Consider the following 279,926-nt stretch of genomic DNA (forward strand, 5'->3'; position numbering starts at 1 on the left):
AGCAAAACTGTTGCCGATGAACGTCAAGGCCAGTACTCGAACCAGAGCCATACGGACGGAGGGCGATTGGCGGGGCGCGTGGGGGACGGAACCGAACGTTTGGGTCAACGGGCTACTACGGTCGGGAGCCCGAACACACTTTCTGGCCAACCCCGCGAGACGGTAGGGTGGCTGAACGGACTTCCTGGCCACCCTCCTACGCCGGAGGAGTGGGTCAGAGTATTGGGCCGGTCCGGGATGACAGCGGGGGTGACCCAATGCGCTTGCTGCCCCACCGCGCATGACGGTCCGCAGACAGAACGGCCCTTCTGGCCAACACCCTACGAGGGCCGCGGCGGCCGAACGGACTTTTGGCCTGCCGCTAGCCCACTCGCGCGGCAGAACGGACTTTTTGGCCAGCCGTGGTGGCATGGGGCGGGTGGCCAAACAGGCTTTAAGACAACCCAGCACTGCGGCGGGAGGGCCCTAACGGGCTTCGTGTCCAAACCGGGAGGGCGCAAGCTTCGCCCGGCGTCGCCGCGATCAAGCCCGTTGCGCATGCGCTCGGGTCTCGTGACCGCCCCCATGCTGCGATTCACTGACGAGCCGTGCCTGGCGCGCTCTCCGCTCTGGCACCGGTGACACAGGCCTCTAGGCGGCCTCCAACACCAACCACCCTTCCAGCCGCACAATACACTGGCCCCAGCCGTCCTAAGGGTCCTACGTCCCGAAACGGGAGCATGAAATCCTCACCGCCCGCCCCCCACGCCGGCCCCGGGCGCGTCAGTTCGCGACGACGTTCGAAACAGATGAGAGGCTCGCATCCCTCCCAGGAACCGAAAGGCGTGAGGGAACTCCGGACAAAGCCGCAGACACCGTCTGCACACCCGTCCGGAAGGGCGCGTCCACAAACGAGGGCAGCGCGTCAACGTCCTTTCGTTTCCCTTTCCCCCTCCGCGTAGGGGATTGGGACGGCGATCAGCCTTCCCCCGCCGTCCAGGGAGGCCGCTGCACACGCACCAACTCACGCACGATTCCCAGGCGCGCTCGGCGCGCCTGAACGCCTGCCTCCGGGACGCCGCCACCCAGCGCCCACAAAGACCGCCTCGCACGCGCTCGGTTCCCCCTTGGCCCGGGGCCCGCCACCCAGTCGCAAGGTCACCGGGCCGTCCCGACACCGGGCCGCCTCAAACGCGCTCCTCAATCACCCCGCCAGCCACAGTCGCTGATTTCCCACCACTGTCGGCTGCTCTGCCCGCCGACCGGCGCCTGGGTGTCATGCCACGAAACGGCCACGAGACGGCAGCAGAGACCGCGAGGCGGACGGCGCTCGGGCAGTTCGGCTCCCCCAGAAGCCTCCTCGGCTCTCGCCCCTCACAGGCAACGAACAGCTGACCTCCCTGCAGCACAACTGTTGCCGATGAACGTCAAGGCAAGTACTCGCACCAGAGCCGTACGGACGGAGGGCGATTGGCGGGGCGCGTGGGGGACGGAACCGAACGTTCGGGTCAGCGGGCTACTGACGGTCGGGAGCCCGAACACACTTTCTGGCCAACCCCGCGAGACGGTAGGGTGGCTGAACGGACTTCCTGGCCACCCTCCTACGCCGGAGGAGTGGGTCAGAGTGTTGGGCCGGTCCGGGATGACAGCGGGGGTGACCCAATGCGCTTGCTGCCCCACCGCGCATGACGGTCCGCACACAGAACGGCCCTTCTGGCCAACACCCTACGAGGGCCGCGGCGGCCGAACGGACTTTGGCCTGCCGCTAGCACACTCGCGCGGCAGAACGGACTTTTTGGCCAGCCACGCTGGCCTGGGGAGGGCGGCCAAACAGGCTTTAAGACAACCCAGCACTGCGGCGCGAGGGCCCTAAGGGGCTTCGTGTCCAAACCGGGAGGGCGCAAGCTTCACCCGGCGTCGCCGCGATCAAGCCCGTTGCGCATGCGCTCGGGTCTCGTGACCGCCCCCATGCTGCGATTCACTGACGAGCCGTGCCTGGCGCGCTCTCCGCTCTGGCACCGGTGACACAGGCCTCTAAGCGGCCTCCAACACCAACCACCCTTCCAGCCGCACAATAGACTGGCCCCAGCCGTCCTAAGGGTCCTGCGTCCCGAAACGGGAGCATAAAATCCTCACCGCACGCCCCCACGCCGGCCCCGGGCGCGTCAGTTCGCGACGACGTTCGAAACAGATGAGAGGCTCGCATGCCTCCCAGGAACCGAAAGGCGTGAGGGAACTCCGGACAAAGCCGCAGACACCGTCTGCACACCCGTCCGGAAGGGCGCGTCCACAAACGAGGGCAGCGCGTCAACGTCCTTTCGTTTCCCTTCCCCCCTCCACGTAGGGCATTGGGACGGCGATCAGCCTTCCCCCGCCGTCCAGGGAGGCCGCTGCACACGCACCAACTCACGCACGATTCCCAGGCGCGCTCGGCGCGCCTGAACGCCTGCCTCCGGGACGCCGCCACCCAGCGCCCACAAAGACCGCCTCGCACGCGCCCGGTTCCCCCTTGGCCCGGGGCCCGCCACCCAGTCGCAAGGTCACCGGGCCGTCCCGACACCGGGCCGCCTCAAACGCGCTCCTCAATCACCCCGCCAGCCACAGTCGCTGATTTCCCACCACTGTCGGCTGCTCTGCCCGCGGGCCGGCGCCTGGGTGTCATGCCACGAAACGGCCACGAGGCGGCAGCAGAGACCGCGAGGCGGACGGCGCTCGGGCAACTCGGCTCCACCAGAAGCCTCCTCGGCTCTCGCCCCTCACAGGCAACGAAGAGCTGACCTCCCTGCAGCACAACTGTTGCCGATGAACGTCAAGGCAAGTACTCGAACCAGAGCCGTACGGACGGAGGGCGATTGGCGGGGCGCGTGGGGGACGGAACCGAACGTTCGGGTCAGCGGGCTACTGACGGTCGGGAGCCCGAACACACTTTCTGGCCAACCCCGCGAGACGGTAGGGTGGCTGAACGGACTTCCTGGCCACCCTCCTACGCCGGAGGAGTGGGTCAGAGTATTGGGCCGGTCCAGGATGACAGCGGGGGTGACCCAATGTGCTTGCTGGCCCACCGCGCATGACGGTCCGCAGACAGAACGGCCCTTCTGGCCAACACCCTACGAGGGCCGCGGCGGCCGAACGGACTTTTGGCCTGCCGCTAGCCCACTCGCGCGGCCGAACGGACTTTTTGGCCAGCCACGCTGGCCTGGGGAGGGTGGCCAAACAGGGTTTAAGACAACCCAGCACTGCGGCGGGAGGGCCCTAAGGGGCTTCGTGTCCAAACCGGGAGGGCGCAAGCTTCGCCCGGCGTCGCCGCGATCAAGCCCGTTGCGCGTGCGCTCGGGTCTCCTGACCGCCCCCATGCTGCAACTCACTGACCAGCCGTGCCTGGCGCGCTCTCCGCTCTGGCACCGGTGACACAGGCCTCTAAGCGGCCTCCAACACCAACCACCCTTCCAGCCGCACAATAGACTGGCCCCAGCCGTCCTAAGGGTCCTGCGTCCCGAAACGGGAGCATAAAATCCTCACCGCACGCCCCCACGCCGGCCCCGGGCGCGTCAGTTCGCGACGACGTTCGAAACAGATGAGAGGCTCGCATGCCTCCCAGGAACCGAAAGGCGTGAGGGAACTCCGGACAAAGCCGCAGACACCGTCTGCACACCCGTCCGGAAGGGCGCGTCCACAAACGAGGGCAGCGCGTCAACGTCCTTTCGTTTCCGTTCCCCCCTCCGCGTAGGGCATTGGGACTGCGATCAGCCTTCCCCCGCCGTCCAGGGAGGCCGCTGCACACGCACCAACTCACGCCCGATTCCCAGGCGCGCTCGGCGCGCCTGAACGCCTGCCTCCGGGACGCCGCCACCCAGCGCCCACAAAGACCGCCTCGCACGCGCTCGGTTCCCCCTTGGCCCGGGGCCCGCCACCCAGTCGCAAGGTCACCGGGCCGTCCGGACACCGGGCCGCCTCAAACGCGCTCCTCAATCACCCCGCCAGCCACAGTCGCTGATTTCCCACCACCGTCGGCTGGTCTGCCCGCGGACCGGCGCCTGGGTGTCATTCCACGAAACGGCCACGAGGCGGCAGCAGAGACCGCGAGGCGGACGACGCTCGGGCAGTTCGGCTCCACCAGAAGCCGCCTCGGCTCTCGCCCCTCCCAGGCAACGAAGAGCTCACCTCCCTCCAGCAACACTGTTGCCGATGAACGTCAAGGCAAGAACTCGAACCAGAGCCACACGGACGGAGGGCGATTGGCGGGGCGCGTGGGGGACGGAACCGAACGTTCGGGTCAGCGGGCTACTGACGGTCGGGAGCCCGAACACACTTTCTGGCCAACCCCGCGAGACGGTAGGGTGGCTGAACGGACTTCCTGGCCACCCTCCTACGCCGGAGGAGTGGGTCAGAGTATTGGGCCGGTCCAGGATGACAGCCGGGGTGACCCAATGTGCTTGCTGCCCCACCGCGCATGACGGTCCGCACACAGAACGGCCCTTCTGGCCAACACCCTACGAGGGCCGCGGCGGCCGAACGGACTTTTTGGCCTGCCGCTAGCCCACTCGCGCGGCAGAACGGACTTTTTGGCCAGCCACGCTGGCCTGGGGAGGGTGGCCAAACAGTCTTTAAGACAACCCAGCACTGCGGCGGGAGGGCCCTAACGGGCTTCGTGTCCAGACCGGGAGGGCGCGAGCTTCACCCGGCGTCGCCGCGATCAAGCCCGTTGCGCATGCGCTCGGTTCTCGTGACCGCCCCTATGCTGCGATTCACTGGCGAGCCGTGCCTGGCGCGCTCTCCGCTCTGGCACCGGTGACACAGGCCTCTAGGCGGCCTCCAACACCAACCACCCTTCCAGCCGCACAATACACTGGCCCCAGCCGTCCTAAGGGTCCTGCGTCCCGAAACGGGAGCATAAAATCCTCACCGCACGGCCCCCCACGCCGGCCCCGGGCGCGTCAGTTCGCGACGACGTTCGAAACAGATGAGAGACTCGCATCCCTCCCAGGAACCGAAAGGCGTGAGGGAACTCCGGACAAAGCCGCAGACACCGTCTGCACACCCGTCCGGAAGGGCGCGTCCACAAACGAGGGCAGCGCGTCAACGTCCTTTCGTTTCCGTTCCCCCCTCCGCGTAGGGCATTGGGACGGCGATCAGCCTTCCCCCGCCGTCCAGGGAGGCCGCTGCACACGCACCAACTCACGCCCGATTCCCAGGCGCGCTCGGCGCGCCTGAACGCCTGCCTCCGGGACGCCGCCACCCAGCGCCCACAAAGACCGCCTCGCACGCGCTCGGTTCCCCCTTGGCCCGGGGCCCGCCACCCAGTCGCAAGGTCACCGGGCCGTCCCGACACCGGGCCGCCTCAAACGCGCTCCTCAATCACCCCGCCCGCCACAGTCGCTGATTTCCCACCACTGTCGGCTGCCCTGCCCGCGGGCCGGCGCCTGGGTGTCATGCCACGAAACGGCCACGAGGCGGCAGCAGAGACCGCGAGGCGGACGGCGCTCGGGCAGCTCGGCTCCACCAGAAGCCTCCTCGGCTCTCGCCCCTCACAGGCAACGAAGAGCTGACCTCCCTGCAGCAAAACTGTTGCCGATGAACGTCAAGGCAAGTACTCGAACCAGAGCCGTACGGACGGAGGGCGATTGGCGGGGCGCGTGGGGGACGGAACCGAACGTTCGGGTCAGCGGGCTACTGACGGTCGGGAGCCCGAACACACTTTCTGGCCAACCCCGCGAGACGGTAGGGTGGCTGAACGGACTTCCTGGCCACCCTCCTACGCCGGAGGAGTGGGTCAGAGTATTGGGCCGGTCCGGGATGACAGCGGGGGTGACCCAATGTGCTTGCTGCCCCACCGCGCATGACGGTCCGCACACAGAACGGCCCTTCTGGCCAACACCCTACGAGGGCCGCGGCGGCCGAACGGACTTTTGGCCTGCCGCTAGCCCACTCGCGCGGCAGAACGGACTTTTTGGCCAGCCACGCTGGCCTGGGGAGGGTGGCCAAACAGGCTTTAAGACAACCCAGCACTGCGGCGGGAGGGCCCTAAGGGGCTTCGTGTCCAAACCGGGAGGGCGCAAGCTTCGCCCGGCGTCGCCGCGATCAAGCCCGTTGCGCATGCGCTCGGGTCTCGTGACCGCCCCTATGCTGCGATTCACTGAAGAGCCGTGCCTGGCGCGCTCTCCGCTCTGGCACCGGTGACACAGGCCTCTAGGCGGCCTCCAACACCAACCACCCTTCCAGCCGCACAATAGACTGGCCCCCGCCGTCCTAAGGGTCCTGCGTCCCGAAGCGGGAGCGTAAAATCCTCACCGCACGGCCCCCACGCCGGCCCCGGGCGCGTCAGTTCGCGACGACGTTCGAAACAGATGAGAGACTCGCATGCCTCCCAGGAACCGAAAGGCGTGAGGCAACTCCGGACAAAGCCGCAGACACCGTCTGCACACCCGTCCGGAAGGGCGCGTCCACAAACGAGGGCAGCGCGTCAACGTCCTTTCGTTTCCGTTCCCCCCTCCGCGTAGGGCATTGGGACGGCGATCAGCCTTCCCCCGCCGTCCAGGGAGGCCGCTGCACACGCACCAACTCACGCCCGATTCGCAGGCGCGCTCGGCGCGCCTGAACGCCTGCCTCCGGGACGCCGCCACCCAGCGCCCACAAAGACCGCCTCGCACGCGCTCGGTTCCCCCTTGGCCCGGGGCCCGCCACCCAGTCGCAAGGTCACCGGGCCGTCCCGACACCGGGCCGCCTCAAACGCGCTCCTCAATGGCCCCGCCAGCCACAGTCGCTGATTCCCCACCACCGTCGGCTGGTCTGCCCGCGGACCGGCGCCTGGGTGTCATTCCACGAAACGGCCACGAGGCGGCAGCAGAGACCGCGAGGCGGACGGCGCTCGGGCAACTCGGCTCCACCAGAAGCCTCCTCGGCTCTCGCCCCTCACAGGCAACGAAGAGCTGACCTCCCTCCAGCACAACTGTTGCCGATGAACGTCAAGGCAAGTACTCGAACCAGAGCCGTACGGACGGAGGGCGATTGGCGGGGCGCGTGGGGGACGGAACCGAACGTTCGGGTCAGCGGGCTACTGACGGTCGGGAGCCCGAACACACTTTCTGGCCAACCCCGCGAGACGGTAGGGTGGCTGCACGGACTTCCTGGCCACCCTCCTACGCCGGAGGAGTGGGTCAGAGTGCTGGGCCCGTCCAGGATGACAGCCGGGGTGACCCAATGTGCTTGCTGCCCCACCGCGCATGACGGTCCGCAGACAGAACGGCCCTTCTGGCCAACACCCTACGAGGGCCGCGGCGGCCGAACGGACTTTTGGCCTGCCGCAGCCCACCCGCGGCAGAACGGACTTTTTGGCCAACCACGGTGGCCTGGGGAGGGTGGCCAAACAGGCTTTAAGACAACCCAGCACTGCGGCGGGAGGGCCCTAAGGGGCTTCGTGTCCAAACCGGGAGGGCGCAAGCTTCACCCGGCGTCGCCGCGATCAAGCCCGTTGCGCATGCGCTCGGGTCTCGTGACCGCCCCTATGCTGCGATTCACTGAAGAGCCGTGCCTGGCGCGCTCTCCGCTCTGGCACCGGTGACACAGGCCTCTAGGCGGCCTCCAACACCAACCACCCTTCCAGCCGCACAATAGACTGGCCCCCGCCGTCCTAAGGGTCCTACGTCCCCGAAGCGGGAGCGTAAAATCCTCACCGCACGCCCCCCACGCCGGCCCCGGGCGCGTCAGTTCGGGACGACGTTCGAGACAGAGGAGAGACTCGCATCCCTCCCAGGAACCGAAAGGCGTGAGGGAACTCCGGACAAAGCCGCAGACACCGTCTGCACACCCGTCCGGAAGGGCGCGTCCACAAACGAGGGCAGCGCGTCAACGTCCTTTCGTTTCCGTTCCCCCCTCCGCGTAGGGCATTGGGACGGCGATCAGCCTTCCCCCGCCGTCCAGGGAGGCCGCTGCACACGCACCAACTCACGCCCGATTCCCAGGCGCGCTCGGCGCGCCTGAACGCCTGCCTCCGGGACGCCGCCACCCAGCGCCCACAAAGACCGCCTCGCACGCGCTCGGTTCCCCCTTGGCCCGGGGCCCGCCACCCAGTCGCAAGGTCACCGGGCCGCCCCGACACCGGGCCGCCTCAAACGCGCTCCTCAATCACCCCGCCAGCCACAGTCGCTGATTTCCCACCACTGTCGGCTGCTCTGCCCGCGGGCCGGCGCCTGGGTGTCATGCCACGAAACGGCCACGAGGCGGCAGCAGAGACCGCGAGGCGGACGGCGCTCGGGCAACTCGGCTCCACCAGAAGCCTCCTCGGCTCTCGCCCCTCACAGGCAACGAAGAGCTGACCTCCCTCCAGCACAACTGTTGCCGATGAACGTCAAGGCCAGTACTCGAACCAGAGCCGTACGGACGGAGGGCGATTGGCGGGGCGCGTGGGGGACGGAACCGAACGTTCGGGTCAGCGGGCTACTGACGGTCGGGAGCCCGAACACACTTTCTGGCCAACCGCGCGAGACGGTAGGGTGGCTGAACGGACTTCCTGGCCACCCTCCTACGCCGGAGGAGTGGGTCAGAGTGTTGGGCCGGTCCGGGATGACAGCCGGGGTGACCCAATGTGCTTGCTGCCCCACCGCGCATGACGGTCCGCACACAGAACGGCCCTTCTGGCCAACACCCTACGAGGGCCGCGGCGGCCGAACGGACTTTTGGCCGCCGCAGCCCACCCGCGGCAGAACGGACTTTTTGGCCAACCACGCTGGCCTGGGGAGGGTGGCCAAACAGGCTTTAAGACAACCCAGCACTGCGGCGGGAGGGCCCTAAGGGGCTTCGTGTCCAAACCGGGAGGGCGCAAGCTTCACCCGGCGTCGCCGCGATCAAGCCCGTTGCGCGTGCGCTCGGTTCTCGTGACCGCCCCTATGCTGCGATTCACTGAAGAGCCGTGCCTGGCGCGCTCTCCGCTCTGGCACCGGTGACACAGGCCTCTAGGCGGCCTCCAACACCAACCACCCTTCCAGCCGCACAATAGACTGGCCCCCGCCGTCCTAAGGGTCCTGCGTCCCGAAGCGGGAGCGTAAAATCCTCACCGCACGCCCCCCACGCCGGCCCCGGGCGCGTCAGTTCGCGACGACGTTCGAAACAGATGAGAGACTCGCATCCCTCCCAGGAACCGAAAGGCGTGAGGGAACTCCGGACAAAGCCGCAGACACCGTCTGCACACCCGTCCGGAAGGGCGCGTCCACAAACGAGGGCAGCGCGTCAACGTCCTTTCGTTTCCGTTCCCCCCTCCGCGTAGGGCATTGGGACGGCGATCAGCCTTCCCCCGCCGTCCAGGGAGGCCGCTGCACACGCACCAACTCACGCCCGATTCCCAGGCGCGCTCGGCGCGCCTGAACGCCTGCCTCCGGGACGCCGCCACCCAGCGCCCACAAAGACCGCCTCGCACGCGCTCGGTTCCCCCTTGGCCCGGGGCCCGCCACCCAGTCGCAAGGTCACCGGGCCGTCCCGACACCGGGCCGCCTCAAACGCGCTCCTCAATGACCCCGCCAGCCACAGTCGCTGATTTCCCACCACTGTCGGCTGCTCTGCCCGCGGGCCGGCGCCTGGGTGTCATGCCACGAAACGGCCACGAGGCGGCAGCAGAGACCGCGAGGCGGACGGCGCTCGGGCAACTCGGCTCCACCAGAAGCCTCCTCGGCTCTCGCCCCTCACAGGCAACGAAGAGCTGACCTCCCTCCAGCAAAACTGTTGCCGATGAACGTCAAGGCAAGTACTCGAACCAGAGCCGTACGGACGGAGGGCGATTGGCGGGGCGCGTGGGGGACGGAACCGAACGTTCGGGTCAGCGGGCTCTGACGGTCGGGAGCCCGAACACACTTTCTGGCCAACCCCGCGAGACGGTAGGGTGGCTGAACGGACTTCCTGGCCACCCTCCTACGCCGGAGGAGTGGGTCAGAGTGTTGGGCCGGTCCAGGATGACAGCCGGGGTGACCCAATGTGCTTGCTGCCCCACCGCGCATGACGGTCCGCAGACAGAACGGCCCTTCTGGCCAACACCCTACGAGGGCCGCGGCGGCCGAACGGACTTTTGGCCTGCCGCTAGCCCACTCGCGCGGCAGAACGGACTTTTTGGCCAACCACGGTGGCATGGGGAGGGTGGCCAAACAGGCTTTAAGACAACCCAGCACTGCGGCGGGAGGGCCCTAAGGGGCTTCGTGTCCAAACCGGGAGGGCGCAAGCTTCACCCGGCGTCGCCGCGATCAAGCCCGTTGCGCATGCGCTCGGTTCTCGTGACCGCCCCTATGCTGCGATCCACTGAAGAGCCGTGCCTGGCGCGCTCTCCGCTCTGGCACCGGTGACACAGGCCTCTAGGCGGCCTCCAACACCAACCACCCTTCCAGCCGCACAATAGACTGGCCCCCGCCGTCCTAAGGGTCCTGCGTCCCGAAGCGGGAGCGTAAAATCCTCACCGCACGCCCCCCACGCCGGCCCCGGGCGCGTCAGTTCGCGACGACGTTCGAAACAGATGAGAGACTCGCATGCCTCCCAGGAACCGAAAGGCGTGAGGGAACTCCGGACAAAGCCGCAGACACCGTCTGCACACCCGTCCGGAAGGGCGCGTCCACAAACGAGGGCAGCGCGTCAACGTCCTTTCGTTTCCGTTCCCCCCTCCGCGTAGGGCATTGGGACGGCGATCAGCCTTCCCCCGCCGTCCAGGGAGGCTGCTGCACACGCACCAACTCACGCCCGATTCCCAGGCGCGCTCGGCGCGCCTGAACGCCTGCCTCCGGGACGCCGCCACCCAGCGCCCACAAAGACCGCCTCGCACGCGCTCGGTTCCCCCTTGGCCCGGGGCCCGCCACCCAGTCGCAAGGTCACCGGGCCGTCCCGACACCGGGCCGCCTCAAACGCGCTCCTCAATCACCCCGCCAGCCACAGTCGCTGATTTCCCACCACTGTCGGCTGCTCTGCCCGCGGGCCGGCGCCTGGGTGTCCTGCCACGAAACGGCCACGAGGCGGCAGCAGAGACCGCGAGGCGGACGGCGCTCGGGCAACTCGGCTCCACCAGAAGCCTCCTCGGCTCTCGCCCCTCACAGGCAACGAAGAGCTGACCTCCCTCCAGCACAACTGTTGCCGATGAACGTCAAGGCAAGTACTCGAACCAGAGCCGTACGGACGGAGGGCGATTGGCGGGGCGCGAGGGGGACGGAACCGAACGTTCGGGTCAGCGGGCTCTGACGGTCGGGAGCCCGAACACACTTTCTGGCCAAGCCCGCGAGACGGTAGGGTGACTGAACGGACTTCCTGGCCACCCTCCTACGCCGGAGGAGTGGGTCAGAGTGTTGGGCCGGTCCAGGATGACAGCCGGGGTGACCCAGTGTGCTTGCTGCCCCACCGCGCATGACGGTCCGCACACAGAACGGCCCTTCTGGCCAACACCCTACGAGGGCCGCGGCGGCCGAACGGACTTTTTGGCCTGCCGCTAGCCCACTCGCGCGGCAGAACGGACTTTTTGGCCAACCACGGTGGCCTGGGGAGGGTGGCCAAACAGCCTTTAAGACAACCCAGCACTGCGGCGGGAGGGCCCTAAGGGGCTTCGTGTCCAAACCGGGAGGGCGCAAGCTTCACCCGGCGTCGCCGCGATCAAGCCCGTTGCGCATGCGCTCGGTTCTCGTGACCGCCCCTATGCTGCGATTCACTGAAGAGCCGTGCCTGGCGCGCTCTCCGCTCTGGCACCGGTGACACAGGCCTCTAGGCGGCCTCCAACACCAACCACCCTTCCAGCCGCACAATAGACTGGCCCCCGCCGTCCTAAGGGTCCTACGTCCCGAAGCGGGAGCGTAAAATCCTCACCGCACGCCCCCCACGCCGGCCCCGGGCGCGTCAGTTCGCGACGACGTTCGAAACAGATGAGAGACTCGCATGCCTCCCAGGAACCGAAAGGCGTGAGGGAACTCCGGACAAAGCCGCAGACACCGTCTGCACACCCGTCCGGAAGGGCGCGTCCACAAACGAGGGCAGCGCGTCAACGTCCTTTCGTTTCCGTTCCCCTCCGCGTAGGGCATTGGGACGGCGATCAGCCTTCCCCCGCCGTCCAGGGAGGCCGCTGCACACGCACCAACTCACGCCCGATTCGCAGGCGCGCTCGGCGCGCCTGAACGCCTGCCTCCGGGACGCCGCCACCCAGCGCCCACAAAGACCGCCTCGCACGCGCTCGGTTCCCCCTTGGCCCGGGGCCCGCCACCCAGTCGCAAGGTCACCGGGCCGCCCCGACACCGGGCCGCCTCAAACGCGCTCCTCAATCACCCCGCCAGCCACAGTCGCTGATTTCCCACCGCTGTCGGCTGCTCTGCCCGCGGGCCGGCGCCTGGGTGTCCTGCCACGAAACGGCCACGAGGCGGCAGCAGAGACCGCGAGGCGGACGGCGCTCGGGCAACTCGGCTCCACCAGAAGCCTCCTCGGCTCTCGCCCCTCACAGGCAACGAAGAGCTGACCTCCCTCCAGCACAACTGTTGCCGATGAACGTCAAGGCAAGTACTCGAACCAGAGCCGTACGGACGGAGGGCGATTGGCGGGGCGCGAGGGGGACGGAACCGAACGTTCGGGTCAGCGGGCTCTGACGGTCGGGAGCCCGAACACACTTTCTGGCCAACCGCGCGAGACGGTAGGGTGGCTGAACGGACTTCCTGGCCACCCTCCTACGCCGGAGGAGTGGGTCAGAGTGTTGGGCCGGTCCAGGATGACAGCCGGGGTGACCCAGTGTGCTTGCTGCCCCACCGCGCATGACGGTCCGCACACAGAACGGCCCTTCTGGCCAACACCCTACGAGGGCCGCGGCGGCCGAACGGACTTCTGGCCTGCCGCTAGCCCACTCGCGCGGCAGAACGGACTTTTTGGCCAACCACGGTGGCCTGGGGAGGGCGGCCAAACAGCCTTTAAGACAACCCAGCACTGCGGCGGGAGGGCCCTCAGGGGCTTCGTGTCCAAACCGGGAGGGCGCAAGCTTCACCCGGCGTCGCCGCGATCAAGCCCGTTGCGCGTGCGCTCGGTTCTCGTGACCGCCCCTATGCTGCGATCCACTGAAGAGCCGTGCCTGGCGCGCTCTCCGCTCTGGCACCGGTGACACAGGCCTCTAGGCGGCCTCCAACACCAACCACCCTTCCAGCCGCACAATAGACTGGCCCCCGCCGTCCTAAGGGTCCTGCGTCCCGAAGCGGGAGCGTAAAATCCTCACCGCACGCCCCCCACGCCGGCCCCGGGCGCGTCAGTTCGCGACGACGTTCGAAACAGATGAGAGACTCGCATGCCTCCCAGGAACCGAAAGGCGTGAGGGAACTCCGGACAAAGCCGCAGACACCGTCTGCACACCCGTCCGGAAGGGCGCGTCCACAAACGAGGGCAGCGCGTCAACGTCCTTTCGTTTCCGTTCCCCCCTCCGCGTAGGGCATTGGGACGGCGATCAGCCTTCCCCCGCCGTCCAGGGAGGCCGCTGCACACGCACCAACTCACGCCCGATTCGCAGGCGCGCTCGGCGCGCCTGAACGCCTGCCTCCGGGACGCCGCCACCCAGCGCCCACAAAGACCGCCTCGCACGCGCTCGGTTCCCCCTTGGCCCGGGGCCCGCCACCCAGTCGCAAGGTCACCGGGCCGTCCCGACACCGGGCCGCCTCAAACGCGCTCCTCAATCACCCCGCCAGCCACAGTCGCTGATTTCCCACCACTGTCGGCTGCTCTGCCCGCGGGCCGGCGCCTGGGTGTCCTGCCACGAAACGGCCACGAGGCGGCAGCAGAGACCGCGAGGCGGACGGCGCTCGGGCAACTCGGCTCCACCAGAAGCCTCCTCGGCTCTCGCCCCTCACAGGCAACGAAGAGCTGACCTCCCTCCAGCACAACTGTTGCCGATGAACGTCAAGGCAAGTACTCGAACCAGAGCCGTACGGACGGAGGGCGATTGGCGGGGCGCGAGGGGGACGGAACCGAACGTTCGGGTCAGCGGGCTCTGACGGTCGGGAGCCCGAACACACTTTCTGGCCAACCGCGCGAGACGGTAGGGTGGCTGCACGGACTTCCTGGCCACCCTCCTACGCCGGAGGAGTGGGTCAGAGTGTTGGGCCGGTCCAGGATGACAGCCGGGGTGACCCAGTGTGCTTGCTGCCCCACCGCGCATGACGGTCCGCAGACAGAACGGCCCTTCTGGCCAACACCCTACGAGGGCCGCGGCGGCCGAACGGACTTTTTGGCCAACCACGGTGGCCTGGGGAGGGCGGCCAAACAGCCTTTAAGACAACCCAGCACTGCGGCGGGAGGGCCCTAAGGGGCTTCGTGTCCAAACCGGGAGGGCGCAAGCTTCACCCGGCGTCGCCGCGATCAAGCCCGTTGCGCGTGCGCTCGGTTCTCGTGACCGCCCCTATGCTGCGATCCACTGAAGAGCCGTGCCTGGCGCGCTCTCCGCTCTGGCACCGGTGACACAGGCCTCTAGGCGGCCTCCAACACCAACCACCCTTCCAGCCGCACAATAGACTGGCCCCCGCCGTCCTAAGGGTCCTGCGTCCCGAAGCGGGAGCGTAAAATCCTCACCGCACGCCCCCCACGCCGGCCCCGGGCGCGTCAGTTCGCGACGACGTTCGAAACAGATGAGAGACTCGCATGCCTCCCAGGAACCGAAAGGCGTGAGGCAACTCCGGACAAAGCCGCAGACACCGTCTGCACACCCGTCCGGAAGGGCGCGTCCACAAACGAGGGCAGCGCGTCAACGTCCTTTCGTTTCCGTTCCCCCTCCGCGTAGGGCATTGGGACGGCGATCAGCCTTCCCCCGCCGTCCAGGGAGGCCGCTGCACACGCACCAACTCACGCCCGATTCGCAGGCGCGCTCGGCGCGCCTGAACGCCTGCCTCCGGGACGCCGCCACCCAGCGCCCACAAAGACCGCCTCGCACGCGCTCGGTTCCCCCTTGGCCCGGGGCCCGCCACCCAGTCGCAAGGTCACCGGGCCGCCCCGACACCGGGCCGCCTCAAACGCGCTCCTCAATCACCCCGCCAGCCACAGTCGCTGATTTCCCACCACTGTCGGCTGCTCTGCCCGCGGGCCGGCGCCTGGGTGTCCTGCCACGAAACGGCCACGAGGCGGCAGCAGAGACCGCGAGGCGGACGGCGCTCGGGCAACTCGGCTCCACCAGAAGCCTCCTCGGCTCTCGCCCCTCACAGGCAACGAAGAGCTGACCTCCCTCCAGCACAACTGTTGCCGATGAACGTCAAGGCAAGTACTCGAACCAGAGCCGTACGGACGGAGGGCGATTGGCGGGGCGCGAGGGGGACGGAACCGAACGTTCGGGTCAGCGGGCTCTGACGGTCGGGAGCCCGAACACACTTTCTGGCCAACCGCGCGAGACGGTAGGGTGGCTGCACGGACTTCCTGGCCACCCTCCTACGCCGGAGGAGTGGGTCAGAGTGTTGGGCCGGTCCAGGATGACAGCCGGGGTGACCCAGTGTGCTTGCTGCCCCACCGCGCATGACGGTCCGCACACAGAACGGCCCTTCTGGCCAACACCCTACGAGGGCCGCGGCGGCCGAACGGACTTTTGGCCTGCCGCTAGCCCACTCGCGCGGCAGAACGGACTTTTGGCCAACCACGGTGGCCTGGGGAGGGTGGCCAAACAGCCTTTAAGACAACCCAGCACTGCGGCGGGAGGGCCCTAAGGGGCTTCGTGTCCAAACCGGGAGGGCGCAAGCTTCACCCGGCGTCGCCGCGATCAAGCCCGTTGCGCGTGCGCTCGGTTCTCGTGACCGCCCCTATGCTGCGATCCACTGAAGAGCCGTGCCTGGCGCGCTCTCCGCTCTGGCACCGGTGACACAGGCCTCTAGGCGGCCTCCAACACCAACCACCCTTCCAGCCGCACAATAGACTGGCCCCCGCCGTCCTAAGGGTCCTGCGTCCCGAAGCGGGAGCGTAAAATCCTCACCGCACGCCCCCCACGCCGGCCCCGGGCGCGTCAGTTCGCGACGACGTTCGAAACAGATGAGAGACTCGCATGCCTCCCAGGAACCGAAAGGCGTGAGGCAACTCCGGACAAAGCCGCAGACACCGTCTGCACACCCGTCCGGAAGGGCGCGTCCACAAACGAGGGCAGCGCGTCAACGTCCTTTCGTTTCCGTTCCCCCCTCCGCGTAGGGCATTGGGACGGCGATCAGCCTTCCCCCGCCGTCCAGGGAGGCCGCTGCACACGCACCAACTCACGCCCGATTCGCAGGCGCGCTCGGCGCGCCTGAACGCCTGCCTCCGGGACGCCGCCACCCAGCGCCCACAAAGACCGCCTCGCACGCGCTCGGTTCCCCCTTGGCCCGGGGCCCGCCACCCAGTCGCAAGGTCACCGGGCCGCCCCGACACCGGGCCGCCTCAAACGCGCTCCTCAATCACCCCGCCAGCCACAGTCGCTGATTTCCCACCACTGTCGGCTGCTCTGCCCGCGGGCCGGCGCCTGGGTGTCCTGCCACGAAACGGCCACGAGGCGGCAGCAGAGACCGCGAGGCGGACGGCGCTCGGGCAACTCGGCTCCACCAGAAGCCTCCTCGGCTCTCGCCCCTCACAGGCAACGAAGAGCTGACCTCCCTCCAGCACAACTGTTGCCGATGAACGTCAAGGCAAGTACTCGAACCAGAGCCGTACGGACGGAGGGCGATTGGCGGGGCGCGAGGGGGACGGAACCGAACGTTCGGGTCAGCGGGCTCTGACGGTCGGGAGCCCGAACACACTTTCTGGCCAACCGCGCGAGACGGTAGGGTGGCTGCACGGACTTCCTGGCCACCCTCCTACGCCGGAGGAGTGGGTCAGAGTGTTGGGCCGGTCCAGGATGACAGCCGGGGTGACCCAATGTGCTTGCTGCCCCACCGCGCATGACGGTCCGCAGACAGAACGGCCCTTCTGGCCAACACCCTACGAGGGCCGCGGCGGCCGAACGGACTTTCTGGCCTGCCGCTAGCCCACTCGCGCGGCAGAACGGACTTTTTGGCCAACCACGGTGGCCTGGGGAGGGCGGCCAAACAGCCTTTAAGACAACCCAGCACTGCGGCGGGAGGGCCCTAAGGGGCTTCGTGTCCAAACCGGGAGGGCGCAAGCTTCACCCGGCGTCGCCGCGATCAAGCCCGTTGCGCGTGCGCTCGGTTCTCGTGACCGCCCCTATGCTGCGATCCACTGAAGAGCCGTGCCTGGCGCGCTCTCCGCTCTGGCACCGGTGACACAGGCCTCTAGGCGGCCTCCAACACCAACCACCCTTCCAGCCGCACAATAGACTGGCCCCCGCCGTCCTAAGGGTCCTGCGTCCCGAAGCGGGAGCGTAAAATCCTCACCGCACGCCCCCCACGCCGGCCCCGGGCGCGTCAGTTCGCGACGACGTTCGAAACAGATGAGAGACTCGCATGCCTCCCAGGAACCGAAAGGCGTGAGGCAACTCCGGACAAAGCCGCAGACACCGTCTGCACACCCGTCCGGAAGGGCGCGTCCACAAACGAGGGCAGCGCGTCAACGTCCTTTCGTTTCCGTTCCCCCCTCCGCGTAGGGCATTGGGACGGCGATCAGCCTTCCCCCGCCGTCCAGGGAGGCCGCTGCACACGCACCAACTCACGCCCGATTCGCAGGCGCGCTCGGCGCGCCTGAACGCCTGCCTCCGGGACGCCGCCACCCAGCGCCCACAAAGACCGCCTCGCACGCGCTCGGTTCCCCCTTGGCCCGGGGCCCGCCACCCAGTCGCAAGGTCACCGGGCCGTCCCGACACCGGGCCGCCTCAAACGCGCTCCTCAATCACCCCGCCAGCCACAGTCGCTGATTTCCCACCGCTGTCGGCTGCTCTGCCCGCGGGCCGGCGCCTGGGTGTCCTGCCACGAAACGGCCACGAGGCGGCAGCAGAGACCGCGAGGCGGACGGCGCTCGGGCAACTCGGCTCCACCAGAAGCCTCCTCGGCTCTCGCCCCTCACAGGCAACGAAGAGCTGACCTCCCTCCAGCACAACTGTTGCCGATGAACGTCAAGGCAAGTACTCGAACCAGAGCCGTACGGACGGAGGGCGATTGGCGGGGCGCGAGGGGGACGGAACCGAACGTTCGGGTCAGCGGGCTCTGACGGTCGGGAGCCCGAACACACTTTCTGGCCAACCGCGCGAGACGGTAGGGTGGCTGCACGGACTTCCTGGCCACCCTCCTACGCCGGAGGAGTGGGTCAGAGTGTTGGGCCGGTCCAGGATGACAGCCGGGGTGACCCAGTGTGCTTGCTGCCCCACCGCGCATGACGGTCCGCACACAGAACGGCCCTTCTGGCCAACACCCTACGAGGGCCGCGGCGGCCGAACGGACTTTTGGCCTGCCGCTAGCCCACTCGCGCGGCCGAACGGACTTTTTGGCCAACCACGGTGGCCTGGGGAGGGCGGCCAAACAGCCTTTAAGACAACCCAGCACTGCGGCGGGAGGGCCCTAAGGGGCTTCGTGTCCAAACCGGGAGGGCGCAAGCTTCACCCGGCGTCGCCGCGATCAAGCCCGTTGCGCGTGCGCTCGGTTCTCGTGACCGCCCCTATGCTGCGATCCACTGAAGAGCCGTGCCTGGCGCGCTCTCCGCTCTGGCACCGGTGACACAGGCCTCTAGGCGGCCTCCAACACCAACCACCCTTCCAGCCGCACAATAGACTGGCCCCCGCCGTCCTAAGGGTCCTGCGTCCCGAAGCGGGAGCGTAAAATCCTCACCGCACGCCCCCCACGCCGGCCCCGGGCGCGTCAGTTCGCGACGACGTTCGAAACAGATGAGAGACTCGCATGCCTCCCAGGAACCGAAAGGCGTGAGGCAACTCCGGACAAAGCCGCAGACACCGTCTGCACACCCGTCCGGAAGGGCGCGTCCACAAACGAGGGCAGCGCGTCAACGTCCTTTCGTTTCCGTTCCCCCCTCCGCGTAGGGCATTGGGACGGCGATCAGCCTTCCCCCGCCGTCCAGGGAGGCCGCTGCACACGCACCAACTCACGCCCGATTCGCAGGCGCGCTCGGCGCGCCTGAACGCCTGCCTCCGGGACGCCGCCACCCAGCGCCCACAAAGACCGCCTCGCACGCGCTCGGTTCCCCCTTGGCCCGGGGCCCGCCACCCAGTCGCAAGGTCACCGGGCCGCCCCGACACCGGGCCGCCTCAAACGCGCTCCTCAATCACCCCGCCAGCCACAGTCGCTGATTTCCCACCACTGTCGGCTGCTCTGCCCGCGGGCCGGCGCCTGGGTGTCCTGCCACGAAACGGCCACGAGGCGGCAGCAGAGACCGCGAGGCGGACGGCGCTCGGGCAACTCGGCTCCACCAGAAGCCTCCTCGGCTCTCGCCCCTCACAGGCAACGAAGAGCTGACCTCCCTCCAGCACAACTGTTGCCGATGAACGTCAAGGCAAGTACTCGAACCAGAGCCGTACGGACGGAGGGCGATTGGCGGGGCGCGAGGGGGACGGAACCGAACGTTCGGGTCAGCGGGCTCTGACGGTCGGGAGCCCGAACACACTTTCTGGCCAACCGCGCGAGACGGTAGGGTGGCTGCACGGACTTCCTGGCCACCCTCCTACGCCGGAGGAGTGGGTCAGAGTGTTGGGCCGGTCCAGGATGACAGCCGGGGTGACCCAATGTGCTTGCTGCCCCACCGCGCATGACGGTCCGCAGACAGAACGGCCCTTCTGGCCAACACCCTACGAGGGCCGCGGCGGCCGAACGGACTTTCTGGCCTGCCGCTAGCCCACTCGCGCGGCAGAACGGACTTTTTGGCCAACCACGGTGGCCTGGGGAGGGCGGCCAAACAGCCTTTAAGACAACCCAGCACTGCGGCGGGAGGGCCCTCAGGGGCTTCGTGTCCAAACCGGGAGGGCGCAAGCTTCACCCGGCGTCGCCGCGATCAAGCCCGTTGCGCGTGCGCTCGGTTCTCGTGACCGCCCCTATGCTGCGATCCACTGAAGAGCCGTGCCTGGCGCGCTCTCCGCTCTGGCACCGGTGACACAGGCCTCTAGGCGGCCTCCAACACCAACCACCCTTCCAGCCGCACAATAGACTGGCCCCCGCCGTCCTAAGGGTCCTGCGTCCCGAAGCGGGAGCGTAAAATCCTCACCGCACGCCCCCCACGCCGGCCCCGGGCGCGTCAGTTCGCGACGACGTTCGAAACAGATGAGAGACTCGCATGCCTCCCAGGAACCGAAAGGCGTGAGGCAACTCCGGACAAAGCCGCAGACACCGTCTGCACACCCGTCCGGAAGGGCGCGTCCACAAACGAGGGCAGCGCGTCAACGTCCTTTCGTTTCCGTTCCCCCCTCCGCGTAGGGCATTGGGACGGCGATCAGCCTTCCCCCGCCGTCCAGGGAGGCCGCTGCACACGCACCAACTCACGCCCGATTCGCAGGCGCGCTCGGCGCGCCTGAACGCCTGCCTCCGGGACGCCGCCACCCAGCGCCCACAAAGACCGCCTCGCACGCGCTCGGTTCCCCCCTTGGCCCGGGGCCCGCCACCCAGTCGCAAGGTCACCGGGCCGCCCCGACACCGGGCCGCCTCAAACGCGCTCCTCAATCACCCCGCCAGCCACAGTCGCTGATTTCCCACCGCTGTCGGCTGCTCTGCCCGCGGGCCGGCGCCTGGGTGTCCTGCCACGAAACGGCCACGAGGCGGCAGCAGAGACCGCGAGGCGGACGGCGCTCGGGCAACTCGGCTCCACCAGAAGCCTCCTCGGCTCTCGCCCCTCACAGGCAACGAAGAGCTGACCTCCCTCCAGCACAACTGTTGCCGATGAACGTCAAGGCAAGTACTCGAACCAGAGCCGTACGGACGGAGGGCGATTGGCGGGGCGCGAGGGGGACGGAACCGAACGTTCGGGTCAGCGGGCTCTGACGGTCGGGAGCCCGAACACACTTTCTGGCCAACCGCGCGAGACGGTAGGGTGGCTGCACGGACTTCCTGGCCACCCTCCTACGCCGGAGGAGTGGGTCAGAGTGTTGGGCCGGTCCAGGATGACAGCCGGGGTGACCCAGTGTGCTTGCTGCCCCACCGCGCATGACGGTCCGCACACAGAACGGCCCTTCTGGCCAACACCCTACGAGGGCCGCGGCGGCCGAACGGACTTTTTGGCCTGCCGCTAGCCCACTCGCGCGGCAGAACGGACTTTTTGGCCAACCACGGTGGCCTGGGGAGGGTGGCCAAACAGCCTTTAAGACAACCCAGCACTGCGGCGGGAGGGCCCTAAGGGGCTTCGTGTCCAAACCGGGAGGGCGCAAGCTTCACCCGGCGTCGCCGCGATCAAGCCCGTTGCGCGTGCGCTCGGTTCTCGTGACCGCCCCTATGCTGCGATCCACTGAAGAGCCGTGCCTGGCGCGCTCTCCGCTCTGGCACCGGTGACACAGGCCTCTAGGCGGCCTCCAACACCAACCACCCTTCCAGCCGCACAATAGACTGGCCCCCGCCGTCCTAAGGGTCCTGCGTCCCGAAGCGGGAGCGTAAAATCCTCACCGCACGCCCCCCACGCCGGCCCCGGGCGCGTCAGTTCGCGACGACGTTCGAAACAGATGAGAGACTCGCATGCCTCCCAGGAACCGAAAGGCGTGAGGCAACTCCGGACAAAGCCGCAGACACCGTCTGCACACCCGTCCGGAAGGGCGCGTCCACAAACGAGGGCAGCGCGTCAACGTCCTTTCGTTTCCGTTCCCCCCTCCGCGTAGGGCATTGGGACGGCGATCAGCCTTCCCCCGCCGTCCAGGGAGGCCGCTGCACACGCACCAACTCGCGCCTGAACGCCTGCCTCCGGGACGCCGCCACCCAGCGCCCACAAAGACCGCCTCGCACGCGCTCGGTTCCCCCTTGGCCCGGGGCCCGCCACCCAGTCGCAAGGTCACCGGGCCGCCCCGACACCGGGCCGCCTCAAACGCGCTCCTCAATCACCCCGCCAGCCACAGTCGCTGATTTCCCACCACTGTCGGCTGCTCTGCCCGCGGGCCGGCGCCTGGGTGTCCTGCCACGAAACGGCCACGAGGCGGCAGCAGAGACCGCGAGGCGGACGGCGCTCGGGCAACTCGGCTCCACCAGAAGCCTCCTCGGCTCTCGCCCCTCACAGGCAACGAAGAGCTGACCTCCCTCCAGCACAACTGTTGCCGATGAACGTCAAGGCAAGTACTCGAACCAGAGCCGTACGGACGGAGGGCGATTGGCGGGGCGCGAGGGGGACGGAACCGAACGTTCGGGTCAGCGGGCTCTGACGGTCGGGAGCCCGAACACACTTTCTGGCCAACCGCGCGAGACGGTAGGGTGGCTGCACGGACTTCCTGGCCACCCTCCTACGCCGGAGGAGTGGGTCAGAGTGCTGGGCCCGTCCAGGATGACAGCCGGGGTGACCCAATGTGCTTGCTGCCCCACCGCGCATGACGGTCCGCAGACAGAACGGCCCTTCTGGCCAACACCCTACGAGGGCCGCGGCGGCCGAACGGACTTTTTGGCCAACCACGGTGGCCTGGGGAGGGTGGCCAAACAGCCTTTAAGACAACCCAGCACTGCGGCGGGAGGGCCCTAAGGGGCTTCGTGTCCAAACCGGGAGGGCGCAAGCTTCACCCGGCGTCGCCGCGATCAAGCCCGTTGCGCGTGCGCTCGGTTCTCGTGACCGCCCCTATGCTGCGATCCACTGAAGAGCCGTGCCTGGCGCGCTCTCCGCTCTGGCACCGGTGACACAGGCCTCTAGGCGGCCTCCAACACCAACCACCCTTCCAGCCGCACAATAGACTGGCCCCCGCCGTCCTAAGGGTCCTACGTCCCGAAGCGGGAGCGTAAAATCCTCACCGCACGCCCCCCACGCCGGCCCCGGGCGCGTCAGTTCGCGACGACGTTCGAAACAGATGAGAGACTCGCATGCCTCCCAGGAACCGAAAGGCGTGAGGCAACTCCGGACAAAGCCGCAGACACCGTCTGCACACCCGTCCGGAAGGGCGCGTCCACAAACGAGGGCAGCGCGTCAACGTCCTTTCGTTTCCGTTCCCCCCTCCGCGTAGGGCATTGGGACGGCGATCAGCCTTCCCCCGCCGTCCAGGGAGGCCGCTGCACACGCACCAACTCACGCCCGATTCGCAGGCGCGCTCGGCGCGCCTGAACGCCTGCCTCCGGGACGCCGCCACCCAGCGCCCACAAAGACCGCCTCGCACGCGCTCGGTTCCCCCTTGGCCCGGGGCCCGCCACCCAGTCGCAAGGTCACCGGGCCGTCCCGACACCGGGCCGCCTCAAACGCGCTCCTCAATCACCCCGCCAGCCACAGTCGCTGATTTCCCACCGCTGTCGGCTGCTCTGCCCGCGGGCCGGCGCCTGGGTGTCCTGCCACGAAACGGCCACGAGGCGGCAGCAGAGACCGCGAGGCGGACGGCGCTCGGGCAACTCGGCTCCACCAGAAGCCTCCTCGGCTCTCGCCCCTCACAGGCAACGAAGAGCTGACCTCCCTCCAGCACAACTGTTGCCGATGAACGTCAAGGCAAGTACTCGAACCAGAGCCGTACGGACGGAGGGCGATTGGCGGGGCGCGAGGGGGACGGAACCGAACGTTCGGGTCAGCGGGCTCTGACGGTCGGGAGCCCGAACACACTTTCTGGCCAACCGCGCGAGACGGTAGGGTGGCTGCACGGACTTCCTGGCCACCCTCCTACGCCGGAGGAGTGGGTCAGAGTGTTGGGCCGGTCCAGGATGACAGCCGGGGTGACCCAGTGTGCTTGCTGCCCCACCGCGCATGACGGTCCGCACACAGAACGGCCCTTCTGGCCAACACCCTACGAGGGCCGCGGCGGCCGAACGGACTTTTGGCCTGCCGCTAGCCCCTCGCGCGGCAGAACGGACTTTTGGCCAACCACGGTGGCCTGGGGAGGGCGGCCAAACAGCCTTTAAGACAACCCAGCACTGCGGCGGGAGGGCCCTAAGGGGCTTCGTGTCCAAACCGGGAGGGCGCAAGCTTCACCCGGCGTCGCCGCGATCAAGCCCGTTGCGCGTGCGCTCGGTTCTCGTGACCGCCCCTATGCTGCGATCCACTGAAGAGCCGTGCCTGGCGCGCTCTCCGCTCTGGCACCGGTGACACAGGCCTCTAGGCGGCCTCCAACACCAACCACCCTTCCAGCCGCACAATAGACTGGCCCCCGCCGTCCTAAGGGTCCTACGTCCCGAAGCGGGAGCGTAAAATCCTCACCGCACGCCCCCCACGCCGGCCCCGGGCGCGTCAGTTCGCGACGACGTTCGAAACAGATGAGAGACTCGCATGCCTCCCAGGAACCGAAAGGCGTGAGGCAACTCCGGACAAAGCCGCAGACACCGTCTGCACACCCGTCCGGAAGGGCGCGTCCACAAACGAGGGCAGCGCGTCAACGTCCTTTCGTTTCCGTTCCCCCCTCCGCGTAGGGCATTGGGACGGCGATCAGCCTTCCCCCGCCGTCCAGGGAGGCCGCTGCACACGCACCAACTCACGCCCGATTCGCAGGCGCGCTCGGCGCGCCTGAACGCCTGCCTCCGGGACGCCGCCACCCAGCGCCCACAAAGACCGCCTCGCACGCGCTCGGTTCCCCCTTGGCCCGGGGCCCGCCACCCAGTCGCAAGGTCACCGGGCCGCCCCGACACCGGGCCGCCTCAAACGCGCTCCTCAATCACCCCGCCAGCCACAGTCGCTGATTTCCCACCACTGTCGGCTGCTCTGCCCGCGGGCCGGCGCCTGGGTGTCCTGCCACGAAACGGCCACGAGGCGGCAGCAGAGACCGCGAGGCGGACGGCGCTCGGGCAACTCGGCTCCACCAGAAGCCTCCTCGGCTCTCGCCCCTCACAGGCAACGAAGAGCTGACCTCCCTCCAGCACAACTGTTGCCGATGAACGTCAAGGCAAGTACTCGAACCAGAGCCGTACGGACGGAGGGCGATTGGCGGGGCGCGAGGGGGACGGAACCGAACGTTCGGGTCAGCGGGCTCTGACGGTCGGGAGCCCGAACACACTTTCTGGCCAACCGCGCGAGACGGTAGGGTGGCTGCACGGACTTCCTGGCCACCCTCCTACGCCGGAGGAGTGGGTCAGAGTGCTGGGCCCGTCCAGGATGACAGCCGGGGTGACCCAATGTGCTTGCTGCCCCACCGCGCATGACGGTCCGCAGACAGAACGGCCCTTCTGGCCAACACCCTACGAGGGCCGCGGCGGCCGAACGGACTTTTTGGCCAACCACGGTGGCCTGGGGAGGGTGGCCAAACAGCCTTTAAGACAACCCAGCACTGCGGCGGGAGGGCCCTCAGGGGCTTCGTGTCCAAACCGGGAGGGCGCAAGCTTCACCCGGCGTCGCCGCGATCAAGCCCGTTGCGCGTGCGCTCGGTTCTCGTGACCGCCCCTATGCTGCGATCCACTGAAGAGCCGTGCCTGGCGCGCTCTCCGCTCTGGCACCGGTGACACAGGCCTCTAGGCGGCCTCCAACACCAACCACCCTTCCAGCCGCACAATAGACTGGCCCCCGCCGTCCTAAGGGTCCTACGTCCCGAAGCGGGAGCGTAAAATCCTCACCGCACGCCCCCCACGCCGGCCCCGGGCGCGTCAGTTCGCGACGACGTTCGAAACAGATGAGAGACTCGCATGCCTCCCAGGAACCGAAAGGCGTGAGGCAACTCCGGACAAAGCCGCAGACACCGTCTGCACACCCGTCCGGAAGGGCGCGTCCACAAACGAGGGCAGCGCGTCAACGTCCTTTCGTTTCCGTTCCCCCCTCCGCGTAGGGCATTGGGACGGCGATCAGCCTTCCCCCGCCGTCCAGGGAGGCCGCTGCACACGCACCAACTCACGCCCGATTCGCAGGCGCGCTCGGCGCGCCTGAACGCCTGCCTCCGGGACGCCGCCACCCAGCGCCCACAAAGACCGCCTCGCACGCGCTCGGTTCCCCCTTGGCCCGGGGCCCGCCACCCAGTCGCAAGGTCACCGGGCCGCCCCGACACCGGGCCGCCTCAAACGCGCTCCTCAATCACCCCGCCAGCCACAGTCGCTGATTTCCCACCACTGTCGGCTGCTCTGCCCGCGGGCCGGCGCCTGGGTGTCCTGCCACGAAACGGCCACGAGGCGGCAGCAGAGACCGCGAGGCGGACGGCGCTCGGGCAACTCGGCTCCACCAGAAGCCTCCTCGGCTCTCGCCCCTCACAGGCAACGAAGAGCTGACCTCCCTCCAGCACAACTGTTGCCGATGAACGTCAAGGCAAGTACTCGAACCAGAGCCGTACGGACGGAGGGCGATTGGCGGGGCGCGAGGGGGACGGAACCGAACGTTCGGGTCAGCGGGCTCTGACGGTCGGGAGCCCGAACACACTTTCTGGCCAACCGCGCGAGACGGTAGGGTGGCTGCACGGACTTCCTGGCCACCCTCCTACGCCGGAGGAGTGGGTCAGAGTGTTGGGCCGGTCCAGGATGACAGCCGGGGTGACCCAATGTGCTTGCTGCCCCACCGCGCATGACGGTCCGCAGACAGAACGGCCCTTCTGGCCAACACCCTACGAGGGCCGCGGCGGCCGAACGGACTTTTTGGCCAACCACGGTGGCCTGGGGAGGGCGGCCAAACAGCCTTTAAGACAACCCAGCACTGCGGCGGGAGGGCCCTAAGGGGCTTCGTGTCCAAACCGGGAGGGCGCAAGCTTCACCCGGCGTCGCCGCGATCAAGCCCGTTGCGCGTGCGCTCGGTTCTCGTGACCGCCCCTATGCTGCGATTCACTGGAGAGCCGTGCCTGGCGCGCTCTCCGCTCTGGCACCGGTGACACAGGCCTCTAGGCGGCCTCCAACACCAACCACCCTTCCAGCCGCACAATAGACTGGCCCCCGCCGTCCTAAGGGTCCTGCGTCCCGAAGCGGGAGCGTAAAATCCTCACCGCACGCCCCCCACGCCGGCCCCGGGCGCGTCAGTTCGCGACGACGTTCGAAACAGATGAGAGACTCGCATGCCTCCCAGGAACCGAAAGGCGTGAGGCAACTCCGGACAAAGCCGCAGACACCGTCTGCACACCCGTCCGGAAGGGCGCGTCCACAAACGAGGGCAGCGCGTCAACGTCCTTTCGTTTCCGTTCCCCCCTCCGCGTAGGGCATTGGGACGGCGATCAGCCTTCCCCCGCCGTCCAGGGAGGCCGCTGCACACGCACCAACTCACGCCCGATTCGCAGGCGCGCTCGGCGCGCCTGAACGCCTGCCTCCGGGACGCCGCCACCCAGCGCCCACAAAGACCGCCTCGCACGCGCTCGGTTCCCCCTTGGCCCGGGGCCCGCCACCCAGTCGCAAGGTCACCGGGCCGCCCCGACACCGGGCCGCCTCAAACGCGCTCCTCAATCACCCCGCCAGCCACAGTCGCTGATTTCCCACCACTGTCGGCTGCTCTGCCCGCGGGCCGGCGCCTGGGTGTCCTGCCACGAAACGGCCACGAGGCGGCAGCAGAGACCGCGAGGCGGACGGCGCTCGGGCAACTCGGCTCCACCAGAAGCCTCCTCGGCTCTCGCCCCTCACAGGCAACGAAGAGCTGACCTCCCTCCAGCACAACTGTTGCCGATGAACGTCAAGGCAAGTACTCGAACCAGAGCCGTACGGACGGAGGGCGATTGGCGGGGCGCGAGGGGGACGGAACCGAACGTTCGGGTCAGCGGGCTCTGACGGTCGGGAGCCCGAACACACTTTCTGGCCAACCGCGCGAGACGGTAGGGTGGCTGCACGGACTTCCTGGCCACCCTCCTACGCCGGAGGAGTGGGTCAGAGTGTTGGGCCGGTCCAGGATGACAGCCGGGGTGACCCAATGTGCTTGCTGCCCCACCGCGCATGACGGTCCGCAGACAGAACGGCCCTTCTGGCCAACACCCTACGAGGGCCGCGGCGGCCGAACGGACTTTTGGCCTGCCGCGCCCCCGCGCGGCAGAACGGACTTTTTGGCCAACCACGGTGGCCTGGGGAGGGCGGCCAAACAGCCTTTAAGACAACCCAGCACTGCGGCGGGAGGGCCCTAAGGGGCTTCGTGTCCAAACCGGGAGGGCGCAAGCTTCACCCGGCGTCGCCGCGATCAAGCCCGTTGCGCGTGCGCTCGGTTCTCGTGACCGCCCCTATGCTGCGATTCACTGGAGAGCCGTGCCTGGCGCGCTCTCCGCTCTGGCACCGGTGACACAGGCCTCTAGGCGGCCTCCAACACCAACCACCCTTCCAGCCGCACAATAGACTGGCCCCCGCCGTCCTAAGGGTCCTACGTCCCGAAGCGGGAGCGTAAAATCCTCACCGCACGCCCCCCACGCCGGCCCCGGGCGCGTCAGTTCGCGACGACGTTCGAAACAGGTGAGAGACTCGCATGCCTCCCAGGAACCGAAAGGCGTGAGGCAACTCCGGACAAAGCCGCAGACACCGTCTGCACACCCGTCCGGAAGGGCGCGTCCACAAACGAGGGCAGCGCGTCAACGTCCTTTCGTTTCCGTTCCCCCCTCCGCGTAGGGCATTGGGACGGCGATCAGCCTTCCCCCGCCGTCCAGGGAGGCCGCTGCACACGCACCAACTCACGCCCGATTCGCAGGCGCGCTCGGCGCGCCTGAACGCCTGCCTCCGGGACGCCGCCACCCAGCGCCCACAAAGACCGCCTCGCACGCGCTCGGTTCCCCCTTGGCCCGGGGCCCGCCACCCAGTCGCAAGGTCACCGGGCCGTCCCGACACCGGGCCGCCTCAAACGCGCTCCTCAATCACCCCGCCAGCCACAGTCGCTGATTTCCCACCACTGTCGGCTGCTCTGCCCGCGGGCCGGCGCCTGGGTGTCCTGCCACGAAACGGCCACGAGGCGGCAGCAGAGACCGCGAGGCGGACGGCGCTCGGGCAACTCGGCTCCACCAGAAGCCTCCTCGGCTCTCGCCCCTCACAGGCAACGAAGAGCTGACCTCCCTCCAGCACAACTGTTGCCGATGAACGTCAAGGCAAGTACTCGAACCAGAGCCGTACGGAGAGAGGGCGACTGGCGTGGCGCCTGGGGGACAGAACCGAACGTCGGCCAACGGGTTCTGACGGTCGGGATCCCGAACACACTTTCTGGCCAAGCCCGCGAGACGGTAGGGTGACTGAACGGACTTCTTGGCCACCCTCGTACGCCGGGTGAGTGGCTCAGAGTCTTGGGCCAGTCCAGCATGACAGCGGCGGGTGACCGGATGTGGCTTCTGGCCTACCCGGCATGGCGGTACAGACATACAACGGTCTTTTTGGCCAATGCCCTATGAGGGCCGCGGTGACCGAACGGACTTTTTGGCCAGCCAGTATCACACTCGGGCGGCGCAACGGACTTTGTGGCCAACCTGGTGGGCCAAGTGAGGATGCCGAACAGTTTTTAGACAACCCAGCACGGCGGTGGGAGGGCCCTAATGGACTTTGCGTCCAATCCGGGAGGGCGCAAGCTTCACCCTGCAGCGCCGCCATCAAGCCCGCAGAGCATGCGTTTGGTTCTCACGCCCGCCCCTATGCGGCGATTCACCGAAGAGCGGGGACTAGAGTGGTCTCTGTTCTGGCACCGGTGACACAGTCCTCTAAGCGGCCTCCAACACGAACCACCCTTTGAGTCACGCAACAGACTGGACTGAAGGATCCTGAAAGTACTACCTGCCGAAACGGGAGACTAAAACTGTCACCTGGCCCGCCCCCCTCCCCCCGCCAACCTGGGTACGTGAGGTCTCAGCAACGTTCGAAACCGATGAGAGTCGCATCCCTCACAGGAACCGAAAGGCATGAGGGAACTCCGAACGAAGCCGCAGACACCGTCCGCACACCCATCCGGAAGGGGGCTTACACGAAATAGGACAGCGCGTCAACATCCTTTCGTGTCTTTTTCCCCTACTCTTAGGGGATTTGGAGTGCCATCTGGTTTCCCCCGTTGTCGAGAGAGGCTGCTGCAGAAGAAGCACCTCACGGACGATTACCAGGCACGCTCGGCGCGCCTCAACTCCTGCCTCTGGGACGCCGCAACCCAGGGACAACAAAAACCGCATCCGGCACGCTCGGTTCCCTCTCGGCCCTGAGCTCGCAACCCAGTCGCAGGGTACCTGGGCGATCCCGACACCGGGCCGCCTCAAACGCGCTCCTCAATGACCCCGCCATCCAAAGTCGCTCATTTCCCACCACTCTCGACTGCCCTCCCCGCGGACCCGCCCTTGGTGTCATTCCACGGAACAGCCACGAGACGGCAGCAGGCACCGTGAGGCGGACGGCGCTCGGGCCGTTCGGCTCCACCAAAGGCTTCCTCCGCTTTCGCCCTTCACAGGCAATGAAGAGCTCGCCTTTCTCCAGCAAAACTGTTTCCAGTGAACCTCAAGGCAAGTCCTCGGACCGGAGCCGTACGGAGGGAGGGCGACTGGCAGGGCGCGTGGGGGACGGAACCGAACGCTTCGGCCAACGGGCTCTTACGGTCGGGATCCCGAACACAGTTTCTGGCCAGCCCCGCGAGACAGTAGGGTGACTGAACGGACTTCTTGGCCACCCTCGTACGCCGGGGGAGTGGCTCAGAGTCTTGGGCCAGTCCAGCATGACAGTGGCGGGTGACCGGATGTGCTTTCTGGCCTGCCCCGCATGGCGGTCCAGACACACAACGGTCTTTCTGGCCAACGCCCTATGAGGGCCGCGGTGACCGAACGGACTTTTTGGCCAGCCAGCATCACACTCGGGCGGCCGAACGGACTTTGTGGCCAACCTGGTGGGCCAGGTGAGGATGACCGAACAGTTTTCAGACAACCCAGCACGGCGGTGGGAGGGCCCTAATGGACTTTGCGTCCAAACCGGGAGGGCGCAAGCTTCACCCAGCACCGCAGCGATCAAGCCCGCAGGGCATGCACTTGGTTCTCACGCCCGCCCCTATGCTGCGATTCACAGAAGAGCGGGGACTGGAGCGGTCTCAGCTCTCGTACCAATGACACAGGCTCCTAAGCCTCCTTCAAAACGAAACCATCAAGAAAATGACCCGACTAATCCTAAAGGCGTTATGTACCGAAAATGGAGAATAAAATCTCCACCCTCAGACACGTGTGTTTGGAACAGAAGCTCTAAATGTAGAAGTGTGGCACCCACATTCAGAACCTGAAGGTGTTCGGGAGGTCCAGGCAAAGTCAGGAAATGATCTGCTGACATGTCCTGAAGGGCACATACACAACAATAGCACTTTTACTTTATTTAGTTTCTTTTCTACCTCTAAGTGGAGAATTCTGAGTAAGTTTTCCTTTCCCCTTGTTCAGGGAAACTGCAAGGAACTCTGCAACTTACTAACCATTTTAAAGCCCACTAGGCACTTTTAAAAAACCTCCCTGTCTAGAGCCACAATGCCACTGCCAACAAAAGTCACATAAAACACGCTTACTGCTCCCTTGGCCCTTAATATGGAAACCAGGCAGAAGGAAACAGGGCAGTCCTGGCACTGGGGCGCGTTAAAACGCGCTCCTGAGTAACCCGCCATCAAAACTCACGGATGTTCCACTACCATCGACCACTTCCCCTGCTGACCTGCACTAAGGTGTCATTCTGGAAACTGACCACGAGATGGCAGCAGAGACCGCAACTTGAAGCACACGTGCTCAAGCTTCCTGCGGCTTTTCCAGTAACAGGCAAAGGCGGGCAGGCGTTTTCATTTTCCACAACAAAGTCACTGGACAGCGGTTTCGTCGTTTCGTGCCACTGCCCTGGGCCTTCTTCTGGGCAACCTCGCCGCTCCGTCTTCCCCCAGCATTTTTATTTCTCGGAGCAGACAACTCCTCCAGCTGCTTTGGCGGTCCTCCACGGGTGGGAAATTTTTCTCAAGAGGAGACTTTGGAAAAGACCGAAATGAATGGCGATCCGAGGGTGCGAGGTCCGCCGAGGACAGCGCGTGAATCGCAACTGCCCGGACAGGCGGTGACTGCATTTCCCTGGTCACCGAACAAACACGTGCGTTCCCGCCTTATCTTCCAGGATGATGGTGAGTCTTCTGCCCACACCTCCAGGAGCCTTTCCCTGGGGCGGTGCTTTCCGCTGGTCTGATGCGAGGCAGTGCTTGTTGCAGGTAACTGTCTGGTTTTCCACAAGGAGCTCCTCCCTCGGTCCTCCCACCTGAATGCACAGTACACAGACACCACTCTCTTTGGATGGACACCGCCCTATGGAGGGGCTGCTAGTGGTTCCCTTCATCTGCCCACAATCTCTCCCTTTCCACATTATAGCAAAGTACCAACGGTTCGTCCTCCCCCCCACAATTTGTCTTTAAAACAAAACACTTTCCTTACATCTCAGTAGCGAGTCACATGTGGAAAAGTGGTCAAGAAGAGCCCCCACACATCCCGCTTAGCTTATGTGGAACCCAAACATCAAAACGATTAACGTCACCATGTTGGTGCAAAGAAATACCAACGCTTGAGTTTGATACTTTGAGTATGTCACCTGTCTCACACGTGGCATAAAGTGATCTTTCCATGATTTATATCTGGACTCGATGGCTCTCAACTGCAACTGGTCAGCCAGACCCGTGGGACAATGGTGAGCAAGAAATCTCCAGCATGAAACTTCGCCAAACACTCCTGACACATTCAATCACTCACAGCTCCTTCTCCATACACACCGCAAATCTGTTTTTGCATTCCAGTTGCGTTTTCACCTTTCTGGAAATCATAATGCCTATTGTGCCAAAAATGTTGTTTATGTTCATCCATCTTCAATATGAAACTAGCCACACAAACATTCACCAGTTCTGATGAGTTTTTGAATGCCCTTGATATGATATCTATCATGATACAGTCTAACAAAGCAGTTTCAGATGAAGTTAAAGACAAGTCATGCTCCCAGGCACAGCCCCAACCTCAACCCCTAACCCTGACCCCCAACCATGCCGCACACCAGACACTGGACCGGGTGTCTGAAACCTGTCCCTGACTCTGGACGACTGACTCTGGACATCATACTCCAGAGAACAGTCTATCCTCCTACTTTGAACCTGTAAACCCTTGCAACCTAAATATCTAATGTCTGAACACATATTTCACGTTAGTGCTAAAAAGTTAGATTAAATCAAATAAATTGCCCTGGCTGGTGTGGCTCACTGGTTTGACAGCAAGCCTGCGAACCAAAGACTCACCAGTTCAGCTCCCAGTCAGGGCACATGCCTGGGTTGAGAGCCAGATCCCCAGTAGGGGGTATGGAAGAGGCACCCACACATTGATGTTTCTTCCCCTCTTTCTCCCTCCCTTCCCCTCTCTAAAAATAATAAAACTTTTAATAAATAAAACAATATAAATGACACAGTGACAACACACATTAGACATGAGAAGCATGAGGACGCTGCTGCAGTGGATCAAGGCGCGCTCTTCCAAAGCAAAAGTGATGCAAATGAGAAAATGCGATGTCCCCCAGCTTAAAAAATTCTGGGCAGCAGAAGATACTCAGAGTAAGAAGAACACCCATGGAATTGAATAGTTGCACATTATACTTTCAATAACTCTTTTACCCATAACAAAGAACTTTATAAGTCATCAATGAAGGGACAACTGTATTTTTAAAGAATTTGAATAGTCCCTTCTAGAGAGAAGACATACGAACAGTAAACAAACACTAGGAAAGATGTTAATGGCTACATCATGGCACGAGACCCCTTCCCGGACACTACAAAGGCTATAATTCAGGAAACCAAACTGAGAAATGTTTACTACCACAAACATTAGAAAAATTGACCATTTCTTTTCTAAGTGTTAAATAATACAGATTTTGTATATAATGGTTTGGCATGTCCTCAACAAATTTCCCCTACTGTGGTCAATAACTCCACTTCAAAATATATATCTGAGAAGTTGAAAACAGGTGCTATAACAAACTTATATATGATTATTCATAACAGCACTGCAAACAACCACCAAAAGGTAGGAAATATTCAAATGTCCACCCACAAGTAAATGAATAAACAAAAATTGGCCATTCTGTCACCAAAAAGGCATCCGGCCCAAGACGGGTCTTCACTGGCAAGGTCTCAGATCTGTGGATTCTTGACTTGGTGCAGTAAAAATTTCACAACACAAAGCCAGGGGATATTGACAGTTTGTATATTAAATGTAGGGACAACGAAACAAAGAAAAGGCTTAAGATAGAAGAGGCAAACTCACAGCAACAAGAGTGAGAATAGGCAGAGCTGCTTCATGGAAAACAGAAAAATTAAGACACAAAGGTCCCAGGAGACAGGGTCAGGGGGTCAGCCCGGGACGAGCTGCCGCTGCCCACTGCTCCCCTGGTTGCAAGTCTCATAAGGACCTTTGGAGATCAGGAGAAACAAAGCAAAGATATGCAGTTAAGGGAAGAAGAGAAGGAAGGCGCATTGTGCTCAATGAACAGTGCATGCTGGATCCTTTGTCTTAAGGGTTTTACCTGTTTTCTAACATTGAGGACTTTAGACGGCTTCAGTTCGACTTGGGGACTTATGCTGGCATTGAATTTGACAGAATGACCATCAGTTTTTAGACACGAGATGCCAGAGCCAAACTCAAGACCCTGGACACAGACCCTTGACTCAATCCTGGACCCTGGAGTGCACCCCAAACCAAAACCTGGACCCCAGGTCCAAAGCCCCAAACCCAGAGTCATGTGCCCCAACCTCAGCCTGACTACGTGGTCTGAAGGCCAAACACCAGATGCCAGGGACTGACATCAGACCCTTAATGCCAGACTCCATACACCAGAACCTAAAGCCTTAGCTGCACGTGGACCTCACACACAAACCCAGTACACAAAGCCACATCCTAAAAGTGCAAGACTGCAGACACACAACTGAATGCAGTTTTGACTCTAAAGCACAGACTCTGGAAACAGAACCCAGATCTACAACCAGGGTCCCATGGCCAGAATCTGGAGTTGGAGCAGGGACTGGACCCCAGGTGCCAGATGCAGGAGCTGAACCAGATGCTCACACAGTAAACAAACCTAGGGTTTGATAAAATACAACTCATGTTTCTCCCAGTGCAAACTTCAAGTTTTAACAAACCCAGCAGCAATAGGCCAAAAGACAGAGTGGACAAAAATAACGCTTAGCTTTGATGGCAGACGTCCGTGATCTCTCAGTTGCAGGGGGTTCAGGAGTTAGCGCCGTCTCAGCCGTTCATTCCACACCTCCGGCTCTTCAGACCTGGGGGTATGAGAAAGCAGCATTTTCCACAAACCTTGTCAGTTTTAACACCTGTGGGATAATAATCACTATAACATGAGCAGATTAATACAAGGTGTTCAGCATTTAATACGTGCGTGAGTATAAATGAATACCAGACGAGGAGGTAATATTAGGCACTCAGAGGGCACTGAGGAGTGTGGGGAACAGGGCCTCACAGAGGTGAAACGGGTGCTGTGCAGGTGACTTATGGGAAGTGCAGCAGGCGGGGCAGGTTAGTTTCCGTTAGTCGGTCCAAAAACCACGGGACACAGGGTGTAAGGTACAGGGTTCAACAGAGTCCTGGCTGGAATCTCAGTGTCTAAACCTAAGGTGATTATGCTAATTTCCTCTTTTCCAAGTAAATTTCTTAGGAAAAAAATTGGGGACAATCATAGTTGTGGTTTTTTCCCTCAGTTTTGGATTCTAAAAACATCAGCTTAAAATCAACATACCACACGTCAAACTGATGTCCTGCTCATTTCCAGCTTTGAAACGTAAAAGTCTTACATGCACCAGCTAAATTAATAAACTCTTCCAAGTTTCATTAGCATAATCACTCAGTTAAGAATAGGTTTCTAGCTTTAATTTGTTCAATCTTATGGCAGCAGCGACAGACCCAGCCCGAGGGACCGGCCAGCTGCCGGGAAGGCCTGCAGCGCCCACGGGGCCCAGGCCCGACAGCCGTGTCCAGTGCCGCGCGGCCCGGCTGTCTCCACCCTGCTGCCGGCCCAGGGCGGCTGGGCCGTGACCAGGAGGCGCGGGCGGTGGCACACCCGGGGCGGCGACGCGGTGGGGGCTTCAGCGCCGCGGAGACATCAGGCGACCAGGACAGGGGCGCGCTGCACACACCGACGCCGTTGGGGCATTGCCGCGCCCCCTCCGTTCTCGGTCAGGGGACCCTCGCCCCACGCGCACCCGCCCACGCGGGCTCCTCCGTGGCCACGTCCCGATCCTGTGGCCACTGGGAGGGAGGAGAGGGAACAGGTGGGCCGAGGGGGCACAGGCCGGAGCGGAGAAGGGCTCCGGGACCAGGGCCGCGGGGAGGCCCAGCCGAGGGCCCCGCAGGAGCGGCCCCACCCGGGCGCGGGGACGCGGAGCGGAGGGCGCTCACTCGGTAAACACGCGTTAAGTATTTGCTGATGTCGGGCCCAGGGGCGGGCATCGAGTGCGTAAGGGACACGCACGTTGGTCAAAGACCAAACGCGCCTTCGTGGAGCTCACTGTTCACAGGGTAGAAAATATATTAGTTTACATGGGGATAAGTACTGTGAAGAAAAACCAGAATATTCAGACAGGAAAACGAATGAACAGGGGGAAACCCTCTCTTTGCAGAAGCAGCGTGGACGCTGAGACATAACGAGCAGCGCAGGGCCGGGCGTCGGCCGAGCCCAGGCCGAGCGGACAGGCACCGAGGGCAGCGGGCGGGAGACCCGACACCCAGGAGACCGAGTCCCGGTGCCGACGCGCTGCGGACGCCTGAGGATGGGACGGCCGCTTCCTTCGTCGTTGCTCACACGTCAGTCCTTAATACCTGTTCCGTAATGTCACTAAAATACTCTTTTTTGGATTCCAAAATTCACCATCTAAAATCTTCCTTATTGAAAACGTGGGCATTTGCCATATAGTGAGTTCCTCAGACAACCTACAGGGGGCACCATTTCACTTACAAAATATCTCAGATTCTAGAAGACCAGGGGTCCAAGCCCTAAACATTTAAAAATAACCTGTTCCTGTTTATTTAATCAGTAATGAACTTATCACCAAAAAAAATTTCTAACTCCTCACATTACCTCATTTCTTCATGTTTTCTTCCAAGCTTTATCTATTTTTACATTTTTAAAACAATTTTCGTACTGAACGATAGTGTGTTACCTTGATAACAGTGAAAAGCAACTTAATTATTGCAAACAATAGAATTTATTACAGGGAGGGGAAATAACATGCAGAAATAAATACCCTTTAGATGTATGTAAGTCAAAGATATAATCAAAGAAACAAACCAACAGCAACAGATAACATACCTAAGATAAACCTTAACAAGAATGTGCATTATCTGTAGGAATAGAATTTTAAAATAATACCCGAGGGAAGACAGTTGAGGAACTGGAAAGTAACATTGTATTCTTGGATAAACAAAAACATTAAAATGTCAATTCAGTTATTTATAAATTTAATGGGCTATAGATTAAAATATCATAATCTTTAAAACTAAAACTTCTTTTCAGTTCACCCTTTGAAACGTTGAAAAGAAAATTCTGAAAGAGCAAAGTAATGAAGAAAAGCTACCCCAACCAGACAGATAAATGTGTTGTATTACAAACCTGCGGGAACTGAAACAGCGGGCTCTGCCCTGGGAATAGACGAACTGATGGGACAGACCTGAGAATCCAGGAACAAATGCAAAACCAGACAGGGATTGTCTATGACAGAGAAGTTCTTCATCAGGTGGGAAATGTTCATTATGTATCAATGGTGCTGGAACCGCTGAGTGGGGAGAACATTGGACCCCTACATTGTATCCTCCACCAAACTCTATTCTTTACTGATTTTAGTAGCCACTTATAAAATAATATAAAATGCTGAGAGCTATCTAAAACACACAAAGAGACCTAAAGTGAAAGAATGGAGAAAATATATTATACAAACATTAACCCAATGAAAATTATATAACATATAGTAGACCTGAAGACAAAAAAAAAAAAGCAGTACTACAAATAAAGAATACTTCATATCAATAAGTTCAATTTACCAGTTAATTCAAAATTTGTATTCATTTAAGAACATACACTCAAAATTATACAGAACAGATCTACACTGAAAAATACACAAATTCATAATCACAGTAGATTTAACAAACCTCTTTCATTCAGGTTGTTTCAGAACAAATTAAGCCTGCAAAAAATAGTAAAAACATTAAAAAATAACATGAGAAACAAACTGGATTCAACATACATAAACACTGAACTGTAGCCCAAAACTGCAAATTACAGATGATTTCCAAGCACCCTGGGAACTTTTTAAAAACTGACATTATTGTGATATGAAGCAAGTTCCAACAAATTTCAAAGGACTGAAATTTACATACATAAAGCGTTCCTTGCTTCCTTCGCCAGTAATTTAGAAATCAGTAACAAAAGGCAACTATAAAGTACCTACAAATTATAAAATACACTTCTAAATCATCCCCAAAATAAACCACAATCAGTGTTAGAAAATAATTTCCACAGAATGATAATAAAAATACTGCATACCAAGGTCAGATCATTATGGTTCCAAGATTTTTTAAAAAAATGATCAAAGCTTCAAGATCAGCGGTTCTTAACCAAGGGCTGACTGTACCCTCAAGGGGACATTGTATGGAGACCCTTCAGGCTGTCATTAGAGTGGGGGTCACTGGCCTGCAGTGAATAGAGATGATGAGCACCCACAGTGAAGAGAAAAATCCCTCAGGAGCAAGAATTCTCCATGGCAATGAGAAACCCTACTCTGTATGGAGCAGGATGTGGAGTCACTCAGAATGGAAACAGCATGTGACTTGGGACCCTAGATCTGAAATAATGCCTCCCTTTGGACAGGCAGCAAGAAAGCTGAGAGCTGAAGAAAACAACAACAAACGCCAACCGTCTTACTGAGATTGGGAGGAGTGTCCTTCAATGGGAAGACACCTGCAGGAGCTCAGACGCCAAGGAAGACCTGACGCCTCAGGAGAGGGAACCACAGGGTGATGAGCCACCGCGCACACCTGAGGTTCACGCGTCTTTTCACGGCCCGTGAATCACTCTCCGATAACTGTTTCCTAAAGTTACTTAGAACCTATAATCTTACTCTTTTAGATTCCAGAATTCACCATCTAATGTTCTCCTCTTTGAAAATGTGGGCATTTGCAATATTGTGAGTTCCTCCAATGACCTGCAAGAGGCGTGCTTTTCCTTACAAAATACTTCTGATTTCTAGAACACCACTGCTCTCAGCCCGGAACTCATTTAAAATGCTAAGATTCATGTTACTACTTTATTTAATTATTAATGACCTGGAAACTAACACATTTTTAACTCTTCATTTCTTCATGTTTTATTCCAAGTCTTAACCGTTTTTCATTTTTTATATAGCTAAACTAAATACAATTTTATTATTTCATGATATCTTATTTACCATGACTACTCATGAATATCAAGCTAAAGTTATTATAAATAATACAAGTCAGTAAATTATATGGTAAGTAACATGCTGAAATAAGTATCTTCTATAATTACAAAGAGTAATTTAAAGATATAATCGAAGAACAAACAGTGCACTCCCAAATCCAGTGTCCGGTCTGGATACTGTGCTCATAACAAGTGGTCCCAAGGAATTGGTCAATAAACTGGGACCTGAGACTTGTAGCTCACACAGTCTTTTAAAAAAAATCAATAGTCACTGATATTCTACTAGAATTAACTGCTTTTCCTGCTGACCTGCACTGAGATGTTATTCCCAAAAATTCCCACAAGATAACAGCAGGGACGCACACTTGGAACGCATACTGTACTAGTGGCTTAGCCAAACGGTCCGTTCTATTTTTAAGTATAAAATGATAGCGGTCTTTTATTTTAACATCTTGGGTTAGAATTTTAAATAGATTTTACTTTCTTCATTGTTTAGGGAAGCTTTAACAGACAAAGCAAATTAGAAATGATTTTCAAACACACTCAAAACTTTTAAAAACCTGACTCTATTACACTATAACACAAGTTTCAACAATGTCTCATAGAACACGTTTATTACTCGCTTTTCCATTAACCTGGAAACTAGTCACAATATGACTAGATAGTCCTTACATTTATTTAGAGGTTTTGAATTACACTTATAAATAGCATTGCAATCAACAGTCGTTGATATTTCACTACAATCAACCACTTTTTCTGCTAACCGGCACTAAGATGTTATTCCCCAAAATGCCCACGAGATGGCAGCAGAGATGCGCACTTGGAACACGTACTAGTGGCTTAGCCAAACGATTTGTTTGGTTTTTATGTATAAAATGATAGTGGTTTTCTTTTTTCCTTTTTTTTTCTTTTTTTACCTCTTGGGTTAGAATCTTAAATATATTTTAATTTCTTCCTTGTCTAAAGAAGCTGCAACAGGACTTTGCAAATTGCAAAGGACTTTCAATGCACACTTGGAACTTTTAAAAACCTTACATTTACACTATAAAACCAATTCCAAAAAATGTCACATAAACCACATCTATTGATCCCTTGGCCACTAATATGGAAACTAGTCCAAGGTAACTAGGCAGTCCTCACATTTAGACATTTTGAAATGCACTTCTAAACAACATCGCCATCGACAGTCCTTGATATCCCGCTAGAATCAACCACTTTTCCTGATGACCTGCACTACAATGTTATTCCCAAAAATGCCCACGAGATGGCAGCAGAGATGCGCACTTGGAAGCCACACGGACCTACTCCTGGTTTGGAGAAAAGGTTCATTTGGTTTTTATGTAAAAACAAAATAAAAGACACATTTTTCATTTTCACTAATAACATTATTGAACAACGTATTCACCGTTTTTTTCTACTGCTTTCTGCAATCTTTCAGGCATCTTCATAATTCCATCTTCCCAAAATTTTATATCTTTTGGCCAAGCCAATAAATATCAAGCTGGTTTCAACAAGCTTCGTGGCACTGAAATTCTATACAATGCTTCTTAAGTGTTCTCACTGCACTTAAGCTAGAATTCACTAAAAATGGGTAACTGGAAAGTCCTTATATTTGGTAGTTATGTAATATATTTCTAAATAACCTCCAAAATAAAACAACTTGATTTAAAAAATAATTTAAACTAAATGGTGATAAAGCTACTAGATACCAAAGCTTATAAAAAATCTTCAGCCTTAAATGCACATATCAGAAATAAAAGCTGGAAGTATACAAGTTTTGTAACCATATTAGGAATCTAAAATAGTAAATTAAATCCAGAAAAAGTAGACACAAACGTGCATGTTGGCATATCCACAAGTGTAGCTACATAAAATGATAGCAGGTTTTCTGTAACTATTGGAGTAGAATTTTGAATAGATTTTTTTCATTGTTTAAGTAAGCAGCAACAAAGCAAATTACAAATTTTTTCAAGCACACTTGGAACTTTTCTAAAACTGAGTATATTAAGTTTGAAGCAAGATCCAACAAATGTCATTTAAACTGTTTATTGCTCTCTTTGCCATTAATCTGGAAACCAATCAAAAGGTAACTACAAAGTCCCTATATTTAGATGTTTTAAAATACACTTCTAAATATCTTTCCAAAATAAATCACTGTTGGAGTTGGAAAATAACTTCCATGGAAAAATAATAAAAATTCTGCATAACAGAGGCAGATCATTCTGGTTTCAAAAATAATAAGAGCTTCAAATGTAGTGGATCTCAGCCAAAGGTGGGTTTTGCCCCCCAGGGGACTTTAGTTAATGTGTGGATCCATTTCAGGTTGTCCTGAGGGCAGGGGAAGGGAGGGTGTCATCTGCCTGCAGTGAATGGGGGTATTGGATGCTAATAAGCACCCACAATGCAGAGGACGATGCCCCAGGAGAATGAATCCTCGGGCCCAGAAGGTCAATGGTGCTGAGAATGAGAAACCCTGCTCTGCACCAAGGAGAGCCCATTAGAAGAGAAATAGCAAGTCCCTCTGCATCCTGGACCTGAAAAGCTGCCTTTCTTTGAACAGGAAGCAAGGAAGCTAAAACTTAAACAACAACCAATGCCAGCCATTTAGCAAATATTGGGTAGAAGTACCCCAGGCAAACGGTCAGGGGGCAAAGGAAGGTCTGATGACTTAGGAGACTCATCACCCTGCGATCCAACAGGGCAGGCGTCCGAGGACCACGGCTTCTTTCCATCGCCCACGAGCCGCCTTAATAACTGTTACATAATGTGACTCAGAACAAAGAACCTTGCTCTTTGAGATTCCAGAATTCACCATCCGAAGTTTCCCTCTTTGGAAACGTGGGCATTTGGTATATTGTGTGTTCCTCAGATCACCAACTCAGGGCACATTTCCACTAACAAAGTACTTGTGATTTCTGGAACACGGTGCATCCAGGCCCTAAACTCATTTAAAATGCTAAGCATGATGTTACTATTTTATTTAGTCATTAATATATTTATGATCAACAAAGAGAATCTTTGTAGCTCTTCACACTGTCTCACTCGCTTCTGTTTTCTTTCCAGCGTTAACTATTTCTGGGTCACACACAACTACAGTTGTGCCGGGGTCGCTATTGCACATTATTGCAGGAAGACGGCACATTCGCCTTGATAACTCATGAGAATCAACTGGAAAGTATTAGAAACAGAGTTTAGAGCAGTGATGGGGAAACAACATGCAGAAATAAATACATAGAAATAGTAAATTAAAGATAGAAATTTTTTTAAAAACTCAATAGCAACAACACAGGTTTAAAAAAAAACAAAACCTGGAAATAAACTTAGCAACAATGTACAGGATCTGTATGAATGAAACTGGAAAATGCTACCCAATAACAGAAACTGTAACAAATGAAAAATATCATCTTGTTCTTGGATTAAAAAAACACACAATGATACCCATTTACCAAAGTTTTCAATAAATATAATCTAGATTCATAGAGAAAAGTGGTCCCACAGGAGTGGTCACTGACATTGGGACCTGAGGCGTGCACCCCAGAACAGCCTGGCCACCCTTCTCTGCCCCTCACAGGGCGGCTGTATCTGCCCGCCACCTCCCTCATCTCACACCCCACCCAGCTCACCCGCTGTCCCCGGATCCCACTGCTGGTTCGGCCTGAGCGTCACCTCATGGCCCACGGAGACCAGGCGCCGGCAGCCTGCGTAGCTGCTCATCTCTCCCCCAGAACGGCTCTCCCCTCAGGCCTGCGGCCCCAGTTTGCCTCCCACCCAGCCCCGCCCACACCTGCGGCCTGCCCCTCCCCCACCTCCAGCCCAGACCCACCTCTGGCCTCAGATAGGCCCCGCCCCCATCTGTACGTTTGATGTTCAGTGGTCCATTTAAACAGAAACAGCCAGCAATCAGGTACACTTGGGGCCATGCAGTTTAACGAAGAAATACATTAATAATGTACATTTTATAAAATTACAGACTACTCTGAAAAAGAACTTGTTCAGACAATTTTAAAAAAGACAAACTGGGCAAAAATATGAATTATGAAATATGAAAATATGGAAAACATAGGGTACAAAGAGACTGAAAGTGAAAGAATGAGAAAAGATACACAGGGCAGTGCAAAAGCAGTTACAGTTGTTCTTATGGAAAGTAATATCATAGTTATTAAATAATGAGACAGCACTAAACTTTGTTTCTCCTCAGAACTCTGAACCACTTTCGCCCCACCCTGTATTATGCAAACATAAACCAAATAAAACTTACATATAACACGCAGTAGACCTCAAGGCAAAAAGCACAACTAGAGATGAAGAGCTTCACGTCAATAAGTCTAACTGACCCGGAAGATCCAGATTCACAATGTCCTTAACATCATAAACTTAAATTCTATAGAACAGAGACACAAAGACAAATTTATAATCATAATAGATTTAACACGCCTCTCTCATCAGGGATAGAGCCCACCTCTTTCAGAAACAAGAGACCACCTCAGAAAATCCAGTACGGATGTAGGCAACACCGTGAGCAGCAAACTGGATTCCACATTCACAAATAACCGACTACACACAGCCTTTCCTGCTGACCTGCACTAACGTGTTATCCCCAAAATGAACACGCGATGGCAGCAGAGATGAACGCTTGGAACAGTTCACATTGACCATATTACAATAAAGCATTTCCAAAAAAATTCAAAGGATTGAAATACTCTGAAGCATGTTTCTTGCTCTCATTGTAGGTAGTCTATAAATGAGTCATAAAAGGTAACTAGGAAGTTCTTACATTTAAAAGTTATAAAATGCACTTCTAAATAACCCTCAAAAGAAATCACAATGGGAGATAAAAAATAATTTGAACTGAATATTAATAAAAATAATAATAAAAAACCTATTGGCAGATGTAGTGATAAATCTGCACATTTGGGGGAAACAGCTGGAAATTCACAAGTTTTGCATCCACATTACAAACCCAGAATAAGAAATTAAATCCAGAGAAAGTAGAATAGACATATGCGAGATGTCTGGAAAGGTATGTACTTAAAACAATAGCAGTTATTACCTGTTTGGGTAGGATTTTGAATTAATTTTTATTTTTCTTTATAATTTAAGTAAGGTTCAACAAAAAAAGGCATTCTCAATTTGGGTTAAAATAAAGGACTGGAGGGAAACGTGGCACAACTTGAGAACAGCAATAACCTAGACTCTCATGGTGACAACACCGGGGCCCCCTCTCCACTCACTCAGCCCGACCTCAGAGGGGCCCCTCTTCCCATTGGCGTTTCACTGTGCGCAAACGCAGCCGAGCGCAGAGGAAAGGGCAGGGCCCGGCCGGAAGGGGCAGCACAGCCTGGGGGGACTCGCCCCGGGGCTGCCTCATGGCGGGGCCTCCTCACAGCCCTGAGCCTCGCAGCCGAGAAGCAGCCCCTCCGGGCTGACCCACGACTCACCTGTGACGACTCGGAGCCTCTTCGCAGCCGCGCTGCCCTCCCGGCTGCTCCGCATCGGGACGAGCTACTTGCACTGAACAGAGTTCCCTTCTTCCCCGCACCCCGACGCTGGGACTCCTGTTCGCACTGAACTGGAGCCAACGACCATCAGTTCACAGACGCCAGATGCCAAAAACTGACTCGGGACCCAGGCACAGACCCTGGAGCCCAGAACGGGGCCCCTGGAGCAGACCCAGGACCAAAAACTGAACCCAGAGCCCTGCCCCAGTCCCAAAACTGTCCCCACGACTCAAGCCAGACCACGGACCTTGAAAGCCAGACACCGGACCCCAGAGACCCACGGCCAAGGCTGGACACCAGGCTCCACACACCAGACCCTGGAGCCAGAGCTGCACGTGGACCCCACACACCAGCCCAGGGCAGGAAGCCGCACCCAGAGACCCCAGATCCCGGACACCCAGACACAGAGGGATTCAAGCCCAGGCCACGGACCCTGGAGACAGAGCCCACACCTGTGACCAAGGCCCCACGGCCAGACTCCGGAGCTGGAGCCGGACATCGGAGCCCAGCGGCCGATGCAGGAGGGGACCAGGTGTTCACATGCAGACAGAGCCAGGAGCCCACGGAGACGCTCCTGACTCTCCAAGTCCAGGCGGCTGCCTCGCAAATACTTTTTCATGCCTGTGCGGGTGTATGAGAGAGGAAAACAACTCGCAGCACCAGCAAATTATACCAAACCCTGCAGAAATAGGCCAAAAAGGCTGACAGAGGAGGAATAATAATAATAATAATAATAATAATAATAATAATGCCTACTCTTGCCGGGAGACGTCCAGATCTCTCCGCGGCTGCACTTCCCAGAGGTCAGTGACCCGGCCGTGAGTGTCACGTGGCCGGCTGACCAAAACGCTGGGGGATTAAAAACTTACTTTTCTCTCACCTTCTAAATTCCAAACTAGTATCACACTCCCGGGACGCCGGTGTTCCCATTTTTTCTTCTTTTCCTAACCAGGAAAAAAGGGAGCAGACGCTCGGCGCCCCTGGGGAGCGCGTCCACGCGCACTCCCAGCCCGTTCCACTCAGCGCCCCCCCACCCGTCCTGCGCCCCCCACCCCCGTGCGTCAGAGGCCGGAGACGAAGGGTCGCTCGCGGCGAGGCCGCTCCGCTCTCCTCTCTGCTCCTTCCTGCAGGGACAGGACCCCCAACCTGCGCGCGCGGCCCCGAGTCCCGCCCCCCACCCATCGCCCTTCCCCCCAAACTGTCCTTCTATCTATTATGTTCTCAGTCACCTCCGCCCGCCCGCAAGTCTCCGTCCCCGAACCTCAGTTCTCAGTTCCACCCAAACTCTGCCTCGGCCCCTCCCGCTCCCAACGTAACCCTTTCGACGCCTCCCCCACCCCGCCCCGCCCCGTCTCAAGTCCCACCCTCTCCGATGCGCCCCGCTTCCCCGGCACCGTGCCCCAGGGCCGCATCCTTCTTCCAGAAGCGCCCCGCGCTTCGTCACCCGAACCCCGAACCCCGACCCGACCCGACCCGCCTGCGCATCCCCGGCCCCTTGGCCCCGCACCGGGCAGCGTCCCGGTCCCTCCTCCTCCCCAAGTTCTCGAAGTTCCCGGACGGACGTCGCCGAGCCCCTCCGCTCTCTGTCCCGGGACCCTCGCCCCCGACGCGCCCCGCCGACGCCCCTCCGCCCACGCGGGCTCATCGTCCTGCGCGTCCCGGTCCCGTGGCCGCGGGGAGGGAGGAGGCGAGCGCCGCGCGGGTGCAGGAAGGTCAGGCTGTAAAGGAGACGGACAGTGGAAAAGTGGGAAAAGATATTTTATGCAAACATAAACCAAAACAGGGCTGTATAATAAGGTAGAGGCAACTTGAAGTCAAAAGGCGTCCGCGGGAAGAGAAAGCACTTCGCACCAGAGGTTCGCCGTTTGCGCGCGCGCACTAGCAGGAGACAGCGACGCAAGGAGGAGGAGGAGAATTTATCATCGTAATGGATTTAACACACTTCTCTCATCAGGATAGAATGTGCCTCTTTCAGAACAAATGCACCCACACCAGAAATCAGTAAGGACGTAAAAACCTAACGGGAACAGCCGACTGGATCCGACTTTCACAGGCGTCCCCGGCGCCCCGCCGCCGCCCGCGGACCCTCGCTGCGTGTCGTTCCGGGGGCGACCACGAGGTGGCAGCAGAGACGCGCGCCCGGGGCGCTTCACACCCGACCCCGCGCAACCACGCAGCGCGTTTCCATAAACGGGCACCGCTGGCAGCTGCATAAAGCGTGCTTCTTGCTCTCATTGCAGTTCAGCTAGAAACCAGTAACAAAAGGGAACTAGAAAGTTCTTCTATGGAAGAGTCATGAAATTCACTTCTAAATAATCCCCCAAATAAGTCACAACTGGAGTTGGAAAATAACTTGAACTGAATGATGATAAAAAATTGCTCGAACCTAAACCGACGGCCAATTGTACGGTCTTAAGTGGCGCAGATATGAGGAAAAGAGAGCAGCTGAAACTGCAGGTTTTGCACCCGTCTTGGGACCGACCCCAGTAAAATCCAGGGACAGGGCAGCGGAACAAAGGCGATGCTCGCCCGCCGGTGTCGGAAGGGGAAAGCGCGTACCGCGAAGGCAGTTTTTACTTCCCGCGGTAGGATTTTAAACCATTTTACCTTTCTGTATTGTTTATGTAAACTGGAACGGACCAAGCCGTTTTTATTTTGAAAAAGAAAACTACAGGAAAACAAGGGACGGTTGGCGCGGTGACCGTGTCAGTTGTTGCGGTGACGGCGACACAGCCCTTCTTCCTTTTCACCGCAGGAGCGGGAGCGGCTCTGGGGCGCAGGCTGCGGGCGCACGTGTGTGCCCCCCCGCCCCCGCCAGGCCGAGCCTCGTCCATCGCCTTTTGCCCCCCACCCTCCTGCCCCGCCCCCGCCCCCTTTTACTTCCTTCCCCGGCCCGGTCTCTTGTCGGGGGGCGCGGGATACGCTTTCTAAGCGCTGCGCCCAAAGCGCCGCCGGCTACGCTGGGCGCTTCTCCACGTGCAACGGCAGCAGCTCCGGCAGAGGGAGCTCCTGAGCTTCCGTCTCTAACCCTGAACTGAGCCCGGTCCGCCACTTGCTAGGTGCGCCCTTTTGGACACGGAACAAAGCTATCAGTCTTTGTTTTGTCACTTGCGAAGTTTCTCACTTTCTAGCTTAGAACAGTCATTGATGAAAGACCTCGGCCCAGGACTCGGCTCTGACTCCTGAGGGCCTGCGAGGCCCGACCTCGCGGTGCCCAGTCACCGGGACCAGAGGGAGTGCGCCCGGAATCCGGTGTCCGCTCTGGATGACGTGCTCGTGAAAAGCGGTCCCAAGGAATCGGCCACTCAAACTGGGACCTCAGGCTTGTGCCCCAGGATAAGCCCGGCTCCCTCTTCTGCTCCCCACAGGCTGACCAGCTGCTCCCCACCCCCGCTGGCCTAGTGAACCCCTGGCCAGCCCTCCCCTAATGTGCTCTGGGCCCCAAAATATGCTTCTTTGGTGTAAGCGTTATTTTGAGCTGATTAATATTTTTTAGAAACCAGCAGACACCGGAGAGTCTCTGAAACAGGACAAGCAGCCCTTTTCTGAGGCCCGGCCCAGCCTGCAGGCCCCACCTGTTCAGCGGGTCAGAGCCGGTTTCGGGGGGACCTGCTGGGCAACGGCCCCGGGGCCCAGGCCCGAGGGCCTTTGGCTCTGACTGCCCTGCAGCTTTTGGTTTGGAGGCCGTTTGGGGGGGAAAGTTTATAAAAACAGGTGGACCTAGAGGTGACAGGTTCATCAGGGACAATGACACAAGTAGGTAAAGCTTGTCCATCATTTGCTGAAAAACAGACTTACAGAAATAGCTCATGAATCACCTAAGACGAGCACTACGCCTCGCCCACGGGGCGGCGTCCCGGGCGGTCGACGGACTTGGAGAAGGAAAATGGGGCGCTGAGCACAGCCAGGCAGGCCCGGCGGTGACGCACTTTAAGGCCACAGTTAGTACTGTTTCATCCTGTCTTAGGAATTCAGGACACTGTCTGTTGAAGGGGCACCATCGGTTCACGGACCACTAGCAACAGCTGAGTGAGTCCTGACCCGTGAGGCGCATCCTGACGCGAAGGCCTCACAAGACCGAGCGGGCACATGCGCTGGGGCGGCATCTGCACGGACTCACTGGCGCCGACTGAACGGTACGCACGCCGGACACAGGCCTGAAGACACGCATGATTTCAGCACAAGGCTAAGATAAGACGGCAAAGGCCACCTCCGGGCCCAGGGCGGAGCCGGGGCGTCCCAGGCACGGGAGTCCTCGGTGGGAGCCTCGCGGCCCTGCCAGCGCCTCACGCCAGGGGCCCGGGGACCGGACGTGCGGGCGTCTCACATCTCACACCCGCAGCCACTGGTCTGGCGCACGGGCTCTGGGGTCAGGCCCGAATTTCAATCGGGTCTCGTATCTCGGTCCGAGACGGGAGCGTGGCCAGAGCCGCGGAAACAAGGGTTCGGTGGTTCCGAGAGACGGCGATGCAGCCGCCGCCGCCACCCCAGCCCCCACCCCGGGACGGGGACCTCGCAGCCCCGCCGCTCGCACCCAGAGAAGCACCAAGGGCGAAGGTGGGTCCCAACGGACACCTGCAGGTGAGCGGCCGTTAAATCGCCCTTCCTGCCCTTAGACACCGAAGAACGGCTCAGGCGTCACCTCAAAGCCGCGTCCTCGCCCGTTGTCCTCCAAGGAGCCGGGACAGTGACCCCGGGCGTCGCCCCGAGGCGGCCGGCCTCACCTTCCGCCGCAACCCCGGGCCGCCCGCAGCCCCACTCAGAGTGTCCCCGTCCCTCTGCCCACAGCACGCGCCCGCGGGGCACACTGCGCGCTGTCCTCCGCCCTCTCCAGCCTCTGCCTGCGTCACCCGGGCCGACCCAGGGCAGCGTGAGCCTGGGCAGCAGCTCGGGGCCCATGGGGGACTGTCCACACCCTTCCAGGTAACGCAAGGCCACTCAGCCCTGAGAGCCGACCGGCGGGTGGTCTCCGGCCGTGCACTGCGCCCCCGCGGCCGGGGCCCCGGCGGGAGAGCCAGGCCCAGGGCGCCCTGTCTCCTCTGATCCGCCGCTGGGGTCGGAACCGAGAGGGGCTCCGATAGGCCAGGGGCTGGTGGCTGGCATGGGATGGCGAGAAATACTGAACACAAAGGAACATTGACCAATCATCCCCTTCAATAGGCAGAAAGCAAACCAAAAGCCCTGGGGATGGTAGACGGTCAGACGGCCATTGTGAAAGGAACAAGGGAAGTCGACTAAAACTTCCACCAACACAGCTTGTTTTCTGTGACCTTCCAAGCCACCGACTGATACACTTAAAGAGAATTAACTCAGTTGGGACGTTGTCAGTTCAGGTTTTAACGGTCCATGCAAAAGAAAATAGCCAAGGACCAGGTATAGTTGTGGACATAAATGGTAATGAAGATCTATGAGCAGGTGCTCCAACAAAGAAGCCAGCTGAACAGAAGGAACATCTGAAGCCATGACAATGGAAGAGACCAGGCAGCCAAAAGACGTCTTTCTATTTAAAAATTTTATTGGTCGGTTTTTTTTTAGAGAGAGAAGAAGGGAGGGAGACAGAGAAAGAAACACTGATTTTGTTGTTTTGCTTATTTATGCATTTATTGGTGGTTTCTTGTAGGTGCCCTGACCAAAGAGAGAACCCACAACCTTGGCCCATGGGGACAATGCTCTAACCGTCTGAAAAAACCAGCCAGGGCAAGAGTGGTTATTTTGATTTTTAGTTATACTTTAAAATATCTATGTATTTTTAGACAGAAGGAAAGGGATGGAGACAGAGACGGAGAGAAACCTCAGCATGAAAGAGACACATCTATCTGGTTGCCTCTCTTGTGCACCCCGAGGGGAAAGAACCTTCCCCCAGGGACATGCCCTGACTGGGAATCCAACGGGCGGCTTTTCACTTCACGGGATGACGCCCAACCGACCGAGCCACACTGGTCAGGGCGAGAGAGGCTTTTCTTAATGAGACAGAATCAAACCAAGGCTGATGCTGCCCAGCGTGTGTGTGTGCAGGTGTTGGGCAGCTGGTGCTGGGAACCAGGAGAGCCGCCCAGGGCAGGGGGCGAATGAGGGAAGTTTAGTTCACGTGGCGTCCGGGGAGGGAGAACGTCCAGGAGGGGAGGTGACCGGCCTTCACGACCGCGACAGAGCGGCGAGGACAAGCAGCCTCCGGCGGCTCTGCCGCGGTGTGGGTTCAGCTGAGTGACAGGTATAGACAATGGCTTACACTGAATTAGTAAGAGGGCACGTTGTGAAGAAGTAAGAAATAAATAGGGTCATTTCTAAAGTGGGAAATCTGGTGGTGGAATAGAAATAGGACAGTAACCTGAAGAGATGGCCAAAAGGAAGACGCCCCTGGAGCTCGCCCGAGGGACCATGCTGTGAACACGCGGGAAGGAGCCGGCACGGAGCACACACAGGACTGGCGGTGGGCGGGGGGGGAGGGGGGGCGGCGGTTGGCGGAAGTGCCTGTGGAGGGGCAGGCGGCAGGAGCCAAACCAGGCACGGGGCTGTTACCTCCCAAGGGAAAACAGCGGGACAAAGCGCGGGTTCAGTTTATCTTGTAACAAAAGACAACAAACCGTGACCAGCCCTCTTCCCCCAGCACGGGCCTCCCGGTCAGGGTGCTGTTAATAGATTCCGGAGGAAGACATTCCAAGTGGGGTGTTTTAAAAGAGAAAAGATACTGTGCTCCGCTTTCTCTTGAAGATGTCGGGGTTCTGCCGGGTATTCCGGGAGCCACGGCAGGGGTCCTGACGAGAGGGACGCACGTCTCGTCCTCAGAAACACGTCTGCACCCCGGTCTTGGCTGCAGCATGATCCACGGCAGCCAAGACCAAAACACCGAGCGACGCGTCTGCAGTCGGATGCGTGGAGGGAGCAGGCGGCCGTCCGTGCGTGACAGGCATCGTGCCGGCGCAGCGCCCAGGGGCCCTCGAGGGCGCTGTGCCACGTGCGAGGGGCCGGAGGAGGACTCGCACTGCGTCACCTCGATGTCACTTACGTTTGGCAGCTGGGAACACAAACCCACAGGAGCAGAGCGCAGACGGGGGTGGCCCGGGCGGGGGAGGGGGAGGCCGGCCGGGGACAGACTCCCAGGGACAGGCCAGTGAGCTCTGCGTGGTGACCACAGTTAACGGAACCGTGAGCTCCCGGGAAGGTCACTAAGGGAGTGGACTCAAGTGCTGTCCTCGCAGAAAGGCAGGCCCGGCATGGGGGGCGGCGGTGCTCGCGGCCTCCCTGCGGCATCGGTCAGGCTGCAGCACGCGTGTGCGGCAGATCGTCGTGCCCGGTCCCGGGGTGGCCGGCTCACCGGGAAGCGGCTTCAGGTCTCCACCTGTAGCCAGTTATCCATCCAGCTGCAAGGCAGCACCACTGGGACTCTTGAAGAAAACCGCCCTCATGAGGTGTGGAGCCCCTGTATTTGGTCCCCAGCAGGCCTGGGTGGGGGGTCCCCCTAGTAGGGAAGGGGGGTTATTTGCGATTAGCCCACCACCTGGCAAGTGAGGTGGTATCTCGGTGGCCGGCACTCAGGTGTTATTCCCAAGCTCAACACTAGATGGAAGCAGATGAGGGCTTTTCCTCCTGAGCTCTGCTCAGGTCAACTTACAAGTTGCACCCTTGATTGCAGCAGAGAATAGTAACTTTTCATGACACACACTCAGGTGTTGTTCACTGGCTGCCCACTAGGTGGCTGCAGACGCCAGGAGCCCGTCACAGGACACACGATGTGTGGTTCCATTTACATAAAATGCCCAGCAGGGGCAGATCCACACAGACCCAAAGTGCGTTAGGGGTGCCTGGGGCTCGGGGAGGGGAAGGAGCAGTGGCAGCTGAGTGGCAGGGGTCTCCCAGGGGGTGGAGAGAAGGCGTGGGACCCAGGCGGTGGCCCGTTGCAAATGCAGGGGAAGCTGCGGGGGGGCAGCCCAAGGAGTCACGGCGTCGGGCCAGGCGTCCCCGCGGGAACGCGGCACCTGCAGGAGGGCGCGGTAGGAGGCGGGGTCACCCGCACCCTGCAAACCCGTCACCGCGTGAGGAGGGCGCTCGGCCTCAGGGTCGGTTCCGGGACAGCTGGGTCAGACTACAGAACGGTGTTTCGCACCTCCGGGCGGGTGTGGAAGGCGAGGGGGCCTGAGGGCCAGGGTGAGGCTGGGGCCTGCGCCGCCCCCCGGGGAAGTGCCCGTGCGGGGCACACCGCCCTGAGCCCTCCTGAGTGGGGCACCTGCGATTCCTCGGGACGGCGGGGACCGGGTGACAGAGGAAGGGACTTCGGGCTGACGCTGGGGTTTTGTGTACATGAGACTTCACTGGAACTGAGGTTTTTCTGGGAGCGACCACGTCCACAGATGCCATGTGTGGTGGCACCGGCATGAGGCCCTCGCCTGACCAGGGCCCGGTGGCATCGAGGACCTCGTGAAGACCCCCACATCTCCGTGTATCGCGACCAGGCCCAGGTGAGCTGTGCGGACCCCACTGTCCACAGCGAGCCCCGCGCTGGGCACTGAGGCCGCCCCCACCACTGTGCGCCCACGTGAGCTTCCCCACGCCTTCCCGCTTCTGTCTTTTTACTTCCCTTCCCTTACACGGCCCCAACCCTAATCCTGACCCCCTAACCCTGCCTCTGACCTTAACCCTAACCCTTATTTTAATACCAATCTCTAACCCACAATCCCAACCCCTCCCCCCAATCTCTTAACTTTTACCTCCTAACCCTTTTAATCTTGACCATGACCTAACGCCTGACCTTGAACATGACCCAAAATCTGACCCTAAAACCCTGTGACCCTGACTCTATGCCAACCTTCATTCTTGACCCTGACCCTTAACCCCTAATCCTTAACCCTAACCCTAAACCCTGTTTTAAATGCCAAACCTCAACCTAGCCGAACCCTCTCCCTCACTTCTCACGCCCAAAAGCGAACTTACTCGGTCACCCAGACCTCACAGCCCACAAACCCCACCCCAACCCCCTCCCCCGCACTCCTCACTCTCCACACGGCCTTGTCTGCCTGCCTCTGTCTCCCGACGTTCAGCCCGACTCTCGGCCTGGTCGCCTCGCCGCCGACTGCTGGCCTCTTCGGCACCCGCCTCGCCGCGCACGGCCGCCCGTGCGCCCGCGGACACGCCGTGGTCCCGAGCTCCCTGTCCCCTAACGCTAACCTACTTCACACACACCACCCAGCAGCTTGGTGGAGTTTCGTTTTTTATTTTTTGCTAAGTTTTATTTTAATTCAAGGACTTTGCTTCATACAAAATGTCAATGTAGAAACAATAGCAGAATCCAAAGTTGGGTTGATAAATATCACTCAAGCAGCAAACTAGTCAATCACAGAATTTTTTTAAAAGTCCCAGTTGTGTTGTGTGGTTGGGACTTGTTTTTGTTTTTTTTCTTTTAACACTGTTCTTAAATATAAAGTTTTGCAACAAACTTTTGATTTATATCAAATATAATTAAAAATTAACAAATGATTACATTGTATCAAAAAGTACGAAGATATACATTGTCATGCATATACTTGCATATTGTATATGTGTATAAAGTTTACATGCACACGCAACTTGTTCAAACTACAGCCACTGCTCGAATGGTTCCAGGGCGGACGCGTGGTCGAGGCGCCCGAATTTGGCAACTCACTGAGGTCGGGGCGCGGAGACGCGACGGCTGGAAAAGGACAGTGCGGAGACAACACCGGAAGCCCGGGACACGCGACCCCACGTGCCAGTGCACACGCCCTGCTGCCCCCGCCGCCTCGGCGTCCGCAGGACCCAGACCGGCCGGCGAGGCCGCGTGGCTCTCGGAAGCGGGTGCCCCACCCCGTGTGGCCTGGGGGGGCGGCTGTGGCCCCGCACAGAACGAGACTGTTCAGTGACGGGCGGGGGGACCGGAGACGACACGTCAGAGCCCAGGACACGTCCTCCGCGTGGCGACAGGCCCCGCGCACCCGGGCGCAGCCCAGGCTCCGGGTCAGCTGCCCCGGAGGCGAGCGACACACTCGGCCACCTTCCAGCGTCAGGGTCGCGCCTCCCAGTAAGGGAACTACGACACGGTTTGGTCACGACCGTGCTGAGACCCCAGAACAGGTGGCGGTCTTGTGTTCCATCTCCAGTAAACGTGTGTCTTTTGTTGCATAGCCCTATGGGGGAACGGCGCCCGTCACTGTGACAACTCCACACACAGACACACACACACGGCCCAGGCCAGGGTTCTGCGCGGTGAATCGTGGGCTGCCAGGCAGTGGGAACACACACGAGGCCGCAAAGATCGACATTTCAAAACGCGAGGCCACACCAGGATCTGCTGTCCAAACGCCTGTCTCCACAGAACGGCCTCGGGGCCCCAGGCTCCACGTCCCACGGCGGCCTTTCCGCCGGAGCGCGCGGCCGGCGCTGGGTTTCGCTCTCCCCCCTGCCGCGGGCCTGGGCCCCACCCGCCGCCGCCGCAGCCGAGGTCCCCTCCACGACCACGCCCCCCAGGCCCCGCCCTCGGCTCGGGCGGCCCCGCCCTCTGCCCGACGCCCCCGCCTCTCCCGTTCGGTCTGAAGACACGTTCACAGCCACAGGTTCTGCTGGGCAGACGTCCATCCCTGAGGATCAGCATGGACCAGACCGGAAACGCCCCACACAGCGCCCGCCTGCGGTGCTTTCCGGAACATTCCACATGCAGGGGGAGCCGGGGAAGGAGAAGGCCCCTCACCGCCAGTCGCCCCGTCCTCCCGCTGGGCCTGGGCTGAGTGCTCTCAGCTGGCGGCGGCTTCCTGCCGGGGGACCGCGTACGGCAGCCCCCCACACGCCCAGGGCGGCGCACACGGCCTCGCGTCGCCACCCCCAGGAGCCTGGCGCCAGAGGACATGGAGGTCAGGCACTTGGTCGAGAGCAGCGAGAGCCAGGGGTCGGGGGCCACCTGGGCTGGACAGAGGGGGTCTCCTCGCACCAGGCACAGGGCGCCGCGAGGGGCCGAGGCCCTCCCACAGGTCTGCGCCCTCGGGGCCAGGCCGCCAGCTCCTGCCCTGGCCCCTGGCCCCACCGTGTCCAGGCTGAGCACACAGACGGAACTGACAAAGGAGGGACAGAGGTTGCGATTACAAACCAAAGCCACGCTTCCCGGGTTGGGTCCCTTTCCGGGCAGACGGTGTCTCGGGGGTCAGTGTGTCGGGCGGCATCGAGTCCACTCGCTGCTTGAGATTCAAACGGCCACGCGGGACGTGTGTCCTGGGGACGCAGCTGAGACCTGCACGCGGCCCCGGCGGGGCTCCGGCCGCGGCTGCTCCGCGCACCTCACGCTGGGGGACGGGCCGAGACCAGGCCTCCTCCGGGCCCACGCGGCTCCCCAGACGCTGGGGCCACCCCCGGGGACTTGGACTCGCAAGGTCCGGCTCAGCACACGCAGCCACGTCCCGTGTGGGCTCCGCGGCAGGCGACCCAGAGAGGGAGCGCACGGCGGGGCGGACAGAGCCGTGGGCCTCGGCCCGAGGGCTCCGAGTCCATCCAGCGGAGAAACGGGCCAGGAGCTGCGGCCGCCGCCTCAGTCTCCCCGAGCGCCCGGGAGCCCAGCGCAGATGATAAAACTCATCCAGTGGGACGGCGGCCGGGCGACGGGGTGGCGGTGCACCTAGCACCAGGGGTCTTGGTCGGGGTGGTGGTAGCTGTGCCGCGCGCGGCCGCCCGAGCTGAGTCCCAGAGTGCAGTGGTAGCCGTTGGGCACGCGGCGCAGGGGGTGGGACTGGGAGGTCAGGGAGGACACGTAGGAAGTCCGGGAGGAACGGCCTGAGTTGGTGGCCACAGCCTCCTCGAAGGTGAGCACGTCCTCAGGCTGAGGGGCGGCAGCGGCCTCGCTGTCCAGACGCTGCCCCAGGTAAGGGTCGGAGCCGATCCGGGAGCTGGGGGCCAGGGGCTGGCTGAGGGAGTCCCGCTGGAGCAAGGCGTTGTGCTCAGAAAGGCCCCGGCTAAGCCGGCCCGGCGAGAAGGCAGGCAGGCCGGTCTGCGCCCCCGCAAAGTGCACGGGCGAGGAGTGTGCCGTCTTGTAGGTGATGCTGGGGCGCGGTGTCAGTGGGGTCTGGGGCAGCTGCCTCCGCCCGCCGCGGCCTGGGGTGCTAGCACCAGAGGTGGACAGCAGGGGGCTGCCATTCGCGGAGCCGGCGCCCTACGGGGAAAGGGGCAGAGCGGGCGCCGTGAGCCGCGGGCACGGGGACAGCGAGCGAGTGGCGGGCTGGGGGACTTGGAAGGAGCGCGGTGCCGGGAGCCGAGGAAAAGCCCGAGGGGGTGAGGCAGGGGCGGGAGGGGCTCGGACCTGGGCTGGGGGCAGGGGCGGAAGGGGCCCCCAGGCCAAGGGGCGTGGGGAGCGGCAGCTGGGGCTGCCTCGGCGGACCTGTCTCGGAGGTCCCGGCTCCGGCCCGGCCGTGGGCGACGTGGGGTGGCTGCCGAGGGCGGGCCTGGGCTGCGGCGGCTCCCGGCCCCCGAAGCGGTCGCAGGAGTAGAAGCGCTGCTTCTCCGAGGAGGAGGAGGAGGGCTGCCTGCGCTCCTGGGACCGGCCCCGCTCCTGCCTGCGCTCCCGGCGGCCGCCTGCGGGCGCGTCTCCCGGGGGCGGCCCCGGCCCCGCAGCACTGCTGGGTGCTGCTCCGGGAGAGGAGAGGTCACCGCTGGGCCGGGCGCCCTGACCCCAGACCTGCGCCCCGGCCGGCAAGGGGTCCCGCCTGGCGCCCAGCCCGTGGCCGCCCCCTGTGCCGCACCGCGAGCGGGGTCGCGAGGCGCAGGCTCCTGGGGTCCCACCCGCCGGCGCCCGGGCCACCGCCACTCGAGGACCCTCGCACGCACCGCCATCCGCATCGGCCGACAGGCTGGGCCCCTTCTCCAGGGACTTCTGCTTCCGGTCCCGGCGGCGATGGCAGCGGTGGTGGTGGTGGGCGGCGGCCTGACCGGCGGGTGCGCGGCCCAGGGCGGCGTGGCAGAGCGGGGCGGCCCGGGGGCGCTGGGGCGCCAGCGTGGAGATGGAGCGCTTCATGGGGCTGGCGTCCGAGGCCGGCTGCGCGGGACACGGGGCGCCCCGCCTCAGAAGGGCCTGGGGAGGCTCCCGGCCGGGCACACGGCAGAACGGGCCCTCGGGAGGGACCAGCCACCGTCCCGGCGCCTCCCTGACCAGCCCCACCAGAGACCACCCTGCCTACAAGAGCATCTGCACAGCGCGCTGCGCCGGGGGCGCCCTGCCTCCCAGGCCAGTGGTGCTCCAAGTGCCACTGGGGACAGTGGGCAGAGCCACCGTGGAATGGAGAGGGACAAGTCATCAGAATCAAGTGCAGATTAACTGCACAGAGACACAAACCGCAAGAAGGTCGGGGTGGGCCTGGAGGAGCCGGGCAGCCAGGGCTCCGGCGGGTCCCCTGTGGGCCGCACGCAGCCACCGGCCGAGGGTCCCGCACCTCAAGCCAGCCCTTCTGCCCCTCACCGGCCTGGCCAGGGCCAGCAGTGTCCCCTGACACGGCCTCAGGTCTGCAGGTCCCTCCCTGCATCCTTGTGAGAGGGGCTGGTCACCAAAGGGGCCACAAGGAGAGGGGCCAGAGGGGCGTGGCCTCCAGTGCCCAGGAAAAGACTGGCCAGGCCACCCCGGAGCCTCTGAGGACTCAAGAACACCGCGGGGAAAGGGCGGCCGGAGGTGGGCAGCTCCGGGGCGTATTGTGGGGTGGGAGGGAGGAAAGGCTGCATCAGGGATGCAGGCTGTGTGCCCCACTGCTGGTGGGGGGCTCTCGAGACCAGCATTGCATCTGGGGGTACCCAAAGGAGCTGACAGCCACACAGCCGGGGAGGCTCCACCCAGGTCTCCTCACCCCTCGCCCCCCGCCCCGCCCCCCGCCCCGAGCTCCCAGACCACCCACCTGAGTCCCTGCCGCCAGGCGGGGCATGGAGGCGGCTCGGCCCTGGCTCTCCAGCCCGGGCTGGGGCTCCCCGTCAGCGCCCCCCAGGGCCGTGCTCTGCGCCTGGACGTCCACAGCCTGGGGGCACAGCAGCGCTGCCCAGTCACGCCGGCCCGCGCTCCCCCTCCTGCCCCGACCCCCACCCCAGCCGGCCGCGCCCGCCCCCGTCCATCCGTCCCCATCGCAGACCCCTCTCCCCCGCCGCCCCGCCTCACACCCACTCCCAGTCCTGGGAGCCCCCTCACTGGTTTTCCCGGCTGCGCCACGGGGATCTCTGTGGAGTGGCCACGCTCCAGCGGGGTCCTCGCCTCGTAGGGCGCCTCCTGGGTCCTCTGGGTGGTGCCCCAGGAAACAGACTCCTTCATGCCACTCTCCTGGGTTTGCCTGTGCAGAGGAGAGGTCTGCGCTGTCAGCTCCGAGGTCTGAACGCAGCAGAATGTCCACCAGGACCGGGCCCCCTTGCCAGGAACCTCCACCTGCTCATGTGCCGGCCCTTCCGAGCAGGCGCACCGCGAGGGACGTGGACCCGGCGCTGGGGTGCAGAGGGGACCCTGGCCGCCCATCCAAGGGAAGCCTGGGCCCAGCCCCTCCTGGTCGGGAACGTCTGGCAAGTTCCTCCGCCCCTGACTGGGGTCCCGTGTGCAGCGGAGGCAGGGGCCGTCGGTGGCAGAGACGGGACCACGCGTGTGCAGCGTGCCGAACGCACAGTAGCTGAGACGGCCGCCTGCGCCGGCCACAGCCCCTCCAGAGCGCTCCCCGTCCGTACCTCCGCGCGCGCCGGCTGCTCCTGACCTCCTGACCCCCTTCAGGCTGGGCTCGGGGGCCGCCCCGCGGGGAAGGCCACCCGCGGCACACTCGGCGCCGGCCGCCGCCCCCCCACCCCCGCGCCCCGGGCCTGTCTTTCTGTCCACGTCTCCCAAGTGGCACCAGAGCTGCCTGGATCCTGCGGCTCGAGCCCCGGGCAGCGCTGCACACACCCCATCAGTTCAGGGGGGACCCTGCTGGCCATGCTGACAGCCACGCCCGCTGCCACTGGGCTGTCTGCCTCTCCCCAGAGGGCAGCAGTCTGGGCACCCGCCCATCCCGAGTTGCAGGGCTGGTGACGTCAGGGACCCTTCGCAGTTCCAGGTCCTCCGACCTGCCAGGCTCTCCCGGGGTTCTGTGGAGGCTGCCCCTGCTGCATCGCCCCCTGCACCCCGAGACCTCAGGCCTGGCCCATGGGGTCCCAGGAGAGGCCTGAACACCTCCACCCTGGCCCTCCTCTCGCGCCCTCCCAACATGGAGAAGCCCAGAGCCCAGATGTGAGAATGAGCTGTCATGGGCTCACGGCCCCAGAGGAGCTGGCCCAGGCCCAGGCCTGAAGCACCGCCAGGCTGGCCCTGGAACCGGGAAAAGCGAGGTGGCGCCAAGTTGCGGCAGGTCATCACTTGGCCCAAGCCACTGACTCCCAGTCCGTGACCCGAGACACAGCTTCCAAGACCACCCTGTGAGACGCGAGAAAGACCCCCGCGCCCCTGCGCCCCCGCGCCCGGCCTTGTCCCCGAGGACGGAGCGCTGCGGGGCCGGCCCCGCTCACGCCCCAGCCTGGGCCAGTCGCTGTCTGCAGATGGGGGCCTCGGCGGGCCCGGGGGCGGGAGGCTGGCTTGGGGGACCCCGCCCTCACGGGGAGCCCAGGCCGGCCACCGGCAGCCACCCCGCCGCTGCCCGCTGTGCATAGACCGTGACTGCCACTTTACGTGATTTCGTTTGGGGTGGTTCTTTGCCAAGAATCATGGTGGCAAGAAGTGTGTGATATGAGAGGATCTTTGTGTACAAAACTACAGTTGCTTCAGAAATCGATACCAGAACGGAGACGTGAGAGGAACAGGCGCCCTCAAGGCGGCGGGAGGATGGGAGCACTGAGGCCACGGACAGAGGGGCGAGGCCCCGCGGGGGGACAACGATTCCGGAACAGTCTGCAGGCGGTCACGTCCAGCGAGGACGGAGAGGCCCGGACCCCGCGCCGGACAGAGACGCGGCGCGCGTGGCCGGAGGCGACAGCTGGGGCCGGGCGGTGTCTCCGCGCAGCTCTCGGCGTCGGGGGACACCTCCCAGAGCGCGCCACGGACGCCCCCGGGGACTGGCTTGCGGAGGACTCCCGTGGATCCCCGGCGTGGAGGCGGGTGCGGGGCCAGCCCCAGAAGCCGGGACGGGACTCCAGACCCCTGTCCTGAGTGCTGCCGGGGGGGCCCTCCGAGCAGGGAGGTGGAGGAGCTGGGTGCCCGACTGCCCCTCGCTGTCAGCCCAGTGTGCCCCCCCAGCCCCCGCCCAGGTCCTCACCCCCACCCGGAACTCACACGGCCCCGCCGTTGCTGAGGGAAGCTGCGCTCTTCTGCTGGAGGAACACCCGGGCTCCCCGGAGCACGGCCGGCTGCGTCTGCTCCAGTGTGGCCTTCAGAGGGTGGAACAGGGACACGGGACCCATCTGCGGGCGGGCGGGCAGAGGCGGCGCGCTGAGGGCTGGGGCGCCCCCGACTCCTCTGCCCGCGGGGCCGCAGCGGCCTGCTCCCATCCCCCTCGGCAAGGGCAGGCCGGGACCTGCTCCCGGTCTGGTCTGGGAGCGACTCCAGGAAAACCGCTGCACTTCCTGGAGCCTCAGTTTCCCTGCCTACGAAGTGTGGGGATGGGGTGCAACCACGGACAGCGAGGGGAGCTCCTCCCGTCATCGGCTCTAACCGCCCGGCGGGGGCGGCGGGGGCCCCGGTGAGCCAACTCTGAGGAAACGTCGGGGCCGGGGGGACACCCGTGGCAGGCGGGGAGCGGAGGGCCACACGTGGGCGCCAGGCACGTCCCTTCCCCACGTGGGCGAAGGCCCGAAACCTCCAGGCCACTTGCTACGCAGAGAGCCTACGGGTTAGGGTTCGGGTTACACTGGCCGTGTAGGGAAGGTGTCACCTTCGGGGAGTGACATCAGGAAGGCGGGCTCCCGAGGCACGCCAGTCAGTGTCGCGCGTGGAGTGAATGGTGGCCCTGGGCCCATCGGTCAGAACCTCTTTGGTCCCTGCCGGTGTCCAGGGCGCACGCGTTCTCACATCTCCCAGAACGGTCCCCTCGCGGGCCCTCCATGGTGCGTCCCCCACCCCCTAGAATGCAGCGCTGCCCCAGCCTCTCTCCTCGGCCCTCGTGCCTTTTGCCCTGACCATGAGCACCCTGAGTCGGGGGCTCCTCAAAACCGCCAGGCAACCCGCTGAAGGAGCGCACACAGGCTACAGAAGGCTTCTGGCTCTGGGGCCAGAGGGGCGGCTGGAAGGGCCCCTCCTCCTTTTCCCGCCTCGAGAGGGGGGCTTCCCGCTGTGCTCAGACACCCGGAGGGCGCCAGAGCCTCGGTGGCCTCGGGGAGTCCGGCCGGTACCTGAGACAGGCCCCCCGGAGCTTGGTGGATTTGGTCTCTGCTGGTTTTGCTCTGTTTGTAGAAGTCGAATATCATCAGAGCCGCGTAGACCTTCCCGACCGTCATCTCGTCCGCTGGAGGGGAGAGCGGGCAGAGGGGGAGACACAGAGGCCCAGGCTTGGGGGGGACGGACGGCGGGGCCGCAGGCAACGCGAGGCGCGGCGGGGTGAGGGCGCGGCGGGGCGAGGGGGCGGGCCCGGAGGGCTGGCGCTCACACTCAGGCGGGAGCCTGGGCTTGGCCAGAGAGGCGTACCCCCGACCCCAGCGGCGCCTCCAGACCTGGCTGCGCCCCACTCCACCGCGGCCACTGGGCCCTTCCCGAGGAGCTGCCCGGCTCTGGCCGGGCCTCAGTCCCCTCCCGACAAGTGCAGTCAGAGCCCGGCTTGAAGCGCCTCTCTAACTGGTGGTGTCTGCCCGCCTTTTCTCTGGGTTTTTTGAGATGGATGCCCCGCCCAGGCCTCCCTGCTCGGCCTCTGGGTTCCACCCAGAGGGGCTGCGGCCCCCACTCACGTTTATGGGGCGGCACCAGTAAATCCAGGGTCTTCTGGGGCAGGTTGGCCCACACAGAGGAAATCTCCTTCCTCAGCTCTGCATCACACTGGTGCTGCTGGGTGCCGGCTGGGGAAGGGCGGGTGGGAGGGGGAGAGGGTGTAAGTGCCCCCCGCGCCCCTGGGGACCAGGCGGCGCTGGGCAGGTAGGGGGAGCCCACTGAGGGGGAGAAAGGGCGGGGACAACGCGAGGAGGAGGTGCCATGGAGGCCGGTCAGAGCTGTCCCTGCTGGGCGTGCGTGCGTGCGGCGGGAAGGGGCGGCGCTGCGGGCGGGGAGGGCACGGTGATGCCCGCGCCTCGGCCCTCCCCTCAGTAGCTGCGGGGAGCCCCCGCCCACTGCCAGGGGCTGTTCCCAGAGGAACAGAACCAAAGGAGCCGCCCCCGGGGGCACAGGGCCACAAGCACGAGCAGGAGGGACGCCAAGGGGGAGGGAGGCGAGTGTCGGGGGCTGCCGTCTGCAGCGGGGTGGTCAGGAGAGGCCTCGCGCGCAGGCGGCATGTGTGCATGAGGCCCTGGGAGCAGAGAGGAACGCTCTGTGTCACCTGGGGAGCCAGGCGGGCAGGGCAGGGCCCGGGGAGCAGCCATTGGCCTTTTCCTGACGTCAGGGTCCTTATGGCGCACTTCCCACCGAACAAAGCTCACACCGTTCACTCAGCCCGCTCTGCGAATTCTGGGAAATGCCCACGGGGGTGTGTCTACCACCACCACCAAGACGTGGAGCCCGGCACCGCTGCCCGCGTCCCTTGGACCCTCCGCCGGCCCTGGGCCGTCGCTGACGAGCTTCGTGGGCCCACTGCGCTGCCTTCTGCAGAGCGCCACACAAGCTGCACCGCGCAACGCACCGGCTTCGGCTCCGACTCCCGCACTCGGCCGGACACGCGCGGACACCCACATCGAGGCGCGCACGCGCAGTCCGCCCCCGCAGGCTGCTGGGCACTGCCCCGGGGCACCGACAGACCACACAGTGTGTCCGCCCGCTCGGGGGATGTTTGGATTGTTCGCAGTTTGGGGCAGCTGTCCCCTGCATCCCGGCTTCTGTGCAGCTGTTTTCGCTTCTCCCGCTTGCTGTCGCAGGGACGATTGCTGACGTCCGGCGTCTGCGCGCCGCCCCCAGCCTCCACGGGCCTTCTCTGGTGGTGTGACTGCTCCAGTCAGTTGCCTGTGTTTGTTTTCCTGCTGCTGAGTTGTAATCTGGAAACCGTTCCTCTATCAATGTGTGTTTCAAAAATATCTTCTCTGAGTCTTATGCCTGCCATTTTATTTTCTTAAATATCTTTTGAGAAGCAAATTTTTAATTTTCATAAAGTTCAACATATCAATTTTCTCTTTTATGGCTCATGCTTTCTGTATCTTAAAGTAATCTTTACCAAACTCAAAATCGCTAAGATTTTTCTCCTGTTTTCTTCTAGAGGTTTTGTAATTTTACGTTTCTGTGCGGGATCCATTTCCGTGATACAAGGTCACTTTGGTGGAAGGTGAAAGGCACATGACCCAGACTCACGGTGTCCCTCCCCTCACGGCTGAAGCGCTAACCCCCACGCAACTGCGCCTGGGCCGAGGCGGGATTACGGCGAAGCGAGGTCCTAGGGGCAGGGCCCTGCCCCACAGGACGGGCGCCCTGAGGAGCAGGGGCTGTGCTCAGTCTCCCCGCGCTCTGAGAGGAAAGGCTACGTGCGGACGCTATGGGAGGGTGGCATTGCACAGGCCCCACAGCCGGGCCCCCGGGGGACCCTGCCTCCCCGGAACCCTGATCTCGGACTTCCAGCCTCCAGACCAGGAGGAACGAATGTCTGTGTTTAAGCCGCCCAGTGACAGTATTTTGTTACAGCCGCACAAGCTGAATAAGACAACAAATGTCAAGGTTTTAAAAAAAATTGGCACATAATTGTCTAAATTTCTCCAGCACCATTTCTTTAAAAAAGATCACCTTTTGTCCATTAGGTGCCTTTGCAACATCACTGGAAACCAGTCGGCTCTGTACGGCGAGTCCCTTCCTGGAGCCACTGCTGTCCCCACCACGTCCTGGTCTTGCCACCGGCACCCCACATCCTCATCGCTGCGGCTTTGCAAACGTCTCTGACTGTGGGAGGGGGAGCTTTCCAACTTCCCTCTTTTATCAAAATTGTTTCCGTTGATCAGGTTCTCTTCCTTTTCTACATTCATTTTAGAATTGGTTTGTAAATTTCCACCCCAAAAGCCTGTTCTGATTGGGACTGGGCTAACAGTAATTCTGAGCGATATCAGAACAAATGACATCGTAACAATGTTGAGTCTCCTGATGCACGAGCACAACATACAGCTTGATTTATTTAGGTCTTTGATTCCTTTAGTCAAGGTTTTGAAATTTGCACCATACAAATATTACACATAGTTTTTTGAGTTTCCAGCAATAAGGAAGCATTTCATGGTTTTTGTGTGACTTTAATGGAACTTTGTTCCAATTTCAACTGATAACTGATATAAATACTGACCTTGTATCTTGTGACCTTGCTATACTCACACATTAGTTTTGGTAACTTTTTTATGGTTTAAAACAATAGAAATATGTTGCCTTGGTTCTGAAGACCAGAACTTCAGAGTGAAGGTACCAGCAAAGCTGTGCTCCCTCCAGTGAGAGGGAATGAAGGCCCTTCCTGGTCCCTTCTTAGCTTCTTCTGGTTCCCAAAAATCCTTGGGGTTCTTTGGCTTGGAGCTGCCTCAGTTTTATTAACATTTTATTAGACTTTTTTGGATTTTCCTCACAGATAATCAGCCAACTGCAAATAAAAGGAGTTTTACTTTTTCCGTTCCAATTCCTACACGTCATTTCTTTTTTTTTAAAGATTTTAATTATTTTTAGACAGCAAGGGAGGTAGGGAGAACGGGAGACAATCATCCATGTGTGGTTGCCTCTCGTGCGCCCCCTACTGGGAACCTGGCCCGCAACCCAGGCCCATGCCCTGACTGGGAATTGAACCAGTGACCCTTTGGTTCACAGGCCGGCTTCAGTCCACTGAGCCACACGAGCCAGGCTTCATTTCTTTTTCTTGACTTATTACAATGGCTAGGACCTCAAGTATGATTTTGGGGGGGGAAAAATGGTGACAGCAGACATCCTTGTTTCTTGGCCTCAGAAGAAAAGGACTCCGTTTTTTCTTTTCTTGTTGAGTATGTCATTAACTATAGGTTTTCATCGATATCCTTTACCAGACTGAGAAAGTTTCCTTGAATTTCTAGTTTATATAAAATTTTAAAAATCATGTTTGTTTAATTCTGTCAAATGCTTTTTCTGCATCAATTCACATAATTGTGTAGTTTTTGTTTCTGACATATTAAATTGATTGATTTTTAAACTTAAAACAAACTTGCGCCCTAGGATAAACCTTGCTTCTGTCACCCTGTATTTTATAGCGCGCACGCGCGTGTGTGTGGCTAGATTCAGTTTGCCAAAATTGTAGTAAAGATTTTCCTATTCATGAGAAATATTGGTTTTTAATTCTTTTTCTGCAAGGTGTGTCCAGAAAAAGTCCAGCCATTGTTCATATAACAAGAATGGTTTGTGCGACATCGATGTCACCTGGCAGCCAAGGAGAGTGGCCTGGAATGCATATGCGTGAACAATGGTGGCTTCACTGCGCTAGTCCATGGGGGCGGTAGACACCGTTGAGTGTGCACGTGCACTGTGTGGCCGTCACATTCAAAATGACTGAGCAAGTAGAGCAACGAATCCGCATCAGATTTTGCGTGAAGCTTGAACATTCCTCCATGGAAACTATTTGGATGATTCAGAAGCCGCAGCTGTGGGCACCTGGTGATCGGCAGCTTCGTAAAGACAACGTACCCACTCATGCGTCACCTCTTATGCAGTTTTTTGGTTAAACACCAAATCCCCCAGGCGACTCAGCTCCCCTATGGCCTGGATGTGGCGCCCTGGGACTTTTGGCTTTTCCCAAAACTAAAGTCGTCTTTGAAAGGTAAGAGATTTCAGACCATTGATGAGGTTCAGAAAAATACAACAGGGCAGCTGATGGCGACTGGGAGAACTGTGTGACATCCCAAGGTGCCCGCTTTGAAGGGGACCAAGGTGTCCTTGTCCTGTGTACAGTGTTTCTTGTGTCTCATGTCTTCTTCAATAACTGTGTCTGTTTTTCATGGCACGGGGCCGGGTATTTTCTGGACAGACTTTGTGTCTTTGTTCAGTTTTGGTATCAGAATAATGCCAGTCTTGTAAAAATAAGTTGAGAAACACCCTCTGTTTTTCTGCTTTCTGGACGGGTTTGTATGGAATAGCAGTATTTCCTCCTTCACTGTTTGGCCGACTTCACCGATGGTGCTAACTGGGCCTGAGGTTTCCTTTGTCAGGCTTTTGACTTTGACGTTAATTTCCGTAACAAACATAGTACTGCTCAGGTCATTACATGTCAGGTTGTCTATTCTTGAATAAGCTTGAGAGCGTGTGTCACGGAATTTTCCCATCCCGTTAGGTTCAAGGTTCGGACGTAGAGTCGCTCCCGCACGGTCTCCGTCATCCACTCAGTGTTGGCGGGCAGAGGCGCCATGTCTCCTCTTCCATCCTTAGCGCCATTTTTCTCTCCTGCTGGTCCAGCTAGAGGTCTGTCGGCTTCATCGGTCTGCTCCCTGACTTGACTGTTCTGGCCCTGAGTGGGGGGAGGGCCGGCGGGGCAAGCGCACCGCACACCAGGGAGAGGCTGCCGGACAGCGGCTGGGGCCAGGAGGTGGCCGTGGGCGAGGGAGGGACAATGATGATCGTATTCTGGATGTATTTTGAAGGCAGGGTCAGAAGATGAGGTAAGAAGTAGGATATGGATCAGAAATGGGGTAAAAAATAAAAGATATGACCCAAGTTCTGTCTGGAGCCCCTGGAAGAGCGGTTTGCGCCGCGGCTGGAGGACCGGGGGGCGCAGGTCTGCGCACGTGAACTCCGGAAGCTTCCCGGGCCTTGCGTGCAGCGGCCAGCGGCCCACGACGCGGAGGCTGGGCGCTGAGGAGGCCTGGACTCGCCACCCGGAATTGGGAGGGAAAGCTGGGATTTGCAGCATCGAAAGCCATGGGAGTAAACGGAGATGCCGTCAGGGACCGGCAGGTAAGTTGAACCAGGAAAAGAGACATAAAAGGGGCTCGAAGAGCGAAGAGCGGGGGCGGGAACTGAGAAAACGCCCCGGCTGGGGAAGGGCCTGTGCAAGGAGGCTGAGAAGGCGGAGGCCAAGGGGAGGTTAGGGAGGGCGGGAGTACGTTGCCGCGGCGACAGCGGCGGGAGACCGGGACAAAGAAATCAGAGACCGCACACAGCAGCCTCTCCAGGAGCTGTAGGGAAGTCGAAAGGGGGAAGAGCAGAGTGTTTCAAGGACGGGAGACAGAACAGCACGTCGGTGTGGATACAGATAACCCGGTACCGACAGAGCACCCACGAGGCGAGACGTGGGGTGGGCGGTGGGGACAGGACCCGTGTGCAAGGCGGAGACCGGCCCGGACTCACCCGTCACAGGAGTCGGCACAGCTCAAGGGTACAAGTGCAGGGAGCAGGGGTGTGGGGGGCAGGGGTGGCGCAGGCCCCCCTCTGGTGACTCCAATTTTCTGTGTGGAGGGGAAACTGCCATCACCCCAAGGGTGGGGGTGAGGAGGACGCGCCAGAGCTCCATTCTCTCCCTGATGTGGCACAAGCCGCGCGGTCTTCTCGGCGAGCCCGGGAGGGGCCTGGCGTCGGGCTGGGCTCGCTAGGGAGGGCAGGCGGGGGTGGCGGGGCCACGGGCGTGGGGCAGGCTGCGCTCCGCTGCAACCGGCAGCAGCCCGGGCGACCCGGACGGGGCTGGCCGTCCCAGCGCCCCCCGGCGTCCTCGTAGGAGCAGGGAGCACCGAAGAGCTGATGTGCAGGCTGTCATCGCCCCGCCCCGCACGCCCCCCGGCCCCCAGCCGGGGGCTCCCGAGGGCCCTGCCCCAGCACCCCCCGCCCCAAGGCGACCGTGCTCACCTGGAGCCAGCTTGATGTCCAGCGCAGTCCGGATGAGAGCCATCAGAGTGGAGGTGAAGTGGACAGTCATGTCCTCGTTGGAGATGGGCATGTTCATGCGAACCAGGCGCTGGGGACAAGGGGGCGGGTCAGGGCCAGGCCTCCCTGGGGCCCCCCCCCAGGGCCACCCCGTGCTGGAGGCCCCTGGAGGCGGCCCCTGCAGGGGCCTGGGACGGAAAGTCGGGCGGAGCAAAGCTTTGCCAGCATTCCCCTCACCCTGCCCCACCACCTGGCCAGCACAAGTCCAGGCAGAGACTCGCACCCTGGGGCCGCCAGGGGCCTGAACTGCTCTGAAGAACAGGCTTCCCCAGCCAGGGACCTCCCGCCCTCCGCCCAGGAGGTGCCCAGCCTTGCCCTGGGGGACGGGGTCCGGGCTGCATCCCAGGACAGCCCGCAGACGGCAGGGAACACCCCTCCGCTGCCAACCCCATCCCTTCCCGCCACGGCCTGGAGCCTGGACAAGGGGCGGGTGGCCGGGAGGGCAGCCTGTGCGGCACCCCTCGGCCCCAGGGAGGCTGTGCTCTCCCCGCCCGGCCCGCAGGCCTGGCAGTGACCAGCTGCAGGTGGGCCGACCCAGAGGGGCTGGGACTGCAGGGCTCCGGTCTGGCCAGCTGCTGGGGAGGGCGGGGCGGGGCGGCGAGGACCCTTCTGCAGGAGGACACGCCCTCCGGCCAGCCGGGAGCAGCCCCTCTGCAGGTGCGGAGCCCCCTTTCTTCTCCCCAGTTTCCAGGAACAGAGCAGCTGCGTCTGTGCTGCACCCCTGGACACAGCCAGGAGCTGCCCAGGGCCCGTGGCTCGGAGGGCTCACGCGCCCCCCAGGAGGAACAGGGGCGCGGTGCGCCTGCGCTGTCCCGGGCGCGGAGGGGCCCCGGCCCCGCCGGTCCTTTCCCAGCAGCCTCTCGCCCCTTCCACAGCACGGGAGGTGGAGGCGGGGGCCCTGGGCCCTCCCCGGGTCTGCTGGCCCTCTGTCCCCAGCATCCTGGCCCCCAGTGTAACCTTCAGCCTGATGGAAGGCAAGTGCCTGCAGCCATGAACCCGGGCCCTGCCCCTGAATGCTGGCAAAGCCCCACTGGGACATCCGATCACGGTCCCAGGACCTCACAGAGCACCTATGTGGCGCACGCCAGGAAGCACAGCTTCCTGGAGCACCGCGTCCCTGCAGACCAGCACCGACGGCCGTAGGAGAGGTGGGGGGGTCCTCTCCAGGGGACTCAGGCATCAGGGAACCACAGAGGAGGAGCAAAGCAGGTGATTTCCAAGACAGGAGGGCTCCGTCCAGGGCACCTTCCCCCAGAGGGCCGGGCATCTCGGTGAGCAGCAGAGGACCAAGGCCCCAAGAGACAGACACACAGGCCTCGTGCGCTGGGCCTAGATCCTCTTGGCTGCAGCACCTGGTGCGTCTCCTGCCCCCTCCCCAGCTTGCCCAGCCCACCCGCCCCCCACCCGCCCTGGCCTCCTCACGCCCAGAACCGGGGAGTTGGCCAGCACAGCAGGGGCAGGGCTCCAAGGCCACCAGAGGCCCTGCGGCCCCCCGGCCCTGGTGGCGGTGCAGACAGAGCTCTCCTTCTTGGGAACAAGGCCGCGGTGTTGCATGCAGGGCCCCCAGGCAGCCAGACACTCATGCCGGGCAGGGGAGACTGAGGAAGACGCCAGAGGCATCCTCTCGGCCCCCAAAGGCTGTGCTGAGCCAGGTGACAGACAGGCCCAGAAGCAGAGCTCAGAGACAGACAGCGTGGACAGCACCAGACAGACAGGAGCTCTGGTGGGAAGCTCACTCAGAGAGAGGGAGACGGCAGGAAGGCTCCAGACACATGCTGGCCGTTTGCGGGGAGCACGGGGCTGGGGGAGGGCTCTCGGGGGGTGGGCGCTGCAGGAGACAAGGGGTGACAGGGTGCACGGGCAGGTGGGACGGGGTCGGGGCTGGGGCCGTGTGAGGAGGAAGACCTGGCGGGGTCCCTCAGCTCGCCCCCTTCCCGCAGCTCAGCCAGCTGCCTCCTCAGCGATGGGGGGGCGTCACCGGGCCACGGGGCCTGAGGCTGCGCCCCCCGCAGCAGCCCCCGCGGGGCGCCTCTCCCTGCCCTCCTTCCTCGCAGGCCCCTGTGGGCCCGCGGAGCCCTGCAGACAGGCGTCCTCCCCGGGCCGCGGCCGCCGGGCCTGGGGCGTCTGCCGGCGTGTGGCCGGGTGGCGCTCCCGCTCAGACCCCTCTCTCCAGGGACGCCCGCTGCGGGGGACGGGGAGCCCAGGGTGGATGGGACCGAGCCCAGAGCAGAAGCCCTGCCACCCAGGCCTGCGCTCTCACTCCGGGGAGGGGGAGGGGCAGCGAAGGCAGGGGACGCTCTGTCTCTGTCTCCCTGGGCCTCTCAGGGCTCCGGCCGCCTGGGGACAAGGGGCCGGTGCAGAGACACCACCGTGTGTCCGTGTCCCTCTGTCTGGGAAGGAAGCGGAGAGGGCTGGGGCAAGAAGAGAACACACAGTGAGACAGCAGAGTGGCAGACAGACAGACGGACAAGCCCCAACAGGAGGCGGGAGGCCAGCCCCAGCACAGACAGCCTCTGGGGAGCAGGGTCAGGGTCTACCTTGTACGCCACACGAGCCGGGCATTTCTTCCCCAGCCCCAGGGGCGGGGACATGTGTTTCAGCATCTCAAACATGTCATTGTAAGTGATGCGCCCGCTGGCGACCCGGCCCAGGGAGGCGGAGGCGGAGGGTCCGCGGGAGGGTGTGGGGGGCGGGAGGAAGCAGACAAGAAAATAGATCCAGTTAACCGCGGCGGAGGGAATGCCGGCAGTCAGGGCACGAAAGGGGGGGTCTCTGCTCCGCTGGTGCCGCGTGCCCCCGCCTCCCTCCGCACTCCAGCCCCGCGCCGGCAGCGGCGGGCGGGCATCAGGCTCATGAACGTGGAGGGGGAGGAGGGGCTGCATTGGGGCGGCTTGGGGCGGCCGACTTGGGCTTCGCGCCTTCAGACACTGCAGGCCACGCCAGGTCGGAAAGGGGCCGGCCCCCGCGCGGGGAGCAGGCCGGCAGGGCCGCGGGGCCCGGGGCCCAGAGCCGCCGCGGACACGCCAGCTGCCCTTGGCGCTCGGGCTGCTTCCGAGTCGGCTGATGGGCTGAAGGACGGAGAAAAGCCCACAACAAGCGGGCAAACCAGAGCAGAGCCGCACTGCTCTGCAAGGAGCCCTACGGCTCCAGACGCACCACAGGGGGCGAGTCCGCTCCCAGCCCAGAGACGCCCGAGGCCGGCCCAGGGCAGCGCGGCTGCTGGGGGCAGGGCTGGGCAGGGAATGGGGGCTGCGCGCAGGCGCGGGGTGGGGGCGGCCACGCTTGCCCCCTCCTCACGCTGCGCCAGGGCGGGGGCCAGCACGCGGGCTACAGCTCCAGACTCAGGGGAGTGTCTGGGGGCCAGTGACGGCCTCTTCCCCACGGAGACAGGCCTGAAGCCTCATCGCCGTCGTGGGCCTGCCTGCAGGACCCGTGTAGGGTCCCAGAGACACAGCCATGTCCAGCCACCGGGCCTGGCCCGCTGCCCAGGGCTCCTGGCCTTGGCACGCAGGTCGGTCCAGAGGGGAAGCAGCAGGGCCCTCTCCTCTGTCCTCTGCACCCCCAGGGACCAAAGACCCCGGGCCGTTGGGCTCTCCCAACCCAGAGGGGCGGCTGCTCCTGGTCTGCTTGTGCCCACGCCCCCTCTTCCAGGCCCGAGGCCTCCAGCTTCTGTGACCGTAAGCCCACCCTTGAGAGCCCGGGGGGAGGGGAGTGGGTGGAGAAAGCTGGGCGAGACCTGGCCCCCGGCCCCCACCCAGCAGCCGGCAGCGGAGCTCACCGCCCAGCCAGAAAGCGCTGTGTGCACTGCGTCAGGGGCTGTCTGTCCCCGCCCGCTGGAGGGCCAGGGAGGTTAGCCGGGGACCGAAGCGTCCAGGAGTTGGAGGGCGGGGCGGGAGGAGAGACAGGTGAGGTGTTGTCATTCCCAAACCAGGCAGGGAGTGTGTGCTCTGTTTAGTTTCGGGCAGGGAAGAGTATGTCAGATGGAGGCTCTGAAGTTGCAAACCTTGTAGGCCAACCTACGAGGGCAGTTCTTCCCTAAGCCAACAGGTGGCGCAATACAACGCAACAAACTGTACATATCCTTATAATGAATCCGGCAACTGGAAAGGAAACATCACAGGTTACGCAACCGAGGCTCAGGCGCCCATCCCTCCGCCCACCCGACCTGCCGGGGGCTGGACTAGCAGCTCCCTGGTGGGGCCTGGGGCGGGGAGACCCCAGAGCAAGGCAGGGCACAGTCGGTGAGCTCTGCGCACACACAAGCTTGGTCCCACCCCTGCCCGGCACCCACCAGGCCCCCGGCAGCCCTGCCCGCAAGTGCCTGGGCCCCCGGGGCTGACCGGGCTGTCCCCGCCTCCCTGACCCAGCACCCTCCCCTGGAATCTGGGGTCCTGCAAAGGACCCCTTGCCCCGGGGTTGGCTTCTCTTCCCTGCACTATGTCCCCGGACCAAGCAGCTCCAAACATGAGGCCTTACTTCTGGGAATGGGGGTGGAAGGACGAGGTCCCACCCCAGCCGCGCCCCAAGCGCGCGCCGGCCTCCCAGGGCGGGGGGCGGCCTCCGTCCCCGGCCTGCTCCTGCCTCGTCGCCCGCTCGCCGTCACCCTCAGGTGCCGCCAGAGTGACAGCGTCGGCCTGGCCCTGGCACCGGGATGCGAAACCATCCCCAAGTCTATGAACCGAGGTCAAAGCCACGTGTCTGACCCAGCCGACGAGGCCTCCCTCTGCCGGTCCCTGCCGCCCTTCGCCACGGCCTCCCCTCCAGACACGCTCGGCCCCCTCGCCCGCACCTGCCGCTCTGCAGCTCGGTCCATCCGCCCGTCCTGCCCCTCCCCTGGGCTCAGACCCCACCCGCTCGGACTCACCCTCCTCAGAGACACCCCGACCTCACGCTCCGGCTCCCCCTGCAGCGGAGACCCCTGGACCCCGGGACCCGGCACACGAGACGCTCCGCGCGCTCGCTGGACGGGCGGACGTCGCTCGCAGTGGGCGGGGCTGGGATGCTCCTTGGAGTCCACACCCGCCACACAGTGTTGCGGCAACAGGGGAAGCGGCAGCTCCAAGCCTCCTCCTCTGCCCCAGCAGCTGTGGACGTGGGCACGCGTGCACGCCCACACACAGGCACTCGCACGCAGCGCACGGGAAATTCCGCGAAGTCCTGCTGCTGCGCGGACATCTCCCCAAGCAGGAGGGCCCGGCCGAGCGGCCTCCTGGGGACCGAAGAGGACGGCGCCGGCAGCCGCCGGGGGCCCGCGAGCCTCCGCGCGCGTCTGCCCTGCTCGGAGGCCTCGGTGGGGCCTTCCCGCCCGGCGTCTGCAGCGGCCTGCGTTTCCAGCCCCGGCCCTGGGAGCGGCGAGCAGTGGGGCTGTAGCCGCACCTCTGCCCGGGGGCCTCGGGGTCCTGTGGGCTGCCGGCGGCCACCCTGGGCGGGGCTTCCACGGCGCTGGCCGCCGTCCCTGCCCCGGCCACGGCCTGGGCGCCCTGCCTGCGCGGCCCCGTTCTGGCGGGGCCTCCGGGCCGCACCGCCCGGCCGCTGCCCGTCAGTCCAAGTCCCCTCCCAAACAGCCTGTTTCTCTGCAACACAGTCTCCTCCAGATAACGAGGGGCCGGAAACAGCAGCCCCCAGGCAACCGCGTCGGGATGAGTCCCCATCCTGCCGGCGTGTCCGAGAGGCCCCGGCTTGGGCGCGGCCACCCTGCCCTCTGACGCGACGGGTCTTTCGGACCAGAGCGCCCGGGGCCACCTCTCCGTCCGGAGAACAGGCCTCTCCAGGCCCCGGGCGCAGCCACCCAGACCCTGAGACGGGACTCGGGCCCCGCCCGTGCCCCTCGCAGTTTTCCGCCACGGGGGAAGCCCCCTGGGCACGGCCGGGGCCTCCAGGTCGTGCTGGCCGGAAAGGGCCGCGGGCGGCGCCTGCTGTACCCCCACCGCGCTGCAGCGAGGGGCGGCTGGCTGATGCGGGGGTGGGGGGGCGGGGGCTCAGGGAGCCCTGAGCACTGTCTGCCTGTGGGGCTCCACTCAGAGGGGCAGGTGGAGCCCTGGCGCTCGCTCACCTCAAGGACATGAGCCCCTGCTCAGCCTCGGCCCCTCGCGGGCCAGCGAGGGGGACAGGGAAGGGCCGTGGGCAGGCCCGTCTGCACCCGGGGGCCAGGGCGCTCGGCCCCCCCACGCCCGCACCCCTCGCGGGGCCTGCCTGAGAGGCGACGAAGGAAGGAGCAGGGCGTGAGCGGCACGCGGGGCACAGGCGGGCGGGGACCCCGAGCGAGCGGGGCTCCCCCAGAGCACGGCCTCAGGGCCGCTCGACCCGAACCCCCTTCAGGGGGCCCTCACTCTTCCTGGAAACGAACCCCCTGCCCGCACACGACATGACAGAGCCTGTCCACCGCGACCGAGGGGCCTCACACACACTCGACTAGACCCTTCCTGGCAGCCCATCAGGTTTCAGCTGAAGTCGCCACTGTTTGCAGCCCGAGCAGGGGACACAGAGAGGCACGTTGGCCCCCGTCCCCGAGAGACAGAGCAGAGCACCTGCGCCTGCCGGGGGAACGCCCCACGGCCCACGAGGCCCCCGAGCTCCAGGAGGAGGAGGAGGCCTGAGAGACTCCCCTGCGATCTCCACGACCCCTTACTTGATGGGCTATTTGGCAAGACCCCCGAGCCTCACAAAGGCCCCCAAAAGGTTCCACAGCGCCCAGGTAACATCCTGAGGGCTGGACTGAGGTTTCAGAGAGGGTTTCTGAGTGCGAGGAGCTTCTAGAAGCACAGGGAGGGTGAGAGGAGAGTGCTGCCCAAGAGGGAGGCCCAGCGCCCCCCACGCGGAGCAGGGCCCGTGGGTCCCCGCGGACCATGGAGCGCAGCACCGCACTCACCACGCAGCCGGGTCGTACTCAGCCCAGACCCTGATGAACTCGTCCAGGTGGTGAGGCCCTAGGATGGAAGAGTCCCGCGTAAGGTACTCAAAATTGTCCATGATCACAGCGACAAAGAGGTTCAACATCTGCAGGACAGGAAGGAGAAGAGGTGACACACAGAGACCTCAGCCTGCCTCTCCCAGGCCCCTCGCCCTCCAGCCGTGAAACATCAACGCAGACACTGAGGGTGCAGACCGCCGCCCCGCCCACCTGCCCCGCAGCAGCCCCGCCTCTGAGGTCCAAAACGAGCCACAGGCGGGCAAGCCTCCGAAGGCTGCTGCTCCCCGGCTCCACAGCGCCGCCCAGTCGGGCCCCTCCTGTCTCCTGACGGTGGTCCCTGCTGCTGTCCCGCGATCCCCCCTCCCCCCGAGCGAGCCCTCCAGGCAGCAGTGACTTCGAGAGGAACAGTTTGCTCACAGGAGGCCCACAGCTCAGTTCTCCTTTTGAGCCGACTTGAACTTCACACAACAGGCGCTAACCATTTTGCAGGGGCACTCAGCACGCTCACAACCCCAGGAAGACGCCTTGTGCCCCGAAGGCGCCCCACCCCCCCGCCCCGGGAACTGCCAACCTCCTCTCCGCATCTACAGATTTGTCTGTTTGGGATGTTCCCTAGAAAAGGAATCATGCAATGGGACCTTCTGGGTCGGGCTTCTCCACTTAAGCGTGATGTTTCTGAGATTCATTCATGTCGCAGGCAATGTGTGTCGGAGAGTCGTTCCTTTCCGTGGGCAAAATGTCCGGTTACAGGCAGAGACCCCATAGGATGTCTCTCCGTCCATCCTATGGCGACGCTGGGTGGTCTCCACCTCTGGTCCTTTCGGTTAATGCTGCTATGAACTTTCACGCACAGGTTTCTGGGTGGACATTCCACTTCTCTTGGGTGGAACTGCTGGGCCATATGGTACATCTATGCTTCATTTTTGGAGGAAATTCTAAACTGTTTTCAGAGAGGCTGCTGTTTTACATTCCTTTCTGGAAATGTACAAGAGTTCCTCTTTCTCCATGTTCTTGTCCTCATTTGTTATTTTCCATTAAAAAATTATTATTACCACCATCCCAGTGGGTATAAAGTAGTATCTCATTGTAGCTTTGATTTGCATTTCCTGAATGACCAAAGATGTTGAATATCTTCATGTACATGTTGGCTGTTTGTATGCCTTCTTTGGGAAAAGGTCTATTCTGATTCTTTGCCAATTCTTTTTAAAAAAGATTATTTATTTTTAGAGAGGCAAAGAGAAGGAGAGAAACATCCATGTGTGGCTACATGTCACGCGCCCCCCACTGGGGACCCGGCCTGCAACCCAGGTGTGTGCCCTACACTGGGAATCGAACTGGCGACCCTGTGGTTTGCAGGCCGGCGCTCATTCCACTGAGCCACACCAGCCAGGGCTCTTTGCCCATTTTTATATGGTCTTTTTGTTGTTGAGCTAGAAGGGTTCTTTATATATTTTGGATATTAACCCCTACAAGATATGTGACCGGTAAAAACATTCTCTCCTAGTCCTTAGAGACTGTTTTTCACATTACTGATAATGTATTTTGATGCAAAAAACTTTTTGAGTAGTTTCGCTTACCTGTCTTTTCTTTGTTGCTTGTGATTTTGGTAAGTGTGAGGTCTAGAAGACTTTCCTTCCACATTTTCTTGTAAGGGTTTTATAGTTTAAGCTCCTCTGTTTAGGTCTTTCATTGATTTTCAGTTAATCGTATCTAGGAAGTGAGGTAAGCGTCCAACCTCAGTCTCTTGGGCATGGAAAGCCAGCTGTCTCTTTACCGCTTGGTGAAGAAACTATTCTTTCCACATTGAACAATCACGGCATCCCGATCAGAAACGAATATGCAGCCACATCGTTTTGATGACAGGAGCTCCGTATCAGGTCTTAAACCGGGAGGCGTGCGTGCTCTTTGTTTCTCTTTTTCAAGGCTGTGTGGCCGTTTGGAGTTCCTTGAAACTCCATGTGAGTCCGAGGACAGGCGTTTCCAGGTCTGCGAAAGGAGGCTGCTGGCGTTTTCAAAGGGATGGCGCCGGACCTGGGAACTACTTTGGGGGATGCTGTCCTCTCAACAGGTTGTTCCCTAAACACGAACAGGGACGTCTGTGCACTCAGTCAGGTCTCTCAGCGACAGTATGCAGTTCTCAGGGGCAAGCCTCTCACCTCCGTGGGTACCTGTTTATTCCTACACATTTTATTCTTTTTGAGAGTATTGGTAATAGATATATTTAACTTCCTGTTCAGATTCTTTGCTGCCGGTGTACAGACACACATCTGGTTGCTGTGGGCTGATCCTGTGCCCTGAAACTTGGGTGAACTCATTTCTTAGCTAAAGCAGTTTTGGGGGGGAGTGTGTGTGTGTGTGTGTGTGTGTGTGTTTATTCTTTGGGATTTTCTATATAAGGAACAATGTCACCTGCGAATATAGTTTCTCCTTTTCCTTTTCATTTGATGCCTTCCACTTTCTCTTCTTTGGGATTAAGGCTTTAGTCAGTCTTTTACCGTGAAATATGATGTCAGCCGTGGATTTTCATAAAAGCTCTTTATCCAGTTCAGGACCTCCCCTTCTTTTGCGAATTTGTCAAGTGTTGTTATAATGAACGTGCACTTAATTCTGTTCAGTGCTTTTTCTGCACCTATTGGTGTGTTCCTCATGTGTGTTTTCCCTCGTTAATGTGGTTTATTAAATTGATTGATTTTCGTTTGTTGATCCATCCCTTCACTCCTGAGATAAATCCATCGGGGCCTGGTGTATAACCCTTTTAACGTGTAGGTGGAGTAGTTTGTTGGCATTTTGTACAGGACATTTACGTCTCTATTCCTGAGGGACACCGGGGGCTTTCTTCTCCGGTCGTGCCTCTGTCTGGTTTTGGTGTCAAGATAACACTGACTTCATGGAACGAGTCTGGCAGCATTCCATCCTCTTCAGTTGTGCTGGAAGAGTTTGAGGAAGATTTGGATCAGTTCCTCTTTTGCTATTTGGTAGAATTCACCAGTGAAGCCATCTGGTCCTGGACTTTATTTTGTTTTTGATTAGTGATTCAAACTCCTTACATGTTATAGGTCTATTGCGATTTTCTATTTCTTCTTCCGTCAGTAACAGCAATTTTTGTCATTCTAGGAATTTGTCCACTTCAACAGCTTGGGCTCCAAACACAGGCAACCAAACCGTGGACCACCTCCGAGTGCCCGTTTCCTCGCGGCGACGAGGATGACGCCCATCCCGGGGTTGTCGCAAAGACCGAAAGCCTGCGGGCGCCTGTGGGACCCGGCCCCGTAGCTCAGCCTGCAACTGTGAGCAGGCTGCTCTGCCTGCCCCCCATCCGGGTGGCTGCGTCCCAGCCTCCCCTGGTCCTGCCACCCTCCCCAAACCACAAGTCCACTTTCCCGCCATCACTTCTCTGTCAGAACCCACCAGACCTCAGGGCCCCCAGGCACGAGCCGCCGGCAGACTCGGCGCCGACAGCGGGGCCGGCAGGGCTACGTCCAGCCCCCACCCTCTCCGCTTCGGTTGACGGGAAGGCCCACAGGGACGGTGGCCACCAAATGCCCCCTTCTACAGAGAAGAGTGACAACAGAATCCAGGAGGTTCCCCAACTCATCCTGAGCACGTGCAGGGGGCGTGGGCCTTGCAGGAGGCGAGTCGCCGGGAGGCCCGCCTTCTGGCAGCCTCGTCCACAGCCAGGAGCCCGGCGAGGCCAGGCCCGTGGGCTCAGCTCTGCAGTGTCTGGCGTCCTTGAGGGGCACAGAGACTGACGGCCCCGCTGCCGACAAGGCAGGGACTCCCCAGCAAGCCTGCCCCCCGCTGCCACAGACGGCCTTCTGAGACCTGCCGGTGCGGCCCAGTTGATTAGAGATTGTCCTGCAAGTGACAGGTCACAGGTGTGGGTCCAGCTCAGGGCACAGGCCCGGGCTGTCCAAGGGGATGTGTAAGAGACAACCAATCGATGTTTCTCCCCTTCCCTTCCCCCTCTAAGATCAATAAGCATGTCCTCAGATGGGGATTTTTTACAAAGGGACTTCTGAGGGATCAGAGAGAGGGCGGCCCCAACATGCGCGTCCTCTGTTTGGTGTCTGGCAATTAGTCAGACGCAGTTTCATAGACGCTTCTGTGTTCCCTTCCCCGCGTGTGAGCTCATCTGTCCCAGGTGCACACCTCTGCCCGTCGCCCCAGCCTTCGCTGCACCTTCGAACCAGCCCACCCGCAGCCGAAACTCTCATGCCCTCGTCCTGAGTGCCCTCCCTCCCTTCCTGCTTTACCTGCCACGGGGACATGACCCCTCCCCACCGTCCTCCGGAAAAGACACGGCCCTGCTCTTTCAGGCTCCCAACCTGCCAACGTCCCCCTCTCTCGGGGGGAGTGTAGCGCCTGGCTTGCTGCTCCAGATGGAACGTGACTCTTGTCATCCTTGTCGCTGGTAATACCCACAGGTGCGGGTCAACTCCGCCGGCCTCTCTGCTCCTCGACCTACCACGCCCCGCCCAGCATCACCCCAGCTCCTCATTCCGCTGACTAAACGCCACACTTGGTCCTTACCGGTGACACCATCACCGCCTGCAGAGCCCTAACGTCAGCTGTGGCCCACGTCACCTGTCCTGCTGGCTCACTTCTTCTGACAGTTGCCTTCCACGTGAGGTCCCCGATCCAGGCGCCCTGTCCCCCCACCGCCCACTGCCGTCCCCTCTGTCCCCAGCTTGGGTCCTCTACCCCATCCTGAAATCACTCCCACACAGCCCTTCTCTCCTCCTTAGAGCTGCCTGGGAAATCCCAAATCCAGACCATACACTTCTCTGCCCAGGGCGCCCAGCAGCGAATGAGCTAGAAAACAGCTTAGGCTGCGGGGCTGGTCCTGCTCACGGCCACAGTCGCCGACGTGCCGTGTTGGTTCTGGCCCTGCTGCTCACCGCTCACCATGGCGTGAGCCTGCAGCGGGAAGGCCCGGTCCCGCAAACAGGCCACGCAAACAACCCGTCCTTGTGACGGTCCCAGTGGCCTCTACCTCCGCATACCCAGCGACCGACCCTCAGCCGGCACCGTCTTGCTTTCCTGCCCGCAGCGCCCCCGCCCGCGCCGACCACGTCCTCCCTCGCCTTCGGGGCGCTGCCCCCCGGGGCTCCGCCGGCCTCCCTGGCGCCCCCCCACCTCTGGCCCGGTGCTCCCGCCCCCGCGGTGCCCGTAGGGCTGCCTCTGTCTTCACCGCCTCCCCCGACGCGCTCCGCCCGGGGCCCTGCTTCGTGGAGTGGAGCGCGCAGGGGACCGCAGGCAGAGTGGGAAAACCCGGCCCCGTCCCTCCCCCGGAGGCCCCGCCCTGGGGGCCTGGGGAGGCCCGGCGTCCGCATTCTGCCCGTGCTCGGGCGCCGCTACCGCCAGGGAACTCCGGACCACACTCCGCGTCCCAGGGACCACAGCGGCGCCACGGATGCACCGAACGCTGCTGGTGGCGCGCAGACACCCGCGGCCACAGGTCAGCACGGCGTCCCTGGCGCCTCCTCCGCAGCCCCACACCGGCCGCCCCGTCCTCCCGCTCACCCAGGGTCCCGCCGGCACAGCTGTCCCTCTGCCCCCCATCCTGCCAGAGCCACCTGTAGAATGCGGCCCAGCAGCACCGGCCCCCCTGCTCCAGGCCCCCGTCTCCCGCCACCCCTGCTCCCTCCGCGGCCCCCGGGCCACGGGCAGCCGCAGAGCGGCCCTGACGGGGCAGGCAGACACGTCCTGCCCGCGCTCGCGTCCCCGGAGGCTGCTGCTGACTTGGAATGGAATCCGGTCTGGGGCCAGCCCACCGACCGCTCCGACCGCAACCTACGGGCCCCCTGCGGCTCAGCACCAGCGCCTGGCGGCACCTAAAACCCGCCGCACAGCCGCTGCGGCAGGGCCCCGCGGCGCTCACTGCCGGGGGGCCCCCGTCACGGTGGACAGGGCTGCTGTGTCTGAAGAATCAGCTCACGGCGCGACAAGGGTCACGAGACGGGGACCTGACAGGGACCAAGACGGGACGCAGGCCGGGCAGGCACAGTGACAGACTTACCAGGAAGGAGCACAGGAAGATGAAGGAGACAAAGTAAAAGTAGGCGAAGTCGCTGCCGCACTCGGTGGCGTTGGCGTGCTCGTCACAGGCCTGGTTGCTGAGACAAGACAGCATGATCTCGTGCCAGGCCTCGCCGGTGGCGCTCCTGAGGAGGGGGGCAGTGAGGCCTGGGCCCGCAGAGAGCCCTCAGCCGGGGGCCCGGGCGTCGGGCGTCGGCCCTCCGGAGGGCTCGTCCCAACACTGAGAGGGACCCGCCGCCCCGGGGGGGGGAGGGGGGCGGCTCCAGACTTCTCGCAGCCCAGCGGCGGCCGGGGCCCTCGGGCCGTGTGCTGCTCGGCCACCGCCCTGCCTCCTGTCTGCCTCTCGCCAGTCTGGTCCGCTCATCTACCTGCAGGCGACCGCCCCCCGCCCGCGGGCTACGCAGCAGTCGCAGCCCTGAGTCCTGGCAGCCACCGCCTTGCACCTGGCTCTGCCCTGCCCCACACGCAGCCCGGCAGGCCCTGCAGGGTCAGGCCAGACCGAGCCCCTCACTGCAAAAGCCACAACGCACACGACTGCCCACAGCGCCATGTGGCCTGCTGCCTGCCCTTCCCGCCCCTGGAGACCATTCTGCTCAGGCCGCTCCGGCTGCACCGGCCTCTGCTGCTCCCAGAACTCACCATGAACACTCCACCCTGCGCGGCGACTGAGGCCCCTCCGAGGCCGCCGGCCAGAGGCCAGCTGCGCCCTGGACCCGCAGGCAGGCCCGGCCCTGTCTGTGCACCTGTGCGTCCCGCCCTGGACAGAGGCTGGGCCCACGGTCCCCTGAGGACAACCAGGGGGCACAAGGGGCTTCCCGCAGGGTCGTAGTTCACTGTGTGCCACACCCGGTGGGCGAGGGCGCATGCGTGACATGAGGATCAGGGAGGAAGGGAGGCCTCTGAGCCCGAAGGCTTGAAACCCAGGCTGGCGTCTCAGGCCTGTCTCAGACCCTTTGTGGCACCAGGAGGAACACTGGTTAGGTGAGGAAACAGAATTCACAGTGTAGCCGAAGGCCGGAGAAACCATGCTGCGCGGGGAAAGCGTAGCCTGAGGGGGTCTGAGGTCGCCCCCACCCAGAGAAGGGCCAGAGCCCGCCCCCAGGGCAGCTCCGCAGTAGCCCCGCTCAGAAAGCCTCAGGCGGGTGGGCAGGGTCTGCGGCCGTGCCCTGCACAAGGCTCCTCCTAACGGTTCCTCACGGGGCGGGGGACACTCCGGAAGCTTCAAGACACAGCCCCACCCCTTGTGCCTCCCCGTCTGCTCTCAAACCAGGAGGGTCAACAGCCCCCGGCCTCAGGGGAGCCCGGCCTGAGAACGGCGAGGCCTGTGGGGGAGGGGACGGGGCAGTTGCCGGGCACGCCTTCCCCAGGAGGCCTGAGCCTGAAACAAGCCCTGTGCCCCTCGGGGCTCCACTGGGGGCACGGCAGCCCCGTGAACGCGCGGGCAGGAGGCGGCGCCCACATACTGGCCGTTCGGGCCTGCCGGGGCCTTGGGTCGCGGAGAGGCTCCGCCCTCGTCACAGGCCGCCCCCTGCTGCCCAGCTTCTCCCTGACCCCACAGGCCCCTGCAGCCAGGGAGGTGCGCAGGGGAGCAGCCTGAGGCCAGCCCACCACGCAAGGCCCTGCCGGGCATCTCTGTCCTCCCAGACTCCTCCGTGGCCGCGTCACGGGAGGCCTCGCGGCTGCAGCCCGGAGCAGCGGCGCGGTGGGGAGGCCGGCCCGGCCCAGGCCCCCAGCTGACCTCCCCGCGGGGCGTCCCCCCGCCGGAAGCCTTTAGGAGAGGACTGGAGAATGAGGTGACCTCCCACACAACACACCTGAAGAGCAGCATCAAGGCTTGCAGAAACGTCCGGAAGTTGTTGTGCCTGTTGATGCTGGAGTCATCATCCAGAGCGATGTTCCCGAACACCTGCAACGGGAGCGCAGGCTGCAGGCTCGCGGAGCGCGGGGCCCAGGAGGGGGGCTGCGGGGGCGCGTCTCCGGGCGGGGGAGCCTCCTGAAGGCCCCGCGTGCTGCCCGGCTCCGGACGGCCTGCGCAACCAGCGGGGGCCCGGGGCCGGACCAGGCGCGGGGCATCCCCCCGCCGTGCTCGTCAGAGACCCCGGTCGCGCTGGCAACAGCCCCGCTGGGTCGCTTCAGAGTTTCTTTGGGGGTTTCTGTGCCGACGTCACCGAGGGCTTTTTGCACATTCTCATCTGTGTTCCCCGAGGTTAGGGACACGGCTGTGCCGGTAACTATTCTCGGCTTAAAGTCTTGGGTCACGCTGGAAATCTATGAATTCTCACAATCCGCCAAGAGCAAAGATCCGTGACTGTCTCTGCAAAGCCCTCGACCTCAGCAGGAAAAGCGTATTTGTCTTAAAGGGCAGCCGGTTTGGCCTGTCGAGAGCAGGAGGCCCTTCTGTCCCTGACCCGGACGTCGAGCCGCCTGTCTCGGCTCCCCTTTAACACACGGGCCCCCACCAGGTTCACTTCCGGGCCCGCCTGGCACCCCCCACGGGAAGTGGCAGGCGACAAGGGTTTGTCACGGGGACACTGCTCGTATTTTTTCCATTTTCCCACATAACAGACACGGTGTCCTCTGGTAAAATAAAGACAAACTACATGATGCAACCGAAATGTGACAGGTTAGGGTGAGGGTGGGATCGGACCCCCGGGACCTCGGCCGCGGGTCATCTCCCGCCAAGAAGCCGGGCCGTCCCTCAGGATCCGGCTGCCGGATGAGGGCAGTGACCTGCGGCTGCTCCCCAGGCCGAGCTCGGACGCTCGGCGCCCCAGGCCCAGTGGGACCCCGAGGGCAGGCGCCAGGCCAGCCCCTCAGGGTCAGGCTCGCAAAGCGCTCGGGCAGCCCCGGGCCCGCGGGGCGTCGGCTGCGTGCCAGCCGGCCCCTGCCACCCCGAGGGACGCGGTCAGGCCCTCAGCCCAGGCCCGGCGGCGCGCGCACCTGCATGCCGATGATGGCGTAGATGAAGAACAGCATGGCGATCAGCAGGCACACGTAGGGCAGGGCCTGTGGGGCGCGGGGAGCGGGGTCAGCGCCGGGACGGCAGGCGGCAGCCGACCCCGGGCCCGCCCCGCTGCCCAGCGAGCCCCTCCACCAGGCACCGGCCTCGCTTCTCCAGGGAGACAGCAGGGCCCACCTGGAGTGCCGTCAGCGCTGGCAGGGGGCTCTGGAGAGCGCACGCGTCTGCACACACGAGACCCGGACGGCAGGCGCCCAGAGGCGTGCTCCCGGCCCCGCCTCCCGCAGCGGGACGCGTGGGGCAGCGCCGGGCCGGGCAGGCCTCACCTTGAAGGACTGCACGAAGGTCCAGAGCAGGATGCGGATGGTGTAGCCCTGGCGCAGCAGCTTGATGAGCCGGGCGGCACGGAAGAGGCGCAGGAAGCTGAGGTTGATGAAGTTGTTCTGCAGGAACAAGGTTGCCCTCTGACCTTCTGAAGTCAGCTTCCTGCACGGCAGGTGAGCTGCTCCCCACCCACCTGCCCCGCACGCCAAGGGGGTCCCAAAGAAAGGTGGGTGGGCAGAGGGATTAAACCAAAGTTACCACTTCATAGTGTAAGCAGCTGTCGGCCACAGAAAACCTTCTGAGAGTAAAGCGTGTCGTTGCAAACCCGTTCTCATGCAGCAGATCGGAGGCCAGCCCCATCCTCGGCGCCCCCACCCGCCAAGAGGGACAGGGGCCTCCCAGGCCGCTCCCAGCTGGACATCGCCCACATGGGACCGCGGGGCAGCCTCTCCCCTGAGCAGCTCCAAAGGGACCTGTCCCCTGCTGGAGGCCTCGCCCTGCCCTTCCCGCAAAGGCCCTGCCCGTGGGACTCCGCAGAGGGGCAAACGCGTCCTCTGGAGCCACTCCTGTCCCTTGCGGACAGGTCACCTTGGAGGTGAGTGCCGGGGCCCTGCTGCTCACACCGCGGCGCCCGCCTCGTGATCCACAAGCAGGTCCCTGCTCCAGGGGCCCCGGGACACCTACCACTGCTCCCTCCTCCAAGGGGTTCAAAATCCAGCCCGAAAATGAACCGATACCCTCTGGCCTCCACAGATGACCTGGGACTGAGCTTCTGCCTGGCCTGGGACGCCGTGAACAATCGGCCCCTCCCTCCCGGGGCTGGGCCTGGGCAGTGTCCATGAGAAGTCGGGGTGCGTGTGGACCAGGCAGCTTCCCGCCCCGCACTGCTCAGAGCCCAGGGCCGCACAGCCCGAGCGTGAGCAGCGCCCTGCCGCGCCGCTGCCGTGGGACGGGCGCTGCACAGGCTCGGGCAGCCCGTGCTGCCAGATTCAGAGGCAAAATGGAGAACAGGACACGAGGCTGCTGGCGGCGGCATGCAGGCCGGGCCCGGCCCCAGGGCTGCCCATCTGGCCCTGGCGGCCGCTGGGCGGAGCGGCAGGGCGGCAGCGGCCCTCTGGCCCCAGCCCGCACCTTGTCTGCCCCTCCCCCGGGGTGTCTGCACTCTCAGGGGGCTGACCTCTCGGGGGGGGGCCTGCGGCTGCCAGGGCCAGGCCCGCGGGAGGACGGGTTTTGGACAGCGACGTGGGGTAGCAGGGAGGGCATGCCCGTCAACGGGCCGAAGGCAGCCAACGGGGGCCCAGGCCAGCAAGAAGGGGAAGGGGACCTCCGGGGGCCCTGCGGGTGCAGGCAGCCCACAGCTGGGGGGAACCCCAGGGGTGCGCGATGGCCAGGAGACACCGCCCGGTCTGCACCCCGGCCCCGAGGGCTCTCCGAGGGGCCGGTCTCCTCAGGAGGGCAGCTCAGGCATGGGCGGGGCGCCGTGCATGGGCCCGAGCGGCAGCCAGGGCCTGCCTGCGGGCCCTCCACCCGGACACCACCCGCTCAGGCGGGCGCAGAGCGGCCAGGAGGTGCTCACGGGCAGCACCTGCCCAGCTCTCAGTGGTCGGCTCAGCAGCCAGGGGACAGATTTCCGGAAGGTACCAGGGTGACGCCAGCTCGGGGTAAGGAGGCTGTGCGCTGAGGAGGAAAGGGCTTGTCCATCCAGTAAGCTCCCCCACCCCGGGGTTCTTTCCTGGGGACTGGGTGGCACTCAGGAGAGGGATGGAGGTGGCAACAGACAGACGGCCCTAGGGGCCATGAGGACAGGCGGTGGTGTGGCGCGGATGCTCCAAGCGCGGTGTGAGAGGCGGGTGGCAGGGCGGCCGCCAGGCTGCATGCAGGGTGGGGCAGCGCGCGGCGGCCCCCCATGGCTGTGCACGGGCTCCTCCGGCCTCAGCCCCCCCGGAGGTGGACACGCCTGCCCAGCGCCCCGAGTCCATGGCTTCTGTGGCACCTGGGCAGCCCCACCCACTTCAGAGCCCACTGCGCCCGCCTGCGGCGGGAAAGGCCCCGGCAGTGCTAGGCAGCACACCGCGGTCTCCACACCTCCCCTGCAATGGGGAGCGGCCGTGGAAGAGGGGGCCTAGCAGCCCCTGGGCTGTGAAACACCCCACAAAGGTGACGGGCTGACCCCAGGCCAAGGCCAGCACCCCCACACCCACGCGCATCACTGCCTCTGGGTCACAGCCACGCGGGCGCTTCCCCGAGCCCCGGGCGCACCTGACGGGGCCACGGCCAGGTCAGCTGTGTGCGGAGGCCTCTCCGCTGCCGGGCAGCTCTCGGGGGGCCAATGACGAAAGAGACGCGACGCCCGGACCCCGTGCCTGTGCACTGGGCGCGGGGGCTGCCGCCAAGCACGGAGCACAAGGCCGAGCAACGCGCGTCGGAGGCCGGGCAGCGGCCACTGCTGTTTCTCGGCACTGGCCTCCCATCCAGGTGGGACACCCCTTCCTCACAGATGTCCACTTTCTGTAACAGCATCACAAACCCGCTACTTTCCACGACTTTCCAGTCACAGCCTCCGTGCGGCCTGCTCTCCTCTTGGATGCTCCCAGAGGCGGGGATGGAGGCCCCAGGTCGGCCGCCCCCGCTCCCCGCTCCCCCGAGGTGCCCGGGGGGGCGAGCCCTGAGCTCCGCTGTCTCCTGGGACAGACCCTTTTTCACCTCAGCCGGGCCTTACATGGCCTTTCAAGCCACGGAGAGAGAGCCTCCGCCACCTAGCCCTGCACCCCAGGCTGACCCCCTGCGGAAGGGTCCGCAGGGAGGAGGCTGGGGGGACTTGGTCAGAGGCTGCTGGGCAGAGAGAACCTTCCCCGTGGGCCGGCAGAACGGGCAACAGAAACCATGGACTCTGCAGGGCGCGGGTCCAGACTCGCGTCCTGCGAAGCTCCCCCAGCTCGGAGCCCCCGCTGGGCCGCAGCCGGGGACCGTGCACGAGGCCTGGGTGGGGGCGGCCAGGCCCTGACCACACGCCCGGGAGGGCCGTGCCAGGGCTCTCGGAACACAGGCGGGCAGAGCAAGCCAAGCAGGGAGATGGAAGAACCGTTAAAGTCATGAAACCAACCGTTTCCTATGTGTGATGTTTTCATGGATGAGTATTTGCGCATTATTTGCAAATTGGGGGGTTTGAGCAGCAGGTGCGCAACACACAGACGGAGACATGGTGCCGCATTGCATGGTGGTCGGATGGCGTGAGTCAGCAGGTAGGTTAGGGTGAATCAAGAACAAAAACAGAAAACAAGAGGATGAGTCATCAACACAGGCAAACTCCAACCCCGGATACTTCACTGGAAAATTTTACCATTTTGGTAAACTGGGTATTTTCCTTAGAATGCATCGAAGCAGAGTTTGGGAATCTGTGGGTTCTGCAGGCGGAGGGCTCATTTGCATTCCTGTTTGTGATGCAAATTCAGGATGACGCACAGGCACTGATTTATTTCCAGGCAAGAAAACCAATGTCGGCTCTGCTGGGTGCGCTCCCCACGTGGCCCCCGGCACGGCTGCCGCTCTAGCTTGTTTTTCTGCAGTCGGGGGTGGGAACGGACACTGATATTTTTGCCAAAGGGAATAAAAGAGTGCGTTCGCCAAGTGACATGTGAAGTGACTACAAATGGAAAGAAAGGACACCGCGAATCTGCAGGGCGGCCCCTCCTTTCTCCTCTGCCCAGCGAGGGCGGACTGAGGGCAGTGAGCTCCACGCCCGCCGGCCCCCGGCCTGCCCGCCGGCCCTGCGGGGCACCCGGGAAGACGGCGGTCTGAGACAGCCCCGCGCCTGGCCTCGCACGTCCAGCGCTGAGGGGCCGGCGCCGGGCTCCCGGCGCCCCTGCTGGGCTGAGCCGCGGGCCAGGCACGCTGCCTGCAGCATCGCCGCCCCCGGCGAGGACCCACGTGCGCAGAAGCCTCCAGAGCGCGTCCCCGCAGGCGGGAGCCCCCCGACCGCGGCACAGGGACACCTTGGAACCTTGGGACCACAGGGGCTCACGGCCCCGCGAGGAGCCGGGAAGGGGCTGCCCCCCGGCGAGGCTGCGGCGCCCCTGATTTAGTGTTTTGTTTTTGGAGTAAAATGGCAGCTTTCAGCATTTTGCCTGGATTACTCAGATCGTTAGGCTTTTAAAAGCCCAAAACATACTACATAAAAAAGACTACATGGAAACACAGGTGCACACACATTTAGAAGAAAGGTAATAAAATACCCACGTATTCACCACCTGGCCTCGGGAGCGACTCGTCATCCCTTCTGCTGCCCTTCCCGTCTCCCTCGCTCCCCCCCAAGTGAGTACCTGACCCGAAGTCTCGGGAATAGTCGTTTTTCTTTTTTGTTTTACTGCAAACTTAAAATGGGTCTCCTTGCCGATCCTTGCCCTTGGTGCGAGGACCATGCTGTGCGTGCCCCTCGGACGTGAGCAGCCTGTGCGCGGACCGTGAGCAGGAGCCTCGCTCCCGCTGCGCGGTCACGCGCGCACACCGCCGCGTGCACACAGCGGGCTTTGAGCGCCGCGCGCTCGTGCACCGGCCTGGGTGGGCCGCCGGCAGCGCCGCGCCAGCAGGGGGCGCCATGAGACTGCGCTTTGACAAACCTGCGTCTCCGGGTCGTTTCCCTTGTATTTCTTTGGATGCAGACGACGCTGCGCATCTCTTCCTACATGAACTGGCCATTTCTGTTTCTCTGTAAAATCTCATTGGAACCGTTTGCCCCCTTCCCACTTGATTGACTCACGGAAGAGCCTGGCACGCTCTGGACACTAACGTTTGCCGGTGGTTTGGGAAGCCCGCGCCCTCTGGCCATGCCCCTGTCCCCAAACACTGGTGCACCTGGAACTCAGCCGTCACCCTCTGCCCCCGACTGACCTCGCGGCCCTGACACTGCCTACGTGCTCACAGCTCCCAACCTCGTCACCGACCTGAGTCCCCTCCACGCACCAGGCCCTCTGTCCAACTGCCATCAGCTGGTGCCTTCGGGAAGTCAAACCACACCCCCGCCACCCTCCCAAGTGCTCAGACCAGAAAGTCGGTCATTCTTGCCCCCGCGTCGCGCCCATCTGTCCGTGAGCGGCTCTGAACCTGCCCACAGGGCAGCCCAGCTCCTCTGCCGCGCTTACGGGGGGTCAAGCCCACCAGCACCCACATCGACACAGGCCCAGCACCCACGTCTTTCCCCAGAGACGTTTCCCAGGCCAGGGCATGGGCCCCCTGTGCCGGCAGCATCAACCAGCCGCAGGCAGCAGGTGGGGGAAACACCCCAGCCACTTGCTGGGGCGCCTGAGGCTGGGACCCCCTGGCAGCCCCTCCCCTGGCAGCCCCTCCCCTCCCCCACCTGCCCCTCGTGTTCCTGGGTCCGCCTCTCTCCCGACACAGGGCACCGACTGCTCGTCTCAGGTGTGTGTCGGGGGGACGGTGGCCGCTGCCCGTGCCCTGGCCCCTCCCTGCGCCTGAGCAGGCACCTCGCCTGTCTTCCCAAAGCCCTCCAAGCCCTTCCCGTATCTCGCTCAAAATTAAAGCGGAACTGACCGGCTGCAAGGCCCTCCCCGCCCGCGGTCCCGCCGGCAGCCCGACCTCAGGCTCCGCACGCCACCGCGCAGGTCTCCCCGCTCGGCTTCCTTGCAAGCCGGGCACCTCCTGGCAGAAGTCGCCCTCCCAGTCAAAGCCCCCGGGGCCACCCCAGTGCCTCCCAGGAGAACAAGGCTCAGGACGGGGGGGGGGGGGGGGGTGCTGACCGACCCTCTGACACGCCCCGTGCTCTGAAAAGTGGAAGGAAGGCGAGGCGAGTGCCCCCGCTCACAGCCAGCCCTTCCTCCTTCTGATCCATAGACTCTTTCCTGCACACGGTTTTCCTTTTTTTTCAGGTATGGGTGATGCTTTACATATTGCACTTAACACAAATCAGTCCATATCCCAAGGCTTTAAAGGTATCCTCTGTTTTCTTCTAACAGTTTTAAAGTCCTGCCTCCCATAGTTCAGTCTTTTCATCCACTTGAAGCAGATTTCTTGGGAACGGTGTGAGCCGAGGCCCGGCGTGTGCTTCCCCCATCGATCACGAATCCCACCGCGCGCAGAGCAGCCCTCGCGCAAGCTCCGCGCACGCGGGCTCGGCCCCCTGGCCCGGCCCCTCCCGGAGCCAGTGGCTGCGGCCGGCCGCACGGTGGGTCCTGTCGCGGCAAGAGCAGCTCCCGCCATGCCCCCAGCAGCACCTTATCCTTCTTCAGGATCTTGACTTTGGGGGGGCTTTTGCTCCTCATAAATTTCAGAAGCAGCTTGTCAAGTTCCAAAACAAGCAGACACGCAATGACAAAATCACTGGTATTTTGACTGAAATTGCCTTGAACCTGCAAGTCCCCACGGGGAAAACTGTCACCTCCCTGAAACGGTCACTACTTGCTAACCAGCACAAATAACTCCAGCTGTTTGATCTCCGTAACCTCCTTCCTTCCGGAGGTTCAGTCGTCTGCCACGCCCTCTCCTCGGCCTCCCACGCCCCTGGGCTTCAGCCCCAGAGGCTGACGTCACGTGTGAGCAGTGACCGCGCTGTCGCACCTTCTCTGCCTCAGGTGTTTTACTTCTCCTGTCTGTTCGTCCGACAAGGATTTACGGAACACCCGCCGCGCGGCAGGCGCGATTCCAAACCAGGACCAGACAGGGAGCCCCGCGCTCCCTCCTCAGACTAGCCAGGGCCCGGGGCTCCGCGCGAGAGGCGCTGCTCCCAGCCCTGCTGGCTCGGAAGAACGCTCTCTCCAAATTCCGCCATTACAGATGGCGTTTGCATAGAACTTGCTGGTAGCTGCTCTTCATCGAGTTAACAATTCCTCAGTTGCTAGTAGTTTTAATCACGAATAAAACCTGCATTTCCCTGGGCGTCTCCTCTGCAGCCACGCCGGACCACGAGGCTGAGTCCTGCGTCCGGGCCGGGACTGCCCCCTCCCTGGACGCTGGTGGGGGGGCCTGTGTGCCGAGCGCGGCTTGGAGTCCTGATCCTGGGTGACAAGCGGGCCGGGGCCGCGGCCTTCCTTTCTCCTCTGTCTTTTTAAAGCCCAACGTTGAGGCAGCTCCGGCCTTGGGCAGACAGAGAGCACCCCTCGCCCCACGCCCTGTTTTCCGGAGGAGCCTGCGCAGGACTGGACGGGCCTTTCCTCGTGTTCGGGGCAGACGCGCAATGCACGGCTCAGACGCAGCGGCCAGCGCGGGCCCGGAGGCAGCTGGCCCCTCCCACGCTGGAGGTTTCAGAGCGGAGTCCAGGCCGCAGCGTCCCCGTGCGAGGCCGTCTGTGCTGACAGAGACACTGGGGAGCCCCTGCACACCCCACCCACAGTCCCGCCGACGCCTCGATCCCGGGGCAAGGCCATGTCCCCGGTGAGAGGGCCGCCCGGTCGCCTGGCAAAGGCTGTCTGCTCTCGAGCTCGCGGGCCAGGGGCCCCGGAGCCTGTGCTCCCGCGCGCAGGCCAGCGCACAGCGGCCGCGCCACCCCCGGGCCTGGGTCCGCGCGCGACGCCAGGGCTCAGTCCCAACACCGCCGGCCCGCACCCCGTGCCTGTCACCTCTTTCTCACTCGCCCGGCCCCGCACCTCAAGGGACGATCCCGCCCGCCTGGTTCACGGAGGGGCTGGTCGGACACGTGGGCGCAGGCCCCCCGAGAGCCTGCGGCACAGGCGGCAATGCTTGGGGACGGGGCCTGCGCGGCCGCGGAGTGTGGAGAGGGCAGCCGCCGGGGGTCCGGGCGACAGGGCCTCCAGACCGACCAGAGCAGGTCCGCACACGTGCAGACACGCAGCAGAGGGCTCCAGGTGGCAGGGCCGCAACGCCAGGCGCTGGCAGGAGTCCTCGGCCCAGGGCCCACGGGGCCCAGGGAGGACCCGCCACGGAGGCCGAGGCGGAAGCCCTGCCTGGGCCCAGCCGCAGGGCTCCCGCGGCCTGGGGGGGACCCCCAGCCGCTGGGGGCAGAGGCCCACAAGAACTCCACGCATGAGGCTGAAGCTGCCGGTGTCGGGACGGCGGGGGTCCCGCCTCGGGGGCGGGAAGCGCACCGCACGCGCCCAGCAGACAAGGCACCTGTCGGGGCAGAGACCAGCGGGCGGAGCCGAGCGGCCGCATCGGCCGGGCAGGGCCATCCGCAGCAGGGTCAGAGGCTGCCAGGCCTCTCCAGACGCTCCTGTGACCGCCCTTAACCACGAGGAAAGGGGTGCAGCAGCCGGAGCGGCCCCAGGGGCACAGCGAGTGGGGGAGGGGCCCGGGCACTGCCCCAGCCAGCGAGTGGAGCAGCGGGAGGCCGGCCCCGGGTCAAGGGACCCCCGAGGGGGAGCGGGAGGGCAGAGGCACCAGCCCTCTCCGCCCGAGGGGGGGAGCCCACGTGAGGCCTGGGCAGAGCGGGGAGGGCCAGGGTGGCCCAGAGAGACCCCCACCCTCCTGCGGCCTCACGAGGGCGCCACCTGCTGTCCCTCCTCCTGGGGTCTGAGAACTGAGCCCCTAGGTGCAGCCCTTGGCTCAGTGACCTCAGGGAGCAGAGGTCAGAGGTCAGGACTCTTGGCTCTGACCCACCTGGTCTCAGCCCCCAGCTCTGGCTCAAGGCCCCGCATTCCTGCCTCTCCTCTTTGTCCCCCGAAACCTCCCTGTGCCGGCTTTGCCAGATGCTCCCGTGAGCGTTTACAAGAACTCCCTGCCCACCTGTGTCTGCTCCCGCAGAGCCCACCCGCCACGAAGTTAAGACGTTTTGCCATTTAATTTTCACGTCATTTCTCACACTCAGAGAACAGCCTTCATGGTTCCAAACCTTTAAAACATGGTTACTCCCAGCATGTGTCCATTGCAGAACGTGGCTCATGTATGTTTGAAAAGGATCATGTCTCCAGTTTCATATATAAAACGAAGCTCTAGTTTAAAATACTCTTAAGTCCTTATTGGTCTTGGTTTATATATTTTGGGCGCCAAGTCATTAGACACACACAGATTCAAAGGCCCTGGCCGCCCGGTGAGCCGCTGCCGCGAGCCGCCAGCCCGGCGGGCGTGCCGGGAGCACTTCTCACCCAGAACAAGCGTTTGCCGAGAGGCACCGAGTCCCCAGACTGCACCTGGGGGGAGCACCTGCCCGGAGGGGCCGCTCTAAAGGAAAGCCCTCCGGGGCCCGGAGGCGGGTGGAGAAACACTACTCACCGCAACCTCCGTGACTAAAATGTCAGTAATACTTCCCAGCACGGTCACAAAGTCGAAGACGTTCCAGGCGTCTCTGAAGTAGTTCTAGGCAGAAAGGAGGTCAGTGAGTGCGGGGGGCTGGTGAGGTCTCCGCCAGGAAGGGGTGCGTGGAGGGGCCCCGGCCAGGAGGGGGCCAGGGGGCCGGGGGGGGGGCCGCGCCGTGGGGGGCAGCGCCGAGCCAGGCAGGCAGACACCCGGCCGGGCGGGGGCGGGGCCCGGGGCCCGGGGCCCAGGGACCCTGCTCCCAGGAGCCAGGCCAGGGACAGAGGTGGACGCGGGGCCCTGACGTGTCACATATGCTCAGGAGCTTGGGGAACCCCAGCTCCGAACTAGGAGCCCCCGGGCCCCCCTACAGCGGCCAAGTCCGGACACAGACCGTGCCCCGAGGGGCCCAGGCACGTACCAGCACCCCGAAGGCGATGATCTTCAGCACGCACTCCATGGAGAACATGGATGTGAACACCATGTTCAGGCACTTCAGCATCAGCTCGTACTCGTACGGTGCGTCATAGAACTGCCCGGAACGAGAGCTGTGGGCCCCAGGCTCCGGGCTTGGCGGCCCCAAGGCTCCCACGATGGGCGGGGCCGCTGGGGCTCCCGTCCGAGCGCCTCCCCGCCGAGGACACCGGTCCCCACGCCCCGTGTCCTCCCCCCGCCGGGGCGGGACTGACTGGCGCCGAGCCGGCCCCCGCCCCACAGCCCCACCCCCTGCACGGACCCCCGCCACCCGCACGGACGCACCTTCATCATCAGCACCACGGTGTTGAGGGCGATCATGGCCATGATGAAGCACTCGAAGGGCGGCGAGACCACGAACGTCCACGTCTTGTACTGGAAGGACTGCTTGTCCTGGGGCATGTGCCGCGTCAGGGGCTTGGCACTGATGGCAAAGTCGATGCAGGCTCTCTGCTCGGGGAGGGAGGGCGCCCGAAGCTCAGCCTCCGCGGGGCGCCCCCGCTGCACCCCCTCGGCCTGCCTGGCCTACGTGGGGCAGAGCCGGGAGCGACGCCCGCAGAGGGGCCCGGCGGGGCTGCGGGGGTGCACGCGCGGACAGGCTGAGGGGGGCGCCCACCTCGTTCTTCTCCAGGCTGCACTCGGACATCACCTTGTCCCCCTGCTCCTGGAAGGTGATGATGATCAAGGCCACAAAGATGTTGACGAAGAAGAAGGGGAAGACCACGAAGTAAACCACGTAGAAGATGGACAGCTCCATGCGATACCCCGGGCTCGGGCCCTGCTCCTCGTAGGTGGCGTCCACCGAGTGTTTCAGCACCCTGGGCCGAGGACAAGCCTCCGCATCAGGGTGTCCGCAGGACGTGGCCCTGAGGAAGTCGGGACTGGCGCCCGATGAGGCTTCCTGGTCTGAGCCCAGAGACGGCTCGGCCGCTCGGAGCCCGAGCCCCACCCGCGGTGCGGTCTCTGCTGGAGCCGGGCGACCTCCCACAGGGGCCGCTGGGGGACCTTCCAGGGCAGCGCCAAGTGCCCAAGGTCCTGCCCCCAGCGGGGGTGGAGAGGCCCTGCAGTCCCCTCCCGCCCCGCCCCGCCCCGCCCCACCGAGCTGGCCCCTCACTCTCCGCCCATCCACTCGGCCAGCGCACCTGCTTCACGGACCCGGGCTCCGCAGGGGGACCTCCTGCCTGAGCGTCCGCCCCACCTCCCAGCCCGGGGGGAAGCCCTGCCCTCCGGTGTGGCTCTGAACTCGAACACCTCCCAGCCTCCTGAGCAGCAGCCACCCGCCGGACACAGGGAGGCGCCCCGTCCTCCCTCCCTCTCGCCTCCAGCCACTCGGAAAGCCTGTCCGGAGGTCCCCACGCAGGACTCTGCTGTCCGTCAGCCTGAGGGCGGGGCCGCGTCTCGAGGGCAGGAGCCAGAGCCTCAGGCACCGCGAGCCAAGGCCACGCAGAGCCGGCCCGCCCCCCGCGCCCCACCTCCCGCCCGACGGCCGGGCACCAACTCACATGGGCCAGCCTTCCCCCGTGGACACCGTGAACAGCGTGAGCAGCGCCCAGAGCACGTTGTCGTAGTGGAAGTCGTATTTCTTCCACTGCCGCGGCTGCGCCTCCACCTCCTCCCGCTCGTAATCCAAGTACTGACCCCTGGGGCGGGAGCACAGCGAGGTCGGGGGTTACGAGAGGGTCCAGACAAACCCACGCCCTCAGCGGAGAGAGGCAGGTCCGACAGGCGGCGCTGGGACAGCGGGGTGTCCACGTGCAGAAGAGCGACGGGGCACCCCTGGCCCGGACCACACAGCGAAGCTCATAACCCCAACTGGATGAGCGGCCTTCGCGTAAGAGCTAAAACCGCAACAGCCTTAGAAGAAAACACAGGGGCCTCAGAATTGCAAAAGGGTTCTTAGATACGACACCGAAACCGTGAGCAACAACAAGAAAACCAGATGATTGGACTTCATCAAACTTTAAAGCTTCTATGCTTCCAAGGACGTCGTTAACGGTCAGAATGGGGCAAAACAGCGGAAAGTCACCGATCTGATAAGGGAGTTGAATCTAGAACATAGAAGAACTACTACAGTCACCTCATGTAAAACTGGGTGAAGGGCCTGAGGAGGTATTTCCCCGAGGACGACGTACAGACGCCAGCAGCCACGGGGACAGACACGCCACAGGACCCCTCACAAGGGCGCACGTCAGAGCCACAGAGACGCCACCCGACCCGCCGGGACAGCCACCGCGGGCCTCCCCGCGAGGAGCGCAGCACGTGCCGGGGAGCGCGGGGGGCCGCCACGCTGCCGCGCCTGCAGGCGGGGGCGCGCGTTTCCGCGCCTTTGGAAAGCGGCCCTGCACTCCCTGAACGGGGTCAGCAGAGTCGCCCCAGGGCCCGACCCATCAGCCCGCCACGCGGGGTCAGCTCAGGAGGAGCGACGCCCCCTCTGCCCACGCGGACGGCGCGCACGTCCCCAGCAGCACGGCGCCGTCCCCCTGCAGGTGAACGGGCAGACGGGACACACCCCTGCCCAGAGTGGGACGCCGCCTCGGGAACACCCAGGCCACAGGCGCTACGGTGCCCCCTACAGGAAATGTCCAGAACCGACAGCCGCGGGGACAGAACGGAGCCCGGTGGCCGTGGAGGGCTGGCGTGCGGGGCGGGGCCCACCCCTGGGTGGAGCCGCTTCTCTCGGGCTGTAACTGGTGACCGGGGTCTCAAATGGGCTGTGCCGACAGGGGAACACGCCTGCGAATGTTCTAAGACCTGCAGGCTGTGCACCTTCACTGGGTGCCTGCTATGATGCATGAGTTACATCTCAGTAGCTACTTCCCTGAAGAAACAAAGAATCCTGGTCTTTTCAAGTAAACGGTGCTGGGCCGCGTGGGTCTCCGTGGACAGAGAGCTGGAATCCCTCCAGGCCGATCACCAATCAAAAGGTGAGGCAAAAGGACAACTACTAGGGGCAAACGTAAGAGACCACCGCCCGCCCTTGGGACAGACTTCTTAAACAGGACGGAGTCCTAAACATCAGGAACAGGAATCAGACTGACCACCGCCAGCCCCTGTCCTTGAACAGACACCGAAGGAAGAGCAGAAGGCCCCGTGGGGGCCGCAGCCACACGTATGCCCGAGGAGCGCGTCCCGGCTTCAGAGGACAAGACGGACAGCGTCCCCAGGACCAAGGGCAAAGGCTGGCACAGACATGCCGGGGGGTCGTGCCCGCGGTCAGTCTGCCTGCAGGGGCAATGCCCTGGCCCCCCGCAGGGAGGCTGAGAGCAAGACAGGGGCCCCAGGACCAGCGGGTTGTGGCTGGCGGCACCCTGTCCACACTGGTGGGAGTGCGATTTCCTCAGGGACATGCCAGCCCCCGCGAGGGGTGACGAGCACCACCCACAGCCTGCGTGCGCACCTGGAGCCGTGGCCCATGGGGTCCCACCGCGCAGCTCACGCCGCCTCACGCGGGCCTCATGCGGGGCCCACCCAGGAGCCCATCGGGCACAGCGGGCAAGGGAGGGCGGCGTGGTCCCACGGAGAGCGGGACCACAGCCGTGGGCAAGGGGGGGGCTCGCGTCCACACAGGCGCCACCTCTGCTTCACGGACCCCGGACTGGGCCTCCCCGGTGCTCTGAGGCAGGGCCAGGCCCAGGACGGCGACAGCGGCTGCGGCCATCCCGGCAGGCGCCGTGCGGGCCCAGGGCCGGGCCCGCCCGCCAGGCCCCAGCACGCCCTTGAGCCCCCGCGCCTGCGGCAGGAGGAGCCCGGCCCGGCGAGGCTGGCCCCCAACCCCGGGCCCCGGTGCGGCCCCCACGCGCCCGCCGGCCCCACGGCACCTGCAGTCCCGCTCCAGCTCCTTGGACTCGTCCGTGCAGTAGAAGAACTTCCCTTTGAACAGCTGCACGGCGATGACGGCGAAGATGAACATGAAGAGCATGTAGACGACCAGGATGTTGAGCACGTTCTTCAGGGAGTTCACCACACAGTCGAACACGGCCTGCGGAGGGCGCCCGCCGGCTCAGCTCCCGCCCGGGGCCCAGCGCGGAGGAGGCCGCAACCCGAGGCCGCGACCCTGGGGGCCCGCCGTCCACCGCCGTCTCTCCCCCGGGAGGGAGGGCCGCCCCGCACAGGACAGCGTGGGCAGGCCGGCCGCAGAGCAGGGACGGCCCGGGGCCCGGCCGGCCTGTGGCAGGAGGGGCTGACCCAGAGGGACAGCGGCCGGGATGGGAGGCGGTCCCGCCGGTGCTGCGGACGGACGCAGGAGGCGGAGCCCGCAGGACACGGCTGGGCATCGGCCCTGCTGGGCGGGGCCAGAGAGCGCGGTGCCCGCCCCACCCACGGAGCGCGAGGTGTGCGCAAACCTGCTGGAGGGGCCCCTCCCAGCGCTGCACACCCCACCCCACAGACGCTGCAGCAGGATGGGGCCAGCCACATGTGCACGTGTGTGTACATGCCTGTGCACACTCACACGGCACACCCATACATGGAACGTGTGCGCTGCCCGTGCACCGCCCCCACCACGCTCGCTCACATGTGCGCGCCTGTGTGCACAGCACACACATGCACACAACACGTGCAGGTGGCCCCCCACGGCTAATGCCCCGACTCCAGGCCCCCACCTTGAGCTTCGGCAGCCGCTTGATGGTCTTGAGGGGCCGCAGGACGCGCAGGACGCGCAGGGACTTGATGGTGCTGATGTCCTTCCCTTTGGACCCTCTGGAAGGAGAGACACACACGCAGACACAGGCTGCACCCACGCGTGTCCCCACAAAGCCACCGGGGCCCGGGCCACGCTCCCCGGGCAGACGGCCGAGGGGCTCGGCCGCCCCAGCCACGCAGGCACCTCAGAGGCCTCGTCGGAGTGGACGAGGGTCCAGCCGGCCACACCGGGGCCAGGGGGCGCGGAGCCTCCTGGAAGGAAGGGCCTGCTCTCCCGGACACCCCGCCCCCTAAGCAGCTCCCGCCTGCGCCCGCGAGGCAGCCCTTGGAGGGGAGGGAAAAGGGCCCGCAGGCCACCGGCTCTGCAGGGGCCGGGAGGGGCCATCTGAGCCGCTGCCTGCCCTCCCTCGGGGGCCTGACACCCCTCACGTGATGTCAGGCAGACGGGGAAGGGGGAGGGAGGGCAGGGGCCACAGAGAGACAGTGAAGAGGCAGAGACACCAGACAACGAGGGGGGGAGACAGGAGGGCACCAGGGCAGGAAGGTTGAGTGGAGAACATCCCAGGCTCAGGAAGCAGGCGCCAAAACCCGGGACCTCTGGGGCCCCAGCAGGCCCCTCCCAGAGGAAGCCAGAGGGGACCCGGGCAGCTCCCTGAGGCTGGCGGGGCCCCAAGACCTGTCACGCTCAGGGGCCGGCCCTCCTGCCACCCGGAAGCCAAGGCAGGAGCTGAGGGACAGACGCGCCCACGGGGCAGGGCCAGGGCTTGAAGCCCCAGCCCATCCAGCTCAGAGGCCGCTTCTCCCCAAGCCCAGGGGACCTGCGTGGGGGGCGGGGTCCCTGCCTCCTCGTGGCAGCCCAGCTCCGGGGAGAGTGAACTGCGGGCCGGGCAGGCTCCGCGGGGGAGGGGCCCCAGCGCTCCACCCCGGCTCCGTATTAGATGGCACTTCCCCAGGAGCGCGCCCCCTCCCAGGCGGGACCTCCCAGCCTCCGAACACCCCGGTGCTAGGGCACCCCCCCCACCCGCTCCGCAGCCTCCGGCTGAGACCGGCAGGGGACCGGGCCCAGGTGGCGGCCCCGGTCGGACGGACGGCAGGCTCCGCAGGGCCGCGGGGGAAGAGCCCTGCCTGCTCCCTGGGAAGCGGGGCTGGCTCCGCGTGGGAGCAGCCCACCGGGCGGGCCGCGCCTCTGTCCTCTCAGCGCCCGCCCCTGCTCAGAGGCTGCCTCCCTGGCACGGGCGACGACGCCGCCTCCTTCCCAGGGAAGGGGGGCAGGGAAGCCCCCGCGGAGAGGCTGGGGGTCGCCAGGAGGCGGTCACCCAGAGAACAGAGGGAGGGACGCCGCCGGGGCCTGGGCAGCAGCTGCGGAAGGTGCCCCCGGCAGCCACAGTCCCCGCTCCCGCGGCAGCTCCGACGAGACCGGCCCTCGGGCCCCGGCTCCCGGCCCCCAAGACGCGCTTGGACACCCTGCCCCCTGCATCTTGCGGGACGGCCCAGGCCCACCCGCGCCCCGGAGGGCTGCCCCCCACCCCGGGCGAGGGGGCCACGGGCCTGGGGACACGGCTCCGGCAGCATGCAGCCCGGAGGGTGGCGCGGAGGGTGGAGGCGGATGAGCGGAGGTGAGGCAGTGATGCGACGCCCCGAGGGGCAGCTGTGATGTGGGCGGTGGGCGGGACGGGGGGAGGCATTACCCCATGACGCTCCTACCGGGGGTCCAGCAACAGGGAGACAAAGAGAAGAGAGTGCGTGAGGAGCCGGGCCGAGGGCAGGGAGGATGCAGCCCCTGCCCTCGGCACCTGCGTCCTCGGGTTCCCTGACCTCGGCACCGCCTGCCACTCCTAGGTGCGGCCCGGCTCCACCCGGGCCTCCGCGCCCGCCTCGGCCCGTGGCCACGCGGGCCCGGCCACAGCAGGGCTGAGCCTCGCGCGCTCGGAAACGAGAGACAATGGCCCAGAGCCTGGCGGGGGCAGCGCCCACCAGCACCCCTGCCCGGCCCAGCCTCGGCGCTGCGGACGCGGGCGGGGCCCTGGCTCACGGGGGCGCTGACTCCTGAGAGCGGACCAGCCGGAGGCCTGCCGCCCCCCTCAGAGCCGGCGGCCGCGTCGGGGACGAACAGGCTTGGGGTCCCCCCGCCACACACCGCCCAGGTCCGAGCAGACAGGGACGGAGCGACAGGCAGCCCTGGAGGTGCCCCCAAACCCCGTCACGCATCTGGGGGCGCAGCCGGCCAGGTCCAGAGCAGAGGTGGGTACTTACGAGAAGGCAAACGCCACCAGGGCCCCACTGACCACAATGAAGTCCAGGATGTTCCACAGGTCCCGGAAGTAGGCCCCCGGGTGCAGCAGCAGCCCCAGGTCGATCATCTTCGGGGGAGAAACACAGCCGGGTGGGCAGGGTGCTTCAGACAGAGGGCAGAGCCAGACCCCAGAGCCCGGGCCGCGCCCGGTCCCGGGGAGGCCCCGCCCAGGCACACCCTCGGAGAGCCTGATGGGCCTCTGGGACTCCAGGCCATCGCCCCCAAATACCCCCGCGTGGTCGTGACCGGCTGAGACCCGGCCTGGGCCCCGCGGCCCTGACGGTCGGCAAGCACCTCCGCTTCCTTGTCTGTGAGCTGGGGTGACCCCGCCTCCCCCAGGTAGGTGGGGAAGCAGCAGCGACATGTGGACACGCCCAGAGGCGAAGCTGCCCCGAGGCACCCACAGGCCCAGGCCCAGCTGCCCTGCATGGGGGACCGACAGGGGCGCATCCGCACTGAACGTGCGTCCGCGCGCTCGCCGGCCACTCGCCAGACACCAGCTGACAGAGAGCGATGCCCGTCCACCCTCGGCACAGAAAACGGAGCTCGCGGGGGTCGGCGGGTCCCCGCCCCCCCACCGCCGGGCCCTCCCACAGGAGCGCCGTCAGCACCACGAGCCCAGCAGGGACCCTGTTCCGAGCCCGGGCAGCGCCCCGCGGGCCAACTGGCGCGGTGGCCAGCCCGAGGGAACGAGGGCCTTCGGCATCCCACCACCCGCCCTCCGCGGGCCCCACCAGACGCGCAGACGGGGGTCTGCGGGGCACCCCCATCACTCACCTTTATCACCATCTCGAAGGTAAAGACGCCCGTGAAAATGTAGTCCAAGTATTTCAGGACCTACGACCAAAAGGAAGATGATCCTCGAAGCGGGCCCGATGTTGGAGCCAGGGCCGTTTTGGGGGCTCCAGGCCCCCCTGCAGACCTCGGGGCAGACAGCCCGGCAGCCAGGGGCCCTGTGGGCAGAGGTCGTGGGGAGGGGCCTTCGCCTGCGGCCGCGGACCCGGCCCTGGCTCCCACTGTGCGCACGTCTGCACCCTGCCGGTCCCCCCGCGGGCCCCCCCTCCAGGACAGCGGGCTGGACCCCAGCGCCGCCCAGCCCCCCGCGGCCCTCCCTCCCCAGGACAGAGGGCTGGACCCCAGCGCCGCCCAGCCCCCCGCGGCCCCCCCTCCCCAGGACAGCGGGCTGGACCCCAGCGCCGCCCAGCCTCCCGCGGCCCCCCCTCCCCAGGACAGAGGGCTGGACCCCAGCGCCGTCCAGCCCCCCACCGCCCGGCGGGGACACGCACGTTGTTCCTGGGCGAGTCTGTCCGCACGGGGTCCTCGGCGGCCAGGGCGATGCTGCTCAGGGCAATGACCACGAGGATGACCATCTCGAAGTACCGCATGGTCACGATGTAGTGGCAGAAGCGGCGGAGCCTGGGGGCCGAAGCAGGGCTCACCCAGGGCCCACAGATGGGCCGCGGGTCCCCTGCTCGGTCCCCCTCTCGGCCTCTCCCGCCGGAAGCTAAGCTCTAAGTGCTGGGAGGCGGCGGTCAGGTGGCGGGTGGAGACAGAGGCCTGAGAGGGAAGCGGCCTGTCCCGGGAAGCACGATGGGAAGGCTGCGGACACCCGGAGCGGGCGGCACACGGCGGCAGAGCGGCGGTGTGATCCGCCGGAGCGCGGCCCCAGTGACCGCATGGGTCGTTTTGCTCTGTTCACGCACGTTCTGGACCCTGGGCACAGGGCTCGCAGGGCACCAGCACGCAGCGTGGACACGCGCCAACGGCAGGCTCTCAGAGGCTGACAGACGCCACAGCACAGCAGAGGACGGGGGCCGGGCGGGCAGCGAAAGGCCCTCTGCCAGGGCGGTGCGGCCGCACGCAGGGCCAGGAAGGGGCAGCCATGGGAGGCGCACGGGGGTGGGCCCCTCTCCGGCCACTGCGGGGCCGTGCTCCCGCTGCGCCCTGCCCCCACCGGCCATCGCTGCCCCTCCGGCCCTGGGCCCCTTCCTGCCCTCAACAACTCCTATCCCGAGCACCTTCCATCTGAAAGGACCCCCGCGCCGACCCGCTTCCCTCTCCCTTGAAGGTGTCTGGTCAGGGCCACCAGCCCCGCCCGCTCTGCCCTCCGCGCCCTGCGGGGCCACCACTATCAGGCCCCCGGCCGCCTGCCGGCCCTTCCGCCCCAGGACGCTGCGTCTCCGGCCCTCCACCCCACCCCCCTCCCAACTGAAGTTGCAGGCCCACCCGGCGCTGTTGCCACCGCCCAGCGCGGCCTCTGGCTGCCCGCCTCCCCTGCTCAGCAGGCGCCTCGGCACAGGGGCACCGGCCGGACTAACAAAGGCGGGCGCGTGACGAGGGGATGGCAGACGCCGGCGGCTGTGACGGGGAGACCGAGGACACATGGATGTCGAGTGTGCGTGACACCCGCCCGCGCAGCGGTCACGGGCACGGGTGTGGCGGGGAGGCAGACTCACAGGTTGGTGGGGCTCAGGCAGAACATGGAGCTGTAGGGGACGATGGGCCGCGGGCCGCTCCGCATCGCCCCGTCGGCTTCCGCCTCCTTCTTCCCCGCGGCCTGGCTCTCCACACCGCCACCTACGAGGACACGGGGCCGACAGGTTAGCAGCGGCGCGCACAAAGCCCACGTCCCACCGTCCTCGCCAGCTCCAACCCCAGCAGGCGGGGGCGCCTGTTTGTAGACCCGCCCCAGAAAGGCAGCGAGGGAGTGTGGCTAAGAGCACAGCCCGGCCAGGGCCGAGCCAGCGCTGGGGACCCCGGGAGGCCCCTGCACGAGCCCCGCGTCGCCAGGCCGAGGTGCCCTGGGCTGTGGACACCTCTGCCTCCACTGGGACCCCTTGGTCTAGATGCGCTAAGGACACCAAAGCCCCTCGGCCCCGGACACCAGGGCACGTAGGGCACCCCCGCCCGGTTCCAGCTCGGGGCTCCCCTGGAGAAGAGACGTCACGTGGCTGCCTCTGCCGGGACTCAGTCGCCCTCCGGAGCCTGGTACCCACCCTGCCGGCCAGGACCCCGGGGAAGGCCCCACTGCGCCGGGGCCGCAGGGACGCGGGCGGGGAGGGCGCTGGCCGGCAGGCACGCCCCACGCCGTGCGCACCCTGCACAGATGCTCGCTCCACACCACGCCCTCCACAGCGACGCCGCCGCAAATCAACCTCCCCAGGGTTCGAATGGCCGTGACCCTGGCTGCTTTTAAGTAGATACTGTTCTCCACGCGTAGGATTTTCTCACGATAGTTTTCCATTTTCACTATCCGAATGTGCGTGCCCATCCCCGTCGGTGACCCTGTTCCCGAGAGCTCAGAAATGCCAGGGACAGTCCACGCGGTGGCTGGAAGCCAACGCCCACCTTTGTGTCTCGCCGTTGCCTCTTACAAGAAGCACCAAGGCAACAAGGCGGTGGAAGGGCGACCGGAGGGAGAGCGCGCATCCCCAGAGCGCGCACGAAGGCCCGGCTCCAGGCCCCGGGCCCGGCCCCGGCTGCTCTGGTCCTGCGGGGCCGGGCAGGGGCCGCGCCGACCGCCCCGCCCGGGCCGCGCCAGCGCCCCGCGCTCCCCCACCGAGGGGGAGGTCAGACAGCCGCACATCGCGCATTCCCAGCCCACACGGAGTCTGTCTCCTGGTCCCGTCTGGCAGACGCACCCCCCGAGGAGATCCAGCGTGCGTGCGCAGCAATCCCTGCTCAGCGAGGTGGCCGCGGCCCGTTCTGTTTCAGTAACAAAGAGTTACAGAACCACAGGAGACAGACTGCGTTTGCAAGACTGGTACGAAACCTTATACTGTGGATATTAAAAATGCCTGCGAATAGTTTAAGTGATAAAACAGCAGCTGATAATGCGATTAAAAAAATACTGAGAGGCTATATAAATGCCTCTCCATCCCAGATAAGCTCAATACAAAACTAACAACGTGGGGAAAGGAACCAGCCGCACGGCAGCCGCGGGGCCCTCCGGACGGGATCCGGGGGGTCATTCCCACTCGGCGCTACAGCTTTAGCCGCAAAAAAGGTTCCACGATGATCATGCCTCACCTTTCCGTGGAGAGTTTTACTACTTCACTCTTGTTTTAGTCCTCGCCCGAGGATACGTTTATTGATTTCAGAGACACGGAGGAACGTCAACGGGTTGGCTTCCGTGCACACCCGGACCGGGAACCGAACCCGCGACACCCTGGTTCACAGGAGGACACTCCACCCCACGGAGCCACCTGGCCGGGGCCAGAACGTTATTATTCCGAAAGAACAGCCTCTTAGACTCTTCCACAACAGCAACAGAGCAAACCGAGGACAAGGAAACTGGGAAAAAAGACCCGGCGTGGGCTCGCTGCGGGCTCCCGAGGCTCTGGAGAAGCAGAGCCGAGGCCCGGCCTGGACGGACCCTCTCAGAGCCCCTGACGACGGGGCGCCCCCAGGGAAGCCCTGGCAGCCTGAGAGGGCGGGACGAGGCCCCAGGGAGCACAGATGCGGTTCGCTGCCGGGCTCAGCTGCCGGACGAGAGGGACTCGACAGTGCGTGTCGAGCCCTGAGGGGCGGACGCTCAGCAAGGCCACGGCAGAGGGGACCGGGGGGGCAGGGGGGACCAGGGAGGCAGGGGGGACCGGGGGGCGGAGAGGGGACCGGGGAGGGTAGAGGGGACCGGGGGGGGCAGAGGGGACCGGGGGGCAGAGGGGACCGGTGGGGCAGAGGGGACCGGGGGGCAGAGGGGACGGGGGGGGGCAGAGGGGACCGGGGGGGGCAGAGGGGACCGGGGGGGCAGAGGGGACGGGGGGGGCAGAGGGGACCGGGGGGGCAGAGGGGACCGGGGGGGGCAGAGGGGACCGGGGGGGCAGAGGGGACCGGGGGGGCAGAGGGGACGGGGGGGGCAGAGGGGACCCGGGGGGCAGAGGGGACCGGGGGGGGGCAGAGGGGACCGGGGGGGCAGAGGCGGCCACGGGAAGGGGCCGCGCAGCCGTGCTCGCCCGGCGCCGGACTCCCGGGCACGGCTCTCACGGGCAGGTTCAGAAACAGGCTGAGCGGAGTCGCCTTTGGGGACGCGAGCAAGCGAGCGCGCAGGGAGGGGAACGGGCCCGGGCGCCCTGCGAGGCGTGAAGCAGGGCAAGGCTCCGCGCCCGACGGCCCCTGAGCAGGGCTCGGGTGAGCCCAGACCGGGTGCCCGGAGCCCTGACACAGGCACCTCCAGAGCGGGGGGCAGGCTGCGAGGGGAGCTGAAGGCGAGGAGGCCGCGAGGCAGGAGCACAGAGGGCGCGGGGGGTGGGGGCTGCCGGAGGAGCCAGGGCTCGGGTCAGGTCTCCTTGGAGAAAAGGCCAGTGCCAGGCCTGCCCCGGGAAGGGACGTGAGGGTCCCGGCACGCGTCGTCACTGACGCCGACCGGGAGCTGCCAGGGACTTCCGGAGCAGGGGGGGTCCAAAACGCCCACCTGAGGGGCTCCCGCGGCCAAAAGGGGGGCACTTTAAGCATCAAGAATAGGAGTGTGTTCATAGGAATGAAACACAGCAAACATGTAAAAATCCAAAAATTCACACTTCTATCTCTTGGTCTCACAACTCACACTTTTGAAAACCTACACATAAATAAAGGGACAGAATTAAGCTTGTTTTTCTGCTTAACACAAGTACGAACTGTATTTCAGAAGTAAGTTCTTCCTTGCAGAAAACGGCAAGATAATGAAATACACTAAATGGCAGTGCCTGCTGAAATCTGGGTGACAGTCATCGGTGTCTCCTAACGCACGAGGGGACGGGGGGGGGGGGGGCGGTTCACAGAGGTGGGTCCGGCCCGGCGAACATCAGTCCCAGCATCGCCACTAGGAGGCGGGACCCCGTCTGGCCCTGCCACCCCGAAGCCCCCAAGCGCCGAAGCAGCGTCACCCGCTTCCTCTCAAGTCTCCAGCTCTGTGTCCGGCAAGCAACGGCGGTTTGGGCCCCTAGGGACAGGTGGCACTGTCCGGAGGTGACGCTTTCTAGTTGTCACCCACGGGGCGCCACTGGCACCTACAGGGTCAAGGCCGGGAATGGCGCTAAAGGGCCCAGCTGCAGAGAGACCGACAGGCCTGCCTCCCACCCAACGGCCGGCTCCCCGGAGGCACTGAGCACAGAGGACGCAGGAGATGCGCCGAGTGCGGCCATGGGGGGGTCCCCAGGACAGGCGACCGAGGCCCGCACGCCCACGGCGTGAGCACCACGAGATGGCCCAGGCGTGGGCTACTTCTTGAGGGCGGGCGACAGAAACGTGATGGTCTGTCACACCCGTTCCTACTTTCGATGTTTCAATTTCCCACAGCACGGAGGGTCTGCAGTGGCCACGGACAGCAGACTGGGCACACGGGGCGCGCTCCGGGCCGAGGACGCAGCGAGAGGCGGCGGACGAGGAAGAGCCCGATATGCTGACGCAAGAGGGTCCGTTGAGGGAAGGGGCGCAGGTTGGGGGGCGGGAGGGAATCCGAGATGTGAACGTGGCGGTGAGTCCCCAGCCAGCAGGAACCGGAGGCGGAGGCCGGTCCCCAGCCACCTCCTCCCACGCCCTCCACAGGCCGCGCAGTGTGTCAGGAAGGGCAGCCAGGCCTCTCGCAGCCCACGGTCACAAGGCCCTACCGACGTACGCGAGCAGGTCCCCGGGGCCACGCCGCCGCCAGGTCTGCGGACCCAGGAGGGGCCGTGTGGCGAGCGAGGGCTGTGCAGCAGGGTCCCCATGGGGGGGTGCGGGCACCGTCACCGGCGGGCGAGAGGGCCCCGCCCTGGGCAGAGACGCGCTGAGCGCAGGCCTGGGGGCTGCTCCAGGGGTCGGAAGGGAAGGGCTCGGGAGGCGCGCGGGGCTGCCGGGCAGACGCTGCTGCGGAGGGACAAAGGCGGGCGCGCGTGGGCGGCTCAGCGACGCAGGGAAGCGAAGGAGCAAGGGCTGAGGTCCAGCGTCCTCCAGAGTCAGGGTCTCGTCGAAGACTCAGACCTGGACCGACGTCCTCCCGGGCCTGACTGACTACGGGAGCCGGATCTCGCCGCCCTCACGGGAGGGGGGCTGCTGAGCCAGGAAGCAAGCAGGCCGCCCGGAGCCCGCCCGTCAGGCCGCCCCGGGCGGCGGGACACGCTTCCTCGTGGCCAGGGGACCCAGCGTCCATGCAAAGCCTCCACCGTGAGAAAATAGGAGGACGGATGCGGACGTTTCAGGGAACGAAAATACTCCACAACCACCGCAATGCACAGGAAAACTGTAACACAACTTCCCCACTTGAAGTAAATATAAGTAAACAAACAATTCCTAATAAGAAACATCACCAACATCAGATTCAAAAGCTCAAAATAAAAATGCGCGGATGACTAGGAGATATGAGATGAGAGCTGACCAAACTCAGAAGACAAACGGGGCGAAAAAAAAAGACAAAATCATCTGAGAAAGAAAGTTAAAGAAAGTTACCCGAGAAAGGAAGTTAAAGAAAGACAAAAATCTCCCCAGAAATCATAAGGGGGTCCAGAGAAAATGGGTATGACGGAGGCAGAGCAAGGGAGACAGAAGACAGACGTGGGTGAGCTGAGCGAAAATTACGAAAGAAGGATCGAGTTTGCAAAGGGATCAGAGAGGAAGGCAACGACAGGACAGGCAGGGTAGGTCCAACGTCGGCATAAACCGTGACATGTGAAAAACAAAAGTAAAACAATGGAACAGAACCAACATTTAGAACTAGACTCCCAGAAATTACCCCTGAAATGAAATCAACACCCACCGATTTAGTTTTAACAGAAGCGCCCGAGCGACTCACTGGGAAAGGGCAGCCTCTGCCACACGCGGTGATGGAACCAAGGGGAGCCTGGGGGAGGGGCGGAGCCCCAGGCCGAGCCCCACGCCACGCGTGGAAACCCTCTCACGGCTCCAGCCTCGGGAGCGGAGCGGAGGGGCCCCCCGCCTCACCGCACGCAGCGCGACTGAACCCCCGGGGGCCCCTGCACGGTGCGCGTGGGCAGTGGAGGGAGGGAGGCCGGCCGGCTGGGGCCCTGGGGCCTGCGGGACGGCCCGGCAGTGGCGCTTCCTTCCTGGGTGTTTACACCCTCACGCATTCTCGGCACCGGAAAAGCTACCAACCCCAAAATGCCAAAAGGCACAGATTTTTTTTTTAAGTCCCAAGAAAGGCAGCTCCCTCCAGTCACAGGTCAAGGAGAGGCGCAACCCAGCAAGACAAGAAACTTACACCAGGCAGTCACGGCTCTGCGGCAGCCACACGCGGCGGCCCCCCCACACTGGTCACCCGGGGCCGAGGGGGCCGCCGCGACGGCCACCCTCAGCACCCTGAACGATACCGGGGTGGCATCAGAGAGAGCCAGGGGGGTCCCTTCCCCCTCCCTGTGGTAACAAGACCCCACCCCACGCGATGGCAGCAAAGATCACGGCGGCGGGGGCGGGGGGGGGGCGGGCGGCGGGGCCCGGACTTCTGTTGCCGCCCAGAAGGAACAGGGGCCCCCCGTCCCTTCGCTTGGTAGAACGAATCTCGGCGGAAAGCCCGGGTTTTTACCGACACCCGGCAACAACACGGTCACTCCCTGCTGTGTCACTGGAGGCCTCGTCGGGGGCAGAAAAGGCCCTCCCAGCATCTCCCAGAGGGGCAGGGCCGGGCAGCAGCTGGAACCCCGCCCGGGCCGCTGGGACTCGGAGTCCCCTCCCACGGGGTGTCAGCGGAGGTCACGGGAGAACCCGGAACTCCGCCCCACCTGTCCCTGAGGCAGCCGCCCGCACGCCGCGGCTAGGGGGGCGTCCCGGGGGGCCGGCTACGACAGGCGACTGAAACAGGGCTCACAGGCTAACAACACGGTACCGAGATGTCTAGGTCTCAATAAAAACCCGCTCGTCACACTGAGAATCAGGGAAATATCCACCTCAATGAGAAAAGACAGACAGCAGGTAATACAGATGTTGGAATTATCTGACAGTCATTTAATGCGCCCATCGTGAACATACTCCAGACTGTTAAGAACACACTTGAAACAAATGAAAAAATAACCTCAGCAAACAGAAAACCTCGGCAAAGAAATAGAAGGTATAAAGAGGAACCAAACAGAATTTTATAACTGAAAAATACAGTGACTGAAACTGCGACTCAGAAGACAGGCCTAAGGTGGGATAGTGCGGGGGGTGGGGGGGGGGTGCGGCGGCTGCGAGACAGGGCGGGGCCCGGCTGGGGCAACAGCCGGAAACGGACCGAGCCCCCGGGGCCTTTGCGACTATAACAAAAGATCTACCGTCCGTCTCACAGTCCTGAAAAGAAAAGAGAAAGAGCAGAGCTGAAGGCACATTCAAAGACACAGTGGATGGAAATATTCCAAATTGGGCAAAAAGACATTAACCCTGCAAATTCAAGAATCTGAGCGAACCCCACACAGGATAAGCCTAAAGAAACTCATGCCAATATACATCATAATCAAACTTCTGAAATATAAAGACAAAGAAACACATCGTGAAAGCAGCAAGAGAGAAACATCTTACCTATGGGAAGAAAACAATTCGAATGACAGTAGATTTCTCATCAGAAACCATGGAGGTCAGAAGGGAGAGGCACACGTTTTTTCAAGTGCTGAAAAAAAAAGAACTGTCAACCCAGAATTCTATACCCAGTAAAAAATATCCTTCAGGAATGAAGGGGGAATCAAGACATTCTCAGATGAAGGAAAACCAAGAGAACCTGCCGCCTGCGGGCCTGCCCTGAGAGGGTGACCAAGGAAGGCCCTTGAAACAGAGCACAGGTTATGAAAGAAGAAATGCTGGGCTTTCGGGAAGGAAGGAGGAGCAGCAGGAGTCACAACATGAGTAAACACAACACACTTTCTTCTCCTCTCGCGTTTTCTAAATTTCTAGGTTGAAGCAAAAGTTACAACACAGAATGATGTGGTTCAAAATATCTGCAGAGGAAATATTTCAGACCGTTACACACGCGGAGGAGGAAGAGAGGCCACGTTCTCACCCTCCGTCCAAACTGGTGAAACGACTGCCTGGAGCACTGGGGCAGGTCTATAATACAACCACTAGAGCAAACATTTAAAAACCATACAAGGAGATACACTCAAAAATATTTTAGTTAAATCAAAATTAATTCTAAAATGTATACAAGTAACCCATGGAAGGCAAGAAAAATAAGCCACAGCAGGGGAAAAACAGAAAAAACAAAATACACAACAGCAGACCTAAGCCATAACATACATAATTACATTAAATTTAAATGCTGTAAATCTGCCAAATGAAAGACAGTTTTCACAGAGTGGATTAAAAACATGAAACATGACCCACCTACATGCTATCTACAGGAGACTCACTTAAAATTTACTATGTAGCTAGTTTGAAAGTAAAAAGGTGTAACATAAAAATATCAGTTAAAACACAGCAAGAGTGGGGTGTCCTTATGTCCGGTGAGGGAGACATCAGAGCCGAGAAACTCATCAGGAGCCGAGAGGCACGTCACACGGTGACCGAAGGGCCAGCCTTTCAAGAAGACACCATTCCAAAGGCGCATGCGCTCAAAACACGGCTGCGCGACACGGGAAACAAAAGCGCGCGGCACCGAAAAGAGAAACGCCGTTCGCAGTGGGGGACCGGAGCACCCCCGCCGCCGCCCACAATCGCGACGGTTAGACAGAGCACCGGCACCCACGCAGGACTCGGCGCCACCATCCGCCGACGGGGCCGCCGGCCCAGACCCAGACACGCGGCGCCGCAGGCTGCACCCAGCGAGCTCCACGGATGTGAAACCTCGCAGGGAGCCCGCTCACTGACCACGACATGACCAGCTAGACGTCAACGACGGAGAATAACAGGAAAATGGAGCTCCAGACACTCGGAAACTAAACAACACATTTCTCAATAATCAGTGAGTCAGAGAAAGTCCTACTGGAAATTTTTTAATGGGAACAAGTGAAGAGGAAAATATGACATATCAAAATCCGTAAGAGACAGATAAAGCAGTGCTAAGAAGAAAATACACAGCACACGATGTTCACACTACTGAAGAGGAAAAGACAAATCGATGATCCAAGCTCCCATCTCAAGAAAGTAAAAGAAAGCAAACTAAACCCAAAGCAAACTGAAAGAAAAAAATAAAGAGCAGAAATCAAATGCAATTGGAAAAAATAAACACAGAAGAAAATCAGTGAAAAGACAAAACGAGAGAAGACGCGAATCACCACAGTCAGGAAGGAGAGAGAGGCGGCTGCTGCGGGTCACACAGACAGCGAAGGGCGGGGCAGGGAAAACCGCAGCCCCCCACACCCCCCCCCAGCCCGCGCCCGCTGCAGCCGAGGGGACCGGCCTCTTCCCGCGCACGAGCCGCTGCAACCCCCCAGCGTGAGGTAGAGCGCGCCGCCCTGTGGCTGCTGCTGATAATCTCAGGCTCCAAAGATTAATGTGTCATTGGCAAGCGCTAGCAAACATTCAAAGGAGGGTTAGTACCAATTCTGCACACTCTCTTCCCAAAAAACACAGAAGAAACAATTTCCAATTCATGGGATGAATTCAGCATTCTGATACCAAAAACAGGTAACAGCACAAAAAGAAAACTACAGACCAATATCCCTCATGACCAAACAGCAAACTCAACAAAATATTAGCAAATAGAATTCAGGAATATATATAAATAACTACATACAATGATGAGTGGAATTTATCCCAGGGATGCGAGGTGCTGAGTATCTGAAAGTCAATCAATGTCCCTACCACACAGGGCGGGGCAAAAGTGGGCTTGCCATCGTTCGCATGGAGAAATAATGCAATAATGAGTCCATAGTGACACAGGGGTTACCTCTGTGTTTCTCGACTCACAACTACAAACCTACGTTTGCCCCCCACCCCCGCCCTTTACAGCCGAGAAAAACACAGCAGCAAACCAATCGTTGCAGAAAATCCTGGGACAAAATGCAACACTCATTCACTATAAAAACTCAGGAAAAAAGAAACACAGGGGAACCCGGTAGAGCACAGCTGCAGAAGAAAGCCCGAGAAGGAAGACAAAACTGCGACCGCTAAGAATGCCACGTCACGAGCAGCCAGGCGGTCAGGTCTCCACGTGGCCCAACCTCGGGGCCAGGAGGGAAGGAGGGGACCCGAGGGTCACAAGGAAACGCTCCTGAGCAGGCGGCCTCCCCGCAGGACACCAGGGAGCCCACAAACACCGAGAGGAAACCCAGCCAGAAGGACCAGCTTCTTTACAACCTGATGGAAATGAAGGCACCCGGGGTCCGAGTCCACAGAATGCAGTTAAATTAGTAATTGGAGGAAAATTCATAGCATGACATAATCACATAATAAAAGTTCAAGAATAAAATGAACTAAGCCTCCAACTCAAGAATCTAGAATAGGAGCAACAAAGTAAAACAAAAAGGCAGGGAAATGTAAAGATAAATTGGAAAGTAGTGGGTTAAAAAACAAAACCGTAGTAGAAGTAGTAAGTAAATTAAAATGCTGGTTCTTTTTATAACAATCTACAAAACATACAACCCCTAACTAATTTAGTAAAGAAAAAAGGGAAGAACACATAATGTACACGATTTAAAAGTGACAAAAAACACTGAACCATAGAAAGTTTTTTTAAATGAAACCACTTCTTTGCATAACTCTTCAATAAATGGTGTTGACAAAACTGGACAGATACATGCCCCAAAAAATGAAATTTAACTACATTCTTACACCGTATATAAAAATAAACTCAAAACACATTAAAGGCTTAAATGTTGTATCTGAAACCGTAAAACTCCATGAAGGAAACACAGATAGTAAATTCTCTAATATCGTTCCTAGAAATATTTTTGTGGATATGTCTCTTTGAGAAAGGGAACAAAAGAAAAAATAAACAAATAGAACCCTCAAACTAACAGCTTTTTCAAGCCAAGGAAACTATCAACAAAACGAGAAAACAACCACTGAATGGAAGAAGATATTCGCCAGTGATACATCCTATAAAGGGCTAATACACAAAATTTATAAAGAACTCATACAGCTCAACACCAAAAAAACAAACAACCCATTAAAAACATGGGCCAAGGAGCTGAAGAGACACTTCTCCGGAGAGGACACGCACACGGCCAACAGACACGAGGAGAGGGCCTAATGTCACTGATCATCAGAGAGACGCAAATTAAAGCCACAGTGAGCCTCCACCGCACACGCACGGGGACGGTCCCATCAATGAGTCCACAAACACAGGGGCCCCCGTGCGCCGCCGGCGGGACCGCGGCCTGGCACCCCCTCGGTGGTGAACAGCGCGGAGGCTCCTCGGACGATGAAGAGGTAGAGCTGCCTTGTGATCCACTTCTGGGTGTTTATCCAAGGAAAGCAAAACGCTGATCTGAAAAGGCGCAGGCACCCCTGCACTCACGGCAGCACTGTCTGCAGCGGCAGGACACGGACGCGGCCCAGGCGGACAGAGGACCGTGGCGACACGGGTGGACCTGCGCAGAGCGCTGCTCGGCAAGGCAAGTCACACCGAGGAAGACAGACACCGCCTGACCTCGCCTCCACATGGAATCTACAAAAACACAGGAACTTCATAAAGAAAATGAAACGGGAACAGGCCCCCAGACACAGGGAGCAGACGGGCGGCTGCGGAAGGAAGGGGTGGGGAATGGGAGCTAAAAGATGAATGAGTAAGATTTTATTGGTGGTAAAATTCTCCTAAAAGATTTTTAAAAGTCTATGTTCTATAAGGAAGTTAAGCAAAAGAGAATTTAAGAACAAGAAAGTAAACGCTTAAAAAAAAAATTAAGCCACTTTTTTTGCATAACTTACAAAACCTAAATCAAATGCAGCATTTCTAAGGAAATTGTAATTTACCAAACTGATCTCAGGAGATGAAGTTTAAACAGATCGTTATCCATAAAGAGAGAAATTATCAAAGAGCTGCCCTTCCCACCAAGAACAGAGCCATGCGGCTTCCCAAGGAAATTCTCCCAGACCCTTGAAGCCCAGGGAGCCCCCAGTCACGGGGGTGCTGCAGAGCAACGCGCCCAGTTCGCTCGGTGGGTCGGTGGCCGCGGTCCCCTGACGCACCGCAGGCTGCGGAGCTCCCCCACAGCGCGCCTCTGGCCCCGGCACACGGTTGAGGACACGGGCCTCTCTTGCCACCATGTCCTGGGGGTTTCTTGGCTGATATTTGTGTAGGAAAAATGTACACATCCCCCAAGCTCCATATAAAGCTTTTAACAGCAACAAAAATGTGGCAGAAAACTCTCAGGCAAAATCCAACATTCAGCTGGTCCACTCTCAGGCTCCTGTGCGGACGCCTCTGAAACGCGCAGGGAGCACCGACAAAGGCGCGTCCACAGCAGTCGCTTGCGAACAGCTCTCGAAGCCGCGGTGACCACAGACACTGCGTGAGGCATTGGATGTCCTAACAAGACGGTTTTGAGTTTTCCACGGTTCACTATGCTTTAACTGTATTTTAAGAAATTGGTTGGGGACTTTGAACACAACCTACTTCATGTACTATAATTTTATAAGACATTATGACTGTTCCCACTTAAAATAATGGGGCATGAGACTCCCATTACAATTCTGATTTTCAGAAATGGCTTTGTGATGTTAAGCGAGAGAGAACCACACACGTCGCACCTTAACCTGCGATGCCTGAACGGGACACAGAAAGCGACAGAACTCGTCTCACTGTAAAGCACTGATCCTGAAATCCTACAGAAAACATTTATTTTAAGATCGCCAGGACAGTTCGATATCAGAAAATTCATTATCATGAACGTCCACGTTTCTGCTGGATGATCTAATAATGATGAAAGGCCTTCAGAAAATTCAACATTTATTCCAGATAAATACAGTCACTGGAAAAAGAACTCACGGATACTGTAACCGGACCACACCCCCCCAACCCCCCCGCCAAGGCCAAAGCCAGCACCTGCTTGGTGCAGCAACAGGCCTGCGCCCCCGGCTCCGCGCGGACGGCATCGCCGTCCCTGCGGCCACACCGTGCGGCCACAGACGCACGCACGCACGCACGGCGCAAGGGGTAACGCTTGGAATGGAATAGTTAGAACTATATTTGCAGCAATCGTAATAGTACACTTATTAGAAAGAAGAAGAGACAATCGATGCAAAAATTAATAAATAATTTGAGGATTCAAAAAGTAACAGGCTGTGAAATTAACATATAAAAATCAGTAGCCTCGATTTCGCCTTCCTGCAGAAGCAATAACAGGGACCAGATTAACCCTCCCACTAATAACAAGAGAAACGCTGACATCGAGAAAATAAAAAGGCCAACTGCAGACTGGGAGGGAACACTCACAACCCATGATGATTGACTGGCATCCCGAGATCACAAATAAACCTTAAAATTCAACTATTGGAAAACAAACCAATTAAAAATGGGCAAAAATGCTGATTACCAGAGCACAGGAAAATTAAACTAGAAATCAATAATAGAAAGTAAGCTGAAAAATTCCAAACTATGCAGCAATTAAATAACACATGGGTCAAAGAAGAAATCTCAAGAGAAATTTTTAAATATTTTTAACTAAATAAAAGTGAAAACACAACTTATCAAATTCATTAATGAAGCAATACTTTTTGAGGGAATGTAAGCTCTCAATGCACATATTAGAGGAGAAGAAAGATCTAAAATCAATACTCTATGCTTCCACCTTAGGAAACCAGAAAAAGGAAAGCAAATTAAACCCAGAGTAAGCTAAAGACAGACATAAGATTTAGAGCAGAAATCAATAAAATGTAAGATAGGGGAATCAATAGAAAACATTGAATAGAAACCAAAAGCTGGTTCTTTGAAAAGATCAAAGTGAAAAGCCTCTAGTTAGACCAACTAAGACAGAAGAAAGAAAACACAAATTACTAATATCAGAAAAGAATCAACGACAACAAAAAAACTCCCTACACTGATCAGGAACCCTAGCAGGGCTGCAGGATACATGGTTAGGATACATGGTTAACGTACACAGATGAACCGTTTTCCTATCTACCAACACGAACACGTTGAACTCCAAAACAATACCATTTGTAATAGCATCCCAAAAAAGAACTACTCAGGCGTAAATCTAACAAAATATGTAAAAGATCTCCATGAGGACAACTACAAAACTCGGATGGATAAAATCAAAGACCTCAGTAAATGCAGAGATGGCCCATGTTCATGGACAGCAAGGCCCCGTGCTGTTAAGGTGTCAGCTCTTCCCGATTTGATCTATACGGTCAATGCAATGCCAGTACAACCCCAGCAAGTTATTTTACGGAGACTGACAAGCTGGCTCTAAAGGTTATACGGAGGCAAAAGACCCAGAACAGCCAACAGCTCAGTATGGAAGAGGAAAAGCGTTCAAGGACCGCGCTACCCAACTTGGAGGCTGACTGTAAAATCACGGTCATCCAGACAGTGCGGCGATGCTGGAAAGACACACGACGGCAGCAGTCACCGGAGAAAGGCCTGGACACAGACCCACAGCTACGGCCAGCGACCTGTGACGCCGGAGCAAAGGCCACACAGCAGGACAGAGACAGTGTCGGCAACAGACGGCCCTGGAGCAACGGGCACCACGTGCAAAGCCACGAATCTGGGCACAGACGTTACGCTCCTCACAAACTTAACGTCAAGAGGACCCCCAGGCCTGAATGCACAACCGTGGAGTCCAAGGAGGTGATGTGCGAGACCACGTAGGTGGCCTTGGGGGTCGCGACCCCTTTCAGATGGAGCACTGCAGATGCAGCCCACGAAAGAAACCATGAGTAAGCGAGGCTGCGTTACATTCACAACTTGTGCCTGTAAGAGACAACGTCGGGAGAACGTGAAAACAAGCCACAGGCTGGGAGAAAATACCTGCCGGAGGCACACGGCATGGAAGACTGTTACCCAGAATGCACAGAGAACCTTGGAACTCCACAACGCGACAACAAGCAACCTGATTAGAAGATGGGCCAAAAACCCCAGCAGACGCCCACCGAAAAAGACACACAGGTGGCGATGTGCACGTGACACAACCCGACACCACGACACACCCCCTGGAAGGGCCAGGGCGCGGGACACTCACGACACCACACGCGGGTGGCTCACAGCCCGCTGACGGGAACGCGAACGGTGCGGCTGGTCGGGCAGTTTCCTGCAAAACCACACCCCGGCCGCGCCGCCGTGGCCTGCCTTGGTGCCCAGCCAGAGGGGCTGGGAGCTGATGTCCACGCAGAAGCCTGTACGTGTGTCATAGCAGCTTTACTCACGACTGCCAAAACGTGGGAGCAACCTGGTGTTCTCCAGCAGGTCCGCGGAGAAGCCCACGCAGCCCTGCAGGCAGCGGACCGCCCTTCGGCGCCACAGACCGCGGCCAGCAGGCCGAGGGCGGCCTGGCGCGCAGACTGAGCGGAGGGGCCGGGCCGGCATGGCCGCGCGCTGTGGGGCTCCACCCTGCGACGCCCAGGAAAGACAGAGCTACGGAGGCAGAGCAAAGACCAGGGGCTGGGCAGGAGGGGCCGCTCCCGGGCACCTGGGGACAAAAGCCAGGTAGGGGCGCCGTGCTGGTCCTCACACTGGTCCAGGGAGATCAGAGCGGGGGACGGCCCCTGGGAGCCCGGGGCGGCCGTCATGAGAGCCCACGGAGGCGAGACAGCCAGGGAGGAAGGAGAGGCGAGCGGAGGCAGCCAGGGCCAGCACCTTCCCTTGCTCCCCAGGACGGCACACAGGCCCTCAGCCCCAGGCGGCGGCAGCGCCTGAGCCCGAGAGCAAGTGCAGGTCCGCGTCTGGGCACGGGCCCATCTGCAGGCGCGGGCCCGCCCGCGGCAGGACTAGAACCGTCCACAGGCATCTGTGTCCGCTTGGCTCCTGCGGTCCCCTCTCCCCTCAGGACGCATTCTCTAGCCTCAGTGCCCGCACGACCGCCGTGCACCCCCCGCACGGGGCGAGGGGCCTGTGTCTGTCACCTGCAGGTCCCTCGCTACTCGATGGAGGGACTGGTTCACCCCGGAGCCTCGCTGCCCACACACGGCCAGTCCCGGCTGCTCTGTGAGGACCTCGTGCACGTGAGTGAATGAGTGAGTGAGGGGAAGGAAGACAGAAGCTCAGGTGGGGACAACAGGGCATGCGGGGCGGGGAGGGAAGACAAACCCCAAGACCTCCCCCTCCACACCCACGGGCCTCGGCCCAGGCAAGTCAGCGGCCGTGGTCCTCAGCAGCGTTTGCACGGTTGCAGCCACGCTGGGGTCTATCCTTCTGACGGCACCGTAAGCCCCACAAAGGCAGCCTTAGGCCCCTCCCCCACCCCGGCCTGCTGTGTCCCTGGCACTCCGACCCTGTGCCTGGCAATTGGCTGGGGGCTTGCAGATGCTTTTGGAAAGCAGGGCAGAGCTTAAGTGGCACACGAGAAGCAGTGCTGCCCTGGGCACCGAGGCCCAGAGCTGGCAGCGCGTCCCAGCGGGGGCAATGCAGAGGCGGGCTCTGGCCCCAGGCAGCTGCCAAGGGGCGGGAGAGACGGGGAGGAGCAGATACTCACTGGGGGCAACTGAGGTCTCCCCCGCAGGGCCGGTCGGTGTCACCGGGATCTGCACAGTGGCACTCGGGTCTGGGGGCTGGCTGCCCATCCGAGTGACGTTCCGCTGATTGTCTGCGTCCTCTGGCCGCTCCTCTGCCTTCTGTGCACAGGCACTTGGCAGCGCAAGGCCCACGGCCGTGGCCCCAGGGGCCTCCAGGTCACAGTGTGGCTCCCTGTAACCAGGAACGCACGTCAGAGTCAGCTGCAGCCCAGGCCACACTCCTACTCAGGCTGCAAAACCCCACTCCTTAAACCCCTATCCAGACCCCACACGTCCGTGACCCCCTCTGCTGCTCTGGCACTTCACAGGGTTTACTACTGCTCTGCACACCAATGTGTTTTCAGATCGAAAACGTGGGCAAGGGGCTGACTCAGCTCTCCGTCCCTGGCACAAGACCAGGCTCAGCTGCCATCCCAAGGTGTGCGTGACACGGCACCATGTGCCGAATGGAACACCTGGGGAAGACGTTTCCTAGGTCGCCCCCACTGAGTCCCCCGGGGCCGAAGCCCCAGCGCAGAGCTCCACGTGCCACGCAGCGCCACAGCGGCACTGGCCCCGAGCCGCGGCCTCTGGCTGTGTGGCCGGCTCGGGGCGGCGTGCGGCCAGCGGGTGAGCACCAGGCCGGCTGGTCTGAGCCTGGGCTCCAGCTGCCAGAGCTGGGTCCTGTCCCCGGCAGTGGGCAGGCTGAGCTCTAGGCCTTGGCCACACAGCCTGGCCCTTCCCCTCAGCCCAGGGGACTCCTCAGGTCCCCGACTTCGTCCTCAGGTCCCCGACTTCGTCCTCAGCTCCCCGTGTCCTCTCCCCCCGGGTCCTTGGTCTTTCCCAAGTCAGTGTGTCCCGAGCCAGCCAACAGCTTCCCCCAGAGGCCTCTCATCCTCCTGGAGCCTTAGCGTGGTGGCCGGCTTTCAGTGAGCGCTGCTGGCATTTTACAGTCCCCCGACCAGCGCGGGCCCAGCACCACCTGGAGGGGGCAGAGACAGGCCGCGCAGGGCGGCGGAGTGAACGGGCGGCCAGCGGACCCCGCGCCATGTGCCCTCACTCACTGGGGCTGCGGGGTCCGCGCCTCCTTCTCCTTGTCCTCGGCCTCGCCCTCCTTCTCCGCAGCCTCCTTCTCCATGTCCTCGTGCGCAGGCGGCGCCCTGTGCCGGGGCCGGTGCCGCCGTGCCGGCTCCTCCCCGCACTCTGTCTCCCGGGGCCCGGCCCTGGGGCCGCCGCGGTGCCGTGTGCGCCGCTCCCTGCCCGCGTCCGGTGCGTGCCGGTGCGCACGGTGGCGCCGGGGCTCCCGCTCGGCCGCATCCTCTGGGGAGCCGCGTCGGTGGTGGCGCCGGCCGCCCTCAGGCCCCGGGCCGCGGCCGCGCTCGCTCCTGGCCTCCCGGGCCCCCGCGGCCTCCTTGCTGCGGCTCCGGTGCGCTCGTGCCCGCTCCTCCCGGGCCACGGGCTCCCCGCCCTCCGCCTTCGGGGCGTCGGCCCGGTCCTGCTCCACTGCCGGCGCCGCGCCCTTGTCCTTGTCCTTGTCCTTGTCCTTGTCGCGGTGCCGGTGGTGCCTGCGCGGCGGGTCCGCACCGTCCACGGCCTCTGCGCCCTCGGACCGGGCCTTGGCCCCCGCAGATCCCCGTGCGCCGGGCTCCACCACAAGTGGCCGGTCCAAGTGCGTCTTCATGTCAGGCCGCAGGTGGCGAGAGGTGGCGAAGCGCAGACGCTCCTCGGGGTCCAGCTCGCTGTACAGCGCCTCGCAGCTGGCCCGCAGGTTCTGCAGCCGCAGCTGGCTGGCCCGCTGCTCCCACACCGAGCGCGCCTTGGCTGCGTTCTGCTGCCGGCTGTGGGGAGACGGGAGGTGAGTGCCCCGTGCACGCCCCCACCTCTCCGCCTCGCAGGGGAAGCCACAGATGACACACAGCGATCGATGGAGGGGTGGGCGGCAGAGTGGGTGCAGGGAGCGGGGTGGGCGGGGGGTGCGCGCAGGAGCCGTCATGACCCCTGGCAATCGGTGCACTAGGTGCTGCGCCTGAGGGGCACCCAAGGTAACAGTTCTGCCCGTGGTGACCAGCAGACATCGCACATCACGGGTGCACCGGTGGGGGTCGGGGCGCAAGGCCTCTCCTGAGCCCAAGGACATTGGCCTGAGGCCAAGAGGTGCAGGGCAGTGGGCATGACAGGCACCAGCATGAGGTGGCAGCCAGGCTTCCGGGACAGGGGGGCCGCTGACCAGGAACCCCAGGACGGCGGACGTGGCGGGCGCAGCGTGCAGGGGGGCGGGACCGAGGGACAGGCCGGGGGCTGCGGCCGCCCCAGGAGGGGACTGTCCACCTGCACCGCCTGGAGCAGCCACTGCCAGGGAGGACCGGGGCCAGCAGAGCACAGCCCAAGGGCGGGGGCCTGGGGGGCGGGCCCCCCAGGAGCGGTCAGGGAGCCCGTACTGGCCCTGAGGGGCGGCTCCGTCCGGGCGGCCGCCGCTCCGCTCGGTGACTGCTCCTCGGAGACGCGACCGCCTGTGGTCGCTGATGCCCTGCTCTCTCCTGGCTCCGCGGGGAGCACCCCCCACCCCGGGAGAGCCAGAGCCGGTCCCTGGGGTCCAGGCGCAGCCCTGGCCGTACAGGTCACCCCCGGCTGCGACCCACCCCCCCGCCTCTCAGTCACGTGTGGGCTCTGCAGTCCCAGGGACCCAGGGAGCCCTGTGCACTCTGGCTCTTTGCTGAGGAAACCCCGAGGCAGGCGACCCCAGCCCCCCTCAGCCAAGCAGACCCCCTCGGAAGTCGGGGGCTCTCCCTTCTCCCCGGGGGCCCCCAGACCGTGGTGGCAGCGGCGCTGGCGGCGTGAGAACGAGGCTGACTGTGACGTCTATGCCGCTCAGCGGCCCACACTGCCCTGGGCGCCAGCGCCACCTCGTCCAACGCCCACACCGGCCTTGGGGGTCGGGTACGGCTTCCGCCCCACAGGGGAGGATGCAGCCCAGAGGGCGTGACCCGCAAGGGTCCCACCGCGAGTCCCTGACGGCGCCAGAACCGGACACGTGCAAGGACCAGAAGCAGAAAAGGCTTAACAATAACGGAGGATTCCGCCTGCCCCAGCCTCGCTGGCGGGCTCACCGGGGGCCTCGGCCTGAGGGGCCCCAGGCAGCCCGGCCACCAGCTCGGGGCGCTGGGCCACCGGCACCGTGGGGACCTGCAAAGCAAGGTGCCCGCAGGCTTGGACGAAGTGGAGGATGGCGAGCCCTCCCCTCAGAAGGGGGAGTCTGGGCCCCAAGGTAGGAAGCACTTCCAAGGCAGAGAGCACAACATCCGCCCCTCACCCAGGCGCCCGTGGGGGAAGCAGGGTGATGTGGGGGACAGGCGTCCGCCTCGCCGGCCGCCCCCAGCCCTCTCCTGGGACCGCCCTGCAGCAAAGCCCCCTTTTCTTTGTTTGGCTTCTACCCAGAGCCACAGGGACCTGCCCGCCCCCCACCGGCACCAGAACACAGGGGCCCACCCATGTACAATGGCGGCAGCCAGGCGGGGGGTGCCCGGGCACAGGAGCCGTGAGGGTGCCGGTCACTGCCTCAGGCCCCCAGTCACCCGAAGGTGGGCCCGGGGCCTGGGCCACGCGGCCGGCAGGGTGGTGGCCTGCTCAGACGCCGCTGCGGCCCCGAGGTCCGGCCCCCTGTCAGGACAGACAGGCGAGACGATCGGGGCATGGCCCCCCCCCCCGCGGTCCGCGCCCTCCCAGGGACCCGCTCGAAGTCCCAGAGGCGGCCGACCGTGGGCGGGATGGGAGGGCACCGTGCGGCTGGCGGGCTGCCCTCGGACTTCCCGAGGGCAAGGCCCACCGCGCCGCGCCAGCCCGCCTGCTGGCCTCTCCGCCACGCCCGGCCCCGCGCCCTCACACGGCCTGCAGGGCCCGGCCCGCGGCCACGCCGCCGGCCTCCTCTGCCTGTGCGCAGCTTCGCGCGGCCCCTGGCGCCCGAGCCAGCCGCCTGCCCAGCGCCGTCTCCCACCGCCCAGAGTGCACGCGCGGCACAGGAACCGGGAGCGAGGGCCACTGCCCTCTGCTCCCTGGGACAGCAGGGCTGCTGGCTCTGAGTGCAGGCCAAGTCCTGACTGAAAAGAGCTCTTGCGCTGGCTGGTGCGGCCCAGCGAGTTACACTCCGTCCTGCAAAGCTAAGGGTCGCCGTTTAGTTCCCGGTCTGGGCACAGGCCTGGGTTGCGGGTTCGGTCCTCGGTTGGGGGGCACTTGAGAGGCAACTGATGGAAGTTTCTCTCGCACGTCCGTGTTTCCCTTTCTTCCTCCCTCCCTCCCCTCTCTCTGCAGGTAAGGAAAGCCTTTCACCGAGAACAGGTGCCTGAAGGAGTCACGTGGGGGTCGCTCCCACCGGGCCCTTGCCCAGCCTCCGGGCACAGCTGACCCAGGCGCCGGGCCTGCCTCTGGGCTGCGACCCTGCTGGGAGGTTTTGGGGCTGAAAGAGCCACTGACTACAGCTGCTGGCACCGCGCGGCAGCCCGGGGGGGACACCGCGCGGCCCTACGTCCCCACCTCCACCTGCGCGTCGGCCGTTCCCGACCCGGCCTTCTTACCCCATGGGACAGCGGGGCCCTGGCAGCCAGCAGCTCCGAGCGCCTGTGGGGGGCTGAGCCCAGCTCGGCGCTGGCTGCAGGGACAGCAGGGGCCACCGCCAGGGCGCAGAGCGGGCTCCTGGCCCGCTCCGTCCAGGTGGCCTGCCCGTGCCCGGCCCCTGCAGAGATTTCCCTCCGCACAGCCGGCCCTCTCCCTGAGGAGGAAGCCCTGCGGCCACGCCTCCCCGGCCCACGTGCCCAGCGGGCTGGCGTCGCCCCCAGGAGGGCTGCCCAGGGTTCCTCACGACCGGAAGCAGCCCTGGTCCTGCTGGGACGAGGGCTACGTAGCGCTCGAAGACACGTCCCACCCCAAGGAAGGCAGGAACCGGGCAGGAGTGCCCCACGAGTGTGCCCAGGGAGCACCGACGAACACTCCCCCTCGCGGAGGCTGCACGGAGACCTGAGACCCCAGAGTGACGGGACACGGACAGACAGCAGACGAGAGGACAGAGGCCGGGCGCGGGGGGCGGAGCTCAGAGTCGGATGCCCGCGGGCAGGGCGTGGGGACGTCCGGGTGCGCGCCCACCGTCCCCGCCGGGCTGCAGGAGGCCTGCCTGGGGCTGCCCGGAAGCAAAGGGCCGTAGGGGAAAGCAGAGCGAGGAGGGAAGCGTTGCGTGTGGCTACCAGGAAGCCGGGGCGGGGACGCCGTAGCAATAGCGACTCACGGTGAGTTTACGCTGGAGACAGATGAGCTGCGAGATACAGTAGCTCGAGTTTGCTTTACAAAACTGCACATGCAAAAAACAAAACAAAACAGAACAAAAGTGAGAAAACCAGAGAGAGCTCTAAGACACACGAGCACACGCGTGAGCCGCGTCAGGTCAGCGTGCAGGCTGCGGTGTGCATCTGGGCGGGAGGCCGGGGACACTTCCGTCAGAGCGGTCACCAGCCGGGACCTCGGGGTAAAAGAGAAGTTGAGAGAGAAAGAGCATCTAGCACAAAAGTGAGCCTGCGGGGGACACAGCAGACCCCTGGGGGCTGGAAGACAAGAAGCACTGGCCGGGCCACCCGCCACAGCGTGGCACCCCCGCCCTGGGGGGACAGGGCGGACCCCCGCCGACCCGGGCTCCACGCAGCCGCCCCTCCAGATGTGGGGCCGCTGGGCAGGGCTGGCTGGCGGACCCGGGGCAGCGGCCGGGCCCCCGGAGGGAGCAGGGAGGACCCGGGCCCGGCTGGCGGCCCTGCTCAGCCCTGCTCTGCCCTCGCCCAGCGCGGCCTCGGCCCCGGCCTCGGGCCACTGAGACCCTTCTGGGGGACGAACAAGGTCACGTCCTCAACCCACCGTCCCTTGGGTGTGACTCCAACTGTTCCCAAGTGACGTCCTGGAAGTTTTTCCCAAACCGGCAGAGAGAAACCAAGCACCTTACAACGTCTCCCTTCCCGGCGGCTTCCGCGGGCGGGGGCCGCGGCTCCCGGCACCCCCTCCTCGAGGCCGAGCCCACGGACATTCGGGAGGAGTCCAGGCAACTCACCTGCCCGGAGTCCCTGGGACAAATGGGGGCGTGTGCGAGAGAGCGTGCGAATCGGTGTGTGGCTGTGCTGAGCTTGTGACTGAGCGTGTTCGTGGGAGTGAGCGCGTGAGGGCGTGGGGGGTGAGCGTGCATGTGAACACGTGAGCGTGCACGGCGTGAGTGTGGGGGCAGGTGCAAATGTGTGTGAGTGTAAACGTGTGCCAGTGCGGGCGCCTGCGGGTGTGTCAGAGTGGGGCGCAGGTGTGTGAGGCTTGGTGCACGCGAGTGCGCGAGTGTGAAGCATGCGAGGGAGGGAGTGTCGGGGGCCGGGCAGGTGTGCGCGGGCGCGGGCAGCGGCGTCCGCGTCCTGAGGACGAGGCTAAGAGCCCTGACGGCCGGGAGGCCCACGCCCGCCTCAGCGCCCCTTCCCTCCCAGGGGCCTGGAGCGGCCACCCCCGGAGGCCAGAGGCTCTCCTGGCCCTGGCCGACCCGCAAGGGATGGGGTCTCTCTGAGGCGGGGCCCCAGCTCGGTCCCCTGCCCCTGCCTGTGTCGAGCTGCCCAGAGCACAGAGAGGAGCCTCCTGAACACCTGGGACCCTGACAGTGCCCTCGGCATGCGGGCGTCACAGGAAGCGTCCCGGCCCGGCCCGCACAGGCCACACGGCTCGGCCGGGGAGCAGGGCCGGGCGAAGGTCCCCGCTCTCCCTGCCCGTCCAGGAGCAAGGCTGACCTGGAGAGAGGAAACGGGGGGGGGGGGGGGGGCAGACGGCCAACGGACGCCGGGTGCTCCGAGCAAACCGCCCCGGACCCCGTCACCCCTGCCCTCGCGCTCCAGGAACAGGCCTTGCCCCCGCACGGCGTCTCTGGTGACCACCTCGGACCGACCGCGTGTCCCACAGAGGCGGCAGAGGACACGCACAGAGGGCCAAGGCCTGGGCTGGCGGCCCAGGAGAGCCTGCCGGCCGCACAGGGGAGCGGGGACCGGCTCCAGGCTGGCTGTGACCTCAGGAGGCCTGGGAGGCGAGAAGCAGCTCCGGGGCAGAGGCCAGGCCCACAGCTGCCTTCCTGGGCACCCGGCCCGGACACCCACCCAGAGCCTTGTCCCCACGCAGTGGTGTCCCCGGCAGGGAGCAGAGGATGAGGAAGAGCGTCCACACCCCCTTGTTCGGTGGCCTGACGTGCTCCCCTCGGCCAGGCTCAGCACCCAGCACCCTGCTCTCGGAGGCCTCCCACTGTGGCCCTGCCACACCCCCACAAGGGGGAAGCAGCCCGGCAGGGGCCGCGCACTCAGCTCCAGGAACGGCAGAGAAGACGCGTGTGAATCAAGCCCCAGGCCCACGAGAGCGAACTGCTGACGCAGGGCTGGCCGCTCCGCAGCAGGCTGCCCGCCGGCCGCACACAGAGCTCAGAGAAGGCCCTGCTGCGTCCTGCATGGCGCCCGCCCGGGCTCCAGGGCCCTGCCGCCTCCGCTAGCTGCTCCCCCCCAAAGGCCAGTGCGCTGTGCTTGGCTGGGAGACAGGTCCTCTGCAAACACCTTCACAGGGAACAGGCCGCCGTCGTGCTGACCGCCAGGCGAGATTGGGCTGCTGTGCTGCCTACTCACGCCTGCGCACACTCACCCACCCCCACGTGTGTGTGGGCACACAGGACATGCACACACACAACCGGACACGCACGGTCTCAGACCCGCCGCGGACACCCGCGTGCCGGAACGGACACAGTGGCCAGAGGTGCCTGCGGCCATCTGGGCCCCGGACCTCAGTGCTCACCGGAGGTGGCCGTGCCCGGCTCAGGGGGCGGGGGGTGCGTGCTGGGCAGCTTGGAGCCGCGCTCAGCCGGGCCCAAGCCCCGCAGCACCTCCGTGCTCTCGCGGGGTCCCTCCGGGGCCAGCCGGGCACCCGGCTTTCCCACTTCCTTCTGCGCCTCCCGCCCCGGGGCTGACCTCTTCCAGGCCGCAGCTGCCCTCGCCCCTGGAATGCACACTGTCCACCGCTGAGTCCCTAATGCCCCAGCGTGCCTCTGCGCGGCGCCAGGGGCTCAGTGGACCCTGGATGGCCCGAGTCTCCCCGGGAGGCCGCGGCCCTGCCTTCGCCTTTACTCACCATGGAGGCTCCTCCCTGCCCGCTGGCCCCATGCCCAAAGCACAGGGACCTTTTCGGAAACACGTTAAGTCTTTTGGGCTGCGGACACGCCACCAAGAATGTTCTGGCTCATGAAGTACATTTCCTGAAAAGTTGGGCACAATCTAGACAAAGGGACCCCTTGCCCCTAACGCATGGCTTTCGCCCAGGAAAGGGCCTGGAGCCACCCAAGGCTGTCGAGGAGCGAGTGCCTCCAGCAGAGGCCCCCGCCCAGCGCTGCCACGAACGCTCCTGCTCACACTGGGGGAAGCCGGGGCTCAGGCTCCCGGGGGCGGGGGGGGGGGGGCCGTCCCCAGCACGACAGCCCTGGGGCTGCGGGTGGCAGGGCGTGTCCCCGCGAGCTCCAGCCCACGCACGGGGGCTCAGAGGGAGCCTCTGGAGGGCTGCCCTGTGGAGGGCCCAGCCGTGGACCCTGCTGCGGCCCCGCCGCCGCCTCACCCCCGCTCTCGAGAGCCTTACGCAGCAACGGAGACGTTTGCGGCTGACATGGGGCTGACGTCAGCCACTTCCTTGGCCTTCTGCAGAGCAAGCTTCTGATTGGCTGCTTCTTCCATCTCCTCTTCATCCTGCAAGCACACAGAGCCGTGCGGCCACCCTCAGAGCGCGGGGTCCGCCTGCCGAGACCCAAGTCCTGCCTGCTGTCGGGACCTGGGGCCCGGGAGCGGCTCCCGCGTGACCACCACCGCCGCCAGCCCAGCACGGAGCCCCGTCCCACTCACGGTCTCGGGGGCCCCAGGGATCCCCCGCCTGTGCCCGCTGCCCGTGGCGACGCTCCCGGTTCGCCGACGCGGCGGCCCCTCGCATGGGGCTCCCCGTCACCCAGGGCCCTGCAGGCTGGCGGCTGCGCCCCGGCGCGCCGGCTCCACCCCCGCCTGGACGGCTGTGTCTGTGGCTCAGCGCCTTGGGCTCACCCGGTCAGAACGCGGCCCCGACCCTCCCCGGGTCCCACCTGCCCCGCCCCCGGGAGCACCTGCCACGTGTGGCCCGAGCAGACCTCTGCCCCAGAGCCGTGAGGGCAGAGGCAGGGCCGCCCGCAGGGTCTGCCCCCGGGAGCACGACCGGCAGGGTGCCTCGCAGCCGGTGAGCTTTCCCACCCGCCCCCGTCCCCAGCTGTGGCCGTGAGGGGCCCTTCGCTGCTGCCCCCGCACTCGGACGGCCACCTGAAGCGCCTGGCCCTGTGCTGCCTTCCACACGAGTTCCTGGAGGGGACCCGCTGGCTTTGTGCCTCTGGGGGCCAGCGGCTGCTCACGCGGGCACACACACGCAGACACGCTGCCCCGCCTCTGGCCTCCCTGGGAAGGGCATGGACCTCTGGCCCGGACCCCCATCACTGGGCGAAGCCCACGCGCTCTGCTCCTGGGGTCCAGGAAAACTGCCGCAGGCCGAGCTCACGGGTCAGCCAGCTGGCTGTTCGCCTCCCCACCCCCACCCAGGCCCACGGGGCCCCCGGGAGCTGGTGCTCTCAGCGTGACCCCAAACACTCCCCGATCTCTCTTAGGGCCACAACAGCAGCAAGCCCAGGTCCCTGTGACCTGCCTGCAGAGACCCCACACAGAGAAAAGACCCTCAAGCTCAGGCCGCAGACAGGGGACAAAGCTAGGCTCCCACAGAAGCCAGTCGGGTGGCCCCCAGCTCGGCGCTCCGTTGAGGCTTAAGGCCCTTGAGGGCGGGACCGCACCGCAAATAGTGCTCTGCAAACTCAGCCTCAAAAAATAAATGGCCGCTCCCAGGGGAACACGAAGGAAGGAGGGTCCAGTCCCGCGCAGCCCGACACAGACAGGCCTCCATGCCCGACTCCCGCAGGAAGGGCTGGGCTCGGCGGCCACGCCTGCACGCGGGGCCGGGCGCACGCCTGTCCCGGGACACGGGCGCCAGGCTGCCAAAGCCGCCGGCCAGCCCAGCCCAGGCAGCCCCCACAGGCCGACGCCGAGGAGCGCTCTGTGGGTGCACGGGCCCGCCAGGGGCTCAGCCGTTCCCCACCTGCCCCCGGAAGGCGGGCTCAGGCTCGGCCCCTACTGGCAACAGAACTGAGCAGCCACAGGACCCCAGTGCTCAGAAGCCTCAGAGCAAGGGAGGGGTCCAGACTCACAGGCACCACCAGGGCCCGGGCCCGGGTGGGGCAAGCGGAGGCTCAGCAGCAGCAAAGACAGGGGAGCCGCACAGGCCTGCTCCGCCTGGAGCCTGGGGACCAGGGTGGGGGCCGGGTCCCTTGCCGGCACCGTCAGCGCACTGAGGCGCACCTGCACCCCAGACGCCTCCAGAGACACCCCGAGCCTGCCTTCCTCAGGGGAGGCCCGCCCCGCTCATCCCCGGCGGGGGCAGCGTGGTCAGCGTGCGCCGGTCAGGAGCGGCCTGGGCTGTGCTGGGCATGCTGGGGGCACACAGGTGGGCATCGTGTCGAGGTCGGGCACGAGCCCCACAGGACGCTGAAAGGGGCACAGCGTCCGCCGCAGAGACAGCCCCATCCCCCGTCTGTGTCCCCAAGCCTGACACAGCGTCCTCTCCACGGGGCCCTGGGGCTTGCTGAGCACAAGGTGCGGCCGAGACTGCGGGAGGCCCAGCAGCAGCATCGGGCCGTGCGGGCAAAGGCGGCTGAGCAGGGGGCTGTGCGCTCCAGAGGGAAACCGCAGGGGAGGCGTGTAGAACTGCACCCCCCACGGGCTCGGGACGCGGTGCCTGGAGACGGCCCGCTGCGGCCTCTCACATCAGAGCGGCCGGGCCGTCCTGCCGCCGCCGGGCGTGCTGGGAAGGTGGCGGCAGCCGCTCCCGACGGCCCCGTGGCTGAGCACAGCACCTGACCGCCGAGCTCCACCACCCACACCTGAGACCGATCCCGGGGGTCCCCTCCGTGCCCAGGGACCAGCACAGCAGGCCCCGCAACCCCCGGGGTGGCCACCAGGGTCCCTGGAGAGTCCCGCGCTGCACGTGCCCTGCCGCCCGCCGCGTGGCCCGCCCCTCACACGGCCACGCGGACCTCGTGACGCCTCAGCGGCGTCTCTCCCAAGGCCAGCACAGCCGGCCCCACTCCCCGGGGCCCTGTCTGGGCCGCGCCGCCTCCCGCCACCCTGCCCCTGCCCTTCCGGCCCGTTCCCAGGCTGTGGCTCCGAGGGCCGCCCCTGCAGTGCCCCCAGGCTTCCTCGGGGCCAACCCGCCCCCGCCCGCCACGCCCTCGGCCGGGGACGCCGCACCCAGGACCTCGCCCTCCTCACGGCTCCCCGGCCCCACGCAGCGACACGGGCCACCCCACCCTCTGCGCCTGGTCTGCAGGCGGCCCCCTACCTTGGTCAGCTCCTGGGCGTTGGCAAGGTTGTCCACCGCGATGGCCAGGAAGACATTCAGCAAGGTGTCTGGTTGGCTCCAGATAAGGAAGGGAACACTTCCGTCCCCACACGGCCAGACCACGGCTTCCCTGGAGAAAACCGGCCCCCAGCCCCCCGCTGCCCCCCAAGCTCCAGCCTCCTCGTCGGGGCGCCCACACGCTCCTCGAGCCCCCAGCACGCAGGGCCCATCCCCCCGACGCAGCCCAGGACACCTGCCAGGGCCCGTGGCCCCCCAGCCCCGGCGGCACCTCGTGCCCCTGCCCCCCGGGCCCCCGTGGGCCGCCTTCCCCAACACAGCTCTTCGGGGCGCTTCCAGGCCCAGCTCCGAGGCGGAGGGGCGCACTCGCCTCCGCCTCCCAGGAGACCCACGGAGGCGCCGTCTGCCTCCCCCACCTCTGGCTGCCGCCGGCAGCCTCCCGACGACACGCGCTCTTCAGGGGCTGCCCCCCGCGGGCCCCGCGGGCAGAGACCACGTCCGACAGACACAGGCCCGCAGGCCCGCCCGTGCCCAGCACCGCGGGGCCCGGTCCCAGGTCTGGCTCACAGGCGCCTGCCGTGTTTTCTCTCCCCGGCAAGCGGGACACTGGGCGCCAGCACCAGGCTGCGCCTCGCGCCCCGCCCGCCGAGTGCCCCAGGGGCCCGCGACCCAGCAGCACCACCTGTCCTTTCGAGGAGGGAGCGGAGGCCACACGGAGCAAGGGGCTCGTCCAGGGCCCCAGGGCCCCAGGCCCGGCCTGCATCGCCTCCAGGCCCCGGTCCCCCCTCAGCTCGCCTCTCCGTGGGCCCGTGGCCTTGGGGCAGCAGCCCGCCCTCCGCGCCCCACCCGCGCACGGGGCCCCCAGAACGAGTCCTCCAGCCCCCGGGGGGCCTGGCGCCTCAACCCGGGCAGCCCTGTCACAGGCGCGAGCAGCAGCCCCAGCCTCGGCCTCGACGCCGGCAGCCCCTTCCCTGCAGTCGTGGCCCCAGGCAGTGTCCCCGGGCGACCCCGCTCTCTCGGGGGCTCTGGCCCTGGGACCTCGAGCAGCAGCCAGCTCTGTGGTTGGCCAGGCCGTGCCAGGGTCTCAGGGCCCCGCCTCGCGGGCAGGCCTGCTCTGGACAGGACGCTGAGGCCCGGCGGCCCCTCCCTGCACGACCCGCAGCCGTGGGCACCCTCAGGAGCCCCCCTGCGCCCGGGGACAGGACAAGACTGTGCCCTGAGGCCCAGAGGGGCCCCGAGAGGCAGGAGCAACGGCAGGGGTACCGGACAGGAGCTGGCGTGTGCAGGGTCGGCGTTCGCGGCAACCGTTGGCCGCTGCTCTGCCAGCAGCCCAGCCCCGAAGGATACAGTTTCCGAACAGCGTCAGGACGATGAAGTAAAAGGACGAGAACATGCCTTTGCTGACTCCGCCTTGCGACTCGATGCCATGATACATCACCGCGTTCCAGTCCTCTCCCGTCAGGATCTGTGGGGGCGAGCACCGCTGGGCACACCGGCAGCCACCACGGACACACGCACGCACCTATCGCCCCCACACACCCAGGTGCATGCACACACCACACACACTCATGTGCACACACAGGAGTTTAGGTGACGGTGGCTCTGGAGGACCAGGAGGCCGGGGTCCCTCCACAAAGCCTCCAGGAGAACATGGCTTCTGCTGGGTCAGGCCTTAAAAAATAAACACGCTCTAGATTTCAACCAAAAGTGGAAAGAGAGCTCCAAGCCGGAGGCCCGGTCAGCAGCAGCAAGGCAGGGCCGCGGCCTCCCCGTTAAGGGCGCAGGAGCTCCCGGGGGCTGGCCACAGAGCCGCGCGGCCGCTCCCTGCTCCCTCGGCCGGAGGCCGCGGCTGCGGGCGGCTGACGCAATCTTCGCCCCATCGGGAGACACGCCCCTCCGCCACCTGAATTTCTGGAAAGTGTAAGGGGGTAAAAAACGATGACATCGTGCGTCCTGCCCCAAGGAGGAAACCCATCGTATTTGCGTCGGTCCCACGGCCCCTGCGTCTAGCGAGGACCCTCGCCCGGCGTTAGGCTCCGACCGACAGTGAGCGTGACTCGCCGTGTGCTCTTCCACTTCCGCTTCCATCCGGCGTCACATCTTCCAAGCGCACGCACGTCGGCGCACACTGACCCACTCGTGGGCGTGGGCTGCCCCCCAACGGGCACCGCGGCGGTTTCCCGGACTGGGCTGCGCCATCCGGTAGGTAGCGTGTGCCTCTGAGGTGCCCAGAGGCTTCCGGAGCCGCTGTCCTGAGTGCTACCCCTGCACCCTCACGCACCCCGGCACCGCCACACCATGACGGAGCCCCATCTGGGGCGGCGAGGGGACAGCCACCTCCTGTGTCCCGGGCCGCTCCGTCTCTCCCGGGGCCGGCCAACAACCCATCTTCCACTGATGGACTTGCGAGAGTTTCTTTTGTGTTCTGGTATCTGCCAATCCTCTATTGGTAATAGTTTTCAGAAATATATTCTGGTTTTTCTCTTTGCTTTTCACTTACTTTTATATTAGAAAAAAACTTTAATATAGTGAAATGTCTTTTATGGTTTCTGCTTTTTGAGCCTTGTTTAAGGAATTCTTCTCCATCCTAAGGTCACAAACGTTTGTTTTCTTTGTCATTTTAAGTTTGGTTTTTCACACCGAGGCTTCCAGCGCCCCTGGGGTGTGTGGCTACTGTTCCGTGCACGCACGTTCCTAACACCCCGCCGCCCCGGCCGCGCCCTCGCCGGCTCCCTGCCCAGGGGCGGGCTTGTGCGGGGCGCCCCGGGCTGTCTCTCCGCACCGCACAGTCTCCGCTGCCGCAGCTTGTCATGCAGCCCCGCTCTGGGGCGGCAGGAACCTCCCTCCCACGCTCCCGCTGTCCCGGACCCCGACTCTCCCCCACGATGGAGACACTGGGGCCCCAGTGTCACCCTGGGGCACTTGGGGGCAGGAGCTCGCTGAGGTCACAGACTCCAGTGGGGACAACGGACATCTGCAGGGGGAGGCTCCCCTCCGGTAAACACATCCCCTCACGGGCTCATTTCTTTAGGTCCTTTACCGGCAACTTACAATTGCACCCATAAAAGTCTTACCTGCTGTTTGTAGGTTTATTGTTTGGTGCCCCACAGCCTTTGTTACTGCTGCGGATGACATCTTTCTTTTTAACTGAATTGTCTAATTGAATGATGCTGCCATACACAAAGGCTGTACTCCCGTGTGTTGACTGGGTATCCGCAACATCGGCGGGCTCTCTCGTTTCTAGCTGATCTCTCCCTATTTTCTGTGTAAACAACCACACCAGTGGCAAAGAACGGCTGTGGGTGTCCCTTCCCAAACTTCCCACCCGTCTTCCCTGTTGCGTTGCCTCCAGTTGCCTGAGCGCTGGCACCCTGACCGCCTTCGGTCCGTCTCGGCCCGGGCTCCCCAGGGGAGCAGAGCCAGCGGGGACACACGGAGAGTCGGCCGCGAGGCCCCTCGCAGTCTGCGCAGCGGGACAGCGCCGTCCAGGCGGAGGCTGGAGCTGGCGGCACACGCTGCGGTCCAGGCAGGGCCGTCTGCTCTCCTCCGCCTCCTGGCTCGTGGGCTAATCCCACCCACACGCAGGCCCAAGGGAAACACGGGCCCGGGCACCCTCGGGCACCGCCGACACACGCGACGGGCTCTGCAATGCGCCCGTGCTCTTCTCGAAAGAGCCGCTCCGCTGGGCTCCCAGCCACGTGCCTCCTAACCCAGTCGTGTACAGTGCGGAGTGCGAGGGTTTCCGGACATTCACAGACATGCGCCACCGTTACCACGGTCGGTTTTAGAACATTTTCGTTCTCTTAGAAAAACACCCCACACCTGGGAGCGGAGCCCGGGCCTGGTGACGCGGCCTGCGGGGCTCCCCTGGGACCCTGCACGGGCAGAACACCCATGCCCGGCTGCTCGGCCTCAGACTGGCGCCCGGGCGTCTCGCGGGGCGGAAATGGTCGGCACGACGGCCCGAGCAGAGCCAGAGCCCGTGAGGGTGGCGTCACGGCGGGAGCCCTGCCGGAAGCTCCTGGAGACGCGGGGCGGGGGGGGGGGCGCCCGCAGATGCGAGAGGCCTGAGAGGCCAGTCCGGGGTGCTTGGCTGCTTTGTTCTCACAGGAGGACAGACAGCGCTGACCCCGAGCCGCGGGGCTACAGGGACGCTGCAGCTTGAGGCCCGGGGCTGCCAGGCGTGGAGCCCCCGGGACCGCGTCACAGGACAAGGGGGCCCTGCGGGCCGTCTGGGCGGTGGGGAGGTGCCAACGAGGGGCCGGACAGGAGGGTGCCCAGGGCCGGGGCCTCACCTGGAAGACAGTGAGGATGGCGGCGGGAAAGGTGTCAAAGTTGGTCGTTGGCGTCTCATCTTGAAAGTTGAACCTGAGAAAAACCCAAGTCTTGGGAAAAGGCAGCCCCGCAGGAGCCAGGAGGACCTGGCCCCTCAGCACGGCTGGGCACCGGCCACACGCAGGCTGTGCTCGGCGGGGACCTGCAGGGAGGAAGCCAGCAGAGACCCAGGCAGCACAGCTGCTCCGAACCAGCCTTCCCTGCCCCACGGGGTCACGGACTGTCCCCCAAACAGCTGCTCGGAACCCAACCTCCCCGCCCCCACACCCACGGGGCCACATACTGTCCCCCGAACAGCTGCATGCCCAGCAGGGCGAAGACCACGATGAACAGGAAGAGCAGGAACAGCAGGCTGATGATGGACTTCATGGAGTTGAGCAGCGACACCACCAGGTTCCGCAGAGAGTTCCAGTACCTGCCAGGGGCAGCCTGTGAGCCCGGGGCGGCCCAGCTGGGGGCGCCGGCGCCAGGCACTGACCTCGCACTCGCCGGGCTCCCGGAGGTTGCGGTGCAGCTCCGGGGCCTTCTAAGCCCTAAGCCGCGGCGTCGAGCTCTCCCCCACGGTCCCAGACCCCGCCCTTGTCCCCAGCCCGCGGCCCTGCCACCCTGCTCAGCAGAACGACGCACCTCCTGTCAGGCAGCCACACGACCAATTTCGTCCTGGCCTTCCCTCTTCACCCCACCCCCACACGGCCTCCCGCGCCTGTGTGAAGTGGGGACAACCATCACCGGCCAGAGCAGGACTCGCACACGGACACAGGAACTCCGCCGCCTCCCCTCAGACCCCCCGAGGGAGCGCTGAGTGGGCTGTGAACCTGGCCTGGGTCCCGCCTTGGACTCTTTCCCTGGCGCTGCCAGCACCCTCTCCCCCGCCCCCCCCAGTGAAAGTGCTCCTGGAGCCTGGACCCCGAGTCCCTCTCGCTGTCCTGGGCCCCCCAGCACCCAGGCCCCCTGAGGTCCACCCACAGCCGTGCTGCTGACCCCTCCCAGGGACTGGCCCCGACGGTGCAGAGCCCTCAGTGCCCAGCTTCGCTCCGGGCACCGCGACCGGCCCAGGCCCCGGGGAGACCTGGGCGCACAGCCACACGGACGCACCGGGAGGAGCCTCAGACGCTCGGGCCCGTGGGGGCCGTGCTCTCCGGCCTCGCGGCGTGCCCGGCCGAGGGCCGCAGCCTGTGTGGCCGCGAAGGCGGTGGCTGGGGAGGCGCCTCTCCCCGGTCCTGTCCCCGCGCTGGGCAGCAGGGCGGACGCCGCCCCGCCGCGCCCGCTCCCTGCACCGCCTCTGCCGGGGCCCAGCCCCCGTGTGGGCGAAGCGAAGCAAGCCGTCCCCCAAGTGACCCCAGGTGACGCCGACGACCAGGTGGGGGGACGGGGCCCAGGGGCGGCGCTGGCTCAGGGAGGCGGGTCAGGGCCCGTGGGGCCGGGCCAGCAGGGCAGGCGCAGGACAAGCCCCCTGCGGCCGCTCGCGGCAACCGAAAGGGGGGCTCTGCGGCCTCCGAGGGACGGCCCGCAGGGGCGACGGCTCTCTCCCTCCTTCTGAGTTCATTCGGGGACAGTGTTGGTGGGGTCGCACAGGCTTCAGGAGCGCAGTGCCACCCGCGCCCTGCGTGTCGCGCCGTGTTCACCACCCGCGTCGAGCCCCCTCCCGCCGCCATCACCGCCCTTGGCGCTCGTCTGCGACCCCGCCCCGGAGCGACCCACGGATGGGCGCGCGCCGACGCGGGCGGAGCCCCTGCTGCGGCACTGAGGCCTGCGGGGCCCGAAGGGGCCCCGAACGAGGCCGACCCCCACAGGGAGTCACGCCGGCTGTCGCGCCGCTGTCTGTGTTAATAGGGTCGTGGCCGCAGGAAGAGACTCCGGACAGCTGAGGGCCAACCGGCGGCGCGGATTCCCAGGAACAGGTGTGCCCTGTGGGCCGAGCGCGCACGCTGCCCGACGCCCCCGCCCCCGCCCAGGGGCCCACGGGGACCTACTTGGTGACCTTGAAGATCCTCAGCAACCGCAGAGCCCGCAGCACGCTGATCCCGAAGGAGGTCCCGGGCTTGACGGCGGCCCAGACCACTTCGAAGATGCTCCCCACAATGACCTGCAACAGAGGCGGGATCAGCCTCCGGGCCCCGCGTGGCTCGGGTGTGCGCGTCCACGCAGCAGCCCCGCATGTGTGCAGCACCCGCCACGCTTGCCCCGCGGCAGCCCCGGCACCTGCCCCTGGGAGCCACCGCGCCCACAGGCCCGGCCCCCGCCCTCCCCTCCGCCCCACCTGACGCACCGCCGGGAGGACGCGGGACAGAGCAACAGCAGGGGACCCTGCGTCTCCCTGACACCGCGGGGCTGGGCCGCCTGCTCCGGGCCGCTGGCCTCTCCCGGGCCAGCAGCTCTTGCTCCCTGGAGCCCCTCCCGGGCACCGCCACGGCCGGCAGGTGGGTTCCTCAGCTGTCGCCTCCCAGTGCCCAGGCGCCAGCACGCGACCCCGAGAGCTTGCTGCGCCCGCCTGCCCTCTGGCTGCCACGCAGCCCACACTGCTGCTCTGGGGCCTGCGGGCACGGGCCCCCGCCGTCCATCCTCACAGGCCCCACAGGGGCCGTCCTGGCCAGCGTCTGGTGGGAGGGACGCGCAGCGCACGAGCACAGGGCCTGGGCGCAGCGGGCGCCTCACCAGCTCTCCCTGGACAGGGCGCCTCGCGGGGCCCTGGCAGACGCCCCCAACCCCACCAGCAGAGCCCTCGGGGCTCCAGGCCACGCCAGCCGGAGGGCCCCGTGCGCAAACGCAGCCGGCATGGCTGGCGCACAGGACCCGACTGTCCCGCACGGCCCCTGAACTCCCATGGGCCTGCGCTCGGCTCGTGTGTTCCCGAGGTTTCGGTCCGCCCATCTCACGCCCGCCCAGTCGGTCCGGCTTACAGCGACCTTCTCGCCGCGCGCCTGCGGAGAGCGGGCGTCCGGGCGCAGGCCCCAGCACGCCGCTGAGACGTGCCACGGTCGCCAGTGGCCTTCGAACCTGCTTTCAGGTCAGGGGGTCACACCTGCTCCAAGTCTCCCCAAATGCTCAGCCACCCGCTGCACAGCTGTCCACCCTGAACACAAACCCGTCCTTCAGGGAGTGCCAGGCGTGTGCCGATGTCCGGGTGCGGCCGGCCGCCCGCCCTGTACCCGCCACGACCCAGGCAGTGCCGCAGGCAGGACAAGTGGGCGGGCGGGCGTGTGGCGCCCGTGGCCTCCCCGGTGCTCACCCGGCCTCCGGGCGGGGCCCGGGGCTGCAGGCAGAGGCTCCCGAATGGGCTCCCCTCTCACCGTCGGTCTTTCAGCTTCTCTGCTCTTTCTCGTTAATTCCCAAAATGTGTCCCCCGGTCGGGCGAGTTGGCCTCTAAGATAACCCGATGGTCCCCAGAGCTTGGTGCTCACACCTTGGTGTAACCCTGTCCCCTGGGGATGGGTGGGACCTACGGGCTCATTCTAGCAAACAGAACATGACAGAAATGACAGGATGTCACCTCTGAGGCGAGATTTACCCAGCGACCACGGTTCTCCCCGCAGGGACGCCCACGTGCCCAGGAACCGAGGCCGCCTGCGACGCCGGGCGAGCCTGGGAGCTGGTCCCCTGAGGCGCGTGCTCAGAAGGGAGCTCTCGGCCCCAAGGAGCCAGCGACGCACGCCACCTCCCGAGAGGCACTGAGCCAGGACCCCGGTGAAGCCACATCCTGGTGCCTGACCCACCAAAATGAGAGATACTGTTTTTTGATTGAAACCACAAAGCTTCGGGGCTGCTTGTTACACAGCAAGAAAAAACGATGCAGATTTTGGCAACAGGAGATGAGGCGCTGCTGTCGTGAAGCCTACCCCGCAGGCGAGGCTCTGGAAGCGGAGGTGCTGGGCAGCCCACCCGGGAACCCAGAGGTGCCCAGGGCAGCCGCGTCGGGGCCGACACCGAGGGCGCGCCCGGGGGCCGGCGGGGCGTGGAGGGGGCGCAGCGCTGGCAGCGGCATCTGTGCAAAGCCCAGCACGTGCGTGACGACCAAGGAGGCTGCCGGGCAGGGGCTGACGGCGCCGCCCAGTGTGGTCTTGCTGCCCAGGTCACACGGGACAGGCCAGTCACGGGGAAGTGCTGTTACGTAAAGAGAAGCTGGGACTGGCTGGCTGGGCAACGCCCAGCTTCCCCAGGCAGCAGACGCCTTTCTGGTCAGTTAACCCTTGCCAAGGGCGGCAAGGACATACACCGGGCAGAGACCGTCACTTCTATAAACAGCGTGAGGAGAGCTGGAGTGATACGCGCGAATAAAGAAACGAGACCACTTTCTTGCACCGCACAGAAGAATAAACTCAAAATGGATTAAAGACTTCAATTTAAGACTGGAAACCATAAAACTCCTAGAAGAAAGCATAGACTGTAAACTTAGACTTCGATCTTAGAAATTCCTTTTTCTGATACATCTCTGGGGGCAAGGAAAACAAAAGGAAAAATAAACAAATGGGACTGCATCGAACTAAAAAGTTTTGCCCAGCAAAGGAAGCCGTCAACAAAACAAGAAGCCCACTGCCCAGGAAAAGATGCGCGACACCAGCCCATCCTCTAAGGGGTTAACATCCGAGATGCATAAAGAACTCGTACAGCTCCACACCAGACAATACACCGTCTCATCTAAAAACGGGCAGAGGGCCGACCTGAACAGACACTTCTCCAAGGAGGACACGGACGGCCCAGGACACGGAAGGGCGCGCAGTGTCACCGATCGTCAGCGCGACGCACCTCGAGCCCGCAGCGAGGCCCCGCCGCACACACCCGTCCCCGTGGCCAGCGTCAGCGCGCCCGCACTCAGCGAGCGCCGCCGCGGACGCGGAGAAAAGGGGCGGCCTCGCGCACCGAGGCGGGCGCGACCCTGGGCCGCCGGGTCTGTCCTTCCCCAGGGACGGCGGGCGCCTGCCCTGGGGCCGGGCAGCCTGGGTGCCCACCCTGACCCCTCGCACAGTCCCGGGCCTGCGACAGGTCGGCACTGGCGGCTCAGCCACACGTGAGCGTCCTGGGAGGGCCGCTCGCCGCGGGGCTGGTGAGAGGGGCCTCAGGCCAGCCCCACTCCCATTGAGCCCTGGGCGCCCCCGCACCACCCCGGCGGCGGGGAGCCCTGCGGGGGTGCTCGTCCTTCCTTCTCGCTCAGCACCTGCGGCCGTCAGACCGCGGCCTCAGCCTGGGCAGGGCCAGCAGGTCCGGCCCTGGGCTCGGTCAAACCTCAGACGCCCGTCTTCCTTCGAGGCTCCCCTGACCACCGAGGGTGGCGAAGGCCCAGGGCCCTGCTGCCTGACCCCGCACAGAGGGCAGGACACCAGAGTGGCCCGTCCTCCTCTGGCAGCTCCACTGTGCCCATCTGTCTAGGGCCAGGACGCGGGACGCGGGGTGGGGGCGGGGGTGGGGCCACAGCCCCGACCTCCGCTGGGGAGAGACCGAGCCTCTGCGGGGCAGCAAAACGCACGTCGCCGTCCCGCTGAGAGCCCTGTCCCAGGCACGGCGGGGCCAGGGCCCCTGCAGACAGGGCAGGAGGGGCTCGCAGGCGGCGCGCCACGCGCCCGGGCCCGAGCGGGACGGGCCATCCTCGGCCGGTGGCCAACCCCAGGCCGCCTTGCTGCCCCACAGAAGGTCGGGGGAGGGGCCGTGCGCACCTGGACCCCCTGCACGGCTCCCCACTCAGGCGCCCCACTCACCCCAAAGTCGAAGCAGTTGAAGGAGGACCGGAAGTAGCTTCTGGGCCCCAGGCCATACATCTTCAGGGACATCTCTGTGAGGAAGAGACCCAGGAAAACAAACTCTGCAAAGTCTAGGAGAAGCCGGAGAAGAGGGGCGTTAGCTCGCGGCCTCCTCCCCCCGCTCCAGCCCGGACCGCGGCACCAGGCCCCGGGCTTGCAGGGTTGAGCCTTGCAGGCCTGGTCTGCGACCCCCGAGCTCTGAAACCTCAGGCAGGATGGGAAGAACCAAGGGACCGGGCAGGACGCAGGCAGGTGCTGGTTCCACTTTGCAAGGTGGTGAGTGGCTGATGCCAGACACGGGGACTGGCTCAGGAGTGCGTGCTGGGGCACCAGGTACTCTGGGTACCCCAGGCAGAGGGCTGGGTGGCCCTGGACCCATCCGGCTGCCTGCCCTCCGCCGCCCCATGCTCAGATGGCCAGCGGAGTCCCCTCTCCGGAGGTCCCTGTCTCTGCGGAAGGACATCCCAAGGCACCTGACCCCACAGCACCACGTGGAGTTTTAACTTTGTTCATGGTTCTCCCCGATGCCTGGCGAGCGCCTCCGCAGCCTCAGCATCCCCAGCCCTGGCCGGCCCGGCACTTGCTCTGAGTCACACAGAGTGTCTGCGGCTGCTGCCTTGGGATCAAGGCAGGACACGCTGGAGCTGAGAGCCAGGCCAGGATCCAAGGCACAGACACGGCCCCTAACCAAGCCCGAGCGCAGGCAGCGGCAGGGCCAGGAGAACGGGGCCGCAGACAGCAGGAGACACAGCCGGCTCAGCCGCTGGCCCCGCCGGGGGTCCAGACACCAGCTCAAGGTCATTGTCCTTGACCCTCATGCCCAGGCGCTGAGCAGGAGTCAGCTCGTTATCTTGTGCAGCCGGCCAGGGGCACTGTGGCCTCCGACCCGGCTGAGAATCCAAGGTGGGGCCCAGCGCAGAGGGAGGGTGAGGAGGGCCAGTGCTGGGCAGTCACCAGCCCCGGCTTCCCAGGGGCCTCCGGGCCTCTAGCAGCTCCTGGTGAGACGGGCGAGGGCCCGGCGCCCCCGCTGTCACTGTGCACCCGAAACCGGCCTGCTCCCCAGCTCCCCACGCAGCGCTGCGCTGAGGGCTCGGAGCGCCCGTCGGGGGCAGGCGGGCAGCAGCCTGGACCCTGGACGGGCAGAGAGGGCCGCACTGCCCGCCGGACACCGGACTAGAAGGTCTCCGGCAGGGCCCCCCTTCCGTGGCCTGCGGACGTGGACAGCCGGGCCCTGGGAGCAGCCCTGGCTCCCGCCGCCGGCCAGCGTCCCCAGGGCACCCCAGTGGGCTGGACGGCCACGCGACCTCTCTGCAGAAGCTGAGCGGCCAGCATCAGAGGCACGGACACCTGCTGACCCTCAGGCAGGGATGGCTCACGGCAGACAGAGCCGCCCGCCAGACCCGACGCTCCCGATGGCTGTCGGCCGGCGTGGGGGTGGGGGCTGGGCAGGCTGTGCCCGGCCGCCCTGAGGCACAGCTCACAAGACCCCAGTAGCCCAGGAGGACCCAGGGCTCCTGGGCACCGAGGCCCAGAGCCGCAGACATGAGGTCACACAGGAGCCCGTGCCTGCCCCTTGCGGTCCCCCGGAAGGGGCTCAGGTCCTGGGTGGAGAAGCCGCAGAGACAGGGCTTCCAGCCACCGGCACCAGCCTGGACGCCGAAGCTGCCCACTCGCCGTCCGCCCGCAAGGAGGAGACATGTTCGGCTTCGTGCTCAGCCTCCCTCTGAGGCCAAGGAACGGCGGCCACCCCCTCGCCTCAGGGTGTGGCACTGCCCCGGGCGGGGCCGGAGCGGCCTGCCAAGCGTGTCCTGTGCTCCCTAGCCTGCGCGATGCCTGCGCCCCCCCCAGCCGGTGCCCCCTGGGGGCCTGCACCACGCACCTGCCCTCGTCTAAGACACATTTCAGGGCAGACAAGGGAAACTGGCCTTGAGCCCCACCCCCCACACCCACCCCACCCGCACGGCCTCGTGGCCTGTGGAGCATCCGAGCCCACAGCTCACAGGGGCCCTTCGGCAGCCACGCGGGGCTCCGCGCTCCCACAGGAGGGCATGCGGCCGGCCTGTGGGGACCCGGCCTGGGAGTCAGCAGGGTTCTTCTCGGGACCAAAGGCCCGCTCGGCGCCTCGGGTGGCTTCAGGCGCACAGAGCTCCCACGGAGAGAGCGAGGCCCCTTGGGGGGCTCGGGGCAGCTGGCGGAGACGCCAAGGCGGGGAGCGCGGCGGAGCCTGGGCGCGGGCGTGGGGGCAGGGCCGGCGCACGGACAGGACGTCCTGGGGCGCCTGGAGCTCCGTACACTTTAAGCCCATGAGGCCTACAGAGCCCTGGGTGTGAGTGGTCAGCCTCAGTCCCTGGAGAGGGGCAAGGAGCCCCACCCCCGGCTGCCAGGACACAGACCCTGTGGCCTGTCCTGCGGCTCATGGACACACCAGGTCCAGCCGGTGAGAAAGAACAGGGGAACAGCCGGGAGAGCCCCGGGAGCCCCGACGCTTGCTCCTCGGGGTGCGGCGCGAGTGGCCGCCTCGTGGCAGAACGGAACGAGAGCTCTGCGCCCCGGCCCGTGGGTCTGAAGCCCGTACAAGGGAGGACAGAGGTCGGCCGGCCTGGCTCGTGCCCGGTCATCCCTGAGCTTCCTCCCCAGGGTGCCTGGGCCCTCTCTCGCTTCGTGGTCCCTGACGGGTCGGGGTCTAGCCAGGTCAGCTGGGTTCCCAGAACGGGCCCAGCTCTGCAAGACCTGGCGGGCCCGTGGGTCCGGGCAGAGATCCTACCCCGGGCGCGCCAAGGCCAAAGGCCACGGCTCAGGAGGAGGGCGGGGAGGCCGGCCCGGCTACGTACACAACGCCGTGGTGAGCCGCTGGGGCTGGTTGTAGTGCACCATGGCCACGCACAGCGTGTTCAGGGCCACCACGCACAGCACCACCCAGTAGAAGCTCTGCGCCTTCACCATGCGCCGCACAAAGAACCGGAACATCTTCTCCTTCCTGCGGAAGTAGGACGAGCCCTCCGTCTTCCCGCTCTTGAGGCTGGCGCGGGCGAAGGGGGACCCTGGGGAAAAGGGGCTCAGTGAGGACGTGCAGGACCCGGGGTCCCAGGACTCACGCCACTCTGCCGAACGTGCCCTCCGTGAGGACGCTTGCCCCGCACCCTCCAGGGGGCCCCGGCCCGGCCCCATCCCACAGAGGGGAGCCGGGGGCCCCATGGCTGCTGGGCTCTGCACGGGACAGCGGGTCCCAGCACCCCAGCCCCCTTCCCAGAGGACAGCCCTGCGCTCCCAAGCCATCCCGGCCCCTCCCCGTGGCCCGGCAGTCCTGCCGCATCGGACACTCCCTGCCCCTCTATACCTCAGGCCACCAACCTCGGGGCCACCTGGGACAGGGCAGACAGACAGGGGCTGAGAGAGAGACAGCCAGAAACGTTTGGTCCCCACGGAGTGAGTGGCACGCGCGGCACAGCCGTGACACGCAGCAGAAGGCTCCCTGTCCACGGGGACGGCAGAGCCCAGAGCAGCTAGCGAGCTGCACGGAAACGAGCGGGCGAAGGCCGCCGTCCACGCCGCACGGCGGGGGCCCAGCCAGGAGCCTGAGCAGAGGCCAGGGAACGCGGGTTTCCTGCGGCACGGTGGGCCGGGGCTAGCTTACTTGGGGAGGGTGGGCAGTGGGGGAGGAGGGCGCGGGGGCCCCAGAGCTGGGCAGGCAGCTGGGTGCCCAGCGTCGGTGCAGCCACCGGCCCGAGGAGCCAGGAGGGCCGGCAGAGGCTCACCCGCAGCGCAGAGGTCTGCAAGCCGGTCCTGGCCCTCCTCGGCGTGGATCAGGTCGTTCCGGCTCTTCTTGGCGGCCGCCCTCTTCAACACTGCTTTAAGCGAAGGGCGGAGAGGGGCTGCCTGAGCCGGAGCCCGGCTGCCTGCCCCAGGTGCGGGGTGGTCCTTCCGCTGAGGATCCTACGTCCTCCGGGGAACCGGGCCTTGCCCTGTCTCCTCCCCGGGGGCTGCGGGTGAGGGAGACGGGACGGCCCCTGGCCCTGCGGGCCCTTCTTGACCCTCAGAGCAAAGGCACAAAGAGCTCTGAGGGTGGGCCCCACGGCCCCTGCTCTCCACCATGACGTCCGCGGGGAAGGCCTTGCCACCGGCGGCGAGGAAACGGCGGCGGGAGCCAGGCCAGGCGAGGCCAGAAAGGTCAGGCCAGGTCGGCAGCCCCGAGCCCCAGGACGGCCCGGCTGGAGTGAGCCTGCCGCCGAACGCTTCCGGGGGCAGCGCTCCCCACAGGCTCCCCACGGCGCCGGGAACGCCCCAGCCCCCGCGGCCAGCACGGAAGGGGGCAGCAGCCCCGCCTGGCTGCCGGGCACTCGAACGGCGCGGAGCGAGGCTGAGGCTGTATTCCCACCTGTGTCACTGTGGGGCCCTTGCATGTGTGCTCGCAGCCACACGTGAGCTGCCACATGGGACAGCACAGCTCCTGGGGCCACGCTGTGCTGCCCGGGCTGAAACCATGGCGGGCGTGGCTGCATGTGTGAGCCCACGGCACACGGCTCGCCAGGAACACGCCGCCCACTGTCCTAGGGCCTCCATCCCTCCAGGGCCAAGCCCATGTGCGCGTGCGCCGGGCGGGCACTGCCTGGCCTAGCAGACAGCATCGTGTGCCAACATGCATGTGTGCCCGCGTGGCGCTGCCCACGGGCCGCCAAGCTCGCTGGCCGGGGAGCGAGTGCCAACCATAGGACCTACCGTCCAGAGGGGACTTCTCCTCCGCGTTCTTGTCCTCCTCGGCCAGCATGACCTCCTCTGGGGGTGAGACACAGCCTCAGTGGGGGTCTCCCTGTCCCGACCCGGGGCCTACGCGGCCCTGGCTTCTCAGAAACCTGTGGGGCCCGCGGCTCAGCCTTTTCTACCGGGAGAGACACGGCTACGTGTCCCTCAGAGCCACTCCCCAGTCATCGCCCTGAGCACAGCCCTCCCACGAGGTGAGCTCACCCTGAGGAGGCACCTGGGAACCGCCCCCCCGCCCCGAGGGAGGGGCGCCGGTGTGGGTTGGGCAGGGGTCAGGAACCGCAGACCTGATGGGGCACGGGGCCCGGGCACGGGAGAGGCTCGGGTGCGAAGAAACGAGGGGCAGGCTGGGCCAGGCGCAGTCCCCTGTGACCGAGGCCAGAGACCCCAGGGCCACGAGGTCACCCGGTGCCACACCTGGGCGAGCTGGAAGAAGCGCCTCTTCCCTGAGACGCCCTTTCGGAAACCTCGGCTTCCTCACTAGGCTCCCTTGTCACCCGGGGGCTGGGGACCCCGGCCGGGGACCACGGATGGGGAACAGACAGGACGGGCCAGGCGCACGGCAGCTGCCCGGCTCTCACCGGCCTTGAAGATCCACTCCAGGTACCCGTTGAGCTCCCGCTCGATCTGCTGCTGCCGCCGCAGCTTCAGGAAGGCCCGGCGGTTCTCCACCCGCTCGCGCTCCTTGGCAAACTCTCTGGGGCGCGGGGGCCGAAAGAGCGCGGGTCAGGGGAGCAGGGTACCCCGCAGGGCGGCCCACGGGCGAGCGGCCCCAGCACGGGAACCGGGAGGGGCTGGGAGGGGAGGAGGGGCCGCGAGCCGCCCTTCCTGGCAACTCCACCCTGGCCTCTGCCGGGACCGCCAGGGGCGCAGCTGAGCCCCGTTGCCCAGACCCTCCCGCGCACAGGGACAGCACCTCGGGGCCGGCAGCGGGGCCCAGAGGGCAGGGGCTGGTCCTCAGCTCCCTGCCTAGAGCAGGCCGGCCCCACGTGGCCCTGCAGACAGCTCCTTGACAAGAAGCCCCCAGGGGAGCGCTCACTGTGTCCTCCGCAGGGGAGGACGAGCAGACGGGGGTGGGGAGAAGGGCTGGGTCGGGGCCCCCTCCTGAGCCCGGAGGGCGAGCCTCTGCCTTGCTCAGCCTCCAATGTCCCGCCGCCCCCAGCCCAGCCTTCAGGGCCGCCTGGGAGCACAGCCTCGGGCCTCTTACCCCGAGAGCACGCCCAGCACCAGGTTGAGCATGAAGAAGGAGCCGATGATGATGAGGGGGATGAAGTACAGCCAGTTCCAGGTGTTGCCGGCGGCATCATTGGTCTGGAAGCAAGAGGAGATGAGAAAGGGCGCAGACGCCCCGCCCTCGCCCCGAGGTGCCCCGGCCCTTCTCAGGCCCCGGTCGGACCTGCCCGCCCTTGCCCCGCACAGCTCCCCTGGGGCTGTGGCTCCCGAAGGGCCAAGGGCCTCAGCACCCGGCCACCGCCCAGCATGCGGGGAGGCCGAGGAGCAGCCCCAGAGGGCAAGGGCTGCCCGGAGGCCCCGAGGGCGGCCTGCTGGCCCTGCCGGGACCGCTCCCTCCCAGGCTGCTGCTGTGTGGAGACCACAGGCCCCAGGGCCAACTCTGCTCCTCTGTCTGCAGCAGCTTCCACAGCTCAGAGGCAGGGAGCCCCGGCCACCTGCCCCCGAGACCGACGGCAGGCCCTCCAGTTCCCAGAGAATGTTCTGGCTGTGTGCCTGGTTCAAGACAGAGCCCACGCTGGGGTGGTCCCAACAGCTGAAGGCCTGTCCCCAGGCCCTTGGTTCAACAGCACGGCCCACAGACGTGCGAGTTCCCCCGAATCCGGCTGATTTCCGGCTGCTGCTTGTTTGTGCGGGGCCCCGCGACCCGGGCAGCCAGGTGATGGGCCGAGAGCCTGTGCTCCGCCTCCTGGAGCTCCTCTCTCCGGGGCAGCGCGAGGACCAAGACCCGCGCGGGGCAGAGGCAGGAACGTCCCTGGGGTTCCGGGCCCTCCAGCATCCGGGGGCCTCGGCGGGGCTTGCAGACTCCACCCTGAGGCCCTGGGCCCCTGGACTGACAGCAGCTGGTGGCTGCTGATTTTCGGACACTAACCCAGGACAGGCTCCAGCTCTGAACTCGAAGTACCATCCGTGTCCCGGGCCACACAGCTGCCGGGCCTGTCACCGAGGCCGCTGAGCTCCCTGAGGGACCCTCCACACCCGCCTCCTTCCTGGGGGACAGGAACCTGCTGCAGACTCCCCTCCCTAGTGGGCCATTCCCACCAGCAGCCAAGCCCCTTTCTTTGCGTCTCAAAAACAAAGCAGACAGGACATCCCCTTCGGGGAAGACGGCGTGGACACCCTTTCCCTGTGTCTCCCACCGAGGACGGCGAAGGCCCCAGGTGCCACGCAGACGGCACCCCTGACGGGACACCCCGGGAAGGCGGCGGGCGGGGGGCGGGGGCACCGACCACAGGGCCCGGTGCCCAGGCGACGCTCCCTGGGCCGCTACGCGTTTGTCCGCTGCCTCGTCTGTCCCAGGCCTGGAGCTGAGACAGCCTGCGACCGGGCAGCGGCACAGAGAAGCCAGTCAGCAGCAGCGCTGCTCGCTCTCACCGACGGGCCGGGCACAGCCCCGCCAGGCAGGAAGCTTCGGACACTGACCTCACCGCTGCAGCCAGCACAGCAGGCCCACTGCCGGCAGAGGCCCGGCAGGGAGCCTGGACTTCCGCCCGCCAGGCAGTGACGAGGCCACGAAGCTGCCCGCACCCCCACACCAGGGCGCTTTCCGAGAAGAGGAAGCAGGGAGCTGGGACACTCCCCCCCACCTCCCGCAACCAGTGGGTGACAAAGCCCCCCCATCCCACCCCCTCGGGGGGCAGCTACTTCCACGCCCACACGGCAGTGACGGGACACGCCCCTCCCTCCCGAGGGGCAGTCAGAAGGCCCTCGTAGGGGTCAGGGCGGTCGCCCCCCCCCCAGCGGGAAGGAGGGGACCCGCCGCCCACCCCGGAGAGCCGGGTGCAGAGCCAGGGGAGCACCCCGCAGGCATGTGGGAGGTCAGAAATGCCGCCCACGCAGCGGAAGGAGGACGTTTGGAGGGAAACCTTAAATAGAACGGAATGAAAATGAAAATACAATGCATCAAATTTGAAGAACACAGCTAAAGCAGTGCCAAAAGGTAAACTTACAGCATTCAATACACGCATTACAAATCGGGAAAGTCTCAATCATCTACGCTGACACCTCAAAGAGCTAGAAGGAAGGAGAGCAACGCAAACCCGAATCAAGCAGAAGCAAGTAATAAAGACAAGAGCAGAAATTAACAAAATTGAAAACAAAATTAATACAAAAAGTTAATCTTTAAAAGTTGGTTCTTTGAAAATCATCGGTTAACCTGACACGCCTCTGACCGAGAGGGGGCCGGGGGAGGCAACAGAAACGCCCCCTTCGGGACTGGGACGGGGCCACCACCGCCCACCCCGCAGACCCTGCCGGCCCCGCCCACCCCGCAGGAGGCGGCGGACACGCAGGCCACAGGCCCTGCACGGTGCCGGTTTCTCGGAACACGAACTACTGCAGCTTGCCCAGCACAAAACAGACAAATTGAATAGGCCCATAATTATTAAGAAAAGTAAAATTGCAATTTTAAAACTTTTCTCCAAAAACAGGATATATTGATCAGTGGAATAAAACTGATGATCTAGAAATAAACGCTTACATATATGATCAATTGATTTTTTAACTACGGTGTCAGAAACGTTCAGTGGGGAAAGAGCGGTCTCTTGAACCGATGGCGCGGGACAGCTGGGTCTCCACATGCCAAAGGAGGAGGCTGGAGCCCACCTCGCTCCCCTACAGAAACCCCCCGAAAGCGGAGGGCAGGGGCAAACACAAGTACGGCTGCAAGACACAAACACAAGAGCGAAACCTAGAAAACTGTAAAAAGAAAACATAGCAGCAAAACTTCATGACTCTGGATTAAGTAATGGGGTCTGAGCTACAACATCAAACACAAGTGGTGAAAACAAAAATGGAAAAATCGTCTTTCTTGAAAATAAAAATCTATTATTCTTTCAGTGATGGCGTCAAGAAAGTGAAAAGACACCCCACGGAATGTGAAAAATGTTTGCAAAATACATATGGTGTAAGGGTCTAGACCCGTAATACACAAATGAACCTTACAGGTCAACAATACAATGACAAATAACCCAATTTTTAAACGAGCAAAGGCTGTGAACACACGTTTCTCCAGAGAAGATAACGCAGATGGAGCGACGATGCTGCTCGCAACTCACAGCCAAGACGACGTGGCCCCTCAGTGGCAGAGAGGCCGCCTCTAGAAAACATCAAAGCTCCGCAGGAAAACAGCGACCCCCGCAGACCGTGGGCAGAGGAGACGCCGACGGCAGCCAAGCAGGGAGAGAGCCTGCACCGCGGGCCATTAGGAGCTCAGAGCACGACGCGGCGGCCGCGCACCCGTGTCAGGGCGGCTCAGGTCCAAACAGCAAAGAAAAACGGGCTCGTTCCCGCACCGCCGGCAGAGACGCGAACGAACACAGCCCTCCGGGAACGCTGTCGTGTCCGGAACCACCACCGCGCAGCCCTGGCGGGACCCGGAAATCACACTCTTGGGAACTCACTCGGGAGGAATGAAAAGGGGTGTTTGTGGAGTCTTGCACACGAGTGTGCACAGCGATGTTATTCCCAACGGCCCCAAATGGCGGCGACACGCACGTTCTCTAACAGGCAGTGTCCGTGAAACCCGCTGGCCCGCCGCGCCACGGAAACTGCCGCGCCACCCCTCAGAAGTCGGGGGGAGTCTCCAGAGAGGGGCCAGAAGGTACAGACAAGGTGGCGTCATCTGCATGACATCCCCCAAGAGGCAAAACCACGGAGTCAGCAACCGGGAGGGCGGTTGGCAGGGACACAGGAGGGAACCCCGTGGGGAGGGACACACGGTCTGCGTCTTACCCGGTCATGACACAGGCTAGTTTTGCAGGTTGTTACCATTAGAGGAACCAGGGCAAGGATACCCGGGATCTGTGTTATTTCCTAAACTGTTACCGCAAACGTTTACTTTTAAAAAGTCATTCCCCAGATTTCCCTGCACGCCCTCCCAGCCCCAGCCCCAGGTCACAGGGCAAACCCGCTCCTCCGAGCCCCCGCCCGCCCGCCCCCTCCCCTCAAACCACACGCTCCCGCTTTCGAGCCCACCCCGCTCTGGTCGACTTTACCAGCATCTGTCTTGACCTCCCACGGTCTCTGGCCAGGCTCACCCCGCTTTTGAAGCGCTTGCTCTGCTCTGCAGGCTCCAAAGCGACCCCTGCCCCGACCCCAGCCCCCCCCCTTCCCCCCCCCCCCCGTGAACGCCAGACCCCACCAGGCCCCGGCTCAGCGGCGGCGGCGGGCCTGGTGTCCCCGCGTCTCCATCGCCGCCGTGACCCCGGTGAGTTCAGGCTCCCCCGGGACCTTCCACCCGACTCGCGACTTCACCCACACGCCCTCGGCCCGGCCAGCCCCTCACCTACGGCCTGTGCACTCAACGCCTCGCTGGGGCGGACCGGTCACTGAGACCGCCGCAGGCCACAGCAGAAGCCTGGGGTGCCCACGGCCTGCAGGAAAAACGCCAAGCAGACCCCTCGCTCCCCACCGTCCCCCCTCATGGGAAGGCACCCCTGTCCCCAGCGGGGAGCGCTGGGTCTCACGTCCTGGCCACAGGCGACTCCGTGCTGCACGCACTTCCGAGCTCACGGCCTGGGCGCCCGCATGCGCACTCCCTCCTCGGGGCGTCAGGGAGCTACTAGCCAGCGCGGCGGGCGTGGCAGGGCCACACGTCCATAATCACAAACCAACATGGTCTCCCCCTCTCGGACCTGTGCACGGGCGTGGCCCCGACCAGGACCCGGACAGGCGACGAGCAACAGAAAGCTCGACAGTCACGTCATGTAGGGAAGTCTCGATTCGGTGACCACATCCCGTCTCGGCCGCGAATGAGCGGGTCGGCGCACTCTGCACGGAGGGCCAGCCCCGGCGGGCGACCGACGGCGGGGAGGGGCGCGGCTCCCCATGCCCCCAGGCCCAGCGGCGGTCCTCCGACGCCACCAAAGCCTGGAGGCAGGAGGGGACAGGTCAGCTCCCCTTTCTTGCCGCTGCCCCGCAAGGACCACCTCTCTGGGTCTGCCAGGCAGTCACTGCTGACTCACCCACTTTCCAGAAAGTCCAGAGCCCTTCCCTCCCGCTGGGGGCAGCCCCCCACCGCCACCAGGTTTTCAGGAATCCGGCCTGAGCAGACATTGTCCGTTGAGACCCCATCGTCCCCCGGTCAGAATGTAAAGGGGCCGCTGGCTGCCGTGGCTCCAGCTGGTCCACAGACGCCCCACCCCGTGGCTCCCGACACGGCGTGCGCCCCGCGGCCCCAGGAGCCCCGGCTGTGGGAGCCCGGACGCCCTCCCTGCGCACAGGGCTAGAGCGAGGGCCAGCCTCTCCCTGCGCACAGCCCTCTTCAAACACCCTGTCTGGTCGCCAGCGACCGACCGGGCCCCTCGGCGTGGGCAGCGGCCGCTGGCTGTGGGCGCCGGCCTCGCTGTCGCCCCATCGGGTGCCCCAACCCGGCCGCAACCACAGGTCGCCCCGGCCCTCACCCTCGGGGTCTTTTCAAAGCACATCGCCCGTCGAGCCTGGATTTTCCGAGTGCTGCTCGCATCCCGGGGAGCCCCGGCACCCGTGGGGCCCACGGAAGCGTGTGTCGGACCAAGGCTCCGGGGCCCTTTCCTGACTGTGCCCACGTCCACTTCTAGCCCCTCGCCGACCAGGGGCACAGAGTCACAGAGTCACGTGGCCCCGGCCAAGCCCCAGGGAGCGCTGGGGGCGGCGCAGGCGGCCCTGCAGTCCCTCGTTTGGGTGGGGCTGGCAGGGAGGTGACCAGCAAAGAGCTATTTTTAGGGTCTGTCTTTGTGGAAATTGTTCCTTGATCTGCTGTGGGGAGAGAAGAGCCAAGCTCCTCGTCGCCGCCTTTGTCCCCGATCACACAGAGCTGTCATCAGACACGACGCCCACTGCACAAAGGAATCCAGTTCAGCAGACCTTGGGCCAGCTCTGCCTGATTCCTCCTCTGCTACCCGCCTGCTCACAGGCAGGCACCCGGCACTGGCGGAGTGCCCGGCCCCGAGACTCCCCTGGGTCGGTGTCCCAAGCCCGCGGAGGGGGCATGGGGCCCAGGGCCCCTGCCGGGCCGGCACCGAGCTGCCGGAGGCTGGGGATGTGGGGGCGCAGGTTCCGCGGCTTGCAGCCCAAGCGGCACAAGTGAGGGTTCAAAGGGAAGCGCGGGGTGCCCTGGCCCCCCCCACAGCATCTGCCCAGAACACGCCCTGTAGCCGCACAAAACCTAGCAATCCACCTGCCTCGCCTTCCTGGCCAGAGGCCGGACCCCTGGCTCCCCGTGCCTTCCCGCTCTGCCTCCCAGCGGCCCTGAGGCCCGAACGTGATTGCTCCCATGCCCCGGTGGTTCCAGAGCTCTAGGGGGCAGAAGGTGGGGGGCAGGGAGTGGGGAAGGGGGAGGTTATTCACACTTTAAAAAGACAGAGGCCTGCTCAGGAGCAGAAGGGCCTCAGGTACGGGGAAGGTGGCGTGACGTGGGTCACCAGACGCCCCCAGCTTCTGTCACGGGCAGCAAACCAGGACGGCCCGGCGCTGCCGAGCCGGGCGCTGCCCTGAAGACAGCGGGGACACGGACACGGACGGCCGAAAGGACAAGGCCCGCCCCAGCACCCCGCGCCCTGCCGCGACTCGGCTTCCCCAGGCAGCCTCGCTGTCCCCTTCTCCACCCGGAAGACCCCAGCAAGGACACTCAGCGAGTCTTCCGCAGCGAGCGACCCCGGGGCCCCGGGGCCCAAGGCCTCGGCTTCCTCTCCTTGCGGGGGGCTGACGCCCCCGGCCGCTGGACGGGAGCAGGCCCGTCCGCCTTCGCCCGAAGCAGGAGAACCTTCCCGGGGGCGCCTTTTTGGACCTCCACCCCCACCCTCAGTCCACTTCCCGAACAGGAGCCGCAGGCCACGCGCCGCAGCGGGAGCGGGCGCCGAGGCGGATCTCACGGCGCGCCCCGAGTGGGGCCGCCTGAGGAAGGCGCCCGGGGCGGGCAGAGGCGCCCGGTCGGGAGCGCCACCCCTGGGGCCCGGGAGCTCCGGGGCCACGGCGGACTCACGTTGTAGAGGATGTCGGTCCAGCCCTCCATGGTGATGCACTGGAACACCGTCAGGATGGCGAACAGGATGTTGTCGAAGTTGGTGATGCCGAAGTTGGGCCCCGGCCAGTACTCCCGGCACTCGGTGTCGCCCTCGCAGAGCCGGGCGGGGGCCTCCTTGCCACAGGGGAAGTCGCCCACTGGCTCCGCATCTGCGCACAGGATAGTGAAGCTCAGACCCTGAGCTCAGCAGCTTCAAGTTCTCCCACCCCTGCCCGCCGGACGGGAGACCTCGTCCCAGGAGGGCAGAGACCGGGCACCTGCGGAACCGCCCTCAGCTTCCCCCTGCCCCTTCGCGCCCCTACATTGCAGTCCCCTCTCCACTGCAGCCTGGCCCTGAGCTCAGACCCACCCCCGCCCTCTGCGGAAACCACCTGCCACTGCTAAACGTGCTTGGGACTCATTCACCTTAAAACCAGAAACAGCAAACTCCTCGGCCCCAGGTCTCCTGCCCCCTCAACGCCAATTCCTGTCCCTCACGGCCAAACTGCCACGTGGTTCTCTTGACCTGCACACCTGCCTGTCACTCCGGAGCCAACACCAAGCTGGACTCGGCCACTGAAGTGCCGGTGCTGCTCAGGCAGGGGACCCAGGCCCACTCATCCCGTGCCTGGGGAGCACGCTGCCCCGGCCCCGCAGACGGACGTGCCAAGCCGAGCTGGCAGCCGGGACCACACAGAGGGACGTGGGCGAAACCCCAGAAACCAGCGCTAAGCTCTGGGACAAGATGCCAGCAGCACGTGCTAGTCCCCTCCCCTCCCAAAACCCCAGGGGAAGGTAAAACAAAGATTTAACAACACACAGAAGCCCCACCTATCGACTCGCGAGAGCTTTTGAGTAATTTTAGGCTGAAACCAGCACTCCCAGGTGTAGAAGGCAAAGCTGACCACACGGGTTTAGTTTTCTTCCTCCCAGTATCTTAATCAACACTCACGAACAAGGGGCAAGAGTCACTACTTGCAACCAACTGCATTCTCCTGAACGTAAGAGAAGTTTTATTCCCTGCTCTCAAATTCTGGATGGACTTTTCTTCCCTCGCTCGTCCCCTTGCCATCAGAGCCCTGTGACCAGACGTGACGATCCGGGGGCCTTTGTTTTCTTAGTCCCTTTGAAGGGGAAGCTGTTCAGACTTACAACAAAATGTTTGCAAAAAACTTAGGGAGTTTTTAAGAAATTCCCTTTTATTTGCAGTTTGATCAGAGACTTTGTAAAACCCGAGTGACACGTTTCAGGGAACGCCTTCCCCCAGGTACCGGGACGGTCCCGTGGGTCCTCCTGGAACCTTTTTGCGGCTCCAGCCCCAGCCCGTGTTGCCCCTGCCTGTCCTCCTCTTGCCCCCGTGACCTCGCCCCAGCAAAGCCCCGTGGGCCCCCAGGCCTGCCTCCTGCGACTGGTCCCCGAGCCCGCAGGGTGTTGCCCCGGACGCAGCTTGGGCTCCTGCCGCCGCCGTCAGGGACACAGAGCTTCCCCGCTGTTTCCGGTCCTGCCCCCGACGCCCACCTGGAGGCCTCCGTGGTGGAAGCTCTGGCCAGGCGCCCCGGCGCCCCCTCACTGCGGTCACCGCTGCTCATGGTCCCCTCAGGCCTCCCGGCCGCTGTCCGCGAGGCGAGCCCCCAGACCCATTCCATTTCTGGAACCCTCTTTGTCTCCTTCCTAGAAGTTATTAGAACCTGCGCTTATTAGCTTCTTTCCGTGTGTTGATCAGGTCCATCCCGTGTACCCACGGGAACGCATGTCATTTGCGGGCACCTAGAGGCCCCCAGCAGCTAGAACAGCGACCTCTCCTGGACAGACAGGTGTGGGCCTCACCTGTGGTGTTGGGGAAACAGGCCTTGTGGAATTTGCCCATGTAGAACTCGAGGCCAATGATGGCGAACATGAGGATGGCGAAGAAGAGCAGCAGCCCGATCTGCAGCAGCGGAACCATGGCCTTCATGATGGACTTGAGCACCACCTGCAGACCTGGGCCAGAGCGGGGCGAGAGCCGCGGGTCACAGCGGGGCGGGCTGGGGCCGGGGGCGGGGCGAGAGTCTTAGGGCGGGGCCGAGCCCTGGGGGCGGGGAGGACAGTCCAGGAGCAGGCCCGGGAGTCCAGGGGAGGGGAGGAGACTCCTGGGGCGGGGCCCCAGTCCTGGGGCTGGGAGGAGACTCCCGGAGCACTAGGGCGGGGAGGAGAGTCCTGGGGGCGGGGCCGGGCTTCCTGGGGAGGGGAGGGGCGCCCTGGGGGCGGGGCCGGGCTTCCTGAGGCGGGGAGGAGACTCCTGGGGTCGGGGCCCGGAGTCCCGGGGCGGGAAGGAGACTCCTAGAGCACTGGGGAGGGGAGGAGCGTCCTGGGGGCGGGGCCGAGCTTCCTGGGGAGGGGAGCGGACTCCTGGGGGGCGGGGCCGGGCTTCCTGGGGAGGGGAGGAGACTCCTGGGGCGGGGCTCCAGTCCTGGGGCTGGGAGGAGACTCCCGGAGCACTAGGGCCGGGAGGAGAGTCCTGGGGGCGGGGCCCGGAGTCCCGGGTCGGGAAGGAGACTCCTAGAGCACTGGGGAGGGAAGGAGCGTCCTGGGGGCGGGGCCGGGCTTCCTGGGGAGGGGAGGAGAGTCCTGGGGGGCGGGGCCGGGCTTCCTGGGGAGGGGAGGAGACTCCTGGGGGCGAGGCCGGGAATCCAGGGCCAGGGGCCCAGCAGTGAGCACGAGTAAGGGCCAGGGACACAGCAGGGCCATTAAGTCCTGGGGGAAGGTGGGCAGAGCATGAGCGCTTGCGCGGGGCAGGACTGCGCATCTCCGGGGCGCAGGGGTCTCGGAGGAGGTGGGCTGAGCAGTGTCCTAAAGCCAAGGGAGGAGCAGGGTGCTCGGGGGCGGGGAATGAAGCCCGAGGCAGAGTGGGCTGTAGGGTCTGTGGCAAGAGCAGAGGGTCCTGAGAGGTAAGATGAGGGCGTCTGGAACGGGAACGGCGGGAGGTTCTGGAAGGGCAGCGCAGAGGATTGTGGGAGGGAAGAGCAGGGGGCGCTGAGAGGGAAGGGCAGGAGATGCTGAGACCCAGCTCTGCGGGGACAGTGAGGCAGAGCCCTGCCCTCGGGGGGAGGGGGGTGCTCGGGACCCATCGCCCCTGCCTGCAGCCCGGCCCGTGGCTGATCGGGCCTGAGCCCCTGTCCGGCAGGGTCTGGCCCGAATGGGGACCAAGCAGCTGTCTAGGGGACACAGCCCTAGCCCCCTGCCCCCGGCCCTGAGGGAGCCGCAACACCAGCCCTCTGCCGCCCTGGAGGCTGGGCCAGGCTGGTCACTCTTCTGCGGAGCCCCGGACACACTCCTGCCTGGACCAGTCTCAGTGCCAGCGGCCCTACCAGCCGGGGCCCAGTGAGGGGTCCGGGCAGTCCTGCAACCCCTCCCAGGCGCCCCGCCCCCACCAGCGTGGCCTTCTCTGCTCTGTTCCTTAATCCCGGAAAAAGAGGCAAACCCAGAACACAGCCCGGCGCCCATCTGGGGAAGCCGAGTCCCCCTCGGGCCGTCATTTGGAGGGGGACCACGGAGAGGCCCGCTGCTTGTGCTCCGTCCAGTTCCCTGGGGTCCAGAGCCCCAAGCTAAGGGGCCCCTGGCTCCGGGCGTGGCCGTGGCTGTGGCCCTGGCCGGCCGTGGGCGGGGGAGGAGGCCCGTCTTCAGGGCCGGCTAGAGCCTCCGAGATCTTCCCAGACTCACTCGGAATCCCGGACACCAGCTTGAGGGGCCTCAACACCCGAACGGCCCGCAGCGTCCGCAGGTCGAAGTCGGTGCCGGCCGTGGCCAGGATCCTGGCAGAAACAGAAGGAGGTGAGAAGCACCACCCGCGCCCTTGGGACTGCGTCCCCCACTGCCCGTGCACAGGGCTGGCACGGGGGGAGAGCGCCCTGGCTGTGCCAGCATCAGCACCACCACCGCTGGCGGATCCTTGCTCTCTGGCACCTGGCCCGGCCCCGGGTCTGTCCTCCAGCTGAGTCCAAGCCTGCACATGCGCCCCGACCAGCCCCAGCTGCAGCCCAGCTGCCTCCTGAGAGGAGGTGGGGGCATGGGACTCGAGGGTCCTGGACCGATGGCCCCTCTTCACTTTGTCTCAGGGTCACGTAGGCACCAGGGTCAGGGAGGCAGACGAGAGGGTTCAGGACTCGGCATAACCACCCCGATCACTTCCTTCGTTTGCGTAAAAACAGATTCCAACTTAGAGACTGACCGCGAGAGCCCACATCCACGTCGGCCCCCTACACGCTTCCCTGCGCCCTTCACCCCACACTCTGTCGCTGTCGCCCCGCGTTCTCCACACCACCTTCCTTGGGTCACTTCAGCTTCGTCCACTTAGGCCCCCACCCACGGGCCCCGGAAGACGCGGTGACAAGCCTTCTTCCCAACGCCAACACGTGAGTCCTCACTTCCACGGTCTCTTCTCTGGCCCTGTGGTCACCTCTCATTCTTCTCTTAACTCCCCAGGAGCCGCTTCTAGGTCTTACTGTCCAGCGTCACCTCCTCTGCCAGACTCAGAAAGCGGACACCCCCCCCACCCCGTAGCTCTGAATACCAATCACTGTGTGCTTATTACTCCAAACTGATACCTTTAGCTTAAATCTGGAATTCTGGGCTCAGATATCCAACCGTATTTTAAACACTTCCACCTGCATATCAAACAAAAGCATGTAATGTTAACACCTAAAGGGCTCTGTTTCTAACTTTAATCCAAGGATTGAAAATGTCCGTTTTTTTTTTTTTTTTAAGTTCAGAGTTTCAGTTACATCATGGTGACTAAAGAGCTTCCGATTCTCACTTCTCACTTGCAGCCTTGCTCCTTCCCAGTGTCCCCCTCATAGTGACTAGTCAACTGTCACTGAAGCAAAACCAAGGCTTTGTCCCGGATTCTTCTCCCTCACACTCCACATCCAAACCACCAGCAATTCTGGTGGCTGTACCTTTGAAACGCACGCAGGAACCTTGGCGAAGATGGCTTTGTGGCCCCTAAACACACTGCATGAGGGGTAAAATCTGACTGGGAACAGGGGTCAAAATAAGATCAAAACTCTCAGGTAGAAAGAAAAGAAGGGCAACAGGAAAGTCCATTCAAAACAAAACCCCATCGGGCACGAGGGATGCATGCCGAGAGGCATCCAACTGCTGGGAACATGAACTCTACTCAGTAGAAACCAGGAAATCATGAAACAAAAGAGGCAGAAACTAGTTAGAAGTCCTAGCAATAAACAAATATTTATGGAAATATCAACAAGAACAATGAATCGTACTCCAGGCTGGAGACATGGTTTGATAGTATTAATGGTTTAGAAAGCAGAGCTAAGAATTCACCTACAGGTGTCAGAAAGACAGAACACAGTGAGACAGAAGGTAAGCGATGGCATATCTAACATACCAAATGTGAGTTCCAGGAAAGAATAAGCAACATTTGAGTAGAAAATGAGTGAGAAATTTCCAGAGTTAAAGACTTGAGTTCTCAAGTTTAAAGTTCACTACAAGCACCAATAAATTGTAACATCCCTAGAAGTCCTTTTTCTCCAACTAACCTACACATTCAGAAAATCCACCAAAAATTACCACAACTAAGGGACTCAACAGAGGTTTAGGATATAAAGTCAAAACAAACAAACAAAATATTTCTATGCACTTGTAATGAACAACCCAAAAAAATGTTTAATTCATTTATAATAGCATGAAAAAGAATAAAATACTTAGGAATAAAATTAACCAAGAAGGCTTGGGTAAGCCTTGTATACAAGACTTGTATACTGAAAACTACAAAACACTGCTCAAGGAAATTAAAGAACTGAAAGACATATATTCATGAATTAGAAAAATTAGTATCGTTAAGATGTCAATACTACCCAAAGCGATCTATGGATTCAATGCAATCCCTACCAAATTTCCAAAGACATTTTCTTCAGAAATAGAAAAACATCCTAAAATTCACATGGGATCTCGAGGGTCCCTGAATAGTCAAAAACAATCTTGAAAAAGAACAAAATTGGAGGATTCACATTTCCTGATTTCAAAACATACTGTTCTCAGTGTACAGGCTCTTCATTTCCTTTGTTAAGTTTATTCTAAGTATTGTATTCTTTTTGTTGCAACTGCAACTGGAATTGTTCATTTCTTTTTCTGATATTTCATTGTTAGCATATGAGAATGCAACAGATTTTTCTACATTGATTTTGTATCTTGCTACTTTATTGTATTTGTTTATTGTTTCTAATTGTTTTTTGCTGGAGTTTTTAAGGTTTTCTATTTTCATTCCCAACTTGGATGCCGTTAATTTCTTTCTCTTGCCGCATTGCTCTGGCCAGGGTTTCCATACCATGTTGGATAACAGTGCTGAGAATGGGTAGCCTGGACTTGTTCCTAATTTTAGAGAAAAAGCTTTCAGTTTTTACCGTTGTGTCCATCAGCTGAAGGTCTGTCACGTGTCTTCATCTGCGGAGGTTCTTTCCTTCTACGCCCATCTTACTGAGTTTTTCACCATAAATAGATGTTGTATCTTGTCAAATGCTTTTTCTGCTCTATTGTATGGTCATACGGTTTTACCTTGTGTCCTTGGGTAAATGACTGGCTACACAAGTGGTGCCGCTACGCGCCGGACTACCGCTCAGCCAGAAGGGAAACCGAGAGGTTGCCGGCGGCGGCAGCGCGGATGGGTCTTGAGGATGTCAGCTGAATTCAAGTCAGACAGAAAGAACAAGAGCCGCGTGATTTCACTCATATGTGGGACATCAGACAGAAAGCCACAAACCCGTAGACACAGACCGCAGTACGGTGGTTGCCAGAGGGGAAGAGAGCAGGGGGCGGACGAAGAGGGCAAAGGGGCCAAATTACGGCGACAGAAGGGGGCCTGACTTTGGGAGGTGGGCGCACAGCGCGATAGGCACGACATAAGACAGAGCCGCACACTCGAAACTCATGTGATGTTATTAACCAATGCCAGTCTGATAAATTTAATTAAAAAAAATTTTAAAGCTACTATGAAACTACATTATTCAAAACAACGTGGTACTGGCATAAAGATAGACCTGTAGACCAATAGAATAGAATAATCGCGGGGAAACAAATCCTCACAAAGAGTCAATATATTTTCAACAAGAGTGTCAAAACCATTCAATGGGGAAAAGACAGTCTTTTCACTAAATTGTTCTGGGATAAGTGCAAAATATAATAAGTTGGACCCTCATCTTATACCATACACAAAACATGACTGAAAATGGATCAAAGATTTAAATACAAGACCTTAAACAATAAAATTCTTAGAAAATCTTGACGACATTGGATTTAGCAATGGATAAGACACCAAAAGCATGGGCAATAATAGAAACATACCTGAATTGGACTTCATCAACATTTAAAATCTTTTTTAAAAAGATTTTTTATATTTTTAGAGAGAGGGGAAGGAAAAGAGAAAGAGAGGGAGAAATACATCACTGTGTGGTTGCCTCTCACGTGCCCCCAACTGGGGACCTGGCTCACAACCCAGGCAGATGCCCTGACTGGGAATCAAACCAGCAACACTTTGGTTCGCAGACCGGCACTCAATCCACTGAGCCACACCAGCCAGGGCAAAATTTAAAACTTTTATACATCAAAGGAGCTACTAGGAGAGCGAAGAGACAACCTAAATGGTGGGAGAAAATATTCACAAATCATGTCTCCAACAAGAAACTAGGATCTAGAAGATAAAACAAACTCCTAAAAATCAATAAAAACAACATAAGCCGAAATGACCAATAAGCAAATGAAAAGATGCTCAACATCACTAACCCTCAGGAAAATGCAAATCAAATGAGATACCAGCTCACACCCAATTGGATGTCTACGATCAAAAAAGACAGGAATTAACAAGTGTTGGCGAGGATGTGGAGAAACTGGAAGCCTTTGGCACTGCTGGTGGGAATGTAAATGGTATAGCTGCTGCAGAAATCAGTAGGGAAGGTCCTCAGAGGGTTGAATGTAGAAATGCCACATGACCCAGCGATCTCAGTTGCAGGTATACGCCCAAAAGATATGAAAGCAGGGTCTCGAGATATTTGCAAACCTAGGTTTACAGCAGCATCTCATTCACAACAGCTAAAACATGGAAGGGATCCCAGCGTCCATCGACGGACGAGTGAAGGAGCAAATGATGGTACACACATACGATGGAACCTGAGCCTTCGAAAAGGAATGAGCTTCTAAGACAGGGTGCACTGCTGGTGAATCTTGAAGACATTAAGTGAAATAAGCCCATCCCAAAGAGACAAACGCTGCAGGGTCCCACTTACATGGGGTACTTAGGGCATCAAAACCATGGAGACAGAAAGCGGAAGGGGTGCCAGGGCCGGAGGGGCGGGCGTGGGCGCCGCTGTGTGGTGGGGTGGAGTTTCACTTTCTCAGGGTGAAGAGAGTCCCGGAGGTGACGGCGGCGACGGGCGCCCGACAGCGCAGATGCGCCTAAAACCACTGAGCGGCACACCCAGTGACTAAAGTGGCAAATTCTTATGGTAGACTTTGGCATGATTTTAAAAGTTGGAAAATCAAAAAGAAACCGTAGTACAGAAAGCAAAATTTAAAAGTTTTGGGGAAAAAAACCCAAGAGAACAATTCTATGATTCTAAAAAAGACAAAAATCACTAACCATAAAGTAATAGATTGGTAGATTTGACTAGAATAAAATTTAAACTATACCACAAAAGATACTACAGAGAAAATGAAAAGGAAAAGATATTTGCGATGCTTATGACTGACATAATTGGTTTCCAGAATATATAAAGAATTACTATAAATTCATATGAAAAACCCACCCTATCAGAAAAAGCAACAAATTACGAAAGAGAGGAGAAGATGCTCAAAACCACTAGCACTCAGGGAAATTCGAATTAAACTAACGGAGTGACACCATTTCATACCCTCCGTTCAGCAAACAACGTGAGAGCCGGTGAACCACGAGGCAGCTTGCTGGTGGAAGAGAACACTGCAGAACGTTTCTTAGAGCGTTTGGCCGCTTCTGGAACATTTTAAAATAAGCAGCCCTACAACCCAGGAAGCTCACTGCTAATTCCGCCAGACACGTCGCGTGCACGGCCGAAGAACCACGCAGAGCACGCTCACCACGGCGTCTGCTGCCGTGAAAAGCGCGAGAATGTCCTGCTCGCCGCGAGGGGAGAGAGACACCGTGCACACCGTGGGGGACCTGGACACAGCGACACGGGGACGTCTACCCCAGCGCCGAGTGGACACACGTCAGGCTGTGGAAGAGTCCTTTACCTGTGTGTAAATACACATACACAGCCTGGCGACAGCACTGTGTTACCTGGGGACACAGGCATACGCTGTAAAAGGGGAATTCCCCGAACACAGACGCCACAATGATGGACACAAGTTAGGGCGGCTGTTGCCGCCAGGAGGGGAAGGGGAAGGAGAAAGCAAGAATTTGGTGGAGGGATGGCATCCAGAAGACCTCAGCTATACCTGTCGTGTTGTGCACGGAGTTCTCGAAGAGAAATTTCCAAACTTACAACATGCAGGGAAACACGCGTGTCAGAGCAACACGTGGGGATACTGCCCTCCAGGTGTGAGTATAAAACCGCAAACGGCCACGCAGTGAGGGCCCCGGAGAGCGCCAACGCCATTCCCGAGAAGAGGCAAATTCACAGGACAAAGTCACTTCCCCCTCCCCTCCGGCGGCCCACTCTCCAAGCGTCTAGACACCGGCTGGCAAGCCCAAGCCGTGCCCGGCCCAGGGATGCTGTCCAGGTGGCACCTGGCCCCCGGCAGGGAGCCCGCCGCCAGGGCTCTGAGCGCGGTCACTTAACCCCTGGGGAGCCTTGCAATTATACACAGGGATGTGTACGCAAATCCAGCTTCCTGTGTCGGTGCCGGGGCTCTGACAGACTTTACCAGAACACAGTGACAGGAGGCCTGAGAGATTCTGATTTTTTTAAGTGTAATGGAAAAATTGACTTAGACCTGGGGTTTTAAGTTGAACACTTTTAAGTTTGTAAAAAATACTAGAACATGTAAGCAAATGTATGATTCACCTTATTCATACTCTAATGTACCAGACATGCCATACTTAGTATTTAGGAAGGTCCAGTTCTAATAAATTTACAAATGAAATTTTAAATGTTTGACATAACTAAGTTTATGAAATGGGATATGGCACTGAGTCTTCTTCAAAATCACTTAAAAATCAGCGAATCTAAAATTTTTTCCAGTTTCACTGAGAAATAGCCAACGAACATCCCTGTGTAAGCGTGAGGCGCACGGCACGCCGGCTGTGAAGGTGACCGCGGCGGGTCTAGGCGACGCCCGTCGGCTCCCGGGCACCGTGACGGGAGGGGGAAATGTCTCCCTGAGGTGGGAGCTCTGAGCAGGACACTCTCCACCTGCCTCTTTGTCATCCGGTCCCCAGCACTGACAGACCTCACACCTGGAGGCCGGCACCGTGTGACCCCTTTCTCCAGGTCCCGCCCCAACTTCCGCCTTGTAAACACACACCCATCTCTTTGTGAGTTCGGTGTGTTTGTGTGTTTTTAGGTTCCAGGTATAAACACAGTATTTGTCTTTCTCTGACTTATTTCACACACTTAGCATAAGGCCCTCAAGATCCAGCCATATTGTTACAAACTGAGCTAAATATTTTTTAAAGAGCTATGTTCTTGGATTTGTAAGTTTAATAAATTAAATGTTCATTCTTTAAAAAGATCTTTTCTGCATAATCTTTTCGATGCACAAAATCCACTCTCACGGTACCAACAAACCCACATTGGTCAGGAAGGATTTCCTTTAAAATCAGGTAATAAAATAGAATCGCTGCCATGATTCCCATTTAATCTCATTTCAAAGAGTTCTGGCTAACTGAACAGAATGTGAACGAGAAACAGGAACGGAACAGATGGGGCCGCCCCCTGAAGACAGTGCCACGCCCCTCAGGACTCGGCATCAGCCCCACGGGGGACGCAGCAGGCGGCGCGACCTCTGGCAGCGCGTCCAGCTGGCCCACTCCGGAAACTCGTCCCACCAAAATCACCCAACGTTAAGCAGCCACAGTGGGAACGATGAATAACCCCAAACAGCCATCTCGGGGGACGGCAACCGCGAAATGCCACAGCAACGGGGCCCCGTGTGGTCATTACAAAAAATAACAAAATACAGAACCTAATGTGTTTGTGACGTAATGTTAAAAGACAGATCTGAACTTTCTACAACATGGACGAGCCTTAAGGCCATTAAATGAAAAGCCAGACACCAAGGGCCTCTTACTGTGAGATGCATTTACGCGCGGCGTCCAAGCAGATTGTTCCAGGGACACAGAAAGTGGAGCCGAGGTTGTCAGGCCTGGGGCCACGAGGGGACGTGGGGGGCGCCTCGAGGCGGCGGGGGGTGGGGCTGCACACAGCTGTGGGCTTCCTTGGGGGGATAATGGAAATGTTCTCAAATGAGGTTGTGCGGATGGCTGTACAGCTCTGGGGACACGTTAAAAACCCCTGAATGGCACACAGTAAAAGAATAAATATTATGGTATGTGATTTTTACCTCAATATGCTGCTACACAAAAAGAAAAAGGTAAAACACAAGTTTTTATGTAAATTGTGATTTCAACTACATAAGACACGCAGCACAGAGCACACACCCCCCCAGCCTGGGACGACTGTGCGCCCAGGCCCAGCGAGCCCCGCTCTGCGCATGGACATGGGGACGTGGGGACGTGGGGACGCACGGCACAGACACACACACGCGCACACACGTGGCCCACGCTCAGACATGGCACCACGGGCACGTGAGCATGCGTGTGGACAAGCACAGGGTCTGCAGACCCAGCCTGGACCCACACACACGCGCAGACACGCGGTGGAGAGGCCAGACGGTCCCATCCTGCACCAGCACCCGCGGCGGAGCCCACTCCCCCACAGCCGCCAGACTCGGGGTCCAGTGTGTCTCAGCTGTCTGTGCGGGAGTCTCTGGGTCACCTGCCAGCCTTCCCAGCCGGGCCACACCCCGGGCCATCGATTTCTGAAAATGCCGGAGGTGACCAGGACCCCTCGGCTGTTGTTTGCCTGTGAGGAAGTGACAAGACCAGAAGGACGCCAACCCTAACCCTGACCCCATGCACCTGGAGGCCACCTGCCTGCTCCTCCTGCTCCTTGCTGCCCCTCTGGGGAGCAGGGCCCTTTCCCCCTGGACCACCCCTCATGGGGTCCATGCTGAGTCTGGGGGGCGGCACAGACCGCATGGAGCCCGGCAGCCCCCAAACCCACTTGCATGTGCTCTGGAACTACCTGGGGACAGCCAGGACCCCCACAGAGGCCAGCAACAACCGCCTGCGAGGGCCCCGCCCCACTGGGCGCCTGCCCGGCCGCGGAATCCGCACACTGGTCCCCTGGGAGAAGACACTTGTCACCCTGCTTTACAACAGGTTGGGGGCACCTTCTGCGTTCCCAGGCCAGCCTGCAGCTCTGGAGGCTTCGGCTCCTTGTGTCCAGCAAAGGGGCAGACACGGCGACTGCACAGCTCCAGCGGCGCAGGACGGCCCTAAGCTGCGCGCTCTGCTCTGCCCAGAAGGGGCCTCTGAGCGCCCAGCCCTGCTGGCCGCGGGCGGGGCGGGTCCCCAGGCCAGGGCTGCAGCCTGGGCGCCAGCCCACCAGCCCCACCCAGACACAGGAGCTGAGCCCTGGTGCGCCAGTGCCAGGAACTGCTTTGTCACCGACATTCCAGGTGCCGCTTCCAGCACAGGAGTCTGCTGGCGTTGTCATGGAGACAACCTGTGGGTCTCAACCTCCCCACCCCCACCGGGCTGAGCTCTCCCGCACTGGAGTGGGCTGGAGACCCCAGGCTGGGAGAGCCCCTGTGCCCAAGAACACGCCCGGCGGGGGCGGCAGGCGCGCGTCACCCACAAACCACCCCCACAGGCTCTGCTGCCTGCCTGGGCCTCCCCGAGGCCACGGTCGGCACCAGCATCCCCGACTCACAGAGGACAGCATGGGCGTCTGGGGGGCACCCTCGGGTCACAGCTTGGGCGGCCGCACAGTGACGCACCAGCACACGGAAGTGTCATGGCCCCTGTCCCGTGGGGTCCTCCCCCCACGCAGGGCTCCCTCCCAGGAGCAGAGACCCAGCGAAAAGAGGCTTAAACAACAGAGTCTCAGAAAATACTGCTAAAATATCCAGGTTTCAGCCAGAACTCATTCTCGGAAAACCGTGAAGATCTGAAAGTAGATGACACTTGGCAACAGAGGCCCCACCCTGAGGTGTCGGAGGTGTCAGAACCACCTGTTCTGATGGCAGCGCTTCCACAGCGATCACAGACACGCTGGGAACAGACAGGAACCGTCGTCCAGGACATAAAAGATACCAGGGAGCATCTCATGGCAATTTGATGGCTGACAACTAGAAGGACCGAGAGGGAAAGATAAGTGGGTGGCCCCCAGCAGAAGAGGGAAGAGAGGAAAGAGTCCCGGAGCCCAAGTGGCCCTCTGACCACAGGAAAAAGCGAGGCTGAAACGAGAGGGAGGGGCCTCAAGGCCGGGAGGGACCACAGCGCGGGGGGGGGGGGGGGGGGTCCGAGTCCCGGGGGGCAAGACCCAGCAAGGCAGCGCTGAAAGGACTCACGCATGTAGAGCTGACAACTTTCCCGGTTTGGCCAGAGCCTGCAGACTCGAGGAAGTGAGTGAACCCCACACACGGCAAACTCGGAGAATCCACAAGATGTAGCAAGTAGTCTGAAAGCTCAAAACTAAGAAAACGTTCCGACTGTGACCATTGGAAACTTGAAAATGGAATAAACAAGCCAATTAACACACGAGCAGAACATATGGAGAAACGTGCCACCAAACTCACGGACTCACGGGCGGCAAACGAGCCACCAGCAAAGGGCGTCTGAGCTCCCTGTGCCTCGCAGGGCAGGCGTCACACGCACAGGTGGCATCGCAGCGCCCGCGGCAGAGGGAAAAGAAAAACCAGCGGCACCTCCGGGGGCGAGGACGGTGAGCGACCTGCTCACTGGGCGCTGGGGCCGGGCAGGCGGCGCCGGAAGTGCCGCGGCCCCTCTGGGTGGGGGGCGGGGCGCAGGGCTTTGAACACTCACCGCGCAGCCCCCGCGGGCACTCGTCCCGGAAGAACGGGGACACACGCACAACACCCTGCACGTGGACGCGGGGGCAGCTTTGTTTGTGACACTTCCAGCCCTGGAAGCCACCCAGACGCCCTTGACTGGGGCACGGCCAGACTGGCCCGGACACAGCGCAACACGGCTCCGCAGCTGGACGGCGCACCCGGGCTTCCAGGAACTGCCGCCGCCCTCGGACAGCCTGCCGAGGGCAGGGGCCGGCCCCCAGAGGCAGGCTCGCGGGAGGACAGGGCCGCGCAGCGGGGAGCGGGCCGCAGGGAGGGGCCGCGGGGGGACTGCCGGTGGGTCCTGGCCGCAGCCCCTGCCTGCTGCACCGGCGGCCACTTCCTGTGTATCGTGATCTACGATTAGCTCACAGAAAATACTCGCTTTTTTCAAAGCGAGTGTTAGCAACAACATGTAGCTCAGGGGGTTGTGGGATTATCGTATTAAAACAGCAGCTGGGCCCAGACCGGTGTGGCCCAGTTGGTTGGAGCATCATCCCACAAATGAAAGGCCGAGGGTTCGATCTCCAGTCCAGGCGCATAAGGGAGGCAACCAATCGATGCTTCTCTCGCATCGTAGTTTCTGTCTCCCTTCGTCTATCTCTAAAACACTGGAAAAAAATGTCCTCAGTTGAGGATTTAAAAAAAAAAACAACCCAGCAGCCCAGACATAGGAAATGTCACGGGAGCCAGCTTTTATTTTTATTTACCTATTCGCGTCTCAGGAGGTGGCCCGCCTGTTCTCCCGTAACCACCAGCTCTGGTGAAGACTCGGAGGCTGTGCTGCCCCCACTCCGCCCCCACACCATCACCCACGGGAGCGGGCGGGGGCAGGAACGTCCCACCCAGGGAGGGAGGCCGTCCCTGCAGCCACTGCAGGGTCCACCCCGCTGCGCAGTCAGGCCAGGGCTGCGGAGCAGCTGGTGGCCGCAGGGCCGCCCTGCTGGACATGCCTGCGGACCTGGCACTGCAGGGGCTTCTGGGCCTCAGCCCCGCCTCAGTGGAAACGCTGCACCCAAGGCCGGTCCACGACGGGGAGAGAGAGGCTGACTTCCCGCCCCCTTCGGAGGCCACCCAACCCCCGACACTGCATTCCCAGACCTAGGTCCCCAGACACCAGCTGCCGGGGGGCCCCTCGGGCACAGTGGGAGCAAACACCGCAGGTCCCTCGTGGACTCCCACGCAGACGGGGGCTGCACCACGCCCCGGGCACCCTGCCCGTGCCCTGCCCCAGGCAGGGGGCGTCCGCCGGTGGGCGGGGAGCCCTGGCTCAGCCCACCCGAGGGGCTGGCCCCGGGTGCTGCTGCGGGGTCGCAGGCCCAGAGGCCGGGGTCGCGGAGGAAGGACAGAGGACCCAGGGTCAGAAGAAGGGCGAGAGCGGGAGGACGATGTTGGATTGCACAGCCAACCGGGGCCCACAACAAGCCACCACACAGACAGGCCGGGCCCGGGATCGGTCCCACGGCCCCCCGGGGCCCCAGGGTCGACGTGGGGCCCTGCACAGGCGCGGGAGCACCGGCTGCTGCCTGGGAACCAGGCGCAGTCGTGATGGGGTCAGAGAGGGGTCCGGGACGCGTCAGAGGGGCTCGGCCTCCGCTGCGACTGCGTTTGGGACAGGGCGCAAGTGAGGTCCTGAGAGCAGACCCCAGCCCGGCAGGGCTGGCGCCCCCCAAGGACGGGAAGAGCCCAGAGCTACGACGACACGGTGGGAAGACAGCGTCGCCAAAGCCAGTCCCCTGGCCACCTCGACCCCGGACCTCCCGCCTCCGGAAGCAGAACAGTGCGTGTCTGTGATGCACGCTGCCTGCCTGCGCCGTTCCGACACGGCAGCCGGAGGTGACGGCCGCGTGGCCTTCCAAGGAACAAGTTCACCAACGAGAAACGGGGACGCTGGGGAGGCAGCCAGAGGAGGGAGGGCTCCCGAGGTGAGGTGAGGGCGGGCAGAGGCCAGCCAGGCCGGGCGGGGCGGGGCGGGCGGGCACACCCCACAGGCCCGGGCCAGGGCCTTGGGAAGGCAGGGCAGGCCCGGGCTCTGGCCCCCCAGGGAGAGGGCTCTGCCTGGGAAGGCCCCCGAGGGAGGGGCTGGCTCCCTGCGCCCTGGGCTTACAACCAGGTGACACGGCCAGCCACCCTCGCCTCGGTGCGAAATGGGGGGGGACTGAGGGCAGTAGCCCAGGGCTCCAGGCCCGGGGCCCCGCCCCACACTTGCAGGGGCCTCTGCAGCCCCGGGGTGAAGGCTCCTCCCCCACAGGCACTGGCTTGGCCTCCCGTGACCTCGGCAAGGCGGCCCCCCCACCAGCCCCGCCCCCCCGCAGGGCCGGCCAGGCCCGGGTCCGAGGGGCCGGCCGCCTGCCCCCAGGGGCTTCACTCCGCATGGAGACGCCCAGCAGGACCGCGGCTGTGTGACCGCGGAAGGGTGGACGGGAAACGGCTCTGGTGGCCGAGACGGCGCTGCCGGAGGCCCGAGGCCTGGACGCGCACCTCGGTCTGCCCACCTGTCTCTGGTCACTAGGACACCGTGTGTCTCGTCCCCTGGGACACGGGTCATCCACCCTCAGGTGCGATCCCAGCCCAGGGCCTCTCTTCTCTACTTCCCTCCACAGCCTCAGCGGCAACAGCACCTCCCCCGACCCGGGAGGCCCCATGTGGCAGGTGGGGGGGCGGCGGCGGGGGAGGCCTCTCAGCTCTAATTACATGTCCTGGAAAGAAACTCCAGTTTAATTTGGAGTAAAACAAGAAGCTGTGGTTGGAAATGTCCCCTTGGGGCTCCACCGGCCTGAGCAGGGACAGCCACTCTGCTGTCCCCGAGGACCAGGAAGGAGAGCCCAGGCGGGGGCCGGGATGGGGGCCAGTGGGGCCTCTGGGCTCCTGGGCTCTCTGCCAGCAAGAGGACGCGCTCGGGGTCTGAGAGGACCCTGGCCCTGTCCCGAGTCCTCGCTGGAATCAGCGCCTCAGGACCAAAGGGCGAGGCAGGGGCTTCTGAGGAACTGGGGGCGGAGGAGGCGTCAGAAGGACACACCGGGGCGGGCGGGGGGGGTCGGTCTGGGGAGGCTGGGGACTTGGGTGCACCGTCCCTTCCTCGTCACCTGCCAGCCCCCAGCGCGCACACCGCACTCGCCCCCGCCGGTCTCCGCTGCCCTGGACGGGCTGGCCCGGACCCCTGGGGTCTGGGCCCCGTGCCCTCACCTGTAGGGCGAGTCCTCGTGTCCTGGACCAGCCCAGCGGCACGCAGCCCAGAGACCCCAGTAGAGCCCTCGGCCCCCCACCTCCCTGGGCCCCGGTCCCTGCCCTGCGTGGCTGCGCTGCCCCCCCGCCCCCACCCCAGGGTCCGGCTGCCCGCCCCGCTCACCATCCATCCCCTCCCCCGCCACAAGCGCCTGATCCTTCCAAGACACACCGTCCACCTCGCTCTCCGGTCGCTGCCCGACCTGTGAGCTCCGGGCCCGGCTCGGCGGCAGCTTCTCCTCACTCTGCCCTTCCCTGGGGCCAGCCCACCCTGCGTCCGGGCAGGGTGCCGCCCGCCGTGCCCCCCTGCCCCTGTCCTGTGGGACGAAGGAGGCCCGGTGCTCCCACGCACAGGGTGGCCTTCCGGACACGCCAGGCACCCGACGGCTGTGAAGAACACGGGTCGAGCAGGGTGGTGGGAGACAGACCGAAAGCGGTCAACGTCACGCGTCGGGGCAGTCAGAAGCCCACGGGAGCTGAGAAAAACCAGGGGGGACCGGAGAGCGTGTCCCCTCGAGCCCAGCCCACAGAGCAGCTCAGCACCAGCAGACACTCAACAAACCCTGAACACATGAGCGACTGACAAATGGCCCACGTGGGCAGGCGGCTCAAGCACTTAGGCAGACACACGTAGGGCCGGCGGGACGGCCCCTCAGCTCACTCCCCGGGAGCGGGACTAGAGGCTGTGCCGCCGCCCCGAGGCCAAGGCTGCGCCCAAGCCCAGTTCACAGGGGAGCAGGCGAGACGAAGAGGCTCCCCAAGGCTGGGGGGCGGGGGGCGGGCACTCCCGCGGCCTGAGACCTGCGCCCCTGGGCTCCAGGGTGGGCTGGGCTTCCCCAGGCCCTGGGGAGGGCCTCTCCCGCCCACAGGGCCTCCAGCCCTCTGGGCACCAATTACCTTAACCGTAATTAAAGCAACAAAGTAGCAAGAAGTAACAGGCCCCCCAGGCCTCCCACAGGGACAGCAACCCAGGAGAGTCAGAGCTGGGGTTCTTCCCTGACCCCCCCAGCCAGCACGCACCCCGAAAAGGACCCAGGGCCTCTTCCCACCATGCACACACATGCACAACTGCACCCACATGCCCCCACTGACACACGCACGCACAAAGGCGCACACATGCACAGCACATCCACATGTACATGTTCACATGTGCACATGCCTCCATGCACAAGTGCGCCCATACCCACATGCACACACAGGCACACACATGTTCATGCACGCACACATGCATGCACACACAGGTTCACGAGTCCTGCGTGCTGCACAAGGGGGGAGGCAGCACCCCCGTGACTCTGTGCCAACATGTGACCCCCCCAGGACACAGGTCGCCCTCCCCGCCGGGTGCCCCCCACCTAGCCCAGGGCCGGCTCTGGGGTGCAGGGCAGGGTCGGCCCCCGCCTGAAGGCAGAGAGCACAGCGACGCCAAGACAGGGACTCAGAGCAAGGCAGCGACGAGAAAGGAAGAGAGAACGAAAGGGAAAGCACAAAGACAGAGAAGGGACACCCGAGGGAAGCCGGGGACCGGAGGGAGGCTGGGAGGGAGGCAGAGCCGCGCAGACGGGAGGGAAGCGGCCCGGAGGAAAAGGAGGGAAGACAGGGAGGGAGCTGCGGGGACACGGAGAGCGAGAAGGGGGCCGAGGGAGGGATCTGCCAGGCTGGAGTGGGGGCCTCTGGGTCCTCCTCACCGGGGCTCCCAGGACAGCGAGCCCATCCAGGAGTGTGGTCGCCAGGCAAGAGAGCCCAGTGGGCCTGACCCCCGGGAGGTCTCTCCCGGCCCCACTGAGGGGCCCAGCCTCCCCGCCTTGCTTCAGCCGCCCAGCACCGCGGACAGCGCCCACCCACTGGGCGGCCCCGGGGGGGGGGGACCCCCAGCCTCGTCAATAACCCCACCCCCTGGAGCCTGCCCCAGGCCAGGCTCTGGGGAGGCCCTGGAAAATAAGACGCCTTCTCCTTCCCGTCCACAGGGACTTGCGTCCAGACAGAGAGTGGGAGAGCGAAGTAAACAGTGACACTCCCCGACCCCCCAGTGCGCGGCCTCCGGGGCGCCCCCCCGCCAACCCTCGCCCCCGCCGGCGGCGCCATCAGAGGAACAGAGGCCTGCACAGCGAGGGCCGCCCCGCGGGTGCTGGCGAGGGGCGGTGCTCCTGGCCCAGGGCCCAAGGGGGAGCCCCAGGCTGGTGCACGCAGAGCCACCTCTGCGTCTCCCGTCGCATCGGCCTGGGCTCTGGGCCGCGGGGGGCCCCCTCTGCCACACCTGGGCCCTGTGTCTCCGGGGACCAGCAGGCTCCGGAGAAGAACCAACCAGAGTCCCCGGTGCAGGGTGGGGCCCGCGGGACCAGACTGTGCAAACAGGTCTGCGCAGCGAACGCCCGGGCCTCGCACGGTCTCCCCGCTCCACCGCCCAGAGCTGAAGCAAGAGGGCGGCCCTGCGTGCGCCCCGCTGGGCAGGGGAGCAGGGCAGGACTCTGAGGCGCCCGTCAGGCAGATGGGGAAACGGAGGCCCCGAAGGGTGGGGGCTCAGCGAGGAAGAACGGGGCACTCTGCCCCCGCCCCCTGGTTGACCTCAGAGAGCCCTGGGCTGCCAGGGGTCATCGCCAGGCCCCGGTGGAGAGGGAAGCGGTGAGCAGGCCCCGGGACCAGCCGCCCCCAGGAGCCGTGTGCACGGCCGGCCGAGCCCCAGGGCTCAGGGCGACCTGTGCAGCTGACGTCCTCGGGAGGGACACAGCTCTGACCGACTGGCAGGCCCAGCCGAGGCGCACGCCAGCCCGGCCCTGGAAGCCCGTCCTTGCGGCCGGGCCCCACTCCTGCGGCTCAGTCGGCGAGCCCCCTGCGGACGGGTCACTGAGGGCTGGCCCCTCAGCCAGGGTTGCCACACGGGCGCCTCTTGGTCTCACACCGCTGCCCGCAGCCACGCTGACCACCTCAGGGGGGTGCCCGGGAAGGCCGGTGGCCCCTCGCAGGCCACGTCCCAGGCCGCCTACCCCGTGAGAACCACCACGAAGTCCATGACGTTCCAGCCGTTGCGCAGGTAGGAGCCTTTGTGCAGCACGAAGCCCAGGGCGATGATCTTGATTCCGGCCTCGAAGCAAAAGATGCCGATGAAATACGGCTCCGTGTCGTCCTGAGAAGAACACAGCCCAGGGTCACCACGGCCCCGGCTGCCGAGGTGCCACAGCCGCTGTCCCGGCTCCCAGCCCTGCCGTGGGCACCCGACACGCCCTCCACGCCCCAGTCCCAACGGGAAGGGCTGGGGCCTCTCACGCAGCAGCCCCACAGCAGGGGAGGCAGCAGTCACGCCAGGACCCACTTGCTAACACGTGTCTCCTGGATGATCCAGACCGGCAGCTCCCGGGATCTGACACTGCCGGGCCCTGCACGGGGAGCCCGTGCGGGGGAGGCGTCAGGCCACCAGCTCCAGGAAGGCGCTGCTGCCGGGGGAGCAGCGAGGGCACAGCGTCCCCCGTCCACCCCCGGCGGGAGGCCGCTCCCCCGCAGGACCGGACGGGCCCCGGGTGCTGAGCCAGGCGTGGACAAGCCTGTGGAGCTCGGCAGGGGAGGGCGTCCCGTGGCCACGCGCACCGAGGGCGCGGTGGCCGACCAGGGAGGCGGCAGGGAGCGTCTGGCGCAGGTGGTCCCGGGAGCCAGCAGCGGGTCCGTGGGTGACACACCAGCTCCGGGGCTCGAGGGCGGGCAGAGGGGAGGGGCGGCGCTGCCAGCGGGGGCGGGGCTGGGGCTGCAGGGGAGCCCGGGGCCCGCGAGCCCAGGCGCTGCTGCCGGCCACCCCCCCCCCCCCCAGCAGCCTGGGCCTTCCTCTCCCGGGGGTCCTGGCCCTGAGGGCTCCGCCCCATCGAGCGCTCAGCCCACAGCCGACAGGCAGCCCCGCGTGGAGCGCCCACCACGGCCCGGCCGCCCCTCCTGCCACCCCAATGCCGACTCCTGGCAGGACCGCACTGCCCCCACCCCAGGCTTGTGGTCTGATGCGGCTGGATGGCCCCCGCGCCGCTTCTGCCCCGGGGGACCCGCAGGGCTTGTGAGAGGATCTTCCCAGAAAGCTTCTGGGCCGACAGAAGGGCAGGTCCCGGCGGGGAGAGTGAGGGTGGAATGGACAGGCCCTCGGCCACCCCTGGCCTCACAGCTCTTCTCCACCAGCTCCGCCCGCTGGGCAGGCGGGAAGCAGAGCCCCCAACACAGGGAGCCAAGAGGCCCCGCCCCGGCCCGGAGCCGAGGGACCGGCTGCAGGGTGGGGTCAGCCCAGGCCCAGGCGGAGGACGTCCTGCCTCTTTCCTCAACAGCTCAGCCCCCAGCCCCAGCCGCAGGCTCACACCCGCCACCACGAGCCGCCCTCCCCGCCGGGGGGCCGGACCTCAGCCTTGGCCGCACGCCCAGTGGGCCCGCGAGCCTGCCGCCCGGCAGAGACAGAACGGAGCCTGGCCGCTGCGCTCCGGCCTCCCGGCCGCCCGGCCTGCCTCTCTCCGGCCCTGCCCTGGCCACACTTCCTCGGGCGTAGGGCCGCGGCCTGAGGCCTGGCCTTTGTGACTCTGCGCCTGGACCCCCGTCCCTGCGACTCCCCCCCATGTCTGCCCTCCAGGGTGGACGCTCGGCGCCGGCACACGGCCGCGGGGCCCCACAGCAGCAGGAGCCCGGGCCCAGAGACGGCACGCGGCCCTAGCCAGCTGCACACCCGGGCGAGGTTCGCCGCGGGCCCATCTTGCTCTGCGGGGGGCGGGGGGCCAGCCCTGTCCTTCATCCTCAAAAACGTGGTCCCCGGCCTTCCCCGCACCCCAAAACTGCCTGTCCTTGGCTGCCACTGCCTTGCTTTCTCCGGGTTCCCTGCCGACTGTGAGCGCCCATGGAGCACCCTCGCGGTCCCCCTTTCCCACCCCTGGGCCTGCGGAGCGGGCAGCAGCGAGGTCCAGGCCCAGGCCAGCGCCACCCAGGCTTTGGCACGACTGCTCGCCTCCACTGAAGTCACAGAGGACCGGTCACCCGCCGAACGCGGGGGCAGAGGCTGCGGCGGCTCCCGCTCCAGACCCCTGCCCGGCCCTGCCCTGCCCATACCAAGGGCCCAGGCAGCTGGGAGGGCCGGGGCCAGAGCACATGGCCTCCCCTTGGATGGGGCCTCAGCACCCCAGAACGACCCCTCCGGCTGCCCCAGCCCCTCCAGAGGGCCGGCCATGGCACTGAGCACCGTGCCTCGGCAGGGGCCTGTGAGCGCGTGGCAGGCTTGAAGCGGGGAAGGGACACTGCCCGCCGGAAGGAGCGGCCTGGGAACCGACTCCGAGCCAGGGAGGCGGGTCCGAGTGAGGGGCTGACAGGCCGAGGCGGCACCACCCGGCAGAAGCCATCAGGGCCTGACGACCTCCCCAGGCCGTGGAGCCTGCACTCCTGACCCCAGGCCTTTAGGAACAGCGCCCCCGCCCCCACACACACCAGGTTTAGTTCCCAGCTCTGAGCTCAGAGAGGCTTAAGGCCAAGATGGGTGGTCCATCTGGGCTGGAGGGTGGCTGGCGACACAGGCCCAGCCGCCGCCCCTTCCCATCAGGGGCCGACCTGGCCGCTGGGTTCCAGCCGCTTCCTCCGCCGAGGGGGAGGGGCACCGCCACAGACCCTAGAGGGCCAGGGCCCAGACAAGCGGCCGCCGGCGCAGCGCACTCACCAGCCGCTCGGACATGGGCGTCTTGTCGCCGTCAGGGAGGTGCTGCTCCAGGGCCAGCACGATGCAGTTGGCGATGATAGTGGCCAGGATCATGTACTCGAAGGGAGTGCGTGGGTTAAGGACTGGCCGGCAGGCGCCAGGGGGAGGGGAGGCGAGGAGGCTGGCGAGCGGCAGCGGCGCAGCAGACGCCAGGGCCCGCGACCCTTCCGGACGCAGCCCGCCCCGCCCCGCCCTCCCGCCAGGAGCCACCCCTGCGGCCTCTGCAGTCGCGGCCGCCGGCCCATCCGCACGTCTCGGCGGCGGCCGTCAGCACCGCGGACAGCGCCGCCCGGCCCCGCCCGGCCCCGCGCCCGAAGGGGAGGGGGCCGCGCGCCCCCAGCGCGAGGCCGGAGGAGGGACCCCACGCAGGCGCACTCCCACCTAAAGGCACAGCCACATGTAGCTACACAGGCACGTGAATCGCCTGTCCCGAGAGCCCCGCGCGCACGCACGCGCAGCGCGGGGTTCACGTCCTGCCCGCACACACACGAGCCCGCACCTGCAGCCACGCACGCGCACGAGCCCGCGCCACGCCGGGGCTCCCACCGCACGGACCCGGCCTCGCCCTCGGGTGCGCTCCGGGGCGGCCGCGCGCTCTGCGTCCGGACCGAGGGAGCGAAGGGCCGAGTCGGGGGCCGGCCGGGGGCTCCACCCAGCGTCCGCGTCGCTCCCGCAGCCGCCGCCACCGCGACCACACACAGGCGCGCGCGTGCGCACACACGCACCCGCGGCGCGCGTAGAGGGGCCCCGGAGCCCCGCCCCGCCCCCTCCCGCCGCGCCGTCCCCGGGTCGCACCCTCCTCCTGGCCCCGGAAAGATGGCCACTGGGCGCCGCACGCGGCCCGCCCCGGCCCCCGGGCCCCGGCCCCCGGCCCAGCCGCCCCTCCCACACCCGGCGCGCAGCGGACGCCGGACACCGCGCCCGGCCCCCGTGCCTGAGACCGCGGGAGGCCCCCCGCCCGGCCCGGCCCGGCCCCCGGCAGGATATGGCCACTCGGTGATGCGCTTGGCGTATTTGCGGACGACGTTGTCCTCGCTGAAGACGAAGAGCGAGCGGTTGACGGTGAAGCAGTTCTGCTTGACCGGGATGGGGTTGTACAGCGCCATGGTGCGCGCGCGCTGCGCGATCGACTGCTTGTAGAGGACCCGCTGGCCCGGCTGCAGCCCCCCTGGGCCAGGGCCGCCCGCGCCGCTGGCCCCGCCGCCCCGGGCCCGCTCCCCGCCGCCGGTGCCCCCATAGCGGCCACCCAGCTCGTCCCCGAAGCGGACCATGGCTCCCGGGCGCCGCGCGCATCCCCCGCCCGGCGGCCCCGACAGGGAGACCGCGGGGCGCGCCAGGCGCTCGGAGAGGAGCCGCCGCGGAGCCGCCGGACCCACACCGGACCTCGCCCGGCCCGGCAGCCGCCGCACCCGACTCCGCCGCCCGCACCACGCCCTATAAGGGGCCGGTCACATGGCGGTGCCCGGCCAATCCGCGCTGCCCCGCCCGCCCGGATCCTGCCCGCCCCGCCCCCAGCCGGCCGCCCCCGCCCTGTCCCCGTCGCCAGCCTTCGGGGCTGCGCCTGGGCCCCCGGGTCCTCCCCGGCGGCGCCCCAAGGCTGGGCGGGCGCGGGGAGCGGGCGCCCTCCGTGCGTCGGGATTGCGCCCGGGCTGGGCGCTGGCCCGATGCTGAGCTGCACGGCCGTGGCCAGGAGCTGGGCGGGGCCGGGCGCCCTCGACGGCCGCGCTGAGCGACCCAAGCGGACCCTTTCTACCCACCCCCGCCCTCGGAGGCATCACAGCCTCGTGAAGCTCCAGCCGCCTGGGGGAGGGCAGGCCCCCGATCCCCAGGCTTCTTTCCACCTCCCAGCGGCCACAGCGGCGGCTCCCCTCCCCCTCGCTGCGGACCACCGGCCTCTTCCAAGAAGATCGTGGCTTCGGGCCCTGCCTTGCCACCCTTTCCGTGTCTTCCACATCCTTGCAGACGACGCTTTCAACGCCCTGGTGTCGGCTGGACAGATGCACAGTCCTTGCCCGGGGCCCCTCACCCTCTACCGTGTCTCAGACCTTCCCATGAGTAGGCACGGAATCAGCTTCAAAATCTCGGTTTGGAGGTTCCCTCCTTCCACCTTTCGTTCAATAAAGGCTTAAAGGGAGCCTGTTGCGCGTTGCTCGTCCATCCTGTCCTCCGCTCAACGCCCCCGCGAACGCCTGGCAGGTGCGGGCCGCGGCGGGGCTGACTCTCCCGCGAGCAGCGGTGGGCGTTCCCACGTGCTGCCTGGCCCCGGGCCCTGCTCACTGCACTCCGAGCTCCGTGCACGTTTGGATAAGGAGCCGCCCCGAGTCGCTCCCGGTGCGCGACCGAGGGGGTGTCGGACACCGCCCCCTTCGCCAATGGGGGCGAGTCGATGCTGCCGGTGGCCCGGGACAGTGAGCCCCGTGAGGACAGCGCCGGGCGAGGAGACTTTCCTACGGCTGAACCACGGAAGACTCAGGGATGGCCCCTGAGTGTCGCGGCGAAGTGAAAGCCGGACACGAGGCCGGGGCCGGGGACCGGGACCCGCCAGGGGCGTGCGCGCCGCGCTGCGGGCTGTGCCTCCCGCCGCGAGGGTGACGGAGGCGCGGCGCGCGGAGGTCAGGTGACCGCTGGTCGGAAGGGCTCCCCCTGGCGGCGACGCCGGGGAGCGGCTGCGGGGCCGGTCGCCCCGGTGCCCCCGGAGCAGGCGCCCCGACCCCCGCGATCAGCGGCTCGCCTCTCAGTGTCAGCTGCTCTTAGTGGAAAGCGACGAAGTGACCGCCCGGCAGTGCGGAACCCCGTCCCCGCTCCCTGCCCCGCCACCACGTGCTGGTCGCCTCGCGGCCAGAGGCGGCCGCCGCCGCGCGAGGCATCCTCTTAGGCGCCGTCCCAAATAGGAGGAAAGCAGCAGGCGCATGAAGGACACCCGTTTTTAAAAATAAATGCAGGATGTCCTTTGGTGATGAAGGCCGTTTTCTCAGGAGCTCCCATGGTGTGGGGACACTGGGGCTTCACGAGGGCAGGACTGGGCGTGTGGCAAGAACGGGGACAGCCACCGCCCTGAGGCAGGCGCGGCGCGGCCCCCGACGAAACCAGGGTTCTTTCGGGTGGGAAGCGGGGGTGAAGGCTGCGGGGGGCAACTGACAGGTGCGCCAAGAGGGGAACAGAGCCCCTCGAGGGCGCGGACCAGGGACAGCGCGCCCACCGCTCCGCTGCGGCGCCGAGCGCACTGCGCACGTGGGGGCCGTGGCGTGTGGCAAAAAGCGGGACGCTCTCCGCTTTTGACCTAAGCAGCTGTGGGCTCGCGCTGTTCACTGGGAGGGGCCGCGGGAGGTGAAGGAGGTTGTATTGACACCTCGGTGGAGACGTCGGGTAGGCGCGGGCAGCCCCTGCTGGAGAGACGCGTCCGGGAGCGACGCTCAGGGCGCCTGTCGCCCCGCCCTTTGCCCCGCCCTCTGCCCGCCCCGCCCCGCCCCCCGCCCCGCGGCCACGCCCCTCAAACCGCCCCGCCCCAGCCGCACCGCGGGGGCTGGAGCAGGGCGGTCGGAAACCCCCGCCGACCGCCTCGTGGACCGGCCGGGGTTGGCGAGGCCTCGCCGGGAGGCGGGCAATCCCAGCGCCTGGCAGGCACCTCTCCACCCTCCTTCCTGTCTCTCTAGGCTCCGGTTTCCCCCCAGCAGCTGGGGGCGGCGGGGGCCGTCCGTCCTCCCCGTGGCCAGGCCTCCGCCCGGATCAGCCGGGGAGGAGAGGCCCGGGGCGCCCAGCCCCGCCGAGCCCAGCTGCGGGGAGGAGCAGCCGGCGTCCCCGGCGAGGCTGGAGGCCCGCGAAGCGCAGTGCCCGGGGCCAGGGAGTAGCCGGTGTCCTCAGGGCACGGCCGCCTGCCCGTCGCGGCTGAGACCAGGGGAGGCGGGCGACCCCGCACCTCCGGCCCCGGGGGCAGCGGTGCGGTCGCCTGGACGGAGGCCTCCGTGGGGCGGGGCGGAGAAAGGCTCGGAGGTACAGGCGCGCAGGGTCTGCTGGGAGGGGAAGTGCCTGCGGGGGGCGCACGCCACCCCCAGGGAAGAAGGTGAAGCCCGACGTCCGTGCCGCGAACGCCACCTGCCCGCGTCCCTCGTCCTCCCTGCCCCTCACCAGCGACCCACCTCCAGCCTTCGAGGTTCCCCCGGAGGCGCCAGCGGCCGCGGGAGGCCACACGAGAGCAGTGGGGTGACACCGCGATCCGTCCAGCGCGGCTGGGGTCCGGGGTCGGTCCCGCCTGTGCCCGGGGACGGCGGGGTGGCTGCCCATTGTCCTGGGTGAGGCCCGGGCCTGAGCTCCCAGCTGCTCTGGCCACGTCCCCCCTTTTGCTCCGGGTGCACGGACAAGTGACTGACACGCGCCACTGTGTAATTTACATGAACCTTGCAAAATGCCCACCTTCACCCCCAGGTGTCACCTCACGTCCTGCAGGGAGGAGACTCCAGACCTGCTTTAGCCGCGTTCAAGGCCCAGCGCAGCATTAACCGTGGTCGCCAGGCTCGGAGCAAATCGCCCTGTAATTGACCGGCTCCCGCCCGAGTCCCCACCCCGGGCGGCTTCTGCGAGTCCCACGCGTGGAGGTCGCACGTATACGGGACGGCCCACGGCATGTCCTCCTCTGACCCACCGCACAGGCGCGGCGCCCTCGCGGTCCAGCTGCGTGGACACAGCGGTGGGGCCGCGTCCTCCTTCAGGTCCGAGCTCCCTCCTTCCCCTGCGGATCCGCCCGCCCCCCATGGCCGCCCATCCGGTGGTGAACGCACGCGTGGGTCGCCTCCCCGCCTCGATGATGGGGAAGGCGCCACCGTGAGCACGGGGCGCTGAAGACACTTTGAGATGCTGCCGTGGTTTTCTTGGGAGAAATAAGTGAAAGCAGAAGCGCTGAGTTGCAAGGCAGCTCCACAGCCATTTTCGAGGCCCGGCGCGGCCTCCCGGCACCTGCCCGCCGTCCCTCCGCGGCCTCCCGGCACCTGCCTGTCTTGTGACGACGGTCCTTCTACCAGGACTGAGGCGCCATCTCCCTGTGCTTTCCACCTGCCCCTCCCCGAGGGCGTCGTTCCCTAAAAACCAGATGATGGGACGGTCGCCCACCATGGCGAGTGTGTTAGAAGCCACTGTTTCCTATATTTAAAAATGGTTAAGATGGTAAGTTTCATATTCTGTGATTTTTATCTCAATAAGAAAGAAAATCGAGCCCTGGCTGGGTGGCTCAGTTGGTCGGAGCGCCATCCCTCACACCGAAAGGTCGGGGGCTGGATCCCCAATCTGGGCGCAAACGGGAGGCAACCAGTCGGCGTTTCTTTCTCACGCAGATGTTACTTTCTCTCTTCCTCTCTCAAAAATCCATAATAAAATATCCTCGGGCGAGGGTTAAATATGAATAAATAAAATAAAAACTAAAGTCAATAATCGGAAGAGAAACAGCTGACCTTGAACAACATGGTTTGCACAGTGTGAGGCCACTTACACATGGGTTTTTTTTTTCTTCAATAAATACTGTAAAAGTATGTTTTCCTTCTCATGATTTTCTTAGTAACTCTTTTATCTCTTACTGTATTGTAAGAATACAGTATGTAATACAATATATGAAATACTTGTTCATCGGCTGTTGGTGTTACCAGTGAGGCTTCTAGTCAACAGCAGTTTTAGCCACCAAGTTCCGGGGACTCCAAAGGTCCACGCAGATTTCTGAGTGCACCGGGTGTGTGTCCCCCACCCCCTGCGCTGTGCACAGGGCAGCTGCACCTCAGTTTAAAAACGGGCGGAGGACACGAACACATTTCTTCAAATAAGATATACAAGTGGCTAACAAGCACATTTTTTAAAATGCTTGAAATGAGAGGTCATGAGAAAAATGAAAATCCAATCCAACCACAGCGAGGTACACGCCACGCCCACTAGAACGTGGCGGGAATGAAAAGCTCAGGTTAAGTGTCAGTGCGAATGTGCGGAACCGAGAACTCTCCTGGCTGCCGCGGGGACAGAAAACCGTGCAGCCGCTTCGGAAAACAGCCTGGCAGTTCTTGAAAAGGTCAAACCCAGCGCTGTCTGGTGGCTCAACGGGTGGAGTGTCAGCCTCCGGACCTTAGGGTCACCAGTTCAGTTCCTGGTCAGGGCACAGGCCTGGGTTGCGGGCCAGGTCCCCTGCTGGGGGCATGTGGGCGGCAGCCGATCCATGTTTCTCTCCTCTTTCTCCCTTCTCCTCTCTCTAAAAATAAATAAAATCCTTGAAAAAAAAGAAAAGGTTAAATAAAGACTCACCGTAGGATCCAGACATTTCAATTCTAGGTGTATATCCAAGAGAAATGAAAACACATGTCCACACAGAAAAGGTACGTGCGTGTTTACCGGGAGTATCATCCGTAACAGCCAGAAAGCAGGAAGCCCCCGAGCATTCGCCAGGGGCGGACAGACCAGCTGCCGTCTGTCCACACGACGGAACGTCCGGCAGCCGTGGAGAGGAAGCATGAGTGCATGCCACACGGCGGGCGGGGAAGAGGCCGCCGCGTGTGACAAACGCCCCGAACGGGCGGCCCTCTGCAGGCAGGGAGCAGGCCAGGTTGCGCGGGGTCGCGGGGCGGGCTCTCGGGCAGAGATGAGCGCGCCCCCTCGGAGGGACGTGTTCCAGCACGGACCGCAGTGATGCTCGCACATAATGGTGACCACACTGAGGGCCACTCGTGAACGGCACGCCGTACAAAGGTGCGGAGCCGTGTGGTGCGGAGCTAAATCTCCGTGAAGCCGTCATAAGAAGGAAACCGTCGAGAAAATGACAAGCTACAAACGAAAAACGACGACATTTGGCTAATTAAATCGGAAAGAAAACCAATGAGTCTTGGGAGCGCAAGGACAGGCAGCGGAGCGCTGACCCGACAGCACAGGCGGCCGCCCTCGGAGACGGGCAGCGAGGCTGCAGGGTCCCCCCGAACCCAGACGAGCTTCTGCCGCCGCGTCAGACGTGCCAAGGGCGTGGAAATGAGGACTGAGGACGTCGGACGGGGCCCGAACCCAGGGCCACGGACGGCGCCGACGGACAGAGGCCCAGCGCCGCTGTGGCGGCCCCGACCCGAGCTGGCGGCTGCGGGACGGTCACGTGGGGACCAGGCGGCGTCGGGCTGGCAGGGTTTTCTCAGAGAAAAATGGTTCTCGATGCCATGCTTGTAGCTTTTCTGAAAGTTTTTGTTTCAAAATTTAAAATTATATGTTAAGTGGATGAAACCAGATGCGATGAAGTACATGCTGTGTGGTTCCAATTACAGAAAATTCTGGAACGGGCAATGTTTACCTCTGACACGGGCAGGTCAGGGTGTCCTGGGGCCGCGCAGAGGCCCACAGAGGGCTTTCTGGGGGGGGAAAGGTATTCACGTCACCCCCTTGAGACACTTGAAGTGGGTAGGTTATATGGTCTGTAAATCATATCTTGATAAAGTTGATTTTAAGTTTTTAAAAATTCCATCAGTCTTTTTTTGTGGGAGTCAAAACGTCAGTTCTGAAATTCACGTAAAGGGCCAGGGAAAGCCAAACGTTACCACGGAGACAAAGCGGGAGGCCGTGACTGACACCGGCCTGCAGGCCCAGCCAAGAAGGCGCCGGCATGAAGACAGGTCAGCACGGGCCAGCGGGCCAGGCAAGGCTGCGCGGCAAGTGAGCACATAAAGCTGGGAAGCCTGGGGGACCCCCAGCCCCCAAAACTGGTTAAGATGGACCACATACCGGGTTGTAAAATCTAAAACCATGATGCTTTTGAAGAAAACAGAATATCCTTTCATCTGTGGGCTAAGCAAGGATATGCCAGGATAGGAAACATGCAAACCGAAAAAGAACAGAGATAAATTGGGCTTGGTGAAAATTTAAACCTTCTGCGCAAAAGAAAATGAACAAGAAGTTACAGACTGAGATGAAATATTGAAGTAGCTCTATCTGTCGAGGGACGCGCACCGAGAAGATATAAAAAGCAACTCGCCCGGACGGAGACAGCGCCTGGTTTGGAAGCGCTCACGCCGCCCCCGCCAAGGAAGTGCCCACGCGGGCGGTGAGCACAGGCCGCCAGCCCCGTCAGCGGAAGTCAAACTAAAAGCGCAAGGAGCCAGAAGACGGGGCGCCGGCCGGGGTGCCGGGATGGTCCCCAGCCTGGGAAGGGGCGGCCCCATGGGCAGAGGCCTCCGCCAGGACTCACCGGGCCGTGCGGGGCCGTCCCGCCTCATTTAGAAAACCTCAGCCTGACGTGACTTCACGCCAGGCACCCGATAAACACCCCCTGGATTCAAGAGCTAAACTTAAAAAAAAAAAGAAACTGGAAAGAAAGGGCTAATTGGGAGGGGGAGGTCCTTCTAAACCCAATACACTGTCAGAAGCCACAGGCGGTTTTACCGCAGGACCCTCAGCGCCGGGACGGGACGCGGGCACACCCCGCGAGGGGCGCGGCCCGCAGAGCAAGAGCCCCCGCACCGCGGCACAGCGGCCGTCCCCTCGCGAGGAAGGGCGAGTCTGCAACAGGTAACAGACACGCGGCTCTCCGGTCACCAGTGACCCACACGCCGTAAGGAGTCATTTTCGCTCGACAATTAGAAAAAGCTCTGAGCGCCGCGCTCAGCGTGGGATGTGGGAAAGGCGGCTGCTGGCGGAGGCAGCCACGGGCCGACGGACGGGGCTCCGGTACCAGGAACCCAAGTGCGGGTGGGGACGGGCTCGGCCCCTGCCCAGGGCGGCGGCGGGTCCTCCCCGCCTGCGCGTGTGCACGCGCGTGCACGCGTGCACGGGGGTGCAGGGCGTGGCCACCCCCCGCAGGCAGGGCCGAGGGGCACGTACGGAGGGGAGGGTTCCTGGTTTTCTTCCAGTTTTCACGTGTTGGTTACATCTGGGGCCAGCAAGTGTGACTTGTGCAGAAATAACGGCGACTTGGGACTCGGCCCCCATTGCAGGCGCGTCTCATGGCCGCCCCCCAACACCTGTCCACGCAGGTCTCACCCGCCCGGCGATGCAGCCCCGGAGCCAACACCGGCCACAGGGCGGCGCCCTCGGGGGCTGGCTCCCCTCCAGGCCTTGGAGAGACACAGGGGCCCCCGGCGGCCATCGGGCTCCTCAAAGCCAAACCCTAGTCTTGTTAGAAACGCCAGAACGTGAGGTGATGGGCCTACTGGGGGAGCCCTCTCACCCAACAGGCCACCCCGACACCCCAAGGGTTTGAAGTGGGCTGGGTCCCGATTCCAGTCACCTGCCCACACCCATCCCCCGCCCCGTGCACAGGCCAGGCCCCCGGCACGCAGACCCCCGAAGGGAGGGGCGTGGTCACCCCCGTCTGCTCCGTGTGGGGCTCCTGCACAGCAGGCCGCAGCCACCCGCCCGCCCGGCGGTGACCCTGGCCCGAGGGACGCGGGCGAGGCCCCTGCGCGGGCCGCTCACCGGCCAGGACAGCAGCTGCTGTGGGCGCAGCGTGGGGCAACGTCTGGGTGGCTTGAGAGCAGGAAGCACTCGGCTGCGTTCCCACAGGCCCCGGCCCGGGCGGCCGGCCCCGCACGGGCGCGGCGGCCACGGCAGCAGACGGGGCTCCGGCGCCAAGTGCAGGTCGGATCCCGACTGCGGGGACTCAGCGGGTGCTGCGTGGTGTCCTGATGCCGTCCGGGCCTCCGTGCCGGCCGGACACAGACACACGCACAGGCACGTGGACCCACCAACATGCTCGCGCACACGCACAGGCCGGCGCCTGCCCGGCCGCGCACAGTGCCCCCGGGGGGGCAGGCGTCCTGAGAAACCGCGTATCATATTGAAAACCTCGTTTAAAGTGTTTCTTTTTTTTTTTTATTGATTTCATTGAAAACAGAACAAGAAATGGTCTTGAGCCAAAAGACTGCTCTTAAAACTGTCAAAAACATTTTAACAGAAAAAAATAAACATGACTGCATTATGAATGTTTTAGAAGTCGCACAAAAAAACCCCACTGTTACTGCACTAATTACAGTGTTTAAAAAAGTATATGCCAAAAAAAAGGTATGACCCGCAAGCCACCACACAAAAGGCGATGGCCAGTTTATTCGCACTACAAGACTAATGTTTTAAAAAAGTTTTCCTGCATTTTATTCTAAAATCACTTTGTCCTCTTGGTACAGTCGATATTTACCTCATGTGGTGAGCAGACACCACAGCAGAATCAGCACCGTGGTCTGTGGTCTGTGTTTTATTTTCGTGTTGTCCTAATGTCCAATGATGGTAGAAAATTGATCAGTTTCTCATAATCCTAGCGCGAGGCTTAAAAACGGAGGAGGGGCCCGTGTCGCGGCCCGACAGGCTGTGCGGGGCGTCCGAGGGCCGGGCTCCCGCCCCCGCCGACCCACTCCCGGGGGAGCGCCGTGCGGCAGGTCTGACAGAGGAGCGTACACGCGGTTTCTTTAAAAGCAAACCCACGTTTTCTCCAAAGTCCGTGGCGGCTCGGCCCAAACTCTCTCAGATGGTGGCGGGGACGGTGTACGTGCGGCGCACGGAACCGCGGTCGGGCAGGTCTCAAGGAGCAGCTTGCAGGTGACGGTGGCTTCGGCGGATGCCAAACAGACGCGTCTGGGCCGACTGGACGCTGCCCACCAGCCTGGCGGTGGGATGGGAACCACGGGAGCAGAGAGGGAGGAGAAATGTGGGAACGAGAAAACCACCGTCAGAAAGTCACAGTCACGCCCGCGCGAGCCCGGAGGGCCCCGGCGCAGCCCTCGGACGCCACGAGCACGTCTCTTCCCCTGAACCGCAGTGCGGACGGCGGACGGCGGCCCCTCATCGGGAGCCGGTGCTGGAGGAGCTGGTGTCGGGCAGGCCATCCTCCTGGGCCTCCTGGGCGGCGCTGGCCTGCCGCTGGGCCAGGGCGGAGCTGGAGTACCGGCACTTGGGGGACCCGCAGCGGCAGCTGAACAGCTTGCCCTTGATGTCCCAGAAGCGCTGCCCGTAGTCGAACCTGCGGAGACAGGAGAGCTGAGGCCACGGGGGTGGGGGACGGGCCGTTCGGCCCCGGCTCGGCGGCCCCTCCCGGGTCAGGGCTCCCGGGCCCGTGCCCCGCGGCCCGTGGGCGCGCCTACCCCAGCTGCTCCCCGGCCTCGATCAGGCGGGTGCTGAAGAAGGCGATCCGGGGGAACCGCAGGTCCTGGTGTGACATGAACACGCGCACAGGCACCAGGTTGGGCTCGCAGTGGTGGTTGACGAAGCGGCTGACGTTCCCGTAGAACCGCGCATCGATGCAGTACAGCTCCCCGTCCTGCAGGGCGGGAGCGGGCGTGGGGACGCGGCCGGCAGCCCCGTGGCCCCGGGCGGGCGCGGGGGCGGGGGCGGGGGCGGAGCCGAAGGGAGCCGCACGGGGTGCGGCCGACCTCAAGGGCGACTGGGGGGAGCACCTCCGGCCGGCGGTTGCCCATCCAGCTCTGCCGCCGTCAGCACCGTGGGAGGGGACACTGTCCGGGGGACCCCAGGGCTGCAGGGCCTTAGACACTGGTGACAACAGGAGGGAGGGGCTCGTGACGGGGGCACGCGGGGCAGAGGGACGGAGGGAGGCAGGCCACGCAGGCCCCAGGGGGGGCCCCGACGGAAAAACAGGGCGCCCGCCCCCCGCCGCGGCCCCGCAGCCCCCGGCCTGGCACTGCCCGCGCGAGAAGGAGCCGAGCCGGCTCGAGAGACGGAGGAGGGGCCTGATCCGATCGCGGGGGCCCCGCACCAGCAGGCTGCTCCTCTGGAAAGATCCGCATGCAAGAGGCCTCAGGTCAGGGGGGCGTGACGGCCGGTGAGAGGCTGGTCCCGCGAAGCCGCCCGCAGTGCTGTGCCGGGGGCCCACGCGAAGGGGGGCGAGAACCAGCCAGAGAGGGCGCGGCCCGGACGGGGCGCCGCCTGCCCTCACCTGCAGTCGCGCTGCCTCAAAACGCGTCCTGCCCGGCTCACGCCCAGAACAGCCCCGGCGAGGGCAGCGGGGAGCCCGCAGGACGCAGCTCTGGGCTGGAAATGACACGGCGCTGGAGCGGAGGCGGGGGCGGAAGCGGGGCCACGAGAAGGGGCCGCGCCGCGTCTAGACCGAGCCCAAAGCTCTGCCTGACCCCGAGCCCGGCTGGAGGCAGCCGAGAGAGAGAACAGCAGGGAAGAGGACACGAAGGTCGGGGACCAAAGCCACCGAGAGGACGTGACAGGCTGGAGAAACGCGGGCGCCACCCACCAAGACCCAGAGAACGCGGCGTCTGAGCAGCAGCAACCACCCGCAGTTCCTGCCCTGAGCTGCCGCAAAGGGCGGGCTTACAGCTGCCATCAAGGCGCCTCAGCAAAGTAACATGAAGCTCGAGTATCTCAGAGGTTGGGCATCTCAGCCAAGAAACAGATGTAAGAACCCGGTGGAAGTTCTCAGCACACATCCCCTAGCGAGTGACAGACCCCCGGTCCCATGTGGGGGCAGCCAACGTCCCCACCGTGCCCGTGGGCTCACGGCTCAGGGAGGCACGGGTCAAGGGCAGAGCCGGACGTCACCTGATGCCCAGCGTGGACGGGATGGCATCTGGGCGGCTGTGGGCCCAGAAGGGGCGCCGTGCACACCCCTCCCCAGGAGGCCGGGGACGGAGGATCGTGTCTGTTTCCACAGACGGGAGGGAGCCCGTGCGGTGGCGCAGGCGACAGAGCACAGACGCCAGGACAGAGAGACTTCGAGCGTGAAGTTCCCAGGTAACCTCACTTTCAAAGCACGTAACTACCTTACATAATCAAGAAATTAGAGTGGCTTCAAGTCCTAGAACGTAAAGTCAACCAAAGCGAACGCACGGGCCCGCGCGGCAGGCGGAGAGGGCAGGCACGGCCCCGGGGACACAGTGGCCAGGCTGGCGTCCGCTGCGGGCCAGGGCATCGCTGGCGCGAGTCTCGAAGTCACGCTGCGGAACCGAGACTCTCGCTGTGAGAGACACGAGCGTGAACTCAAAGGGCTGGGAAAGATCCTCGTGACGTCAGAGCCACACTGGAAACACTGACGCTCACATACTGGACGGGTGTGCGCACCAAGCTCTGTCCGAGAAACGTGCCCGGAGCCTGCAAGCCCCCGCCGGGCGGGGGGCAAGGACGCCGGGGGAAAGGTCTGCTGTGGTCGGGGCACCTCCCCGCGCGGCCAAGGGTATCCGGGTGGTGCATGCGGAGCCCCTGGCCGTCCCAGGACGACCCAAGCACCAAAGACGACGGCACTGACCGAGCAAAACACCACGTGTGCGAAGAACCCAGGAGCCGCGACGGCAGGCAGGGCAGCGAGGCCCCATCCCGCCATGGCCGGCGACGCCCGCTCCAGGTCCGCTCCCAAGGCCGAGCGAGGGCAGAGGCGGCACCCACCCCACCCCCCCCCGCCCCGGCACCGGGTATGGGTGGGAAAGGCCTCCTTGACGGGGGGAGAATTTGTGAATGTGGACGGCACAGCGGGCGCCCAGGGACACGTAGCGTCGGGGGCAGCACAAACGTGGGTCTTCTGCTCAGGACCTCGGCCCCCGCGCACCTCACAGGCCGCCTGTGCTTCCTGCACCTCCCTGGACCCTGTGCTGAGCTGCGGGGTGCAGCGCAGACCCCGCGCAGGGAGGCCGCCACCCTCGAGCAGACAGCACGCCCGGGCCTGACCGCCGCTTCCCCACCTCCGCGCACGCTGTCCCTCGGCCTCTCCTCAGGTGTCTGTGCTGCTCGCAAACAACCTGGTTCCGGCACAGAAACACTTGGGGGCCACGCCCGCCCACAACTCGGGGTGCTCGGCCTGCGACGGCCCAGAGGACAGGAGGACAGGAGCCAGGAGGGCACTCGGGTGGGGACAGGCCGCTCTGGGGCTGGCTGGGATCCGGGGGCGGGGGCGGGGGCCTTGGGGCCGGGAAATGCTCCCTTCTCCGGCGTGTGCTGGTGATCACCCAGGTGGTGTACACGTTTGCCAAAACTAGAATCAGACCCTTAAAAGTTACGATAAGTTGACTCGAGAAGAAAAATATGTGAAAAACTTACTGGGGGAAAAATACCTCACCCAAAAACACGCATGGTCACACCCCGGAAGACCCTGCCTGCCTCGGGGGCGGCAAAGACCCAACAAGCTGGCGAAACGCAAGCGAAGGCGCAGCCTCGCCGGCCCACCAGCCTGTGGGCCGCCCCTGCCCCGCCCAGGCTCTCGGTGCCGGCAGCCCCGGCCAAGAGGAGCCCAGGGTGGGAGGGTGGGACCGGGAGCCGGCACAGGGCAGGGCGTCCTCCCCGCCAGCGGCGCCGAGCCCAGCAGCCGATGGCACCGAAGCGCGAAGGGCGATGGCCTCTCGGGGGACGCAGCCGCCCGCTGCACACCTGTGACTGGCCCGGGCCCCCGGCACCGGGGGAGGCGGCGGGCGACCAGGCCGCCGTCGGAGGAGGAACCTGTTCGCCACGAGACCTCAGGAGGAAGCACACAAGCCACCAAGGGTCACTGCTCAACACCAACGTCACGCAAGAGCATCTCTCCAGGAAGGCAAAGCGCCGCCGAAGGAAATGCGGAGACACGAGTCAGCAGGACACGGCCGACACGCGCTCACACACCCGGTCACTGGGTGCCGAGGGCGGGTCCGGCTCGGCCGTGGCGGGGCCTCTCCTGGGGGGCAGGGCTGGGGCCGGGGCGGGGCGATGAGGTCGGCCTGGCCCTGCCCCCGCTGACCCGCGGCTCCCCAGCAGAAAGCCCTCCTTCCCCAGCGGCACCCGCGCTGGGCACCCACGGGCTGTGACTGGAATCCAGGAGGCTCTCAAACGGGCAATTCACGAGTTAAGGGGCGACGCTGGGCATCAGGAAGCGGCGCACGGCGAACACGCGAGGCCCTGCACACGGGAGCTCGGCTGGACGCCAACGGGGCCGGCCACTCTCCCAGCTCCCAGGAGGACGACCGGGGACAGGCACACGCACCCCGGCCTGTCCGTGGGCCCCTGCGCACAGGTGCGCCCTCCTGGGGGCTGCAGGCTGCGTGGGCTGTGCCCCGCGAGGGCAGGCAGGGTTCAGAGGGCACAGCTGACACCGTCCGGGGTCAGGGTTCCAGCACGGACGGCCCCTGGGCCCTGAACCCGCTGAGGCCAGTGCTGAACCGGGCCGCCAGGACAGGCGAGTCCCTGCCGCGTGGCCACCGCCGGCTCTGCACCCAGCCCCTCAGAACAGGTTACCTTGTTGTCAAGGTCGAAGAGGTAGGAGTCTTCCTCCCGGACGTCAGCCTCAGAGTCAGAGATGAGCTCGCCCACATACCTCGGGGACAAGACACGTGTGTCGCCCTCGTCACCAGAGAGCCACGGCCTGGGAGCCGGGACGCGTCCCTCGAGCTGTGGCCACGCCCACGAGACCCTGCCTGGGCTGGGCCACAGCTTAGCTTAGGCTGCAGGAGACGGGGACACGGCAGCCCCGCGTCGGACTAGGGGTTCCCACCGGGATGCCACTCCGTGTGGACGGCAGCTCCTCCAGGGAGGGGGGGCAGGCAGGGAAATGCAGGAGGACAGCCTGGTGGGGCCGGCCCGGTGCCCGGGGGCCGCACCTCCCTGCGGAGCCTCCACCCACCGCCCCGGGCCCTCGCTTACTCGCAGACGAAGGTGCCCACGGGGATGTCCTGCAGGGAGCGAACGCCCCAGCCCATGTTCTGCGTCCGGTAGAGCTGCAGCCTCGTCCTGCAAAACAGGGGCTGGGCTCAGGGGCTGGGCCAGGGGCTACCGACACCCAGGGCAGGAACCGCCTCTGCAAACGCGTCACAACGTCACACAAGGCGCCCACGGTCTTCACACCTTGGGAGCCACCTGACTCCCAGCATGAGAAACACAGACCCTGGCTTTCTCTGTGCCTCAGTTTCCTTGTCTGTGACATGCAGACCACCCGGCGCAGAGCCCTGGGGCTGCCACACGTCCCGATGGGGCCGAGCTTCCTCTGGCCCGGCTGCAAGCAGGTCAGCTCGGGCAGTGGCGGGGGCTCCCCCCGCCTGCGCGCCCCGGGGTCTTTGTGGGGGACGGGCATGTCTGCCCTCACCCCAAAGGGCTTCCTGCCGTACAGGGCTACGGAGACGGGCTGGCTGCAGGTGCCCTGAGGCTGACAGGCACGCAACGCCCCCGACCCAGGGTCCCGCTCCCAGAACCCGGACGCACACGGTCTCTTCGGGCCCAGAGGGACCGACCTGGGCCTGCAGATTACGTGGCCCTGGGCCTGCAGAGAGGACCCTTGGCCAGGCCTCCTAGGACCCGTGTCCTGAGGGACCCGGGGCAAGGGGTCCACGCCGGACAGGAGGTCTGGGCCGTCACAGTGCGGCCGCTAGAGACACTGGGGGCCTGCGGGGGGCACCGCCCGCCCTGCTGCACAGAACCGGCCCTCACAGCCGGGGCGGGAGCGTGGAGACATGGCTACACAGCACCAGGCCTGCTCCTCCGCTTCCGGCTCTTCCCACCGAGGTGGCCTGGTCCCCTCAGCTTCGGAGCCACGTCTGACCCCGGAAAAAGGAAGACCCGTGACTACACCAGCCTGTGGCCCCGACGGAGGACAAGGGCTCCGGAGTCCCCGCGGCGCGTGCAAGCACACGTGCCCCACAGCTCCGGGCGCAGAAGTCAGTGGCCTCGAGGCTGGGTCAGCCGCAAACCCCTGCCCGGCCCATCGCCGTCTGCCCCGGGTTCAACCCCCGCAGGCGCGGCCACGGCGCACTCACCGGAGGCCATTCTGCACGACGCGGTTGCGGCAGGTCCTCCAGCAGGCGCAGGCGTGGTTGCACTCGAACAGCAGGGGCGGCTCCGCCATGTTGAACTCGGGGAGCAGCCGGCCGTCCTGGGGACAGACGTGCAGTCAGCGCCCAGCATGAGCGTTCCCACCCGGCACGGACGCGCTTCTCCGGACCCCAGATGTGCGGCAGTAGCGGCTCTGCCTGGGGGCCTCCCGCCGGGAGCCTGTGCAGGTGGTGGACCCTGGCGGCCCGGCCTGGGCCCGGCTGCGGCTGCCCCACAGCCCTGCGCCCTCCACGTCCGTGTGCTGCCCCCGGGCCCCGGCCACAGCGCCCGGCCTTGCTGACCCGCACGCCCCCGGGGCCGGCCCTTCTGTGGGACAGCCCCAGGCCGAATGCACCAAGGCTGCGGCCCCCGTGGCCTCAGGGGCTGCGTGGACTGCACGGCAGGGCCCTTCCTCAGAGCCTCGGCCCCGCTCTCTCGCCGAAGGCCGGCTCCACGCCCCACACACGCCACTGGGCACGAGCCCCCAGCCCCGCCCGCGACACCGCGACCTCTCGCCGAGACTCAGACGCCACAGGACCGCCCCACACTCACACCCCCTCTCCTCCGAGGCTGACTCTCGAGACACGTCTGTCCACGGCCCCACTGCCCCCAGGACACCCTGGCTCCTGTCCCCACCAGTGAGCTCGGCCCCGGAGCCGGGGCTCTCGGGGCTCTGACGGCGGCACGGGCCTCGGGAGCCCGCCCCGACCTGCTCCGCCACTCCCAGGCCGCCTCACCGATGGCCACCTCCGCCCCTCAGGCCAGCACCCTCTGTCCTCCCCGGCCACGGCCACCCCCAGCTCGAGGACAGCGGGCTCCGTCCCCGGGCTCTGCCGCTGCCCCTCCGCGGCGCCTCCCCTCCCCTCCCCTCCCCTCCCGCACCCGGCAGCGCTCCTTCCGACAGCCGGGGGGGGACAGCCCGGCCACAGAAGGGCACCGCCAGCCCGGCTGCCCACTCACCAGGGCCCAGCGAGCGGTGCTCACCTTGTCGTACCAGCAGCGCATGCTGAGCTGGCCGCACATGCAGTTGCTGGAGGAACAGTCGTCGATGCACACGCAGTACTGCAGGGGCGGGCGGGCACACGGTCAGTCACGGGGCGGCACCGCCCCGCCCCCCCGCGCTCCGACGGGCTCTCCTTGGACAGCCGCGGCCAGGCGGAGGCGGGCCCCCGGAACGAGGGCGGGCGGGGAGGCTGTGTGAGGGCCAGGGCGGGGGGTGGGGGGCCCTGCTTGCGGTGCTCCTCAGGGAGGGCCAGGGCGGGGTGCGGGCCCTGGTGCGGGCCCTGCCGCGGGCGCGCGCACAGAAGTGGGGACCCCTGGCTCGAGGCAGGGGCTCCTCTCGCTCCCGGGGAACGCTCAGCTCTGCTTTCGGGGGCCGGCCCTGGGCTGCACTTCCTGGAAGACCTGTGTCTGCTTCTAGCTCCGTGGGAGGCAACCGCCAGAGCACCGGGTCCTCGGGGGCAAGCCCTGGGACCCGTCACTGCCCAAGAGGACAGGCCCGCCTCCCGCCACCGCTGACCTGCAGGTGCGTGATGTTCCTGTCAATGTTCATGGGGGACGTCACGCAGTTCTGAGAGACGTATTTGTAGTTGCTGGGGCTGGGCTCGCTGTCCACAGCGTTGACGCAGGGAATGGGGATCCGCTCATAGCCTCGGGCGATGTCCCTGCCACGGAAAAGGGGGCGTCACCTTCGCTCGACAGGCGCTGGGCCCATGGCCACCACCGACCCTGGGGGCGGGGCCCAGGCTCCAGCCGTGGTGTCGCTGTTCAGAGACGCTCCCACCGCAGACGCTTCCGCACTCAGCCCCCGGGGCCGCGCCCGGGGCGGGGCCGCCCGGGTCTCGGGCCCCCGCACCTGCTCATCGTCTTCTCCACGGGCGCGGGCCTGTCCGGCGCCGAGTCTTGCAGCGCCTTGCTCATCTGCAGGGCGCTCCACACCTGGGAGTTGAGACTCGCACACTGCAGAGGCGTCTCTCCCTCCTTGTTCTTCAGGTTGACATCTGAATCCCGAGAAAGAAAGAGGCTAAAAGGGAAAATGTAAGCCAACAAGACATTCAGATCGCAATTCAAGAGGCAGGAAGACAAGATTCATGAAATGAACGCAATCGGTAAAAACACCGAGAACACACCACTCCTCCTGGGACGAACGTGCTCGCCGGCCGGCGCTCCTGGCCGGACTGGCTCTCACTCACCGAGAGCCCAGTTCCTACGCCCGCCCCACTCACTGTCCATGGCCACCGGCTTTCTTGGCAGGAAGGGCGTGTGCGGCACCGGGAAGGGTATTTTTCTTGGGATTTCCACAGAACACACGCATGTGGGCAGCCGCAGCGCACGCTCCACGGCCCTGCCCCGGGCGGCCACCCCGCGGCCCGGAGCTCTCCCTGCGCTGGGGCCTCCCACCCGCACCCGCACCCGCCGCGCCCGCGTGAGGTGTGCGCCCCTCCGCAGGGGCCCCCCTCCAGGTGACACAGGTTGCCTGCGGTCCTGCTGACGAGAACAGGGCCACGCCCAGGCCTGAGTGTCGCGGGACGAAGGCCTCAGGTAGCAGAGGGCTCCACGGGGCCCGCGGCCGCCTGGCCGCCCGCCCTAGGGGAACACTGCTCCCACGGGGCTCCCGCCGCGGGCCGTCCCCTGGCCACAGCCGACCTCAACTCTCGGGGCTCGCTCACAGCAACCCGCCCCGGCCCGGCAGCGTCGCTGCGGACGGCCGGTCTGGAGGCCCCACGGGGCCACTCACACGACACAGGCGTAGCGGTCCTCCCTGGCGGCGATGTGCAGCGGCGAGTCCCCGTGGATGTTCACTGCGTGCAGGTCGCACCGGGCGGCCAGCAGGAGCTCGGCGATGTCCACGCAGCCCGAGAAGGCTGCCCAGTGCAGGCAGATGTTCTCCTCCTGCAGGGGGCGGGGCGTGAGGGCGGGGCCGGGGTCCCGCCGAGGTGTGCGCCTGCCCTTGTATGTTTCTGTATCAAAATCGTCCGGCCCCAGACCACCCAAAACACACCAACACCACGTGTGCAGGGGTTTTTCTGGACCTGTTTTTAAAAATTACATTCACCTTGGAATAGACCTAGTGACCGTAGAAAACAGTGATACTTGTGTAAAAAAAAACAGACAACTTCGATTAAGCTAAAACTTTGCTTCATAAAAGCCTCTGTGAAATAAAAACCTCAAGTCCAGGACAAGCTGGCTCCGGTGACCGTGAAGGGGGCAGAGCCGCACCGAGCCCCGCGCCCCGGAGGCCCCAACACCCCTGCAACAGCCCCGGCGGCCGCCGCCCCCATCCCCGCACCAGCTCCGTGGACCCCGAGGCCCTTGGAGGAAACACGCCTTCAGCCTGATCAGCGCCACCTGCTCTCACCTGACCCCAAGCAGCCCCAAGTCACGGAACGGCTGCAAGGCTCTGACCTCCAGCCCAGACCCCGTTTTCTGGGCACACGTGCCCTACAAACCAACCGTGAGTCCGGTGTCATAAGTGAGCCCAGAAACCGCGGCACGGCCCCCGCCCACTCTCTCCTCCCCAGGTGGTAACTGCGGGGGGGCCCGCGGCACTCCGCTACCTGTGCAGGTGCGGGCCGCGCCCCGGGGCTCCCGGGTCCTCATCACAGACGGGAGCTGCGACGGGGCCACACCTCAGACGCCCCTGGAGCTGTGAGCACCGACTGGCTGACACAAAGGACCCCCACAGAACCACGGACGACGCAGGGCAGGCGGCGCCCGCACGGGGCACACTCACGTTGTCCCGGATGTTGATGTCGGAGCCCTTGGACAGCAGCAGCTTCACCAGGTCCACGTGCTTGTACTCAGTGGCCCAAATCATGGGCGTCCACCCTCCGTCGTCCTAGTTCCGGAAGAGGAGGAGAAACCCGCCCCAGTCCTGGAGGCGGCGGCGAGAACCACCGCTCTCGGGCCCGCAGGGCGGCGGAGCCAGGCCCAGCCCTCAGCCCCGGGGCTGCCCGGTGGCGGCCTCAGCAGGGGCGGGGCAGCTGACCCTGCCGGTGCCCACGACACGCACTCCGGGCAGAGCCAGCACGCCCGCCGGGAGCTGCGCGCGGACAGACGTCCAGGCGCAGGGATGGACAGGGCAGGCAGCAGAAGACGCCCGGCCGGCTCCCTTCAGGGGCACCGACCGGCGGACCCCCGGGGGCAGGGGACGGTGGGCGGGGCTGGGCTCCCGCCACCCGCCTGCAGAGCGACAGGCAGTGGAGGCTGTGGCCTCACCTGGCAGTTGACGTCCATCTGCCCATTTGAAAGCAGGTACTGGACCACATCGTAGTGGCCCTTCTTGGCGGCCAGGTGCAAACAGGTGGAGCCCTCCGCGTCCTGCAACATAAAGGCTGTCAGGTCCCAGGACACACGTCACGGCCACGAAGGAGGTGCCTCAGACAAGGAACCCGGGCTGAACGGGGGAGGCCCCTCTGTGGCCACGTGGCGGGAATCCAAGCCCTGCCGCCCGGCCCCGGCCCCCCGCACGGCCGGGGCAGGGCGTCGGGCGACAGGGCTCCCCCAGGACACTCCTGTAGATGCGCCCGACAGCCGCGCCTCCCTCCCCACGGCCCCGATGGGCTGCGGGACTGGCCAGTGGGCACGGCCTGTCCTCAACCAGCGCCCCAGCAGGGCCCCGGGGCAGCCTTGGGCCTCCCGCCCCGCGCGCACGCCCGGACCCCCCGCTGCCCTCCCGGGCCCCCCGCTGCCCTCCCGGGCCCCCCGCTGCCCTCCCGGGCCCCCCGCTGCCCTCCGTGCGGAAGGAAGGGGCCCCAGGCACTTGTGCCGAGGACTCAGTCCCTGGCATCCAGGTGGCGGGGGCCCCGCCCCGCCCCGCCTCCTGGGGCTGTGGACACACCTCCGCGTCACCTTTCAGTTCTGGCTCCTCGAGGCGGCCGGAATCACGTCGCCCGAGCCCCTCAAGGCGAAGCAGCCCGCCCACGGCTTCTCTCAGACCCTGAGGCCCCAGGAGGGACGCGGCGGACACGCCGCCCACATCCCGTGAGGCCCTCTGTTGGGCAGGGATCCTGGATCCAACGCCCGTCGCTGCGCGTTTCCTCCCACAGTGGGACGAGCCCTGAGCTGGAACGAGGAGGGAGCGGGGGCCGAGCGCATCCGGCTGGCATTCGGGAGGGCCCGGGGGGAGCAGTGGGGCTGCCCGGGGGCGGCGAAGGCCCTCCAGCGGCACACAGGCCGTGGGGAGGGGTGCGGCGAGCAGGGGCAGCAGGCGCAGTGGCCAGCCCCCACCCCCGGAGCCCCACGCGCCCACAAACGGTGGTTTCGCCCTGCGGCTTCTCCGCCCTGCGGCTTCTCCGCCCGGTGCTTCTGAGGCCCATCCTCGCGGCCAACGGGCAGCACTGGGTCATCTGCTTCCAGAGGCAAACGTTCCGGGTCCGAGCGCTCAGCCTTCCTGGCTCCACCGTCCGGGGACACGCGGGACGCGGGACGCCCTGCTCCCATGGGCGAGCGGCTGCGGGCGTCCCCGACCGAGGGCCTCGGCGCAGCCGTGGGCTCACCCCCGGGGGCCGCCAAGCGTCCCGAGCTCGGCGTCCCCAGACGGCGCGTCCGCGGGGCTCACAGTCCGCGGGGCTCACAAGCCGGCGCCGTCTCCCGCCTGCGGGCTGCCGGCGCCCCCCGGTCTGCAAAGTGCACATGCGCCGCCTCCCCCAGACGTTCCTCCGGGCGCTTCTGCTTCCCTGCAGGAGTTCCTTCCGGATTTTTGAGTGTTAATCCTTTGCCGGGGCCTGTCCTTTGGAACGTCTTTTCTCGACCAGGAGTTCTTAGAACGCCCTGGATCCGACCGGTCCCTTCTGTGCTCGTGTGTCTTGTCGAAGACGCCCTCCCTCTGCTGGGATCGCGAGATACTCTGTCTTCCTCTTCCAGACGACCTGTCCCCCGGCCCTTCATGTTAGGTCCTCGTGTTTACCCCCCGTACGCTTGTTCTTCGTCTTTTTCCCTCCCATCTGTGTCCTGGTATTTAATGTGAGTTTAACGGTATCAGCACATAGCTGCTTCTTGCTTGTTCACCTGCTCCGATTCCTGCCTTTAATGGGAACATTCAGTCTCTTCACGTGACGCAGTGACTGACACCATTCGCTCTGGATCTACCACCTTGCGACCCGTCCCATCTGTTTCATCTTCTCCTGCCATTAGTGACATGAGTATTTTCAGTGTCTGTTTTCCTTCTCGTTTAGAAAATCTCCTAAAAACTCATCTCGTTTCGGTCATTCCCTTACCACTTTCTCTGGGATCACGACACCCATCCTCACCCGTCTCCTCGGGTGAGCACGTGCCGCCTTTCCTGCCAGACGCCCGCCAGACGGGCACGGCTTCGCCCCGCCCGCTGCCCCCGCCCCCACACACGGCCGCTCACACGCGACCCTGGACAACACAGGCTGGAAACGCGTGGGTCCTCTTACACGCAGACTTTTAAAAGTAAACACGCAGTTGGCCCTCCCATTCCCCAGGTTTCGCGTCTGGGAATTCCATCCCGCGGCAGCCGGGCAGCCGTGAGTGCGCAACGCCGGGCGGGGCCCACGCAGTGCCGGGCCATTGGAAGTGACCGGCCTGAGCAACCACAGGGCCTGGTATCAGCGGGGGTCCTGGAATTAATTCCCCACCACAGCAAGGGGCCGCTGTTTAGCCTGGAGAAGCAAAGGTGCATGAGGATTTTCCAGGGGGCAGAGGTCTGTACCTCTAGGTCCCACGTGGTTCAAAAGTCAACTGTATTTTACTTCCAAATTCCTGCAAACTCCACGTTATACTACCTTTTGCCCTGTAAAGACCCTTCTGTCTTTTAAGAAACTGAAAAAGAACAGCAATCTTTTTAATTCATCGCTTCTAGGGCTTTGCGCGCATTCCCAAGTGCTGGGTTTTCCTTCCAGCTGCTTCAGCGTTTTCCTGGGCAAATGCCGACAAATCCCATCAGCTCTTGTTCACCTGGAAACATCTTCACAAGTATTTTTGAAAACACCACCCCACGGTCACCTGGCTCCGTGGACTTGCATACGGTGGCAATTCTTCCTAGTGTTCGCCTGGAGGTAACATGCTGGTTTTGTCTGGCTGCTTTTAACATTTTCTCTGTATTTCTAGTTTCAACAGCTTAGCCCACATGGAGTTGGTTGTGGCAATTCTTGCACTTTATCCAGCTTGAGGTCTGAGTTTTTGGTTCTGCAGGTTTTCATCAGATATGGGCAACGTACAACCATTTTTCTTTAATGCAGCTACTTCTTCTACCAGGTTTTCCCTCTGCTCTTTCTGGGGCGGGAAGAGCAGCCAGCCACTCCGACGTCACCTCTGCTGCTTTCGGACGAGACGCTCCTGGGACCCTCCCCACGGGGCCCCCCGGGCCACGCTCACCCAGCAGCTGCCCACACTGGCCGGCTGCACCTGCCCTCTGCGCAGCTGGTCCCCACTGCCGCCGAGAGCCGGGACACGGGCCTCTCGCGCCATCAGCGGGCCTGGCTGAGGGGCCGGCCCCTGTTGCTGGGGTGGGAAGCTGTCCCCAGGGGGGCGCGGGGCCACGCAGAGCTCACTCGGCACCACAAAGGGCGGGACTGGGAAGAGCTGCCTAAGAACGACACAGGTGTCTGTAGACAAACGAAAGGTTTCCAGATCTCAGCACCGCCAGCACCAAACCAGAGGACTATACACGAGGTTGAGAAATACTCCTAACGTCTGTGACCAGCAATACACAAAACGTGATTGCTGCAAGAAGCACATTAAAGCAGTAAGTAAATAGCCCCAGCTGGCGTGGCTTGGCCAGGCTGGGAACCAGAGGGTTGCGGGGTCGATCCCCAGTCAGGGCACGGGCCTGGGTTGCAGGCCAGGTCCCCAGGAGGGGGCGTGCGAGAGGCAACCGCACCTTGATGTTTCTCTCCCTCTCTGTCTATAAATAAATAAATAAAAAGATGATGTTTAAAAAAAAACCCCAAAAACAGTAAGTGAATGAAACTGCCAAACTCGCCCATCAGATCGTTACTATTTTTCTCCAAAACACGCAGGAGTCGCCACTGGCCAGCGCGCAGGGCAAGCGCTCGGACAGGCCAGGGCCTGCACACGACGACACGCTGTGACCTGGCAACTCTGCGCCCAGGCCTGTCCGGTGGCGACCAACCCCGAGCTCGGCCGCAGCGCGTGTGACACAAGCTGAAAACAGCAAACGGTACGTCAGCAGGTAAAGCGTGACCAACTGCACTAAGAGGCACTATGCAGCCACTTAGAACAACGTCACCGAACATGTGGTGACAGAGACACAGGATCTCACGGGAAAGAGAAAACGATGAAGTAGTACGAACAGCACGATCGCTTTTGTTGGAAAAAACACGTACTGAATGTAAGACTGTGTTTCCCTTGCGTATTTCACTGTGGTTGCACAGACACGTAATATAACATTTGCCATTTTAACCACGCTGCGTGTGGATTCGGAGGCAGTAACCCGTCACCTCTCTGTTCCCAAAGCACCTGCATCACCCCGAATGGAAACCTGAGGCCCGTCAGCAACGACACCCCCGCCGGACCCGGAGCCTCTGACCCGCTCCAGCCTCTGCACCTGCCGATGCGACGTCTGCCACGTCCTGTAGCAGGGTGTCCGAACGCCCCTCCTCTTCGAGGCGGAGCAACGTGCCACAGTGCGGACGGGCCACATTCGGCTTGTCCGCCATCCACGGACGGACGGACCGTGGACGCTCCACTTCTGTCCGGGCTGCCGTGAGCGTGGGAGTGCAGGCGTCTGCTTGCGCCCCCGCTCTGTTTCCTCGGTGTGTGCGCAGCATTAGAAGTGCTGGGATTCTACGTGTGACGTCATCCTCGGCGTGTCCCGTCGAAGGCCCGCCCTGTCCCCATGGACTGGTCATCGATGCACACGAGGACAGTCGTCAACATGCCAAAGGGGGGCGGCCCGACGCCTCGGCGACGCCCTGCAGCCCGGACACACGGCCTGTTCCCACTCGGGCCTTGCGGTTCCTTCCGCGGCGTTTTGTAGTTTGCAGTGTGAGCCTTTCACCTCGTTGCTTATTAAGTTTATTCCTAAGCGTCTCATTCTTTTGGATGTTATTGTAAACTGAACTGTTTCCTTACCTTCTTTTCTGGATGGTCCATCAACAAGCGTAAAGAAACACCGCTGACATTTCTGTACTAACGTCAGGTCTCCCAGTTTCCTGAATGTATTCCTCAGTTCTAAACATTTTTTTGTGGACTCATTAGGGTTTTCTACACATAAGATCACGTAATCTGTGAAGAGAAATCATTTTGCTTCTTCCTTTCCAAGCTGGATGCCACGTCCTTCTCTCTCACCGGAACGACAGCAGGTGAAGACAGGGCAGGAGGCGCGGCAGGTGGAGGGGCCCCGCCCCTGCCTGGCAGAGTGCACCGCGCTGTCTGCATGCGCCCGGCCGCCGAGCTCGCCGAACCCGCTGCTCCCGGACCCTGGCGGGTGGCCGGCGGCTACCGCCTCCTGAGGACGCCCCCGCAGGGCGCTGGGCGCTGGCCCTGCCCCTGGGCCTGAGGAAGCGTGGACAGAGCGGGGACGCGAGTGGCACACGTACCTTAGGGTCCACGAGGGCCCCGGCCTTGATGAGGTATTTCACCGCGTCCAAGTGGTTGTTCTCCGCGGCCTCCATCAGCGGGGTCCGCTGGTCCTCGGAGCAGGTGTCGATGTTCGCGCCCGCCTGGGGAGACAGGGTCGGTGGGCGTGTGGGCAGCTGCCACCGCAGCCCGAGCCTGGGGAGGCTGTGGGACTCACAGGCTCAGACACTTGAGACCTTTGGAAAGGCCTCGCCCGCTGGGTTAGCAGCCTCTGTTGACCAGCGCTGTCTGGCTTTCCCATAATCATCCTGGTACCAGCAAAGCTTTGGGGTCAAGAAGGCACTTTCATTTCTAAATTAATTTGATAGAAAACGTTCACAACAAGTTTATGAATAGCAGCACCTTCAGAGATGAGAAGGAAGGCGACAGCCTCCTGAAACCAGCCAAGAAGGGGCGCAGACGGTCACCAAGCGGGGGGCGGGGCGGACACAACCTGCACAGACCCCGGGACACCCTGGCTCGGGGCCCCTGCAGCCCAGATGAGCGGCCAGCAAGCTGCGCTCCGGAGTCGCCGCCGCCTCCCAGCAGGGCCAGTGTGGAAGGCCGGCGGGGGCGGCGTGTGGAGCCGGGCAGCCCCGCCCTGCCCTGGGTCAGGGCTACAAGCAAATTGGCAGCTTGGCAGCTGACATCTTCTCCCCACAGAGGGAGAAACTGCCAGAGTTCTTAAATGGATGGACAAAGGCTAGTATTTACTTTTTAAAATAAACACCATGAAAAAGGCTGAAACGAGCATTGTTTTTACTTTTAACAATTAAATAACAAAGCAAACCGAGACGGCCCAGGAACTCTGAAGGAGACTCCAAGACGTTCAGAGCCACAGTCCCCACCTCAGTGGTTCCAGAGCTGGGGTCAGAGGTCAGGGGCTGGAGCCATGTGGGGGGACATGGAGGCAGGGCTACAGGGCTGCCTGCCAACACACAGAAGCTCAACACCCAGGAGGGCGGCCCGTCTGAGAGCCAAGTCGAGCCAGAGCTCCAGAGCAGCCGAATTTCACAGATAAACCCTAAAGCCCACCCAAGGCAGAGGGCAGCGCGAGGGGCCCACACGGAGGCAGGAGTGCGCCCTCCGCAGGGGCAGGGCCAGGCGTGTCTGCAAACAGGGCGCTGGCACTTGGAGGCACTCTCCCGTGACCCCCAAAAGTCACCGTGGAAGCACCAGGCTCGCTGGGGCTAGGGCCCAAGGCTGGGTGGGCAGGACACCGCTCACCACCCAGAGCGGAGCTGAAGCTGGGGACAGACCGGGGGTCAGTGGTCGGACGGCCAGGCCTTTCCCGAGACCTAGGACCCAGGTTTGGGGAGTGGCGTGGGCGGGCCCAACACCGGTTCTCCGGATGCTCACCCAAAATTGGAGCGAGCCAGGACCCCTCGCAGGGACCAGGCTGGGACTGATGTCAGAAGTCCGCCCGGAGGGGGCGACCGTCACCAGAAAACACAAGGGCGGCGGCCGAGACACAAGCCGCAATGGCTCCGAGAGCCTGCGGACACAGGGCAGGGAGTCAGCGCGGGCGGGGCCCCCGACAGCCCCTCCACCCCCAGAGGCTGAGCACCGGGAGCATGCCCTCGAGTCCCGGCCCCCGCATCCAGCAGGGCTGGGACCGACGGAGCGGGTGCTGGCCGCTGGCCCTCCCCCGGGCGCTGTGGCTGCTGGGAAGCATCCCCGAGGCAGCCAGGGCTCGCAGCCGCCGGAGGTGAGGCAGGGCAGAAGCCCCAGGCAGCAGCGAGCCCTGGCGCACGGGGCAGGCCAACTCCCGGAGCCGGGGAGCGGGGGGGGGGGGCGGCGAGACACAGAGACCGCGCCCAGTGAGCGGGGGCGGTCACCAGGGGTCCCGGCGAGAGGCTCAGGCCAGGGCGTCCCCCACCTGAGCCGCCGGCAGCCCCGAGACAGGACGGAGCGCACGCCGCCCGGCAGAGCAGCCGCGGGGCGGGGACAGGATGCGCGCCCGGCCCGTGGGATGGGGGCCGCGAGCGCGAGGAGCCCCACGCGGGACCCGCGCGGACGTGCTCAAAGCTGCCCGGGGGCGGAGCGAGTGCACAAGGCCCGAGCCGGCCCAGGGAGGACACCCCGCCAAGGCCGAACCTCCAAAAGCAGCACCCCTGGATTCTAGAACTCAACCCTTGGGAAGCTCCGAAAACATGCTTAGGCTCTGGGGGAAGAGAAACACACACGGTCACAGGGTCCCAAGCTCGGGGCGGGGGGGGGGGGGGGGGTGAGCCCGGCCACCGCAGGAGCCCCAGGCCGAGTGAGGTCGGAGGGGGGCCGGCCACGCCCCAGGCTGAGCGGCAGGGCGCACTCAAGAGGGGGCGCCAGCGCACACGTGGTGGGGGAGGCCTTCGACGTGGACGCGTTCAATTTTCCAGGGATTAAGGCTCAGAAGAGATTGTGAAACAGGACGGAGCCGTGTCCCTGCGCCCACCTCGCTGTGGCCGGGTCTCAGCCACGGCCAGGGGAGGTGGGGGCCGGGCCAGGACGGGGGAGGGGGCGGTGTCAGGCTGCTGCCGCCAGCGCCCAGCTCCTGCCGCCGGCGCCCAGAGTCTGTCTTCCCAGGAAGACGCAGACAACCCGCAGCGACTCCCTCGCCATCGAGCGGGAAGGCAGGCAAGGCTGAACCGCGGGGGCGGGGAGGCCGCCCCCAGTTACACCGCCAGAGCTCAGAGCTGGGACTGCCGCGGCAGAGCCCGGCGCGCTGCCACCTCGGGGCCGACTCGGTGTTTCTGGGGCACAAGCAGCTCTGCCCGGAAGTGGCGGTCAGAGGAGCTCTGTCCTGATCACGTCGCAACCAGGACGCGGACGTTCTAGGAGCTTCCCTGTGTGCGCTGCCTCGCCCCCCCCCCCCCCGCCCCGCACACACTCTCTGGCATTAAAAAGCCAAAGAGAAAGCAGGTCTTTTCAGAGGCGCGAGAAACCGACGACCCTCTCAAGGGCAGGCAGAAGCAGCAGGCGGGGGCGTCCTCACACACGTGAGAGAAAGCCAGCAGGACCCTAAGTGCAGGCACCGGGTCCCCCAAGAGCCTCCCTCTGGCCTCACCCCACGCCTGCGACCGCCCCGCAGCGCCAGGACCCGCAGGCACGCGGCCCCGAGAGCACAGCCCCCCCCGCCGGGCACCAGCCCCCCACGGTCGCCCGGCCAACGCTGTCTCAGGTCCACGCCGAAGACGCCCCTCCGCCGGCCAGGTACCACCAAGAGCCCGGGCAACCCCCGTGAGCGCCCCCTGCAGGGCCTCCCGGAGGAACGGGCGCGCCTGCAGGCCTCGGGGCTGTGGGTCAGAGCCCGCGCGCCCTCAGCTCCCGGCACCCCCTCCGGGGCCCGCTGGTTGTGGCTGACGGTTCCTGCGGGTGTGGCCCCCGGGACGAGGAGAAGAGGGAACTTCCAAGCGAAAGAAAAGACAGGGCACGACACAATTGAAACTGCAATCAACCGAAAACAAGAAAAGGGAAATTAGAAAAAAATAACTGGCTTTAAAAAGTTGGGAATCAAAACTACAATTGAAAGTGTTGGAAATAAACTTAAATGTCAGAAATGACAGCTGGACTAAGGGGCCCCCAAACCCAGCCACGCGCTGCCTGAACAGCTACGTCGGCAGCAGAGGCCGAGAGGCTGTGACAAGCGCGTCGCGGGGGCCAGACGCCCACACCCGCAGGCGCATCCGCTGCCGGATGAGGGGCCCCACCCCCGCGCAGGTGCGCCCGCCCCGGCACTGGCAGCGGAGGCCCTGCCGCCACGGGGACAGGGAAGGGGCGGCGAGGACCCCCGGGCACAGGGCGGCAGGGCCACAGCCGTGTGACCGGCAGGCTGGAGGGAGAGGCGTGCAGGCGAGCCCCGCTCTGCAGGCTTCCAGGGGCTCCTGCGGGGGCCCCACCGGGAACAGCGGTGTTTGGGGCCCCAGGCACCGGCCGCTCCCGCAGCTCACGCCGCAGCGACAAGGCGCCCCACCGAGAACCGGCCAGCAGCGTTTGGGACTTTCCTTGAGACAGAAACCACCACCAACAGGCACGTGAGGACAACCTTTAAATAAACCCAACGCAACCAAAGCTGCATAAAACTCCCAAGGAGGTGCTGGTCATGTGATTGGAACTACAAGGACGAAGGGCAGCTGCGGAAAGGACACTCGGGGACTAGAAAGCCCGGCACCCGCTGGGCAGCATGACGGGGCCCCGCGGGGCGACAGGAGCCAGGCCAGGGACGCGGGCGGGGCGGGCGGGGCGGGGCCGGCGGCGGCCGAGGGGCCGGCGCAAGCCCAGCAGCTCCAGGGGACGGGGCTAGGGACAGACAGGGGCCCAGCGGAGAGGCCAGGCTGGGAACCCCCTGAGCTACCAGCGCTGGACAAGGAAGCCTTGGACGTGTGGGTCCAAGGAAACGTCCCCCAGCGCAAGGTGGAGAGCAGGGTGCCAGGGAGGGGAAGGGCTCCACACCGGGCTCCAGGGAGCAGCACCCCGCCCTGCAGGGCTCGGCGGGTGGGAGGGCGTGCCCGCGTGGTGCCTGCTGCTCCAGGGGCTGGGAGCCAGGGACGGCGCAGAGGCGGCACGGCCTGCAGAAACGCACAGTGAGGACAAATGCCACCAGGGTCCTCGCCCCACGGCACGTTCGCCTGGCTGAGCGGACACCCCGGGCCACACCCTCGGACGGGGGGCGGGTGGGGCGGCGGAGGAGGGTGTGCTCAGCGCCCGCCAAACCCTCTGCACCTAGACGTCAGGAAACAGCTGGAGAAACCCAGCGGAAGGCAAACCGCAGAGCGGGGCCGTGGCGGCGGCCAGGGCTCCGGGGCGCCGCAGGCCCACCTGGATCAGCATGTGGCAGATGTCCACGTGGCCTGCCTCTGCCGCTGCGTGCAGCGGGGACCGCTTGCTCTGGTGCTCCATCTTGAAGTTGGGGTCGATGCCGTCGACTGCGGACAGACAGAGGTCCCGGTTACTCCTGAGCCGGCCCTGCATCCCGGCCGAGGCAGCCAGGAGGCGGCCAGACAGCCCACGGGCCCCAGGAGCTGGGCAGCAACAGCTCTTGCGTCTGGGTGGACCGAGCAGGCCCCAAGGGAGCCCTGCACGCGTGAGCTCCCGTAGCAGCAGCAGGTGGCGACATGGTCAGAAGCCACCTGTCGGTACAAACTCCCCCCAGTAGCTTCTCTGCGACTCTGTGTTGTCACCGGGTCCTGGTGGCAGCCCCCCGATCCCCGAGCTCAGGGACGGGGCTCCGGGGACAGCACCCCCAGGCGCGCCCTGACAGAGACACGCTTGGTGAGCAGGGCTCCCGGCGGCGGAAAGGGGGCCCTGAGCCAGGAGACCAGCCACGGAGCAGCGGCAAGAGCACACAGGTGTGATGAAAATGCCTAGAAGTGCCCCTTCGGTCAACGTTAAATACAAGTTTTTCTAATGCAAATTGGTAAGCTTCCTTCTTGATTCACCATGAAACGAGGGGATTTTCAACCTCCCTTTTTAGCTGAAAGAAATCAAGCCCAGAATCAGACCGCTGTCCACGTGCAGCGGGCGCAAAGGCTGGGGCGTCGGGAAGCCCCTCCCACAGGCGTCTCTGCCGCGAAAAGAAGAGCCCACCAGGGCGGCTCCGGCTCCGGCTCCGGGCGCTGCGGCCCCTGTGCTCACAGCTGCCCTCCCGGCACCGTTCTCCCCAGTGGCCAGACCCTCCCCGCTCGTCAGTGCGAGACGTTAGAGACCGGCCCAGTCCCCGGGGGCACCGCGTGAGGAGCGGACCAGCACCGGCAGCAGCAGGGACACCGCCGGCCCCGCCCCCAGGGCGGCGGGCACTCACCCAGCATGAGGAGCACCTTCTGCAGCTCCCCTTGCCGGGCGGAGAAGTACAGCTGCTTCGGGTGGAAGCGCAGCTTCTTGGGCCTGTGGAGAAGACAGAGAACACTGTCACCGCCGCGCCCGCCCACGGCCACGTGTGACATCTGCCTGCCGGCTCCCCCGGGTCAAGGGCCCCAAACCCACCAGGCCTGACGCATCTCGGGCGACTGACTGACGGTCTTCCTCATGCACAACAGCACCGTGGCCCCTCAGGCCCCAGCGAACCGTGAAGCCCAGCCCAGCCCGGCCCAGCCCAGGCACAGAGTGAACGGCTCTCTGCAGCTGCGGCCAGGGCCCCCGATCTGAGGCGCGGCGGGTTCCACACGGGGCCCCGCGCCCGGCCCTGTCCCTCCCGCGCGTGGGGACTCCCCGAGGCAACGAGAGCCGCAGCCAGGCCCCGACCAAGGGTCACAGGGGAGGGCGCGCTGGGCTGAGGGCAGCAGCACCGCCCGAGCGGCACATCAGCTCCCGGGCCCGGGGGAGACCTGCACTCGGCCACGCCCTCACCAGGCTGAGGGGCGGGGAGCTGGCCTCTGACCCAAGGTCCCGCCACCTGGCCCGCAGCTCAGCCCTGGCCACGCAGCCTCCCTCGGGCTCCAGAGGCCTCACTCGGGAGGACGCAAGGTTTCCGTTCCGCGAGCCCGCCTGCACACCGCCAGGAGCACACGCAACGCACGCCGGGCGCCCTCCCTGGGCCTGGGCCAGAGTGCCTGGCGGGCCTGCAGCTGCGGAGGACTCTGCTCAGCCAGGGAGCGCGTGGCCGGGGCAGCCCAGGCAGCGTGTGAGGCAGGCGGTCACAGCCAGCGATGCCCGGCCCTGCAGCGGGGCGATGGGGGGCGGACAGTCACCCTGGGAACACAGTTCGAGAGGGGACTGGAGACCATCAGAGGAAGTGAAGCCCTAGGGGACTCAGGAACGTGTCCTGACACGGGAACTGTCCACGAGGCAGGAGTGAGGGACGCTGGCCCCTCCCAGCAGACGGACCCGCTTCCCTGGAGGAGGGGACACACGCTGGCCTGAGGCCTGACGAGCCAGGGGTGGGGGGGGTCAGCTTCCCTGCACAGGGGCACGGTGTCCCCAGAAGAGGACCCTGCCTGCTCACAGGCCAGGGACACCACAGCGGGCCTCCCGGAGGGCGAGACGGAGGCTGCGGAGCCCGAGGGACCAGCTGCTCCGACCTCTGTCACCCGACGAGGGGCTGGCGAGCAGCCCTGGCTCCGTGGCCGCGGCCTGCGCAGCAGGGCAGCAGCGCGCGGGGGCGTCTGCACGACCCTCGCCAAGACGGTCCCTGCTCCGACTTCGAAGGTGCTGCCTTTTGCTCTTAGTGTAACGGCAATAACTCGTAAAAACGCACTGAAGTACCATAAAAATACATGTACTGTCTTGATGAACAAATCAGTGAAAAAGCTGAGCAAAGCCACAGAGACCCCCCAGGACGGCCTGTGACCCGAGAGGGTGCAGGCGCCTGGGAAGCGGGACCTCGGCCGGCAGTGAGGCTGTGGGGGCCCTGGGGACTCGGCAGCAGACAGCCCAGTGCTGGCTCCACAGGGCGCAGGGAACACGGGGGTATGGCCCCCGGGAAGGGGAGTGGCAGCCGTGGGGGTGCGGCCGAGCCGGGGCCCGAGCCTGTCCGACGCACAAACGCTCCTTACTTTTCTGAGTCCAGGGCGATGAGCGCGCTTTCCAAGGTCTCCTTCCCGGGCCCTGACTTGGCCAGCCCGGCCGGCCCTGCGGGGTCGAAGTTCTCGGGCGCCGGGGCAGCCATGCCCTGCGGCTTGTCGTCCTCGGAGAGCGGAGGGCCGGCAACGCTTTGGGGAGGAGGGGGCGTGTGAAATGCGGAGTTGTGGGGAGACCTGAGAAACCTCCCTCCTTGTGGAGACCAGTGGGATCACAAGAGACGTTTCCCGGGACCCTCCCGAGCACGCTGCTCCTCTGAGAGCGAGGACCACCCCCCGGGCTGAGTCCAGGCTCGGGATCAACCCCAGAGAAAAGTCCCATTAACAACAGGGACAGCGTTCCCAGGACTTCTGGGCCAGGTGTCCACATCTGCTTTTGTGAATGAGCTTCAGACTGGACCCTTCCAGTCCCCTACCCCCCCAGGAGATAGGGGTCCCACGGGAACCTTGACTCAAAGTGCACTGAGTTTACAGGTTAGCGGAGAAGAACCAACACCTGCTAACACCCCGTTTTGCTATGCCTGCCATTCAAGTCTCTTTAAATGACCTTCAGTGAAGTCTCACAGTTTTCTGTGTATCGGCAGGACGTTTATAAAAGTGCTGCCCGCCCCCTGGGTAGTTTATGGGCTTTGCCAACGCACCGAGAGGCTCTTTTCCCTCCTGAGCGGGTGGCTCGGTGGACTGAGCGGTGGACTGAGCGCCGGCCTGCGGGCCGGAAGGTCCGGGCACCTTTCCCAGGGCGCAGGCCTGGGCTGCAGGCCGGGTCCCCAGCAGGGGGCGTGCAAGAGGCGACCACACACAGATGTTTCTCTCCCTCTTTTTCGCCCTCCCTTCCCCGCCAAAAAGTAAATAATTTTTTTTCATAAAAGCTTTTTATAAAAAAAGGCTCTTTTGCCTTTCATTTTCCAACCGGACCCTGGGGGCAGGGCCGCCGCGACCGGCCCCCGACGCGCCGGTCCTATCTCCCCTCACTGCCCCTTCGGGCTCCACGTGCGCTTCTGCTGTTTCTACTGGATTATTCCAGGGAAAAACCCAAACGCTCCCCGACAGACCCTTGTGGTGGGGGCTGCCTGTTTTTCCGGGGGTCAGCTACAGCCTTTGAAACGTGAAGTTGTAACAGACCGGGCTGCTGGCATCGATGTTCCGGGGCACATGCGCACAGACGCGAACTAGCATGCACACGTGTGGGGGCGTGCACGCACACACACGGGCACGCACACACACGCACACGTGTCGGGTGTGCACAGCTGTCCCTGGGAGAACACACCGGACACCGGACCGTCACACCGACGGGACAGCGTGACGCCGGTTCAAAATCAGGCGAAGGGACCCGCAGACCCCAACCGGAGGGAGACCCGGGCCCGGCGCAGCTCAGCGCCCGCCGGCCGGAGCGCGGCAGCGGGGCCCCCGGGGACGCGGGAGCGCGTACCTGCCCGTGGTGGTGTCGGCCCGGCCCTCCCCCGCAGCGCTCTTCTCCTGCCCGGGGGCCGGCGTCACGGTGGAGGTCGTGTCTGCCGTGGCGATCGTCACCTCCCGGGCCTTGGAGGCCTCCTCCCCGCAGTGGGGGCAGTAGCTGGCACCGCTGACCCGAGAGGCGCAGGCTTTGTGGAAGCGGTGGGAGACGCCGCTCTCGGGCTGACACTCCATGAAGCTGCCCTGGAAGTGGGAAGACGAGCACTCGTCCGCCGGCCTCGGGGGAGGAGCCCTTCCCCACAGCATCCACTCAGGCTCCGCACCCCGAGGCCGAGGCCGGGCTCCCGCTGCCCGAACCTGGGGAGAGGCTGCCCATCGGGCCGGTCCCGGGAGGGACCCACGGAGAAGAGACCAGAAAACGAACGGCAGGACAGGGCGCAAGGAGCAGACGCTATCGACAGGGACCCCCATGGCACTTCAGGTGACCCGCTGACCTCAGGCAAGGCCTCTCCTTGGCACAAAGCGGGTGGCCTTGGAACAAAGGGGCAGCCAGAGCTCCAAAGACACACAGACACAGCTCTGCGCTGTCACACCGGAAGAAGAAGAGGGAGTGGCGCCCACAGCAGCCCCGCAGGGGGCGGCGCACCAGGCACAGCGGGCGCAGGGATCAGTGGAAGGAAGCAGCTGGCAAAGGTCGGGCAGAAGCAGGAGGGGTGGGTGACGTGGAAGGCAACGCCCGCCCTCCGAGACGGGGCTGCACGCGCGAAGCTCGCGGTGAGGAGGCGGGAGCCAAGGGCGCCCCAAGCACCCGGCTGCCAGGTCCCCGTCGTCCTGGGGCCACGGCTCGCGGGCGGGAGGAAAGGGGCGCGCTCTGTGCATGTGCACGCAAAGACCTCCAGGGCCCCAGACGCAGGCGGGGAGGGGTCCGCACGCTGCCCCGCGAGCAGGCGCGGGCGGCGGGGCGGGCGCTTACCGCCGTGCAGAAGTAGCCGCAGCCGGGGCAGCACTGGTGCTTCACCATCCGGCCCCGGTGGTCCTCGCATAGCACCAGGAGCGGCGCCTTGCTGGACGGGCGCATCAGCTCGTGCTTGACCACGCCGTTCGTGCACCGGCCCAGCTGCAACCGGACGAGACCAGGGTCAGCGGCAGCGCCGGGGGCCGCCCGGCAGGGGCGCATCCCGGGTGGGCCTCACGCGCCGCGTGGGGTCGAGGATGCACGCCCCCCAGACGAGGGCGGTCAGCGTGACGCGCCCCCACGCACACTGCCACCTTGGCAAAATCACACAGAGCACCCGGAACAAGTCGGGGCCGAGGCTGGGAGCAAAGGAACGAACCCACAGACGAGTCCCGGGCAGGGAGGCCGAGCAGGACAGGACGGCCAGTGCGCGCCAGCAGCGGGGCAGCAAGTGCACGCGACTCCCCACAGCCCACACGCGGCCGAGAACCCAGGGCGAACGCCACGCCCTGGGCGACGGGCCAGGGTGAGTCCTGGTCACACCAGGCGCAGCCAGCACCCCCACACCAGCCCTCCTCAGGCCGCGGCCGCTTGCTCTCTGCCCAGCGACGGGTCGGCGCACCCCGGGCACAGAGCGAGCAAGCGAGCACGCGCGAGGGACAAAGCCGCCGGCCGGATGCCCGGAGCCCCGTCTCCTTTCCCGAGGGACCGCCCTCCCCAGAAGGGGCTGCAGAGGACGGGGAGACGGAAGAGGACGGGGAGCGCCGAGACCAGGAGCACGCGGGGGCACACGCTAGACACCTCCACGGCCGCGGGAGCGGGCCTCGCGATGGCCTGAGGCGGGACCAGAGGCTATGAAGGAAGACGCGCCAAGGACCCGCGCAGGCTCCCAGGATCAGGCAGGAGAGGTGGCGTTTCCTACAGAAGTGCCCTCGTGAAGGCTTTTACGTTCGTGCAAAAGTTTTTACATTGAATCAATCTGAAAGGTAACTGGGTGTTTAAAACCAAACAGCAGCGACCCACTGTGGGGGTGTTCAGCACACGTAACACTAAAACCGAAACTTAGGACGGCAGGAGAGCGAGGACCGAGGACTGCGTCATTCTAACGTCGTGTTAGGTGACACAGCAGCCGCTGAAAGTAAACTGCGGTAAATCACAACGGCGTCTTGTACCCCCAGGGAAACCCTACAACATCAGTGGAAGATGTAAATAATAAAGCCAATGCTGAAATAAGTTACAATAATAAAAGTTTTCAACACGAAAGGCTCAAAATGAAGATAAAGTAGTAACAGATGGCATAAGCCTCAACTCTACTCAACTGCCAGAGTGTAACTCCCGTCTGTCCACGATCACGTCAAATGGGGACGATCTAAACACCCACTGAGAAACAGGGATTTCCCATCGCGTGAGAGGAAAGCCCCCCGTGCTGCGCAGCGTCCACGGGGACCGCGGGTGGGCTCCAGGGTCGGTGCAAGGACGTGCCACGCACCCCAACTCCAAGGAGAGCCGGGCAGAGCAGGCGGCGGTGAGGCCAGGAGTTCCACGAGGGGGCGCTGCAGGGGCGACGGGGCTCAGCCACTGAGACGACAGGGCTGCGAGGAGGACCCCGGGGCAGCGCACCGGGCGGGAGCCGGGGAGCACGCGAGGCGCAAGCAGCAGGTCCCCGACGTGGCGCCGGCCACGCCCCCCGCACGCTCGTAGGAACTGAGAACTGCGCCCAAAACAGGGACCCGGCCCCTTGTGAGCTATGCCTCAGTGACGCTGACGAAAAGGACAACAGAAAGACGGGGGCGTGTGTTTCCAGAGGGGCTGCCACCGGAGGGCGGGCAGCTCCAGGGAAGAGCCGCGGCCCCAGGGCCTGCACAGAACTGCCAGGGCAAGCGGGCGGCAGAGCCCAGTCACTGCAGCCACGAGGCTCCGCGGGGACGGCGGGCGGCGGACCCCAGGGCCACGAGAGGGCAGGAGCAGGAGCAGGACGGGGCGGTGTCTCCCCGGCAGCCTGCACGGGACTCCAGGGGAAGCTGCCGGGCCGAGCGCTCCCTGGGCGCGGCGGGGATGAGAGGGTGAGGAAAGGACGGGGCCCCGCAGCTCCGAGGACCCTTGGTGTCAGGGTTCTCTTACACTCTTCATGTCACCGAGGGTCCCAAAGAGCTTTTCTCCAAATGGGGGTTGCCTACTGATGTCTGCCGTGTTGGAAATCAAAACATTTCAATCATTAATTTATTCTAAAATAGCACTACACCCATCACATGCCAGCATAGAAAATTATGTATTTCTATGTAATATGTAAAAGTATTTAAATGAAAATATATTTTCCAAAAAAAAAATTTAAGGAGTGGCCTGGTTTTGCATTGCTCGCAAAAACTCCCTTCCCACGTGGTTGAAGGGGAAGCTGCAGCCTCCCAAACGCCTCCGCACCCAGGGTGCGCCGCGGGCGTCTCCCCGAAGCCAGGCCCAGGGCACCGCGGCTGTCGCCCGCGGGGGGAGGCCCACTGCGGGGCCCTGGGCGCCGAAGGGTCCGGCAACACCGTGGCTGTGCCTGCGTCCCCGAGGCACACGGGTCTCCCGCGCACAGAGTGCCCAGTGAGAGAAGGAGGGACAGGCACAGAACCTCCTGTTGTGAACCCTCCGAACCCTGGAAAGGTCCCGTGTGAGGAGGGCCTGTGGCCCACAGGGGGGACAGTCGGAGCAGCAGCAGGAACGAAACCCAAAGAACCAAAACCCAGGAAACAGATTCTCACGCGCGAGCCCACAGTGAGGCGCCCCAGGAAGGGCTGCGGAGCGAGGCGCTCGAGCCGCGTCCTGCGCGCTGGGACGCTGGGAGAGGAGGCCCCGACGGAGCCACCCCCACTGTGGCCGCCCAGCTTCGACACCCGCGATGACTACTAGGGACACGAGAGAGAGAGACAGCCAGACGACGCAGCCAGCCCCCGAGGCCCCGCAGAGCGTGCAGCGCCAAGTCCCGGTCCCGGTGGCGCCGAGTGGGAGGGGCGGACCAGCACGCCGAACGGCGCCGGGACGCAGGACCCCAGGCTCCAAAGCGGCAGAAGGCCCGCGCCGTCTGCGGGTAAACGGAAAGGAAAAGAAGGGGGCAGGGGTGAATGAAGACCAGCGGGCAGCAGCTCCGGCCAAGGAGCCCAGCTGGCAGGAGCATCGAACCGAGAGGCCAAGTTTGTGGGTTCGGTCCCCCACGAAGGTACGTACGAGAGAATCCACCAGGGAACAAATGCACCCGTGTCAGTGGAACGACAGATCGGTGTTTCTTTCTCCCCCCCGCCCCCCCGCTCTCTCTCCCCCGCCCCCCGCCCCCCCCCCTCCTTCTCTCTCTAAAAACAGGAACACCAGCAGGCCGCAGTGTCTGGGGGCACACGCACAGACGGCGACACTACTCGGGGAACCGGGGACCACAGCCGGAGGCGGGGTGCCGGCTCCCCGGGGCCCAGCTCCGCGTCCAGCGTGGTCGCGAGGGCTCATCCTCGGCTCACTGCCAAACGTTGGCAGTGTATGGTTTTTGATTTCGTGTCGTAACAAGAAAGTACACAACACGAACACAGAAAAGACCATGAGTCCCAAGATGCTGAAGGGAGTGGGGGTGGGAAGGGAACCAGGACTCCTCGGAAACAGCGCGAGACCGGCACGTGGCCACACGTGCAGCCCCTCCGTGGGACGCGCCTCGCAGGGCCTGCAGCCCAGCGGACGGCGGACGGTCTCCTGGGGCAGGGACCCCGGCTGAACTGCCTTTGCGACGTCCAGTACGAGGATGGGACCGGGCGGCAGACGGAGACGCAACGCGGCCGAGTGAAGGGCAGCGGGCAGGGCGCGACGGGACGCCTCCACCTGGACCCCAAGGGGCCCCAGCGCCACGCCTGGCGGGCTGCCGGGGAGCTCGCGGCTCCAAACCATCGCCGGCAAAACCAAATCAAAGTAAAGCGACCCCGGTGCGCGTGCCCGGATGCCCTCAGGTCTCCAGACCAGGCGCTCAGGCCACGGGGACTGAGGGGCACGACTAACAGGCGAGAACGTCATCGGCCCCCGGTGCCCGGAGAAGTGCCCCGTCCCCCCAGGTCCTTTGCCAGGCCGGCGGCGTGGCCGAGGAAAGGACGGGGAGGGTTTGGGTTAAAAGGAGCAAACACCCAGGACGCACCACAACCAATGCCGAGGGCCTGGAGGGAAAACCAAGGCAGGCAGAGCTGCCCAGACACGCCTGGCTGGGACCGAGGCGACGCGACGGGACGTCCCTGCTCTCTTGGCTCCGTGAGAAACGTCCCCTGTTTAGAGAGACACGAGCCAGAACGTTCAGTGGTGCATAGGGCCTCAACCAGGGCGAGGACAGAGGGAGGGACAAGTCCCAGCGCTGGTGACAGCGCAGGCGGGGGGACAGGTGCAGGGGCCAGCGTGCTGTGTCCCTGGGAAGGCCCCTGTGAGGAGGTGAGCAGTGTCTGCGGACAGGCTGCGAGGGAGGGACACGGGCCAGGACCCTCCGTGCCCGGCCACGTCTGAGTCGGCAGCGCGGCGGAAGCCTCAGAGACAGACGCCCCCACGGACGTGGGCCCAAGGCCCCCGCACCCCCGCCCTCTTGGAGCCCCGCGCACGCTGACCCCGGCCCGTCTCAGACCCCTCGCCTGGCAGGGCCTGCCCTCTGCCGGGGCCACACTCAGCACGGGCTCCGGGCCCGCCCGCCCCGCCCGCCCCGCCCGCCCCGCCCAGCGCAGGGAGCACCCACCTCGTGGTCCACACTCTCCGTGGCCATGCACTGGTTGTTGGCCAAAGTGGTGATCTCGCGGCTTTTTGGGGTTTCCATCCGGCAGCTGCAGAGGGGCACCTCCTGAAGGCCGTCTGTCTCCCCCGCGTCGGGACCGCTGGCCAGCCCTGCAGTCACAGGGACACGCGGGAGCGTCAGTGCCGGCGGAAGGCGTGCCAGCTCACTCCAGGCGGCGGCACGAAGCCCCCGCCTCCGAGGGCCAGGAAACAACGGCTCGGAGGCCGTGCTGGTGCCCGGCCCCCAGGAACGACCCAGCCGCCCCTTCTCAGGGCCTGCGGCCGAGCCCACGGCCAGGAGGCACCGCGCCCGCTGCTCCCACCCCGGCTCTCGCTCTCGGGCCCCTCGCCTGCCTTCAGGGCTTCAGCCACGAGAGCAGATGCCCAGTCCCACGGGGAGAGTCGGGCAGCAGTCTCCGCCCTGCCTGCGCCTCCCGCCCCAGGGCGGTCGTGCGCGGTCACCAGCAGGGGGAGGCGATGTGGGAAACCAGGACGGGGACAGACGCTTCAACGGGGAGGCAGCACCTCACCCCCCTTCCCAGGCCCGCGGGCCCCCCGCCCCCCACACAGGCCGCAGGCCGGGGGAACGCGAGGGGCGTCGGCGCGTCCCACACGGAGCCCCAGCCCCAGTCCCGGCCCCTCACCAACGGCACGGAGCGCGTCCTCACGGGGCGCTGCGGAGACGCAACCACCGGCCTGCGCCTGCCTGCCCGCCCGGCCCCCGCCGTGCCAGGGGGCATCCGGCCGGCGCCCAGAACAGGCACAGCCCGTCACTCACCTTCTTGCGAGGACAGCGTCCCCTTGACGTGGAGGTCCAGGGAGTCCAGAGAAACTTCCATGTAGCCCGCGCTGTCCCCGGGCGCCACTGGCTCTGCGCCCCCGGAAGATGACGTGTACGCGTCGGAACCTGCGTTCGGAGGCGCCCCCGTCAACGCCACACGGCCCCCAGGCTGAGCGACCCGCGTGCCACGGCCAGCCACACGCCTCCGTGTCCGGGCCACCACGCCGCCGCCGCGTCGCTGCCTGTGCTCATCCCGCCAATCCCCACACGGCACACGAGGTTGGCGGGCGGGAGGGGTCGTGGTCGAGACGCACCAAGGCTCTGGCCTGTGGAAACGTCTTTCTGTGACACAGCGCCAGCCAGCCAGACGCTGATCCACAAGCCAGGGGAGCGACGGACACGTGGCACGTGTGCGCTGTGCGTGTGCACGCGTTACTCTCCGTGCACTAGGGAACTGCGGCTCGCGGGTTTGAAGTCCCCCTGCTGCATACGCCGGGCACTGGGTCTCCAGGGGGTGCCCACCAGAGGGCGACCCGGCCTGCACGTGCCCAGGAGAAGGCATGTGAGTGGGTGAGGCGGGCGGGCTGGCCTGGAACCCGCCACGGTCCGGGCACCTCGCTGCAGAGCCACGGACGCAGGGGGGCCCGGCAGCAGCTCCCGTCACGGCGGCGACGGCGACAGGCCACCAGGCGGGGCCGCACCACCCCCAGGGGACGCGAGGAGCCGCTGTGTCACTGCAGACACGGGACATGAAGGAACACGGTTCCAACCCGTGTGGACACGCACTTACACACTGTAACCAGGAAGGCCCAGGTGACGCTTCTGCCCTGAACAGCGCTGAGCCTCAGGCCCACGCCTGCACCTGCTGGCCCCCAGCAAAGGCCACGCCGGGCACGCCGCCCTCTGTCCACACCCAGCGGCGGAGAGGGGGCACCAGGCGCGAGGGGCGGGAGGCGCCCAGGAGGCTGCGGCGGTGGGGCCCCACGTCCACCGACACCAGCTCCAGCCTGGCGCTGCCCCCACCCCGTGCTCGCGGGCCTCCTGCACTCCCAGAGGCGGCGCGAAGGCCCCCAGGTCTGTCCAGCAGGCCGCCTTCTGAATCGGGGATGGGGAAGGCCACCAAAACGACCGCAGAGGAGCTCAAGCCCTGCAGCTCTGGGCTGCGAGGACGGGCGGTGGGGGGACGACGGAGGGACAGACGGACGGACAACGGCTGGAGGGGCGGGGGGGGGGGGCGGACAGAAGCCCACCCACGGCCCACAGGCCGTCCGCAGGGCCGAAGGCCGACACGAGACGTCCACCCCGCGGATGGCGCGGGGGCCGCGGGGCGCCCGTCTGCGGCCAGGGCCGAGCGGGACCCGCCTCCCCCCACCAACGCGCCCCCCCCGTGGGTCAGAGACCCGCGTGTAAGGGCTGGGACCACAACACTCCAAGGGGGAAACACGGGGCAAGGTCTGCGTACCGGACCGCCCAGCAGGTGTCTGAGACCACAGACAGCATGGATTTGGGGACAGTCATAAATCAGACCCCAACGGAACAAACGAGGTGCGTGCGTTTACGGAACACGGACCCGACAAAAGACGGAAAGGACCGTGCGGCTCCCCGAGGAGGCACGCGTCCAATTCCAACGAACAGAAGACACAGACGCTTTCTAAAAGGAGGGACAGAAGGCTGAACGTGCGCCCCGGCGTTGGCGACAAAGAGCCGCACAGCCACCAGCGGTGCCGGCGGAGCCTGGCCGGGGTGGGCGGCAAGGAGAGCAAGCGCTTCGGAGAACAGATTCCTAAGAAGTTGGACACAGCACAGACAGGCCTCGGCCACTGCCGTCTAAACCTTCCCCACGAGGAGCGAGAGCCTCTGCTCAGCGGAGACGACACACAAACGTGCGCAGCTGCGTCACGTGGAACAGCCCCAAGCTGCGAAGAGCCCAGCCGCCCCCCCCACCCCGTGCACAGCCCTGGCCTGGAACCCCTCCTGGCCCCCACCGGTCCGCACGGACCGTGGCTGGCTCTCCGGCAGGTGCGCACAGAGCAGCCAGCCAGGCGGGCACCTGCCCAGCGATCCGCTCACCCCGGCGTCGACAGCGCTAAGCCACCCGAGGAGACCCGGCGCCCGGGGACGGGAGGGCTGGGGGGCCGGGCCCGGCAGTCGCCCCAGCGGGCACCCGAGCGACACGCGCCATGTCTGATGCCGAGCCCTGGGCGTCAGAGCCGCCGCAGGGACACCCTCCCACTCTGTCCCTTTAACAGAAACGACCTCTGGGGCAGGGGAAGCTGACCAGAAAGTCCAAAGCCACCCACTGGACGAGGCGCTGCCCCCGGCACCCCGAGCATCCATGGAGGTCGCGGGCGCCCGGCCCCACAGGGAAGGCGACGCACAGCCCCGTCCGCGCGACGGTCCCCAAGGAAGCCCGTGCGGGTCGCACGTTTGACACAAGGCGGCGCTTCGGGGCCACCCGAGGGTCTCCACGGCAGGGGTTGCCAACGCCCCTTCTCCGTTGGCAGCAGGTGGGAGCCCAGAGGCCCCACCGGGGCCCAGGGGGGCCCGGGTTACCTAGGGCGCCGCCCGGCTTCCTTTTGCTCCTCCGCCGCCGCTTCCTGGTCGGCTTGACCCAGGGGCTGTCGGGCTTCCCTTTCCGCTTGAGGAACTTCTTCTTGATGCTGGACTCCGAGCTCTGGGAACCAAAGGGCAGAACAGGACATGCTAAGCACAGGGACCCACAAAGCCCAAGTGCTCGCGTTCTGTTTTCCGGGAACATAGAATACCTGCCGTGTCCTGATTCTTCAGCTACGAACTTAACTCCACTCCAAGGTACTTTCCTGGGTCCTGTTCACGAAGCCACCCAGGCTGCCCCCAGGCGCCTCCCTAAGCGCAGGCGCCTCACAGGCCCACCCGAGGGCCTGGAGCACCGACACGGGGCGTGACCCTCGCGTGCCGGCCGAGAGGGCGCTCGAGAGAGCGCCACTCGGGAGGCGCGGCTCCAGAGAGACCGCGCTGCAGCAGGGGCGCTCGCCCCGCTCGGGGGACAGGGCCCGCCACGAGGGAGGGCAGAGGGCGTGGCGGGTCTCCGGCTGGCGCGTTTCTGAGCGTGTTTCTAGACCTGGGTGAAAGGGCATCTACCTGCCCCGAGGGACAGACGGACGCCCGGCTCCAAGGGCCCCCTGTGACTGGCCTGACGGGAGGGCTGCGGGCGAGGAGGTGCTCACGAGGCCAGGAGGCGCACCCCGTGCAGGGGCCTGGCCCTGCCGCCGACCACCCAGTGCGGGCGCCCAGGCGTGCCCACGCCCGCTGCCCTGTGTCCCCGCCATCTGCCTCCTCCTGGGCGTCCCTCGACAGCAAAACTGTGGCAGGCGCCACCCCGGAAGCTCCCTGCCACCTCTTCCCACATCGCCCGAAGGCCCCAGGCTCTCCCTCGCCTCGCCCACCCCGGGACCGGCCGACACCACCGGCCCCATCTGGCCCCCGAAGAGCGCTCCGCGGTGCACATGACCCCGAATGCCCTGCCTCCCTTCCTACAGCTCCCGGCCCCGGCCGCCCCCAGACTCTGCCCCCCCAGCCCCGCCCCCTGGCCCCGCCACGGCCCTGCCTCCACGAAGCCCCACGAGCGGCCCCTGCCCCTCCGCGCCCTGCGGCGCCCGGCCCCTCACACCTCCCCCCACAGGCACAGCAGCAGCAGCGTCTCGAGCCCCGTCCCTGCGGCCGGCGCCCACCCCGGGCAGCAACCGGCCCTCCGCAGGGCGCCTCCGGGCCCCGTCCCGGGGCTGGCCCCCGCCTGCCGGCGTCCCCGCAGCCCTGCCCCCTCCCAGCGCGCCAGGGCCGCGCGGCCACGAGCACGAGTCCGACGCAATGCTGGTTACCAGGTCAGACTCGTCTCCGTCCTCCTCCTCCTCCCCGGTGCCGGCCGACTCCTGCTCCTCTTCAGACTCTCCGTCCATCTGACCAGCGCACACAAGCCAAAAAGAGAACAGAGACTAATGAGACCCCTCAGTGGCAGCGGCGGGATCAGACAGACATTTCCCGAACGCTGGCCACGAGCGCTGGGGGTCGTGGTGTGACGGAGCCCCCGCCCCGCCCCGAGGACCCGCCCCTGCGCAGGGTCGATGCGGGGTGAGCGCCCCGGACGCGTTCCGCCTGTGGCAGAGCTCGGCTCCAAGTAACAAAGCGCACGTGGCAAAAAGGCTGTCAGAGGCCACACGACAGCACACAGCGAGCCCCCCCAGGACGCACACGCTGCCCGAACCCGGGGGCTGTTGCTCTCGGCTCGGACGGCAGCCACCGAACAGTTCTCCGAGGGCTACTTTCTGCTACTTAAAAACGCGTTTCGGAATTCTTTCTCTCCCAAAACACCACGGACGGCTTACTCCTCTGCTGCGGACGCCTCTTCTACCCACACAGCTACCTGTTCAGGGCGAGCAGGTCCAGAGGTCAGGGCGAGGACCACGCGCAGGCCGGCCCTCTGTGGGTGCTCGGGGAGACACCATCAGCTGCCCACGAGCCCCTGGCGACTCCACGCCGAGGCTGCACCCCAGACCAGCCCGGGCCCTCCGCGACAAGCCACAGGCGGGCGCTGCCACCTGCACAGGGCGCGCAGGAAGCTCTAAGCTCGCTGCTGTCCATACCCAAACGGGGTCACACGTCCCGGGGCAGAAGGAGCCTCCCCCGCGACTTCACCGCACTCTTCTGTCTCATCCGCGTGGCTGGCAGGGCCTCCTCTGCAGTCCGTGTTTCTACTGAGCTCTCGGCTTCTTACAGGCCTGTAGAAGCCACACACAGAGGACAAAACGTTCTGTCTATTCACTGTGTCAACGACCACTGTCTGCGTCGAGTCCTTCACGCTGCGCTCCTTGCGCTTCTCGGACAGGGAACAGCGGAGGTCCCTCCAGCCCAGGCACGTGTGTCCGTCTCTCCCTTCTCGGCTTCTGGTCTGTGCCTCGCACGAGACGGCCTTGCTCATTTGATGTTAAAAAGAGCATTTCCAACGTCTTATTCCACCATTCAGTATTTTGGGTTGACACTGTACCTCTGGAATTGACATTTTTAAGGGGCAGCTTTGCTGGGAAGTGACTCCCCGACCCCGAATCGATCCTTTCGAGGTGTCCGGCTGGCGGCTTCGGCACCCGTGGACGGCGGCCCTCACCCCGCCCGGCTGCGGGGAGGAGGGTCCGTTTGTTCCGTGCCCTTGAGTCGCGTCTGCATCTCCTTCCCCCAAAGATCCATGATCCCAACGACATTTCGTGAAAAGCCACGGGCCCCAGACCACCCATCGGAAACCCCAGCATCACAATAAGCGCCCTTCCCCCGGCCGGGGGTCGGGTGCGGACCCCCATCCGCCCACTGCCCCGCCCCTGCTCGCGCACGCGCCCGCGGCCCGGCACTGACGCCGTCCCCCGGCTCTCGCGGCGGCGCCCCCCGCATCAGCTGCCCCAGAGCCCGGGCAGACCCTGGAGGACCGAGCCTGTGGCCACCACGGGGAGGCAACGCTGTCCTCCTCTCAGACAAGAGACAGGTCTTTCCATGAACTTGTCTTAACCTCTTGCAGCGAAGTCTCACAGTTCACCTCCTCAGGGGACAAATGGCTCTCAAGTGTATCACGAAGCACACCGGCACGGCTGGAAATTTACAGGTTTTTAATCATTGTAATCATCCTTCATAATTTCGGCGTGATGTTGTGCTGCTCCTCGGGGCCCCGATCTTTGAAAGAGCCACCGCGAGGTGTCCGCTCCAGGACGTTCGGCGCAACGGGCGCACGAGGCTGCCCGGCCGACACACGTGCGCCGCCGGCGGTGGGCTGCTCCCCTCGGCACGTCCTGCTCAGGGCGGTCACCTCCTGGGGGGTCTTCTGACCCCGCTGCCCCTGCCGTCGCCGCGTTCCTGACTGGCCCCCGCGCCCGCGCGGGAAGAGCAGCGGCTCTGTCTCCATCGCAGGACGTCTGGCTCGCCAGCTGCAAGCCTTTTCAGCTGATTTTTTTTTTTAAAGAGGGATGATTCCATTCTCAGCAACCTCCGCCCTTGTCCCCTGAACTGCGACTGCTGCTTTTCCGTCTCGTCCCCCCAGCCCCCGGTGACCCCTCAGCCATGGGGGGTGGGCAGGAAGCGGCAATTCCTCGCCCTCTTCACGGCTGACATTAGACACACGTTCAGACGTTCGCCGCGGAGGAGTCCAGCCCCTTCGCAGGGCCCCAGCACCTCCGGGCAGCTCCACTTCGGGTGCCCCCTTCGGACGCCGAGGGGCAGCCTTTCACTTCGGAGACGGGGCACAGACACTTCCGATGGAGACGGACAGCCCCCCGGCTGCAGCGCGACGACGGGGGCCGGGCCCGGAGACCCAGGGGCGGGGGGCGCGGGGGACGGCCCCAGGGCCCCGGGCCAGCGAGGACCGCGGGCTAGGAAGCGAGAGGGCCGCTCTCCCCGACCCTGCACCCAGAACGCCCGTCACCCCTGGCTGCCCACCGCGCGGCCAGGCCCTGCAACTTGCTTCCCGTCTACACAGCAAGTGCCGGTCGCACCGGTGAGGTGGAAGGAGCTAGCCTGCGGGCAAACACAACGGGCTCGCCTCCCACCGAATGGCCCTCTCCCCTCGCCCAAGGCCGCGCTGTTACTACTTTCAGAGATGGGGGAGGGGGGAGAAACAGCGACATCAACCGGGCTGCCTTCCGCACGTGCCCCGACCGGGAAGCGAACCCACCGCCCGGGGATGTGCCCTGCCTGGGGACTGAACCTGCGACCTCTTGGTGCACCGGACACTCCAAGCAACCGAGCCACGCGGCCAGGGCCCTCCCACACGCTCGTGAGAAAGGACTGATAACCAACCCCGGAGACGCACCGCGAGCTCTGAGCAGGTGCTTCACAGGAAGAGGCGCCCAACGCCAACCTAAGGGAGGTGGCGGCGAGCTCTGGAACCCGGGAGGCAGGCCTGACCGCCACGCTGTGCACACAGCGGGTGGGACGCCGTGTGCTGTGCCGCCGGTGCTTGTGTGTGACGTGACTGTGTGCGCAAGCGTGCATCCGATACCCACGCGTGTCCACCACAGCACCGACTGTGAAACGCACCGTCAGAACACAGCCACGTGTCTCGTGGTGGTTCTGGGACGCTCTGGCCGCAGGATCCCTTTATTTTCTTAAAAACGACGGAGGACGACGAGCACTTCTGTTACCGTGTGCCGTCGGCTAACGCTCGCTGTCGCAGATGTTTAAACGGAGGGACGTTTCAGTCAGAGTGCAGCCCCAACGAGCGAGGTAGAGCGGCAACTACCGTCGTTTTAGCATCTCCCAGAAGTACTTCTGACCCCAAGACCCCCAGAGAGGGCCTCGGAGACCAAGACGACTTTAAAAACCACTGTAATCTAACCGTGAAAACTAACTCCACCACTGAATCTCACAAACGTAACACTGCGTGAATAAGCCACCCTTAAAAAACACGCACGCGGCAGGATTCCACTCATGCAACGAACCGCCACCCAGTGCAGACGCCCGTGCAGCCGGGAGGGTGTGAGGGCCCGGGGCCCCGGGGGCACGGCACTCTGGTGCCCAGCGACCTGCGAGCACCCGTCACCAGGCCCTCACCAGGCCCAACACGTGAGCTGAGCTCTGCAAACGCCTCTGACGGCCACACCCGCTCTGCGGTCCCCGAGCCCTGGGACACCCCTCTGGGCGAGCCCCTGCTCCCTCCGCACTGTCGCCACCGCGCCCGAGGGCGGCCCTGTGTGGGGCGGGGGTGCTGGGCACATGCCAGTCGTTCCCTGGCAAGGGAAGGGCCCCCACGTCTGAGCCTGCTTGCCGGTCAGTGCCACCCGCTGACACCTGCTCTGCCGTCCTATTACGTTTCCCGCGGAACAATCTGTCTTCTGCATTCCACTTCGCTTCTTGATTCAAGCTGGATTTTCATTTACTTTTTCCCTTTTTCGCTACGTCTACTTTATTCAGTGTTACTCAGCATCTGGATTATCTCTTGGAAACGAGAACCTCAATCAAAACAGAGAATCTAGAAACAGACCCGTGTTCAGGCACCGTTCTGCAACGGTAAAGGGAGCTTTTTCAGAAAGCAGGGAATCAGCCAATAAATGCCATCGCCAGACACGAATGACCGTTTTGAGAGAAACCACGGACCCTGACCTCATATTTTGTGTGACCTTTGAGATGTAATTACTATTTCATAAAATTCACCCATTTTACTTCATCTTTTTTCCATGAAATTTGCCCATTTTCCTTTACATTTTATCACCAACTAAATTCAACCTGAATCAGAAAAGACGAAACCCAGGAAGTCCACGTATCAGCTCACCCGGAACCCCCGTGAGCACGGCTGGTCCATCAGGACGAGCGCGCAGGGTCTGGGCAGGCGGCCGCAGGCAGGGCTGGGCCACGCGCCGCCCCGGGAGCTGCCACCCGGCTCCACGTTCACACAAAGCGCCGGACACGACATCCCTGAGGCGGCGCAGCCCAGAAGAACGGCGGGCAGCGCACCCTTCTTCAGCGGGGGCACACGGGACCACGCCCTCGTGAGCTCTGACGGTCCAGCTCAAAACTGACCGGGAGCTTCCTTAGAGAAGTCTGATCTGTGGGACGGTACCGCCCCGCTCCCCAGCACGCAGCTCCGGCCCTCGCTCAGGCCTGGGACGGCGCAGACACTGGGCCAGACGTCCTGCTGCTCAGGGGTCAGAGCCACCGGGGCCCAGGGCCGAGCCCCAGGAGCAGCCGCAGGCAGTGCCCAGGGGGCAGGGGCCACGCCGCTGCTGCTGGGACGGAGCCGCCACACTGCCAGCCCCTAAAACACACCCTCGGGCGGACACAGGCGGGTGCCGGCCTGGGACACACCAGGCGTCGATGACGGTGTGCAACGCAGCAGCCCTGGACAGCCTGCTTGCTCTGCCAGGAGGACGGAGGCTCCCGTGCCAGCGCCGCAGCGGCGGGAGGCCTGCCCTGTGGAGGGCGGGCCACGCCAGGGCTGCAGGCAGAAGCCCCCGCCAGCCGCCAGCCGGGGCCTGCCCGCCCGGAACCGCGGCGCTCGGCACCTCCACGCCAATAAACGCTGTACACAGAGACAAGCGCTTCTCTGCTAACAATAAACCGGCCTAAAACTTCAAGGGATCCAAGTCAGGAGTAAACGGGGGGCGTGGCAGGGCCGAGCAGGGCCCAGGCTGCCCCCAGGGCCGGGGCAGGGAGAGGCCCACCTTCTGGGTGCGGTCGCTCCCCGACGCGCTCTCCCGGGAAGCCCTGCTGTCCTCCGGGGCAAACGCCGGCGCCTGCTCGGACCCCTGGTCCTCGTCCTCGTCGAGCTCCTCGGAGTCGTCCTCCTCCGAGTCCCCCTCCACACTCTCCCCGTTCACGTGCAGGGAGCCGTCGCCCAGGTCCTTCTCGCTCTGGGGGGGCAGGGCACACCCGTGACGCCGGGCCCAGGGCCAGGGCCGGGGGCGGGGCCCGGGGCAGAGTCGCCGCAGAGCCGGCCCTCCCGCAGGGACCGAGGTCGTCCGGGCCCGGGCGCCTGGCGCAGGCTCCTCGGGCCGCAGGCGGAGCCCCGCACACGGCAGTCAGCGCGCGCAGCCCTTACCTTGGTGCCCACAGTGGAATGAGTTATACTCTTAAACATCTCAATCACCGTCCTCTGTTTTAATACTTTGGTCTTTTTCTTAGGAACCAGGCTATAGGTTCCCATTCTTCGTTTTTTCTTCCGAGATACTGCAGCTGCTAAAACAAAAGGCAAGGAAGCTAAAAAAAAAAAAGTCAAAAGGAGACAAGAAAGGAGAAGCACCATTCAACTGTTTTTCACGGCAAGTGACAACTCCCAAGACCTGACCACCGGGGTCGCCCCCACGCCGCAGCGAGCGCCCAGGCTGCCGCCCTGGGCCGCGCAGACGGGGCGGGCCCACCACAGGCGGTGCGCCTGGTGCGCAGCCCCGACCGAGCCGCGCGGGTGCCCCGCCGACCCCGAGAGCCCCCGCCCGGGCAGCGGCCCAGGGCGGCCCCTCACACACCCAGACGCGCCCGGCCCCCCACCCCCGACTCTCGCTCCACTGGCCGCGAGGAGAGGTCCCTGCGGGGCCCGCTGGCGCCGCGAGGACGCAGGGGCCAGGGCCAGGCTGTGGGGCAACAGGGAGCCGAGGGGGGGCCTGGCCGTCCTAGACCGTGCGGCCCCGCGACGCCTCATTTACAGAACGAAGTTCTCAATGTTTCAGTTTTTTAAAAGTTCCAGGGTTTAAAAACTGTCTGAAAACCAGCGACAGAACCTCTTGTGTTTCCTTTCCACCAAGCACGGAACCGGGCACTGGGAGGCGTGCACCGTGGGGGACAGCAGCTCGGCGTGTCCGGCCCATCGCAAGGCGCGCGCACCCGCCCATCCCTGTGCCGAGCGGGTGGCCGGAGCAGGCGCGGGGGCCCAGCCTGAGACCCAAGTCCCGCAGTCACGGGGTCGGGGGGCAGTTTGCGTTCTGTGACCCAGACTCGAGCCTGCGCCCCTTCCCACCTGTGCATCCCGGCTGGAAAAAAACAGAACCTCCCGGGAGCATCACCACAGGACAGGGCTCCTGAGGCAGCTGAGGCGCTCACTCCAGGCCCCTGGGGAGGCAGGCAGCGGGGGGCCGAGGCAGCGCGAGGCCTGCAGGACGCGGGGGTGGATGGAGGCTCGCACAGAGGACGCCGTCCACAGGCCACAGCGAGCGGAGGGCGCCGCGCCGCCCTGGGCAGCCTCCCTGGCGTTCTACGAAGGGCAGGCAGCGGGAGGGGCTCCCTCACGGGGGAGCGGGGGCTGCTGGCACGGGAGGGTGAGCTCTGGGCCTCCCCGCGGGGACAGCCCCAGGAGCGGCTGGACTGGGGTGTCTCTGTCACCAGAGCGCACCGGCCTCGAACCAGCGCACAGACCAGCCCCCGTCCTGCTGTCCGCGACCTGCCAGGAGCGGGTGGCAGAGAGGGTGCCAGGAAACCGGCAGACCCACGGAGCACGTCTCCTTAGAAAACTCCGGGCTGACAGAGGCGAAACAAGAAAGCTGAGCTGGGAGACGCCCTGACACTGGGACAGAGACCCGACTTCCGACACTGCCTGGCAGCCCTGGCTCGCAGACGGGGCTCTTTGAAGCCAATACCGCGGAGTCACAGAGCCAGGAAGGCAGGGACAGAGAGCCAGACTGACCCTGTCTCCCAGCCGCCCCCTCCTTCCAGGGCTGGGCGGGGAGGGACAGAGGGCGGGGCTCCGGCCACGCCCGCAGTGGGGCCCCATCACAGACTTAGGGGTCACCCTGGGACGACCTGAGGACGAGTCGCCCTTGAAAATTAACAGACAAGCCCTGCCCTCCCCCCTTAACCGAGCGAGAGGTTACGGGTCGGATCCCCGGTCCAGGGACGTGACCCCCCGCGGCAGTCGAGGGGGCGGGGGTCTCGGGTGCCGATGCCTCCGACCCCGGTGGGATGAGAGCAGAGCCCCCAAGTCCCTCCTCCCAAGACACGCACTGGTCGCCGCTCGGGAAACAGGTGCTTTGGAACTGCGGGACCACGGCAGGACAGTCGGCCGCCACACCCCCGAGAACCCACGCCCCTCGGCCACGTTGCAGGGCCTGTGCCCGACCCGGGAGCGAACAGCACCCGCGCACGGGGCCCTGGACTGGGGCCGGGCCCGGGTGCTTCGTCTGCTGGGAAGGGCTCAACAGGGCAGCCGGCCAGAGCCGCACACGGCGTCACGGGGGTGGACGCCCGTATCTTCAGGGACGCCGCCCTGTCCTCTTTAGACAGCGACGCTGCGGCACATGGAGGCCGAGGGGCTGGCTGGCATCCGCAGCTGCGCCTGTTCCAGAGGCAGCGCGGGGCCGCAGGCAGGGGTGCGCGGGGCCCCTGCCACTACGCTGGGGTCTGGCGCTCCTCCCCATCGGAAGTGTCCAGAAGGAGACACACGTCTGCAACCGCAGACCCGCCCCAGGCCAGCCCTGCTGGCGGACAGCCCCCGGCACCCCCGGCCGGGCTGAGCCAGCTCCGGTCTGCAAACCTGCACCCCGCGTGCATGAGGGCCTCTCCTCACTGAAGGGGGTCACCTGCCCACCGGCTCCCTGCCGAGGCCCGGACAGCAGGCTCGGAAGAGGGAGGGCCGCCCGCGGGAAGTGCCCGACAGCAGGGCTGGACCCAAACGCCCGCTCCCCGCGGCCTCCATGTGAGGTCTCCAAGCGCACGGCGGGGGGCGGGGGACGCGGGGGGGGGGGCGGTTCGAGGCCAGCGCAGCCTGCCCCACAGCAAGGCCAAAGGAGCCACGCGAAGTGAGGACGGCCACCTCCACGCGAGACTGATGGGCGGCGAGACGGCAGCCCGGGCGGGGCAGGCTCGGCTCCGAGACCCGGCCTGGCTCAGCAGGTGTCCAGGCAAACGGGGGCCCCCGCCGGCCCCCGCGTCCCTGGCCCAGAGCCTGCCGCGCCCGCGGCCACACACCCCCCGGCCCGGCGGGTGAGGCGCACAGCACAGGCGGCTGCCAGGGCTCTTACCTGTCTGTGACTTTGTGGTGGCCATGTAGCACTGGTTTTGAGGTAGCGACTGATGGAGGGGGGGGAAGGGGGGTAAAAGCTGCTGTCGTCCAAACTCCGACGCGAGCTTGCCGAGCTCCTCTGCCGGCTCCTCGTGGTCTCGAGCATCTCTGGCCTCCTTGCTGGCTGCGTGCTTCAGAACAGAGACAGTGAGTGGCCGGCGGCGCGCTGGCTGGCGAGCCCAGAGACAGTGCCCCAGGACCCAGCCCGTCCCCACACCACCCTCCGCTGACGACCGGCCGCCGCGAGTGGCGGAAAGAGGCGGGTCCTGGGGCCTGGAGAGATACCGGTCGGCTCCTCCGGCTAAGAACGGTGTCTCCATTTTTAAAGGGAAGAGAAGCGGCAGCAGTGACCGTCTGCGGCAAAACCTGAAGCGATTCTGCTTGGCCCTGTATAGAAGAAGTGTGCCAGCCCCGAGGCAGGCACTGAACCTCCGCTAAGTTAGGCGGTCCTCCGGGGGCTGCACCGAAAGCTCCGACTGTGCTGCAGGGCGGACCCGGCACGGCTGCCCGGCGCTGGCACTGGCCGAAAGTCACGCCGCACCAAGGCCTCCTCGGCTCACAGGCTGCCGAGCCAGCGGAGCCAGGCTTCACTGCGCACGCGGCAGGCGCACTGAATGGTAAAGGATTAAGTCTCCTTCAACAGGTGATGCTGAGAAAACCGGACAGCCACACGCGAGAGAACGGAGTCGGGCCCTTACGTCACATTAAATACAAAAATTAACCCAGAAGGGATCGAAGACCTAAAATGTACCACTCTTAGAAGAAGACACGGGGGGCAGCATCGTGACACTGGATTTGACGATGATTTCTCAAACATGATACCAAAACATAGGCGACAGAAGAATGAAGAGATAAATCCGGGCTTTTCTAAACTAAAAATGTCTGTGCATCAAAGGACACGATCGACAGAATGAAAAGGCAACCCAAGGAATGGGAGGTAACGTTTGCAAGTCATGTATCTGATGAGGAATGAGCACCCAGTACATGTAAAACTTGCACAACGAAAACAAACGATCAGACTTAAAAACAGGCGCCCTGACTGGCGTGGCTGCGTGGGCTGAGCGTCGTCCCGCAACCGGAAAGGCAGCGCCCAGCAACTGATGTCTCCCTCCCTCTCTCTCTAAAAATAAATAGAATCTTAAAAGAAAAAGAGAGGCAACAGCCCTGGCTGGGCCGCTCCGTTGGCTGGCGCGTCGTCCCAACGCAGCAGGGCTGTGCGTCTGACCCCTGGTCAGGGCACATACAAGAGCCAGCCAATGAACGTGTAAATAACTGGAACGACAGACCGACGTCTGCCTCACTCTGTCGAAAAAATCAATCGATAAAAAAAAAAGGGCCCAGCGCCTGAAGCAGCACTTCTCCAGAGACACACAGCTGGCCGACCAGCGCCCGAAGACACCGAGCATCACCGGTCAGTAGGAACCACACGCCAGACCCACGGCAGCCGGCGCCTCACCCCCCCCGCAGCGGCCGCCGCTGGGGGGGGGACGCAGAGAACCGCCCCTCGTCCTCGACTTAGAAAGCACACGGCGCGAGAGGAGCGCCGGCGCCCGCCGTGCCATCTGGGGACGCGCACGGTGTGCGGCCTCGTGCAGACAGTGCGGAGGGGTCCCCGAAGCCACCCCGAGTGACCGCGTGACCCAGGGGTGCCGCTCCCGGGTTGACACCTCCAAGGATGGAAACCAGAGTCCTGGAGACCCCGCGCACGCGGTTCGGAGCAGCGTTACCCACGGCAGATGTCACGGGGACAGGGAGGCCACACACGCCCAGCCACACCACAGGTGCCGCTGAGCCGTGGGCAGGACGGACTTCGGACTCCTGTCTCGACCCAGATGGCCCGTGAGGACACGGTGCCGGTGCCGAGGGAAAGAAGCCGTCACGAAGGCACCGCCCTGTGAGGCCCCACCCACACGAGGCCACTCCGGGAGGCAGGCCCACAGAGACGGGGCCCCCGGCGGGGCCGGGGTCCGACGGGGCGACGTGTCCAGGTGGGAGGACACGGAGTCCTGGAGGCAGGGGTGGCGGCTCCACGGCAACACGCGCGTTTGTGATGCCGCAGAGCTGGGCACTTCACGCTGGTCAGACGGCGCGTTGCAGGTTCGGTGCGTTTCACTACGATGTTTTTAAAAGCCGCCCCCTCATCCGGGGCCGGCGCCAGGGAGGCAGCCTGCCCGCCCTGCCCCGCTCGCTGCGGCGACGAGCTGCGAGGGACGCCAGGCTCCGGAGTGGCCCCACCCCGGCCCACGGCAGGGACGCCCGCCTCCCCGCCCTCCCCACACAGCAGCGTCCGTGCCCCCAGCTCCCCGCCCTCAGGCCAGCGAGCGCCGCTTCAGGGGGACGGTCAGCCCCACGCAGCACCCGCCACGCTGGTGTCTCCCGAGGCCACGGCTTGGACAGACACCCTGCAGACTCCTAGCGCGTGCAGACAAGAGCGGAATACGGCCTCGCCCTGGGAGGACACAGCCACGCAAGAGCTACTTAGGGACAAAACCCAATCTTTAAAGTGTTATTTTTTAAAACCTAAAAAAATAAAGAAGATTCTAGACTTGTTAGGGCTCTACGATGTGACAACGCAGGAAGATGAGAGACAAGAATGGCCTCCCCGAGAGGCTGCCAGGACGGGTCCTGGGCGCCCGCCCCGCCCCCACTGGAGGGCCCCTGCTGCCCGCCTGCCGCCAGGCTGCAGCCAGCGGGCTGGCCCGCCCGCGGCGCGACGTGGCTCCGACGTGGCTCCGACGTCCCCGGCCGCGCCCCAGCGGCCCCGCTCTCTGGCCCTGGAGCTGTGGGCCGGCCCGGCCGGGGGCGGGCGGGGGGGGGGTCACGCGAGCCCTAGAGGCACAGGCGCCGTCTCCCTGCAGACGGCCCAGGGGCGGCCGAACGACCGAGAGCTCTGAGAACAGGGCCGTGTCTGCCCCGGAGCCCGGGGGGCCCAGGGGCTCGTGCCAGGGGACGGGGCACAGCTCGGGGGCTCCCCCTGCTGGGCGTGCATGTCGGGCAGAGCGACAGGCCCCGCAGCGCGGGAAGGAGGTTCTCGCCCAGGAGCCCACAGTGGGGGCACCGGCCTGTGTGGGCCCTTCCTGGGGAGACCCGCACCGGCGGGGGGGCCGACCGCCTCTGCGCGGCGGGCATGGCCCTGCGGACGCCCGCGCCTGGCGCCTCACGGCATCAGCGGGAGCCTGCAAGGACTCCCTTCGGCATCGGAATGACGGGTTGTAAAGCATCACTTTCAATAACGCCTGTTTCCTAAAAAAGCCAAACGAGACAGAAACGGGTTGGGGGCACCAACCCCCAGGGCGAACGTGGCCGGCTCTGCAGCCGGGAGGCGCCTCCCCAGGGGGCCTTCGGGGCTCCCGGGCCCCGGGGCAGCCTCCAAGCCTCCAACCCCCCCGACTCTTGCCCTGCAACTGCCGGCCCTGAACGTGTCGGGGGGGCCCCGCAACGTGACGCGTTTTGGCTGCACCCTGAAGATGGGAACTCAATTCAAGACAAAGCTACGGCTTAGACAGGCTTTATGGTCGGAGAGACACCTTGGCACTACATTTCAAATTGCTTTTACCCTGGAATAATATGAGGGGCAATAAAAGATCCTCAAGAATAAAAACAGTAAAAACCTCAAAGAGGGAATGGAATAAAAGCATAATTTCAAGACAACTAAATAAATGTAAAATTTGTCACACACGTGTTAAAATTGGTAACGGCAGGCACAAACAATGAACTGCATCCTAAACCTCACACCGCGTACAAAAATTAACTCAAATGAATCATGTATTTAAAGTTCACGTAAGAGTTAAAAAATGCTTCAACACAGAGACACCCGGCCCCGGCCGGTGCAGCTCCGGGGCCGGGTGCTCTCCTGCGACCCGGAAGGCGGCAGGTCCGACCCCCCGTCGGGGCAGGCGCCTGGGCTGCAGGCCGGGTCCGGGGTGGGGGGCCCACGAGGGGCAACCCCACACCGACGCTTCTCTCCCTCTCTTCCTCCCTCCTCTCCCTCCTCTAGAAACAAATAAGTAGAATCTTAAAAAAAAAACCCAAAACTGGAGAGACCCTCAGGACCTGGGGCTCTGAGACACAACACCTCCAGCTCGAGCCACGAGAGAGGAGCGTTTCCCAGGGACACGGCCGAGATGGAAGCACCCGCCCTGCAGAGGCGGGGGGACGCGCCGCAGACCCGGGGAGAACGGGACGCCTGCAGGCGAGACCCCCAGTCGCGGGGCCCACAAAGCACACGGCGCGACAGGGGCCGAGGCCCCAGCGCCTGCAGGGACGCGTGACACCCCCGCTCACTGAGGACGCCAACCAATCATGACGAGCCCCCCAGCCAGAGCCGCAGCGGCGGCGCCCAGTGCTGGCGAGGACGGGGGAGGGCCGCTCACACCGTGCGGGCGGCTGTGCGATGCCGTGCTGCCGGGAACGGGGCCCGGCAGTGGCTCAGGGAACTAGAGCTCCGGCTGCCCCACGACCCGGCAGTGTGGTCCTGGGTGTGGAGCCCAGAGAGATGAAAACATAGGTCCCAAAAGGAGGGCGGCTTTACTGGAAGAGCCCAGACTGGCACACGACGCGGAGGCAGAGCACTGAAGGGAAGGGCCCTCGCAACAGCAGTGCCGAGAGGGAGCAGCCGCTCCCATGAAGTGCCAGGCTCGGGGCCTCCCTCTCAGGAAACCCCTGAAATAAGAGGGCCACAGTGACGGAGGCCGGAGCCCCGGCGGTGCCTGCGGAGGGGCGGGGAGCCTGCGTCCCAGGGGCCCACACACGCCGAGCGGCAGCCACGCTCCGTCACCTGGGGAACAGGGCGGAGAGCGCAGAGGCCCCCCTCCAGGTTTTGCAGCTTCCGGGGGACCTGCGCGCCGACACTTGCGACAGCTTACGACAGCGACAGCGCTTGTTTGAGTGCGGCAGGAACCGGAGCCGGTGGCAGGCGGAGCCAGCGCCCGGGGAGCGCAGGTCGGGAGGTACCGCTCAGCAGGCCGCGCCTGCCCGCCCCCCTCACAGCAGCAGCGTTAGGACCAAAAGTTCACTGAACCCCGGCACAGGAAGTCAGAGGCCAATGCGCACACCCCTCAGGGGAACCGTCGCCCCAAGAGGGGCTGAGTTCCAACAAAACTCCCACCTGGGGAGCAGGACTTAGGACAGAGACCAGAAAGAATTACATCTAAAGTCGTTTAAAGGTTAAGAACACAAACGGCTGTTAATTAAAAGAACCACTCGAAGACACGGGGCATGAGGAAGTACCTGCCAAAATTTAACATGTCAGCACACGGAGTGACCGACAAAAACGTCCAAGCCGGGCCCTGGGGAGGAGCCGTCAGAGGGGACAGGAGACCCAGGTCCACGGACAGAGCCGCGCACAAAGTGTGCTCCTCGCGCGGACGAGACGCACCGCCAGCCCCGCAGAGAGGCAGCGCGGCGACCTACGAGGCCAGACGCCAGACTGGCCCCCGAACGCACTCCTGCACGGCCAGGAACAGGAACCGCAAGGGAACCCGACTGCAAACCCAAACCCAGAGACCGGGAGCACAGGTGGCCCCGGCAGACACTCCGAAAGCATGCGCGTCGGGCAGGGCAGCCGCGGGGGCAGCAGCAAAGGCGCTGGCTCAGCGCACACGGGCGAAGCGCTGCCTGTGCTCAGCTCCGGACCCCGAGCCGGTGGCTTGGGGCAAGGATGCAGACCGGGCCGCGTCTTCAGGGCGGTCCCTTGCCCCCACACTGTGACACAGTGGGCCTAACCCATGTCCTGTCTGTTCACTTCCAGGGAGACGCGGTGGACGTGGGGCTGGGAGCCAGGACCCAGGGCCCAAAGCACGGGTGGCATCCGCGAGGCGTGCACCCGCGGGCAAGAGGCACCCGCGGGAGCGGAGCCCAGAGCGCAGGCTGAGGCCCCACTGCGCTGCCGCACGCCCCCTCGCCTCCGCCCACTGCTGGCGACCTCTCCCACACCGCCCGGCCCACAGGCGGCTCCTGCCACGCGACGGCCCCGCTCCTGTCCACACAGGTGCCCGCCTGCCACGGCCGCACTGAGAGAGAAGACAGAGGAAACCGCCGCCACCCCCCCCAAGCCCGACAGGGCGCATTACCAGGCCCAGGATGGATTTCGGCATGGTCTTCCGAGCCCTGTGAACCTTGACGTCGGCACTGGGGGCCGTGGGCTTCTTGTCCTCTGTGTCTCTGCTCCCTTCCCCTGGCCTGGCTGGCGCGGCAGCGGCTGGCGTCTGAGGGAGCACGCTGGGAGTCCGCCCTTTGCCAGCGGCTGCCGGGAGGGTCTTCGCCGCGTGCCCGGGAAGGGAGGGTGCCATGGTGCTGGGGCCCCGCAGGGCCGGTTCCTGCGGGGCCGGCTGACTCAGGAAGTAGCCGTTGCTCCCGACGACGGCCGTCTGCGTGAGGTCGTCAGCTGGGACGTGGTGGTTCTGCTTCCCGGCTTCAGTGTCTCTTTCCGAAACCCCGTTCTCCGCAATCCGGGCTAGTCTGTTGGGGCCTTCCTGTGGGCTGACCTTCGTGTGCTCCTGCGTGTGCTCGGTTGCGCTGACATGCCTGCCGGCATCGCTCCTTTCGAAGGACCCATTGGCGGCCCCATCAGCAGCCCCGTGGGCCCCTCCTCCTGGCTTCTCTGCCGAGCCTTCGTCGGCGGCCATGGAGATCTCTGCAACAGAAGAGAGGAGTCAGCGGCTGCCGCCCACCTGCGCAGCCCACCTGCGCGGCCCACCTGCGCCAGGGCAGCCACTCCTGTGACAGGTACGGACACTGTCTAAGGAAAAGTCACTGTTCCACGTACAGGCATTTCGGTTCAAACAGGTGAAACGTAAAACAACTCAGACATGAACCCTGAAAAGTAGCCGGGTGAGCGCAGGGACGGCCAAACCCTGAGGGGAAGAGGCCGCTGCCTGGCCGTCCGCCCACATGCGGGGTGTCCAGCCACGTGGCTGAGGCCTGCAGTCCCTGCCTGAAGGGGCCCCGTCTAAGACCAGAGGCCCAAACACTCACTGCCCGCAGAGTTCAGTCCCCGGCCCTGAGGCACCGCGTGAGGGAAGCCTGAGCCGGACTCAGGCAGAACACAGGCTTCAGAAACAGCTTCAGGACAACAACCCCGGGAAAAGCTCTCCGTCGGCCAGCGCGCCCGGCAGGCCCCGGTCCACGCGCCTGCTCTCCACACACCCCTGCTGCGCCCGCGTGTGCAGACCGAGGCCTCGCGGGCACGTGGGCGAGCGACACAGGCCGACGCACCAACGGGCACTTGCGTTCTTTAAACCCACAGCCACACAGGGCAGGCGGGAGCAGGACGGGCAGGCAGCAACGCACCGCAGTGGGCGGCAAACGCGCATTTTCAGGAACAGTGAATGCACCCCTGTGAGACCAGACACCACCTGAGGACACTGCGAGCCCCCTAAGTGTTCACACAGACGAAGTGAGGTGACAGTTCGGGAGGGCGGGGCCGAGGACTAGACCTGGGGGACGGGGCTGCCCCGAGCCTCCCAGTCCACCCCTCGTAGCGGCACCGTGTGTCGGCAATGGACAAACACCGCAGCGCGCGGCACGAAGCCAAGGAACAAGAGCGGGGGCGTTTCCTGCACCAGCATGAGCAAGACGGTACATGAGAAAAACAAAAGACTATTCAAAAAGGGGGAAAGACTATAAAAGGATATACAATTTTTTAAAAGATTTTTTAAATCTGTATTTCAGAGAGAGGAGAAAAGAGGCAGAAAGAGAGGGAGAGAAACAGCGATCGTTCCCTCTCTTCTCTCCCCAGCAGGGGACCAGGCACAGAACCCAGGCACACGCCCTGACCGGGAATCGAACCGGGGACCACTTGGTTTGCAGGCCAGCGCTCAACCCACTGAGCCACTCCAGCCGGGGCAGGGAGATACAAGTTTAACCAAGATTACTCAAGGCTTCTCTAGAAAAAAAGAACACAACTTAAATTTCATGATCTTCAATGGATGACAAAATACCAAGATGTCAAGTCGCCTCACATGGAACCTATAAACCCAATGATGCCCCATCCGGACTGTGGTCAGTGAACTGAGGGCACCATGGCCTCATTCTACAAGTTACGGAAAACCAAAGCTTCGCAGACCCCAACGCACATCGCAGGACAGAGCAAGGAAGGAGCGGGGGGCGGGGGGCGCCCTCTGGCAGAGGAGGGCCCACGGCTGCCCCGACCCCGGCCCCACCTGCCCACCTGGGTCTCTAGAAGCAGCCCGCACACCTGCCGACTCACTCACACACTCGTTTGACAAACATGACCTAGGCAGTCCGAAAACCTTGATGTTAACAAGGGAAAAATGTAGAAAATCAGGTATGTGGCACACAAAAGTTCTGGGGCACCCTGAAAGCACACGCCGCCCCAGTAGCAAGAGAAAGACAAGCCTGGTTACACCGGGTCTCCGATCCCAGGTCCTGACACAGCTCCCTAAACCCCTCAGGCTTCCTGGGTGATGGGGGTGTCCTCTGTCCTGATGAGGTGACTCTGGGTGGGCTCCTGGGAGGGGCCAGTCCCCACAGGGGCAAGTGCACCGCGGTGGATCTGGGCACTTCCAGCCCCGCCCGTCCCCAGGGGACGCAGAGGAGCTGGGGGCCCCGAGGGAGGGACCCCGCAGGGCCGCAGCGCAAGCCTCCGGGTTCAGAGGGCTCCCCGGCTGGCGAGCACATCCACGCGGGAGGGCCCACACCAGGGAGCCCGTGGCGGCCCCGCGCCCTGCCCCAGCACCGGCCTGCTTATCTCTGCCACCTCCTCTTCCTGAGCTGCGCCCTTCACAATAAACCGGCACACAGTAGGTCACACGCTGCCCGGAGTCCTGCGGGTGTTCTAGAAAATCACCCACCTTGGGAGGAGGTGGCAGGAGCCTCTGAGGTGTAGCCGTCGGTCTGTGGGCACCCTGGGACCCTCTACCTGGGACTGACGTCCACAGCAGGTCCGTCTCACAGGACTGAGCCCGGAACGGCTGGGCCGTGCTCACCGCAGGGAGGCGGGGTCGGAACGCAACCGACCCGAGGCCGCGGCCGGCGCGGCGGAGAGCGGGAGCCGCCAGGGGCAAGAGGCGCCGGGGCCGGGGAAGCTGCTCCTCACGCACGAGCAGGGCTCCCGCTGCCGAGCCCCACACGACTCGGAGCTCACGGTCGGCGCAGTTGCCTGGGTCGGGGAGGAGCGGCGCACCGCACGGAGGGCGCTCCGCGCGGGGAGCAGATGCGACACCCGTCCTGGTGGCTCGAGCACCTGGAAGCAGCCCCAGGAACCGATGGCTGGAGCCGGAAAGAGGAGCTGTAAACGTGAACCTCCAGCTAAACCTCGACCCCTCAGACTGAAGTTAACTCACAATGGAAAAGAAACACGAACGGAAGGTGGGAGACTAAGAATCACTGAGGGGAAAAAAGACCAGGATCTTGAGCCGGGCCGAGTGCCTCACATTCACACCAGGGCACAAAACTCCCTGAAAGGAAAACCAGGGACGTGGGCTTCGCCAGCATCAAACACTTCTCACCACGCAAGAGCCGCAAACCCAGGATGAAAGCACCACCCGCTCCCGCTGGCGACGCTGCAGCTACAGACACTGACAGACAGACGGACAGGGAGGGCGGGCGTGGAGAAACGGAGCCCAGCCGCAGCCGCCGGGGGCGCCGGGCAGGCACCAGGCCTGGAAAACACCCCGTCAGAGCGCGAGCTCGCAGGTGCTCGCCCTGCACGCCCCGCAGCGCGCGCCCCGGCAGGACGAGCTGAGTGGTGAGGCCAGACCGCGGCGACCCAGAGCTTGGAGCAGCTGTGGCCTGGCGGACAAGGCCGGGGCGCCCTGCGGTGCGTGTCTCAGCAGCAACGAAGCATCACTGGGTGCGGCCTGACTCGCTCTTGCTCAGAGGGCCCACATGGGAGGAAGTCATGGCTGAGAGATGTTCTTTGCCAGTTTCCAAATTGGATGGAAATGATAAAATAAGCCAACAGAGACGCTTAATGGAGGCCAAGCAAGGGGAAGTACCAACAAGCTCGGCCAAAGCACAACCATCAGATTGCTGAAAATCGGTGACAGAGAAAACGTTAAAGCCGTCAAAGACGACACAGCGCACATAGAGGAAGAGGTACGAACGCGAGGTCTGGCTGAACACTACGCGAGCCAGGAGGCGGCTGCTGGGGGAAAAGGCAGCTCGGCTCGCGTTCTACCGCCAACACAACAGGCCCCAAACACTTCCCCCACACGAAGGCTGAGAAGATCAGCAGGAGGGAAGCACATCGGAGAGGGTACAACGGGGCTCTCCCGGGGGCGGGGCGATGCGCCCCCCACCCCCGCCGCCCAGGAAGCCCGCCCACAAATGGAAACGCAGCGGGCGGGAAGCGATCAACGCGCAACCAAGTGAAGAGCTTCTCCTCTCGCTCTCACCATTTTGTTGACAGAAAACTGAACGCATCCAGCAAGCCGGGCGCCCTGTGTCGCCCGCAGCCCCGGCGCAGGCACAGGCGCCATCCGAGACGGCAGCAGAGGGGACAGGAGGGCAGGGCTGATGCGCACGGACCGGCGGGGCACACCTGCGGCTGGCGACGCGGGGTCCGCGCTGGGCGCCCAACAGCTGCCTGGGGACACGGGCCCATGCTGACGAGCCGGCTGTGGGGACGGTGAGGAAAGGGGGGATGAACTGTAGTCAGCTAAGCGGGACGCAGCGGCGGGGAAAAGAAACAAACGAAGGGAAAAACAGAAAAAAGGACAACAGGATCCAATCTACCGCCACCACGTGGGCGGCCTCAACACCAGTGAGAAGGCAGAGGCTGTCCGACTCAATAAACCGTGAGATCCAAGTACACGGTGTCCTGGACACACCTCTGCAGGCATGTGCTCTACGTCAGACGGGTCAGCGCGCGGCGGGCACCGCCTGCTGACTCAGCCGACTGCGGGCCAGGGCCGCGCTGCCAGGGACGACGCGGCCTTCGGGCAGGAGCTCCCGGGGAAGTCGAAAACACGATGAGAGACGGTGGATCGGTGCGGCGAGGACGCCAGACGCCAAATCGGTGGACAAAACAAACTATCAATGAACAAAATGAAAAAAGTCACTCTATTTGAAACAGCGTCAGAGATGCACTACTTAGGGATGTGCCAAATGCGACGGTGGGAGACCTGCGCCCTGAAACTCCCCGGGAGAAGTTGAAGCTCCGCCCCAGCAGGCAGACGCCCACACTGGGGCCGCCGGGGTGCCCCCACGCAGCACGGCCAGCACCGCCGTCCCGCTGGCTTCGCTGCCCAGGTGACGGGCGACCCGGACCCTCACAGGGCGAAGCGCCGAGACAGAGGGCGGAGCTGTAGGCCTCACTCGCCCCCGTTTCAAAACTCGCTGCCGAGCAACAGGGATCAGGAGGGGGTGGTGCCAGCAGAAGGGCGACATCTCGTCGGTGGAATAGAACCGAGAGCCCAAAAGGGACCCTCGCGTTTACCGACGACTGACTTCCGACAAGAGGGGAAGGACGGCTCAGCGGGGAGAGCGGTCTCTTCAACCGATGCTGCTGACAACTGGGTCTCCACGTGCAAAAGGAGGGGACTGGAGTCCACCTCGCTCCCCGTACAACAGTTAACTCAAAGTGGATCACAACCCAACTGTGAGAGAGGAAACTGTGAGCCCTGGCTGCTGGGGCTCAGTGGGCTGAGCGCCGGCCTCGGAGCCAAAGGGTCCCTGGTTCGATTCCCAGTCAGCGCACAGGCCTGGGTTGTGGGCCGGGTCCCCAGGAGGGGGTGCGCAAGAGGCAACGGATTGATGTGTCTCTCACACGTCAGTGTTTCTCTCCGTCTTCCTCTCTCTCCTTCCCTTCCTCTCTCTCTAAAAATATCTCTTTAAAAAGAGATAAAACTATAAAACTAAAAAAACACACGCAGAAATCTTTGAGACCTTCTACTAAGCAATGATTTCTTAGATGTTACACCAAAAGGACAAGAACCAAAGAAAAATCACACAAAGTGGATGTTGAAACTAAAAACATTTGTGCTTTGCAGAGCACAAAGCAGGAACATGAGAAGCCAAGCCACAGAATGGGAGGAAATACCTGCAATTCATATCTGATGAGGAACCAGTATCTACAACAAAGCTCGATAACCAATTTTAAAAACAGGCAGGTGACTTGTGCAGACGTTTCCGAAGAAGACAACTGGCAGGGAATAAGCACGTGAAAAAAGACGCTCGATGTTCGGGAAACGCCACCAGAACCGGCAGGAGGGCCGTGTCAGCGACAGGAGCCACCGCGACAGGAGCGGCCAGGGCTGGGCGCGGGGAAGGAGGCCCCTGTCAGACTGGAGGGGGAGATGGTGGGGCCCCAGCGAAGGGGGCCCCAACTCGGCCCTGAGCCTGCGGGAGGCAGGAAGGCGGTCCCTGCCCCTCGCCCACACCATCCCTGCCCGCTTCCGAAAGGCCAGGAGCAGGGCCAGGGAGGGCGCACGTCTCGAGCCCCGAGTTCGTCTGGTGCGGCAAGCGCGCAGGCCCGCTGCGAGGCTGCGGGTGCCATGCAGCACCTTGGTCTGGCACCAGCACCCTGAGGCCCCATCTACGATCAGGTGGGCGCCCCGCGGGGCTCCGGCTTGAGTGGCAGGAAGGAAGCTGCCAGAAATGGCGGTGCGGCCGCTCAGTCTCGCTTTTCTGGTTGGACCCGACGTCTCCGCTCTCCGCTCTGGGCAGGCGCTCCTGTCTGCAGACCCTGCGTGTGCCTGGTCGCCGGGGCGCGGGGGTGCTGGCGGGGCCGCCGGGCTTACCTTCCTCCCTCAGCAGCTCGGTCTTCATGGCGCAGTCCTGCTTCGGCTCCCCCTTCGCCGGCACTGCCTGCTGGAGAGAGACACCTGTCAGCCGGGGTCCTGCACAGCAGGCCAGGCAACTCCCCCGCACGGCCGCCCCGAACGCGGGCCCGCCCGACCCCCACGCACGCGCTCCGGGCGCCGGCAGCCGGGCCCCTCGGGAGGCGGCGGCCGCACACTGGCCGGCGGGCGCCCGCGGCAGGGCGCGGGCCGGGCTCCGGGAGGGACGCGCTCCTGCGTCGCTCACAGTCAGACCGCGCCGCCGCTGCGGCCGGTCTGGAAGTCACTGCCACGGGCCTCCTGCCGCCGGCCAGAACCCACCTCGTATCGCAAATGTCCAACAGCCTCCAAAAACGTTACAGAAGTGCATGAACGAAGTAACGCTGAGTCACCAGATCTCAGGTCTACTACGTGGAGGCGTGAACGAGGGCTCTTGGAAGTGTGTGAAGACCAAGGCCCCTGCCTCCGGGAAGCCCAGCCCCGGGAGCGAAGTGAGCACGCGTGCGGACGCACCGCGGTCCCGCGAAGGGGCGCCGGGGCCCTGCCGGCGCGGGGGAGGGGCAGGGCAGCGCCTGCCCTCCGGGGGAGCGGACGCACCCCCGGGCTTCCCTCTGAGCGTCCCAGAGTCCTCGGGCGTGACACCCCTAACACTTGTGTAGCTTCTGGAGTGTCTTCTCCAAAAGACACGACAAGATACTCCCGAGGTTTCTCGCTGAGCCTCGAGCGCCCGCCAGCTCCCTCGAAGCCCACGCGGTTCCGAGAGCAGTGGCGGCCCTGCCCCAATGTCCCGGACGAGGGACCCACCTCGAGGACACGCCTCGCCCCTCACGGCTTCCCGAACGCGCAGCAGCCGCCTCCTGCACAGGACTGACTTCCTGACCAGGTGCGCAGGCCGAGACAGGGCGCGTGCCCGGCCCAGCCCCCCCGCCTGCACACGCGTGGTTCTCCGTGTGCGCGCGGGGCCCACAACCCTGCGGCTCTTCCCGGGGCCCTGAAAGGGCCTGGCTCTTTGACTCTCTCTCTCCCTTTTTCTCTCCCACCCTTCTCCCTCTCTAAAATTAAGTAAGTAAAATCTTTAAAAAAAATACGAAAGCCGGACGCGGGACCAGCTGGGCACACAGACCACACTCGGCTGTGGGAGCAGAGCCGGCTCCGGGCTCCAAGCTCTGGCCTGAGAGCAGCGGGACGCGCGGTGCAGCGCCCGCTTCCGGGGCCGGCGCCAAGAGGGCCAAAGCTCTAACTGCCACACACACCTCCAGCTTGAAGGAGTCGAAGCTCCTCAGGAACAGCCTGGCACACTGGACCGCGAGGGCGAGGCCGGCCTAAGGCCTTTTGCCCCAACACCGGTGTTCGGGCGCAGCGTCCGCGTTGCCATGCGTCTGCCTGGGCTGCGACGACTCCCGGCAAAGGGAAGAGCCGGAGGGAGGAAGGGAAACTCCGAACACCTATCTGCACGCTCAGTGCACCTGTTCCACTTGGCACTTGTTGAACGGATTGACCTTTGTGGGCCCACCAGTGACCCTGCTTTTGCAGCTCAGAGCTGGGGGGCCAGAGTGGGGTCCCTGCCCGCGCGCCCGCCCACGGCCCCCCGCGCCCCCCGCCAGGGCCGCGCCACAGCAGCCGACACAGGGGGTGGACGGGAAGGGCCCTCCCTCCCTCCCCAGAGCCAGGCGTGTGGTTCTCGCCGGGGCCGGGCGTCGCGCTCTGAGCTGCCACCTGCTGCTCTCGGCGCCAGACCTCTGCCTGCCTGGGCCCCGGGAAGTGGACACCACGCAGGCCTGCCCGCGCCAAGCGGGGGCGCGGGCACGGCCTCAGCGCCAGGCCAGCAAACCGGAGGGGTGCAGAGCGCTCTCTGTCCACCCCCTAATTTTAAACCATTTTCAAAGCAGCAGTTCACTGGCTAATTATCAAAGGGTTGGCAGAGGAAGGAAGAGCGCTGCCAACATCTGGTAGATTCCTCTTCCCTCTTTTGTCTTTTTGTTGTTTCCTTTGGCAGAAAGAGAAGTTCTTTTCCTAAATTTGGAAAACACAATTAGCATCCCAAGAGCGCCCCCGAATGGACTTTTAAGGGACTCTGTGTGTCAGAGCACACGCCCCTCCGGTCTGCCACGGGGCCATTCCCTGCCGCGCTGCGAAGAGAACGCCGCGGGCGCCGTCCCCGCCGGGGCGGAGCGCACCCTCAGCCCCTGGGGTTCTCCGAAGACCGCCGGGCACACAGCCCACCCCACCTGCCGCACGCGCGGCGGTGCTGACGCTCCTCGGGAGAGGTGGGGCCTCGGTTCCCTCGCCTTGAGCGAACGGCCCCGGCAGCTGCCCGACCCCAGGGGTGGTCACGTCGGCCCCGTGAAGCCCAAGGCCAGGGCAGCGGCATCGGCACAGCCACAGCTGTGCGGAGCCAGAACACAGGACACGCTGCCGGGGACACCAGCCAGTCGGCGGCCACGGTGCCACCAGCACCGCAGGCCAGGCGGCCAGAGGCGTGAGCGAGCGAGCGAGCCTGTAGGCGGCCCAGCCCAGGCCCCAGGCCCGGAAAAGCGCCCCCTCTGCCCTGCGACCCGCTGGCCCGCAGGACGCAGGGCCGGCCAGCACTGCTGTTGGGGGCGGGCGCCCAGTGTCAGGCAGCTCGGCCACAGGCCACTGAGACGGTGCGCTGCGCCCTTCCCCTGTCCCCCCCCCGCCGAGCCCCAGGGGCAGAGCCCACATGGCGGGGTCTGGCCTCAGCCCCCACCGAGCGAGCCACGTCCCCACGCAAGCTCCCTGTTCCCCGGCCGCCTGGCCGCACGGATGAGGGTGCTCCGCCCCAGCACCCAACCTCCCAAGAGCCGAGCCAGGCGCCAGGGCACCCAGGAAAGACGCCCGGGGCTCCGCGCTCTGAGTGCAGCGTGCTCTGTGCTCCCCTCCGGGCTACAGAGAACAAAACAGAGGAGCCAGGACCACGACGGGCTCCAGCTGCGCCTCTGGGCCAGCGGAGCAGGCCTCTGTCCCGAGGGGCTGGGCTGCCGCGCCGCCCTGCGTCCCACTGTCCTCGCGGTGCGGAGAGGCCCACGCGTCTCTTACCTCCACGAACATGCGATTTTCTGGTTTACCCATCAGTCTCCTCTGAATTTGGATAGTTCAACTGAGTCAGGTCGATTTACTGAATCCAGCGTGTGTGATGTCCATCTTCCCTGGGACCTCCTGCCCGGGCCCCTCACTGCCAGCTGCCCCCTCACGCAGCAGCGCCCGGGGCTGGGTCTCCACGGGCCGCGCGGCAGAGTGGCGGCGGGTGTGGGGCGCCTGGCACCCGTGGGAGCTCAGCTCAGCACGACACTGTGGAGACGCACAGCCCTGGCCCGCAGACTAGACACGGGCAAACACGTCCTCCCTCCTGATGCCTCGCAGTAAACTGAGGGCAGGGCCTGGACTCCGTGAGAAAGCGGAACGCAGGGCGGGCAGGGGCCACCGGGCGGGACACCACCGCGGCCGCTGGGCTGCCCGTCGGCCCAGGCTCAGGCGGGCCGGCCCACCAGCTGCCGGCCTGTGTCACCAAGACTCAGCACGCCGAGTCGCCCTGCAAAACCAGGACCCCTGGCCCCACTCCCAAGATCTAGTTCGTACCCCCAGGGGCAGCACAATGCTACACCAGGTCAGAGCTGGGGGCAGGGTGGACTTGGGGTCAAGGTGGCGGAGCGGTGAACTCTGTGCTCAGCTCCGCCCACGACCTCGTTCACGTCACGCTAAGCACAGCGCGGCCCTTGAGAAGGCCAGCTGGACAGGAGTCGTGTAACTGAGAGTGTCCAGAAGCCACCACACTGACACTGGGAAAAAAGGCCGCACTGTGTCCCCTTGTGTCGCCTCCAGGAACGTCTTGTAATCGTCAGAAGCCTACTTCCCTGTGAAACGTGCTCTACCCACACCAATACATAACCGATTTGACTCCGACTGTAGCTAAAAATGACAGAAGAAATTTTTAATGACAATGAAGAGACTGTTTTCTTAAACACTCGGGGACTCGCTCAGCATGACATCATGTCGTCCTTGGGTTTCCAAGGTCAAAAGTAAACTGGGCAACAGGGCTCCCACACCCAGGCCCCCGGAAAACCAGCCACAGCAACGCAAACGTGGTGCACCCACCCCACGGCCATGGGGCCAGGCGGGTCCAACAGCAAAACGCCCCCACGGGAGGTGGGACCACGCCGGGACCCTGATTTGAACCGACAGGCCATGGACGTAACGGGAGGGAAACTTCGACTCGGTTAGATGACGCCCGGGAATGTCTGCGAATCATTAGCTATGAAAAGGACACTGTCGCTGTATTTTTGAAATGCCTGCATTTTTCAGAGATACAAGCTCAGAGTTCAGAGGCGAGAACCCCCTGGCGCCCGTGGTCCCCGTCAAGAGAGCCGAGCAACCGCGGAAAGGGCAGGAGGGCCACAGGGTGCAGGCGGGGCCGCAGGACACAGCCTCGCCCACGCCCGGGCCGGCAGTCGCCTGCTGCGGGACGTGAGGGCCGCCCCCACGCGCCCCGGGGTTCTGAGGAACAGCCAGACCGTCCGGGGGATACGCGTCGAAGGAGAAGCGCGCCGCGCCCCAGGGGCGTGTGCTCGCCGCACGTGGCCCGTGACCGACGTCCGCGCACAGCTCGAAGCCCCGCGCCCCCCGCCCCCAGCAGCCGGGAACCCTGGCTCCCTCACCGCCTGCCACCCCACAGTCCTCTTGACCAAAACGGGAGCGAGGAGGGGAGGAAGGCTTAAAGCTGCGTGGCACAGGGTAAGTGCCCGCCAGACGTCGGCCGCTGCTACTGTCCTAGTAAACGCGCCACCACAGGCACTCCCAGCAGCGCCCGCGGGCCGACCGCTCTCTCCTCCCTTCCGGCCTCGCCCCAGCAGCCCAAGCGCAGGGCCCTCCCCGGCGGCGGGGCCCCTGCGCCCTCCCCAGCCCCGCACACGCCCGCAGGGCACAGCCGGGCCTGCACGGGCCCTCTCCCCACCACCGCACGGCCGCCTGCGGCTCTTTCCTCTTTGAAAGGCCCGTGGCCGCCCCGCGGAGGGGCCCTGCCGGGCCTGCTCCTCGCTGGCTGTGTCTCCCCAGCCCGCCCTTCCGCCCCGACGCAAACGGGGCTGCCTCAGACCCCCGCACGAGGGCCCTCCCCGCCAGCTCGCCCCGGTGCCCACAGGCCTCAGCCCGCAGGGGCCCCGGGCGCCACAGTGCTGTTGAGCGCACCCCACAGGGAGCCCTCGCTCGGTCCCCGGGTGCCCCCCAGACCTGAGAGGCGCCCGGGAGAATGCGCTCCCATGCCTTCCTGTCCTAAGAGCTCCTTCTCAGAGTGGAAAAAGGTCTTGGGAAAAACCACTTACCGACACAACGCCCTGAGAAATGCCCCGGGGCTCACGGGCACACCTCACGAACGCCGGGGGAGGCCCCCACGGCACTCGGGCGCCCACACAGCGACACAGGCCTGGTGGTCTTCGAGGGCCTCGCCTGAAGCCACTTCCAACCCCCCAGCACTTGGGCCACCTTCCCCCGAGTTCCGCCTGTCCTGCGCTTCCAGAGACTCAGCAACTCCCTGCGAGGCTCAGGGAGCTGCGCCCCACCTGCGCCCCACCTGCACCCCACGGAGAGCGGGCGTTGTAAAGCTCCCGTATCACGGAGCACGGGAGCCAAACCCACCAGAGCCGGGGAGAGCGAGTGCGCAGTCCCGCCGGAGGACAGGACAGCGCGCCGGCCTCACTCCCACGAGGCGGCTGCGACCGAACAGACGGGCCCTGACAAGTGTGGGGGAGGCCGTGAGGACACCGAGGGCCTGGGCGCTGCCGCAGGGGAGGCGAACGGTGCAGCCCCCGCGGGAAACAGCGCGACAGCTCCTCACAAAGCTAAACCGAAACCCACCAAGTGACCCAGCAATTCCACTCCTAGGTCCCCAAGGTCTGTCCAGAAAAAGTCCAGCCAGTCTTAACAGAACGAGAACAGTGTCTGTGACGTCAATGCACCCTGGCAGCCAAGGAGCGTGGCCTGGAATGCACATGTGTGAACAATGACTTTTCTGCACTTGGGGGGGGGGGCGCAGTAGGTGCCACTGAGCGAGCACGTGCACTGTGTGGCCGTCACATTCAAAATGACTGAGTAGAGCAACGAGTCTGCATCAGATTTTGCGTGAAGCTTGAACAATCCTCTGCGGAAAGTACTGGGAGGATTCAGAAGCCGCGGCTGCGGGCACCCGTGATCGGCAGCTTCATCACGACACCACGCCTGCTCACGCAGCACGTCTCAGCAGAGGGTTTTGGCGCAACACGAGATCCCCCAGGTGACTCAGCCCCACTACAGCCTGGATGTGGTGCCCTGAGACTTCTGGCTTTTCCCCAGACTGAAGTCGTCTTGCAAGGGAAGAGGTTTCAGGCTGTCGACGAGATTCAGGGAAACAGAATGCGGAAGCTGATGGCGACGGGGAGAGCGGTGTGAGGGCCCAGGGGGCCTACGTGGAAGGGACCGAGGTGTCACTGTCCTGTGTGTGTACAGTGTTTCTTGCACCTGCAAAAAACGTCTGTTTTTCACATTACGTGGCTGGATACCTTCTAGACAGACCTGGTACATAATAATAAAATCAGAAAGTAACATTTTATGTGGTAAAAACAAAGCGCGCAGCATAAAGCGCTGACGGCAAGACATCACGTCCATGTGCTTCCGAAAGCGCCCGCCATGGACGCTCCGCCGCGGTCAGCAGACGCTGTGACGGGGTGTCTCAGGGCGACTTTGTCTCAGATGGGTCGCAACAGGCCTCTCTTACCTCCAACTTCCCTATGCAGTTCGATGGCATTTCAAAACAAAAACCGTTCTACAGACACGGTGACAACAAAACCCGAGAATGTCCCCGCACGCATCCCGACAGAGGCCGTGGGCGGAGTAGGGGGCAGAGAGGGCGAGAGATGTCCCCGCCGGCTCCTGGCCGCCGCTGCCCGTCCCCGCGTTAACCGCGGGGACCTAAAAAACGGCCCTGCGCGCACTTCACTCCTCTGGCACATAACGCGTGTTCGGTGACTCTCTGAAGGGCACACGTGTAACATGCTGACATATAAAATACAGGCCTCTGACATCAAAAGACCCCCACCCACCGACAGGTCACACAGAGAACCAGCTGGACTGCACGTGCTCGCGAAGACTGGACGGAAGGACAAAGAGAACAACAGGAAAGGCCCCCAGCTGAGCCCAGGAGCTGCCGGGGGCACCTGCCAAGGGTGAGAGTCTGAGGGAGGCCGGGGCGGGGGGGGGGTGCGGGGCCTGCAGAGAACAGCCGTGCAGTTCAGTGTCTGCCATCTTAGGTCTTGGGTAGGTGCCAGCAAAGACCCCGATCCTGTCCCATTTTCTTGGGCCCCTGGGACTTGCTCCCCAAAGCACGGCCGCTGCCGACGGTGGGCTCCCCGGCTCTGCCGTGACGGGTACACGGGGCTGCGGTGACAGCCTCTGCGCACCATGCCCGAGGCGGAGACCCGGGGCCTCCCAGAGGTGCCCCCGCCACGCCCGTCCCCTAGCCCCACATCACAGGCGGTGGGCACTGCGGGCTGCCCGGGCACCGACGCACCCACCGGCACTCAGAGAAGCCACCTTCCATCTGGGCGCGGCCCGTGCCCCCAGGCCAGAGCGGCTGTCGCTCCCAGCCTGGCCGGGGACCCGCTCTGTACAATCACTGCCCTGAGGGGCCTGGCCTCGAAAGGTCCGGTAGGGGGGCGAAGCCTGGGAGCTGGGCAGAGCCGGGCGCGGACCCCGTGGGGCCGCAGCCCGGGGGGACCCCAGCCCCTGCGCCCCAGCCCCGGCACGGCTGCCTGCTGCGCGCACCTGCGGAGCGGCCCCCAGCTCAGCGAGGCCACGAGGCAGGCCCAGGAGCTCTAGCCGCACAGCAGTAAGCGGTCCCAACTCCGGGACCGAGCCCAGCACGTCCTCAGCCAGAGCTTAGCCTGCTCAGCTACAGCTCCGCCTCCGGCGGCCAACAGGGCCCACCTGGCCACAGGGCGCCTTCCCTCCTGACACCGCGGGGCGACCGCGCAGGGAGCGGAGACTGGCGAGTGGCTTGAGCAACAGCCCCGTGTGAGATGCAGGGGGGCTGGCCACCCGAGGACATCGAGTCGCAGCGCGGACCCAGCGGTGCCCCGCACAGGCTGCCCGGGGTCTCGTCAGAGCGGCGGCGCCACCTGGTGGCGGCCCCCCCACGCGCAGGGGCCCGCAGCAGCGGAGCCGCGCGTTCTCACGCGCGCACGCCGACCCCAGGCATGCGTCTCCGCCTTCCAGCAACACCGCCCTGCGACCGCGCGCACACTCAGGGGACCGCACACCGGCCCAGCGGGGCCTCAGGCCTCCCGCGGAAGCCCCGTCGTGACGGAAGTCCCGTGCGCGGGGGGAAAGGGGACCAACGCAGCCGAGGACGGGGAGCTCCCCACGGCAGCTGGGAGCGCGTCCCGCCTCAGCGGGAGCCGGGTGGGGAGCCCGACCCGTCGGTCTGCTCCGCCCCGGACGGCACCACGTCCACCAGCTTCCCCGGGACGACAGCTCTCGAGCTCTTCAGCCCCAGGCCCAACGGACACACCGAGGAGTATTCGCAACCCAGAGCGCGTTCGCTCTCAATCCTTGTCACTCCCTTTAAAAGTAGCACTAAACCTACTGTGTGTTAAAATAAATAAACTGCTTTTACGGAAACTATTTTTCAAAACAAAAAAGAAGACCAGAGCGGCCCCGCTCTCCGCGCGAGCAGAGGCCCCCTCGGCCGCCAGCGCGGGAAGCCCACCCCAGCGCTCGCTCCGGGAGCCGGCGGCCTCGGGCACTCGGCGCTGGCATGGACACACAGCGGGCTCTGCGGGGCCGGGCCCGGGGTCACCCTCCCTGCGGGCTCTACGGTGGGCTTTTCAAGTCATGAGCATTAATCATAGGAACTGAATACGCACACAAGTGAAGATTTCTACTGTAAAACTAATATATGCTCATTCTAAGAGGTACTTGTAACATTCCCGAAAGTGTAACAACAGTCACTGTCAGCCCCACAGCTCAGGTTACCCAGGTTAACTACTGGTCTGCTTCCCCGCGGTTTCCTTCCTAAACTTAAGAAATCTTAAAACTTTGGCCTCATCTCTGAAGCAGACAGGTGCTGGAAGAGCGGCAACCACCGCACACGGGAGACCCGCACGGGCCGGGCACGTAAACTCCGCGGCACGCACGCAGGCCCCGAGGAGCGCACGGAACAGCCGCCCCACCCCACGGGCCACGGGCAGCACGGGGTCTGGAAGGGGGAGGGAGAGGGGGCTGGGGAGGAGGCAGGAGAGGAGCTGCGGGGGGTCTGCTCGGGGCCAGAGCCCTTCCTGCACCCAGGCTAGTCCCCAAGAGGGAGGGAGGAGCTGGTCTGGGCCAGCAGCCGGGGAGCCCCCGCCCTCTCGGCACTCCAGGCTGGGGGACCGTCAGGGGAGGAAGATGGGGGGCGGGGGGTGCGTCCCCACAGAAGAAGAGGTGGGAGCAGGCCGGCCCCGGGCAGTGCTCAGAGCCCCAGGCGGCCTGATGGCCGGGCCCCTGGCGTTGGGCGGGGGTGCAAGGTCTGCCCAGAGGGTGGAAGCAGCAGCAGAAGACAGTGGACTCTCACCTGCGTGCTCACCATGCACACAAACCTGGGAGGGTTTGGTGTAAGAAATCAGGGGATGGAGTGAGAGCTGGTGGGGAAGTGGGGTGAAGAGAAGGCCCCTAACAGTGGGGGTCGAGCACGGTTGTGTAGACAAGCAAAGCAGTGGAGGGGTGCGGGGGGGGGGGCGAGGCGGAGGGCGTGGGGGTGGGAGAGACATGGGGGGGCGGTGAGGGGAGCCGTCTGGGGAGAGCCTGGGACTTGGCCTGGGGGCGGGCAGGTGCCTGCACCGCGGGGAGGAGCCCCGACTTCCCCGTGGGCAGAGGCCCGGTCCTGGGGGAGGCGTGGTGTGGAGGGCGCACCCCGATCCCCTGCCCTGGTCCCCCTCGGCCTCTCCCACCCCCACCCCCCCACCCCCCCACCCCCCCACCCCCGCCAGCTGCCGCGGGGGTCTGCCTGCGCTGTGAGCTTCACCCTCTGCTGCCCACCCCACCCCACCCCACCCCACCCCACCCCACCGGCCCTCCCGCTCGGCTCCGCCCACAACTCACGCCCTTCCCTCTTCTGAATCTTAGACCAGGTATTACTTTCGCAGAAGGAATAACAAACAGGGAAGATAAACTGGAGTTTTATCAAAACTAAAAACTTTTGTGCTTCAAAAAGTGCAGGCAACCCACAAAATGAAATGATTTTTTCATATAACATCATGAAAAATAATAGCGGCATAGTCACAATATCCAAAGTGGAAAGAACCCATCTGCCCATCAACTGGTGGGTGAGCCAACGGCGTTCACCGCCGCCGGGGCCCGGGTTCGGCCGACGCAGCACCACGCAGTGTACAACTCCCCTTGTGTGAAGTGTCCAGAACATTCCAACCTACGGAGACGCAGGAGAGCGGCCACCGCCGAGGGTGCCGGGGAAGGAGAGACGGGGAGGGTGCTGCCGGCGCGGGGCTCTCCCCGGCCCGATGACCGCGCTCTGCGTTATTCGTGCTGCGCACCGACGCAGCGAAGCCTCCCCACGAGTACGTCTGCTACAGACCAGTGTCCAGGGACCGGGGGATAAGTGAACGCGAGGCTGGACGGGTCGGGGGAAGGAGGAGAAAGGGGGGCAGGGAGGACAAGACCCTCCTCTTCCAGAGGCGGCCTGGGCCCCCCATCAAACACGCTCCGAGAGGCGGACCGCCGGCACCCGCCGTGTCCCCTGTCTGCACCCCTTCTTCCTGCTTGGCTACACCTCCCCCGGCCCCCCCCATTTCCAAGGCAGAGAAGAAAGACTGTCTAGGGAGTCCGTAAAGCAGGCAGGGGCTCTCCCCCTTCCGAGCGTCTCTCGCGCTCCCCTCTTTAAGGACAAGCCGGGAGCCCGGGCTGGGGTGGTGCAGGGGCCGCGCCCCCCCGCACGGGCTAAGGCGAACGCCTCCCGGGCAGGCACGGCCTGGCTGCGGGTCCACCCCCGCCGGGGCACGCACGGGATGGGGCGGTGCTCTCTCCCTCTCTAAACATAAAGCGAATAAATAAACCCAAGGAGTCCGCGCACAGAGACGCGTCAGAGGAAGTGACCCCCACGAGGCCCCACGCGCCGTCCGCCCAGCTCGGAAGGGCGGCCACCCAGACGGCGCGAGGGTGGGATGGGCTCCGTGAGACGCACCGAGCGTCGGGTTCTACGGAAGACACGCCCCTGCGAGAGCTCGAGGCCAGGAAGGCCACGGGGCCTGACGGCGCACGCCCCTCCTGCCGCTCCCTGAAGAGAGCGAGCGCGTGACCACACGTCCTGGTCTCGACGCTCGCCGCAGCCCTTTCGCTTGGACGTTTTCACTTTGGTTTTGCTGCCCTTTTTCTCCCAGCGCCGTCACCACAGATGCTTCATGCTGCTTCGAGCCGAACAGAAAACGCTCCTGACCCTAAGAAGTACCCCGATCTCCGAAATTCTCTTCAAACGAGAAGCATATCAAGGTGTCCCCCGGCCCTGCCTCTGCCCCCACCCAGGGCTGCAGCCTGCACCTGCGATGGCTCCCCTGATCCCCCCTTCGCCCCGAAGGGCCCTTCATCTGAGGGGCGCAGAGGAGGGGAAGCGGGGAGGGAGGCCCAGGCCCTCTCCTCCCAGAGCCGGTTTTCAAGTCGGGGAAGGTCAACGCCCCCGGGGGCCGCACCGTCACCATCGATCGCCACTGCAAGTCACACCACGGGGCCCACGGGGCTGCCGGCTGGGCCCAAGGGCCCTCTCACAGCCCCCTCCACCGAGGCCGCGCCAGCCGCCCCCTGCGCAGGGCCGGCGCACCAGAGGCCCTGAGTCCGAGGGGAGGCAGGAAGAGCCGCGCCTGCCGTCCCCGCGTCCGGCCCGCGGCCTGAGCTGAGGGTGCCTCAGGTCTGGGAGGGAGGCCTGCCCGCCCCACCCTTTCAGGCCAAGAACGGGCTCTAGGCCCATCAGCGGCACGTGGGCCACGCGCTCGCACGCCGCCGTTCTCCAGGCCGGAACTCGGACGCCCAGGTGCCGGCTCTGCGCCTTCGGGCCCGGCGTCTGTCCACAGCCTCGCGGCTGCCCTCCCGTCACGGAGACTGAGCGTCCGCCCCGCAGCCTGTGACGCCCGCGGCCCCAGGGGTCCAGGCGCAGCCCTCGAGGGGGTCGGCGGCCGTGTCACCCGGGCGGGCAGGCCTCTGTCTCTGCAGCCTGCACGACCCAAGGGGGACGTGCACACAGACAAGCCAGTCACCCCCCGCCCCCCGAGGCTACTACGGGACGGAAGGAGAAAACAGGGAAGCCTCCGGCCCGGCCAAGCGGGGCGCCAGGCCGTTTCGCCGTTAGCGCGGCTGGAGGACTGAGGTGCTCCTTCCGGCAGGGACCACCGGGCCTGCCTGGTTCTCAGCGCCGCAGCTCTGGGGGGGGCCCCCACCCTCCACTCCCTCAAGGTGGGGGGATGGGTGGGCTGCGGGGAGGTGGCCCTGTCGGCACAACAGACACCCCGGTCCCGGGCCACGCCGGCCCAGGAGCACGCGTGTGTGGAAGGCCCACGTGGGGGGTGGGCCGCAGGGCAGGCGTGTGCTCCTCGCGGCGCCTGCACGCTCAGGGGCCCCTTCCCGGCAGCGGCCACCGTGTCACCGCGCAGAGGCAGCTCTCGGTGGGGAGCGCTGCCCAGCCAGGACCCCGGGTGCACCCCAAACCTCCGAGTAACACGTTCTAAGATCATTTTAGTTTTCTCAGAAGGGAACCATTTGTACAACTGTCTTTACCGTAAAAACAGTGGGAGGTCCTTCTATACAACCATCAAGTAACAGCTCATCCTGTACACGAAAAAACTGCTCCCCTGAGGGTCTCTTGGGTTCGGCCTCGTTTAAAAATTCTGAGACATAAACCCCAGGAAAGGAGCCTGAGGTGAAGTCGAGGGACACGGAGTCCCCCCCCAGCGCCGTCGGAAGGAGCTCGCCCCCGAGATCCGCGCCCACAGCCCGAAGCGCCTCACAGCCTCGGCGGAGCCGCTGCTGCGCCCGCCCCTGCTGCGCGCCCTCCGGGGGCGTCCCCGCCCCCCCCAACACCCCCCCCCCGCCGAACACGTCTGAGCTGGAGCTCTAAATACAAAACAGCAAATGTGCAAAAAAGTTTTTTAAAGGAGGAGGCAATATTTTTAAAATGGGGCACTCAGGTTTCACACGAAGAGCCAAAAAAAAATATTATTTCCTGTTTTTAAGATTTCATGAAAGTAAACAGCACGAACCTTCCTATAGAAATGTTCTCCCCGTAAGAACGCCCATTGGGTCTTGTTGGTGACGGGCTGGTGTCGGCCTGGCCTGCGGGCTGTGGCTGAACCCCAGGAACTGTCACCAGCAGGGGGCTCAGTCCAAGGCCAGCAGTGACAAGCCAGAAAAATCAGTGACAAGACATTCCTCTTTAAGCGGCCAGAGTCCACTCAGCCAAGAGCAAGCAACAGACCCACCAAAATCAGACACCGCTCGAAGCTCAAGTGCCCAAAACCAGCGCCACGCCTCAGCCCCCGACCCCCCGACCCCCCGACCCCCCGACCCACGCGCGCGCACAGGACCCCTGCGGAGCCCAGGAGAGGCAGCCTGAAGGGGAGCGAATGCACACACGAGAATTTACGGAACCGTTCATTCATTATGAAGAAAATGCACTCAAAGCAACAAAGACACCATTTCCCACCTCCTGGGGAGGGGGCAGAAAGGTTCAGGCTCTGTTAACGAGAGAGGACGGAGAGATATCAGTTCTCGGAGCTGTTGCGATAAAGAGAATAAAACCTCTGTGGGCAACTTGGCAACATTTATGAAGTTTTAAAATAAACCGACCCCTTCGTGGAGCAAGTTCGCTCTTCACTTCCAGGTGAGCTTGCAGAAGGCCTCACACGTTCCTGCGCATCCGGACTCTCTCACCTTCACACTGGGCTGGGCGTGGGGACTCGGTTTCCCCACCCACAGCCGCCACACGGGAGGGGTCCCCAGAGGCCACGGGAGTCCTGGGTGGGGCCTCCCCCACGGGCGCAGGAGTGCAGGGCGGTTCCCTGGGCAACGGCCGTGAGTCTGGGGAAGTGGCCGGTGGCCCAGGCCCAGGCGCCCCGCACGCCTTCCTGCCCGGTGAAGAGCGTGGAAGACACAGGAAGGCTGCACCCTGGACAGCAAGGCTACAAGGACACCCCGGCTCCCGAGAGGGGGCCCGGACCCAGCGAGAGGCAGCCCCCGCGGAGGAAGGCGGGTGCCAAAGGAAGGGCCGCGGCACCCCCTCCGCAGACGGCGGTGCTCCCAGCGGCAGGCGGCCACGGGAGCAGCGCCGAGGGCGAGTGGGCGCGAGCTCAGGCTTCACACCGAGCCGAGCCAACGGTGCCCTCAGCCCCCACACAGCCAACGCAATCCAAACCGGAGGCCAGGCCAAGGCAGCCCGGGGTCCGAACAGCACTGGTTGAGGCCCCCCAGGCCAAGGACGCGCACAGAGCCGGGGGCAGGGCACGGCCCAGGCGCTCCTCTCGCCCAGAGGCCAGGCCCAGAAGGGAGCCCACTGAGGCAGGAAACCGGGGAGTGAGCGCGGTGTTCCGGAAGCCACCCCGAGCGTGCTAATCGCTCCTCTTTCCTCCAAGCGCTACGCCAGATGCTGTCGGCAGGTCTAGCAGAAAGGCTGAGGACGAGCTCTGGCTGGTGTGGCCCAGCGGCCTGAGCGCCGGACTGTGAAGCAAGGGGTCACCGGTTCCACTCCCAGTCAGGGCCCAGGCCTCGGTTGGGGGCCAGGTCCCCGGTGGGGGGGCGCGCAACAGGCAACCACATGTGGATGTTTCTCTCCCTCTCTTTCTCCTTCCCTTTCCCCCTCTCTAAAAATAAATACATAAAATATTGTAGATAAATAAATTTTCTTTAAAAAAGGCGGAGGGCTAGCCAGTGGCTGGGGCAACACCGAGGTCAGCGGTGCCCTGCTCAGAGCAGGCTCCGAGGGCGGGCTCGGTCGGCCCTGCAAACAGCAAAGGGAGAGTGCAGTCTGAGAAACTGAGGTCTGCCTGACAGCGTGTGCACACAGACGGCCCACGTCTCCCAGCTGGGATGACAGGTCGAGTCCTCACGCTGAGAAGCGGCGCCGGCGCCGGGTGCGCCCACGCCCAGGGCCATGGCAGCGCTGGACCAAAGCCTACGCCCCCCGAGCCAGAGCCCGTACCCACACATGCCTCGCAGGACCGCGTACCAGGCGGCCGCCCGCCAGCCGCCCGCTCACTGCTCCCAGGGCTCGGGCCGCAGGCCCTGCCCGCCCTGGCCCGCCTCCCCTCCCCTCCGCGCCGCCGCCCGCTCGGCCCTTTCCCTGGGGGGGACGCGCTCCCCCTCTCCCCAGACAGTGTTCTCACGCTGGGCGGCCCCGAGGTAGCGCCTGCCTGGGATCCCTTCAGGCCAGGGCGGCACTGGCCACAGAGCTTGGTGTGTGTGAGCCACAAACGTGGTTCAAGTTACCCAGCGGCCACATGAAAAAGCAGTGTCATGAATTTTGATAAATTTTGCTTAACCCAATAGATATCCAAAGAATTATCACTTCAACATATAACCAATATAAAATTATGAGGACACAAAAACCGAAAAACCAAAACCCTGTGCGCATTTCCCACTCACAGCACACGTACGTCAGTTCGGTGTGGACACATGCTCAGGGCTCAGGAACCACACGCAGCCGTGGCCAGCGTGTGGGAGGTGGCAGCCGCCACTCCGGTCTGTGGTGACCTTTCTCCAACGTTCCACCTGGAAGCCCAAGCGAGACACTGCGGCCTCGGGCTGAGCAGCAAGGAGCACACACCACGCCTCCTGCACCCACCTCGGGCGGTTAAGCATTTCCTCTGTGCTGCTGTTTAACACTTTACCTCTCTTTTAATTCGGTAACCGCGTGTCTTCCCAAAAACCAGAACACAAGGACCAACACAAAGACAAAGCGCCACGAGGCTTATTCTCCTCTGGCTCCCAGTTCAGAAGCGAACACAGCAAACACATTGAATGTCTGCTACAAAAATGAAAAAACAAACAAACCCTATAAGCCAATTCTGGGTCCTTCTTTTACATTAAATTATGTGACATTTACAGATTATCTAAAATGTGCCACGTAACACTCAAGGTGTTGCTGGGAAATTGGCAAGAGCTCAAGCTCTACCTCCAGGGAGGTTACAGTCTAGTCACAGAGACACTGACACAGAAGGGAGACGGGAGACACGGCAGGGGCGCGAGGGCCGTGTCCCGAGGGCGAACACGGGGCCTTGGGAGCCGCGGCCCCAGCCTCCTTGGCCCCGGGGACCGGTTTCCTGGAAGACGGTTTCTCCACGGACGAGGGCACTGGGGGGTGGCTTTAGAGCCTGCCACCAGGCGGAGCTTAGCTGTCACCGGCCACTCACGGACAGGGTTTGAGAGGAATCTGCACGCAGCTGACTTATCACGGCCTCTGTGCGGCCAAACCTCTCTGCTACGATGGCCTGCCCTTGCAGCTGCTCCCCCGCGCCGGTCCCAGCCTCAGCCCCGCCGGACCCGCAGACAGCAGATCTCCCTGAGGAGCACCCGGCCGAGGTCCCTCACGCACGCAGCTCACAGCAGGCTCTGCGCCGGCGAGACTCCGATGCCGCTGACCTCGCAGGCGGCGGGGCTCAGGCAACGGTGCAGGCGATGGGCAGTGGCCAGAAACACAGAGCAGCTGTGCCCGCCCGCTGCCTCTCGCCTCCTGCTGTGCGGCCCGTCCCTGCCAGGCCCGGCGGGTCTGTGCCGCGTGGGAGCACGGGGAGCGAGCGCCTCCCTGGGAGAGGCCAGCCGACCACAGCCCCACCCCCCGCTCCTGTGCAGCCGGGAACCGAGGGTCGCTCTGCGTTTTTAAATACACGTAAGAATCACCAGAAATGCAAATCCCAGCGCACCACGCGCGGCACACAGGGCCTGGCCCCCGCACCCATGGGGTCTGCGGCCGGCGCTGGCGCTGCGACGCCGCGCGGCAACCCGGGCGGGCCTCGTCCGCACAAGGCAGCTAGCCTTTCTGCAGCTGTCGCCGGTGCACAGCTTCACGTCCAAACAAGAAGGGGACAGTGCAGTCTGAACGCCCAAGGCCATGCTTCCAACCCACAGACTGTCCCCACCGACTCAGCCGGTAAAGCGCTGTTTGCCAGAGAAGACGCGTTAGCCGAGGGGGAGACAGGACAGGTCACCGTCGCAGTGCCCACCACAGACCTCTCGGCTCCCAGCGAAGCCACAGCCAGGAGAGCCAGACACTCCCGAGAGGCTCAACAAACTCCAAGTAAGATAAACTCAAAGACACCCTGACCTACACGCATCATCATCCAACTGCTAAAAGCCAAAGAGCCCCAGCTGGTGCGGCTCAGGGGACTGAGCACCAGCCTGCGAACCAAAAGGTCCCAGTTCGATCCCCCAGCAGGGGGCGCACGAGAGGCAACCACATGGATGTCCCCTCCCTTCTCCAAAAATAAATAGAATCTTAAAAAACAAAAACAAAAACGAGGCCAAAGACAGAGAGTCTTGAATGCAGCGAGAGAAGCAACTCCTGCCCAAAGATCCCCGGCGAGACCGGTGGCCGAGTCTCGTCAGGAAGCTCAGGGCCCGGGGAAGCAGGACGGCAGACTCAGTGCTGAAGGCGAAGGCTGTCAACCGTGAACTCTGCGCACACCGAGCCTCCTCGCAAGGGGAGGCGGCGCCAAGGCTTCCCAGATAAACAGAGAGACCCTCTGCTGCTGACAGGCCTGCCCCACGAGAAGCCCCAGGGCGGGGCTCTGAGCAGGAGCTCCCGCCGCGGCAGCCGCGGCCCAGGCCCAGGCCCGCGCACGGGGCAGAAGGCGGCAGGGATGTGCTTCTCGCGGCCGCTCCTGTTTTCGGTGTGCGGTTCAAAAGACGCCGCCACAAGCAGCGACGGTGGGCCTGTGGGCAGGGGCGGACAACGTGAGAGACGCACTTTGTGTGGAAGGGAGAGCCGGAGGCAGCCAAGAGCTGAACAGGAGCAAATGTCCTGGGACCTGGTTTAACAGAGCTGGTATTAACCCAAACTAGACTGTCATCCATTAAAACATTAAACAGTAATCCCCAGAGAAAGAAATAAAAAAATACAGTCAAACAGCAAGGGTATTGAAATGCTACACCAGGAAACACCCATTTGACTCAAAAGAAGAAAGCAATGGAGAAGCAGAGGAACAAAGAGGCACAAGACGGACAGAAGACAAACACCAAACGAGCGATGCAAACCCTACCTTTCTAGTAATTACATTAAATATAAACGGGTTAAATATTCCAACTAAAAAGCCAAAACTGAATGGATGACAAAATATGGTCCACATATGTAGGTCTACCAGAGACACACTTCAGATTCAAAGACACAAAGAGAATGAGCGTAACAGCGTAACAGGCTGGGAAAAGCTACGCAACGCAGAGGGAAACAGGAGGGGACGGGCGGGCTAGGCTGCCAGAGGACAAAACGGCCTGGAGAGAAGACACCCGGCAGGGGCGGGGGGGCGCAGGGGACTCGGCCCGGGGCGGGGGCACACGGTGCGGCGCCCGTCCATGGGCTGTGAGACCGTGCACCTGAGTCCGGCGTGGTTTTGTGAACCGGTGTCACCCCGATAAAGTCAATAAAAAGGAAAAACAAATAAATACTGATAAAGAAAAACAGGGACATTTCATAATAAAAGCATCAAAACAGGAAGCAGATATAAGAACTGTAAATACAGACAAAACTAACAACAGAGCCTCAAATGCATGCAGCAAAAACTAACAAAACTGAAAGGAAAAGAAAATTAACCACAAAGAGCTGGAGATCCCAAAACCCTCCTCTCCGGAACTGACAGAGTCGCTAAGCAGCAGCAGCTAAGGAAGGGCCAGGACGGCGCCGCACAGCTGGCCGCGGGCGGGAGCGGACCCCCCCACCCCCGCCCGCCCCGGGGCCCCCGACACCGGCCGCCCCCAGGCCACCCAGCTCCCCCTGCCGGGCTCACACCAGCAGCCCCCCAGGACAGGTTGCGCGCTAAGCCATTAAAACTTAACAAATTTAAGCAAAAGGACATGCAACAAAGCATGACCGATGACCATAATGGAATCCCACAAACACATCAACACAACAGGGACATCTAGGAAATACCAAAATATTTAGAAATTAAACAACACATGCTAAACAACCCAGGGGTCAAAGAAATCACAAGGGAAAATAGAAATAGTTTGAAGTAAGCCCTGGCTGGGGTGGCTCAGTGGACCGAGCACTGACCTGCGAACCAGAGGGTCCCTGGTTCGATTCCCCGTCAGGGCACAGGCCTGGGTTGCAGACCAGGTCCCCAGTGCAGGGTGTGAGAGAGACAACCGCACATGGATGTTTCTCTCCCTCTCTTTCTCCCTCCTACCGAATGTTTACAGAACACACACACGTCCTCCGCGAACAAGGCTCTCTATCCAAGAAGAGGCAAAGACCTTCCCAACTCATCCCCAGGAGCTGGTTCACCCAGACACTGACTGCACAAGGACGTCACCAAAAAAAACCCACAAAAAACAGAAAACGAGACTAATACCCCTTACGGATGCAGACACAGGAACCCTCAACGAAACAGCAAACCAAATGTAGCCAGACGTCAGCAGGATCAGACATCTGACAACAGGGACTTCCTGCAAAAAGAGGTGATTCAGGATGTGAAGACCAATATAATGCACCACGTTAATGCAGGACAAAACCACAGAACCACACGATCATGTCAACAACGCCAAAAAAAAAAAAAAAATAAAGTAGCATTTCACAAAATCCAGTACCGTTTTCTGATAAAAACATTCAGCCAAGTAGCAACGAAGGGCACTCCCTCAGCTGATACAGGGCGTGCCTAACCCCACCACAGCGGCAGCGAGGGCTGAAGGCTCCCCTGGAAGCGCGGGCGGGGCGCGAGGCCTCTCCCGCCACGGCTGGTCCACCTGTCCCTGGAGGGGCCGTCGGGGCGTCGGTCAGGGGAGCAAGGGGCGGCGTCCGGGCAGGGGAAGGAGGCTGTGCCATGGGCACCCTGGGCCCTCGCAGAGACCCCGGGCTCGTGGCCTCGGCACGTCCGCTCCTCCGCGCGACGCGGTGCGCAGAGGTCGGTGGCGCTGCTGCTTTCAAAGATTTCGTTCGTTCATTTATTTTTTGTGTGGGGGGAACACATCCATGTGTGGTTGTTCTCCGTATGCCCCCCACTGGGGACCTGGCCTGCAACCCAGGCCTGCGCGCTGACTGGGAATTGAATCAGCGACCCTCTGGTTCGCAGGCCGGCGCTCAGTCCACTGAGCAGCACCAGGCAGGGCTTGACGGTATTTCTATATGCTACCAATGAACAAGCTAAAAATGAAATTAAGAAAGCAATTCCGTTACAAAAGCATCCCAAAGAATAACTGGAGAGATTTTTTTTTACAAAAGAAATGCAAGCTCAGCAGTACATGGAAATATGAGTAGAAGAAACTACAGACTTAAACGAAGGAGCTCCTCCTGTGTTCATGGGTTGAAGACTTTGCACTGAGACGGCAACACCCCAAACGGACCTACACATTCACAACCGCCCGTGCCACAACCGCAGCAGGCTTTCCGCAGACCCTAACCACCCGACCCCACAATGCCTAGAAAACACAAGGAATCCAAATGAGCTTTAAAAATCCTGAAAAAGAACTCACACCTCCCCAATTTTATGTTTTTACTTATTACATGGCTACAACACTCAAGAAGAAGTGGTACCGGCATGGGAGACACAGGCAAATCAAGGCAGGAGACGTGAAAACCCAGCAATAAACACGTACGTTTATGGTCGACGAATTCCCACCGTGGCTGCCAAGAGCCTCCGACAGGGAAAGGCCAGCACTTGCAATGGATCTGGAGTTGGGGCGTACGAGACACCCACACACAAAAGAATCGGAGTGAACTCCCAACCCCATGTTACATGTGAAAACTGACTCAGAATAAAGACCTAAATGTTATAAAATCCTTAGACGAAAACAGGTTTTGTAACTTCGATTAGGTAATTAAACTGATAAGAACAGATACTACACCTGATCTAACATAACATCAAAAGCATACGCAACCAAAGGAGAAAAAACAGAAAAACTGGACTTTATCAAAACTTTTGTATTTCAAAGGACATCACCACAAAAAAGCTAGAAAGTGAAAGAACAACTCACACAACAGGAAAATATTTGCAAACTGTAAACCCGGTGAGAGGCTTGAGTGTGCAACACAGGCAAACCTCAGAGACACTGTGAGTTTGGCCGGACCAGCACAATAAAGCGAGCGCCGCAACACAGCGAGGCAAGATCTTTTTGCTGACGGAGAGTCTTGCATTCAGTTAAAAAGAAAAAAGAAAAAAAAGCAGCACCCGTGGAGCACCCTAAAAAGCAAAGCAGAGTGAAACAACGCCCCTGCCTATAAGCATCTCCTACAATCAGCACAAAAGGACAATCAGACTGAAAACGGGCACAGGGCCCTTGCCCAGCTGCTCGGCGCGGCGTCCCGATGCGCCCAAACTGCAGGTTCAGTCCCTGGTCAGGGCACACACAACAAGCAACCAACGCATGCACGAGTGAGGGGAACAACTGGTATTCCTCTCGCTCCCTTCCTCTCTCTGAAATCAATAAATAAAAATTAAGAAGAAAAAGAAAATGGGCACACTCTTCAAACTCTTACAAAGAAGATATCTGAATAGCTAGTAAGCTTGTAAGAAGATGCTCGACTTGCCCCAGCCGCTGTGGCGCAATTAGTCGGCTTTGTACCACAGAGCAAAGGTCGCTGGTGCAATTCCCAGTCAGGGCAGAGCTGGGTCGTGGGCCCGGTCCCCGGTCAGGGCGCATCTCAGAGGCAACAGGTAGGCTGTTTCTCTCTCACGTCGCTGTTTCTCTCCCTGTCTTACGTCCTTCCCTTCCCCTCTCTCTAAAAATAAATAGAAATAAAATCTTTTTTTAAAAAAAAAAAAGATGCTCAACTTCACTGAGCACCGAAACGATGGCGACATGACCAGGAGCCCCCCCGCGCGCACCGGCACGGCTGCAAGAGGAGCCCATACCGCAGAGAGCGGGGAGCAGCGAGCGTGGGGCTCACACACTGCACTGCCGGGCGCGTCAGCTCGTGCGGCCGCGAGGGGCACCACCACACGCGGCGCCATCGCGACCCAGCCCTTCCGGCGCTCGGCGGGGCTCCCCACGCGGGCCCGGGCTCAGACCCCCGCAGCAGGCTGTGCGCGGGGGACCACCAGCGCAACCAACCCAGGCGTCCATCGGCTGGCGAACGGGCGCACGGGCCCTGCGGTGCCCGCACGACGACGCGGCCCGTGACCGTACGAAGGGTGACGGCCGGCACGCGCTGCCACACGTGCGCTCCGAGGAGACGCTGTGCTAGGTAGATGGGAGGAGGCTGTCAGAAAGGCCGCTTGCAATGTGATGGCCTCTCACCAGGACACGCCCAGAAGAGGCAAATGCAGAGCGCGGAGCAGACCAGGGACTGCGGGGCTGGCAGAGGAGGAAGAGGAGGCGACTGCTAACGAGGGGGACCTCCCTCTGGGGTGATGGGAATGTCCTGGAAGTCGATGGTGGTGACAGCTGCACAACTCTGTGGCTACTGGAAAAAACACACCGCGGGACACTTGAAAACATGGATCTCACGGTATGTGACCACGTTTCAAAAAAAACACACATGCTGCTGGGCTGCTGTGGGGGGGCCCTGGCAGCCCCCGCCGGCGACAGTGTCTGTGGAGAGGGCGCACAGAGCGGCAGCGGAGACTGGCCCCGGCAGAGAGACACTCTCTGCCCGTGACTCTCCGAACAGGACACACCAACCCTGACGAGGCCAAAGGCACCCCCTCCAGAAACTCCAATCTCTCTCTCTCTCCTTTTAAACTTAGAGCGCAGAAGGGGGAGAGAGAGAGACAGCTCTTTTGCTGTTCCACATATTTACACATTCACTGGTTGATTCTTTACGTGCCCTGACCGGGGACCGAACCGACAACCTTGCTGCCTCGGGACGATGCTACAACCACCAAGAGACCTGGCCAAGGCCCACTCTTGCGATGAGTCGATCTGTATCACCAGGGGAAAAAGCAATCAGTCCTAGTACTTTTACTTTGGTCAATAAAAAATTGTGGAACAATCCTTGAGTTTTTTTCTTTGGTGCACAAACCCTATGATACCTCCTGCACAGCCTTCGCAAGAAGGGGGGCACTCGGGCACACCATCCCGGAGCCGGTCTGCGTGCGCCTGGCCGTCCCGCGACCGGCACTGCCGCCGCCTCTGCTGCGGCATCGGGCCCACAGCTGGGGCACCGGGCAAGGCCGCCTCCCCTCCCCCGACCGCCGCACCCAGGGGTCCGCCACAGGGCCTGGCCCACTTCCTGCAGGACGCCCACACAGCAGCCAGAGGGCCATCTAACCCGCAGTCGGATCCCGGCATGCTCTCCTAGAGCCTCCCCTGCCCTCCGGCCGTGGACAGGCACCCTGGGCCGCAGGGCCTCGCCTGGACCACCTCAGCCAGCTCCCTGCCACAGGACACCCCGGGACGATGACAAAGGACACACCCCCAAAATACTTAAACGAGTGGTCTCAAAATACCAAAACTGAGCTTTCAACTGCCCACATCCATGAAGTTTACGCCCACACACTGTCTGGCCTGAGGCATGACCGCAGACCAGGGCAAGCGAACCCTGTCCGGACGTCAGGATGGGCCTGGCCCCGTGGGGCCTCCCCCGCCCCACGCCCACACTCCGTGCGGTGGCCTCGGAGGCCCCCTTCTCTGCACGTGCCAGCAGCACTAGGGGAGGCTGGACGCTCCCGCCCACCGCGGCGGTGCCCCTGCGACCTCCTCTTGACCTCGGAATGGCCCGCCACAGCACCTTCCCACTGCGTCCTCCCAGAACTGACTCTAACGTTTACCAGCCAAGTGAGGTCATCACCAAACGCCTCAAGGGCACAGGGACACCCACCAGGAGCCGGCAACGTGAACCTTAAATCAGACAAGACGGCAGCAGCGCTTTCGGGTCCCCCGAAGCTCCCCGCGGTTAAACCTGAGTTGGACCTCGTTTTCTGCAAGGTGGCTCCTCGGCTCCGCCCTCCCCCAGGCCTCCCCCAGGCGCTCCTGCCACCTCCGCACCTCGGCGGGCGTCCCCGGCCCCACGGCGCAGCCTCCGGGGGTCCGGGCCCACAGGCCTCCCCTGCGTCCAGCAGGCACCTCCAGGCCTATCTCCAGAAGCAACGGCCGCCTCCTCCAGGCACAAGCTTGTTCCTTCCATCCCTGCGCATCCCGCAGCCGCGCGCCCGGTGTCGGGCCTGTTCTCAGTGTCCGGGCGCCAAGCCACCCCAGGACCCCCCCCCCCGCCCCGATGGCCTCCAGCGCCCACCCTGTGCCGCACGGCAGCCAGGGCACCGCACCCTCCTGCCCAAACCCCTGCGGGAGCTGCTCATCCCCTCAAAGTACAAGGCCTTGCCCTGACCCGTGTGGCTCCGCGGGGTGGGCATCGTCCGCAAAGGGAAAGGTCGCTGGTTCAGTTCCCAGGCAGGGCACAGGCCTGCGGGGCTGCGGGCTCAGTCCCCGGTAGGACGCATACAGGAGACAACGGATCAGTGGCTCCCTCCCTCCCTGCCTCCCTCCCTCCCGCCCTCCCTCTCTAAATATAAATTTTTGAAGGGAAAAAAAAAGTGCAAGACGGTACCTGGCCTGTGCTCCCCGCCCCACCGCTGTGTCCCCCACACCTCCCTGTGCCCGGGTGCCCGCCCGGGTGCCCGCCCCCTCCACCCAACCGGTGACAGTGCAAGCAGCCACCTCTCTGGCCTTGGTCTGCCTGCAAGCTGGGCTGATAGTTCTGGACCAGCACACAAATGACCGGTACAGCGCGCAGAGCACACCTCCCCCCGAAAGGAAACTTCCCGCGAGCGACTCGGGAAGGGCCCCTCATCGCAGGGCCAAGCCACCCACTCGCATCTTCTGAACTAACAGCAGCAGAGTTTCCCGCAACGTGTTCATGATCCCGGACACGCAGAGCAAACACAAAAGCGATATTCTGGGAAAGAACACACGCAACCACCCCCGGCTCACCCCCCCCGCCCCCCCGTCCCGGACGCAGGGTCTGGAAGTTCTGACCTTGATCTGAAACCCCCGCCACCAGGGGGCCCTTCGGCCCTGCTGTGCAAGGGGCCACCCCGCGGACAGGCCGCCCGAGAACAAAAACTCGCCAGGGCCAGGCAACTCTCCCGGAGGCGAACGAGGCGGGGAAGGCCTGCGGCTCACGGCCTGCGGCTCTGCAGCGCCCGACGGCCGGCACCCTGCTGTCACGCCCCTCGCCCCGCAGAACGGGGCTGGGCAGGCGGACTTGGCCGACGGTGCCAGCCAGTGCCTGTCCCTTCCAGCGGAGCAGCCCGCAGAGCTCCAGCGATGGCACAAGGCCCTGCCTCCCCTGGGCGCCTCCCTCCCTGCCAGGCCTCTGGCCCGACGACCCCAGGGCCTCCCCCCAAGGCAGCCTCGACCTGAACCCCGAGGATCTCAAGAACGCTAGGTCTCTGCCTGGCAAGCGTACTGTTCGCTCAGGTCCTCCAAAGCAGCCCCTCCGCAAGGCCCGCGCTCGGCCGAGCCTCACCCGGCGCCCGGCACCTCCCGACGGCGTGGCGATGTGCACGACCCCTGCCCCTGCTCCTTCTGGAACGCCCGCCGCCCCGCTCCATGCGCCCTGAGGTGCCAGGACAGACAAGGGTGCCCCACAGACCCACACCCCTCAGCCCCAGGCAGTGAAACTGGGAAGGGGAGTCCGCCCCAAACCCCACTCAGCTCTTACTGACGCCGACGAGCCCGAGGGCGGGCGGCGCGTGCGGAGAAGAGGTCGCGCACAGAGCAGCACACGCGGCGCGGGCGTCCCCTCAAAGAGGGTTTCTGACCCGTGTCCCTGGTCACTGCTGTCCCCACTCCCTGCCACATGGACAACACGCCAAGCACACGGGAGTGGCCCCGCTGGACGGGGCTCCTCGGGAGCGAGGCCCAGGCGTCTTCCTGCACCTCGGGCGCACGGCAGAGCGAGGGAGGATCACACTGGCCTACCCGCTTCTCTGACGCAACACGGAGTGACCGAAACAGGCCTGGGCACACAACGGCTGCAGGACAGGTCCGCCCAGGTCCGGCGCTGTCTCACCACCATACAGGGCCCTGCCGCGCAGGTCACAGCAGAAAGCGGAGACAGAGATAGGACAGAAATCGGCAGCAGGGATTCCGTGCTCCCCGGTGAACCGAGCAGGAAGCCAGCAGACTCGGGCGGGGGACGGGGTGTCCACCCCAGAGCCGTGGGCTGGCGCCCCTGGTTTGCAGCCGAGACGGGGCAGGGGGCCAGGTAGGAAGCTTGGAGTCTAGCGGCTCCCCTGCCCTCTCAGCAGGTCTTTCCCGTTGGCTGCGCTGCAGTCCAAACCCCCGAACGCCCGGCTGCAAACACCAGCCAGGCACCTCGCCAACCCGTCTTCTGCGGAAGGAGACCGGACAGGGGCAGGGCCGGGGGAAAGCCCCAGACAGTCGCTCGGCAGGGGACTCAACCCTGCTGCTCCCTGGGGACAGGCGCAGACGGCCCCACGACTGCCACGCCCCCGGTCCCAGCCGCGCGAACACGGGGGTCCCGCAGCCCGTGTCCGGAAAAGAGCGGCGTGCGGCCCCCCGACGGCACGGGCGCAGGGAGTGCCGCCTGCACCAACCCGCTGCCGACGCTCCAGCACCCCGCCCCCGTTTTTACTCGTCGTTTTTCCTTTTTTCCTTTGTATTTTTTTCAAGGTAGGGGAAGGAGGCCCTGAAGAGAGCTTCCGAGGCTCTCTGAGCATCGAGGGCGGTCGGGATCAGAGATCGGTCTCCGAAGAGCGGGGATCCGGGTCAGCCTAACTGACCTCCGCCCCCCCTCCGCCCCCCGCTGCGGGTCCGGGCTGCCACGGCCGCCTTGGTGTGACCAACCGGCCCTGCTCACCCCTCCAGAGGGCGCACTCGGAACCAGCGCTGGCCCTGGGCTCCGGAGCTGGCGGGGCGCCCTCCTCTCCCAAGTATAATGTGCACTTCCCTGCCCAATTTTTTGAGGGAAAAATAAGGGTGCGCATTATGTATGGGTAGCGCCAATTCCATGTCTATGTAAATGTTTTTAATTCTTTTATTTAGGCTTATGCGTTAAAAGTGAAACTCTAAAAAACAGTAACATCCATATGCAAAATAATACCCTGGAATACGATAACTGGTTTTATATACAAATTAAAAATTGAATTAAAAAATAAGTTTTTCTTTCCTGAAATTTTGGGCCAAAAACGCGGGTGCACCTTCCACAAAGGAGCACGTCACACACAGTGAAACGCGTCAGTCCCACAGGATTGGGTCTGACGGAGAGTCGCTCCTCAGGGCGCGGGGGTCGTCCCGGGCGCGCCGCCCCGAACCCGAAGGCGGCCCCCGCGACCCGGGCGCTCCCTGCGCAGGGACTGAGGAAGGGTGGCAGTGACGGCCCTGCCGGCCAGGCCAGAGCTTCGGGTTAACCCGAGACTTTTCTGGGTGACGGTCTGGGCTTCTGGGAGCTCTCCCAAGTCCTGTAGCACCTGTGAGGTGGTGTGAACCCTCACAGACGAAGGGGCACGTATGCTCACAGGGGTTCCAATCGGTCCCGCTGCTTCCCGCAAAGGGCTGGCAGAAAGTAGGGTGGAGAGGCCTCGCACACAGGGAGAGGGGGCCGGCGCCTGGCCGGGGGGCGCCGAGGGGGAGGGGAGGAACTGCCTTGGGGGAGGTGGGGAGGCAGGGGCTGGGGCGCAGCAGGGCACGGCCGGGGGTCTGTCTCCAGCGGGCGCCTAGCTCAGCGCTGGCCCCGGGAGCCATGGAGGCTTCCCTCACGCAGCCTCCACCCGTGCCCCTCGGGAGGAGCGAAAGAGCGTTTACGTTCATGGTGCCACTGACCTCTCGGTCCCCCAATCAATTCTGGGACCAGGCCACCCTCGTCCGTTAAGAGGCCCAGCAGGAAGAGCGCAGCCTCCCCTGCCGGGAACGGAATGTCCATACTGAGCCGCCCAAGTCCCCAGGACAGTTAGAAACACGGAAAAGGCGGTCAGCGGAGAGCGGGAGGAATCGAGGGTAGCCCCTTCCCCAGCTTCAGGGGCCTTGGGGGACCTGCCCAGGCCGGAGGACTCAGCTGGCCGGAGCCTCGTCCCGCACACCGAAGAGCGGAGGTCCAATCCCCGGTCGGGGCACACACGGGAGGCAACCCATCGATGTCTCCCTCTCACATCGACGTTTCTGTCTGTCTCTGTCTCCTCCTCTCTCTAAAATCTGCAAGAACAAATCCTCAGGTGAGGATTAAAAAAGACAGGAGACCTGGAAGGGATCAGAGAAGACCCCCCGGGACCTTCCTGTCTCGGCCAGGCTGGCAGAGACAGCTCCCCGAGCGCAGGAGACAGACGCTGTCAGGCTTCTCTGAACGGTCATACTGCCAGAGGCCGCCAGGCACGTGAGGGCGTGGGGTCGCGGGGAGCATTCACCCTTATGCCCGAGTGGGGAACAGCTGAAAAAGGGAACCGGGCCGCTGTCGCGGGACCCACGGAGACCCCGGAAGAGGCGAGGGAAGCCGCCCGGCAGCCAGCGAGAGACGGTCTCCTGAAGGTCGCGAGGCGCGTGCAGGACGGCCTAGGCAGCGCCGCTGCTGGGGCCGGGGCCGCCCCGCAGGCCGCCAGCCGAAGCCGGCCTCGGGAGGTCGCGTGGTGGACGGCGGGGACCTCGGGCGACGCCGCGAGGGGCCGGTGGTGCGAAGAGGCGAGGCAGGCAGAGCAGGACCCCTGCGACGGAGAAGGCAGGGAGGAGGCGCCTGGAGCTCGGTGCCGGGCGGGGGGGGGGGGGGGCCTGGAGGGGCGCCAAGAGGGAGGAGCGAGCGTGCATGCCCGGCCAGGAGCTCGCTCGTCTGGGGTGGGCAGCAAAGAACCAGGGAGAGGGGACCAGGTCGGGGAGTCAGCTCGGGTTTTCGACCTCGGAGGCAAACTCTCCCGTGCTGACGTCAGTCTCAGGGTGGGGTCCGCGGAGCCCGAACACACTTCTCGGGCTCCCGTGCAGCGGGGTGAAGGCGGCTGCTCGCGGGGTGAGCCCCAGGGGGCCGTCACCTCCTGAGTCAGCTCGCCCCTCCCACGGGTCTGGGTGCCTCCCCCGGGCAGCATGCGGCAGCCGAGACGACTCGGAGCACCGGGCCCCGCACGGCGCGGGGACTGCGCGCCGCTGAGCCGGTGTCGCCCAGGGCGCTCGTGCCTGCTGGCACCTCCACAGAGGAACAGAGGTCGCCCGGGAACGGCCGAAATTCCACCGGGAGCGGGGAAGTGCCCCTCCTCTTCCAAGCTGAGCGAGCTGCGCCCTCACCTGCGCGGGACACGCTTTTGTCCGGACACTCAGGAGGCCACCCCGAAGCTGACGACAGTCACGTCCCGTGGCGGCAGGTCCCGAGGCAGCAGACTGAGCGCAGGGGGCGGCGGGAGGGAGCCACGCTGTGCGGCCTGGACGCAGGACGCAGCAGAGCAGAGGGGGCGCCGGGGGCACAGCCCAGGCGCAGGGCCGCAGCCACCGCGCCCCGGCTGCGCGTCTCATGGGGACCCTTCGCAGAAAGGAAGAAGCGGGAGGACGCAGCCTGGAGACGGGAAGCGCAGGCCTGCGTCAGAGGGCGACTTCCTGAGCACAGGGAGGGGGGATGAGCCACGTCGCGGCACCATGTTGGCAGCCGAGCGGCACCGGAGGCAGACCTGGTTCAGCAGCCGCAGGGCCTGCGTTCTGGCTAAGAGAGCACTCAGAGCCAAGACTGAAACTCTAAGAGAAAGATCATGTAGGAAAGTCGCAGAGGTGGGAGAAGTGAGCCGTAGAAGAAATGGGCTCAGGAAACGCGTTACAGCGGCAAAACAAGGGCCTCGGGTGCTCAGGAGAGACAGGGAGAGGTCCCTTGGAAGACGAAAGAGGGAGGAAAGGCACGGGCGTGCTCTGGGGAGACAGCGAGCTGGCGCCACCACCCCGCCTTCTAAATGTCCCACTACAAGGCGGCTGGAAGCACCACACACTCAGCTCTGTGCACGGCCGCCCCCGCCCCGTGTGCCGACAGCCTGCCCCGCCGAGCCCCTCCTGCCGAGCCTCTCCCACGGGCACCCAGGCCGATCCCACGCGTGTCTCCCACAGCCTCAGCCCGCCCCCCGCCAGCATGCTCCTCCCCGGCCCGCACACGACGCCACGCACAGCAGACAGCGGTGGAGGGGGAGGCCCGAGGAGGGGGACACGGCCATCTGAGCGCCGGCCTGAGCCAGGCGCCCATGTGTGTGGCCACCACGGCCTGCGAGGAGGGAAGAGGCCACGGGAAACTGCGTGGCCACCCACAGTCAGCGCTGAGGCTGCGGGCAGACAGCCCCCGGCCTCCCGGCGCCGTCCGGCTCTGCCACGGAAGCAGCCGCGTCACCGAGGCACAGGCTGCCAGGCCCGCCGCCCGCCTTCCCCTTCCCACCCCATCACCGGTCACGCGGGGAGCGGGGCCTGTGCAGGCGGCGGCCTCACCGCACCCACGGCCTGCGGAGGGGCCCGCGAGCAGTTCGCCGATGCCGACGGCAGGAGAGGCGCCACAAAGCGCCCGCTGGGCCCCGCGAGCCGCACCCTGGCCGTCCCATCCACGGCGAGAGCACCGCGGCGCCGTTCAGGTGAGGGACGCCGTGCCCGTCTGCACAGAAGACGACGGAGGCTGATCGCGACGCCGCACACCACACACAAAAACGGACTCCAGGAAGCGCAGACCCAACCCGAAGCCACTGTGAGAAATAGCACGGTTTACAATGGAAACGAATGAAACAGAGAATACCAACAAAACCAAAAGTTGACTCTTTGAAAAGACAATACAACTGACAACACTTGAGCTAAAGTGACCAAGAAAAGAAAGCATTGTAAGAAATTAAAGAGGACCTAAGTACAGGAAACGACGCCCGTGTTCATGGACTGGAAGACTTAGTATCAGTGAGATCATGAAACTTCCCGAAGTGATCTACAAATTCAACGCAATTCCTGGCAAAATCCTAGACAGCTCCTCTTCTGCAGCTGTGGGCAACCTAACCCTGAAATTCCTCTGGGTTGGCAAGGGACCCAGAGGAGCAAGACAAAGTGGTGGACTGACACCTCCCAGCTTCAACACTCCCCACGGAGCCAGGACAGCGGCCCCGACGGTGCGGCCCCGGCGCAGGCACAGACACCCCCCCAGTCAACGCCCTGGCGCTCAGAGTCCAGAGATGAGCCCCCGTGAGTCCTCGCGCTTCCGTCGACGGATCTACAACCACGGTGTCAAGACCGTTCTCTCTTCAACCAGCGGAGCTGGGACAACTGGACCTACCTCACGCCTCCTCCAAGAACTATGTCAGAACGGGTCCCAGACCAGAACACGAGACTAAAACTACAAAACTCAGACGAAAACACAGCCTCAGGACGTGAGATTTGCTTCCTGACATTGAGAGACAGTGGACTCAGCTGCGACACGAAAATCACAAAAAGCAAAACACAGATAAACTGGTTTCGTCAGCACTGAAAACATCTGCGCCACCGTCAACAAGGAGACGACCTACAGGATGGGAGGAAATAGGTGCCAATCATGTATCTGTAGGGAACTGGTATCTACAATCTTCAAAATGGGTAGAAAACTTTTAAAACTCAACAGCACAGAGGGCATCGAAATAGACAAAGGGTTTCCGAAGGCATCCCTGTGAAGAAGGTACACAACAGGCCACGGGGCCAGTACGGAGGCTCCACGGCAGCAGCCTGGCGCGATCTGCCAATCAGAACTGCAGAGCTGCTACCTCCCGCCCTCAGCACCTCCAACGGGAAAGACAGTTAATAACAAGTGTTGGCAACAATGTAGAGGAACAGGGTTCCTCACTCACAAAGGCTTCAGCGGCGGTGCCCAAGGGCGCGGCGCGGGCGCCTGCGGCCCTGGTAACATGCCTGCCGGCTGATCGAGGTACTGGAGGCACGTATGAAATACACACAGAACGTGTGTTTTTCTACACAAGGTGGGTCAAAAGTAGGATCACAGTTGTATGTGAGAGAGTTTGTTCTTGTATCATTATGTATTAATTGTATTCTTTTCCATACAAACAACTGCAAACCTGCTTTTTGCCCTGCCCTGTATCTGTGTCAAGCAGTAAAAAACTTCCCCCCAAAATACCATCTTCATCCTTTGGTTCAATGTCCTGCTGTTACTGGATCTCGTTAAAGGACAGTGACAGCCGCTACAGGACCGTGGCAGGTTCCGGCAGCCCCCTTCTCTATGAGAACAGAAGGGCAGACTGACCGGGGTGGGGTGCGCTGGCCCACACAACGCCTGGCGCCTGTCTCACCCCGCGTCCCGGGGGTCAGGGCGCAGGCCGACAGCGAGGCCGAGGAATCAGGCAGCCCCGCGCCGGCCTGAACGCTGGCCTCGGATCCGGACGCCGGGGCTGCAATCGTCGCCACAGCCGGCTTCGCCAACGACGCGCCCAGGCAGGGCACAGCCAGGCAGCACCCACCAGGGGCCACGGGTGTCAGGGGGCTGCTTCTCTGTGGCGGCCGGAACCGCGCCCGCCCGCCCCCGCGGCGCCACGTCTGCCACGGCGCCGGGCAGGTCTTCCCCGCGGGAGAGCTCCAGCTGGCCAGCGCAGGGGCCACCGTCCCGCAGCCCCGGTGACTTCAATGGCTCCGAGCGATGACCATTGGGGGCTGTGCCCACCACAAAGCAAGTTGAACAAACTTCTTACCCCTGACTTAAAAACTCAGTACCACTTACTATGCATTCTTGTTCAAGAACTTTTTTGAGGACAACCCTACCTATGTCTGATGGAGTCTCTAGCCCGGGGCTGTCCAACCAAAACGTACCTTGAGCAACAAGCTGAGCCCCGCATGTAATTTTAGATCTCCCAGTAACCACATTTTAAAAAAAGATTTAGAAACACAAATTACTTTTAATATTTTATTTAACCCATTATGTCCAAAATGTTGTGTTTCTACACGCAATCAGCCCTTTAAGGATTAACGTGACACCCTCCTCCCCTTTTCACACCGAGCCTTCCGAAGCCTGCGTGAGCCCGCCCCGACGCTTCTCCGCCCACAGCGACCGCAGCAGCCGGCCGCCGTGATGGGGCGCTAGCGGGGGGCACGGCACACTCCCCGTGAGAGTCCAATCAGCAAGATTACGGGTACGGGAAACCCTGGGACAAATGAACCCATCACCTTCAAAATCAAGTCGCAAAAGGAAAATAAAGACATGGAAATCAATACACCGAGATTTAAGAGATCTCTGTCCAGGGCGATGAATAGGCCAAACGTTGCTCCTAATCTGAAAACAAGTAAGAAACCTACGCTGTATATTTTTGTTAACTGGAACGTGAATATTAACTGAAGCAGCCACAGATGAAGTGTGTCTGAGAACTGCTTCAAAGGACCGAGGAAAGGCGGGGTCCCGGCCACGGGCAGGGACTGCTGACGCGGGGGACGGGCACCCAGGCCTCGGCCTCGCCACATCTGCTTCCGAACAGGTCGGCGCGGGGCTACAACACCCACCAGCGCGCCGGCTGGCGGGTGCCCCGTGACGGCGACTCGGGCGGCCTGCCAGGAGGAGAACGGAGTGGCTAGGGGACAAAGGAGGGAGATGGTCCACTTGACACTCCTTCATACTTTTTGATTTCTAATCATGTAGCTGTCTTATCTACTCAAAAAATTAAATTTAAACACACACACACCCCTTGACTCCTTCCGCGGGGGCCTCTGCATCGCACCACGGCCTCGGGCCGAGCCTGTCGGGGCGCCTGGCCCAGCTGCCCTTCCTCCAGGCGGCTCTCCACACAGCCGCCAGGGTGCCCTCCAGGCCTGACATTCTTCAGTGACGCTACTGACTTGTTACCACGGCGACATGGCCCCATATGACCCGTCCTTGCCTCTGCGGCATCACCCCGGGCCACTCGCCCCTTCAGGCCCTGCGATCCGGCCCCGCACCCAGGACACCGGCTCACCCAGACCAAAGCCGAGGAAAGCAGGGGCCTACGCAACAAACACCACAGGATGACTTTAGGTGTCAAAGACGCGGATGCGTGTGAGGAGAGTGCAAACACACTCTCACTGATTAAGTGTGAACACACACATTCCTAAGGATCCGGAAAAACATGACATAGTTGGCATTCTTGGGTTCCTAGGTTTCAACTTTCTGTATCTGCTAAAATCCTTAATCTTTTCTTTGAAATGCACATTGGGTACCTGCCTCTCCAGTTCCTGCCTCCTCCCTCCAAGACCCGGACTCACAAGTCCTCCAGGCGTCCTCCAGAGTCCGGCTGCAGCCTCAGGGCACGCTTGGCCTTCCCTTGTTTACTCTTCAACGCCACCTCATTTCCTGCTGGGTCACCTTTGCTCTGTCACACGCTTAAGCTCTGTAAATCAGGGACCCATCTCAAAACCTCCCACACGCTCTTGCCCATACCTCCGCGAGCCCTTCACAAACAGAAGGTGCTCAGTAAGCACTTCCAGGCCCCTTGGGAAGAGCATTTCAAACAGGCTCTGATCGGAACTCGCAGACCTGGTAAGAGTGGATGCCGAAAGCAGCCCAAAGCCTTTTCCAAAATAAAACACCGACCGACGGCGACGTTACTGGGAAGCTGACCTCTAACCCAGGAAGGCTCTATCTCAAAGGAAACGCCACATTCCACGGGTCACAAGAACTACTCCAATTTTTCTTTTTCAAACTCCAAAATTCTCCAAGAGGTTTTGTTTAACACATGAGAACACCAGAGGCTAAGCAAAAATGGAGCAGTTAAAGGGAGGATTTCTCAACTCTGTAACTGATGGTTTTGCATCCCACCTGCCAAGGTCACGGGGCTCCAGGAACTACTCCCCAGCGACGTGTGTGTGGCCCTCTCACCAAGATAAAGGCATCCACCAAACCCTGCAAGCCCAAGCTGACATACAAGTGTAAAATGACAAATGACAAAGACATCAAGTTCCTAAAGGAAGAAGCCCAAAATATGCTTCTTATGCTATAAATTACTTTCAAAGACAAACTCAACAAAATGTGGTCAAATGTATAAAACTGTTTTGTGACACGACAGGAAGCAGAGGCAGGAAACCAGGGCTCCAGGCCCCGCGCGGCACTGACCACAGGTGAGCTCTCCAACAACCGGGCTGCCCCAGACGCCCCTGCCGACGGCCAGGGGCCGAGGGGCCCGCGCTGCCCTGGCTGGCCCGCGAGCCCAGAGCCCAGCCCGCACAGCAGGACGGAGACAGGCGGCCCTCCCCAGGACGCTGCGCTTTGCGCGTTGCTGCAAAGGCGCTTCTCGCGACGTGCAGTAAATGCCCCCGACTTCTGGAGGGCGGAATGGACATTCCACCCCTTCTCTTATCAGAAATCAACCGCAGAGAGAGGCAGAAAGAGACAAACTCCGCCTGGGAGAGATGAAAAACACCACACAAACGTGAACAGGAAGATGCGAGACGGGGTCCCTGC

General features: G+C 63.8%; 2 protein-coding genes across 4 annotated transcripts in view; both read right to left on the minus strand.

The window, feature by feature from the left end:
* Positions 1–56,102: 56,102 nt before the first annotated feature.
* Positions 56,103–178,802, minus strand: CACNA1B (calcium voltage-gated channel subunit alpha1 B). Its single transcript, XM_054584744.1, has 47 exons — positions 178,519–178,802; positions 177,493–177,598; positions 174,818–174,957; positions 158,208–158,299; positions 156,336–156,488; positions 154,488–154,678; positions 147,504–147,607; positions 146,878–146,993; positions 146,255–146,311; positions 145,294–145,383; positions 144,370–144,579; positions 141,497–141,609; positions 137,780–137,892; positions 136,090–136,221; positions 135,767–135,839; positions 132,819–132,936; positions 131,454–131,521; positions 128,634–128,740; positions 121,040–121,813; positions 119,957–120,168; positions 103,961–104,081; positions 102,791–102,920; positions 102,282–102,341; positions 101,465–101,571; positions 99,172–99,268; positions 98,389–98,549; positions 96,073–96,210; positions 95,187–95,388; positions 94,856–95,020; positions 94,518–94,628; positions 94,076–94,159; positions 88,002–88,007; positions 84,901–85,017; positions 84,556–84,621; positions 83,430–83,521; positions 81,596–81,740; positions 75,535–75,662; positions 71,204–71,300; positions 68,589–68,697; positions 62,582–62,689; positions 62,033–62,145; positions 60,978–61,105; positions 58,887–59,025; positions 58,603–58,719; positions 57,548–57,755; positions 57,102–57,346; positions 56,103–56,876 (listed from the first exon to the last, which is right to left on the minus strand). The coding sequence occupies exons 1-47, from the start codon at positions 178,800–178,802 to the stop codon at positions 56,346–56,348; spliced, it is 6,978 nt and encodes a 2,325-aa protein (XP_054440719.1). The 3' UTR covers positions 56,103–56,345.
* An 8,913-nt stretch (positions 178,803–187,715) lies between these two features.
* Positions 187,716–279,926, minus strand: part of EHMT1 (euchromatic histone lysine methyltransferase 1) — a 96,561-nt gene continuing 4,350 nt past the window's right edge. Inside the window, exons 2-27 of one of the 3 annotated variants that reach the window (XM_054584100.1) lie at positions 244,388–244,454; positions 237,755–238,317; positions 231,643–231,814; positions 228,735–228,892; positions 228,358–228,546; positions 223,045–223,122; positions 221,741–221,861; positions 219,185–219,313; positions 218,372–218,517; positions 213,667–213,810; positions 212,710–212,936; positions 211,257–211,412; positions 209,567–209,649; positions 208,585–208,691; positions 203,769–203,891; positions 198,460–198,561; positions 197,975–198,079; positions 196,979–197,133; positions 196,097–196,264; positions 195,761–195,905; positions 195,226–195,303; positions 194,187–194,302; positions 193,081–193,167; positions 192,676–192,754; positions 188,601–188,776; positions 187,716–188,479 (exon numbers count right to left, since the gene is read on the minus strand). In XM_054584100.1, coding sequence (XP_054440075.1) covers positions 188,302–188,479; positions 188,601–188,776; positions 192,676–192,754; positions 193,081–193,167; positions 194,187–194,302; positions 195,226–195,303; positions 195,761–195,905; positions 196,097–196,264; positions 196,979–197,133; positions 197,975–198,079; positions 198,460–198,561; positions 203,769–203,891; positions 208,585–208,691; positions 209,567–209,649; positions 211,257–211,412; positions 212,710–212,936; positions 213,667–213,810; positions 218,372–218,517; positions 219,185–219,313; positions 221,741–221,861; positions 223,045–223,122; positions 228,358–228,546; positions 228,735–228,892; positions 231,643–231,814; positions 237,755–238,317; positions 244,388–244,454 — 3,852 coding nt within the window. In that variant the 3' untranslated portion in view covers positions 187,716–188,301. Of the gene's footprint in view, positions 188,480–188,600; positions 188,777–192,675; positions 192,755–193,080; positions 193,168–194,186; positions 194,303–195,225; positions 195,304–195,760; positions 195,906–196,096; positions 196,265–196,978; positions 197,134–197,974; positions 198,080–198,459; positions 198,562–203,768; positions 203,892–208,584; positions 208,692–209,566; positions 209,650–211,256; positions 211,413–212,709; positions 212,937–213,666; positions 213,811–218,371; positions 218,518–219,184; positions 219,314–221,740; positions 221,862–223,044; positions 223,123–228,357; positions 228,547–228,734; positions 228,893–231,642; positions 231,815–237,754; positions 238,318–244,387; positions 244,458–279,926 lie in introns of all 3 variants that reach the window. The other 2 variants (XM_054584101.1, XM_054584099.1) reach the window with 2 other exon arrangements.

This window comes from Pteronotus mesoamericanus, unplaced genomic scaffold (assembly GCF_021234165.1).
Source record: "Pteronotus mesoamericanus isolate MK-2021 breed Mesoamerican mustached bat unplaced genomic scaffold, CSHL_Meso_final contig_78, whole genome shotgun sequence".
NCBI classification, from domain to species: Eukaryota; Metazoa; Chordata; class Mammalia; order Chiroptera; family Mormoopidae; genus Pteronotus; species Pteronotus mesoamericanus.

What these genes read in the sequence shown, in the direction of transcription:
- CACNA1B (XM_054584744.1), bottom strand. Translation starts at nt 178,802, where the DNA reads ATGGTCCGCTTCGGGGACGAGCTGGGTGGCCGCTATGGGGGCACCGGC. An exon ending in CCTTCGTGCAGTCCTTCAAG is followed by an intron (nt 84,622 to 84,900) that starts GTGAGGCCTGCC and finishes CGCGCCCCACAG; the next exon opens with GCCCTGCCCTACGTGTGCCT. An exon ending in GTCGGCCGATGCGGATGGCG is followed by an intron (nt 57,347 to 57,547) that starts GTGCGTGCGAGG and finishes CTCCCGGAGCAG; the next exon opens with CACCCAGCAGTGCTGCGGGG.